The sequence below is a fragment of the Hirundo rustica genome, chromosome 3 (genome assembly GCF_015227805.2).
Source record: "Hirundo rustica isolate bHirRus1 chromosome 3, bHirRus1.pri.v3, whole genome shotgun sequence".
Taxonomy (NCBI): Eukaryota; Metazoa; Chordata; class Aves; order Passeriformes; family Hirundinidae; genus Hirundo; species Hirundo rustica.
In genome coordinates, this window is record NC_053452.1 from 40085468 (window position 1) to 40373825 (window position 288358).

At 38.6% G+C, this 288358-nt stretch overlaps 1 protein-coding gene across 1 annotated transcript; it reads right to left on the reverse strand.

The window, feature by feature from the left end:
• Positions 1 to 63852: 63852 nt before the first annotated feature.
• Positions 63853 to 233517, reverse strand: PDE10A (phosphodiesterase 10A). The gene is made up of 22 exons (XM_040057725.2): positions 232492 to 233517; positions 158867 to 158995; positions 130740 to 130768; positions 118982 to 119102; positions 117028 to 117077; positions 106220 to 106360; positions 103699 to 103854; positions 100953 to 101003; positions 99102 to 99160; positions 96466 to 96517; positions 92781 to 92923; positions 90554 to 90646; positions 89784 to 89970; positions 88230 to 88372; positions 86179 to 86262; positions 83635 to 83785; positions 80913 to 81068; positions 77554 to 77726; positions 76326 to 76437; positions 74551 to 74631; positions 72366 to 72454; positions 63853 to 67943 (listed from the first exon to the last, which is right to left on the reverse strand). The coding sequence occupies exons 1-22, from the start codon at positions 233354 to 233356 to the stop codon at positions 67826 to 67828; spliced, it is 3183 nt and encodes a 1060-aa protein (XP_039913659.1). The 5' UTR covers positions 233357 to 233517; the 3' UTR covers positions 63853 to 67825.
• Between the last annotated feature and the right edge of the window lie 54841 nt (positions 233518 to 288358).

The window sequence follows — 288358 nt, forward strand, 5'->3', positions numbered from 1 at the left end:
ACCCCAAAATTGGAGTTGGATCCTCAGAGAAAAGTTTTTTTCTGCCCCCATTAAATGAGCCAAGAGGCTGGGCTGAGGCCAAATATCCACCACACAACACAAAGCAGTGGAAGACCCACATGTATCTGGCACTGCTAGAATGAAAGAAGACATGAGGTGTCCTTGAATGCTCAGACAAGTTCAGACAGGAGCTAGGCTGCAGCAAGAGTCTAGCAAGAGTCACACAAGAGTCAGCAGCAGAGTCTAGCCCCACAATGACAATACAGCAATATAAAAACAGCAGAAGGTAGGCACAAGAAGTGTCCAGCAAATAGAAAATGGGCCTGGGGAAGTTTGGACAGGTCTGTTTTTATTCATAAAGGTATCATCAAGGTCTCTTCCTGAAAGAATGAAATCTTGAAGCAGGACATATTCAAGTGGCTCCAGTTGTGTCATCTTTGGAATGTCTTTGGAATGCCTCCTGTGCTAACCAAAGCTTAGGCCAGCCACTTGAAGTTTATGTCTCATCACATTGTGTCATTTCCAATTCTACTTGTGGTCAGAAAGAGGATGTGCAGAGAATCCCATGACAGAGGAAAGCAAATCAGCAAGCACAATTATCCTTCTCTTGCTCCACAGTGGTGAGTCACATGATAGGATGGGAGAGTCCATCTGTATAACCCTCATTCTAGGCACTTACTGCTCAGCAAAAAGCTGTAAATTCCTGAGCAACTTCTAAAAAAAATGTAAAAGAAAAAAAAATCACTTTCTAGAGGATTAACCTTATGGCAAAATAAGAGTAGACTAACAGGAAGCATAGAGAAACAGGTGTATTGTGTTATTCACAAGTGGCTTGATAGCAACAAAGTACCAGAAAGAGGCAATAAGGGAACAAAGATTCCATAACGTGAAGTTGTACTATGACTTCTTTGATAAAAACTCCCTCATAGCACATAATGGACTCTTAGGAAGCAGTGAACATTATTGTATATTTTGGAAATAGAAGGACTGACATGTTTTCATAGAGCCCAAGCATCCATTTATTGTGTAAGTCCACCGCAACACTGAACATAATTTTGAGCCAATCTGCAACATTACTGATCCCATAAATGTCTCCCAAACAAATTAACACAAAGCCATAAAATCGCTTCAGTGGAGCCAGTCTGAATGAGCACATAAAAACCTTCAACTCATGCGGACCTGCAGCCTGTGACTCAACATCATATTTTGCCTCTTAGAACCATTTCAGTAGCATCTCCACACAACTGATTGTCATTATGTATTAGGGCAAAATCCACTGTGAGGTCTCAGGGATATATTTGTGTTAAAGCAGCCCTCCTGTTAGAGGGTAGAAATGAGCCAAGACACAAACCTCTTCTTTATCACAGCATAAAAAGGGTCCTAATTTATTCCTCTTTACAGCTTAGCCATCCTGACTCCAACTATTCACTGATTCTGGCTGTAGCAAGCTCCTGCTGTAGGTTTCCCTTGCAGCCTCAGATTGCTGGTTATTTCCTGCTAAACTATGACTGCAGGTACTGGTTTACAGACTCTGAATGCAGGATTCTACGTAGCTAGGCTGTGGCTGCAGGCTCCAACAACAGGCTGTAATTGCAGACCCAGACTGACCTCACAGCAGTGATTCTCTCTCCTCAGGATCTTTCTTCTTCATGAACCTCACCTTCCCTCTTCCTCAAAGTTCTTCCTCCATCATGATCCTCCCCTCACCAGCTAGCCTATCTTTCCACTCCCTCATCTTTATTGGATATTGCTGTGACTCATCAGGGGCAATGCTGTATTGGGTAATTAACACAGATGTTACTCATCGGGGCCAGGTCACCTGTATTCCCTTCTCCTACATATTGGTACATGGTTTTGCAGCTTCATGAGCCTGTGTGTGTCAAGAAACAAAGAACAGCAATGAAATCAGGAGGGAAGCCACACTGACAGAGATCTGTGAATCAATAGTGGAATGGTGATTTACATGTCATTTACCAAAGCATTGGCGCAACTTGCTAGTCCTGCTCTATCTAGTACTGTTAGGTAAAATGTAATAGGGACAAATGTCACCACATAATCTTTGAATAAAACCAACCTGACAGCAACATCAGTGACATTTTTAATTATGGTGATCTCTTTCAGTATGTATTTAGCTTCTATTTTGGATATGAGTTTTATGTCAGATAAGAGTTCTGACAAAAGCAGTAGAAAAATGGGCCTATCATTAAAAAAAAGAAAAGAAAAATCATGCCTGATACCTGCATTTGTCTCCAAATACCAAGCAGCACTCCTCATTCCTAAAATTTTATGTCCCAAGAACAGGTTATTTGCTCCCATTTCTGTTCCCTTCCTTTCCTTTCAGCAAAGCTTTGAAGAAAACATGAATGCATTTGCAATCCTCTATGTGTAAAGTCTTGTATAATAATTTTCTGACAACAACTTCACAATATGGTGTGCCAGTCCACTTGTTATCCTATTGTTCAGATTTGTCTGCACCAGCTGGAATGTGCCATGTTAACATTTTTCCCAAGATCTTTTTCCACTCTGCTATGACAATCCATCAGTAGAAGCTCTGCCTGTGGTAGCTCTGAGTCCGAAAATATACAAAAAACTATTGCCACTCTGCAAAAGGAATCTCAAAGAGAAAACAAACAAAAAAACAAAGATGAAAACGTTAGCAGTCTGAGGTAACATGGAGTAATGAATAATGAAAAACACCATCCCCTCAGTTCTCCTTCTTGAAATTAATTCACATGCAGAAGAAATATTAGTCATTACATAGGGTAGAAGAATGAGACTGTATGTGAGAAGAAGCAGAAGTGGGTATGAGAAATAAAGCAGATAGAGTACCAGTAAGTTTTAAGCATTTTAATTCTAAGGCAGGAAGTGGAATTACTCTAAGACATAGCAATTTATCCCCCTGTAATTAGCTCTGGAAACAACATTTACATCTATATTATCTGGGCATAAATGCCAGAGATGAGAGTTCCTAGAAGAGAGAAGAAAATGCTTTTTCATTCTGAACTTTCATACGGTTGAAAACACATCTGTGCACGTTAAAGTACACATTCTTTTATCTACCTGGGTATGACATTTCTGATGCCAACAATGAAAGCTGATCTGAGCTGTTAAACAGCTGTAGCTTTCTATAGTCTTTCACCCACTTCAACAGGGATTGTATCATTGCCATGTCTCCTTTGATGAATGATGGCGGGCTGGCCACTGCAGTGTGGAATGCAGGAGAAAAAGAGCAACTCAATGCATTTACATGGAGTTGTTTTTTGCCAGCAGTACCCTTCTGTAGGTCTGAGCAGGTTTTACAAGTTGATCTATTAAACCCAGATTAATTTCAACAAAGTAAGATTGTTTCAAGACATACTAAAAAATTTAGAAGTTTCTAGGAGACACTAACTACTGACCACAAATAAACTTAGTTTTCATGAAAAAAATCTTTATATCTCAATTTCTGATTATTACGTTGCAGAAAAAAAACAAGAACAAAACTAGTAAACTATTTAGCTATTATAAAAAGGAGAAGATTAAAAAAATTATATTGGTCATCAATATAGTATTTTAAATATCAATGCTCTGATTGCCAAGCTATTAAAGTTGACCTCTTTCTGCTTAGCAACTTACAAGCAGTCACATTCAGCAGGTGTCATTGTTATCCAAAACTTTGGTTGGCTTTTTTAACATTTGAATTGTACAATCTGTGAAGTCTTTATACAAGATGTACCTTTAGCTCTGTATATTCACTTTTTATACTGAAGGATATTCAGTCCTTACCTTTGTCAATTCGACACTTACAAAGAATGAAAGATGACACCAGAAGTTTACAGATTGTACCCAGAAATGAAATCCATGTTGACCATCAATAAAAACTACTCTATGCCCAAAAAGGTCCAAGGGAAACTAAACAGAGAAAAAGTACAGCAAAGGAGCACTTCTAGCAAGTGTCCCTCCTACATGAGGAGTCTGGAAGGGCGCAGTAAAAAACAACCCATCAGAAAGTACGAAAAAAAGAAAAGTAACAACATGCCATATAGCAGAGTACCTGTCCATGAATTCAGAAACCACTGAGTTTACAACATAGGTGTCATTAATCCTTGCAGAATTCTGTACATTTGATGGCATTTTTCTAAAGTGTCTGATTGTCATAAAATAATGTCACTGAGCTGAATCATATGATAAATATATATTTTTTAGAAAATTACATATTAAACTTCAAATGAAAAAAAAACCCACCTTTTTTTCCTCATGCTTAAATAATTCAGACTTGATTTTCTGGACAAGAATTCCCACTGCCTGTCTACTTCTTTAGTGACTACAAAGCATCCTGAAAATTTCCCTTAGGTAGTTTAAATCACTGTAATTGTAAAACCAAAACCAAACCAAACATTTTAAAAATAAAAAAAAATAGTCTTTTTCTCACTAGATTCAAAGTAGAAATGTCTTGAAATAAACTATATGATGGAGATTTCAGCTCAGCTTACACCATACAGCATATTTAATTCAGGTGTTGCTTCATTTTTCAGGACTGGGCAATTATAGAGGAAGAAATCAAGAGAGATTGTAATAAAACTGAAGCTGATTATCCTGATTAAAGATCTGAGGGAATCCCATTCGTGAGGAAGTGTTACCTTCGACTTTTTCTTCAGTAGAGATGCTATTCAGAAAATAAAGTCATATACACATTCCTTCTTAAATCTAAACATTGAAAACTCTGGATTTGTAGAGCCAGTATTGTGGATTGTAATTGTAAGGAGTAGACAACATTCAGAAAAAAAAAAATCACTTTGTGCTGTGGCAATCTAATTTTGACAGTGTTTTCTTACCTATGAATTTTGCCCCAGTTTGTCATTTTCATAAGTCATCCTATTTTGCAGAACAGAATCAGTGGATGATGACAAGAGTAAAAATGAATTTATTTTTACATGATTTCCCAATTGCCTTATACAAAAAGAAACAAAATGGCAGAATGAAGAAACGAAGGAAAATAAAAACTACCACACAATCCAGAAGCAAGTAGGTGGTTTCTCAAGACTTGATAAACACTAGCAGACTTGAAAGATGATACGGTTTCCATCAAGTCATGTTGCTGACCCCTTTAAGAGGGGGAATAGTGGGCCCAAGGAGTTGGGAGTGGATTGCAGGTCTTCTGCATTGTTCAAATAGAACCATAATGCTATGCAAAGTTAGGAAGTTACTGTCAAATCACTATTCCTCCCCTGTTTTCCATTTGTTTGAAATGAAATGAATGATAGTACAAACCAAACTTGTAGCAAACTAGAATATGAACCACAAAAGTATTACAAGCCACATTAATTGGCATTTTAGCAATATAGCTGGCCCTTACCCAAACAGAAAAGTTACATACCATTTTAAGTCTTAGTAGGGAACCTTCTGGGTAAAACAGCACAGAATCACATAATCAATTATGTTGGAAAACACCCCTGAGATCATCAGGTCCAACCTCTGACCTAACACCATGTCAGCTAGACAATGGCAGTAAGTGCCACATCCAGTCTTCCCTTAAATGCCACCAGGACAGTGACTGCACCACCTTCATGGGCATTTCATTCCAGTGTATAATCACCGTGTCTGTGAAGAAATCCTTCTTGATGCCCAACCTAAACCTCCCCTGGTGCAGCTTAAGAGTACATCCTCTTGTTCTATCCTGTCACTCATTGCCTGGGAAGAGGCTGACACTGCCTCCTTTTAGGTAGTTGTAGGGGTCTGCATAAGGAAGCCTGAAGAACTTTCCAATACAGTGCATTACACTATGCCTACTCAGAGAATTCACAGCCAAATTCTAAAATCTGATATCTTTATTAACAGAAAAGCAGATTATTCTCTCTACTACTGTCCTATACTGGAGGAACCAGAAACACCTAAAAGCCACCAACGGAAGGTTTTTTCAGAGCAATTCCCAAAGCAGTATACAGTGTGTGTTGGAGATGGGAAGGCTTTCTGCATAAACTGAGCATTCATAGAGAAATTGTTGTAAATTTAATCTAACCTATCCCCAAGTCTGCTCAGGGACATCACGTCACCCCAATAGGCCTTCTCTACTGTTTTCTCCTTGTAGTTTGAACTTGAAGAGGAAAAGTATTTTTTCACTGTTGGTGGTCTTTACTTTTACCTTCAATTAAAGACCATGAAAGTAACAGTCAAAGCATTATTCCCCCTGTAAAGATGTTTGGATACACTGAATGTAGTAAATGAAGGTTTATTTCCTAGCTCTAGAAATCAGAGCAACAAAGGCTGCAAGGGTCAATAAAACCCAAGACTCAGCTCTAAATGCACTTGCTCTGCTCTAACAAAAGTATAATTCTCTCACAATTTACTTCACTTAAAGTAAAGAATATTGACTGCAGAAAATACTTATAGAGACTATAAGCAAAAGTAGCCACTGTAAGGGAAAATAAATTGTTGAGAAAATATTTGTTATGTCATTTAAAATGACTAGGTCAGAGCTCCGCTGAAGCCAACAAGCTGGTCAAGTAATCTATAGCACAGAAAACCCTAAGAAATATGTTTAGCCAAGGATAGGGTAATAAGTTGGTGTGATGCTGGTAACTAAACAAAATAAAATAAGCTTTATTCTTTCTTTGCCAGTCAAAAAGTGGCAATGACTACATTTCAAAAGATGCAGACAGCTTCATGCACTCTTTCCCACTGATACACTTTCAAAAGACCTCATGGAATAACTCCGCTGCTCATTCCATTGCAAAAGGACAATGACAAGTTGTACAAAGCTTCCCTAAAGAGTTACCCAGCTAAAGTTTCACGGGCATGGGAGAAATGGTTTAGGAGACAGGTATTTCTATTGGTATGTGAAGAGTACTACAATGCTTTTTACTTGCTAGGCTTGTGGAGTGGAGCAAAATACAGTGGTTTTCAAAGTTTTTGTATTCCAAAGCAAAAACAGCTCAGGTAGGATCTCTGGTTTTAAAAGGATTATTGCTTCACTGTTCCTGAGTCATGTTATTATGAGATGCCTTTCCACGTATAGAATTTCCAAAGCATTCATCAAGTGCACAATAACTGTCAGATTTAGAATCCGAGTGAATTAGTTATTCATCAGTGCAGAAGGCTTTTCCAATCAAAACCCTTTGTCCATCTCTTCCTATAATGTATAATGCGCTACTTTTCTTTCCAGCACATCCCACTCTCACTTCCTCCTAACCCTTGGCAGAGCTGCTTGTAATGCTAGCATGGAGAGCTCTGAAGACTATGACATCTGGGAAAACCTGAAAAGCAGGGAGAGGTGGAAATATTTAACAACAGCAGCTGCATCCCATTCAGCCGGCTTGTCAAAGTACATCCTGATTGGAACAAATTACATCTCAGCCTCTGAACACTGGAGAGGAAACACGGTGTTTACGACACAACACCTAGTTGGATCAATTCCAAACTGTGACATATGTCACACAAAGTTGTCATGACGGAGCTAACTACAGGTTTCTCTCCAAAATTGAAATCAGTGCATTAGCATTAAAATATTGATCTTCATTTTGACAGAATCATCACATTAGCATATAATCAACATAACCTTGTTGAGGAGAAATGAAAGATTGATTGTGTGGATGGAAGATGGGGATAAATCTTGAAGAAACATGTTAATACTTTAACATGGAAGGAAGCCTACAGAAAATTATGAATTTTTCCAGATAAGATACCACATACATTTTCCTCAGCTTCCATAAAATGGTCACTCTTGAGGAGATTGGCATATGGAAAACAAAAAGTTAAATTATAAGTCCTGCCATGGGTAATAAGAGCAGTTTAAAGCCAAATTCTGGAAATCTAGCTGCAAGGTTTCATTGCAATTTTCTCTTCCTCTGTCCCCAAAGTGACAAATTAATTTTGTTAATTGTCAAACAAAGATGAAAATAAGCTAGAAGTTAAAGCCAAAACCTGCCATGTTACATAAATTAACCATTTATAAGTCAGTGCAGACTTCTTGCATCTCAACCATGTGTCAGCTTCTCTTGATGAGAAAAAAAGTAGAGGCCTCCTGAATATACAAAACACAGCTACACCATGTGAACAGAAGTGGCTTCTGAGAGCCTGAGACAAATGAGACCTGAGATAAACAGGTCTTAGTCGTCTCCAGTTCTTGTTTTTATGACTCTATCAGAGTATCAGTCATAATAAATTTAGCAATGGACAAGGATAACAATCTCTGCACAAGTCTCTGTCTCTGCTTGCACACAGAACTCAACCATCATAAGCAAAAAAGGTAACTAAATAAGTCTTATATTACAGCATTACAAGCATACATGCTTTCTTTTTCTTTTTTTTTTTTGCTACAATAAGGATTTGACACTACATACTTCAGATATTTTACAATCACGCTGAATAGCTACATCTGCTCCAACACAAAAACATAATTTCTACCAACAGAGAATTTAAAAGTTGGAAAGGAGAGAGAAGAATGTCATGAAGTCTTCATTTCACTAGATTTATAGCACAACAGTGCTAAGATTTTGACATTAGCCAAAGATGATGTAAAAAAACAGGTCCTGACCCCAAGTCATGGGAACTTCAACAAACATGAGCTAATGCTGAAAAATCATATTCTTTCTTCCCTATGCCCTCATTAGACATTTATCTAGTAATTTTAGGGCCCAAATAAAATTTGCCAAAGCATGCATACAAAGGTGTCATTAATCTAGCACGAACTATTTGCACAAAAAGAATATTAAGTAGTTTTGTAAAGTTATTTATCACTTAGAGTTCTGATTGTAGAATTGTAGTACTAATGAATATTTGTTTCAGAGTGCACAGAGTCTAACTTTCTCAGTTTTGAAGGCTGAGGATAGCTGCCTTTCAACACAGACCAGCTGGCCAGTTTATTCAATACCCTTCCAAAAGGTAGTTAAGATCATGCAATGCTGAGTGTTTTTGTGCTTACTCAGCGTTAGGGAGGCAGCCTCTGCTAAGCTGGGGTAGTTTTGTCATCAGTCTTTTGAATCTCTAGCTAGATTATGGCAAGAAATATTCCTCAGTTTACCACATCAAATGGCAACTTGTTCTCGTCCTTTGTTCACCTCTACCAGTCTCACTCAGATCAGCTTAATGGTCATCCTCCCATCCTCCTTCTGGATCCCAAGCATTATGAAGAATGCAAATAGACCCCCTGATTTAACCTGTTGGCTTCACCTTCATCATAGGGTTGCTTGCTTTATTCCCAGATAGGCAGCTGAATAAATGTGTTGAGCTGTCTGCATTTAAGCAGAAAATGACACTGATTGTCACTAAATACAGTGATTGCCATATATATGTTTCATTGGAACCACAAGTTCAAATTAGCCTGTCAGAATTTGACTGTGCCCTGATGCTAACCTGTCAAGTGGCTCAATTAGCACAAGAGAATAAAGAAAAGGCTTGTCAAAACCATCAAGGCTTTCTACTTGCTCAAGTCCCATCCCTTTGCTCACTGCCTTTATTAAATCTAAATATGTTTCATATTTGCAAATGGGTAGATGCTGTCTCTTCATTCTCTTTTCCTCAACTCCTTCTTCACTACCACTTTCTAACTGAAAATCAAATCATCAAATCTGTGGAGAGGAAGAGGAAGTAATTTTAGGAACAGGTCCCTAAAATCTTGTTTGCTCGATGATGAAAGAAAATACTTACCTGTAGATAAAGCCTTATCAATAGCTCAACTTTCGTTTTCTTGCAGAGCACTAAAAAGCATTAAAATAATATTGGATTTAGACATGAAAGAGCAGAGATTTCAATCAGAAGTGCTGTCTCCTTATGATTCTTTCTTTCCCCACAAGTGCATAAAGAAGCACAGCATTTCTTGTCACAGATGTCTTAGAAACTAGCAGGAAAAAAACAGTGAAATCAAGCTCAGAATTGCTATCTGTTGCCTCAAGGGCACAGCCATGCCTAACGCAAAATTGCAAAGTCACTAATCCCAAGCATGTCCAAAACTGACTCGGAGGCTGGCAACTCTGAGCTGCAGCTGGATCTTCGGAGCAGGCAGCCTGTTCAGACACTACTTACCAAGCACACTTTGCATCTTTTCCCAAACAACCCCTCTCATTTCCTTCCCAGCGCTTGTCCCTGACTCCACACCACCTCTTTGTAATGTCAAACTCTGTAATGACATCAGCTCATTAGCAATGAGGGAAAACCAAAAAAATTATTAATGACACGCCCTCTTAATCAGGATGGTAGTGGTTTTCCTCCTCTGAAAATATTCTGATTTGTATAGCTGTTCAGAAAAAAATAACCCCAAAACAACATCAGGTATTATTTTGGTAAGGACGAGACTCATAGAAGAGACTATGACAATGTGTCATCTAGATCAATCTATATTTCCTCTTTGCATTGCTTATCCTACAACCAACATTTCTGCACTTGAACAGAAAATAATTGCTCAGCTTAAAGGCTTCTCCTTTGGGTTTGTTCCTGAAGAGTCTAATAGGTTGTCAAGCGCATCACATCGTTTAGGAACTAAAATTCAGGAGGGCATTAGAACTCTTGCTTCAGTGCACAGTTGTAAATGCCAGTCAAGCCAAAACAATCTTCACTGCTTCTACAATTATGCATGAAAATGCAGATCTGATGGAAGCAACCTTTTTTTAACCAAATAATAACCCTTTTCTGTAAAATTTTTTGGTGATACACAACAGCTTATATTTGTAAAGAAAGCATTCCTAAAGATCATTTTTCATTAAACTTACTTCTGAGATATCTTGGGGTCCTCAATTCTGTAGCCTCAAGTAGCCTGGTTTATTCTGCTGTGTGGTTTGTTGAAGCTTCAATCAAGGGTTGTTAAATGAACAAATTCAGTAGCACTGAGGAAGAAAATAAAGAGCATAATCAGTGCACTTACACTGAAATATTAATTAGATAGGACTGGAACATGGAAACATTTAAAATAAATGTTCTTGTGGTATTATTAAATGTTAAATTTTATGCATACTAAATCAATTTGTAGCCTGTTAAAACAGCTTCTTTCTGTGGCCTAGGAGATACATAATTAATATTTTTTTTTAGCTATCCATGTTTAATTATTAAAAAGTTTGACTAACATTTAAATGGCAAAAGCATAAAAATCTTTTGAAAAGCCTAATCTTCTGGGGAAGACTAAGACTGAAATAAGGAATTTTTATTAGATTTTTTTTTATAATTACTTATTTCAAAAGAGTACATATCAGTCTTTTTAGGCCCTTCTTCTAGGTTAAGGAGGAGATTTTAATTTCTATTCACTAGTTTATTTTGAATATAAATAGCTTAAGTATTTTCCTGCACTGACAAACTAGGTGCAAGGAAGAGCTAGTTAAGCATGAGAAACTAAGTTACAAAATAATTGGAATTTTTATTTTTACGTTGTCTTTGTAGATACCAGCCAAAAGCAAGGCTTTTAATAACAGTAAGACTTTTAACTACATATTTCAGCTTACAAACCTCTATCCTCTGTATTTAATAAATATATTCCATTAAAATTAATCAAACATAAATTTATTAGGAAAACAGAAAAAGTTCACACAAACTTGCATTGCCAGAAAGAGAACACAAAATGGTGCTGCCAGTTTTGACAGGAGTTATGGAAGGAATTCCCTGTAGGGCTGGTACTGAACACACATCTGGGTGACATTACAGTTTACACCATACAGCAAACAAATGCCTTCCATGATTTTTGAATCCTGGCATGCACCTATTGCAAACACCTATGTACTCGTATAACGAATGTCGTAATATCACTGGTGAACCATTGCCTTTTCTGGTTTCTGTATACTGGAAAAATCAAGCCAGACTTAATTGCTAGTTACATAACAACAAGGGAGTGGATGGATGTTCCCCAATAACTTTGGCACAAATTTCTACTCTTGCCTTCACAAGGCAAGCCTGCTGGTTGCACATAAAAGCACATAAAATAGGCAGAAATTCAGAACAACAGCCTCCAAGCTTTGGGGTTTGAATGCAAGCAAGCAGGCACAGAGGCAAGGATTTCAAAACAAGGAGACACGAGCACCCAGAACCACAGCTGGTGCCAGCCAGCCTGATGGTGGCCCAAGGCATGGCAGCCCAGCTCCTGTCAAATCTCTGGTAGGTATGATGAAAGCTTGAAGGAAAATTACAATCAGGCATTTGGAAGAGAGCAGTGAGGTCACTTCAAGGTGGTGGAGGACTGGAACTGCTCACAAGCACCTGTGCTAACAGGAGACAGCACAAAAGTAATCGCCCCCCAAAACAATTGGGACACAAGTGTCTGGCACTGCTGACTTCTAGATGGTTAGTGGAGATGGGAATTGAGCTTTGTGTGCCTGGAGAAAGGTCAGCCAGGTCCTAAGAGTAAAGCTATGTTTGATGTCACCGAGAGAAGAGCAAAGTGGTGATAGATGGTGGTCGCAGGAGGAATACATAGTCGTATCCTAAATGGAAGGGGAAAGCACTGGGTTCTTGGAAATAGTTTTATATAAAAGGGAAGAAATTCAAAGGAAAACACAAGGTTTTTTCTTGTGGGAAGAAGACTCAAGTTAAATGACTTTAAACACAGGAATACAGATTTTAATAATGAAAAAAGACAGAGAAGCAAAATGCAACTTTGCAGCAGCTTTCTAATAACAGGCTAAAAGCTGATTCCTCTTTTTTCTTGCTTTTCAAAGTATTTCACAGGAGCCCAGTAAGAACCAGCCCAAGCCTGAATAAATGCAGCAGGAGCACTGCTGTTTCCAATAGGCTTTTTTGAAGCATTCTTCCCACACCCTCTGAAGGAATAAAACAAGCTGATAGCTGAATAATGTAATCAACGGCAATTCATTGCCTTTAAGTTTAGTAAATAGGCAGAAAATATGGACTATGCGGTAAAGTACTTTAGAACAAAACTATTATTATACAGAAGCAGACTGGGATTTCCTCTGTTAATGAAAAATTTAAATAGATATACAATGAATATACAGTTCAATGCTGATCTTCAGGGAATATATCGTAATAGGTATGGAGTTCAAAAACATTAATGGATGCTGGTTGAAGCATATAGCTCTTATTAAAGAATTTTTTGAATATATGTGAAATTGCTAGCCCAGAAACTTTTTCTCCCATCCAAAACCAAAACCAAACACCCCATTAACTAAATGCATGCAACTTGTTCCACTAAAAGCAGTGTCTATTCTTAGTGAGTAAAAGTTCCCATAGCTTTTGCTTTTCTGAAAAACACTATTGACAACTCATAATAGGAACTATTTCTTCTTTTTCTGTGCCAAAACTGTTTTCTTGCCACCCTATTATATCTTACCTGGCAGTGTGGTGTTAGTATGTGGTAGCTTGGATGCCCTCCTGCCCAGGTTTCTCTCGCACTTGACAGAACCTGGGCTGACCATATCCATCCAAAGTGTCTATAAAAGTGTCAGGAAGTCTTGAAGATTACTCCCTGGATTGTGTAACTCCTTGACAAAATTCACCTAATTCATCACAGAAGGTTACACAGGCAGCAAGAGAATTGAAAATACAAACAGTTAAACAAAACAAACAAACAAAATGGCACAAACCAAACAACAAAAGCCAAAAAAAACAAAACAAAAAGTGTTCAAGTTTCTGCCCAGCACCCATATTCGTTAGATGCAGAAGCAAGTATTCAGCAAGTAAAACATGAAAATAGAGGAGGACACTTATGTTGTGAAAGAGGAAAAAATTAGATAAATAATCAAACCGGGGGGGAAGGATGGAGGAGGTGGATAAATACTGATACAAAGACATTTACAGTAATACAGCCAGATTCTTATATGCTTATTTACCTGAGATCTTTTTAAATTCTTTAGTTAAGCCCACAAAAGAAAGAAAACAAGAAATCTGAAATAAACCTGTAGGGGTTTGGTCGAGGTTTTTGCATTTATTTTTCATGAGCACTCACCAGTGAATAAGACTCAGACTCTACTTATAAAAGAATAAATTCAGCATTTAAAAATTAAACTGTTACTTTAAGAACTGCAGAATTCAGCCCTGATGGGCTGAAGTACTCCTTTCTTCCTGAAAGATTTCACAAGCTAGCTACTGTCAAGTCAGAAGTATAAAAGAAAAAACAAGTGAAATCATAGATGTGAGTGTTCCAGTGCAAGAGGAAGATTTCAGACTTGTTGAAGATGAAATAAAGGTTTCATACCTCAGATCAATGTGAGGACACTCAGAGCATTGATACAACTCATTACAAACAGCACTCTATTAGAAAGTTTCTCAAATACACAATTTCATCCTGAGCTTTGTCTTCCAAGAGTTGGTCTACATAGCCTATTGACAACACTGCAAAATGGTATGTAGACACCTTCTCCATGTGGATAGCCGAGGTAACAAACTCAGAATTCTTGTTTTGTAGAAATTATGTTTCACCAGAACTCAAAGTAAAACAAGTAAATTTTTCTCCCTATTCTCATATACTTCATGACATGAGAGAAGTAAAATATACTACAGACTTTACTATAGCTATCAGTGACTCGAGTTGATTTAGAACAAAAGCTAAAATATTTTTCTCACCATTTTATAAGGGTTGAAATATTTTCTTCTTCTCTTTCTTCTTCACTTCCATTGTTGGGAAATATTTTGACAGAACAATTTGATTTTTTTCATTAAAAAGAGGTGAAAACATGAAAAGGAAAATATTCTATTATTTTCTATGGAGTAGCCTCCTTGATTATTCAAACTAGTATTTTAACATCTAAATAATATCTCCTGAATTTTATCTTTAAATAAAGTCTTAGAATATGATTATACCCCAAATGTAAAATGACTGAAAGAGCATCAACCAGCCAAACTTCTGAGGGTAGAAACATGAAACTTGTAGGACTTCACAGGGCAGCCCAAATCTAATCTATAACCTTGAACAGGTTCAATATTATTTTACATTGAGTCCAATATATTTTTCAAATACCCTGACTATTCCTAGCATTGGGCATGCAGATCCCCAGTGAGTATTAAGTTTTTTCTCAGATTTTACAAGGACATCACAGTCCCTCCCTTTAATTCATCTTCTCTAGCCTTTACAAAATCACTTGTAGATAGTTTTCACACTTTCTGTCAGGGTCTCCAGCCATTGATGTTATTTTGGTTTTTTTGGTATTTAAAAATGCTTTCAACTATACCCATTTCTGAAGAAGTATGTACACACGGTAGTAAGAAGCAGATAAACTTCCTGTATCTTCTCCTTTTCCAGGAGAGGTCAGTGCCAACCACAGTACTTTTCCTCTGAGATTTTTTTGTTCTCCTCCTCAAGTGACCTCACTTATCTCTCTTCCTCCCTTGTCATCATATAAATGGGATTTATTGCAACAAGTATGAAAACTGTTTTTTAGGACTCTAATAGCAGACTATACCACCTGAAACACAACGTGTTTGAAAACATTATTGCTACTTGGAGTAGTCTTTTCTTTCATTTTCAGCAAATCTTATCATCCACTCCAGACTTTAGAACATTAGCCTCCCTTACTTGCATTTTTGATATTAAAAAAATTCCCATCAAGATTAAAGATAAGTGCAGGATAGAACTGAAAAAAATATTTTAATTGTGCTCACTCCCAGGTCAATAATAAGAACTGCTAGGGCAGGGATAGCAGGAGAGAACAGGAAAAATGGCCACGGCTGTTGAATTGTACCTTCCCCCAGCAGTCCGGAGTATAAAAGTCCAAATACTATTTAGCAATTTCTCTCACTGCCTGTGGAGCTTCATTTATGTTTTTTGCCCCTGTAATACCTTTAAACTAGGAACGAAATAAACATCACACAGTATTGCCACTCAGAAGCTGGGCCAATTCTACTCCATGCTAATTTCAAGGACATGAAAAGGCAGAAGCTATTTGCCCTTAAGGTGCTAAAGCATGTATGCATACACAAGTGAGTGCCACTACAGTTCTGGCATTTCTCTTTATGCTAGACATGATGAGAATACCACATGAAATTTTCCAGGTTTTTTTTAATGGAATCCATGTTGTCTGTTTTCATATACACAGGAGGATAAGCTTTTACTGGGAGAGGGAGGGAGGGCTGACGAGGGGCATGGGAAGAGTATAAAATTCATCAGAGATTTGAAATTTCTAGTCTGTCCCAAAACCAAAACTGCTTCTATGCAGATGTTGCCTGCTAGGAGTTTTAATTAAGTGCCTTAGGGGTATCCTCTGCAGACCATGCTCCTTGGCCAGACTCAGTTCCCAGTGTACCCTGTCATTTCCACATTTAACAAGTATCCGACCTTCATCAGCTATGGGGGTGCCACTCCTGTTGGGAATGCTCATACTGAAGAAAAAGTGAATAGGAAACAGGCACATCATTGCTTGTTTATCAAAAACCCAGCTGACAGCATGAATTTTGAGGAGAAAGTCTGAAGCGATTTCCTGAGAGTAGACACTTTTCACAGACCAGCATGTAAGTGAGTCAAAACCATTTTTTCAAGAAGAATAATTTACTCTGGTCTAATACACACAATTTTTTTTTTTTTTTAACCATCCCTGGGTTTTGTAACAATATTGGTGGGCTGGGGGCAGTAGTAGAAGGAAATCATTTAGCTGGTTTTCAGATCTTGAGGAAGAAAAGAAAAAACAAGATTAGCCTGGCGCAGTCTATAGGCATAATTCTTGGACACCACTGGAGTCCCACAAAAAATATCAGCATTGGTTTTGAGTGTATAGTGGTCCTCTTCAGATGGGTGAAGATTACTCAAGTGAGATAATAATATCAATCAAAACATCTGAACCTTTATTATCTCTCAGGATTATAGCATTATCACTTGTCTTTCCCCTTCACTCCATGGCCTCGTTGTACAATTTAGTATCAAGTAGTAGAGATGTTTGTGGCAATAAATGTATTAGAGGCCTATTTTTAAAGGAAGCAGAAACAGAATTTAGCTTATTTTCATATGCCACTGAAAACACTTTGTCTGACTCTAGATGTAACAGCAGGTTTTGTTCAGCCATCCATACAATAAAAAAAAAAAGACAATTAGTTGGAACACATAAATTTTACCAGAATAAAACAAAATTTCATCCTAGTTGCAGGCTTCAGTTCTGGGGAAAGTTAGGAATTCAAGAGAACAATTAATTTGTCCTAAACCTTTTTATACAAATGCTGATTCCATTTGTCTGACAATATTTTTCAGCTGCAGATTTATTGTCTTTTTCTTTTTTTTTCATCCCCCTGTGGCCAACAATTTCCAGCATGCTGTTCTTTCAATTCCTTTGTTTCACACAGTCTGTGAGTCTGCAGGTAAAAATTCCGTTTGGGGAATGCGTTTTTATTATTTCTCGATAAATACTTTATGTGTTTTATTCCACATCCAGCTGTACTCTGGTCACAGGGGTTAATAACAAAAGTCCACAATTATGGATGGTGACTGGTTGCTTAGGCTTTACAGCCTTACAAGTTCTCCCTGTGGTTGCTCCAGGATGATATAAGTATGTTGTAAGTGCCCTTATATTCAAATGCACTTTGACTTTGCAGCGAAGAGCAACATTTGTTATGATAACAGTGGGAATATATTTCAAAATGCATAAGGGCCCTTTCAAGTTCACACAAAATTATGGTGAATCACAATATGCACACATTGAGAAATTAATTATTACATATATTTAATGATAATATATTGCATAATAGCCATTTGCCTCTGTGCATGTACACACTTCAGACAAATATACAGAAACTCCTGGAAGTGCTAATCAACCTAATTTGCATGCACAATATCAAATATTCACAGCTAAAACATCTGACTATAATTCTCTGACAAAATCCTTTTTCTTAGAGCACAAAGAGAGTCATGCCCTTGTTAACTCAGTTAAAGCAGTGACAGTAGTAATACCCATGTTTGCCACTTACATGTTCTTCAGTTTGGGGGCTTTTCTTTTTCAAGGTGAAGGACTATAAAATAGCAGTGTTAAAGCCTCCAAATGAACAGATAGAAGAAAACTGAAACACCTGAACATGAAGAAAAGCTCATTACTGGCTGAAGTGAGAAATTCAGAGGCTAGATGTAAGTCCCCTCCCCTACCTGGACAGAGCTGCATCATGCACAGGAGGACATCTTAGCCAGGACAGCAGTCTTCCTGTGAATGCTGATCTTCTTTGATAAGATACTGAAATGTTTACCAAGTGCTGGAGAGGCAGCTAACTAACTGATCACTGGGACATTCATCTGAGATTTGGGACACTTGGATTCTGGTCTTCACATGCAAAAATATTCCAGTATTTTATACCCAAAGTGGAACATGTAAAAAACAAATCAAAACAAAAAAACAAACAAACAAACAAACAAACAAAACAACCACCACAACCAAATCTCCTGACCAAGCAAATCAACAGGCCAATAAAAAAAAAAAAAAAAAAAAAAAAAAAAAAAAGAAGTGCAACTATAATCTAGAGCATTAACTTGCAGGAGAAAAAGAGTTCAGATAGATGTCTTTACTACCTTCATCTACAAAGGGATCCGGAATTCAAAAATAAAGCATCCTAGTTGTTAGAATAGAATGCCTGTGTTTCTTCTCCTCAACTAAGGAATAATTAAAAAAGGCAACACTTAACAAGACTGACTGAGAAGACATGTAAAGTTGTGACAGGAATGAATGCAGTCTACTAAATAGCTTGGGTTTATACTGATATATACTTGGGTTTATAATTTGTAGGCATACAGATGGCAGAAATAACCTTGTGCACATTTACATGCTGCAGAAGTCCAGTCTTAGCTTAAAACTTATAAAAAGCATGAATCAAACAACATCTGCAGTTCTCAACTCAGTTGAGGTGTTAGCAGTAGTATACACAGAAAGGGATTGTTCTATCACCTCAAATTAAGCTTTAATTCAAAATGTTAGATAAACATGACATAGTTGACTTTTTGACACAGCCAAAATAGCTGTTCACTTTTCATAGAAGCAGACAAGAATTCCTTAATTTCACACACAGGCAGAAAAAAATTCATCAGCAGCCACCTTTCTCACAGAAGAGATGTTTAGAGCATTTCTCAGACGAGAGACTGAAATCACATATTTACAGGTCCTAGACAACTACCCACATGGTACTAGAATGTTTTTAAAGAAATTATTCTTCCTAGAGGTCCAATTCTACTCAACATTATTCATAACTTTACCTTGAAACACTTCTTAAAAATGTATTACCTGCTCCACTGTAAACAGCTCACAGTAGAACTGTGAGGCTGCCTTGGGAGCCTCTGGACTGTTTGGCATCTCACAGGACATCACTCAGCTGCCCAGAGGGAACTGGGACAGCTCAGCTGCTGCTGAAATGTAGAAGATTCAGACAGCTCATGGTAGACAAGGAAACACCAAGGAACTCAGGAAGATAGATCAGACATGGCAGGGACAGGCAGAAATCCTAAAAAAAGCTACCCTCTAGGAATGTTACAAACAAGCCATGAGCAATACACTGTGGGCAGTAAAGATTTCCCTTCACAGGCACAACCCTGCCCCATAGCCAAAGGAAGATAGAAGTTTGCCGTCTTTCAAAACAAAATAACAAGATAACAAAATAACAAGATAACAAAATAACACTGGAAAGATCCCTTCTGGAAACCCATACCCTTGTAGAACTCCAGTACAGAGATAAAATTCAGCCCAGGTGGGTTTGAACCCCTGCCCATCACACTGGGTACAACACAGGTAACTATAAAATACACAGCCCCCCTTCCCATGCCATCTGGAAAAGATCCACAGTACTTAAAACAAAACAAAGCAAACAAATGAGAAAAAAAAAAATAGAGAAAAATCAGATTTGTCTTCTTTTTGCAAGCATTACAAGCAGCTTCTGACATCCCTGTAACAAAGTTTTCTAGTATATTGTTCTCCTTACCCTATTTTCTACCTCCCTTCATCCTGTAATGAAGACTGAAACACACCATGCCTTACCTGCACACCTTCCTTTCCTAACATATTTATTTCTATCCCTGCTACCTTTTTAGCATCTTTTTAATTAAAATCTTAGTGATTTTTCGACACTTGAATAATCACAGAATAACTCAGGTTGGAAAAGACCTTTAAGATCATTGACTACAACTCCTAGCTTAATAATGTCAAGTCCAACACTAAACTGTCTCCCTAAGCATCACATTTGTATGTCTTTTAAGGTACCTCTAGGGATGCTGGTTCAACCACTTTCTTGGGCAGCCCATCCCAACACTTAACCCTTTTGGGGAAGAAATTTTTCCTAATATCCAGTCTAAATCTTGGTACAACTTGAGCCCATTTCCTCTTGTCCCATTACTTGTTACATGGGAGAAGTAAGATTTTAAAACATTTTTGGATCCTTACTTAAATATTAATTTGTTTTTCCACTTCTATCTTCATTTAAGAAAAATAAGAAACACAGGCTTATGTATGAATACTCTTTTTTAAAGCTATAGAGCGTGCAAGTGTACCTATTCTATATAAAAGCCTACCTCTTCCAAAAACCAGCTTTCTACTTCGAACTTACATTGCATCAGCAAGCTATGGATGTTCCCATTAGTGCATCTTGCTCTTTGCAACTCGCCTCATTTTCTTTTTGTAGGATTAGCCCACCTACTGAACAAAGTTCTTCCCCAGCTTGGTCCTGTCTAGTAAGCAGACCTGCCACATTATTACAGCCTTAAAAAAATGCTATGCAGGCCTAGTACTAGAAAAACACTGATAATAAACATGCAGCTCTTCCTCTGCATTACCAGCTTCCCTGTGTGCTGGTGCCCTTTTATCTTACACAGCTGCACCTCCTCTGAAGGGAGCTTGTGTGACAGACCAAATATACTCAGTCTTTCACAAAATACCACTAGCTGCTCCCCTGCCCAGCCCTCGGGCACCACACCAATCCTGTCTATACCCACCTGTAAGTCCTGAAATGTCCAGACTGCTCTCAACTGTTAACTTGATCTCAGGATGTCTGGACTTGGCTCTATTCTGCAAACTCCTTATGAACACATAGGAGTAATTCACAGGGCTACCTAGCATTTCCTGCTGAAGACATTGGCCCAAAATATAGTTCTTTATGAAAAGAAGCAAAGAGATGATGGAGATTTTAGATACTAGAATCTGCTCCAAATCAGATGGTGCAATGTAAGAATTAACAACTGCTTCATTTTATTAACACCATCAATCAGTTTGTGGAAACTTAATAACTAGTTTTTTCACTGTATAAACAGGTATTTTTAAATGTTCTGTTCTGAATTTGTTTTGAATTCACTTAGTTAACTGATTAATTTCATCATGTCTGGGTTCTTTTTTTTTTCATTAGCAGAAGTAAATGTTAATTACAATAGCTCACTGCTACTACTACCCACTTCTTGCACTTCATTTATTGGGAAAAAAGTAAAAGAGATTAAATATATCAATTCTTCTAGGTTAAATAATTTAATTGCTTTGGATAATGGCTTAATTAACTAGACAAACAACATAGAAGAAATGCATGCCACACTATGATTGTATGTTATGTCCAGGTTTTGTAGGGAATTGAGGTAAGTATCCCATTCCTGGCAGTTAATAAGGGGGAATTACTTGCTCATTTGAAGAAATGTAGTGCTGGAGTCTACAATAAAGTAGGTCCCTAGCATGGGACAAATAGACACTGTAAAAATTGAAGTAGTTGAGATCATTTGCTTTAAGGTAGTAGAGAATAGAGAGCCTTTTTTTTTTTTTTTTTTCAGCTGATGGTAATTTGCAATCCTGAACGTCACCTGAGATGTGAACCAAGTAAACCATGTGAACTGCAGAACTGAAAAACCATCCATGACACTGCACAGACATGTCTAAGGGCAAGTAGCCTCTAAAAATTAAAGCAAAAAGAAAAAAAAAACATCTTATAGTTAGAAAAAGAGTACAAGCTGATAATACTACAGAATGAGCCATTGAAGGAGACTTCCTCCAGTTTCAAATGAATTCTGCTGATGAAGATCTTCCTCATGCCAAAACCCTCTCCATGGGGTTCATCCCTTTGCAAGCAGGTGTTTTTTCACATTTCTCTATGTTTACCTGTTATAATGAACAACCTGGCAATAAACAGATTTACCTCTGCATTATTTGGCCCATGATAAAAAACTTGTGAATGAAACCCTAGTACTGCTCCACAGTGGTGAGAGTTTGGGCACTGAACAAACTCTGCTTTTATTTAAGACAAACTGCTCACCTGAGTATTCAGAAGCCTTGGTTCTTTTCGTTATTTAAAAGTTGTTTCACTTAGTGAAGGACACCGTCTTCTTCCCTCCATCAAACTGCATGGCTGAAATCTCATTAAACAGTAATTTCCCTTTCAAAAACTGCAAGAAGTCAGCGAGATCTTCTTCTACTAAGACTTTCTAAAAGAGAAAACTCTTAGCTAACATCAGGAAACTGAAGCACAAGATGAGATGAGCTATGGAGGGTGAGAACCTCCTTCACCCTCCACATTTTAAAGATTTTAAGAACAGGCTAAACTGGTATTGGGACCCGGTTAATTTTCAAGAGCAGTCTTCCAGCTCTGTGTTTCCGGGATGCAACACACAACTCATCATTTATATTGAAAAACTTTGCAAGATTCAGCTTGCTGGATTAAGGATAATTTGACATATCAGAATACAACGGGGTAAAGAAGAAAATAACCATCTAAGCTTGTGCTACCTTTATCACAATGAGAATAATTCTGGCTTTACAGATCATTCTTTTTTAATATAATTTCTCATTTTACTAATAGAACTGGAATAAAATAATATTTACATGGCATTTGTAGTTGAGTTTCAGAGTGAAGGAGAAAAATACACATGAGAAGAAAATAATGACTCTACCACCAAAGAGAAATATCTCTATTTGTAGAAGTTGAAACAGAATATCTTAAAACCCAATTAGAAATCCTGCTGTCCTGGGACTTAAGAAAAGAAATGTTCTATTTTAAGGGGCCTCTGGAAAATTCTACCAAAACCTTGCATGTTCAGGAGTGGAAAAATCTCTTCTGCTAATCTGCTTCCAAGTCTGGAATAGATCTCTGGTTTCTTGCATGCATCACAGCAGTGTCTTTTGTCTTTTAAGACTTCATTTAATATACTTCAGATTGTTTATTCTTTCATTCTTACCTTAAGCAAAAGGCCCTTCTTTAGCTTATTCTCTGTAGTTGATGTAATGAATATTTTTATGCTCTCAAAGTATAAGAATAAAAGCCTTTTTGGCTTGTTTTGTTTTTCTTTTTTTTTTTGGGGGGGGGGGGCGTTGATTTTATTTTTCGGGAGGGGGTAGTGCGGTTTTTATTGAGAAAAGTGAATAAGTGTTGCCTACTCAATCTTGCAAAAGGTACTGTAAATTAAATGTTGGATCCCAACTACTTTTTTGAGGATCAGACTAACCTGTTCCTAATTTACATCATTAGCCTAAAGAGGCTTCTTTCACACAGATCTCGATCGTTATCTTTCAAACTGGCCTGTGCAGCTGGGCAGATGCTGAGATTCCTTTTGGAAATGAAAACCAGTAAATTCACCAGACAGCAAAAAACAAAACAAATTCTGCAGTCAAATCTGAAATTCCCTCCCCAAAAGAAGTGATCTGGACATTTGCCAGCACCCTGAAATCAACCCGAACTCAATCAAAACTGAGGTAAATGTAAAATAAACTATTTACTGACAGAAGCTAAATAGATTAAATATTTTACTAATAAATACATAAATAAATTAATTCTGCAAAGAAAGATTCCTACTCCTCTCAGCTCCAAAGGTTCACACGGAACCCACTGTTACACATTAATAGCTCAAGTCCCAGCATCTAGCTGCTTGGTACAATCAGAAGAGATAAAACTTATAATCAGAAGAGTATTTGATTTGGGTTTCTCTACTTCCTGCTTCTCCTCAACTCTTCAGATCTTATGCAAACCTTCTTCCCATTACTTCTTCCCTCAAAGACGTCCTATGGTTTCCCACCTTCTGGCTGCTCACATATGCTTGGAAAATGTTGGTATTCCCTGGGCATGATTAAAAGTGATTACTGCTTGTCTAAATGGCAACAAGTCAGCTATGAGTGCTGCGGCGCTTGGCAGACTTCTAGCCCCTTGTGAAGCAAAACTCCACTCTGGGCAAAACCAAATCCTTATGCAGATCTTCTTCATGTTATTAACATGAACAATGTATTCTTTAGACACAGGTAGCCTCATCAATCATACTTTCCAGAGTCACCCTGCTGGGATTAATCTATGCACCAAATAATTGTATTTCACTTAGGAACAGACATAACAGTAACTACTCTCTTCAGGGTAATACCAGTCCTTCCCAGACTGTTCTCTAAGATAACACATGAGGTGTAATCTGACACATTTTTAAATAATAATTATGTTTATTACAAAGAGAATTATCATAGTGTATCTACCCATCTGTTTAAATGATCATCCATCTCAGTGCCAAAATCAGAAAGAATCAGTTAACATTCCTGAATCTCATAGGTTAGAAAGGATGGCTTCCTTCTGTGAGAATGCCCCTAAAATTTGGAATTTATCACTACAGTAACACACAATATTTTCTTTAACACCACCTACTCTCCAGGAAAAGTGAGTCCAGCAGTCTAACAGTAATGACCCGTTTTTCACATGGAAGTATATCCTCCAATGTTGTGGAGCAAATACTGTAGTAGTGGTCCTTGTGCCTTTATAATTAATATCACACATAAAGGGGAACAGAGATGACCTTTAAATCCCACCGCTACCCAAAATTTTTAATTACCTAAAGCTGGAATTGGAAGTGAACAATTTTAATAATGGGAAGTCTTGTATTTCTGCCCACAATTAGATACATCACTATTAGGTTCAAAGGGGTTACCAACAATACAGGAAGGATATACAACAGAAAAAAAGTCCTGTCCTTGTGCATGCCTCATCAACCGAACATTAGAAACATTTCTAAAATCATTAGAAAAGGAAAGGATTCTGTACAAGGAGAAAATAAGCTAACTGAGGAATTGAAGAGATCAATTTATATTACGAATATGAGAAACTGACCCAAAAGCCATTGTTGTCAGTGGAAAATCTTTTTAAAGGAAATCACAAAAAATTATTTGGGCTTTGTCTGCTATCATCCTGTGTTAGCAGCATACATGTATCTTAGAACCAACCGAAGGCGAGGATAAACATCATATTTAACTATAAATATTGACCTGAGTACTATTTATTAATATAAAATATTGGCAAGTTTGGGATGATTCAGAAGGAAAAAAAAAAAACAAAAAAAAAAAAAAAAAAAAAAAACCAAAAAAAAACAAAAAAAACAAATGGCAACTTGCTTCATTAAAAACAGTCCAAAATGTAACTAAACTGTGTGGCAGCATGCTTACTGGTTGAACCTGAGTGAGGGACTGGGAGACACTGTGAAATCTCTATTCCCAAGTGGCAACATGATCCTGGCCAAGTTATTTAGCTCCTGTTTGTTTATCCATCTGTAACATGGGTGTAGGAAGAGTTATTTCCCAGATGGCAACATGGTGAAACTTAATTGATGTTTTTAAACTTCTGGCAGAGTCTCTGATGTGAGGTGAGCACAAAATAATATTACATTCACCTTCTGGGAGCTCCTACATTCATTTCATAAATTCAATAAAGATAAATTGAGGGTTACAAGAAGAGAATTATTAAAAATATGCTGTAATAATTAGTACATTCAAAACACGCATTAGTGTTCACAGAATACTAATCAGTACTTGTACGTAAGTATAGATCAGGCTTGGGTAGTGACTGTTTTATATTGTGAAGTGAATGCATATATTGTCCTTGAAAAGTTCAAATCACTTTCTTCTGCCCTGACCTTACTTAAATGACCCAAAATGCTTAAAAATCCCTTAAAAATTATATATATATATATTTTTTTTTTTAATTACCTTCACAGAAGATAGTCCAGAGTAATAATAATTGCAGTAGTTCTCCATTTTCCATCTCTAAACCAGACATGGGGAGCTGACACCCTGGGCCCAAATTGAGAAAGCATTTTCCACAGAGCGCTATATCTAGCAGCACCTTCCTACTTCACATATTAGATAGTGCTGAGGGATTCTGGCTTACTTTCAAGTCTTTTCCTGGTTTTGGCCATAACTCTTACAACTCTGACTGCCCTTGTTACCTGTAAAAAATCCTATCCTTTTCAGTTCTTTTTAAAAATGTCACTCTATAGCAGATTTCCACAGAAAATGCCATCTTGGACAGCAGTTCATGGAGATAATACTACTGTCTTTCTTCCTTTTTCATAATGACTTGTCTAAAAATCTCTCTAGTAGCATGGATGGCAGAATATTGCAGATCCAAAGAAAACGTTATTCTAGTAGAATTTAGGAGATACTGTTAATTCTCCTAATAATCCCTGTTCTTGTACTCCTCCTCAGAAGTCATGATACAGGGCCCACAGGTCTAAAATAAAGTTTTAAAAATCTTTTAAGAGACATCTCTTAGGACAAGCTGGAATCATGATCTGGGATGTCTGTGTGTAAGGTGGGGACAGCAATGCCCCCGTGGTAGATCCCATGGGAGTCCAATGCAAGTGACACACATCAGTACTGAGACACCACAGGTACCACTGCAGAATTTAGGTTTCATCTCAGACAGTGGCTTGAGCCAAAAAGAAAGTAGAGGAAGATAACTAAGGATATTTCACTTTTAGCAGCTACAGATTTTTATGGACCTGAATCTAAAATAAGGCAAAACCCTAAAAACCTCAGTTTCATGATGTAACTTCTTCAAATTGGTGTCTTACAACATCACCTTCTACAGTGACCTTTTCATGAAACTTGATCAAACAAAAAAATATACACTTAACAAAACAAAAACAAACTAAACAGACAAAAAGAAAAAAATAAAGAAACCCACAAAGCCAAAAACAAATAAAAAACCAAAACCAAAAAACCCCTAAGCAATTAAGGAACAACTTCAAGAATTTTAAAGACCCCTGGGTTGCTCTTTTGGGGTAGAAATTTTATCTGAAATAAAATGGAAATAGTAGGATTGATATTTCTTGTCTTATTTTTTTGTTTGTTTGGTTGGTGTTTTATTATTTGGTTTGGTTTTGTTTGCTTGGGTTTTGTTTTTTGGGGTTTTATTAATATGACTTATCCCAGGTTTCCAGCAACAGACTATCAATTTTGCTTAAACTGGGACGTACAGTCTATGAGCCTCTTGGAATGAATGTTCCTCCCCCTTCCATGTGATTACTTATTAAATTTAAAAAAAAAAAAAAAAAAAAAAAAATTCCGCAGGTTGATTGTGCATGGGGAAAAAAAGATGTTCCTTTGGCATGGATGTAGCTATGTTGTTGGTATGGTCTGGTTTTTTTCCTACTTTCCCTTCACATTCCTTCATAAACAACTCTTCATAGCAGGGATTTAATTACAAGTATTAAACTACACCCCTCCAGTTGAAAGGGCTACTTTTTTCTTTGACCTGATTCTTCAGGCTTTCTGCAAAATCAAGCAGATGCTTCCACTTGATATGAACCCATCATATACTTTAAAAAATAAACTGCAGCCACAGTAAGACTTCATGAAATGAAAGTCAAAATCTGGGGGCCATGAAAAGACTCACATAAGCAACATTCTGTCTTGGATTATGAAACCTAAAATGTGTGCTCTATATCATCGCTTGAAAGCCGTTTTGTGGGAGATGTGTTATCCTCCTTACTTCAGGAGGAAGGGGGGCAGACACCTTCTGATAATGGCCCAGCCATTAAATCCAGGTGGGGCAGTGTTTCTTTTCTCTTTCACCACCCCTCCATCCTCCAGGGGAACATCTTCTGATAATGGCCAATCAAGGCCCACCAATGACACGACACATTCCATCATCCCATTGTGAGATGCTCCACACAGTGGGGGAGGAGCCAACTGTTCTTAGCCAGATAAAAACTGGGACTGAAGGACACAAGGGATCAGTTTTTCCATTGGATTCCCAGAGGACGACAAGACCCATCTTGTCACCACTGGATTTTCTACACGACCATCTCTACTCCACAGAACCACATCTGTTACCCCAGGAGGACTTATTTTGGACTGCTTCCAACACCCTGACCAACAGAATGCCAGGTCATATCCCTGACCCTGTCAGGGTTTTCTCCAGGATTTTTGTTTGCTTCCTTGCTTGTTTTTTGTACTACTACGTTCATATTCTCCTTTTTTTTAATACTCCTAGTAAAGAACTGTTACTCCTATTCCCATATCTTTGCCTGAGAGCCCCTGATTGCAAAATTATAATAATTTGTAGGGGAGGGGGTTTACATTCTCCATTCCAAGGAAGGCTCTAGTTTTCCCTGGCAGACAACTGTCTTTCCAAACCAATATGCATTCATATGCCAGTATGTACTGCCATCGTTCAAGGCATGATCCAAGACTAGTATCCAGATCTTATTTAGAAGATGCAGCTTCGATATACTTAAATAACTTCCACATGGGAAGTATAATTACTAGTTGGTGCTCCCATATGGAAAGGAGCCATGATGGAAAGAGGGCAGTGTCTACTGAAAACTGTACAGAATAACACAGCTGTTTCATATAAAAATTATTAGCACTAGACATCTCCTAAAAATGCTATATGATAATATCTCTTTATGCAGAGAGTATAACTTTCCACAGTAGTGTATGCAAAAATGAAAACACATTCTGATTTTGACATTTTGTTATAATATGTGATTCTGAGGTTTAATAACATTTTTTCAAGCCTGGATTCCATTGGCACGCCCGCAAGAAATTAGAAGTGTGTTTGAAGTGGTGGGTATTTATCTTCTTTACTTATTTTCTTATAGACTCTCAGAAATTCATTTTTCCTTTTCAGGTAACAAATCTCCCCCTACTAGTTACCACATCTTTCTAAAAAGAAATATAGCATGCAAACAACACAAACACTGACCAGAAACTGAGATCTAAGCCTGTGACAGTCAACATTCCAAGGTAAACACAGGCAGCACACAGGGGTCTTCCCATTATAAGCCATTAAAAAAGGAACTAAGACCAAATCATCTAATTTCAGGCACTAAAGTGAGAAAGATTAACGTCCAGTGGATGGTTCATATTCCCTAATATCTTGCTAGAGAACGGAAATTTGTTGGAATGGATCTGGGCAAAAAGATACCTGCCTCAATGCAGAAGCTCTAGAAAGCATCCCCTCTCCACAATTTTAAATAAGAGATGACTTTTCTAGATCTGGTATTACAAGTAATGGTTTACATCTGTGGCAATGTCCCATAAAGTTTTATACTGCAGTGTGGACATAATCATTTCCACAGCATAACATGCTTTCCTGCAGCCTTTCTTTCCTGCAACGACCTCGGCATAGACCAAATAGAGATGTTAAGACCTGACAAGAAACATTCCTACAAAATAATGAGACAGCTGACCAATTCAAATTAGAATGGAAAGCTAAGTCCACAACTGATTTTACTACTTCCACTAGACCTGTGGATACAACCCGCTAACCAGGAAAACAAATAAAACCATATTATGACTTTATACATTTAGAGGTAAAAAATAGTGTTCAAAATTTTGTATTTCAAACAGTTTTAATTTCTCAAATGAGAACTAAAAATAAAAGCAATTTTCAAAGATAGCTATTAAGCCTGAAGGAATTATATTCTTACAGCAGAAACAGTAGAAATTGGCTAAGTAAGTTGTTAGCTGCAAATTGTTTATCTGGCTACAGGCACTGGCTAAATTATTTGCCCAATTCACCGGACAATCCCTTAGTACCTGAGGAAAGCTCCTACCAAAGCTATTAAAAAGGTATTAATCCATGTTCTGCCTCTAATTAAATGTCATCTATGTTATCTTATGTGCACTAAGGGCAAAAGATGATACGGTTTTCACTTTAGATAATTAGACACCTTCCATTAATTATGCCTCAAGACAGACTTTGATTCAGAAATCCCATGCTACCAATAATGTTTCGGTCTTCTTCATCTGTCCTGGAGAAAGAGAATAATGCCAGCTCTAGAAACATGATTCCTAACATTGTGGGGGAAAGCAGAATTTTGGACATTCATTTTACAAAGCATCTTATTATGTAAATATCCCAAGACAGTGTGCTACTTTAAAAGGTTTACACATAAGTTCTGCTTGAAGCAAAATGTAAAAGTCCTTCTGTTATGTTTTTCAAAGCATTTTGTAAGAGTGCTTCTGTAACTATCCCAGGGCTGATTACATTTAATTATTAACATCATACAAATGAGACTAATTAACCTTGTATTCCACTACTACTACTAATTACCTTTATGTTTTATTTCTAGCAGCCTTTTGGTTGACCAATTATTTCACATTTAAAATGTTCTTAAATTTTAATTTTTAACAAAATATATCTTATTATCCTCACAGAAAGAACTGAGTTTTATTTTTGTCTAACTCTTGTCTGTCAAGTGCCATTGACATTAATACATTAAGTCCCATACATGACTTGCAGATCATGCAACTCACAATTCAAAAGCAAAGTAGATTCATGCACAGTTCTGCAATTTATAAGCAGATGCAAGTGTGATCATGCCTTATAACCTTTTTTGTACTTTTTCTGTTGCTCATGTTCTTAGAATATAATTCATCAATACTTGTTGAAGAGAAAGAGCAAAGAACTCTTCTATTCATACATGTCCTTTATATAATCTCTAACACCTCAGCTACACTGACTGACATTCAGTTCCTGAAGGGAATGTAACCATCAGTAACCAAAGGTGCTGCCTTGAAGGCAAAACCAGCGAGAGACTCCAAGTCAGCAAAAAACAATTTAATAGGAGAGAAAAATAAAATAAAATAAAACACATGCAATGGTACAAAAGATCACTGACAGAGTCAGAATACAACCTGAAACTGTGGTGGTAGCAGTCCAGATGAAGTGGTCTTGTTAAAGCACTGTTCCTGTAGAAAAGGTCTGGTAGCTCTTGTCCTCTGGGAATCCAGTGGGTAAGGCTGCCTGTGCTGTCCCAAATCCCAGATTATATCCAGGTGGGAATGCTTGGCTCCTCCCCCTGGATGGAGCATCTCACAATGGGCTGATATCATTTTATCAGTCTTGTAATGGGTCCTTAATTGCCCATTAAACAGAGATAGCTCCTGGAGGGAGTTATCCATGAGTTATGCAGCAGGGCATTGATGGGCCATTAACAGAAGATAGTCTGGAGGGAGGGGGCAAGGGAAACAGTGCACACCTAAGTTTCAACATTTCATGTAGATGGTGATAGAATACATACTTTAGGCACATCTTACATTGTAACCCAGGACACCAAAACACTTAATAATTTTGCACATATCTTTGTGACCTATTTGAACTTTCTACTCATATTCTGCTCTGGTGAAGAAATCCTTGCAAATTTAAGCATGAAGCAAAATACAAATCACTGTCTAGTAAGTGCTCTTCCTACTGTTTGTGGGAACAGTGCTCATTTAGATTTCATGCTTTGCTTTATTGTTTTTCTTCTTCAATTCCTCTCCTCCCCCTCATTAAGCCTAATGAATGTATCCATCCAGGAAATCGTAACAACATGATATACAATAACTTCATACCATAAAGTGGTTACTTTGCATGTTCATGAAATTATGTGTGTTAGTGGTCTTAGATTACTAGGCAGAAACTCCTGAATTGAGAGCTATTTGCATTGCCACCCTCCAACAATACAAGTGTACCATAACTGTGCATTCCACCTTATGAAATCTAACACAACTCTCAATCAAGAGCAAGAAACAGAAAATTAACAGAAGCTCAGCCTTTAAGATTTCATAGACTAATAGAATTATTAATTTTTCTATCTCAAGCTTGAAAAATAACTTCATCAAAAATTTTTATATTTCATAAGATCTGAGTTCAGGATTTAGCTGTTTTGTTGTTTTGTTTGTTTGTTGTGTGTGTGTGTTTTTTTTTTTTTTTCCCCTAAGATTCATAGCTTCTTTAAAAAAAAAATATTATACTTCTCTAATAAAATTTAAAAATAAAAGTTTCTGAGAGTGTCAGCAAATATAAAATCCCCTTTGACACCAAATCTCGGCAATAAGATGAAAACAGAGTTATTCTTTTCCTTATTAATGGATCTTATTCTTTGGAGTTTGTAACTACAAATTTACATTGTTACCAACAATGTCATAATTGTGCATGGAAGTCACAGATGCAACAGGAACCTGCAGCAACAGTTTGGAGTGCCTATGGTACAAAACATCACCTGCCATCTAAATCTGAGATACCTTTCTCTTGGTGTTGTGTTGTAACAAAAAGAGACAACTCCATAATGTCTGCCTAATGTTTGAATCCCTGAAAGGCTGACCCAAAATGCACTCAGGTCAGTGAGCCTTTCTGTGTGTCCTCAGGCCTTTTACTAACTTATGATGTCCACTTCCACCTGATAGATTAGATAATTTGCATTACTCATGCAGATATAAACTAACAAATTAGGCATGCAGCAAACTAAGGAATTAAATTTACTGCAGCCTGCCACTACCTGATTTGCTTGGATGCAGTGATTTCTTATACTGATAAATTGTAGGTACACAAACGCTCATGGACAACAAACTAGACATTTCAACTATTTGTTAGATATATTTTTCAACTCAAAAAAAAGCCTTAGTTCTGGCCAACATTGTAGTTTCTTAGTTTCCATAAAATTGTACTTCAGGTAAGAAAGACAAAACTCTAAGCAGCACCACAAACTCACAACCACCAATCTGAAGCTATGTTAAATATGCTGAAACAAACACCTGTATAAGTGTGTGCATTTCATGATCTTGACAGTGGATAAATAAGTAGGGATAGCCTCTCTTCCACCATGATTTAGACTGGATGGCTCCTCATCCAAAGCTTTGGAAGACTAAAAACATGGCAGGAATAAACAGTCTTGTGCTAAAACAAAATACTGAAAGCAGCACAGAAACAAATAGATTCAATACTTACTTCTGACAGGCAGCATCAATAATCAAACATGCATGATTTAACTTTTTAAAATATGTTACATTAAATGCTTGAGATGACCCCATAATACACCCCTTTTGAATAAAGAAATGTTTTTGTCAAAGAAGAATCTCAAGGTAGTTACTAATGTGAAGAAAATTGCACTGCACAAGCAAATTACCAAAACTGACACTAGTGAGCAATGTCAGAAGATACAAGGGCTTGAACTTCTCCATTTTGGATGTAAAAAACCATCAGCAGAATGCTTTCAGAAAACTTTTAAGGCTCTAAGTGCCATAATGAGTCTGTTCTGTACCTGTATGGTCATACCACCAAGCCTGACAGAGTGGAAGAAGTGTTTGAACAATGCTCTCAGGCACATGGTATCATTCTTGAGGCTGTCCTGTGCATGGCCAAGAGTCAGACTTTGATGATCTTTCTGGGTCTTTTACAACTTTGAATATTCTGATTCTGTAAATAAAAAACTGAAGCAATCAGAATTTTTAATTAAACTCTGTGCATAATTTTTATTATTTAATACTCTGAACCACATTGAAGTCAAATCTATAATACCTGATTATGACTCCCAGCTGCTGCTGTGTGTTCTGCAATGAACACTTGAATGCATCTGCTATCAGTAACTAATTTGTCTTACTTTGGCCCAAAGATGTTATGACCGGCATTTCCATCTCTCTAACACTTTCTTTGTTTCTTTGCAACCACACTGACAAAGATATTTGAGCATTTCATACTCACCTTTGATTTTTCTGAGTGATTTTCAGTTTATTTTAAATTTCTGTACTATTTCCTTCAACTTCCTGTAAAAAAAGACATAAATGGTAAGAAACATTGAAATACCTGTAACAAAAACCCTGCAACAATACTAATTGGCAACACATCTGATCAGCATTTGAAATACTCTAATACTTTTTACTCCATTAACCTTGACATAAATTATAGTAAGTAGTCTCTGTGTGACAGGATTTTTAATTTAGCACTACATCTCCAGTTACATACGTCTTTGAGTCTGACATAGAGCCTCACTTCTTGCCAGTTTTTTACCCTGAGGGAAAGTGAACAGACAGTAAAACCAGGTCTTACCATGTAAACAAGGAAGGGTGTTCACAGCATCATTTTTTGCTACAGCCAGTACTAGGCTACAAATTACTTGTTTTTGTCTTTCAGCACCCATGACCATTTCTGGCTTTTAGACTGAGTTGCTAGACAAAGCTCTGAATACAAGGAGCTTTGTACTTCACGTTTCACCTATATCTGAAATGATGCCTGCTTTTTTGGCTACTGGCATAGAGCTTCAGACTTCAGAGTGTGCAGCAGAACCCAAAATGGTTTTATTCAAACTATTACTCACTTCTTTCAAGACATCTGTTAGTTCCTATATTTTACAGAAGTCTTTCCAAGTTCCTCTTGCTGAGCTGTTCCATGAATTTTATATGTCAGAATTATCTACCACAGCTTTTACCTCCTTCCAGTGCCTTCAGTACAGCTGGAAGGAGGAAGCTTTTGCAGCTTTGATTTACATATTTAGATAAAAGTACTCTAAGAGCTCCCCACAGTAGTTTAGGAAAAGAAGAAAAAAATTATATCCCATACCTTTCCACTTTTTAGAGGGCAAAGCACAGCAGGCCTAATCTGGAACTTGCTAGAACCAAAGAGAAGATTTCCAGGCATTTGGGATTAGAGCTAGTGAAGGCAACTCATGTACAAACTAGTTTGCCATATGCTTGAACTACACTGGGTTCCAAGGAGGTAACTTTTATTTGGCATTGGAGAAATGTTTTTGATGAGTTGACTTTTATAGTTTGAGCACAAAAAGGCAGTAACTGATCAGTTAAACTGATTTGTTAACATGCCAGCAAAGGAAAATGCATCAGACACGCTTATCTCTTTAAAAACAAAACCTCTGTTGCAAAGAACATGTCGTACTTATGCAGCCAGCGTTATGAAATGTTTTCAAAAGAATATGTTAATGCACTAGTTTAATTAAAATGCTCTTAAATTATAGTGGACTTTCCCTTTCAAATAAGGAATTTTAAATGTAGAACTGCTGTTACAAATGGTATTACAAACTCAGAAAGCCTACACAAGGATTCAGCCGAAGTATGCTTGAAGGGCCAAGTCTCCAAAGGCCTGCAAGGGCCATTCCACTTTCCCTTAAGGCTACTTAAGGAGTTTGAGGAGTTTCCCTCCCTTGCTGATGTAGCTGTCTCCTGTTAGGACAGCTATACAACATTGCCATCTGCTGACTGACCCTTTTCATTACAGTACAGACAAGCTCAGCACTCCCCCAAAAACCCGCTCACTCTATGAACAAGCTATTTTTATTTAAAGACCTGATGATTTTTTATTTTTTTTTTAAGAAAAAGTAAAAATTACTGGAAGTGGGTATTTTTTCAGAGGATCGTATTTCATATTTCATTTGTTATCATTCCTTGAGGGAACCTATCTTAGAGAGCTTACACAGGAACCTTACGTAAGGCACATGGATCCTACGTTGTCCTGTTTGCTAGAGAAATAAAAAAAGGGGAAAAAAAAGAGAGTTCATTACTTACTGCTGCTGTTCATTGTTTTACTATCTTGATACCAAGTAAGTCTTCTAAACAAACCAAGAGTTCTCTTCATTCCCTAAAGCTCTCTGATGTTGAAGGCCTGTTAATTGCTTTAGAAACAAGTGACAGACTTCTTTCTTGTACTCTTAGGTAGCAGTGCACGGGCTTGGTTGAAAAATTAGGCAGAAAAAACAATTATTTAAAATATTTCATTGAATTTAAAGATGGTCAGGCACATAACAAGAACAGTAGCTGTACTTATACCTGCAATTTTCTCATATGTTTTTAACTTCCCTTCCCCACCCACCCCCCCAGCTTTTCCATGATTTTTTGGCAACTGTTTTAGTCATAGTATAATATACTTAATTAATTTATTTCATCTCCTGTCAACAGGTATAGCTGCTTCAGGGGACAGTAAGTTCAGGAGACATGTTTGACCTTTTAGATGCTTAGTCAAACATAAGCCTTACATGAACAACTGCTGTTTGCCCACCATTCGGAGTGACACATTATCCCCTACCCATGCTGACTCTACTTTTAGCTGCATGAAATTACCTCCTCACTTCACTCAGCTGGAACATTTATCAGCGTAACCAGTGACAAGGACATGTTAAAGTGCCTCTATTGAAATCTTGTGCTATTTCGAACTGCACAACAGCCAGTAGAAAAGGAATACTGTTTGTAAATGTTGAATGCACTAATCCTGCAGAAATTTGCAAGCATCCGTCTTTTTTAGTTTAAGTGGTCCTTACTCAGGCCATTTTCAGTACGTAAATCTTACCACATGAACAAATTTCTGCAAATTCTGTACCTTGAATTACACAGTATTCAATATAAGCCTATCTCTCACTGCTTGCTTTGTACAGCACCAATGATTATGAGAGCTGAATCAATAATGATGGAGCCTAGTGAATTTTAAAAAAATTAACAACTTTATTCTGCAAACAAGTATTCATGCTAATATTTGTCATTTTATTAAAAATCAATTACTTGATATCAAGAATACATCAAAGACTTCTGATTCAATCTAGACTTAAACTTGACCTTCCTGTCTGCATCTGAAATGTGTTCACAGCTATGGTCATTCCTATATACTAGTGAATAATCTTCAGAAATGTTCAGTTATTTCAGCATCTGGAAATGAGATTTCAAAGAAAATCAGGAGACAGTCCTATCTCTCCCTCCTTGAAGTCACTAGGTGTTTCAGCAGTCATTTCAAGGATAGATGATGCCAATTTGGAATACTTAAAAATCTCACCAGAAATTTTCTCCAGGCTAAGAAACAAAGAGATTGAAAATAATGATGCTGCTGTTTAATGTATATTTACTTGCAAATTCCCAAACTTGTAGCATGAATATAGAAATAACCCCTATGTCTGTCGATCGTCATCTGACAAAGTGAGGGTCAGCCTACAAGCCACCCATTGCAGGGGCAGCGGCTAAGTTGCCGTAGTGAGCATAGAAGCACTCAAACTAGGGACATATTGTGTGTGAGGATAAAATAAAGACCACCTAGGATCAACATCTCAGTGCGAAAAGGTCCATCATGGCAGTACCTACCTGCACACCAATACTTCTCCAGAAATCTTACTAAGATACGTTTAGAATTCATGATTTTTTTTTGCCCGTATTTTTTTAAGAGTGTTTGCTACTATATGCACTGTGATGGCATAAACCACTATTTCTTTCTTCACAGTCTCTAGTGTGTTCATTTCATTTCTTCCCATTTATCAAGAACTTTACACCTCAGAGATTCAAGCTGTTCTGAAACAGAGAGCAAGGGGTTTTTTTGCTATTTTCTACATCTCATGTCTGCTTCAGGTTTCTAGAAGTAAAAAAGTGCATGCACAATTTAAAGGACAGAGCTGGCAGTACAAAGCTAATTGTCATCTAAGGCTGTGTCTGTAGAGGTTTTAGTAGGTATACCCACATTTAAACTTGAGTTAACCTTGCCAAGCACCCATAACATTGTCCCCAGTTCAGATGAGTGCACACACCCACTTTAGCCACATTTTATTTCCACCAGGAAATGAATGCTGGCATACGGGCTGTGCCACTCACCTTTCACAGTCACCCCAACCAAGATCATTTAGGACTTCATGCAAAAATACTCAGGTTCTGGACACAATGGGAACAGAGCCAAGGAGGAAATTACTGAGTCCCAGCACAAAGGACAGATAATACCACACAAGGAGCAGCATAAACATGTTGTACTCCCTGTCTTGGTTTTGAAAGACAGTTGTCTGCCAGGGAAAACTAGAGCCTTCCTTGGAATGGAGAATGTAAACCCCCTTCCTTCCAAATTATTAAAATTTTGCAATTAGGGGCTCTCAGGCAAAGATGTGGGAATAGGAGTAACAGTTCTTTACTAGGAGTATTTAAGAAAAGTATTTTGTAGTAGTATAAAAAAACAAGCAAGGAAGCAAACAAAAATCCTGGAAAAACCCTGACAGGGTCAGGGATATGACCTGGCATTCTGTTGGTCAGGGTGTTGGAAGCAGTCCAAAATAATTCTTCCTGGAGTAACAGATGTGGTTCTGTGGAGTAGAGATGGTCATGTAGAAAGTCCAGTGGTGACAAGATGGGTCTTGCCTTCCTCCGGGAATCCAATGGAAAAACTGATCCCTTGTGTCCTTCAGTCCCAGTTTTTATCTGGCTAAGAACAGTTGGCTCCTCCCCCACTGTGTGGAGCATCTCACAAGGGGATGATGGAATGTGTCGTGTCATTGGTGGACCCTAATGGCCCATTATCAGAAGATGTCCCCCTGGAGGATGGAGGGGTGGTGAAAGAGATAAGAAACACTGCCCCACCTGGGTTTAATGGCTGGGCCATTATCAGGAGGCATCTGCCCCCCTTCCTCCTGGAGTTAGGAGGATAACACATCTCCCAAAAAACAGCTTTCAACAGATGAAATAGAGTACACATTTTTAGGTTACATAATCCAATACACTCCCTTAGAATCCAGAAAAAATGCACTTCAGAATTTTACAGGCCAACTTCACTGTCACTTCACCCATTCACCTCGCTACAAGTCAATAATTTATGTTACAAGATCCTACAAGGCCAGTTCATACTTCTGTCCAGCCAGGGTCTTACTAGAGGCAAACACCTTTTTGGCTTTCCTCGGCTTGTCAGCAAGCTCATCTGCAGCCTGTCAGTGTCCATGCTGCTGCAGCCAGAGCTGTACTACAGCCCCTTGCCATCTCCTTATATTGGGAATGAGAGGAACTGCATGCACAAAGAGTGCCCTCCACTCCAGTGGTCTGTTCTAATACAAATAAACTACTTTTTTCCCTGGTGGCAGTGCAACTGAGGATCATCCTGTTTTATCACATCTCCCACACCTGTGTCTGGGTGCAAGGGAAGCTACAAAGAATGGAATAGCCAGGAAAGATGGGTGCAGGGTTACACCTCCAAGGCTTTGTAATTGTGGAAGGGAAGGGAAGGGAAGGGAAGGGAAGGGAAGGGAAGGGAAGGGAAGGGAAGGGAAGGGAAGGGAAGGGAAGGGAAGGGAAGGGAAGGGAAGGGAAGGGAAGGGAAGGGAAGGGAAGGGAAGGGAAGGGAAGGGAAGGGAAGGGAAGGACTGGTGAAAGGAGTGAGAATGCAGAAAGGAAGAACTGGCCTTTCTCTGCTGTGTGAGAGATTCTAACTTTGCTCTCTGGCTTGTTTCACTCCAGCAATGAGCAGGTCAGGAAAATCTTGTTGGCTGAGGGGCTGCCCTGGAGCTGGGAGGGGCTTTCAGAGTCTGCAGTAACTCATTAGCCATATTTCACATATGACAGCTTTGTGGTACAGGGTTTCAGTTTCAGGACTAGGCACTACATTGAATAATGATGTTTCATCATTAAAGATCACAGAACACCTAAATTTCCTACTCTCCAAGCAGCTTGTCTGTGGCAGCCTGCCCTCCTCTTCACCCCTCTGGTCTGTGATGCTGTATCAGCTTCAGTCAAGAGGTTCAGTGGGAGCCAGGCGTTTTGATGAAAAGTGAGGCAGGCTGGAGGAAGAGAGCATGAGCCAAATTTGAGGGATGCACTGCTTCATGTGGGGAAAGGGCCTGACCATGCCTCCTGCTGCTCCCTGCCCTGGGGTCGTCCCATGGACACCAGCTTCTCAAAACTTCTGCTTTTTGTGTGAAGCACTGTAAACGGTAGAAGAGCACAGTCCCACTCTGCACATCAGAGTGAGTGACTGGTCATGGAAAGACCTCAAAGAAATGTTATCTAGAGGGAAGAAAATTATGCCTTCTCTTTTAGAAAATATTTAGAAAACTTTAATAAATTTTAAAATATACTCAGATCTCCCTTTTCTCCTCTGATAATATTGTGAAGTTCTCATTTCAGGTTAACATTTATTGAACACTTTTTTAATTGCTTATCATCCCACATGTAAAAAAAAAAAAAAAACCAAAAAAAAAAACACCCCACCACCACCCAACAAAACAAAACAAACTAAACAAACAACAAAAGGACCCATCAAACAATCTGAACAATGTTTGCAAAGCTGTGTTCCCTACAGTGCCAACACATGTTAATACGTGTGGCCCAAATTTCTTGGTTTGGGCTTCTAAATACAGCAGTAAGACAAAAAGAAGAACAGCAACATTAATACCTTTCTGACTTGGCTACTTTCAATTCCTCAATGTGTAATTGAGGAAGACAGGGAGGGGAAGTTTAAGGTTAACTGAGTTAGTACTTCTGGAATTAGTACCTGGCAAGGAGGAGAAAGGGAGAAACCTTTACCCATTGTTTAAATGTCTTTTAGCCCATTTTATGCAAGACTATTCCTCAGATATGCCTTGGCCTGGAGAGTTCTGTTTGTTTTATTCATTAGTCCTGTGGAAGATCCAGAACCCATGATTGATTTTATGGGTTTTTTAGTGGTTGACTGCAAAGCAATGGAATTCAAAATCCAGTACCATGCTGTAGAAACAAACAATCAGAGCAGCTGCATTCAGGCATATGTTCATTGATAGGAAGACAGTTACACTAGGGAGAAATTCGGGACAGTTTAGCTGCTGAAGAAAAAAAAGAAAAAAAGAAAAAAAAAAAAAAAAAAAAAAAAAAAAAACAACACAAAAAACAAACCCCAAACCACAACCACAGCTGGTTTGACTGTTCCTGACACTACACAGAAAGAAAATAAAAAAGATTTGGATCTTTCTCTTCTCTCAAAGAGGAACTTTTCAGCACCCCATGAACAGCTATTTCCTTGTTTACCACTTTATACTTTACTAACCAGTATGTTCTCATGCTCTGGAAGAAAATGGATTTCAGAACAGATTTTCACTGAAGTCATAAAATTAAGGTCAGACTAGGTACACTTTATCCTGGTGACATTTCATAGGATTTCCTAGTTTATCAGGAGTTCATTTTTTTCCCCCACTCTTCCACCACTTTCCAGATTTACATTTTTTTATCCTACTTGAAGGTCCTAACACAGATTCTTCACAGATGAAAAGACTTACTTATCAAAAGACACTACTTTCTTGAACAATACATAAATAGACTGTAAACCTCAGTGCTGGTACTGAATCAAAGCACTGAGCAAACCTCCAAGAGGGACTGGGCTATTGTATGGAGAACTACAGCATTCAGGACTGATATAGTGAAGGCTGAAAATAAGCTTAGGAAGGGCCCTTGGAAACACGTGATTCAGGGCTTAACCTCCTCATCATAAGCATGAAATCCAATTACTATGTTTCTGCCTGCTGAAGGGTCTCATCCCCTGAGATACATCTAACACTTTAGAAGGTCTTCCTCTGACACCTACTGGTTGCAGATAAGGCCGGGAGTAAAAGAAGTGTAAGAAATATCACACACACCTGATTTCATTAGGTATCAGCAAGTTTTGATCACACTAACAGGAAAAAATCTCAGCAGCTGAGGAAATTTTTGATTGTTTTCCTTCTGGCCTTTTAGAACCTTATTGCTTTAATTTGTACCATATTTCTTTTCTGCTCAACTCAGAACTGTCCTATCACCCACCTCTTATTTTCTAGACTGCGATTCACCTGTTGCACTAATTATTTCCTCAGTTTAGACAGGAACAAAAGAGAAGAACAGTTGCACAAATATCTTTTCAAAATGATATACAAAGGTAAATGTAAGCAAATAGTTGTTACGTATAATGAAGATCATTACACATGCCCAGAGGTCAAATGTTCCCCTAAGAGGGCAGGGAGAAATTTAGGTTCAGTGAATTACAGCAAAGTGACTCCAGGTTTGAATGCTCAGTGGTGCAAATGAGAGAATAATTGACATTCTATGAGGAGCTAACAGGATTCAATCAGTTCCTTCTTTATTAAAACTGCAAATTTTTCCTAAGAGGAAACCTCTTGCTCGCTGAATGAGTGAAGCAACTCCACATTATTAGATATCAAAATAACATAAGAGAACCGCTTAGTTCTCTGCTTACATACCTATACTCTTATTTTCTCTCCATCATCAGATTTCAAAAATCCTACCAGATTTTTTTAACATCTACCAACTTACATTATTTTTAAAAAATCTTGTAAAAAAACCTTTTCCTCTGTCCACCCTCCAAGGATGGTTTCCCTACACAAAGAAAAGAGTACACAGGATCCATGTCAGAAGGAAAGATTCAGTCTTAGGCTGTCAGTAGTAAGTGATGCATGCAAATGACTCAAATTTCAATTGTTACTTTTCATGTAAATCTAGCAAGTTGACATCGGGATAGCACATGTGCCCAGACTTCTCTGGAAACAGACGGCTCTTCAGAACTGAACAGTCTTATGAGGCATTGGACTTTTATACCAGCAGCTGACAAATTTCTCAAGAACTCCTTTAGATAATTTTAGGATGTTTATCATGATTCCCTTTCACCACTTTGGCAGCAGACAAAATGTCATATTCTTCCCCTTTATCTCTAAAATATTTATAAAATCTTGCACAAAAATCAATCTCTGAATAGCCTAGATAAAATTTGCATGTGCATGAGCTATAAATATTCCACACTATGCTCTGATCCATATTAAATTCATGCCAGTTTTACTATCCCACAATAACACATCTCAAATTCTCTCTCTGCAGACAAGTTTAGACACGTAGATTACTGGGTCACTGTTAGTCGTCTTTCTGCTTACCTTAATGAAAACTAATGAGCCTGAATCTCTTTCACACTCCAATATCTTTACTTCAGAATCATCAAATACACCTTTTAAAAACACAGTGTAAATATTGTATAGTGTGCACACTAAATACACTGGAAACAACAATAGCAAAGCTATAAAAGACCTCATCCAGTCTTGTTAGAGTTACATTACAAGAAAAAGAGATAGGCGAAAAAAAGGAACCAGCAGCTTAGTGAGAGAGTGACTTGGTAATTCTTCAGGTTCAGAACAGTGAAGTGTGCAAGAACAAGAAAGCTGGTAGGCTGCCAGGACAGCTTACAAGCCAAAAGGTTAGAGTTCTAGAATTAAACAAACATGAGGTCAAACATTGAGAGTAGCAAGTCAGATCAGAGCTTGGAGCAGTGGTAAGGAGATTTGGAAGCTGTGATATAAATCTATGCAATCTATGTGAAGGCTGTCACTGTGATGACATTCAGCTCTTAGATGGTGGTCAGCTGGGAATGGCAAAAGAAAGCCCTGGTCCTGCTCAGAGTTTAACCGTGTCTCCCACAATGATTGATACAAAAGAAAGATCTTTGCCCGGAACAGTCCATCCACAAGGTCTAATCCTTTGGCCTTCCTTCAAGACCTGGTATTTAAAAAACTTCAAGAACTCTATACAGTTGTTTCTGTTTTATCCCATCTACCCTGTTGTTGCTACAAGGGTTGATAGCATTTGAAATATTATTTGTTTCTTTCCAGAGCAGTACTGGCTTTCTGCATGAGAAATTTCCTGAGTCTGTATTTCATCCCTTTGTCGTGAGCCTTCAGAGACTATGAAAATGCATTAAAAAAGAGTAAAATGTGGAGTAAGAGTTAAAAGTTGTGCAACTGAATTTGGTGGCTTTGCTTGGGTTTTTTTGGGGGGGATTTTGTTTGTTTGGGGGTCTTTTTGTTGCTGTGGGTTTTTTTTTTTTCAGGGGTGGGGTGTGCTACAGGTTCTAGAACCATTTTTAAAAAAAAAAATTTTAGTAAAATCGAATTCTGATGAAAACTTCTGAATGAGCTATTGACAAGACTAATGATTTACATTAAAACAAAATACCTCTATGGTGAGTTTCAAACAAAAAACCTTTTCAGTCATTCAAAGATCTTCCAACTTTTAAATATATTAAACAATTTTTTTACAGATAAAAAAAATAAATTACATGAACAGTTTTCTGCATGTGTCACAGCCAGTAAATATGAAGACTCAGACCCATGCAAACCCCTTGCTTTTGGACAATCCCTTCTGGTGTTATGCCACTGAGCAGTGTGTTACTCAACCTAGACAAAGCCCTTATGTTGTCAGCTGTGCCATGTTCATCATTACCTCTCATTTTCATTTCAACAGATTGTCAATATCACACAGGTACTCCTCCCAGGCTCATTGCTAAAGAGGGTGGATAACTAGGGTGAAATCCTCAGAGAAAATCCACAGGATTGTTCTCTGGGTTTATGGAGGACATGGGCCTATGAAGCTGTCAGAAAAAGAGGGGTCTGCTTTTGGAGTAAGGAAAGTGAAAAAAGAAAGAATGCAAAAGGCTGAGATGGGGAAATGGGCAGGGACAGACAGGCCCAGGATGAACATTGAGATGAGGTCCTGTGCCATGGGAAGAGGCTCCAAGGGGGCCAGGCAGGGTCAGTCAGGTATAGGTCTGCCCTCAGATTTTGACATCTCCTCTGTGCTTCCCTTCTACAACCAAGGTGGAAGACACCTTTCCTTATGTGTTTTCTTTTCATAAGAACTGAGATGTCACTGGAGGGAGGGGCAGGGGAAAGGGGTGCGCAGCACTGCTGCTGGAAGCCTGAGGCAAATATCACCCTCTGGTCAGCAGCACTTCTCTAGCAAACCTGGCAAAAGCCTGATGTGGCTCTAGCAAAGAGGAGACAGAAGGACAATAGGTTTGACACTTCAGAAATCCAGCACAGCCCGTTCAGACAATGCCGTGCTTATTCTGAAACCAGCTGCTGTCTCAGATTTCTCTACTGTTGGTTGCTCCTACAGAAACTATTGTCAACAATAAAGCAAAGGGCAGGCCCTAGATCTCCAGTGTCAAACACAAGGTCAGGGAGCGCCCATATTGGACTTTAAATACTTCATTTCTCTGTAGCATCACCAAGGAAATGAGCTAATGTTGACAAATAAATACTACCTCTGTAATGTGTTACAAGCAGAGAGTCCAGAAGAGCTCATGCTCTAAATAAATTGAGAGGAAAGAAGACTATCAAAAAAATGCTTCCAGATTAAAGACTCCTGTTTCAGTTTGGCTCCAGGAAAATCATACTTTTTGTGCTGTGACAGAGGGTTCGCTTGTTCTGCCACATTTGGGTTTCTTCAAAACCTAGAGATCATCAATTGGATTTTAACTATAGTGATGTCATTCTCAGCACAGTTCACTTACCCAAGTAGCTCCTCTTCCTCAGGGATTTTGTGATTTCCCTGTCCTCCTCATCCCTTCTCTTCCCTATAAATATTGGAAATTAATGTGAAATTATTTCACAAAACAATATGGAAGAATTACTTTTTTACCCCCTCAGTTATCACTGGGAAAACCAATACAGAATTTCTATCATGACTACCATCACATCATAGAGTAAAGAATCAGAGTCAAATTTTCAGCTACAATATTTTAGTTGTGTTCCACATGCAAATCACTGCCCTTAGTGCCCAAGAATAAAAACAAACAGATTTTTGTCCCAAATAAAGGATTTCAAGTATTACAATTCAGCATAGGGAAAAAATCAAAAGGAAAAAAATGAGAAAACTCCCTGGTAAGTCAGATAAGAAATATCATTCATAGGTAACCATCAAAGTGAAAGGTGGAAAAATAATTCACCAATAGGTTACAGACTTAATTTTTTTTCCTAAACATTTTAAGGATTTTAACATTAGGGCTCAAAAGTTAGAAGGCTGGGGTTTTGGAGGAGTTGGGTTTGTTTGGGGAAGGGAAGGGGCGGGGGGGCGGGGGTGTTGGTTTGTTTTTGTTTGGTGGGTTTTTTTGGTTTTTTTTTTTTCCTTAAATAATAGTTTTAACAATATGCTTAAGTGTTAACCAGATGTTTGGTGCCAGTTTGTGCTACTCATAACTGGAGAGAACCATCCATCTTTCCTAAACACTATTTGCCCTTCTCTCCTGACCATGCACAGAGATATTTCAGCAAGTGAAAATATAAGTGAAAATGACACCTGATGCTTCTGTCTTGTAACCTGGGGGACACTGCAGGAGGAAAGAGTGATGGTTTGCTGCTATGTGGTTAATTAAAAGGCATAAAGTCACAGTAGGAACACCAGGACACATGCAAAGGCTTGTCTCACCAATGGGGCCAGAAAGAGAACTGGGAATGCACTAAAGAAAAAACCACGCGGCTTTTGTAGCCGTGCAGTTTAATTGTCTGGTCGGTCAAGAAAAATTGAAGGGAACAACACACACAGAGACACACATGACCCTAATTTAAATGAATAAATGAAGGCAGTGACTGAAAGCATATCCTACTCCTGAATCAATTAAGTATTTGCACTTTTTCCCCAGTGCTATTTATTCCAGTCTTGTGGCCTGTGCACATGCAGATGGTTTGCAGAGGTGTGCTATTCCTTGTGATTTCTCCTTTCTCCATTAACATGTTGAATCTTACAGAAAGAAATTATATCAGTTCAAATCACTGAGCGGACTGGAAATCGACTTTTTATACTCTTAACACCTCTCTTAACACTTGTATTCTCTGTTCTTGTTTGCCTACCTGCGTACAATGGGAGAAGGAGCAAAAATGAGGAAGAAATTTGCTATCCCCAAGTCATTAAATTTTAAAAAAATTATACTATAGGTCCACAAAGTTTGATAGATACATTTGACTTTGAAGTGTGAGCAAGGGGCAAAACAAGAAGCTGACCTTGGAACACAGTGCATTCCTTAAAAGCGACTGCTAGCTCAGAAAGACATAATTAATATAGACATAACTCAAGAACCCCTAGCTAAGGAATACAACCGTTAAAATAATACACTTAGAATCTCATAGTTATACATTGCCAAGTCTGAGTAATAAATCTGGGCAAGAGAAAGAAGGGGGTCTCTTAGGCAACCTGCGCTGGGCTCCTCTGCTGTGGGAACTTTTTCTCAAGAGTACTGCTGGCCTCACTTCAAAGTGCTCTGTGCCTAAGACTAAATTTTTTACAATAAGCCTTTTAGGCAGATAATATACTACGGCATTTTTTTTTTTTTTTTTTTTTTGTGAATATACTTGTTTAAAACCAAGGCTGGTAGAAAGTTCAACCATTTAATCAAAGGACAAAGATTGACATCACTGCTAGTTAGTTCAGCTTTCTGTTAAGCTTTGTACCAGAGTTGCTCTATCTCACAAAATTATACTGATTCCAATTGTTTCCTGGGAAAAAATGCTTCAAAAATTACAAGATCAAGTTGTTATCCTTATATAATACTGCACTTTTCCTCTTCTGTTCTCCCCTACCCCTTCTTCCTTTTACTCTGGCCTCTCAGCTCAGAGGCAGAGGAGAAACGTTGCTTGAGGTTATTGACTTAGATGGGAAGTAGCTAATTTTCGTGGCAAGTTCATTAACTGTGTGGCAGGTGATACTTCCTGAAATCCAGTGGAAGTATTTTGGAGGTATACAAGACTAACCACCTCTGCTTATTTGCTTGATCATTTCCATTTTCTGGTGTATTTGGGCTTCTATTGGGATGGATGTTTCCATCAAGCCCAATCTCTTTCTCTGTTAGCAGCCACAGTCCAGCAAACGCCACTTCTAAATTCTCTGTAAAATGCCCTTCATAAATAAACTAGAATCTCACAAAGGATGAAAACCTGGCTATAAGTGCCATAATGTGGGACAAAGTACAAATTCTTTCAAACATTTCTCTCATCTATATGAAATGTAAGCTTTTGTTCAGGCCACACTGGCCTGGTCAATTCTTAGTTTTACCAACCCCCAAATGGTTTCATTCAGTTCTAATTTCTATGAATCCGGTATCGAACTCCAACTCCTGAGTTCGGCTTTGAGTTCTGATGAGATTGTTAATGCTTTCTTCAGGGCAGCAACTCAAGAAAGACAAGCAGCTCCTGCAAAGTGTACGTGCTTTAGTGATCAAATTCACTCCCCATCCCACTCATCACAAAGGGCCAGCCAGATACGACTGCCTGTGTCTTAAGGACACTGTAGCACACATAGAGAAGGCAGCTTCTTTTACAAATCATTTCAAACATGCTACTGGACAAGACATTGAATATACAGTTCCCCCAGAGTTTCTGAGAAACAGTGATTTTTTTGTCCTACAGAGCACTAGCTTGCCAGATCCTGCTTTCCTGTATATTTAACACAACATTTCCACGTGACAGTGGAAGGGTAAACAATGGCATAACAAATTTGGCCTCTGAGTTTTGCAACACATAGTAGATGTGTCTTACAAGACAAACAGCCAAATGTAAAGGTATGAACTGGTATTCCCCCTTGACAAGTTCTACAACCATAATCCAAACTCATCTCTTCTGATGGCTCTCATGGAATCTGTCAGTTCCCTCCTTTTCCCTTTTAAGAACTTTCAACTTTAGCATTTCCACTGGAATAGAAAAATCTAACACAAGTCACAGGTGACTGTGGACATCTGTTGTTAGGGCAGAAAAACTCAGACGTTGCTGGAAGCAGAGGGGTGCTGGACAAAAAGTTACCTGAAAATCTTTTAAACTTCCTTGCTCTCTCATTTTCAGCTGCGAATTGATTTCGTTCTACTATGGAACAAGTTTCTTGGCAGAGTACCATCAGTCCTGTTTTATTTTCTCTGAAGGATTATAAAACTTCTTATGATTTAAGTGTCCAGAGGTGTAAAGCTTAAGATTTGTTCTGTAAGCCGTTTCCACACTGTCTAAGAAATGAGCCAAGCTCCTTGTCTGACAGTTTGTTTCCATGGTGAAATGGATTGCTGCAGCACACACTTAAAAGAAAGAAGAAAGATAAAATAGACTTTAAAAAGGGAAAATTTTAGATGACAAAATCCTTCAACACACAGCAAAACTACTCAACTTTTGGAACAGAGTATTTTACACAGGTACAGCCTACAGAAATATGCTGCTTTCCCTTACCTTCTCTGGTTGACATCTGGACATGAGCCAACATGCACCCAGGTGACCAAGAAGGCCAGTGGCATCTTGGCCTGTACCAAGAACAGCATGGCCAGCGGGACCAGGGCAGTCCCACTGCACTCAGCACTGGTGAGACTGTCCCTCGAGTTCTGTGTTTGTTCCAGTCCCCTCACTACCAAGTAACACCTTGAGGTGTCCCGAGAGGGCAATGGAACCTTGTGAAGGATCTGGAGCTCTGCTCTGATGAGGAGGAGCTGAGGGAACTGGGGTCGTTCTGCCTGGAGAAAAGGAGACTCAAAGGGCACCCTATTGCTCTCTACAACTGCCTGAAAGGAGGTTGCACCAAGGTGAAGGTTGAGCTCTTCTTCAAGGTAACAAGTGAAAGAACGAGAAGAAATGGCCCTTGTACCAGGGAGGGTTTAGCTTGGATATTAGGAAAAAATTCTTCACTGAAAGAGTGGTCAGGCATTGGAATAGGATGTCTAGAGAAGTGGTTGAATCACCATCCTTGAAAGCTTTCAGAAGTTGTGTGGATATGGCACTTGGAGATATGGTTTTAGTGGTGAGCAGAGTGGTGCTAGGTTAGTGGTTTGACTTGACAGTCCTAAAGTTCTTTTCCAACCTTAAGGATTCTATGATTCTTACACACAGCAGTGTACAAATAGACAAACCTGGAAGCACCTGTGGGTTCCTGTGAAGCTCAACCTCTGCCCACATTCCTTGGTAACACAGTCTCTGGCTTTTTTTCCCCTAGGTCTCCACATGAATTTTGCTGCTTGTGAGCGCAACTTTTGCTATCAGTTCATTTACGTTGGACCTAAGGCTTATCCCTTTCTATGGTATGCCAAATAATTCCTTTTTCCTCACTCAGCACTGGAAACCTCAGGCAGATTGTGGCAGGCAACCTCAGAGAGAGAAAGCCAAATAAATGTTAGAAAACCTAATAGCCTGGATGACCAGATTAGCTAGCACTCAAAGTAAAGTTTTGCTAATTTGGCTAAACCTGATGAACAACTGTCTACCATGTGTGAAAATCTGCCTGAAATAGTTCTCAAACAGGTTAGCAGTTACTTTTGAGGATAGCTGTGGACCTGCTGAGTTAGCAACTGTGAGAATGCTGTATGTGGGAACTGACAGTGGTCAGAAATTAGATTTTAGGCTCCAGGCAGTACCTTGAAGCCTGTGGGAAAAGCCAAGTCCATAACTCTCTCACTTGGGGCTGGGAAATCATAAGGAGGGACCCAAAACAATCCTTGTAGGTATCTTCTTCCTGACACCTGCTCTTTTTCCAAGTTGCTTACTGGTACTGAGAGGCATTGGTCTGAAACAACCAGTAATATCCATTGTACCAAAAGACTGTATAGAAGAGCTTGTATTCCAATAAACCTTTGCTATAATGCCCTTTGAAGAAACCAGAGTTCTACCTATTGATATTTGAGCCATCCCGAATGGTAGCTGTACTGGAATGGTAGAATGATAGCTGTAAGTCCAGGGTCTGCGTTTAAAAGAAATTAGGAAAGGAGAAAATAAATTATTAGACATCTCATCAACTTTAACCTCAACTTAAAAAAAAAAAGAGCTGGGAAAAGCTCTTAAACTTGCTCTAAGCCTCCATCTAAGCCTCCACATGACAACCAGAAGATACCAAGGAGCTGAATAAGAGCCAGAATGATGGTTTAAGAGCATTAGTGCAGGAGAAGCAGTTGCTGTTGCATATTTTGACTTTACTTAGGCTTTTGGCATTGTATTTTGTACTACTTTTTCAAGCAAGCAAAACAAAAAGAGAAGAAAATTATCTGGTTCAAAAGGCTAGCAGGGGTGCAAAATAAAAACATCAAGAACTAGAACTCCATACAACTATATTCAAAGAGTACTTATAAAGACTTCCTGCCCAAACAGAAGAAGTAATAAGCAATTCTAGATGGAGATTTATCCTGATTCTCTATCTAGTTTTCCCGGCATTTTTGTTTACACTATGGATGACAGAATACACAGTAAGCTTGTTAAATTTGCGGATGACACAAAATGGAGAGGGAATGCAGATATTCTTAGAGACAGCGTTGGAACTGAAAATGCTCTTGATAAACTGGTAAATTCTCAGAACAGCTGGATGAACTTCAATATCCGCAGAAAAATAGTGGCTTCCCAGTGGCCAGCAGCAGCTGGCTCAGTAGAAACTCAGGAACACAGTGGGTGAGTTGGTCAGCACAAATCAAGAGTCTCAGTGTGGTGAGCAAGACAAATGTAATTTTGGGGTATAGAGAACAATCATCATTCAACACATAGCAAGTGGGAATATTTTTGTCAGTGTTCCCAACAGAGAAGATGCTTTGGCCAAATGTTATGTTCAGTCTCAGCCACCATGCTTCAGGAAGCATTTAAGGCAACTGGAGTATTCCAGAAGAGAGTAAGCTGAAACCATAACTGAGAAGAAAATGTAAGTGGATGCAACAGTTCAATTTAGCCTGGAGAGTAGACTACAAGAGGGAATACAACAGAAAACATGCTTGTAGCATGGCTAGAAAGATTTTAGGAGTTCAAGAATTAAAACAAAACAAACAAACAAAAAAAAACCACCAACCAAAAAAACTATCTCCAGTGTTACAGACCATGTTTTCCTTTCCCCAGTTTTCCCAGTTTCCAGGTGAGTAGCCTGAAGTTACCAAGAGCAGACCCTAAATGCTCTTGCTACCCAGGAAAACAGACTGAAACTGAAAAACAAAGTAAATTTTATAATTTTATAACCTGTTACCTAATACAGCAGAACTATATTATTCTTTCATCAACAATGACACAAAGAGGAGAGGGAAAAAAATTTAATTTTCCCTCCTTGGCACTCCATTTTTACCTGTATCTTTCTAAAATGTCACTTTTAATTCCAGAACTATTTGTTTGTTCCTATGATTGACTTAATTTGGAGAGATGAAAATGAGCATTCTAAGGAGGTAATGATTTTTCTCCTAAAAACATGCAAGAGAAAAAGCATATTGCCTCCTGTTGAATAAAGATAAGCAGCTACTGCTGCAACTGAGGAGAATCTGCCTAACTGACCATATTTGCTCCTCTTTTCTGTATTTAAACTGACATAAAACCCTCTTGTGAAGACTACTTCCATTATTCTAGAAATGTAATACTAGGCTGGCTAGGTATTAGCAGAGAAGGGGACTAACTGTGTTTTCACATTCAGAATACAGCCTGGGTTGGTCCTGAAGGGAAATCGCAAGCTGAGTTGGGATAAGTTCATACTCAGATGCCGCCCCTTCATTTCCTCTCTAGGCAGAACACGGTAGTCTGAAAACTTCTACACAAAATCAGCCTTTAATTCAGTCCTCATTTAAGCTGAAGCTTTAAGATCTAGGTGGATAGGAGATGAGGTAAAGTATAAGGCAAGGCACAAAGCAAAAGAAAGCAAATATGAAATGGTTTTCTTGAACAGTTCAAGAGCAGGAGTTTTCTATTTTTTTTCTCCTTAGTGAGTGTCTCAATGAGCAGTTGGCAAGAATGAACACCCGAGAGCCTGCAGCTCCTGCTAGGGCATATGTCTGCACCCTCTCAAGTAAAGTTTCCAAAGGCAGTAGGCAGCACAGGCCCTTCCCCTTCCAAGACCATCTCCTATGCAATTAAGTCTGCTCTGCGTCTAAAAACAAATCCCACCATGCCTCTAGTCTGTAATACAAGAAAACACCACTCTGAAGGGGAACTATGTCTTTGAGTATGTCTGCATCACATTGTGACAAGCACAAGAGGACAGGAAACTAAATGCTTAACCAAAAGTAGGGAGATGGAAAAAAACAGTTTGGGAGATGTTGACAGGCTGCAGGAATTGGCCCACAGAAACCTCTTGAGGACCAGAAAGAAGAAGTGTAACATTTGCAGATGGAGTGCCCTAACCTCACACAGCTGAACATCCTAGGGATGAGCTGAGTGTGTAACAGCTTTGCAGAAGGGTACTTGGGAGATTCTTTTTGGCAAATTGCACAAGAGCTGGCTGTGTGCCTTGCAATGAAGGCAGCTAATCACATACTGGGCCACACAAGCAAGTGCACAGCCAGCAGACAGAGGAAAACTCCTATTCCCCTATGCTCTACATGGCTAGGTTGTGCCTGGAACACGGTGTCCAGTCTGTAGAGCAAGTAAGACAACAACAAACCAGAGAAACTCCAGCAAAGGAACACTAAAACTGCTGAGAGGCTGAAGCACAGGCCAGCCCAGGAGGAGCTTTTTGTATCGCCCAGAGATTAGATCACTAATGAGAGGCAGGAATAGTCGGTAGGATGTAAGGAAAGAATCTGCATAGAAAGAGTCGTTCGGCCCTGAAGTAACATGCACAGAGAGGCTGTGAAAGCTCCGTGCTTGGAAGTGTTGGCAACTTCACAGGATATGGTGCAGAGCATCCAATCAAAATTCATTAGTCCAACATGGGATAGGGCTGGACTGGGCAAGGTCCAGAGCTCCTTTCCAACTTAACTTTTACTATGTTTCCAGGAAGGTCTTTAAGCTTGCAAATGAAACACTCTAAAGTCAGGAAATACCTCGATGTGCTTCCCCTCATCTTCTGTTATGTACATTCAAGCTGCACACTGCAGGTGGCAGAGGAGCAACAGCAAAGATGAGCAGGCTCTGCTGTTGTAGTCACAGTGCCTGAAGAATGTAAGTGAGGCAAGGTCCGTAGGAAGAGGTAATCTCCTGACTGATATTCTTGAAAGAACTTGGATGGGATTTCAGGCACACAAATACTTCTTCGGCCTGAAAATAGAAGCAGCCCACTTCAGTGCTAAACACAGGTTGAAAATGGTTACTCTGAATTTAGCTAGCTATATTTATCATTTAGACCATCTGAGAAAAACCCCCACATAATTGGCACTTGTGGAGTGAAAGATTTGTTAACTAAATATTCATCTCTCCTCTTGATATACCTCCTGAAGGAGGCAGAAGGATATTTTTGTCTGCAGAACACGAGGGTGGAAGAGAGTTTAAAAGCATGACAAAGCAGCTCAGTACAGCTGAACGTAGCTTCCCAAGAGTCAGGGAAGCTTGGGGTGCACATAGCAAAAGACACACACGCGTCAAGCTCAGGTTTTGGATGAGGACACTGAGCAGGGGCAGCCCTGCAGCATGTGTCATGTCAATCCGTGAGGGTTATGCTCAGGGTTTCTTATTGCAGGAAAACTTCATGCATCACCCTCAGGCCGACACAAAGGCCTCGCCTGCTTCATCCCGTGTGGCTCCCCCTCCTAAACTTCCCACCTGGGGCCCTTCAGCCACATCTGGCTGACAGGAGCCAGTGTATCAGCTCCGAGGTGCTCACCTGATTCTCCTGTTGCCAACACAGCCAGGTAGAGACCCAGGGACATGCTCACCACAGGTGCTGTCCATCTCCACAGACACTGTCTGGATGCTCCATCGTCCCCAGGGTCCCCACCTGGCACTGGGACAAGCTCCTGGGTTTGATGTTCCCTTGGTTATGCTTCTGCCTGGGACTTAAGGCCAAGACCCAGGCTTGATTTCAGAATGGCCCTGTCAGATGCTGGTCTGCACTGCACTGCCCTCTTCCAAGGCCCTCAAATTTACCACAGGCAATCCTTGATCCTGCATAAGAACTAGACTCCATTTATAAGTCCTGCTGGAGGGTGGGTGCTAAGATGCAAATTTGCCCTCAGCCAAGGTTTTGGGATAGCCTCTTCCCCTTCCTAGTGACTTGTACTAACTACTGCTGCTTCTTTCAGCAGTACAATTTCCCTTCCAAGTCTTGCACCACTCTTCCTGTCAACACAGGAGTGCAGAGGACTTTGACTACCACCCTCACCTCCATGCAGGTTGAGGCTTCATCTGGTTCTAAAGAGATTGTGTGACTCAGATATTATAAAAAATAAGATTCTGAGACCTTACATCTAGTCCTCTAATAAGACTTGTGTTTTCCCTCCACACTGGCCAACCTCCAAAAATATAGGGCTAAGGAAACTTCTTCCATCAACAGAGCACCAAGTCTTTTCTATCAAAATTATTTTGATCTTCAAGGAAAGAGGTATTTGTATTTCTGAGAGCAATCAGTGGCTGCAGGTTTTTAATCTTGCACCAAGGTGAAGCATTGGGTAGATGCACAAAAGTACCAACAAAAGGTACTCCTGAATTCCTCTGACAGTCACACTGGTATCTAGCAAGAGACTAAAAGGCAGAATCAAGTCAAGACATGGGCCTCTCCAGAAGAATTTCAGGTGTCTTGAGCTGTGTACCAGAAGGACCATGAGAAACATGATATAAGCAAGTCTGTACACTTAAAATCAAAGAGGGAGGGAAACCACAGAGTAAATGGTCTGTGAAAGACAAAAAGTGATAGAAAGTCTTAAAAGCACGATATCTAACAAAGCTACAGGGAAACCAAGCTTCCATAAGTATCAGACCAGAGTTCTGGACCTGCATCAAGCTGCTGAATCAAAATATAGACAAGCTGATGACACGGTGAGAGTGAACAAGAAACAAAGTGGAAGACAGCCTTTTCCCTGGCAGATAGCAAGAGATACATGTTTGGCTGGCTTTAGGGCCACGATCAAAGCCCTAATCTCCTTTAGCACAGTTATCCTATCACATATGCATTAGCTTTACAATCCCATAATTTGTTTCCAGTGCAGATAGAAGGAAATCTAAACCCAAACAAGTGAAAAAGCAAAGCAAAAACAAACCCACAAACCAAAAAAAATCAAGTAAAAAATCCTGCAATCAAATAAATAAACCCAAACTACTATACTGATGTTGTATATTAATCTTAAAAGCATACCTAATTAAATCCATTTCTTAGAAGTTTGAGCATCATTGCACTGCATGCTTGATTACTGACAAACTAGGTGACAACCACTTCAGCATATTTCGAGCACAGCACTGGTCATCGTTATCTGCCTGACTCAAAAGCCTGTCCTTATGCTGGCATCCATTCTGCAGACTGGCACAGAGCAGCTTGAGTGACGCCTTTCAAAGGATGTTTAAGCTCAGGAGTCACAAAACAGCTGGAGTCAGTTATAGTTTAGAATAAACATGAAACCTCCCATCTGTGCCCAGCAGTGATCATTCACAGCCAGCTCTTCTGTGTATGATGGCCACAGATATAGGTACATCAATACAGCTTTGTTACTCTTGAAACATGCAGGCATCAAAAAACAAAGCCTTTCTTACCTCTGAGCTATTACTCCTGTTTCTCAAACTATGTTTGTGTAAAGAGAAAAGAAGTGACAGCATTCCTTCCATTACTGCTATTTCTACAGTGGGGCTTTTGTTTGCAATGAACAGCAGAAAAGGCTGCTGAGAAATCAGATCTATCAATGCAAGTTTTATGGATATTATGTTTGCCCAAATGCCCTGAAATGCAAATATCTTACGGTTGTTACGTATTTTGTCACAGTCACGAGTTGAATTTGCTTTAATTTCATATTTTTATTACATAAAAAGACACCATCAAGCAGAGGACAGGAGATCCATTTGAATGGTTGGTTATATTTGCTCTGTAAGCCTCAGCGAGAAGCCTGAACCAGACAAATGCAGCTGGAGTGGCCTTGTGCTCAGATCTGCGGGACAGTTCAGAGGCTGCACAGGCCCATGGCAGTAATCAGAGGCAGGCTGTGGCTATGGAAGAGGCAGAATGAGGATAGACTCTCTCAGTTATCTCTGGCACAGAAGCAGGCTGGATGCTGTATTGAGTCAGATGTGTCATCTGTGCTCTGTAATGGGCCCACACCGGCACTTGTGCCAAAGGCAAGACCCAAATCTGGTGAATGGGAGCAATCAGCGTTTGCATTATTATAGTAGGTCTTCTGAGGCCACTGCCAACCAGCCCTAATTACACTGCTACCTTTGGGGTCTAAATTGGCATTAACTTCTTCAGCTTCAGGAGCTGACCATGATTAAAGCATTTACACCTGTCCCAATCCCACTTTAAGGCTGATCTTTACGAAAGCAGGCAGCCGAACTTCTGTGAAAATTCACATGAACACAGCCAGAATCCAGTCCAAAGTTTTTCACATGTCACCATGACAGAGCTGAAAGCTCAAGGCTGCAGAGGGAAAACAGCAGGAAGATGAGTGAGGGAGGTTCACTACAGAACTGGGATAATTCAAACTTGACCACTGTGCAGGGCAGGCTTTATACAAAGGGAAAAAAATGGAGCCCTTAAATAAAACCCATCCATCAAAAAGTGTTTACAGAATCTGAGAACAGTGCCACAGTCCAGATATTCAGCAGCCACAGCAACAAGTCTCATCGCTGTCACGAGGAAGGCTCATGTCATCACCAGCTCCAAGCTCTAAGATTGGATTTAAGAAAATATCTAATCTTAAACCCTTGAACAAAATCAGAATTCCTTAACAAGTCAAAACCTAGGACGGTTCTTAAATACCTGCTATGTAGCTGTTTGTCTCCATCCTACTCACACTTTTGTACCAGAAACATAACCTGTATGTAGTCCAAAGTCCAGAAAGCCAGGCTTGTCTGCTAGGAAGCACTGCTCCCCATGCAGATAGAGGTAAAACGACTCGACACAACGCATCTTAAACAGAGAAAAACAGGGGGCCAAGACTTGCTGTGAGAAACTGCTGGCAAGTTGCAGTATTTAGTTTGTGTATTAGGAATGGCAGAAGCAGAAGTTTGCCAGCATTCATACAGTATGTGGGGCTTCAATACGTCCTATTATTTTACCATAGTTCTAAAGTCAAAGTTTGAACTGTAAGGCACAATTTGGTACCTTAGGTGGCTTTCAGCAATGTCACACTAGACCTCCCACTTCCCAAACCTTCATTCTCCCACCATAAACCATTAGAATGCATTGGCTGACTACATTCAAACTTCAGAGAATCCCCTCATAAATAACAAAGTTCCATATTTGATAAAGAGGTGGCTGTTTAGGGAAAGGACTGGGGTCCACCCTATAACTTTTCATTCTTTCAGCCAGATTCTACAGAATATGTGAGTCTGTGTATCATAGCCAAAGCACAGCAAAGGATGAATTGTAGTAGAGAACAGAGAAGAATCCGAAAAGAACATGTAAAAATAGCAGAAAACCTAAATTAAATTTTTCAAATCTAAGAACAATAATGCAAATCAATTGGAAGCTGGGCATCATCACCCCTGTGATCAGAGGAGTACCTGTTTGGAAAGACAGTGCAGCCTCAGGCCCTTTGGGCAGGATTTCACATCAGCCCTGCTCCTGTGGATTCCACCAGCTAATAATGGAGAGCTGGGAGCAGAGATGATGACCACGGTCTCCCATCTCAAAGACTTCTCTGAACAGGGGTACAGTTGGTATGGCTGTGTCTACAAGACTGTGGCTTTGGTGAGTGACAGAGATGACCTTACCACTGGTACTTACCTTTGTCAGACAGAGAGGGCTTACAGAACACCCTCTGATCGTATTAGTGCAGTGACAGTGACGTGCAGTACAATTTCCAGCTAACATCCCTCATAGTCACAGCTGTATGTGACTACAAGAGAGAAAAGTGACTGCAGCTCTCCCTGCTCTGCAAACACACAATTCTCAGCAAGCTGGGGATTGGACACATGATAAAAATCCTTGAAAAAGTTATTTTTCAGCATTTTAAAATATTACTGGTTTACCTTTGTAAGTTATTTTTCATTTTTATTTTAGGAAGCATGTTTCTGTGTATTCTCAGCTGTTGCTGCCATAAATGTTGAGATTCTATTATTTCCAACAATCACAATAGCTATTTGGAGTCTGTATCACCTGCAGAAGAAGGATCCAGGCAGTTTATGATCAAGTAAAATGCAACTATTCTCAGAGTAAAAAAAGGGTTGGGGTTTTTTGCCCTTTTTGTGTGTGTGTGTGTGTGGTGTGGGTTTTTGTTGTTGTTGTTTTTTGGGGGGGTGGTGTTTTTTGTTTTTGTTTGTTTGTTTGTTTTTTGGTTTTGTTTTTTTTTCCCTAAATATCACTCTAGAGGAATTTTCAGAAGCTTTTAACTCATAATTTCTTGGCATGTAGAAATTAGAGCATGTTACATTTTTATCCTAGGTTACTTCTGTTTTAAACAGATAGTGATTGCAACGTGGGTATAGTGCTGAAGAACCACACAGGCTGTGGGAAAACGATGCATTTTAAAAATAGTTGCTTTTATGGATGTGCACAGGAAAAAGCATGTGAAAAATCTGGACTAACCCTGTAGTGCACTGTGGAGAATCACACAGTTTCTAATTATTTCTAAACGTATTACAGAACATAACATACTCTATTTATCTTACTTTTTTTTCAAGGTGAAAATACCACTAGTGAAACTGATGTCCCCAACCAGTTTATCTCCATGAAAACTTGCAGAGGCAAGCTCTAGAAATGAAAATAACTCCATCTGTTCCAGCCCATCCTCTCTCTCTGCTGAAGTTTCCAGTATTCCCCTCAATTCAGGACAAAAATGGCCTAACATCTCTTATGGGAGGAAACAAAATGGGTTACAGCCATCAGCTCACCCTGTAAAGTTCATAGAAAAGACAATTCCAGGCTGTGTCAACCATATTAGCCTTGACAGCAGCAGCATAAACATTAAGTTATTGCATTCTCAGTCACAGGTTTCTCTTGTTTAAACTACAGAGTCCCTACTAAAACACAGAAAAAGCATTAGTGATAAGTCCCTGACAAAAAGCCTTCCCACATCTGTAAAAGGAATAATGTTCCACTCCAGTTTTCCCATGGTACGTTTTATATTGACTGACTTGACTGAAAATGATGACAAAAATCCTCTCTTGGTACGCGTTGGAATTGAAAGAACGTGAAAAAAATCTTTCCTGTTTACCACGTGAATGTCTGCTACAGCATTTCCCATAGCATCAGTATTCCTGGGGAGGGGAAATGTCTGTGTCAGAAGTGTTTTGTCAGATAGAGGTTAGATATCAAACAAAATGGAAGCTCAAGTAAATGCTGCAAACTCTCTTTTACTGTAACTAAAAGCTAGCAGCAAAAGGAATAAGGTACACAAATGGCTCCATCTATGACACAGGCTATGCAGGATCAATTAAATTCAGGGAATTGGTAAAAGATCTTGTAAATGAAAAATCATCTTGATCTCACTCTGTAGTCCTTTCTTGTCACTTCCTAAACAGATCCGTAACACAGCTTCAGCATCAAAAGAAGGTACCAGGATTCCCAAATACATTCATTTCACCTATGCTGACATGGAGACATCATCAGAAGCATTTCAGAAAGCTCCTGATAAGCATTACATTGCTCTTCTATGAGGCACAGTAATTCTACATGAGTGCCTTGTGGAATTGACAGGAAAATTTGCTGTGCAGGAAGACTGGGGAGCTGAGATTTCAGATCAGCCTCCTTAGTTTAGGCTGACCAGTGGCTTCCTTATAAGCATAGCCCATCTTTCGTTTCCCATAAGCCCTCACACCTACTCTCATATGGCACAGCACTCACTTCATTCCAAGCCTTTCAGGTATGTAATACTGGATGAAAATTATTTCTCTCAGGCAGGAAGAAACTAAGATCTCCTTTGCAAATTCCAGCCCATTAATTCAGACCTCAGTAGTCACTCTGCTCTCTGTACTTTACATAAACCTTGGAAATACAGCCCTGAAGAATAGCTTTACACTTTTAATTCCCAATCACTGGGAACAAATTCAGCTCACAGAAATTGAAAGGACAGAAGAGGCTGTAGGGATGGCAGTCTGTTGTAGTCATGGAATCCTCAAAGGGGAAAGGAAAAACAAAAAGAAATTGCTCTACCCTAAAATTCGTAGCACAAAAAGAACAGAAAGTAAAAAGGAGGAAAATAGGAAGTTGCCTGATGACTGGAGCTGATTGAGAAAATTTAAAGGATCCAAAGAATTACTTTTACCAGCAGCCCTGGAACAGGACCTGCAAAATTACTGCGGAACAGGAACTACACATGTGGTACCCAAGCCAATTTGCCATTGCCTTCAAATACAAGTCAGTAAAAATTTAAAACCAAGAATTGCTACAGTGTTTAGTTATAGGACTTTGATTTTTTTTTTTTTAAGATTATATGTTAATGCAGCAGCTCAAATGGTAAAGTGCAATCATACATGCAAGCTTGAAAGCTTTCAGTGTCATTTCTTACTCTTCCCCTTGAACAGAGAAATTGGAAAAAGCGGTACTCATCAGTAGCATACCTGATGGTGTCACAGCCCTGTGATATTTGTTCTCACCAGACAGGAAAGTAAATATATTTTTCTACATATATTTTGAATTCTAAACTGCATGTAATCAGGAATATTTCCTGATATGCCTAACACACACAAAAAAAGAAAGTGTTTAGAGGCTTAAAATAAATTGGAAAAAAACAAAACAAAACAAAAAAAACCACCAAAACATCCAGGGTCTGGTAACTTATGCAAAGCTATAACGAAAATCTGTCACAGAAAAATTTTGTTCCTTCAAGTTCGTAAGTAGAATCATAACAGATGTCCATTGTCTTTCCAAAAGAACTGTAAATATTCTTCACTTCCAGCATCAGTACATTTTCATGTTCAGAAGGAAAGCACATCTTGAAGGCCTTTTTCCCCACACTACTCATGTAAGAAACTACATTTTTTTCAGCAAGGGTTTTTTCTTTTATATAATATATAAAATACACCTAATATTGAATATGCTTTTCTTTCCACAGACAGTAGCAGAAAACAACTTTGAGTTCTCTAGCTGGAAATTAACATTAGCTATTCTATTTCTATTCTTTATTATGAACTTGTTTATCTAAACTATCCTTATTTATCACTGTACCACATTCACTACTGCTATTTACATTGATGGTAAAATTTTCAGAGTCTTCTGATGCTACTGGCTTTCTTAGGTGCTTCCAAAAGGTTTTTGGCTTTTTTTTTTTTTTTTTCTTCCTTCTTTTACTTTATTTGCTTTTGGTATTTTAATTTTTTTAGTATTATTATTTTACAAACCGTATTTTTTCACTTCCAATGGGCTAATTAAGTAGTGCACATTAACAACTGATGTTCTTTTGAGAAGCAGCAGAAATAGGAACAGAAGGAACACTACAAACATATTCTCACCTGTATTCACAGAGCTTACAATGCTGTAAAAAAGAAAAATTATTACTGCCAGCTGCATGTTAACAGATGATATGGTGAAAATAATTTAGCCCTGCCAGCAATGTTAAAAAAAAAAAAAAAAAACACCAAAAAACTTTACCTGATATAATTCACTCTTTTCATATTTCTTGAGTCTCAGACTTCTCCTTTCTTTTAGACTTTTAAACAACAGGTATAATGCACATACAAGTTACTTTCTGATGCATTTCTCTGTAACTCATTCTTGACCCAAAGATCTTCATCTTTGTAATCAGCTTCTGTGGTACAGGTAGCTCTTCCAGAGCACTACTGAAACACACTGAAAAAACCTCTTCTCCCTAACCTCAGGAAAATGGACCATGGATTGAAGAAGGGGAATTTACCCTTAGCAATTGTCTTCAGCAAAATAAGTACAACAAAGTTATCTCCAATACTTGTTGAGCAGGTGAAAGCCATTGATATTTCTGTCCCAGTGTGCTTGGATACTTTCAAGTAAGACAAATTCAAAGTTCCTCAAAACCAACAGCAATACTCATTTCCTCTACAAACATCAATGAGCTTAAGATGGTTTTACATTTATGTTTTCCATTATTTCCAAGGGATTATACCCAAGCTTGATTTTTGTATATTTCTGATGATGCTCTTCAATGTCAAAGGGCTAAAAATGCTAAGGAAAGCACACCAAATGGACAGTGACCATCAACAGCAAAGCACCATGCTGTGCTACAAGAGCTAAGTCTGCACAACAAGCAGAAAAAGATGAAAAGGCACATAATTGACTGCCACCAATTTAAAAATCATGTCTAGAATGTTGATGTCAGCCTATAGATCCTCACCAACAACACAGAAAAACGTGGAAAGTACTAAATAAATAATATTCAGAGAAACATTCCTCTTCTACTGCCTCTCCCTCAAAAAAATTCAGAAAGTTTTAAATTTAACAACAACAACAAAAAACCCTAAAAAATGCACTAAATGTCAGTGCAGCTCCTCTCTCATCACAAAAGCTGGCTCTGGCAGCAAACAGAGCTTTCTCTCTCTTTTTTTCCCAGCTATTTTTTCATTTCCTTTTTAATGTGTTGCTCAGAATTTTGCTCTACACTTGTCAGAACCTATCTTGTATTTTCAGGATACTAGCAGCTTGTAAAGCCCTATATTGCTTTGGAATTGACCATACAAATTTGGATGAAGGATTATTTTTTTTACAATTCAGCATCTGAGTATGTCAATAATTCCCAAAGGTAGCAAATGATTCTGTATCAGCTGCACTGACATTATTCACATCCACATTCCATCTGTGTGGAAGTTATCCCTCAACAGCAGGGTAAGCTCCTGGCAGCAGAAGGGCAAACAGAAAAGGACATCCCTTTGCAGTTTCATGACAACATGAAGCTGCAACAGGTGATTAAACCATAATGAAAAGAAGTATTATATTGGGAAAACATACCTTAAAAGCAGGAAACTGCAAATATAGGGAACAGCAAGCACAGCCTATTCAAAAGGCTCAATCATGTTTTGAATCACTTTGTGCTGTGGTTTTCTTGTGGTATAAACACACATATATGCACACACATCCCTCACTTGCACTCCCAATAATAGCAAAAGTAAACATGAAAAATAATATTAAAAAAACTCTGTATTCAGTAATATTCACACCAAAGTATATGTATAGATATATCCATTAAAATTATGAACATTTCTAAATATATTTTATGTATCATACATATATTTATATGTATAATTACATATCCACAGAAGTCATCTTGCTGTGCTAAAGCCAGCAGTAAAAGCAAAAACAGGTTTCACAATAGGACACCCATATATGCATATGTACTGGCTGTTTGGTTTGTGAATTTATTTACAACTTAGCTATATTGTAATAAATGCTTACTGTTCTATTGTACAAATGTAATAGTAAAGGTTAGGTTTGTTTTTTAAATACAAAGACTGCAAATGAATACATGAAAAAAATTACACACCATGTACAGTATTTATAATTTATAAATGCAAAGTTAAGACCTCTTTAAATTATTGCACTTGCATATTTTTTACAAAGATAGTTTATATGTATCATATATATATATATGTGTGTGTAAATATATATATATATAAAACAAATTTTTCATCTCACTAAATGTAGTAAAGTTGAATGTTGTTACCTTGAAGTTCTTTCTTCTCCACATAACAGCCCAACCTGAATTTGGAATATTTATGAAACTACTCTACAAATCAGTTTGATCTACCCTAGAAAGCAGTCTGTTACTTTAGGTTTATTTGACAGAGTATACACCCGTATTACAATCGAGCACAGTTTTTGGTCAGAAAGCAAACAAAAGTTATGATGTGCCTTTGCTAGGTTGGGATATATAACCTAAAGTTTGAACATGAACTTCCTTGTAGAAGTGTGCAGAAAGCCTTTTCTGTGTTTAGAATTAATATATTAATTGTTCCACTTCACAGAACTGGTCCAATATCACAGTGTTTGAGGCAAATGCATTATTTCAAGAGGGTCATGATTGATTTGAGCATCTAATAATCTCTATTTTTTAACATGAATAGTGCTTTTTGCTACTCCTACAATTTTTACACTACATGTTCTAAGTGCAGTCACAGCAAACTGATCACACTGTTTTAAGTTTAGATATAGGAAAGAAATCTGTGAATTCCACTCTGCATGTCCCCTCCAATTTAATATGCCTGATCATACACTCCCGCTAAAACCTGATCATTTATCTAATGATCTCTTATAGCAAAATAATTACTGCCATGAGTCGAACCATTACAGCAGAATATTGCAAAACCATGCAAAATTCATAGATTATTTGTAACAATGGAATTTGTCATGCTGTAATAAAATATGCAACATCTCAGATGAGTATAATGCTATGTCAACTATTTTTCTCACTCAGTGCATACCTTTCAGGCACCTTTTCAAAATACATTAGAAAACCTCAGTTACAACCTCAAACAATGCTTTTACCTTTACTAGATGTAGGAGGGAAAAGCAGCTGGAATTATTATTAAGAAAAATGCAATTCTAGGAATATAAAAATCTAACAGATCTTTCCTTTCCTAGAAGTGTTAAGCTTTTCATACATTCTTTTGGGCAAGATAAGTTCTACCAGGATAAAACGGCAAGGAGGAATGACTTTTGACAATTTAACTTAATGAGTCAGACGTCTTACAAACCTAGACATCTTAACTAATCATGAGTTTGAGTCCCGATCTTTGAACAATTAAATCTCAACATGTCTTTGAGCCATGAAATTAATCTCTGAAGTTCTAGCTTTTTGTGGGTTTGACTTTGAAGTGCAGGTACAAGTGTTTTTTCCTGCAAAATATTTACACATACAAATCTGTACTCTGTAAATGCTATGACAGACTACATTTTCTTAAAAAAAAAAAAGCTCATCATGACTAGTGTCTAGGTCCTAACAAGGAGTAATATCTTGTCATGACCTTTCTCCTTTTACACACCAGGAAATCAAACCAAACCACAGCCACTGGAGCCAATTTTTTCAAATTCTAATACACATTATACTATAGCAAACATATTTTAAGTGGTTTGGATAGTTCTGTATTAGAAACAGTAGCTGATTCACTTCAGACATTAATAGAACAACTTATTACCAATTTGACACATTTTCCAGGGAAACATGCCCTCTACCAGTACTTATAAACTTCAAAACACAACATAGTGTGTGACACTGCCAAACATTTTTAACAGTAGAAAACAGAGCTACTGAAGTTATCTTTACTGTCAGTATAAGATGGATGAAAAGCTTTCCATACTCACAGATATAGGGTGATAAGGAATACTTTTACAAAGCTTTTAAGATCAGCATTTTTAAATGGAAAGCAGAAAAAAAGGGAAAATAATGGCACATATATTTAATGCAAATATGCCTAAGCAAATATACTTAACCCACAAAGGAAAACATTCCATCCAGTTGTTGGGGTATCTGAATTTCAAAAAGCATTTTTGTAGCCACCACAGATTTAGGTAATTTCCATGTAGATTAGGAACCAACCATGGATTCTGTTTCAAATACTTAGTGGATGAAAAGTTGCATCTGCATTATTTAGGTGAAACAGAACGGCTAAGGAGGAAAGTAGAGGACACAGCATTAGATAATGTTCATTCTACTTCGGTGTAATTGTTTCCTGCCATTTTTTTTTCCTTTTTTTTTTCTTTTCTTTTTTTTTTTTTTTTTTTTTGGTGGTGGTGGTGGTGGGTTTTGTTTGTTTGTTTTTGTTTTTGCTCTTTTTCAATACCAAACCAGTTTGCTGTGATTACCAAAGAATTTCTGCACTTAGAATCGGTAAGGCAAACTAAAAAAAAAAAAAAAAAAAAAAAAAAAAAAAATTACAGGGCTGTTGCTAGGTAACATGCATCATACAAATAGAAAAGTTCATACTGAATTTTCAGCCTGTGGGATCTCTATGTACAGCAAAGGCTTAGGTGCATTTATACATTATGCGACTGCAGATCACGTACTGTACACATAAACAGATACTGGCATGTGCTCGACCATAACAGAAGGCAAAACTCAAGAGGCCAAGTTGTTCGCATGAAACCCAAAAGCTGGCGTGCCTATAAGAGCAAGAGAGCCCAAAAGACAGGAGATGGAAAAGGAGAACCTGTGTTCTGTCTTTAGGTCACTACCATTACTTGTTGCAGTTACACAATGGCCATGTTATCACGGAACCTCCACAAGAGCGCATTATCTGTGAAAAAGCACATAAATGCAGTATAGGCTGTATGTGAAAGGTATGCAAAGACTGTTTTCACCTATTGTGTGGATCACTATGAAGATTTTTTTCTCATTATTTTTAAGAGAAAGACAAAGGCAAATTAAGTGTTGTGAAACATATTCTGTACAATTGCACTAAATTTAAAAGAGTGGCATTACATGTAAGTCTGTGCATAAGTTTGTAAGGTGAGGCCTAAGTCAGCACAGAACTGTAAACACACCATTTAGCGTACTTTTCTTCAGTCAGCTATTCTTTCACTAAGAAAGGCATTTCTAAACCTGGAAATTTTGCTAACTAGGGGAAAAAACAAACAGACAAAATGGAGAAGTTTCTTAATTTCACTCATCTTGGCATGGGGGGGGGAAGGAGTAGAAGACATGCAGTGTCACTGTGCAACACAAAAGCTAGTCAATACAAACACATTTTTGATTTATTGTGATGGTACCGCAATCCCTCTTACCAGACCTGACTTTTCTGACAAGGCTTTTGTTCCCAGCAGATAGGATACTTCAGGTATGTCTCCAATACCTTTTAAAATACAGCTCAATAGGTAGAAATAAAACTGATGACTTACTTGTGAGCTAGGCAAGGAAATCTTTGCTGTCACATTTAAATTTTAATCTGATATTTCTGTCATTATGGATACAAAAAACTCCAACCTGAAACTCCCTCTCGTATCAGAGATAATTATCCAGTACTTCCAGTGTTTTAAGGGAGGAGTTGTCTAGGTTTAAAAAACATCCTAAAGAACAAAGCACCATCACTAGTTCTATCAACATTTCCCTTGTGAGTGATAGACAATTGGTATCATGATGCTTAATGAAGTACTTTAAAACTTCAACCTGAATGTTGGTTTTCCGTTAGTTTGCAGCAAGAGAATTCACTGTAACCTAAGCATAAATTATAGTCTCCAAGGATTCTGCTGGAGTTCAAACTGATTACAAGTAGATCACGCATAAACATTCACAATAGCAATGGGTATATTGTTCTATTTATAGCCAAGAACTCCCAAGTGACACTGGTGCTAAAGCCAGCCACAGTACGGTATAATAAAAGTACCATTGAAACCCTTACTAGAAAGATACAATTTAGAAGTACCCCATGAGATTCCCCCCCACCCCCATCAGTTTTAAATTAAGGCCTCAGCAATGTAGCCCATGAGATAAGGCCAGTCTTTTATATTCACAAGCTGTAAGTTCTCTTTTGATAGCTGACTCCAAAACATCTGGTTTGTCACGTTCCCTCTGTTTACGTTGTGTCACTGGTGTAGGTCAGGAGATTGGCTGCCAGAGTCATTCACCTGAGGTAACTCCATGGGTGTTACCTTCCTAGGCAGGTCTACTTAGCATTTTGTAGCTTTCCTTTTCCTTTTTTTTTTTTTTTTTTCCTCTTCAAATAAAAACGAAACAAAACAAAAAAACAATCCCCAAAACAAGAAGGGGTGCTTTTCAGGTTAAAGCAATCTGTTGCTACTGTTCAGTCATCAATCTTCACAGGAAGAGAATCTGAGGTCCCAGGAGCAAGGGATTGAGAAGAAATCCATATAGAGGCTTCCTCACCTCTTGTTACTTTCTCCCATTGGTTGAGGTTGTCCCTGGAGATGCAAAAAAGCCAAAGGTAAGACACTGTTCATAAGTTTACTAGGATTTATTTCTTCCTCACAATAATGTTTGCTGAACCATACTTTGAGATTTATATTTATGTAAGTATATTTATATTAGCACCCGTATGTCATCAAGCTTTTATCATCCATTATTTCAGCCTTTAACTTCACTTATCCCATTTAGTAATTCTGCCTGACTCATATCAGTGTTAACTCTATCCTAGCCTACAGTACACCCTCTTTCCCCCTAAGGCAAGTCCTGAAGCTAGAGGCTACCACCTGCTTCCACCACAAATTTATAGCCCTCATGGCAGCAGGAAAGCCCAGCTGAGACCCAAGAGGGACATGACTGCAGAGACACTGAAACAGCACTCTGGAGCACAGGAGCTGATTAAGCTTTCTGAAACTCCTGCAAAAGGGCTGCCTGACAGTATATAAAATGTTGCATACCAAGAACATAGTATCAATTTTCAATTACTACTGTGGCAATCACATTATCAATCTACTACACATTTAAAGGGTACCCCTTCCTTGAGACATAAATGTCTTTTAGTGCCTCACAGCCTGGCCAATCCTTAAGTACAAAATTCAGTTCATAAGCCACGAAATTATGAGAAATCAAGCTGGTAATGTTCTAATGATCTAAAGATCACAAACCCATAGTCTTACTTGCTGTACACCAGTAGCACTCTAGTGATGGGGAAGTCTATGTTGATAGACCGCACAACTGATGGCCAAATCTCAGCATTCAGTCTTCAAACACAGAGAGAGAGAGCAAACCCAACTGTTTCATCTTCACACTGTCAGATCACTAGTTACTAAAGCAGTTCTCTCATTCTTAGATGCCTTCCATAAACAAACAGGATGGCAACAGTACTAAAAGATCACCTATGGTATGTCATACCATGAGATTACATCGGAATTTACACGGCAGAGCTTTTCGGATTTTTATGACACAGCCTTGCCAAAACATTTGTTAAACCAGCAAATATTGATCTGAAAGCACAGTGTACAGGTAAGAAGAGAAAATGTTTCATTTTCTGGGGGTGGTGGAAAGCAGGATCTAATAAAGTCTACCAAAGAAAGCTGGTGCCCTCTAGAGTAACACCTGCACCATTTTCTGCAGGAAAATGCTCAGCCAGTGCTTCAGACCAACCGGAGGTTATAAAGCCAGCATTAATATGGCAGTGAACCTCAGCTAATACAATCAGGCACTAAGTATCAGAAAAAAATGAAGCATCACTATTTCTGTCTCCTTCTTGGATCTGAGAAAGTAATGAGAATCACAGCCAAAATATGTTTAAAATATATCAATTTCAGCAAGAACTGAGAGACGCAAAAACACAAGGAAAAAAGTTTCAAGTTATTTGATCTAAAATAAAGGAAAAAACAAATCACTTCCTTCTCCAAATACATACACTACCATACATTTATACTTTGGCAGGTCTACTGAGTACATAGGCTACAAAACTTACCTAGGACTTATTCTGAACACTCTAACACAGGTGGGCTAATAGAAAGCATTTAAAAATGTGGAATAAACTAGCACACAAGAAAACCTTCTAGACTGTTAGCTGCCACTTCACTTTAAGAAAATCAGTGGTTTATATATATATATATTTTTATATATATATATATATAGTTTGTTTGTTTTGTGGGTTTTTTTGTTGTTGTTGTTTGGGGGTTTTGTTTGTTTGTTTGTTTTTTTGTAAGGTGTAGATGATACAATTCATTTGCCTTTGAGCTTCCAATGAAGCCCTGGCTCCTAGTGTCTGGAATAAATGCCCAGAGGTTCTAAAAATAAAAGCCTTGATGCTGACATGCTGCCTTAGCTGCTTTTGCTGCTATTATTTGCGGCTGGTGTCTGAGTTTTAAAGAACTCAAGGACACAGCAGCTTAAATATTGTGTTCCAAGGATGAGCACTGCTGGTGAAGAGGTGATATCAAAATTGGTTCAGTCAGCAACTGAGGAAACACTAAACAAGAGTAAGGCTGGATGCTTCTGATCACACTCAATTACAGTTACCCATCAAAAATAAAGGAAAAACAAAAGTGTAGTGCAAAATCAACCATTTTAAACGCTCTGGAGTATTCTAGACCCTGCAATAACAATTTTTTTTCTAACTGGGCACCTGAAGTTATATCTCTGTTCTCACTTCCTTTTCTTCATCTCCAAGCCTTAACCCTCAAAATTCCTCTTAGTTCTTTTCAAAGAAAAAGCTGAGGATAATTTCAAGGCTAAGATAAAACTACCAAACTGCTCCTCAGAAGACTTTATGCCAGCATGTGGATTTTAAAGAAGCTCTTTAGTCTTTGCAGAGGCTTTATCTACTCATCTGTGTTTTGGTTCTGCATTAGAACAATCTAAATTAAAGAATACTCAACAGCAAGGCAGGGGCTTGTCTGTCCAGAGCTCTATCCAGTGCGGAGATTGTGCCAGTGTAGCTTTCAGAAGTATCATTATAACAATTTGAATTACAAACAACAAATATAATTTCTAAAATACAAAAAAATCTTATCAGCTCTGCCAGGAGTCTGATTACTTTTACTTCAGACACCACACCTTCGACAGAGAAACCAACTTTTGAAAAGACGTTCATGCTGGATCTTCAGAATTAGCAAGAACTTTCATCCAAAGCACAGCCTTATGTGGGTGTTTGATATCCACAATTCAACTTTAAATATCTGCATCTGAGTTCTAAAACATGAACCATCAAGTAAAACAGGCCACTTTTGCAAATAAGCCTCAATGGGATATCCATACAGCCAGGAATGGAAAGACGTGTCTTCCCAGATTGTTGCTCCTGGAAAAGATACTGTGCATTCTTAAGCACTCCACCTACCCTCTCTAAGGCCCAGTTTCCATTAAGTGGAACAAAAACTTGATTTTGATCAAGTCTTTACTGTGAGGGTGGTGAGGCACTGGAACAGCTTGTCCAGAGAAGCTGCGGATGCCATATCCTTGGAAGTGTTCAAGGCCAGGTTGGATGAAGCTCTGGGCCCTGCTCTGGCAGGAGATGTCTGTTCCCACAGAGGGAAGACTGAACTAGATGATCTCTTCCAAGGGATCTCCCAACCCAAACCATTTTGAAATTCCATTATTTTCTTTGATTAACCAAAAGCATTATTTAGTCTCTCCCTACTAAAATCTTAAAATATTCCTTCAGCTCTTTATGTTCTCTTGTTTGTTCACGTCTTCTTAAAGCACAGACACTAAACAAAATTCCAGCTGTAGCCTCATTAATGTAATAACTAGAGAGGTATAGTCTCTAATTCTTCTGAATATTCCTTCCATATTCATCTAAGAGTTGCACAGCCATACCCAGCAGAGGTACCTCAGAGGCAACTATGATTAGCTGATTAATGATGGCTCCTAGATACTCACTGTTTTTCATAAGGCAGTCCTCTGTTCCACTGACACAGACCTAAATATTCTTCTCACAGCTATATGAAAGAATGTTTGTGTATGAATGAAATTGTTTTCCTAACTACTACATTCATTTCAAGTTATTTGTCTGTTACTTAACAGAGAATTTAGTCCACATGATCCACAAGAGGACGTAGCTGTGCCATACAGGACAAAAAAAAAAAGTTCAATGTTAGACAGAATTTAAGAAAAAATATGAGAGAATTAGTAAGAGCATAGAAAACCAGACCTTTAACCACTCAATATGACTAGAATTCGCTGGCATTTAATGAAACAGCTGGGGTTTTCTAGAAAATATGGATTAAACTGAAACTGGAACATCTTCATGAAGCATACCCTGGTTTCAGGAAAATTTTTTGTCAGGAAAGATTCTAGAGCCCAGGATATAATTGCTGGATAGAACTACCTACAAAGCAGTCGACCATCATTCAAGTGGAGAAGCAACCAACAAGGTAAAGGACTCTTGCCTCTTTTCCACAACAACACAAGCTCCATAAGCCACTGCATTATAGGAGAAAGTTACATTTGCTTCCCCCATACACCAATGTTACTGCTCCTACACTCTCAACTACTAAATATTTTCTGGGTATTTCTTTTTCTGGTTTTTAATAGAAATGATCTGACATGAAATAAAACCACATGCTAAATACACATTTTTTAAAGAGAATACTAGCCCGTTTTTGTTGTGGGAACAGAGGGAAATTACACTGAACCAGTGCAGACAGGGATGCACAAACACTGAAGTGTTTCTCTCTAAATGCTTTTGGCATCCAACACAGTTTAATCAGCTGTGTCTGTAGATCTACAATGGATCTACCCAGACAGTAGCTATCACCTCTGGGTTTCTGAATAGATTAATGTGAGATGTGTATCCCTGTTAATGTTCATGAAAATTCTAAAATTAAAAATCTGTATTTCCAGGCAAAATTGCAAAGTACTCTTGTTTTTTTCCTTGCACAAGCTATAAGCTATGCACATTTACTTACCTGCATGCTCGGAGTAGTGGCCCAGTTGGAGGAAAGATCTGTGCAAGGGTGGTGTAACATGGGATGGCTACAGCGTTGTAGAACCCAATCTATGAAAAACAAGAATGAAAAAAAAAAAAATAGTTGAATTATTGCCAAACGACAACACTGGAAGCTAACAGCTCCAAGCTCTCTACTTAATTACTACTTATATTAGTTACTCACATTTCTACATCTCCTTTTAATATCCAAATACTTTAAAATAAGCAGCAACAGTGAAATCTTTGCTGTTTACAACCTGCTTACACACCTCTCTTTTATGACTGATATGGCTTCTTCAAGTAGGGTTTTCTACAGAACCTTTTATTACTCAATTGACTAATTTCATTTGTTCAGGATCTATCTACCTGTTTGGTGTCAGTAGCAGCAGGAAGTAGGTGGAGATGTTAGAGACACTTCTGCAACCATTATTCTTGTCATGATTTTATTTTTAAAAACAGAAGGTTGTTCAGCATTCACAAAATATGGTCAGATTATGGATTGTTTTGATGTCCTCCAGGGTATGCGCTGCACAGCTCAATGTATTTAAAATGCTGGGGGCTTTGCAGATTTGTGAATGTTGTGTCATGTGATCAGCGACTGATCTGCATTTGCTTCTCAGGTATGCAGTTCAATAATATATTTTTACTATTATCATATTTAGGGAACACTAAATGAGCACATTTTTAATGGTATCTGACTCATACAGGCTTAGGGGCCTGTGATGGCTACAATGCCACAGCTGAATTGTCATGACATGAAGAAGTGTTTAGAAAATGCTACTTTTATTTAATATCAAGAATGACAGATTGCATTCAGATTCATTATAACATCTCTCACTTATCCCAGACTCTTATGACAGTTACAATAGTGCACTATGATCCCTTCCTTTGGGCAGAATCTTTAAATGCTTTTTAGTGAAATACTATGTACTGTACCATGACCAAAGTATTTAATAATATTTCTTTTTGTAACAGTATAAACTTTGATCCTTATTCAGAAATTGAAGAGCAACTCTTGTCGTCATCAATACAGAAATTCCTCCCATACTGCTACGTAACCAAGTCCTGCATACTTTAAATAAAAATAAGATAAATTTTCTGAGCTATAAATCCAGCACTCTGAGATGAAACACTTATAGTCAATCAACATAAAGAAACTGCATCTGGTGAGAAGGCAAGGTTACATAGAGATGGGACGTCTGCTCATCCACACTATTTCACATACTGCCTCATTTTCTTCCCATTTGTTTTGGATTTTTTCTTTTGTTCCTGTTTGCTAGTTTTTAAGTGGAATGCCTCTTCTTGTTTTGCTATTTCAGTGGAAAAAGGAGATTACTCTATAATTGTCAAAAACTAAAATGGGACATTAGATACAGTCACCCTTTAGACCTGGATCAATGAAAATCACAGAATCAAAGAATATGCTGCGTTGGAAGGGACCCTCAAGGACTATCGAGCCCTGCATAGGCCCATCCCCAAGAGTCACACCATGTGCCTGAGAGCATTGTCCAAATACTTCTTGAACTCTGCCAGGCTGGTGCTGTGACCACTTCCCTGGGGAGCCTGTTCCAGTGCCTGTCCTCTGGGTATAAAACCTTTTCCTAATAACCAATCTAAACCTCCCTGACACAAATTCAGGTCACTCTCTCATGTCCTGTCACTGATTACCACAGGGAAGAGAGCAGCACCAGACCATCCTCTGCCCCTTCCCTCAGGAAGTTGTAACTGCAGTGAGGTCTCCCCTCAGTCTCCTCCAGGCTGAACAGACCAAGTGACCAAGCTGCCTCTCACAAGGCTTCCCCTCAAGGCCATTCGTCATCTTTCTTCCCCTCCTTTGGACACTAGCTGAGGGCTGAAACAAGCACTCACTAAGACAAAAAGCATTACTGACACTTACAAAAATTCAAGGTGATTATGGTCTTAGCTAGAGCTAGAAGAACAAGGAAAGGAAAAAGTGATCACAGCAAACAGCACACTGTCATTTGAGCAAAAATTTGAATGCGTTTTACACTGCTACTTTAAAAAATAACACCACTGCATACAGAAAATAGAATTCAGCAGTCTGAATAGCCCAACTTTAAAAGCAATATTCACTAATATATGAAAAGTTTTTCCATACATGTTTTATGTATAAACAAGTACCATTTTACTGAGAGAGTTCATACCTGACCCTGAGGGACTTCATCTTTCTTATCTCGGTCCATCATAGGAATAGGTTGAATCCCTGTTTTCTTCATTTCATCACCCTGGAGAAAAGTACAGAGAGAGATTAAGAAAAAAAAAAAACAAAAAACAAGACTATTGAGACCTGAATTAATTTCAATCTTCTTTTCAATGTCTAAAAATCCAGAATTTAAAATAACATGTGGTACCACTCTGGGGCAGTATCAGAAAAATGCCCAAGGAGAGACTCATTTTATACATTCACCTAAGTGATAAGATAAACAACAAATGCTATAAGTCAATGTACACACATTTTCCTTGTTTCCAAGTGTGTCTCCATAATAAAAAGCAACTAGAAGATTAAATCCAAAGAAATCATTCTATTCTGCTCCATCTGCTCAGTTAGTCTCTTTCAAAACATCTGTTTAAAGCACTTCAATACAATGACCATTAGAACACAACTCACCCATCCAAGGGTGATGCCAGATGAATTTATAGTGTACCTTCTTTGTCAAAAAATTTGTCTTATCAATATATATCAACATCTACCTTTATTAACTCATCCTTGGATTACAAAAATCTTTACTATTTTTGAGTATGGAAAATCAGTTTTATCCTTCCTTCTCCACTGAGCTCACAAGATTTGCATTGAAAAGTCTTTTTACTTATAAGCAAAAAAGTTGAGCATGTAATCAGTGAGGCATGCCAACATTATATATCCATTCTACCGCTCATAAGAACACTCACTTTCCAGTGCAGGCATTTCAGAAAGTGAGTGCTGAACAAGATCTTTGAGCTCAAAGAGTCAGCATTTTTCAAATATTTTGTTGTAGTCTTAGCTGTTTATAATTAAGGGAACAAGAACATGTGAATACAAAATACACCCACAAGAAGTGCACATCTGGAATTTCATAATGAACACACAACAGGCAGGGTAACAATCTCCCCACTACATGCATGCAACGTCAACTCCACAGGCCTGATTTCTATTTTGTGCTGGTGTAAAACAGAAATAAGCCCACTGAACATTGCAAGATTCCACAGGGCACATAACAGAAAAGAAAAGCACTTTATCATACACACATGCAATAGCAGTCCTGAAAACACATCTCCTAAAATTGCATAATTTCCCTCTAGGCAATTTATTCCTTATCCCCAGAGCAGTCACTTCCACTTTAAAAATGAAACAATTAGGGCACTTACACCTCAGCATATGATGTGGGAGATTGCATATTTATTTACGAACAATTTCATTACTACAGCTTAACTTCTTGTTTCAATCCTCAGTACACATTAACTATCAAGTAACTTTCAATGTACTGAAGACCCAGCTCTCTCTGAGACACTGTTGTTGAGCCGGCTCACAGAGAAGACAAAAAAATGTTCACGTTCTTCATACTCGCTTTAGCATTTTTTGTACTCACACTATAGCTTTGCAAGTATGTTTCAAGGCAGCTGACCTGGAAGCTGGTTTCATATTTTGCATTTTTACAAAAAACTACCGTTAGTGATTTCTTCTATGTTCTGTTGCTTGGTCACTTTTTGTTAGGACATACTTTCTACATTATCATGAAGAGAGAAAAGAAACACTGCCTGAAAATTAGGCAGCTAACTCAGCTCTTTAAATAACTTCAGAGTAAACAATGAACGCACACATGCACCAGTGAACTCTCTTTAAAACATGCACACCAAGATATTAATTGAAAAATACTTATAAGTTGGGTTTTCCTTCCTGGATGCCTCCGTTTATGAGAGTAAATGAAAGAATCACACGTACCTCAGCCCAGAATTCCGCATATATATCGTTGGCTGTCAGTCTGGTAACTGGCCACAACTTTGTTACAGAACACAGATCACAAGCTGTCATCATCAGGCCAATCACTCTATCTCTGAAACAGAATAAAATGACAATAACTTTTAAGTTTCGTAAAGACTTAATGATCGCTCTGCAGAGTTTTCATCTGCTCTTCCTCAGTTTAATCAGCGGCAATATATACACACTATGAATTTTCTACCACCTATTTCTTCTTCCTCATTTGTTTATGATTCTTTTGCAGGGCACAGCCCAGACTGCGTACTGTATTCCTTGTTGTATTCCCTACATTGTTTGCAAACAGTTCATTGTCCATCCTCTACAGAAGCACACGCATAGACAAGGGACAGAATATGCCTGCCTGTTAAAACACTCACATGCCCCTCTATAATTGTCTGAATATACAACACAAGTCTATAAAAAGAAAGATGGCATATCTTATTGCTGCATTTCTTTGTTCTTTAAAGAGAGAGGGAAAAAAAGCTCCTAAAAAGAGGAAACACTACTTCTGAGTCTGTCTTAAGATGCTGTCATTGCTTCGTTGGAATGAATTCGAACTCTGACAAAACAAGAATCCAATGCGTAACTGTTCTACACGCTGACAAACCTGTTCACAGAGTAACTGAATAACAACAGTAGTATCAAATTCATTATTAGAATTAGGCATGCCACAAAAAAAAAAATCCAATTTAATCAATTTTATAGCGCAAATCTATGGTTTGTGAATCTAAGCTTTACAAAGAAAGATGGAAATTTAGTTTAAATCCACCTGATTTCACCCAATGGAGAAATTCAGATGGCCCTTAAAGATACTTGCATCTTTGTTAACAATGCCTATTCCATGTGAAAAAAGCATAGAGCTTGCTAACCTGCATGCCAATATGATGGCCATCATTAAAATTGTACCAACAGACAAATATATCAGAGGAAATACACAAATACGCAGTATAATCAGTCGATAAAAGCAAAGTGCACTTCCAAGTTAAGATACAGACGTCATTGGCCATGCAAGAGTCAATGTAAACACAAAGGCAGTGGAAATTACTGTTACATACGTGGAATTTTACACACTGCTGGTCTTAGACATCTCATATGTAAGAACATTACCATTCAGAGATGATTCTTTTAAAAAAATAAGGTTTCTTTTTCTAAACTAATGCCATAGGGATCTACTACTGGTTTGCTGCTTTACCTGTGTGTTTGGTTCTTAAGGTTTAACGCTCCTGTCTGATGCAGCTCTTCAAGTTGTTTTCTGTTCCCAAAATACAGGGCAAGGTCTGTGGCAATGATGGCTTTCCGGATGATCTCGAGTACTTGCTCGTATTCGCTGGAGCTCAGATTGGAGAAGACATTGTGCCCTTCCAGCTATGAAAAAGTAAAAAACCAATAAAAAGCAAAAGCTCTAATTCTGAGATGATTTCAGTCTTTACTTCACCAGACAGGTTACGACAGTTTTACAGCCCAATGACAAGTTTTGTTGCAAATTCAAATGTTAATAGCCTGAAATTCCCATTTTTCTTTTTCCTTTGTAAACAGCGTCATGAATAAAACTATGACTAAGCCAATAATTTGGTTTTGGTACTGCTCCCTTTGAAGCCTAAAGGTATTACTGGAGCAAAACGATTGAAATCTTTTTCTTTGATTTAAAAGCACTATAGACAAAACACTTCCAGACAGTGTTAACTTGGAAACTTGTGATTCAATTCTGGTCCAGAGTCTGCACAGTCAAGTTGTTAAACTGAGCACCTGATTAACTTAAGCATAGTTTTGATACTGCGTAATATATAATATAGATAAAGAAACACTGAAGTTAAAAATACAAAATATACTTTTTTTCTAGTGTTCCAAATGAAATGTGCCTGAAATCGCTGCATTTACTGATATAATTTTTATATGTAAAAATAAAGTTAATTATTTTAATAATTTAGAGGGAAAAGCTGCTTTATTCAACCTTAAGTTGAATGACTCATGAGCTAAAGATAAGTTTCCACCATGGAGGCTCCGGCAACACACCACTGCCATCCCTTTTCAACTTCCACTAGGTATAATCGCGCATTTAACTGACAATATCCACGCACTGTAATCACTCATGAAGCTACATCACATTTTGAAAAGTCAAAACTATCTGCTATCTCCAAGATTTGGAAAACAACTTGTCAAAGGTCTTCCTACTTTTGAGAGGAAGCAGACAAAAACAAAAAAGGAAGAATGAGCTAGCCATGTCAAGGTGGGCACATTCAGAAAAAGAAAATATCATTAAAATATATCAAATGCAGAGGTGTTTTGACATTTAATTAGCATTTGGGCTGAAGCTCAAAAAGTTCCCCTGACTTTCGTCAAGCATTTACATAATTTGCTCAAAATAAATCCTCTGCAGTACAAATAGACTTGGTTTCTCTCACCATCCAGAACATAAACATAATATTCCAGGACTTTTACTTAGACAAGTAGATTTATAGTGAATAATGAATAGAAAATACAATCCATCTATCTCTCAGTGCTCCTTTGACAGATTTCTAAGTTATAGAGCATGATGTATAAAAACAAACAAAAAAATCAGACTATTTTAACCCATCACCAGCACTTTGGGAGCAAAACATTACTACTACTAGTTCTCACAATTTAGGGTTTTAGGGACCCGTTACTCCCAAACCTTGCTGTCTAATTCCTGAGATCAGGCTATTTGTTCTAATATTTAAATTATTCTGGATTCTACCCTTGGGCTTTAGGAGCTGCACTCTCAGAAAGACCACTGTGACAGCTTCTGTTCAGACTACTTGAAAAGAACTGATTCTGTAAAGTGCTGACAAAAGCTGCCAGTTATGAATGCGTCACTTAAGTTTATGAGCAGCACACACAAAATACAACTAAGATTTTGCTCTTTCCCTGCAGAGCTAAAGCTTGTGAACAGAATCCTGTGTCCTAAGTATGGTGTACAGTAGAACTGCAGCCAGATGAGCAAGGCAGCCCTAAAGTTTCAAGCAGTTCAAAGTACTGCAGGTTACTAATGTAAAATTAAAACTTACTCAGATAAACCCTAAAGAGCTTGGTGGGTTGGTTTGGCATTTTTTTCCATCAGTCCGTGAATTCATTAAGACTTTGTAATCCAAACAAAATCCATCAAGACCAAAAGGCTGCTCTAATCTGCCTTTGCTGCTAATTACCACCCATGGGTGCTTCAGCAGCTAGTGTCTTGAATCCACTCTACAGCCCTGGCCACTCATCTCCCTTTCCTCACTCACACTGATAGCAAATGTAGATGCCAGGGAAGCAAAAGGATTCCTTGCCTTCATGGCAAATGGGATTTTCATCGATTACAACATTTCTGCCAGAAAAAATGCAAAATGGTTGGGACAGTGAAGTGTTAATGACTGAGGAACATGCTCACTGTGCACAAATTCACACAAAGAATGAACAATAAACATCTAATGCCATACCACCACTGAAGGATTCAATTACACCCTCCTACATGAAGGAGCATTCAGAGATAAAGCTTCCATTCTGTGATTAAATGTATATGATACCTAAAACTATAGTAACAAGATGTGCTTCTGAATACAAGACAAATTATGTATTTTTCCTAGAAGGTAATTACATATTTAGGAAAATAAATATCTTTTCCTGAAAAAACAGAAAGAAAGAAAGGTTAACAATGAATTAGTAGCCCAGTAGCAAGGTAAGGCTGTAACTTGAGTGTGTACAGAAAACTAAAACTAGTGAGCACAAGTATGTTATGGACTGGCAGTGGGTTCACAGCTAAGAGTCCTCACTCTTCTAATTGAGAATTATAAAAATTTCACTCATGAGAAAATATATGTGTGCCAGTAGCACAGCTGTATTTTCCCAGAAAGCGTCTGCATCTTTTACTTGGAGTTTTCTCTTCATTAAACATAAAGACACACGGCCTCAAACTAGGAACTCTCTTTCAAAGAATATTACCACACTCATGTTTTTTATTTCAAATTGCTGAGTAACAAAAAAACCCACAGGATAACATCATGAAATAAGTTTCCAATTTTCATGCACGAAAAATTAACATCTCTCCTTGCATGCCACACATTCAATGTTCACACAATTTATTACAGCGGGTTCCCAAGTTTCTCATATGAAATTTTGCCAGTACTTGAGTTTTTGTTCAGAATTTCAGGATGGCTGAAGACTTCGTTGAAATACATTATGATAAAAACATCTAACTAACTCAGAAAATGATTTTTCATTTTCAAAGTTCCTATTCCACATGGTCGTGGGAAAAACCTCCAGAGAACTAGAAGCTAAAGTTTCAAAGTCAGGCCATAAGTAAAGACCTTAAAATATACAATATTTTTATAACTTCAAGATTTTGAGAAAGCTGTGTTTTGAACTACCGTTGAATCCTTTGGTTGCTAATTGTGAAACCCGGCTTGCTGTAATAAATCTTCTACTCTTCTAAATGAGTACTATAATAGAGAAATTAAACTAAGCATGCTCCAGAAAATCTACTTGGTAATGATGTGACTCCTCCTTCCACCACTGGACACTAATGCACAGAACACACAATTTCAATAATCTTACCTGCAGGATGGACACAGTCTGTGAGAAGTGGTGTTGTTCCATCGTTGATGTGGAATAGAGAGCAGCTAAGGGATGATCAAATTTCTGAAGATAGCTGTTGCTGTAACCTCTGTGATCCAGGTCATGACACAGGCATGCAACTAAAAGACCCTTTCGCTACAAAAAAAATTGACACAAGCATGAAAAGCAAGATGTATTTCCTGCCCCTAGATGTCACTCTCTACCCAAAATACTGTACAAGTTGCAGTATGCTAAACACTCTCGTCAAACAGCACATGTAGAAATATTCTTAAAAATGAGAGAAACATGACAGTAAGGACGTCCTGAATTAAAATTCTTGGTCCAACTGTAATTATATTATGCATTTAAAAATCATTGTTGCACAATAACATACTACTGGATGGACTGCATTTCAGAAGAAATTTGCGTTTTAAACAGTCCGGTTATCCACTGAATCCTCACTATGTTTATTAAAATTATAAAAAGCACTGTTATTGGAGGAGAAGAAATATACAAGATGTATGATCTGCTGGTCAAGACAGGTGAACTAGAGCTCAATGCCAGATCTGTCTCTGCAACACTCCTAAAAACATTAACCAAATCTCCTAGTGGGGTTTTCTTCCAGGAAGTCATTAACCTGAGTCACAAGTGCTGGACAATGCAATTGTGAATAAAAACAGTAAGTGGGGGGGGGGGGGTTTATATAATTAACCCTTAATATCCCGAAGAAATGGAGTCCCTGAAATCTCTTTTTCAAAAGGTTTTCACATAGTTTATATGTTTGGAAAGAAAACTCATTAATGTTTATGACTCTGTCACTGTTGGCGTGAAGTGTCATGAAAATTTCTTCAGAGACCCAACAGCTTTGTCTTATAATTGGTTCTGATGAGTGTTCAGTAAACAAGGATAAGGCTATAAAATGAAGCAGAAAAAGAATATTGATTAACCATCCATTAAGTGCCCAACATCCAACCTGGATACTTATACTACGAGGCACATGAGTCTGTGGAAAAATAGCAATGAGGCAATTAGAAATATTATCACAAATACACCATGTGCAGAAATAAGGCCGTAGCAATGCTAACTGCATTTCTGATTTTCAGACATTCACTTCTATTCGGAATGATGTCTTTTCAATATTGCATCTTGTGAAGCGTATGTTTAAAAAGCACATAAAAAACCCTGGGTGATGCAGCAGCACGTGTCCACATAGATCCTATGCAGAGGTGGAACCCTCAGGAATGTAACACACACCTCTATCACTTCAAGTTGTGCAGTAACACCTTGTCCCAGTCTCCATGTCTCAGGAAGTCATTCTTATCTCTGTCCTTCAGGGTTATACAATGCCTAATAACAGTGCTCTTGACCTTGTACCTATTATCCCTGCTTGGATCCCTGCATTTTTCTCTATTTTTCTCCAGATCAGTGTCTCCTTTACAGTGTCTTATACTTCTCTTCCCATCTCCAAATCTACTAGGGTTCATATGTCAGCATCCCTCACCTGAGGCCAGCCCATCCCTACCTGGCCAAACTTTCTTTCAGCAGTTTCCTGTATTCTTATTGGATTCATCTCAAGTATCAAGAGAGGAGACTGCTGAAAAGAGCTGGAACATAGACTGGGATAAGACACTCAAACAGATGGAATTTGCAGGGCAAAAAGACACTTTCCATCCCTCTCAACAGCTGTCTCTTTTGCTCTTCCTTTCTTTCTTACTCTGCACCTCCAAAGAGATGGGGCTTACTACTTGGTTAGTAGTGAATGTTATCAGAGCTTTACAAATTCTCTGAGGCTGTACTCCGCAGATTTTTGTTGTTAGAGTAATACTGATTTTTTTTTCTTCAAACTTGTACAGCTTGGCCAAATTTCAGCATATGCTAGGCATATGCCACTTTCACATTTCAGTGTCAATTTTCAAGTCTCTGCTTTACAGCAGGATAAACTAAATCTTTTCAAATGAAAGTTCACCAAGTATTTTTACTCTTATATACTGAACAAAACTTCAATTTCTAGTAGCATGTCTCTTTCAAAGAGCCAAATAATTATGCCTGAAATTTCCCAAAATGAATCACCTTGAGGAAGCTAACAGAGCTTGAAAATTTCAGCCCAAATGCATAGTATTTGTCAGAGTTATATTCAACTGAAAACAGGTTCTCCGAGTCACAAGTTTCATGTAACATTAAGAGACAGCACTCCCTGTTATACCTACCATAATTCAGAAGAAAAACAAGGGACAGTTTTCCACAGTGTTCTAATCCTTCCATTTTACTAGTTCTCATTTCCACTTAGTGACCAGCTTAAAGTTTGGCTCCTGTCCTTTACTCACATATGTCAGCCATCTCTGCAACTCTCGTCCTCCTATTCAGGATCTCCCAGACCTCACAGGATTCCAGATACAGGGTGTTTCCCTCCCTCACAGCAGATCTGACAGTTAGTTAAATAATTAAAGACTGTGGTTTTAAGTGAGCAGGGAGAACCCCAAAACTTAGACATGGATTTATAGCAAATCTACCACTGCTTTTTAAGGGGCAGTCCTGAAAAACCTGACTAGGATTAGGAATCTGAGTAATCCTCCTTCAAACTCTTTACTCACAAAGTTCTTCTATAAAGACCTTTACGTAGACTCTGCCCAAGCTGACAAAAAACTCTAGCACAGAAAATGTATTTGTATAACAGCTGACAGCTCCGATCACGTGTGGCAACTGATACCATCATGCCACCTACCTCTAGATCAGTGAAAAGCCCCTGGTTGTTCTGCAGTATGGCATACATGCAATGTGCGACGGTAACTGCGTGCTTCCAGTTGTGGTAGGGCACACGGCGATAGTTCTTCTTTACAGACATAGTAAATCGGCACAGCTTTTCAAGTTCAAAGCTAGGCAAAAAATAATTTGGTCAGAGACCAAGAAGTAAGAACAGGAAAAACAACAAGCAGAGGAGAAAAGATGGGTTTTGGTTTACCCTTCTGGCTAGGATTGACTCCCATTGTGGATGACTCATTGAATGAGATGAAAAGTCACTTGAGTTTGGCAAGGACAGAGGAGCGTAGATGCCTGACAATGCTCAGTTTAATTGGTTAAATTCAGGAACATAAGTCATGCTCCCCAGCTTAGTCAACACAATTGCATGACCTTCCCTGCTTCCACAAACTTGAAGTGATTTCTTCCAATTGCTTATTCAACTTGAAATATAGTACAACTCAGCATCTAATGGACAATTTGAAAACACAATTTATGATCAAAACAGAAAAATTCAGGGTTTTTAAAGCAAAGGACCCAGAAGAAATAAACTTGTTTAAATAGAGATTCTCCATATTGACATTGGGAGAAGCTGAGGATTTTATTTTTCCAATATTGCAGATTTTTTCTTCCAGTTTAGACTAACAGAAAAGAAATTCACATCTCACGGTTTCTTTACCTCTTATCAAACAGTATTTTGTTAAGTCCTAGTTAAATTACTTTTTCCCCTCATAAAAAAGGCAGTTTTTCTTTATTTCATTTTTTTCCCCTGTTGCTGCAATTCGACATTTTAAGTTCCATGTTTTAATAATTTCTTAGGTATATCAGGGAAGTGGTACTAATGTTCTAGTTCTGCAGTACTTGTGGGGTGAGGAAAAAAAGCTGAATGTCTCTGACCTATGTGTAAAAATGTAGACACATCTACTACATGGAAACAGGCAGAAATGTGTATTTCTACAGTTGTGTGCTGAGCAATGTAATTATTATTCTCGGCCTTAATCTGACATTAGGAAAACCAGAGGCATATAGTCTTTCAAAAAACTTCAGGCTCTCTTTTTTAATTCTAGATAGCCAGACAGTGATAAAACTGTTGTTTAAAGTAGTACATAATAATTTGGAATATCACAGTAGTCACTTCCATCAACATCCAATCCCAGCTCAGTGGTTATTACACAACAGTACCATTATAGCCAAAGGAAAAATCATTATATGTGATGCCTCAACGTGGCATCAGCTACTACCTTGTCCACTGCTGTATTTTGTATATGTCATTAAAGCAGTAAAATAATTCTTCAGAAGAGAAAATGCAGTGAGCATGATAGACTTTTCTCTGAAATCCTCCCTAGACAGGACAATTATACATTACATAGGCACACATACTTCAAGGCACGATCTTATTCCTCAATATATTAAAACCAAATTTTGGTCCTAAAATTTCTGGGTTTGTTCCAAAGGTTTGAAAAGTTTTGTTCTTTCAGAAATTAAATACAAGTCCTGTTCCATTAGTCTCCTTTTCAAATATTTTCCTCACTTTTTTCTCCTTAATTTTATATGTGAAAGCTGAGGCTCATTTGAAAACCACCAAGTAGATATCAATTCTTTCTCATGAAAGCTACATGTTGAAAGGAAGGGACTGGGGGTCAGAGAAAGCAGAGAACAGAACCTGACTGAAAATAAGAACCCCAACCCTGCATCCACAGCCATTCAGCTTGGAATGGAAACAAGCTAACTACACTGAGCAGTGAAGAACTGTGTTCAGAAGAGACACCCACTTTGCAGCATTGAGGAAGACTGGGAAAGACCCTCCAGTGTGACTGCATGCTTTGAGGACGTTCATTCAGTTAGCAAAATAAAATGAAACACCCGCAAGCATTTCCTGAATGTTGCTCTCTATTGTAGGGATGTACTTCCCCTTCAATTGACCATCTGCAGGTTTTTTTCCATAATTTGGAACAGCTCCTTTCTTTTAGCAATGGACCATACTTACCCAGCGACTGATCTTAGTAATAAGGAACACAGAGAAAGGACAGCAAGTGAAGCATTTAATTTGAAAATAAGTCACTTCCATAATTAATGCACAGCTATGCAAATAAATGATTCATTTAGCAAGATAAGATCTGATCTTGGTTTACTTTTATCATATACATTATTTATTTCAGAAAATATGTATCTGAAAAATCACTTTTCATGCACATTCTCTCCTTTTTGGGAAGAGTGCTTTTTATGTCTGTACTGTCTTCTGTCTGAAAAACAAACATCTCAGAACCTAACAATTTTTCTGTATATTGGAAAGAGAACTGTTAGGATGATATCATGAGTTCTTTAACCTAACCGCTCACAGATTTTATTAACTGAGGACCAAGAAAGTGGGACAAGGAATCCAGACTGTTTATTACAGTGTTGTATAAACCAAACACAGTAAATAAAAATCAAAGACAATAGACCTTGAATTAGGAAGTAATTATCTCAAAAATTACAAGTAAAAAAACACAGACTTAACAATTAAATAAAGAAATAAAATACTTCATACCAGGCTGTCCCACAGGACTGGTGAACCATATAGACAAAAATGGCAGGCCAAACATCTTCATATGGACTGATATCAAAATGGTATCTAAGAAGAAAGTTTCAGTTTAGAAAAGACAAAAACCTTTTCATTGTTACTAAAAACAAGTGAAAATTACTACAAAATGTATAGCCAGTAAGTTTCACTTCTTTCTGAATACACACAGAAAGCTGAATTTACAGGCTGTATTTTTCAGTAATGTCAAGTTATGTATTTCTGCTAAGGTAAATGGAACCATGCTCATAGTTTCATACTATGAAATTTAGTAATTCATTTAGTAATTTATGAAAAGACACTTATGATCAAGTCCAACAGTTAGCCTTTGGCTTTGTTTACTTAACAGAAACATATAGCTTTATCTAAGGATCCACAGATGAAGTAACAGGGAAAAAATATCTCCAGGACAATTAGAAGTTGACAGGCATTCCTAAAATATTTAGGAACTTCTTCCCAGAAATAGTAAAGATGGTGTCTCTAATAATATATTTACCTCCCTTTTTTTTAAATAACTTCTGTCATAAATTGTGTTAAACTCACTCAAATTTTGATAGAGTAAAAAAATCAGTTTTTTACTAATAGGAATCAAGGCAAAACTTCAAAAATTCAACATTTAATACCATATTTTTCATGTTTCATTATCTGAAGACTTTGCCCCTCCCCTGATAACAATACTGAGGCCTAATTTTAAGGACCCTAATTTAGGACAGAAGAGCTGTTTTTCCTTCAATTATTAATTAACCCTCTCCCTGCAGTTTCTGTGCTGAAAGTCCTCTATTTTTTTTTCTCCATGGAACCTTAACTGCATGGCACACTGAACAGCTCAGCAGCTGTGAGCAGACTGAAGGTCGCTGAATTGCTTGGAAAATGGTTAAATGTATTCTGCTTGAACTAAAGGATGCTAATATAATTTAGAATGAAACCTGTCATCTTTGCAAGTAAAATTCATTTCTGCTGAGGAGGTGGGTTATATAATATCACCTAACAAAGCACAAGAAATTGTATTGCAGAGAATAAGCTTCCATTAGGGTGTAATCCTGCAAGCTGTTAATACTCTGGCATTCAAGTAAATCACTTCAGCTGTAATGAACTTTAACTATAAGCAGCCCCTGTTAAGCACAGGCTTTCATGCCGCTCACAGCTACAATGCTCACTGCTGAACAGAAGTGAGTGAGCTCTGGAGATGAGGTTTAAAAAGACAACTTAGATTTTGTGACTCAATAGCTGACTTTAGGCACCTGGTTACTGGACCAAAAGGAGTGACTTAAAAATATGATTGCTCCCACGGTTAGTGTTGAGCGGGGACTGGCCAATAAAATATATAGAGAGGATTTTCATCATGTAGCAGCTGAGAATGAGTAAATTTTGTCAGAGAAAGCCTAAAAGGCTGGATGGGAAGTCCTCCTCCAAAGATAGGCTGCAACTCTACCCTCTAGCACCTGGATTTGTAACCCTGAATTTTCCTTTTCCCCTTCTTCAGTAAGCACAAGCAGATACACAACACACACACACACATCCATACCTGGAACTCACAAAAAAACCAAACACCCCTTTACTCACCCCAAAACCAAACCTAACACACACACACACAACCCAGAAAACCCCAGGAATGAGCTGGGAGATATATGTTTAATTCTAAAACATATCAATTTGGTTTTAAATACTGATGCTCCAAAGCTTGGCTTCCTCTCTGGCTCTGAGCTGATGGTGACTTGGGACTATAAGAATGAAAGCTCATCTGTACACGTCCTAGGTAAAAAACTAATGCTTAAAGCAACTACTGTATCTACCCATGCCCATGGAAAAATTCTGAGTACCTATAACTTTATATCTTTGATGGATAAATTTTGTTAATGGGTCACTAAGTATAGCTAAGTATAAGAAAGCCAGAGATAAAACCATCATGATATTGCTGTAGTTCAATAATAAGTGCTTCCTAAAAAAGCTCCACTACAAAGAAGAAAAAAAAAAAATTAATGGGCTATATACAACTGCTGCTACATTAGAAAAATACTTACAGCTCAATTTCTTTATAAATATGTGAAGGCAGTGTACAGTGCATGAGGTTTTGCCACTCCTCTGCTGTACAAACACTGTGGTAGGACAGCTTCTCCATTGTTACACGGTAAATACACTCTGAATGACGAATTCTGTGGTACATCTGAAAAAGAGAAGACGTGCATGAATATGGAATTTTAATAAAGTAAGCAAAAATTACTTCCCGTATTCAAGCAATTTGAGTGGTTATTACAATACACATCTGCAGAAATTATAGTGCTTTTAGTTGTACAACTTCACACATTGGAAGGGTGACAGACTACACTGAATTTTGTACTTCTGGGAAACCAGGCCTTCTATCACCTTATTTTTCATCTACTCACTTGGGTAAATATCTAAGGCTCAGCTGACTTTTAACTGCATGTGATCTCTCCCAGAAAAAAACAATCCAAGTTCAGGAGTCAAAACCAGAGCTACACCTCCCTCTCAAAATTCTAACAGAGAGAAAACCTGTAACAGGACATGATTAATATTTTCTGCTGCTGCATGAATTCTATTAATTGCTACAAATTACTGCTATCTGTGCACAGTAAAAAAGTATGTGGGATGTTCATCATACCTATATTACTACTCAGTATGAAAAATAATTACAGTTAATTACTGAGAGGTTCAGACATGGCATGGTTTGCAAAGCAGGGAGGACATAACAATGTACTAGTTAAACAAATCTCTGGAACAGTACACTCTGAATGGTTACATTCACCATCTAAAAGCAGTGAACTCGCACACAACTGAGTGTGCACAGTCCGAGTATGCAGGCTCTTCTACTTGCCTTGACCCAGGAGAGACAACCTGGAGACAACCAGGAGAGACATACCAATTGTATCTGGCAATAAAAATTTGCTGCCCCAGTGTAACACTGGGATGATACAGGTAAAATTACTTAATGTAAATCACCAGGCTTAACTGGCATTGAATTTTATCTTAGCTCCCATTAATATAACTCAGTTCTTCCACACTGCATTTTTACCAAATTTATTTTATTTTTATACTTAAATAGCAATGATCTTAACTGCTTATGTTTTCTACAAGCAGAATAAATTTTGAGATGATAAAGGGTTTGAGGACAAAAATAGCTACCCCACTCTTATCTAGAAGCATGGATAATTATAAGTATATACCACAGCATATAAGTGTAAAAATTGATCTTTGAGTATTAAGAATATGGAATTGAGAGAATATATAGCATATTGCCATTCCCCAATTAAATTCATAAAATGTAATCTGAATGTATAAAAGTAAGAACCACACTTTTTAGTGGAAAAGGTAAGCCAGATATCATTCAAGTTTCAGAGCTTGCTCTATCAGTTTAGCTACACAAATACACTACACTGATACATCCAGAGTATGGTTATTTCAAATGAAATCCCTATCATCCTCTTAAAACAGAATTAATCACCAAGGAATACAATGTTAATTCAATGAAACGGACTTACAAATCATTTTAATAATCTGTAATATCAAACTATTTAAGTATTCTCATTATAACTTATAAAACTGTAAATAAAACTTACATTAGCACAGTGTAAGGCTAAAGCACAAAAGACTGCAAACATTTTAAAGTTGTTCTCATCGGTTTTTGAGAAGGCACTTCCACTTATTTTGTTCACCATCTGCACAACTCCTATTACACTTCCTCGGCTCACAATAGGCATACACAGGATATTTCTGGTTGTGTAGCCTGTGTAGAGGTCTACTTCTCTGGAGAGCCATAAAGGAGAAAGAAAAAAGAGAAAGGAGTTAATATCAGTGGGTATCTATTCCTTGATTCTCAGAAATGTTGATGTACAATATACTGAATTGTTTTAAAGTAGACCTAATTAGTACCTGCAAGAATTTCACCCTCAAAACCCTCAAATATTTTTCTCTACTGTGTCATACTTAGAACGAACTTTTTAATCCTTTATTCTCCATTTGCAAGACAAAGAATTCATATTGCCTCAAACACAGAGTTAAAGAACATTCAGGCATTCGTAGGCATGCTATTTGTTAGTGAACTGCTTTTTCTCCCCTGAAACTAAGGAGACTGTAGGAGACTGATAATGAAAATTGGCAACAATCTAACTACATTTTTTCTCCATTATATTAATATTTGATAAAAATAATATTTTTATTTGTATCTTAAAAGTATCTCTGATGGCTAAAGTATTTAATAAACCTCTGTAAGTTACCTCCTCGTCAGAAGACCACAGCTCCATAAACACATCTCAAAATGAAATTTAAGTAGTAATTTTATGTAAGAGGTTTGATGAGCTATCTTCCCCTCCAATGAAGAGCATCCTACCTGTTAAAGCGTGGATCTGCATAGGCATCAGGGATGTTAAGGACTTCTCCTGTTCTTGCCACTTGACCAGCTATTCCTTTTTCTATAGAAAATCTGGAGAAAATAAAAATGTGTATTAGCCAAAATATGGAAAACACGTTTTTCTAGTGGAGTCTGTCTTGGGCACAGTAATGGGTGTTCCCAACCAGCGCCATTTTCTTGCTTTAAGGAGAAAGGTCTTACAACAACTAGTAGCACATAATAAAACAAAAAGTACATCCTAACAGAGACTTTCTGAAGACATTTTATATAGCTACATAGTTTAATACAAAACATGCCATAACATGACGATTTCAGTGACAAAAACTCAAAATCTTCAATAACCCAGGGGGTTATCCCTAACAAACATAACATTTCTACCAAACTGGAGACTTGTGTTTACATTTAAAAGGTATTGATTTTATTATGATTTTTACATATTCATTGCTTCTTTAGACACAACAAGGAACTTGTTTCTTTGGATGGCATATGTGTGTGGATTTGGTGTCAAGATTTTGGGAAAAGACCAGTGGAAATTTCATAGCTAAACATTACATGCATTTCCCATGTAGAGCTGGGAATGACTGGCTTGTTTCATGACAAGCAAACAATGCCATGGTACTAACTGCGTCCCTTTATCACCACAAGGAGGTTAAACACAACAAATATATTCCTAAGTCGTATCAGAAAAAAATCTGTACGTCTGTCTTGCAAGTAAATGATTTTCAATATTTCAACATAAAGCAGTTATAACATACAAGCAGAACATAATTTACGCAGAAAAATCACGTAAAAAGAATAATACACGGAATGCTTTGATGTCCAAATGTACCCTGATAATACCCTGGTGCCTGGTATCGAAGTTAGTGATAAAGTCAGGATTTCACCCTGCACACCTGACTTTAAGTTAGATTTTTCTGTTGCTTCTTATGATAGGTACATCACACTAACTTAAGACTCCTTCCTCATGACTCACTGTGTCACTTTCTTACAGATATTTAAGTTGCACTTCACTTTCAGCATACAGTACCTGTGAAATGGCTCACACCCTTGCACTTAAAATCAACATTTCAATAACATACAGAAAAGACAGAAAGATATAAGCAAGAAAAACAATTATCAAGAAGGAGTATCGAAGTGCATGTTAAAGCAGGCCAGCTTCTTTAATTTACACCACCTCCTTGCCTGTCAGTAGGCAAATTGCACCAATTTTGACTCCTTCCATTCTCACTCACACAATGATAAGTGGGAGTAAGTTTGTCTAAAGGAGTCTTAGTGAAGACATGAATCACATCTCATATTGGCCCAGAACTTTAAAAGTATAAGGAGGAAATGAAATAAGTTCTGATAAAAATCAACGCCAAATATTTTAGAAAAATTTTAGTACAAGACACTCAGCCATACAATTCATTACTTTTAAGAAACTGAAAATCTGAAACCTGTGTGTCTTTGAAAATCTTAGTCTGGATCTATTACGGATTAAGAATTTTTGAAAAGTGAAAACCACTATATTTATGTTTCTGTTTAGCCTCTTTCATTAAAAAAGTGCCTAAGTGTAAAAATCAGGTACCTGTGACATGAAGCAGAAAAACACATAACTTTTAGTCAGAGAATCCTTTCTAGTCATTACCAGACAATATACATTTTCAAATTCACCATTGTTCAGTATCACAATTAATTACAAGTTTGGAAATCTAAATTCACATGAAAAAAGTAAAATTAAATTACTGAGCTTGAAATCTTCAAAACCAATGACCAATCCATACTCAATCCTACATTTGCCTAATCTATCCATAGGAAGCACAGATTGTGATTTCCTTGCTTTGGATGTGCTTGAATCGCACACATTTTAATTCCTCTTGGGAAAAAAAGTCCCAAACTGGCAGACTACGGATTAGGTGCACTATTACCTGCACCTTTACCTACCTCAGAACACCTCTGTTTTTTTCCCAACATGATTTCCAAAAGGACCGCCTCCGGAAGACGGCATTTCCAGGAGTGACGTTATAGCTTCAGAGACGCTGTTTCGATGGCACTGCAATGTCATTCCCAGAAGTACTACCTTCTGGAGGCGGGTCCTGGTGGGAATGATATCACAGTATGACAAGTATTGTCAGGGTACCTGCAGATAGGCACAGAAACTGGGTAATAAAATGCCTGCACATCCATAGTTACAATGAAACTGCACTCTTCTGCAAGGTATTCTTACCTTATTTCTTTGGTCTTCTTGAAGACGGGTTTTCCATCATTTTCTTCTCCAATATCAAAAAGATCTGAATACAGCTCCTTATTTTTGTGGTCAACCTGGAAGAGTGCACATCTATCTGCATTCACCAGGTTTTTTGCATATATCTACAGACAAAAAATAAAAGTAGAGTTAACGGCCATGAGTTGGATTATCTCCAGTAATTTACCTGATAAAAACATACATCCCTCTATGACAAAAGTTTTGAGAAGCTATCCAGTATGGAAATCTGTTTGAAGGAGCAATCTTTTAGGATACAATTCAAAAGTAAAATCTTGAATTCAATATTTTCTCTCTAAATTTGAGTGTTCACTTCGAGAAATGCAGGAATATATTCAGAGACTTGAAAGTTTTCGAAAAGAAAATAGGTTTTCCTATTTAATTGTTTTTCAAGGCTTTCTAAAAGAGTACCTTTCCTCCCTCTATGTTTAGATACTGTTCATCTTTACTTCTTTTTAAAAAGGTAAGTTAAAGTAAGGCCTTAGAAAAGGCCTTGCCTGATTTGCCTTCATCTTCAATGCAAATATATTGGTATTTAATATCCAGAGAAGACATACAGAATATGTCTTGTAATGTTTCCTTCTAAAAAACCAAAGTATGTCTGTAAAAAAACAATGACCAAATGATCCTTGTGGGTTCCTTCCAAGTCAGAAATATTCTGTGACACTGTGATTTTGTCATTAGAGGTATCATTATGGATTGCCCTATGCAGAGGGATAGGAAACGGCTGCACCCTCCCAATGTCGGGGACAGTACTTGTACAAGAGCCGAGACTTAGAAATAGTGCATGAACTAACCAAAGGCTAAAGGTACCAGCTAAAGCCAAGGAAGTACCACAGTACAGCAACAGCCTTGCATGGCCTCTATTTAAATTTGAACCAACTAGTTTAATCTCAGCAAAAAGAACTCCCAGAAGCACTGACTGTCAGAACAGAATTTTGTCTTGGGAACATAGCAGCTCTTCACTGAAGTATTTCTCAGACATACAATAGTCTTTCGAGAAAAAGAGGAAAAAGTGAGACAAACATCAAACAAGGATCACTGTGTTAAGATGCCAATATGCAGGCACAAGAACCTGCTCTATCCAATTCAGATAGCTCTGCTGCATCTCTCACTTGTTCAGAAAGTACAGTAACTGCATGGTAAAATATGATCCGAGGTGGATCTCTCTCCACTTCATATATAATATGTACCTAGTCATTCAGCTACAAAGAGGCTAACAAAATCTTGGGGTGCAATGCATGCAGTTGGCATGTTCTAAGGATTCACAACATTTCCATATGAATGATCTCCCCCCACCCCTTCTCTCTTTTCTTCCAAAAAGAAAACAAAACAATAAAGTATTTAATTTCATACTAAAGCAGATGGAAAAAGGTTAAACCTCAGCAGAAAAAAAAACCTGTATAGGATGAAAAATCATTTGCTGACTCTAGTTCTATGCCATATGAGGGGAACTGAACAGATACCATCTAGCCCAAGTCCAAAACTTGGAATTTTCTCCCATACAGACTGAATCTGTGTTCAGGAAGATTCTGTTGTCTTCTACTCTATTTCCTCCATCAGGACAGAAAAGTCAAAGAGACTGCATTCTAAGAGGTAAGATTTGTGCAATTTCCCCCCTCCCCCCTTAGAGCATTAAGAAATTTAAAGATCTTAACCACTTGGACTGCTCATTCATTTGTTCAAAAGAGAGTGAACAGAAACTGCCAAAATGACAAGGGGTCCAGTAAATGCTTCGATTCAGATACTGTACCAGATTTCTTCGTAAAATCTACAGCACAGCGTTGATTTCATACAATTAATCTTTTGTGGTTTAATGCTTATGACTCAAGAACTTACCTTGGTCACGACTCATGCTTTTCAAAAATGATTACTTAAACAGTACTAATTGATAAATAGTTAATGGGATGAGAGAGTTTTACTTCTCCAAATCCCTTGCTCAAATCCTGACTAGTGGTTGAAAGAGAATATCAGTACAGAAAGTATGTTCGGCACTGTCAATAGAGAAGCCAAAGACCACCTTTTGCATAAGCTGCTTCTAATTACTCAAACATGTGGGTAAGAAAATTTGTAAGATAACTTTAACTTTTTACTTCCCTTTCTTGCATTTACATTCAAAAACATCCTTATATCACTAGCTCTGCTCAGACATTTTGATGAAAATAAAAATGAAAAGAATGGAAACACACATGTTTTTCTTTAGTATTGCAGGAACAAATCAAACAATAAGTGCAATCACCAAAGGGTGAAGTTCTGAGGTGAAACTGATTTCTGATTTTTTCTCAAAATGAGACAGAGAATAAGCCACATAATGATAAAATCACACTCCCATAAAATGGCAATAAATGTACAAACACATAACTGAGCTAACTGACTCAAGAAAGAGACGACAGCTACAGCGTAAAAGCAAACTGAGTGTGAAACATCACAGGTTAAAATACAGAATCATGATGCAGCCAAATGTTGGAAAAGATGATGAAAGAGTAAGCATATTTTACTGCCAATTGTGTTCTCCACCAGATCTCTATTCACAGGGAAGAACATCAATATTTGTTTTCAATGCCATATGTTACGTTATACCAGTTCTTTTAAATGCTAAGCTATTTTTAAGAGGTTTATTTAAATTGGAAAAGTCAATGTTCAGAAATGTGTCCTATGTGCAGAATTCTTGACTGTGTACTAACTAGAATAACACAAACACTGCAGAATATTTTCCAATACTAATTCACGTTTCTAAATAAAACCACTTTAATGTTGTTTGCATTCTAACATCGCTGTCTTTTAATAGTCTAGCTAAGAATATCACTTTGAAGACTGGAGCATGTATCAGAGTACTGTTGGAAAGTAATTTTTTGAATGTGTGAGTTTTAAACAATGGTATCACAGACCTGATTCGGGTTTACGCTTCGGAAAAAGAACTGCAGAATGCAATGAATATGCATAAAGCTAAAAAGCATAATTCACATATCAAACACTCAAAACGTTACAAACAACCAGTTCACGCACATTTGTTAACACTATTCAAGAAATAATTCTGAATTCAAACTTGATTTAGAAACCCATAAAGTGCTTCCGAATAGTACTTTAATTTGTTTTTCAGTTATTTCAACGGGAAGAACTAACTACTTGGCTTTAGTGGTTTCTATAAAACATTGACTGACTGTCACTCTAGTTGTTAGTGTAGTTTTCCAAAGTCTTACATATCTCATTCAACAACAGGAAAAAATACGCTAGGAGTAATTTTTAAACTCTGTCACTTGCTACAGACAGTAACTTCTTCAGCAGTGCTCTGCAGCATGTAGCAAATTGAATTTAGGAAGAAGGAATCAATATAACATACTGAAATAAGAAGGAACACAGAAGCCTTTCTCTTACAATTTTCAAACTTTCTCAAAACACAATATTAACTATATAGTTCAGAGACAGTCATGTTCCATTGCTTATGAAAGCTGTGAATGGAAGTTGTTGCAACAACGATGAATCAAGAGTCCCTTTACCACCTTTTCTGTACAGATATGTTTCTACTGCTTGTATTATGTGTTCACTACAAACAATTGATATATTTCAATGACAATGTCTTCAAGAGAAGGAGAATGAAGGGTTTTAATAACTACTACTAATAGACTTAGAAGTGAAAAAGACAACTTACCATTATATGTTCAAGTAGAGAATCTATTGCAACTATATTATCAAAATAAGTTCTGCAGAAAAAGAGAAGTTAGTAAACATTGGCATCGAGTCAAACACTTCTCAAACGAGTGTCAGGGGCTTGTTTCACTACAGCTTAAGATGGAGCCAGAAAAGGTGAGGACAAACCACTGCACCTTGAAAATCACTGACTGGCTTGCTACAGCACAAGGGAATTAAGAAATGGTCCTAGCTATGTTCCCTTAAGCCATTATTCTACAGGATTGAGAATATTCTTTATTACACATAGAATTTTCTCTGTAGAAAAAGCAAAAGACTACCAAATACTGCCTGCCATGAACTGAATAGGCTCCTGCTGAGCAACACCAAGAATGCATCAAAACGTTATAGCACCTCTAACACAATGAAAATTTTAAAAGCAGAAGTAAAAAGGAAAAGAAAAGAAGTAGGAAACAACAATAAAAAATCCATTTCTTTCAAAATATCTCATTAGATTTACCCATGTTACGCTCTGAGAACTAAATAAAAGTGTAGTGCAGCTAAAGCCATGTCATATTATCTAATCTTTAACACTAGGTAAAAGGTATCTATTTAAACTCTTAATGGGTCTTCTCTATCAACACCAGTTCAAGTTGAAGAAAGGGAATGATCTTGTAACTTAAAAAATAATAAAAAAAGAATCTGTTTCACAGTAAAGTAGTAACTGTTCAAGGACAGTCAAAAACATTGAAAGATAAAGGTCAAACTTATTAGTAAAAGAAGTCTAAATTTTCCACATGCCCAGTATTAATAACCCTCAGATTACAATGTTCCCAGTAGACAAAAGGCATTGTCCTGTGGCCTTGAATATATACACAGCTCAGTTCTGTTTAGGTCTAGTGGAAAGGAGATACATAATACACTAATCTTACATTGTCAGGGACATGAAGAGGTGGAGCACTGCATACTCTGCCCTTTCTAAAATGTTACTGAACATGTCCCGGTGACATTGCACACCAACAACTGAAAAGGAAATTCTCTTTCCATGTTAGAAAAGATACAGACTACTTCCAAGAGGAAACTAATTATTCGCTTGCTGATACAAGTCTTTGCCTACATATTCATAAAGATATTAAATGATATCCCAGTTTTGTGTCTTAAAACACAGAATTTCTTATATTTGTTGAAACTAAAATGCTCTAGCAACTGATAATGCTGTATGAGAATTATTTTCTTATTAAAAGGCAAAGCAAATATTTGCAGTGTTTATTTTCATTTTTATCTTAAATACATAAAACAATTACAAAGTTCTTTAAAACAATCTCCATACTATGCCAGTCCAAAAATAAATTGCCAGTCCATAAATCTCGGTAGATTAATTTAGGTTTTTTGGTAAACTAGTTCAGTATGGATGTTAGCAACAATAAAGCACTCTGGAAAGGAATATAATGGTACAAGACTTGGTAAGAGTGCCCTTTGGAAGGCATGCTCTGAATTATGCTGAAATTAAAAAAAAAAAAAAAGTCATTCTAAGGAAAAAAGCTCGGAAAAACATCTGGATACAACCAGCTTGCCCTCCTTGCGAGGGGCAGACTCCTCCCTGAGGTTTATTACTCTCTCTTCCAGCTGGGTCAACTTGGCTGCCTACATTCCTGAGCAATGGCATAAGAATTCTGGACATCCTCTAATCTCATCAGTCTGAGAACTGTTCATCAAACCCACAGAACTGTTTGCAACAAAAATTCAAGATATCTCATTTTTCCACAGTATCATCACTACTTTGTGATGCGCTTCGAAATTCTTCTACCAACTTGTTTCATAAAACACTTAAGCACCGCAGACTGATTTAGCAAAACTACAGCTCTGGTTCATCTTCTAATTTATTGGTTATATTTGCTATTTAAAGAGCCTAACAGCAATGACAAACAAAAATTGATGAAGGAAGACCAGATAACCTAAGACACTAAACTGATTTTGCAAGTGTAAGCTCATGCCTTCATACTCTTTCTGTGCTTTAACCTTGCCTTGCAATGACAGGAAATCAAAAGCAAACATATTACATGCAGTAAAAGTCTTTAAAAGTCAAAAGAGAGCCCTCAGAAAATGCATGGGAAGACCAACCATGTGGCAGCCCCAATTCTTCAAGGATTTAACTCTGAAGTCCACATATGAATACACGCATTCATGTTAAAAATGGTTGGGAGAATAGGGGAAGCTGAAGCATACTAAATAACTTCCTGTAAAGTCCTTTCAAGCTTTCTAAAACTGCCATGAGTCACTGAGCCTATTTGTCACTTCTCAAAAGATGGGCACATTTAACTCTGACAGAAGAGGTGGGGAAAAATGCTGAAAAAACCCCATGCAAAAGACCATGAGAATAAACAAACTCCATATGGTATAAATGAATGTCAAATTTCAATCTGCACCACCACAAAAAAAAAATTAATTATGAAAGGTATACACCACTGCCACACATACCACTTGTTCTTGTCCCTGAACTGAAGTTTGTCCACCCTCTGAAGTGTGTCTTTGCATCTGCTTGTGAGCTACAGTGAGTGGCTTCCACTACTGCTAATGAGTGAACACAGGTAGATTGGAAAAGCCACGCTAGAAAAGCTCATCCAAAATTCATGAGATTATCTTGCAAATCACACTTACTTTGATACATCAAGCAAGAAGTCATTCAGTTCAGTCTGCTTGGCAAGGCCCCGGCACACCTGGAAGCACAGATCATAGAACCATTTGCTCCAGAACACTGATGTCACAGGGAAACTGAAGTCCCATCCCTTTAACTGGTATGAAAAACACACCAGTACTTGTGTGTGTGTACATACATATATATACACACACATATATGCTATAGCACTGTATAAAATTAAAGCTGAATTTGTGTGCTGGGTTCCAAACTTAGCTATCTATCTGCTGAGCTAAAACTGTGAAACACAAGTATAATCTTTCCTAAGACTCACTGAAAGCTGTTGGTTTTTACACTTGTTCATGCTGCCTCAAAGGCTGTCACTGACTGTGATTATGGAATGAACATTTCCTTATCCAGACCCTCAGATCTTCTGAGAATGTCAAATATTTTGTTTCCCTTTTCCCTTACCACATTTTTACCACATTTTTTCCAGGCTGCATAGCAGCATATAGACACAACTGTAGACTGACATCAGGCAAGTTTAACTAAGCTAAGCAGCAGACGATGTACGCTCAACTTGGGGAGAAATCAGCATGGATATGAACACAGAAAATAGTACGTATACTTCTTTTTAGAAGCAAAATGTTAGATGAAGCAAAGCTTTCAACTGTATATTTACTTTGCCTATTTGCATACTCTATATCTGAAGACAATTGTACCTCTGTATATTACTAGAGCAAGCACTGAGACCAAAGGTAGAACAAGCCTCTACTGCTCGTACATTTTACACTCACAAAAAAATAATTCTGAATTAGTAATAGCTTTCACCTATGTAAAGATCAAAACTCTTGCATTCTTCTCAAGCAAAAAGTCTTGGGAAGAGCAAGCCTTCTGCTTAGAAGAAGGAAGAGAAATAAAAATGATCAATGGACAAGCTTGAACTTAACTTTCCCTATTGTGTTTTGTTAGATATGAAAGACTTCTCAGTCAAGGAGAGAATAATTCTTAGGTGAAGCTACAACCACATGCAATTGCAATTCTACTAGTGTACAACAGTCTGTGCCAGCTAATTCTGCCTAGATGTGAATGCCCACACCAAAGTCAGTGACTTCCAGCACAGAGGCAGGAAAGATTAGAGCCTAGAAGAGAAAAGCAGGAAGCTTTCTGCATGTCTTCTGACAAGCGTATGAAGACACCTTGAAAAAAAAAGAAAGTCATGCATTTCCTCCTGGGAGTTGACACGAGAATCTATTTTAGCATGTTCTCCGAGTTGACAGAATATGTTTAGTTTCAGTGTTACCATCTTCTGCTAGCTGAAGTAACAAAACCTATTAGCAAAGCTGCTGGGGTTTGCTAGAGCAGCTTGACACTGTGTGAAGCTCCATTAGGCACCCAGCTAGGGACAGCATGAGGCATCCTTAGTGGCAGTAGTTACAGGACCATGAAGCAGCTAGCAAAGATGGCTTAAAATAGGCTTTGCTAGCAACACTTCATAATTTCAAACTGAATACCAAAGCAGAAGGAAAGCAACCAGCTAGCTTAGCAGTTGCCTTTCCACAAGAAAAAGAAAACAAAACAACCCTGTGAAGTCGTTACAATAAATCTGATTTAATCATTATTTATCTACTTTGTTCAAATTTCTTTCCTTTAGTACAAGTATTGTTTTTTATTTGATCCATGAATTCAAGTGAGGAAAACTAGTTCAATGAACACCAAAAATGTTAGCATATTTTTCCAGGTTCAAGGAAGGGGCTTTAATCAATGCTTTAGCAATGACATCCATTTAAATCTGATCATAAACCATGCTGCTACTAAACAAGTTCTGGAAGACAAGTTACACAATGAAAAAATGAAAAACCACTCACACTTACTTGTACTTGATGTATTGCTACTGAAGCCCATGCAAGATTCGCTGTTGCAACCTGCAACAAAAAAGAAACTCTCTCTGAAGAAACCCTGAAAACAGCACATCAGTGACATGCCTCTTTTCTCTACCTGTTAAATAAATTAACTGAGCTGTTTTAGACAGGGATGCAGTAACAATTTAAGGGAAGACAGTTATTTTGCAGAAGTCTTAGCAAACTTGTGTTTCAATTTTAGAGCTTACCAATGGTTTTGAGAAGCAGAACTGCGCACCCATCAGCTCAGAAATACAACATCAAAACAAACATCCCATAAGGTGAGGGCTTTAAAAATTACGCTGTTGAAAGGCATCTGCCATAGAAATAAAATATGCCTTAACAGCTTTCTGGGGCTGTATCTCTTCAGCAATAGCTACTTCCAGCTGTAAACAGGCACTGTTTCTCTCATTATTGTTTTGGTGGCAGAAGAACCAGACCTGATCCCTCAGCTCAAGTGTTTGAAGTATGACAGTTTCCAGGCAACATTTCAAACAAATGTCACGTAAACTGCAGCTAACTATGATGTGCTACCATGCATAATCTCCTGTCCTTGAAGCACAGGGAATAAAGCACAGCTTTATAGGAACACAGGGAATGGAAGCACAGGAGGTCAGCTTTTGCATACCCTCCTAAGGTATTTTTTTATAATTTCATATTTTTAAGCAGTACACTTTGCACACATTTCAAAAAAAGTTGCTAATGGCATCCAAAGATTTTCTGAAACCTTAAAATGAAAAGAATGCTTTAGAACACCCAGAAAGTGACCTTAAAATATTTTTAATTTACTAATAAAATACTTTCATTTAGCAGCCAGTCTTTTCCAAGTAGAATATTCATGAACTTTAGCTACAGAAGGTATTTCATATAACATAAAACATTCATATTTTCACAAAACAGTACATGCCTGAGACCTATCTGAACTGTAGATTAATTAATGTAATAGGACAATTTTCAAAATTAAATACATTGTGTGTAGGCTGCAGAATTAATGAAGCCTGGTTTTGTATGAATGCCTGTTCTTTGTTCTCTGAGCAAGGACAGTGGCACCACCACACTAATCTAGTCCCTTAGCCTGATCTCTGTCTAATGCTGAAAAGAATACAAGGTGTGAGAACAGGCTGAAGTGGCACTGACTGCCCAACTAATAAACGTATGTAAACAGTAGATGAATGCTAGGGTATTTAGCTTACTGATAAACAAAACATACACTTCACAAATACCGCTGCTGTTTTCTTTCTTTGGGAGGACTAGTTTTAGTATTTCTTGCCAAAATATCTTCTGTCCAATTCAGACAAATAATTCCTGTTCAGTGCAGCTAAACTGTGCCGTGGTAGATCTCATGCCACTGTCAAAACAACACACCTGGCTGGAATTCACTCCATTTTGTCCTAACTGGGTGTTCAGGTGCCCTTCCCTGGGGGATGGCACAGAGAGAAACTAACCTTTACATCAGAGACATCTTAATGGGACATAACCCATTAAGGATCCATCAGGGATCCTCACCCTGACAGGAGAGCAAAGATGCACTTCAAACACCTTTAGTACAGCAACAGCCTTTGCAACACCAGCTCCATTTTCAAATCCATTTTTATGTGGCTAACAGCTTCTAACTTCAGACTGGCCAAGGGACATGTATGGACAATGAAGCTACACACGACTTGTATGAACAGAGTAAAGCATGCAGAACAGTCACGGAAAGGAGAAGATGCGAATGAACGCAAATATCTGGACAGAGAAGCATCGGAAGTTAACAAAAAGCAGAAGAGAGCATTACACCTAGACTGGGGGGTCACTCAGGTGCCAGCACTTCTATGTAGTTTCTAAGAACATCTAAGTCAGGAGACAAAGGACAGTGATGGGACAGGCTAGACAGAGACAAAAGCTATCAGATCCTGAAAGGTAAAGAAAAGCCTGACCCAAAACCAGCACATGGTTGTCAACCTAGAAATAAACCAGGAGACCATAAAGACTCAGCAGACAGCATCCCTTGTCCTTCTGTTGCAAGGAATTCTGGAGGGAATACCTGGATACCTGGTAGTAGAAATACCTCCTAGACAGACATCTTGGTGCTGGAGAGCATGTGGCAGTAAAAATATGAATACCAATATCAGAAATCTCTTTTGCTTCATGTTTGATTTAAAGTAAAATCAATTTCTCTTCCTATGAGACCCAGCACTGAGACTTGATAAACTGTTTCTGTGACATTGCAACACTCCACTTTGCGATAGGGCTCATTCCGTGAGAAGCCACACCAAAAAAAAAAACAACCCTAAAATAAATGTTAAAATCTTACCATAACAAAAAATAAAGCTGTACTGTAAAGTTAAGATTGAGACTCAGGATAACTGAGCATTGTCTTTTTTTAAATAAAGTGATTTTAGCTTTTGATGTTTGATTTACACTTACATTTAATTTATCTGCCCTGCATTAACTTCTCTAACAACTCTGTATTGCATTTATGATCAATAAAGAAACCTTGAATCTGTTTATCTGCAAAAGGGCACAAGGCAAAATTCTTGCTGTGTCCCTGTACTTGTATATTTTACCTCCTCTGACTGAAAATACAAATCACTATCTACTTCCTTTTTTTAATAAGAACAAAAATCAAGCATGAAAAAGGTATAAACTCATGAGAAGGACATTTGGATGGGGGGACAGGCAGGGGTGAAGCCCTGACCATTGTAGGGAAGTGGGCAAAGGCTGCACACAAGCTCACCTCTTGGTGACTGTGGTGGAAGGCTTCTTTGCCCCAGTGACGGTAAAGCTCCAGGATACCAATCAGGTCACCAATTGCTGTGACAATTGGCAAACACAGAACAGATTGGATACGGGTCCCCGACTCCAGTCCAGTACCTTTGGGAAATCGCTCGTCCTAGAAAATGCAAACAATCTGATAAAATGTAAAACCTGATAAAACGTTAACAAGAAAGACTGAGGTTTTCCTCCCCATCCTATCTGACCAAATTTGCAGGGGAATTACAAAATTTATGAAAATTCATCTCAACATAATTTATACACAGTAGGAAGACAACTCAGCATTAATTTACACATACAGACAACCTTATTGATGTAAGGTCAGAATTAGCTGTGATATTACACCCAGCTTTGGGTTGGGTTATATAACGTAATTTTTTTCTCTAATCTCACAGGTAGCAAAAACAGCACTTTATTGCTAATACCACTCCAGATTAAGTAACAACCCAAACAAGGAACACTACCACCCTGCCATCCTTCCCTCCAAAGACCCCCAAAGAATTCGTAATCACAAAGTGGACTGCTCAGATTTCAGTATTAAAGAGCAGACAACAGCGCTAGCCAGAAAACAAAAATTGAAACTTGAGGCCAAGGCTTTAGGTTATACAGTTATAATCCTCAACCAACTCTTGAGGAGGAAAATGTGTTCCCAAAAAAATTATGCATGATAGTAAGCATCTTCTTCCATTGCTTGCACATCCTGGTGCAAATGTTACAGAAACAAATGTTAAAATAATCCTACTAGCTGCTATAAAAGGCCCAAATACATAACTTTCAATCCTCACAGGGAATGTTCAAGGCTTTATAGCTCCACTTCCCCATGTAGGAAAACTCAGGAAGACCTAAGAAAGCACCTGGATGTCACAGTAAGGCAGTCAGCACCCAATGTGCAAGTGTGCAAGACCCACTTCATTGTACATCAGTCCTTCAGTACCTGATTCGTACCAGATGTTCCCTGCAGCCTGTGCTTGGGCAAGACAGACACCCCTTCAAGCCTGATGAAAATCTCTCACTTCTCAAAGAAAACAGCAAGTAATCTCTACCTTAATTACTAAGATGACAATCAATTTGAACAAATGACAGACAAAAGAGTGGGAAGCACTTTGAAACACGAGCCTTCTGCTTTCTCTTTTTAGTTCTGTCCTCCCACAAAAAAAGGGCTGGCAAGTCTACCTGCACGCGCTTCCCTTTCGCTGTTGAGAAGCTCCTAAAATCACACAAAGGCAAACCATCTCACCAAAATGAATCTTGCTGTTTGGTCAATGAACCACTGATATTAAACCAACAAAAAAAGTTCAAAACTCCTCCTCACTAACCCCCTGATTTTACTAAGAATGTAAAATCAAAACATAGAACTCCTGTATGTAAGGATATAATCATATTAATTGGAAATTACCAGTAACAATTTAAACCCTTAACTTAACAGAAAAAACATACCCACATATAAAACCTTAATAGTCCAGAGTGTGTAGAAAGCACTGACTGTTACTACAGGGAGAGCAGTTTCTGCCTTCTGGTTTTGTGGCTCTACTTAAGTGTACTCACATTAAGCATCTGCTATTTGTTTATAGCTCTGGTTTTCCCAACTAAGTTCATACATATTTTTAACAAATAATTTCAAAAGTAGAGACAGCAATGTCCGTTTTTTGTTTTTTTTTTTTTTTTTTTGTCAGAGTATCCAATAATTATTATTCTGTACAGAACCTAAAAACATAGGAAACACTGAAGAGAAAAGAAAGTAAATTTCCTCAGTGTTCTCATAACCAACTAATCATAAAGTGCTCACGCAAAGTACAGTTTAAATACCGATTCCATAAAATTGCATAGGTGCAACTAGAGGATGAAGTGTTTTACAAAATTAGAAAGGACAAACATTAAAAAAGAGTGCCAATAATGATCAGTATATCACCCCAGGAATTTCCAACCCCTATTACAGAAAAAGGCCTGAATTTTGATATCAGTTACATTAGTGCACTTTCCATGTAGATCTGCTGATACAATCAGTATTCGAGCATTACATTAGACTATGCAGAGATAAAAATCCTGCCTAATAACCAGAACTCTGACTGACATCCTTGTCAGTGTGAGCGCTGTATTAAAATAAATTTTCAGATTTTATTGACTACATAAAGGTCTTCTCATTTGCGGTTAATATTTCAAGACCAAGAAGACAGGAGTTTTGACTGGTGGCTTTTTCTAGGTGACTGTGGTGCCATCATGTCCTTTACCTCACAACCAAAAAACCAAAAACTTAAAATAACCCAAACCCAAAGTGAAAAAAACCCCAAAACCTTTAAAACTAGAAAAAAATGATATATTCTGAAATTATTCCATCAGCTAATCCAAACTCAGATTTATTTTCCTGCTATCAAGACAGGTATAAATTCTATCATTAAACTTTCACCTCAATAAACATTTCACCATAAAAACATTCATTCTAAGAAGGTGCTGCAATATCTCATTGAAAAAAGAAAGTTTTTTACCCCCAGAATATCTTCTACTAATAATGTTTTTCTGGATCTGGCTACATAAGCAGATACTGTAGTGCCATGTGCAATGGGCCCTGCAGGAATGAGTCGTGGGTGTCCTTCTTTAGCTCCTGGTGGTGTAAATACACACAGACTCTAGTTTAGAAGGAAAAAAAAAGAGAAAGAAAGAAAGAAAAAAAAAAGGCAATTAGAAAGCATGATTACTTTTACAGTTACCGCACAACCTAGGTAGAATAAAGGCAACAATGTAGAGAAAAACTTGAATCAACTCTACTTAATTCTTCTGAAATCTTAGAAAATCTCACTCTAGAGTCACCCAGGTAACTCACAGACAGCTCCTGAGGAGAACAGTGGTTGACTGAAGTCAGTTACTGTTTATATCTGGGTTGTACTTACTTTGAACACACAATACACAGTATACAAGACTCACAGAAGAAAACATTACCTTCTAAGAATCTTTTTTTTTTTTTTTAATCTAGAATGCACTCATTTGTTTCAATAGAAAATAGTCAAAAAATAGAGATAATACTTAAATTTCTTGTTATATAATACCAGATACAGATGACAATGCCACACCACAATGTATTACTAACATGCCTCTTAAAATGGCCATGGGTACTGCTGGTTAATTTTACCCTCAGAATTTGCTTTCATTAGGGTTGCAATGAGATAGGAGCTGTTTTCTAGCGTGGAGGTAAAATTTGCATGCAAAAATTCAGCATCTTCCATCAGCTGTAGAAAATGAAGTGATGATATGAGGTGTTTTCACTCCTAATTCTCCTTTCTTTACAAACATGCATGGTCTGCTACAAAACATTAATTAAACAATTCAAAAAAACCCAACCCACTGAAATGTTCAGAAACTACAGAAACTAAAGAGATGTAATATAATGTGCCATATGAATGTACTGCACTGATGAAGATATACCAGCTGTAATGGATTACCAGCATTTCAGAAGGAGAAAGTTGGGACTCCTTTTTGAGGGGAAAGCAAATGCTCAATTAAAAGTATGGAATCCATAACCAAAACAAGACTGAAGTCCATCCAAGAAGAATCATTAGTCCAACAATTAGGGTATCTTGTGAGTTCAAAAGGAAAACACTCAAGATGCTGACAAAACCAGTAACTGAGTGTTTTGTTCTTAAGCAGAAAATCAGTCCCAAAAAATTCAGCAAGACGAGAGAGTTTTCCATCCAGTAATTAATTTGTTAATATGTGGTACAGATGAAAATTAAATTGTCTTAAAAATAATAAGAAAATAGAGCTGCCCCAAACTATTTTAGCACTGACAAGTGTTTTTTTTTCTGTTGTAAGGAAAGATGTTTCTTCCATGGACTAGCCTTGCTGAATATTTAGATTATATACTCCATTTCAATGTCTTGCATTACAGTACAAGCACATGAAATAATGGATTTTTCTGTTTATTTTTATCCTAAACCTTATTCTTCAAACCCATTTATGCTCACAGCTTCTTTGAAGTGTGGCCTCTAGAAGTAAAATACACTTCAAAAGCTGAATGTTTATTTTCCATATTAATTACAAGAATGTAATTAAAGAAAAAAAATCCAAACAATCAAAAACCATTAAATCAATACATTGAATCTGTCAGAACAAGCCTACTCAATCTACCAGAATAAAAAACTCCATTTATTCTTACTTGCTTATAATCTAATAAAGACACATATAATTTTTAAATGAAAACTTAGTTTCACACAGTTGCTTGCCTTCATAAGCTTCAGTTCATGTTTTTACATGCACTTAAATAGAAGGAAAAAGAACATTTTACATAACATAGCCAAGAAAAGCACATCATGATCTAAAAAAAAGTACATTATTCTAATAAAACAGAAGAAACCACAGTTCTTTAGTAATTTAAATCAGCATTCTGGTATAAAATATTTTTTTTAAAGTAAAGAGGTAGTAAAATATAAAGGCCATAGAAATACTGAAATGCATATCTTTACAAAAGTCTGATCTGCTATACTGTATGCTTAAGATTTACTTTTTAAAAGTACTCTTGTAATAGGAGCAGTACCACTATAATGCATTCAAAACTGAAAAGGTGGTTGCTGTTGCAGAGTACTACAAGATTTAGAGATGCAACGCAATCTTTCAAGTCTGATTGACATAGTCCAAGTAGCAGAATGATTCAAAATCAATAGGACATCAGGGACCAAAGTTGATTTTGCCAAAGATGCCAAAGAATAACGCTTAATTCACACCATTCCTCTCATATATTTAAGACATATTTGATTCTTTTTGCCAAGGTAGCAATGCATTATGATTTGCAAACTGTGCTGTTTAAATTATGTGCATAAATTGTGCTTTTCCACACTCATCTCCTGAGTCATGCCCAGCACTAACATAATACAATGCACAAACCTTTCTCTTCTCAGAAAGAGCTTCTCAAAACAAGAAAAAAAGGGGAAGAAAACCAAACAGGCACTTGCACCAGAAAACAAAGAACTCACTTCTCCCACGCATAAATGTTTTTCTTCAGAAAACACCTTAACTAAATTTTCAATGGCCAAAAACCTGTGTTGACACCATGAAGTATCGCCTGCAAAGGCTGCTTTCACCAGCACAGACTTTCCTGCATCCTTGTGTATCATTTTGTCTGGTAAACCCATCTGTGGCTAAACTGTGAAGTACTGCTGTGAACAAGTTTCCCTATGCTGGGAAAAGTTTGTGAAATTATTTTACTTCCCGCTTCTTCAAAAAAGTTTTGCAGAAGCAATCCTTTTCGGCTTCTACAGAAAGTTGCAAACCCATGGCTAAGGGGTCAGTGATTGAAAAACTCTTCAAACTACCCAAGAGTTCATAAATTTGTCACTATTCCTCCTGACTGTAGAGGGAGAAATGACTGTGTAGAACAATTGATAACCTTATCCTGATCATGCAGCACTATTAAAAAGAAAGGAGATTTTTCTCATAATCACATATAAGCTGAAATTAATCCAATAAGCTTCTACCATCGCACAGTGACTTTAAACATACACCTAATATATTGTTATGAGTGTTCGTATACTATACTGGTAACTCACAATACAGTAAAAGGAAAAGGTTGAGGAGACAGCAGGATGCTCTTGTACTGCTCACAGACTCTTTTGCTGCTATTATCACTTGCAGTGAGCCTCCAAGTCAGTATCAGAAAGGAAGAAATACAAACAGCTCTTTACTGATAATGTAATGTCACTGTCTCTCTCCAGGCAAAAATTAATAAAAGAGAACTAGTGTAGAAAGAGGATTAGGTCTCTCTACTACAGATGAGAGAGAAGGCACCCAAAATGGGAGATTCAGTCTGGATTTGACAAACTACCAAAAGGACAAATACTGGCTTGGAGAGAGAATCCTTTGGAACCTTCCAGGGTCAGGCTTTCTGGCTCCTGGAAGTCCACAGGACTCTCCAATTCCCAATTTTTATCTGTTTACCCTCTTCCAGACCAAGACAGAAGCCCCTTTCCTATATCAGTCTCAGCTGCCCTATTAACAATATTCTTCCAACAAGTTCCATATGGAGATGGACTTCTTTCTTTAAATGTAGTAGGCATAGGAACACTAAAGTTTGACTCTAAGAACTTCCCGGACCTTGTTGAAACCCTAGAGCACATGAGGTGCTTTCTTTCCTTCCATCTGTGACAGGACAGATTGTTCTGGCTGGGCCTAAAATCTTCAAAATTATTCTTCCCCTCCTAGTATAATCACTTAATTCACTTTGATAAAGTCCACAGCCAAAATATTTGGTCAATGGAACAGTGTGGTTTGGAATCCACTAATGACCTATCATGAACACAGAGGTCAAGAGGTTCTTAAAAAACCCAAGTAAAACAAAGTCCAAAATAAATTTTGACCTTAGCAAATATTTAAACACTAGTGAACACAGAAAAATGTTGTAAAAGTCACCGTTTCATCTCAGTGGTGTTCGGCTAGATAGTTGGACTCAATCTCAGAGTTTTTTTCCAGTTTAAGAGATTCTATAATTCTATTCCATGACCCATGTTTCTTAGGCACTCTAGGTATAGGCAACACATTGTAGTCTCTAATACATTTTTAAAATACTGATGTATTAACAAGCCTGTCAGTCTACAGGAATGCAGAATTATGTACTCTGTTTCTTGAGGGACATAAAGATGACAACATCCTCAATTCACAGATAAACCCACCAAATGGGCTTTCAGACACATAACAAGATCAATATATACTCAAAAAGCCATAATACCATGGGTCTGGGCGCTCTTTCCTTGGTACTATGCACTCAGTCTGGTAAAATAATTAAGTAATTTATCTTCAATCTCTTACTGTGGCTGAAAAAACTTTCTTCACTCCTCATTTCTAACAGCTAAGAGCATGCACATGGAGAACTACTCATGTTCATCTTGTCATGCTGGTGTAACTTGGCCCCATTGTTGGTTCTTCTAGTGAAAATCTACTGCTTGACAGACACAGCAGATTAAAATCCCAATAAAAGAAAACGTGAGTAGCAGCAGCAAGTCTCATAACACAATAGCATCCACAACTCTTGACAGATATTGTTACAGCACTAAGAAAGTACCTGCAGTTTTCAGTGATTTCCATCTTTGGCTCTTCTGATGAAGAGGATAACCACAAGTACAATTGATGCTATTTTTCTGGTCACTGTAGGTATGCAGTTTGTCGGAATCCAGCACAACACCAAATTCAATCTCACAAAAACTAGAAACCATTCAACCAACTACATAAAGTTTGCCAGGATTGGATTTAAACATGTATTCATCATCATCATCATTTCACAAACCAATATTTCTTCTTTTTGTATAGCTACTTACAACTAAGCAAATGAAAATCATAAACCAATTTTTCTACAATTTCCTTGATGAAAAGCAGTCTGGATAAGAAACAGCCTTTAATGATTGGAATTAAGGTTAAAGTACACATGTGACAAGCATTCCACTGACAAACTATTTTGGTTGTATGGGTGACTGGATCTTGATCTAGTTTCTTCCACAGCACAATCTGCTGATAAAATTGGTCCTAAAAAGGCTTCATGGGAAATCATTTAATATTCATCTGACATTAAATGAAAGCCTTCATACTAAAGCATTGCTATTGTGATTCAATGCTTGGGGAAAAGAAAAAAATTAAAGAGAAAATGGAAACTGATCAAGCTGATATTAAGGGAGTTTAATGGCTTCTGCTGCTCACATCTGTTTCTGTTCAGTAAAAGCAATAGATTTCTACTCTTGGTAAAGAATAACTTAAATGTAAGACCACACAACTGAATGATAAAATTATCTGCAGATATTTACAAAGGGTGTGCCCTAAGGCTTGGATTTTTAGCAAGAATAAAACTCATCACTATAGGCAAAGATGATGAAGAAAAACTAACACAACGAATTTGGAAATTATTCACGGCCAAACCCCTTGGATTTGTTACCTGGCTTAGCTGAAGTAGTAGCCCAATACTACCATGCTAAAATCTTAAAGAGCTCTAGGCAACTATGTCCTGGTTTTAAACACAAGTGCAACAGTCTGACTGTATGAAGCACACAGGGATAAAGGAATAAAAAAACCACCAGCAACTACCACCATTGTTTATAAAAACTTGTTTCTTTTGTGATCAATCACAGTGTACTTGACAGGAGATTTGCAATTTTAAGCCACATAGTATGCACACATGTTGGACACCTGTTAAATGAAGATGATGCACTTACACTTACTGCAGAACTACTAGCAGCTGGGTTTGGTTGGGTTTTTTTTGGTTTTGGTGGGGAGGTTATGCATTCACCCTTCTGAATGGTATAAATTTTTAACTGCACTTAACTCCGGGAAACTTTCCAGTTGATTTACTCAAGAAAAATGCAAGAGTTATAGCAGTTCATTGACACAGAAAAGTTGACATCGCTTCCATTTTAAGGCATGGACAGCAAAGCATTTTTCTGAAAGACATTTAGCTGAACAGGTCCCAAACACTCCTCCAGGGATGAGGATCTCTGAGCTTGCACAAGCAACAGACTGTCATTCTTCATGACAGCACAACTAAGGAAGTATTCCCAATGACAAGCACAGTGCTTCCTGCCCTACACACCATAGGTATTGGAGATGATTCCCTTCCTCTCTGCCTTATCCAGCCATACCTTCAACCCTCAACTTTCTTTTCTTTAGATTAAGAAAAAAAAAATTATTGTTTCCTGATCATTCTCGCTGCTCTCTCCTGAATTCACTTCAGCTCCTCCAATTTTTTTTTTTTTTTTTTTGCCCTTAAATTCAGTGTTTTAATGAGCCATTATTCCATCTGGGGTTTTAGCACTGGAGAGAGCAATAGGAAAAATCCTTTACACAAAGGCTAGAGTTCAGTTTGTGCTAAACCTAAGTGTATTTTTTGATACAGCAGTGATTATTGCACACACATTTTTACCTTCAAATTCACTGAAAACCCCAAAATCTTTCTCAGAGTCATCAACTGCCCTACACAGAGAGAGGCAATATGTGGAAAGCTGAGCACTTTTCCTGGCTGAATCATTGTCTGGTTTCTTCTAGTCATTTTCCAAAGCCTATTTTGAATCTAATCTGTTCCTACAAACGTATCAGCAGTCCTATATTCTTTCTGCAGCCATGCATTAGTGAATATATTAAGCAAAACCAGATACCCAGATAAATCTTCGCAGATTTACGCAAAACAACTTTCCATTTGGGTAGTGAAATGCAAACATGGCCTGAAGTTGTGTCGGGGGGGTTTAGGTCGGACATTGGGCAAAGGTTCTTTGGTGGTTGGGCACTGGTACAGGCTCCCCAGGGAAGCAGCCACAGCACCAAACCTGACAGAGTTTAAGAAGTATTTGGACAATGTTCTCAGGACAAGGGCAATTCTTGGGGCGCACTGTGCAGACCAGGAACTGGATTTCAATGATCCTGATGGGTCTCTTCCAACTCAGGATATTCTATGATACTATATTCATTGTGAACGTGGTCCACAAGTCCATTTACCTGAATATTAAATTAAACAAGACCAAAATTTCCCTAAAATACATTTTGACAGTTATTTATTTCTTTCAGCTTGATAATTTACTGACTCAAATTTAAACTCAAACACTGTAACTAAAGAAGAGCTTTCACTCTCTGCTGAGCATCACTATTCACTGCCAAATAAGAAAGCAACAGATTTCTTCTACTTCACATATAAAAACCCCACATGGTCTTAGAATTGATTCAAGAATAAAGACCAAAGTTTTCTGAAGTGACTTGCAGATAAAAGTTTTCACCTTGAAACATGTTTAAAAGACTCAAATTTCAGAGAAGATATCTATGCATTCAAAAACTGGAGGCAGCAAGCAGTACATTTTTTTTTTCTGGGTTCTTAATAATTCAAATTACCCACGTCAAACTCACTAGGTGGCACTGCATACACATCAAGCTGCAACAACTTTTGCATGACCAGAAATTCAAGAATGGCTTAATAAAATACACCCTGAAGCACAGGGTATGTGCACATATTTGTGGCCTCACATAATTATTTCTTACAGTAAAGCTATTGGAAACTTCTGTCTGAAGCGAGGATAATCTGTTTGTCAACACAATTTGCAGTTTCAGGAACTAAGCAGCACAAGACCAAGTAAAAGCTGCTTTAAGTGTATGCCTGTTAAATTCGAAGTCATACATCTTTATGTAGGAATCACGGTGTAATCATGAGGCATATTACTCATACAAGTAAGAACTATAAACAAGAAGCATCTGAAGAATTGATTAATATAGTAATATGTTAGGAACTCTGTAACCGTGATAAGTATTTCAGAAATTTTGCCTTGTGAAGATGCCAGCTTTAGGCTTAAATCCATGCCCAGCTAGCATGATACTTAGGCAATTGATTTACACACACAGAGTATCCAATATAAGAATTTTAGTAAATCCTTTAAGTCATGTTTGAAGATGATACTTAATTAAGGTCATAACAGGAGAATTATGAACTGTATATTCATCCCCATTAGAAATAAAAAAAGAAAATTGAAATAAAGTTACGTCCTTTGCTGGAGAAACTGTTTACTTTGGAAGTGTTTCTGCTCTCCAGTATATAGTATTTGTAAAATGGCTGCTATGTACCTTAAGAAAAAATAATTTTATTTGCATAACTATGCTAACCCATGGACAAAGATAATTCCTTAGATATAAAGAAAGTTCAAAAACCAGAGGCAGTATGGGCACAGGTCTGTTCAGATCATGACCCTGATGAGGAAGCTCTACTGTTTCTAGCACGAATACTTTGTAATTCATTCTATCATGTACATAGCACAGGCAGAACCAGATTCTGATACACTGGGCAACATCCTGGGGAAGGAAGGATCCGGGCATGCAAGGGGTGCTTACTTGCTAGAGGGCAATCATTTGAAAAGCAGAACCACCATCAGAACACGCTCAGAAAGGACTGCACTGAGTGCTGGTCCTTCCAAGCAATTTGAACACCCAGAAGGATGCTGAAACAACTGAACTGTCCACACTGGCACCATTCTAGCACCAATTCTGCATAATACTTGCATAAAGAAATGCACTGGAATCTATTGCAAGAAAGTTCACTCAAATAAATAACCTGAAGGCATTCAACCTGAACTGTCAGCCAGAAGTTACTTAGTCCTTATGCTGTTTTCCAACTCTAATATGTTATGTAAACTTCAATACGCAGAAAGAAAATGGGACCGTAAAGAAACTTTATATTCAAATCACAAATCTAGCACCCAAATATTAAGCAAACAAAAGCAGATACTACTCTTCAACACATGGCCATAGATATTTAGCAAATACTTTGTCCAGGCTAAAATTAAAACATCTGTCCATGTTGTAATTTTTTAAAAAATTTCAGCTTAAAGAATTAGTTCATTCCTGTTTTTGCTATGCAGAATATTTTCATTCCCATTTTAAAAACTCTGGGAAAAAAAAAAAAAAAACAACCAAAAAAACCAAACCAAAACAAACACCACCACCACATTTCCACATTTCCATTTCCAGTGTTTGCTGGACAATGGTTAATCTCACTTGGATACATTCTTTAAATTAAATGTTGAAGAGACAAGAGCTATCAAAATTAATTTCCAATGACAATTTCTTATAAGAAATAGGCTAATGCATTACCATTTAGTTACAAGACTACAAACATGAGTTTGGCCCAAAGCCCACCAAAGTGAATGGAAAATCTCACACTAACTTCAAAGGATTTGGGACAAGTCCCTATAATAACTACATGAAGAGCATTCCATTTTGGGTGATGCAGCTACATAGCAGTGGTTAATAAAGTCAATATGGGGTTTTTTTATTATTTGGAGCTTTTTTCAGGAAAGAGTTGTACTGGAATACTGGGAAGCAAATAGATTAATATGCTTAATATGTTATTTAAAAACAAAACAAACCAACCAACCAAAAAAACAAAAAGTAAAACCAGAAGGTCATATAGCACCCAGGCCCTCAGGGTATCAGAAGGCTGTGAATAATCCCGTATTATGCCACACTAATAGGAAAAACCTTGCCACAGTAAGAATTCTTTGTCTCAAGCCATAAAGTTAATTTTACTGTAATCATTTACAAAGCATTTAGAGATGAGCATGCTCAGCTGGTGGGCAGTCACTGCCACCAAAGCTAGTCAGCACCGTGCATTTGGGATGGAGGCTGAACTTCCTGCGGGTTCCTGCCTCTGGCAGCAGGAGAAGTTTTCAGTGACTGTTTGCATCACCCCCTACCCATGACAATGAATGCTGTCACCTACCAATGAGAACCAAAGATTGCATTCATAAAGGACAAACACGTTTTTTAAATTATACCTCTTGGTGAAAGAGTTATTTAAAAATATATGCTATTTATTTGCTCAACAGAAGCCATTGAGAGAAAACAGATCTTTTGAATAATAAAGTGGATTATCTTTATTATATGAAACAGTCATATCACAAAAAAATAAAAACCTCATTTCCATTTCTTATAGGAAATTTCTGCATGGGCCTTCTTCTACATCAAGTTACTGGAAGGTTGTACATGTTTCCACTATTTCAAAAATGGAATTTTTTACCATTTTTTTCTGAATTCAAATATTGCACAAAGAGCAAAGGAAACTGGACTATACAAGAACAAACTATTAAAACTGGCTGTGTAAAGTAAGGAAAAAGGAATGAGAAAAAATATTTTCCTCTCTAGTCACTGCTTGTTTCTTGAATCAATGAAAGACAAAATTTCTGACAAACTGTGATTTTTAATTTGAGGGAACTGACTGAAGTACTAAACCGCATTTCCTTCTTGATAGCTATTCAAAATAACTACAGAGTCTTGTATCATGCTAACTGTACAAATTAAACTAGATAGAAAAAGATGTAAGGTATTCTGACATTCAAACAGCAAAAGAACAAACATTGGACTCACTGTTATCTGAATTATTACATCAAAAACTAACTGAATGAAGAAATTTTAAATGTATCATTTATTTTATGCCAAGCAGAATCTACATCTGAAATTTACATTACCTCACTATCAAGTTGCAGCTGACAATTAACATTAAAAAAAAAAAAAAAATCAGGGAGATAACTAGATGCAAAGAAAAGGCTATGAAGACAGTAAATCCAGGTTAAGTTTTCTATTTCTTAAAGACAGTTATTAATAGGGCTAAATCACAAATTAAGCTTTCATAGGCAGAGAGACAATAACATAACGGCCAAATCTTAAAAAAAAGAGACCAAGGATCTAAATGCAGAGAATATGATTTTTCATTACCATTGTTATTATATTAAAAAAAAAAAAAAAACAAAAAAAACTTGTGAATGTACAGAAAAGCAGCATTTTAATTCTGTATACTTACATTATTACATTCTCCCAGGAAATACAGTGCAAATCCATCAGCTTTCGTAGCTGCCAAAGCAATAACAAAATAAATAATTGTACTCACAGGGATAAACTGAACTTATACAACACCTTTGAGGTGAAACCACCGACTCTATTCCACTAAGGGCAAACATCTACCATTGTAAAGGTTAAGGTCTTTTGCTGTGTCCCCTAAAACTCCCGAGAGTCTACAAAGTTAGAGGTACCACAGAGCTCTTGCTTTCTTCATTGGCATTTACTGCATTCTAAAAGAGAATTAGAAACAACTTCTTAATACATCTACACTTCAAGGCCTAGTGTCTGTAAATGCAAACTAATTCACACAATTGAAGTAACATAAAGTGTATTTACAACATAATCCGTCAGATACCACTACAATTTCTATGAGTAACATAAATGCCAATTGTAAATGTTAAGCTATATTTGTCCTTGCCTTAAGAGAGAAAATCATGGGAAAATGAGGAGTTACAAATACTGCCATAAAAATGTATTTCCAAACAAACTGTTTCTATTTTCTGCACCTAGCCCATATTAGAAAAACTGACACTCACCAGAAAGTTTATACATTTTAGATTTCTGTCAGATTCAGACTGTGGTATGAAAGAGGGTAAAGTCAAGTTATTTAAAATGCCAAAAGTTCAGAGTCAACCAACCATCATAACCTACCCTCAAAATCAGGACAGTATATAGCAGAAAATGTTTTCACTCTGCCTTACACAACAGGCTTGGATCATGTATCTGTCTTTCCAAAAGCTAACAAATATTATAGCCCGTTAAAAGGCATACCTGGTACTTATTGAATGAACTCAAGAATCATTTTAGCACATTTCAGGGGGAAAAATTTTACTTGTGTGCAACCAAAGCAAACAGGTTTCTTAATTTCTTTGACAAAAGGAAAAAAGTTCCACTGGATAGTTACTTGCTCGCTGTCAACTGTGCAGCGCTGGTGAGAGTTGAATAATTTGCATTCATATTTTAAACCCTTCAGCTGTAGTACCCAAGTATGTTGATCTACAAGGCAAATGAATACTGCAAAGGAAATAATATAAAAAAACACCTTCTGTCTGCTTTACAAAAGAAAAATAATTGTAAAATATAAGCACTCTTTATTGTCAAGTCTCACTTGTGTGAGTATAGTATAGTATATAGCTGTAAAGTAACAAATTTGATTTGCTGTGAGTTGGACATCAATATCCAAATAACAGCTTAGGCAAAATCAGCAGAGAAAAGGTTCTTTTAAAACTTCATATATAAAAACCAGAACTATTACTAATCATTACAAAATTATGAAGTAGCCAGGACAGGTAGCTCTTTCTAAAGAACTCACTGAAATCTACTGTGACACTTCTGGTTGAAGTCTGAGTACATCCATTCTGGCTAAAAAGAGGCCAAATTACAGTTACATTGTTATTGAGAGTATTTTTTTTATTTTCAATTTTTAACTTTGGCACATATGTAGTATTTTCTTACCACAAAAGGTACTTAGATAGGAAAAAAATAAACAACTGAGTTTAGTTTGAGATCACACAAGATATGTCTGCTTCCAGTGACATTTTGATTGTTTCAAAAGGAGTTTAACTATGCAGTGAAATTACTGATAGTTTTTGTGGGTTTGGTTTTTTTGGTTTTTTTTTACTTTCACTACTTGAATTGTAACATCATCATAACCAGAACAGTTAATTCTTCGGTTCATTTAACATGAGACTCTAATATCACAATTGGATATGCAACTCTCTCCAGAGATGAAATTCACTTTAGGGCAGCTAGGGATTCACTGAGGGACAGAAGGTGAAATAAGTGCACACTGAGAGAACATCCAATGGGAACACTGTTATCCCTCAATACCTGTCTTTATTAATTAAACCACGTAAGAAATGTGCTGTGCACTGATGCTGAGTAACAGCTCAGAGACATCTGATTCTCGTTCTTACCTATTTTAATGATGCTGCTCAGTTCATACAGAAGCAGTTGGTTATCTCCTCCTGTATCCAGGCGCTGCTCTATGTAGCTGTTTAATTCGTACACCACGCCTTGCATATTTGTATCCTGGTACTAGGGAAGCAAAGAAGAGAAGAACATTTTAGAATAACTGAGATGCATTTTGCAGGTTTTAAACATACAAAATCTTTAAAAATAACATGTTAAGATTTCAGTACTGAGCCAAGAACTGTCCTAATCCAGCTGCCTGAAAAACAAGGTCACTGCTAAGCAGGAGGCACAGCACCCCAACCTCTGTTCATTAGATATTTGTTCAAAGCACACTGAGAAAATCACTGAACAATTAATAATTGCCTAAACTGAGCCAGGGTCATGGACAATGTCTAAAGAAAATGAGAGAGAGATGACAATTGTCAAGTCAGTAGACTTCACAATTCCTTCCTTCTAAGCTCCTAGTCCACCAGGAAAGGAAGCAACTGCCTTAGGTAGCAACTTCTACCTCAGATTTATGTGCCAAATGAAAGAATTGTGCCAAGCACCAGAGCTTTCAGGTGGTGGTAGCTCAGGAAGCTCAGCCTTTCAAATACAGAAGCAATTAACACCAACCAAGTGAAGGAGAAAAATCACGAGTCAAAATCATGCCAGCCACTGTGGCTTCATAGGCATTTGTTTCAACTGATGATGGCAGACACAAATCAAATCTGTTGGCAGATTACAAATCAGTTAGGATATTTAGATGGGAGCCATGGGGTGCTGATTGCTGGTATGATGGAACAGCATGACGTGGTTAAAATCTCACAGGAAAGGAGATGCAGCCTCCCTTCAGGGGCCCAGCTGCATTTGTTTATCCATTTCCCAAGTTCTGAAGGGCTGATAAAAACAGCACTAAATGGGTATGTGTAGCATGACAGCATCACAAACAATAATTTCACAGAAAGCAATCCCTGGCACTAAGTAAAGATTCATTACCCTGCCCAAAACTGGTAATGTGGTAACTGAAGAAAGTAATACGGCCAATTACTTACTGAACTCCATGATGCAGTAAATTACATTGCTTAAACTAAAAATTAAGCTGGTGATATTTAGACAAATTAATGTTGCTTGAAAGACTGAGGCTTACTCTTCTGCTCATTCATACTTCAGAGCCAAGCTTAACACAGATCAGACTAATATAAACTACTATGGAAAATACCACAAATGTTCAGAGTATCACAGTTTCCACTATCCCACTACCACTCCAACGTTTATTTACATGTAGGTAACTCCTCAGTATCTTTCTAAATCTTCTCTACCTGTAAAGGTGGGTAAACATTTACATGTGACACTTACTGATGGATTAAGCACATAATTTACACAATATATTTCATTATATGACTTTTATTCCCTCTCTTTTTTTTCATGCATACAACACACTATGTCATTAATAGAGACCATGTATAGATATATATTTAGGACAAATTTTGATGCCTCATCTCAAAAAACCCCAAAAAGCTCTGCAAACAAAAAAATCCAAAGTGCTTCCTGGATAATATCAATTCCCAGTTTCTTTAAATTCAGCAGATCCTAATCTTGACTTGAAAATGGTTCCTGAGAATATCCAATCTTTGCCATGACATCTTCTTAATCTATTAATCGATTTCTCCACATGGCCATATTAAAACATTTGAGTCCTAGGCTGTCCAAATATTCTCAATGTAAAACAAACCGGACACTTCGTAATTCTTTCTGTAAAATGATGTGATGGTTATACATTTTGACAGCGATGTAAGGTCACACTGCATAAATGCATAAACTGCTGCAAGTCTTGAGTTTACAATACAGCGTGCCACCACCAGTATTAGCACCACACGGCAGCTGGCAAGCTTCCACTGCCCGCCCTCTGTTTCGTCCCACATTTACTCCTCTATGGTTATTATTCAAAGGGAGAAAACAATAGCATAGTTTCATGCAAATGGAACTTTTATACTTACAATCTGTAGCCATAAGTAGCCATAAAGCAGCCATAAAGCAGGAAAATGGTGAACACGAGTCTACACTATTCAGACGTGCTAACCCCAGTCTGCAAAAGTATGTGCGGCCACATAGCCTAAAGCAACAACAGCTAATCAAGCACACATGCACAAAGCCTTTATCATGTGGAAAAATGCCTTCTCAGAACTTGGAAATGAATACACATCTTTTTGCCTGTGACGCACAGTCAGGATTTAAATCAAATCTTCAAAGATTAAAGCTAATACGTTAAGAGAACGCATCATCAAAACGAGCCCATCGGCCTAACAGCCATGGCAGAATAATTGCTTTGCCTCTAATCAAGCCGCAGTTCAACACGCACAGTAATTATATAGTAGCTATGTGCCCTTTATCCTCACCTCTGCCACATACGCTTGCAAGTGTTTGGTAAGCAGGGCAAACGATTGCTGAAAAGATGGCAGCCGCGTAATGCCGGCCATTGCTACGCGGCGCGCGCGTCTGGTACTGACCATCTGCGCACCCACAACTGGCCCCATGAACACAGCTTGCCCAGATTCACAATTAAGTAATTCTTAGATCGATCATCTACAAAGATTTACTCCGTCATGCTGCAAAATGGTTTTCCTTTTATTACAGTAGAGTGAAAGAGGGGGTTTTTTTATTAGGTTCTAGGCATTTTAGATTGGATAACCACAATTATGTTTGGTTGATAAGCCACAATAGCCTTTATGAAACCCTGCATTTAAACACTGAGTAAGTCATCAGGAAACTCTGGTAGAAGCACTACTCAATGTGCTTGCTAACACAGACTTGTGCATATTTGGTCTAAAACTTACTTTGAGAAAGCAACTCCTCAAAAAATTAAACACCTTGGTGGAAAAGGAATATTTATTATATATGTACACTATTATATGGAGTAATTAGTTTCTGAATTTGCAATTTGAACATTAATACTCATCAACTTTTTCCTTAATTCATTCTTTCCATTGCTGATTTCCTTCAATCTACAATTCAGTGTCTACAAGTATTTTGGCATACTGTAAAATTCTGAATTTCAATGATATTACATAAAATAATTCACCTAGACTAAAAACTAGTTTAGCACTATCAAGCTTCTAGTATGATACTATCATATTTCTAGTAGCTGTGTACATTTTAAAGCTATGAAAATGGACTAACAATTAAGAAGAGAAATTGTATTATAATTATTCATAATAAAATTTACAAATATAAAATAAGGGGGTTTTTACAGGATTTATGTAAAATATTTATTTGGTTCTTAGTCTTTAGAATATTGCAGTGAAATGGAAGAAAACAACCCATGACACTTTAAGAATAGTTTTGTGCCTTGAAATTAAACAAGGAGGCTAGGAACATAAACATTAAAGGAGGCACTGAAATACTGTAGAATGAGATGCATTTTAAGTATTCCTTCTAAACAATTAAGACACATGGAGAAACTAATACTCAAATACACAATTTAATATCTAAATTAAAAAAAAAAAAAAAAAAAAAAAAAACCAAGAAAAAAGAAAAATCACCCTGAAATGAAGAATATTTCCATGTTTTTATGCTCATAGGGCAGTTGTACCACAGGTACTCTATGCTTTTGTGGGAAAGAAAAAGCCCCTTTGCTGCAACAAAAAGTCTTCATTAACACAGCAGAGAGTCAGTAAGTGCCAGTGTAATCCAGAAGTTGATCTAGTTGTTCTATATCTTTTTAAAATGTCTTATGAATAGCCATGAGTAAGTTTCTATGTAAAACTTACTCCTAGGACAGAGCTCTTTCTCCAGAGCAACAAATGCCTGGTTTTGCAACAGAACTCGGCCCTTTTGCAGGCCTTACAGTGTATGACCCTATCGCAGAGTAAGGTTAGAATAAACAAGCACCAAATTCCATTTAACGTGGAGATGCAGAAATTCAATGGATGAGGAGAAGGAAAAAAAAAACCAAACAAACAACCAAACTCAAATGTCCTGGGAAAACTGTGCCATCCTAGGTTTCCTTAATTTCATTTACTATGCCAGAGAAGACAGGAGGAAAAGGCCAATGCCTATCACTGCTGTGCAGTGGATGGAGTGTACAATATCAGCCTCAGCAGCGCTGATTGACCCAATGCTGTACATGTTGCATCCAGTGCTACCAATTTCATCCAACTGCAACGCACTCTAGAGGCACCATGGGGGCCACACCACGGACAGATGGAGAAACTGACAACATACTTTTGATCCAAGATGTGTAAGCATGCCAAAAAAGGGGAAAGAAAACAAAACCAAAACCAAACAAACAAGAACAAAGAGAAACATCTCAAACAAACAACCCCCCACCAAAACCACCAAACCAACCAACTCGACCACGAAACAACAACAAAAACAGCCTCAAAAAACAAGCAACAAAAACACTTGGTGAAATCAAAATTACATTCTTCGTGAAGAAAAACTGAACTCAGGTGTCCAGTAAGAAGGAATGCCTGGATGAGGATTAGATTCTACTGGGGCAAATAGAGGTTTGTGTAAGGAACCTCAGCTCCTGAATGGTGTGAAATCACTGAGAATAAAGGATCTACATAGGCCAAGGACATTGTACACAGACACAGGAGTTTAGAACACCCATTCTTGATTTGGTTACATCACTCAGTGCTTTAGTTAACCAGCTTCTTCAAACTGCCTAAATTAAACTGCAGCATCAGCACCAATGGCAGTATCAAAATTTGCGGATAATGAATTCAAGTAATTCTGTGTAACATTTTACACAAAAGAATGTCCTTAGGCAGGGAGTGGATTTCACCCAAGATTCTTCAGTCATCTTTAAAACTGACAGCTCCTCTCTTCTCCATTAGCACACTACAGAACACAGGCAGCTGCTGAACCAAAACCAGCCAAAATCTCCTCATAAACTGCCAGCCAACAGAAGTTTTCTTTCCTATAAAACTATAGTCTTGGCATCAGAAGTCATCAGGGAAAGAATTTAAAGATGAACTAAAAGCACCTCCCAAATAAAAAAACAACACATTTGGGAAGTCTTAATGGTATGAATTAACATTTGATTGAGATGTCAGTCCAAAATATTTCACGCTAGGTATTTTCATACTTGCCCAGAAGTATAAAAAGACAGGTCTTACATACCTAAGTTCTCAATGCCACTGATACTTGCATTATAAAAACAATTTCCCAACAGCAACACTTATATGCTTCTCAAAAAAACCCAAAACAGAACAAAAATTGTTGACACAAAAAGAAGTAAATAAACTAAAATATTTGATGCCTTTTTCTGAAATAGATCGGCTTTCCCTTCTCTCAGGTAGCATTATGAAAAATCCCATATGCACAGTTACCATCCTGATTTAAGAGACTTGCTCTATGTAATTTTCCAGTTCCATCCATAACTTATCTTCTGCAAAGATAATCAATATTCAATTTCTTGTATCTTTTCTGAAGAAATACTACATGTCCTTTAAGAATTTTGTCACTATTACTTTATTTACCCACATACTAAGTGTTTTTTTAAACTGAAGAATATTCTCCTGTGTTTCTCTTTTTTATTATTCCTTACAAAGGAACGCGTAACTAGAAAGGAACATATTGGTGACTAAATCCAGTGCCTTGAAGGCAAAGATGGCCTTGTAACAGACATTTGTTTTAAAAGTACCTAAAATATTCATTCCATGTGTCACTGTATCACAATGAGTATTCAGACACCTGGTGTAGAAACAAAGACCATCAGACCTGTAAGTATCCCAATAGTCACCTACTTCTTTAAATGCAAAAATTTATTTTATTTTAGTGATAGTAATGTTATTGCACTTCTGATGACCAGTGGATATAAAAAACTAGAAATCACTGAAGGGGGGAAAAAAAAGTCAACACATTTAATTAAATCAATACTAAAATTATTCAGTAGTCATTTTTACGTGTAGTGAGATAGGTTGTCTGCATGTTTGCCATGTATATTTATACATACTGCTACCTTTTCTAAGCTTGGTAATTTCACTGACTGCAATATTTTGCATTGTTGATCTGCACTGATGGCTAGTTCCCATCTTGCATGGAAACTACTGTTTGTTATTTTGGGGCATAGTTAACCATGAGATAACTACATTCTAATAACACTGAAAACATGTAAACTGCACGTGTGAAGAAACAAAAATATGGATTTCAACTTCATTTTAAAAAATAATTAAATAACACCCCCCCAACAAAAGGCTAATTGAACATCATGTTTCCAAGGGGAAATGCTGAAATTTCACAAAAGAATGTGAAATCCTAGGACTGAAGAAAGTAGTCAACAAACTTAAAGTGCAGAGGTGGCTTTCAGAGGAGCAATAAGCTTGGAGAGGAAACCCAAAAAAAAAAAAAAAAATCAGAAGAGGTTAACTGGGCTCAGCTGGAGTAACCAGTTTTCTTTAAACTTGGACACTGGAAAGCAAGCAACTATAAAGAGCAGTCTTAGCTGAGGTGATTAATTTTAATGCTTGCACATAGCCTCAGAGAAAACTACTCCTACACACATTTGTCTGACGTCTATTCTTCTTGTTTTGACTGGACAGGACATGGGTTAGAACTTGCACGGTAAATAAAGTTTAGCATTGCAGCACCATAGGCAGGTATTTATGAATTTTTTCTTCGCTCAAACACCTTCATGACAAAAGCAAAGAAGGGAAAATACAAGATGATGCTTGGCAGCACAACCCCTATTATGATGCAAACCAGTTCTCTTACTCTGCACAGAAAGGACCCACTAATTTAGAAGACACATATTTCCTGGCCTTTTTATGTAGCTGTTTTCCAAGCCACAGAGAGATAGTGAATAGCTTTCCTAGAAGAAGCTTCTTGTCCCATAGCCCCCACTCACTGACATCCATTCTAACCTTGCCATCAGCTCCTTCCCTGTTACCAAATGGTAACACTGAAATAAATAGCTTCTCAATAGGGAAAATACATTATAAAAAGCAAAGGCTTCACCTATGAGAAAAGAACATTATGATTATATAGAAGTAACAATATAACAATATAAACTTTTATTAGCTGTAAGGCTCATAAAACTTCATGAATATCTCAATTATATCACCTCTCCAAATTATATAATAAAACAGCATAATGAGCTTCAGTTTAACTTGACAAGGCTGAATACTTCTCCTCTTTTTAAAAAGCTTTTTAAAAAATGACATTCCCTCCTAATACTTGACTTGCAAGCACTCTAAAGACACCATGTACAAAATTAAAAATAAACTTCTTTATTTTCCTACCATAGTTGCTTATCACTACCACAGTATTCACAAGGTTTTCTTTTTAAAGAAATCAGCTTATACAAGCATCTTCTCGTGACAATAGGTGCAATGTCATTTGCAACACTTCTAAAAGCTATATATATATATTTTTTTTTTTTTAATATATATATATATATTTATATTTGTTCTAGTTCCCCTAACTTTTTGACTGATTTGTTCTCAGTTCTGGGACAGCATAAAAACATTTAAATCCCATCTTTATAAAGAAGATACAACAAGGAATGAGCTTGCTTTGCCAATGTGTCATAAAGAGCCCAAATCTTTATTATCAGTTGCACAGTGAAGATACATGCAATTACTGTGACTATTTACTGAAAACACACTTGCTAATTCTCTGACTGGCAGTCACATACTGTGCTGGGTGCTGGCTGGTGCCAAGGCAGCTGCCAAAAAGCTGCAAGACCAAAAAGGGGAAAGGAGAGGATTAAAGTATCATTCCTGTTTCCAAGAATAAAGTACTTTAAATGAGCAAGTCACTTGCTAGGTAATAATTTTCTGGTGTTTATATGGTAAACTTCTGCAAAGTGAATTGCTGTTGGCATTGCCTTTTATATGGTAAACTTCTGCAAAGTGAATTGCTGTTGGCATTGCCAGAGTTTACAAAGCAATAGGTACTTGCCAAAAGGCAGCTTCACTGGAAGTATTGTTCAAGTAAACATGGAATGGAAAGTTATTAAGCAAAATGAACAGCTAATTTTGTCGTGATCGTATCAGGAACATTGAGTATTTTCCTTTAAACTTCAGAATCTGAGGTACAAAAGAGCACACAGTGATCACGGGAAACTTAGCAGCACGTAGAACAGAATCCTGGCTATAGTTCATGAAAGAAAGGAGTTATTTTTGCCAACTGAAAAGAATAACATGTCTCCAAAGCACACTGTTTTCACTAATGTTGTCAGAGAACTACATCTTTAGTCTAGATGCGCATGAATACACGTGCACTTAGTGCTCAAACTCACACTCGTCTATTTTTGTTTCTCTTCCAGATGAAACAGCAAAACAACAAAGTATTCAGCTTAAGTTCTCTTCATCTAAGTAGTTCAATAGTTGGTTTTCTTTCTGAAATCCCTCTGCCCAGAAAACCACTTATGTAGCTAGGATGGATGGGATCAGCCAACACACATCTGCACAATAAGTAAGCAGAAAAATCTCAGCATTTCCAAGGATGTTCCCAACACTACATCACGCAAAAAGGAGATTCTGTCCCCAGTTACATATATTTCATAAACACTGGAAACTAGTATTCAGACAAAAGTTCATAGGTTCACTGGTCACAGATGCTCATGAGGTATTCTGTAACCAAAGCTGTTCTTATGCCAAAAGCATTATCTTCCATCAGGAAATCCTTCCCCTCCACCACCTATCAGATGCCATGCCAGGCCAAACGAGAAAATCTTTCCATATAATTTCTGAACACCAAAATATTGACAAAATTGCCATTAGTAAACCAGAATTAAAGATAATAAATTTTGAAAAACTTTTTTCTATTCTATAATTTTCAAAATTTAAGTTACATGGAAGCTTTCTCCTGTTTTCTCCTACTTTCTGCTCTCCCCTTCTTTCAAAAACTTGAAGTGCCAACAGCCAAGTGTCCTGCTTTATTTTAATTTTCTACTAAGAAGCTAAAAATGATAATATATTCAAAATGCAGGTTCTATACAGCAGAATTTCAAAAATTCCATTTCAAAATTTCTTAAGTTTTCAAAGTGTGAAACTGCAACATAAACCCCTTGAAAATAGTGAAGCTTTCTTCCAACAATGAAAGATTTTTTTCAGTATAGTCCTACCTCATTTTCTAGCTAACATGGTATTGTTAAGCAATTGGTGGTTTAGTTCTGCAATAAATTTCCTTTCACTAACCTTAATTTTTCCTTCCCTATAATACAAGCTGCTTCTTGCAGATGTTTTCAGGAATTAAAAATATAACACTTAATGACTTCAAAACTCATAATTCTTCAGTCAGTATGAACATGTCTTTTTGTCTGAAAAACATTACTCACGTACAGAACTTTCTTAATTTACATTCTAATTTATGTTCATATTTTAATTAAACTGGTATCTGAGCTGCTGCTGAAGAAAGAGGATGTATTACAATGGTCTACATTATTATATATGACATTATTCAAAAACACAGCGAACCAACCAACCTATTATTTTGTAGCATGGTGTATTACTAAGTACCTTCAAGTACTTTACTTTAAGAAAAGCCAAACCAAATAGTAGTGCAGCACAGTATACATACCAATTGCACAATGATTAATAGCTAAAAAAGCCAAGGAGAAAATGTTTACTTAAGAACATCTGAAGTATCATCTGCACCCTACTGATTCCAGGGCTTCAATTGACAGCCCATCCATCTTTAGGAAATCCTAAGTCACTAGATTTGACTTTGGAGGGCTGAGACGGCTGCAACCAGTCAGAGACACACAGGGAGTGACTGGCAAGGCAGACTTAGGGGTTCAGAACTTGTTTTATTTGCCTTAAATAGCTCAGATGTGGTAATTGTTGGAGTCCAGGGCATTCCTTTGGCTGCCCTGGAGGGTCAGAGACCTGGACAGGGGGGTCTGGGACCCTGGCCCAGAGCTCAGAGGGACACTGGCTTTGATCTCAGTCCATGGGAGAGGCTTCCAACACTGAGAGATGAATTACAGGCCACAATAGTGTGAAAAAATAGTAGTTTAGCTTATCACAGGGTGAAAAAACCAGTAAATTTAGGTTTCTAGCATTGGAGTGAACGGGGGCAAGATGGAGGATTGGGGCGTTGTCTCCTGCTTCTTCTTTCTTCTTCCCTCACTCCATTTCAGCTGTGACGGTGGCACAAAGTAGTTCAAAGAGACAGGGTCAGAGTAGAGATGACCTGTTTAGTATAAGTGATAGACATTGGCAAGTAATGATAAATTAAGAATACGTAGCAAGTAGTATAAAAGATAACAACTGCCCAGCTCGGGAGGAGTCAGAGTCAAAGTCGGGGAGTCGTCAGATGCCTGAGCAGCTGCAAACATCTTTTGTGGAGCACTGAGAAAATTAAGATAAGAACAATAAACGAAGCATGCAACCTTGAAAAATCAGAACTTGAAGACTCCCTCTCTTTCTTCCGGTTGGCACAGAGCTGTGCAGAGGGCAAAAAGACTCTAAAACCACCTGAATGTCAGGGAAAGCCCACAACAGTAATCAAGATGGATTATGTAATTCTGTTTTACAGAGGTTTTGGTAAATGTTAATCTACTAAATTAAAAGGCACTTTCTCACATACATAATTACAGCTTCTGATAATTTTAGTCAGATCTTTAATTATTTTAAGATGAAAACAATATATATAGATATACTAATAACAATAATTCCAGGTTACACCAAAAGGTATCCACTGTCGTAAGAGTAACATACTAAGGGACGAACATGTTGAAAACTAATGAATTACTTAAACATACTAATTTCCACCAAAATTCTTGACACCCTCATAAGTCCATGGCACGTCATGTATATGGAAAACGTCTGCTTTAACACTTTAGACAACATTTAATCTCTGTTTTGTAGGCACATATGAGGTGAACTTCTGTTCCCCCTTATCCCAGCCCTCTGCTCACAGGGTTATAAAACTGAAGTTTCCAGTACCAGCCATAGTCATCTTCTACTCCTACTGAGCGCAAGAGCATCCAGCCAGTTTTTGCAGTCTTTCAACCTGCCCCATTTATGATGTACGTCTGACACTACTGCACTTCTCCTGGGAACATGAAATAGTTTATGCAAGACATGCAAGAAGGAGAGCAAAATAGGACTAGGATTCCACCCTGGAAAATTGTACAGGCTCCCCCAGCTTATGGAGTCCCTCAGGATGGCTGGACCTATCTAGGGGCAACATATTGTCCTGTACTGATCTTTTCCCATTCACAGCAAAGGCACTCATTCTTAATAGATCCCTGTAATTAGTCCTCAGTCACGGACAGATACTCCGCAGGATGGAGTGTCAATCAGATGTAAGGCTAAGGTTGGGAATCTATTACTGAATATGTTTTTTTAGGATTTTACATTACATTTCAGGCAGACCACTGCAAAATACTTTAAGTTAGGGAATTTAACTCATTGTACCACACCACATCTCAAGAGGGAGTTATTAAATAGGGCATTTTTCTTCCCTTCTCATGCTTGCCATCTATTGAGGCAGTTACACTGATTAAATAGTCTGATGTTATGCTCAAAGTCCCATGAATTTCCTGGTTTCCATGAAGTACCTTTTTAAAATTGGATCATGAAAATAGCACTGGGAGAACTCTAAATGCAAAATATCCTTCAATTTATTTACAGCCAATCAAGTGTTCTTAATATTTATTTTCCTTATTAACTGTTCTCTAGACAGTCTGTACAACATTTTTTTCCTCTGGAGATCCACTATAACTAGGGAATAGAGATAAATCTTGATCAGAGTCTGTGGAAAAATCATCTCAAGTGAACAGTGGGCCACTTCTTTTTAGAGGGGATAGAGAGCAGCACTTACCCTGCTGACTTCTTTAGGAGCCGTTTCATCTAAAAGGAAACAAACCAAACAATTAGGAACTCTGAGAAGTTTCTAGACTGAATTAAGAACAAGGCAACAAACTTCGAACCATTTTTGCACATTTGTACAAAACTTTCCTAATATGGTTTCAATCAAGTGATTGAAATATCCTGAGACTGGCTTGCATTTACAATCTTTTAAAAACCTCTACAGTTAAAAACCAATTGAAATTGGGATAAAGTATTTAGGAATTCTATTCTAATTTAGTAAGAATACAAAATTTCATATTTTCAGAATTCAGAGGAAAGCTGGCACAGGCCAGCTAAACACTACATTTATATTCCAATTCAGTAAGTGTATTGCTCGTAGAGCATAGTCTGAGAATTAAAGGCCTTTGCTACCAAATATATGCTACCAACATCCTACAAGGAAGCTAGTGAGCAGACTTAGAACTTCTGCTCTAATATCAAAGATACTAGTCCTGTTGACTTCTTTGGATGTGGAAAAAAAGTCTTGCAGCTATAAGAAAAGAAGGAGCACTGATGTGATCTGGCATAGCATGTTAAATGAAAATAGATTACAAAAATTTACATATATATACACACACGTGCACACAAACTCTAATGTTTTGTCCTTTCAAATGCAAACAGACTTTCATGCATTTTTTGGTAATTTTAGTACACATATAAATAAACATAGGTACAATATCAGAGCTAAAACATTGAGTAGTATTTCTGAAAACGGGGGGAAAGCAGCTATACAGCAAAAAACACATCTGCCACAGGAGTTTCCAACTTTCAGTTTAAATGCCAAAAGTAGTTTAAGCACACCTTCACAAACCTCCAGTTGGTTAGTTTTTCCTTAAAACCTGAAGAGAACTTTTTGCAACCTTTTATTTGCTCCTAGGAGCAAATTACTATACTTCTGAAATTAAAATTAAGTCAGGAAATAGATTTAATCTCACAGAAAATACCATATGTTTATATTCATCAAAGGCTCTTTGTATCTTGCCATGTAAAATGAACTTCTAAACAATAACGGTAAGAAAACCCCCTATTTTCTAGCAAACACATTTAATGCACCATTTCTGATGAAAAAATTCCCTATAGCAATACAGGTTCCCCATAAAAATTGAGTGATGCCAAGGAAAAAATATATTTCATAACCATGAGTGAATACTAGTCTCCTCTTAATGCCATTCAAATGCTATGCCACTAATTTACACATGCAGAACACAGACATAAACTTAATTTGGCTATTTAAGGCAGTTCTGCTGCTTGCAGTGCAATGTGTAACACATGCTCTGCCACATTCAGTGATGTTAACTTCCTGAACCAGACAAATCTACATACCAGTTACAGGAACAGCCAGAGCTACACTCAAAATCCATCTCTCCTACTACCTGATTTCTGACACAGAGCAACAGGAAATGTGAACAACAGAAAAGTGTGATGACAATGACACTTTCCTTGGCATGTACTCTCAGTTTTCATGGATCAAACATTTCTTCAATCAGAGGTGATGCTTTTCTGTTTAAAGCATGGGGTTTTATTTCCTCACACTTTTGTGGGATAAGGAAGGGTGTTAGATTTTGTTTGGCTGGTTATTAAACTTAAGTCACTAGTCTTCAGCATTCTCAAAATCCTGTGAGCTCCATAGCTCAAATACATAATGAGAAAAACTATTTTATTTTGAATCTGCACACTATGCATTTCAGCTGGTGCCTTCCATTCATCTTATTTATGGAGCCTGTGATTCTACAGATCTGTCAAGCAAGTCCTTCTCTGCTTCACACCCCATGTAAACCTTCCCTGGCTTAAGAGGCCTGGTCTGATTGGCTGCTGGTAACTCATCACTCCTACTTCCTCTGTCCTACTGCATCTTGGTGGGATGTAGAAATACAGGCAATACTGCAGCTCAGAAAAACACAGCTAGGACTTACAGAATGACACAGGGATGATTTAGGGAGTTTCTCTGTATTTGAAAAGAATTATTCCTAACATTGTACTTGTTTCTTGGTAGTTACTAAACCCTGGGCTAACATTTTCAAGCATTTATAATCTGTAATACCAATATCTATCTCAAAATGATAACTAAGACCCCCCTACTGTATGTGTAAAATTACTTCCCCCGTGTAAAGTAGTCAGCATTTAGCAGAATTACATTTGCCATCTGTTTTAGCTCTCACTCAGTAGTTTTAGCACCCTGGATTACTATACCCCCCCACTCAAAAAAATTTAAATCTTATCTTCCAAATTAAATTCAACCCTATATCCTCTTACTCAAGTCATGATGTATATACTAAAAAACATGGTTAAATCATACTAGTGATATCCCTCTCCTGGAACAAAATCAATTTATTGTAACATATGGAATATAAATGAATACCATCACAATTCTATCGCTTTCACAGCATTGTAAGACATAACTGCCACTGCAATTTCAGCTTAACTTATACAATTCTAATTAACAACTGCACAGTACACTACAGATATGCATAATAATCATTATAGTAATTAAAGACAGCATCCATCTGGGAAAACTTCCATACTAGACCCAGTCATATAAGATAGGAAGAAGCAGAAAGTAAGAAAGGGAACAGGAAAAAAAATCCACAGATGTTTGTTGTTTGGCACAGTATAAATGAAGCTAGGTTTAGTTTGGCTCAGGGTTTTTTTTTTGGTGGGTGAGTGAAAAGGTGTTAAAATGTGTAATTTTTTGTTTAATAGGGAAAAGTCAGATTTCATTTTGCACATAAAATAAAATCCCATTTCACACTTGGATTTCTATGCATGAATTTTAAAAAACAAAACAAAGGCCAATAAATTTTTGACAATTGCAAGATGCTAAGCCAGAGCAGTCACAAAGAAAACTTTAATGCAAAGGAAGTTTTCTACATCTCAGACATTAAATTTTGAGACATTTGCCACAGAAGCAATGATCTTAATACCCAGTTAGTTTTATCACAGGAACTCTTCTGGGAAACAATACTGACTTTCTCCTCGGTCTTATTTTGATCTTTTTTCTGTGTCGTTAAATGCTGGTACAGTGTTGTTGATGACAGCAAACAAATACTCAGGATTAATTCTGTTTGTAAGATCCCAGATAGCTCTACAGTCACAGTTTCCTAAGGAATGTTTTCCCACAGAGCAGGTGTCAGATTGACCTAATATTTTTTCTTTTGAAAGTTTTTTGCAATGCAATTAGACCAGCTGAGATATATTTGCTGCCCTTTTTTTTTTTTTTTTTAACCTAGAAAAGCATCATACACTCTAGCTCAATAATAGAAATTCCACATCAATTTGCATAGATTGGTTAAAAACTGATCTCACCACCCTGAAAAAAGTTTACCACGTTTACCTCTGTGGTAGAATGGCACCAGTCAGATGAAATCAGTCAGTCTGTTTTAGTTGCAACTTGCATCCTTGTTTCTGAATCTTGAATCTGGCAGCTTATGTCTCCCCTGAATTTGTAAGCTCTTTCAAAGACACCTCAGCTGAGGGGGGTTTCCTAAAGCAGTAACTATCACACATATGCAACAGAAATTTCAAGCCATCACTCAAAAACATTCTTGCTTCTTAATGCACAATCTCATTAATGATTAACTAAACACCTCTCCTGATTTTCAAGAGTCTGGATTTACCTCACAATTCAGAAGCCCTTGTGTTACTTCACAGAAAACTTAGTTTGTTTAAACATAGATTTAGACATTGAAAGGGAATATTCATTATAGTGATCACTGGTGGCACACTGTGTTTCTTTCCCTGAAGTATGACAAAGCATGAATTCTAGCTATTTTACATGAACAGTAAGATCTACATTTCTAAGTTCCTGAAAAAGGATGCTCAGTTCTTCCTATTCTTAAGTAACCGGCATCAGACAATGAATAAGGCCTGAACCAAGACTTCACTGCAGATGGTAAGCAGAGAAACATATTGTCTGCCAGGTGTCCTCAAATTTTAATTCATTCTTTCACATATAAACAAACAAGGCACTACACACAATAGGATTCAAGAGACTGTGCATTTGACTTCATTAGACATACTTAAATCTGGTAAAGTTTGGAAGCTTATTATTTTCTATGGTCTTAGCCCACACTAAACCGATTAAACAGTTGGAGCAATTTTTCAGGATGGCTTGTTCTGGTCAGAAAACTTCCAAAAGATATCATCTGAGAGTCTCACCAGTCCTTGTGAGAATAGAAAGCCATGAGGAAGATCTAGCGTTTTCTTCTGTTTCCACAATTGCATAGCAGTACAAAACATACCGATGGTAGCTCCACACTTATACATCCAGGATCATAAAAATCCTCAACTGTACAATGTATGTGACAATTTAAACTAATCTAAGCAGGGCATTCCCACATCTGCTAAAAGCTCCATAACATTCCTTACGAGTCCATCAAGTTTAATACACCTCAGCAAAAATCATGTTAGCACCTGGAATCTGACCATCAGGAAGAAACTTAGTTTCCAGCAGTAAAAAAGCTTTACCAAGAAAGTCTATTATTGTGGTTTTTTGGTAATTAGCCAATAACTTCATATCCTATTCAACACAGCTGTTGAATAACAAGAGGGTTAAAGCTGGTTAGATCATCCACCTGATCAGTCAACAAGGTGCAATCACCATTGTTTATTACTGGAATGCAGCCACAAGACAACAGGTTGAAGAGTGTGTAAAACAGTTTATCCTTTTTTCATACTTACCAGTTTACAGCTATACCTTTATGCCTGTATCTATTGCTTTTCTTGTCCAACACATGATTCCATGATTCTGCCTGGCTTTCACTCCACTACCTGCACTGCAGCTTTTTTTTAAATGGATTACATACCTTGCAAGCATGTTTGGTAAAGGAAGTTTCTCATCCAGTAATAACACAATTTCAGAATTACTCATTTTAAATCAAACATGATTTCCCCTTTTTTGTTGTTGTTGGTTGCCAAGTATAAAGTATCCTTAGAGTTTACTCTAATCAACTTATCTAAGAAACAGCATTATCACTACTAATCTGTCCTCTCACTTTTGAATAGAGCTGTCCCTTTACTTTTGGATATTTTTCAAATACCAAATTCTGACTTCAAAATTGAAGTTTTATTGTGTTCAGCAGATGTTTTCAAAGTGAAGGAAAAAATTACATTGTTGTTGGCTCAAATTCTATTCAGACATATACCTTAAGTAATTGCATTAAAATCAATAGAACTGCTACAGCAGGCATTGGAAAACAGAAATGCTTCCGTGTATTAAATGCCACAGCATTTCTGTAACGTACAGTGATTCAGGGCTGAAAGAGGTGATTAAAAGAACACTGCTTAAAGCAGGTCCTACAAAGCTCCAGCAACCTGAGAAAGCCCCACTGGATCTTATCCACTGCAAGACATTTGGATATTTTAAAAACATGCATACAGTTTGGACCCTGCTGAGCCTCTTGAGTTTGTTTATTCCTAGATCATGAATACCTCTTCCGAATTCAAAAGGTGCCTGGACAACTTTAAGAAAGGCACTTCCTTCTGCCTTCCCGACATCTATATACAGCCCACACTTCACTCTGAACCCAATAAGGCAAGGGATGGGATCACACAACCCAGCACCATGACCTTCCCCATCCCTGGCATGGAGAAAGGCTTCTAAGACTTGTTGGCCCAAAGAGAAACCAAGGAATTTCAGCAGGTTGTCAGCTTCTGGAGAAGGAAATACTGCATATGGCTCAGTGACAGCAAGAGAACATAATAATCTTACACATGTTAGGAAGAATGTAATCCTTCACTTACCCTGGGGAAATAGAGAATCAGATACCAACACTTTTAGTAAACTTTATGCTTTTAATTATTTCTGTTTTGTTCTCATCCCTATCTTTTTTATCACTGTATTCTCATGTTCTTCTGTTTAGAAACATAAAAGATTGGGTTTTTTACAAGAAAAAAAAACCATGTCCCCGTAATAAAACTCGAAGCTATTGGACTCTTAAGAAGTTGTATAAATTTCCAGATTCCAGTGTCTATTGCTATAGAGAATATCAAAAGTAGAACAAGAAGCTTCGCAGGCGGGCTGATCATCTTCTTTCTGGACCTCTGACTACACTGAAAACCAGTATCATGTTACTGAACTTTGCAGTAAAATCCTTAGAAATTGCAGAAAAATCAAGACTGAGTAGTTTTCTTCTCTTTAGAACAGCTGACAAAGAAACAAGAGAAAATGCCCCAGAGGAAAAGTTTGCTAACGTCAACAAGAGCAAGGGATCATTAGAGTTGAGATGATAGGTTACCACGTGAGAGGGTGCAGTGATCCAGTGTGAAACATATTTATGTCAGGGGAATAATTTCAATCCCTCTGAAGAAACCACACTCTAACCACAACATAGGTACATTTGTATTAGAAATGTATTTTATTTGCTTTACTCTGGAGATTGAAGACCCAGAAACTGAAAAAATGTTTAAATTAATCAGGAAAAAAAAAACCCTGAAGATAAAAAAGACAGACTAAAATTTACAAATTAAGCCTTTTTGCTTTTAGGGTATTTCAGCTGATTTGTTAGTAATCATAATCAAGCTCTCAGTAACTGAGTTGAATATTACAGAATAATGATGTGGAGATAATTCATGACTTTGGCGTCTTTGAAAAATGACATGTTACAATAGCATGATGAACAGATTGAAACCAAGAGAAGATTGAACTATTTACTACTTATCAGTACCACCACTGTGAGTAAAACATTTTGCTTGCAATGAGAAGACTGCTAAAAAAAATATAAAATTATAACTTCACTGAGTGGAAAGGAACAGAATACGTAACTACAAAATTATAGACAGTTCTCCATGACAGCACCTTATGAATTTCTGAACTAGTCAGTTTTTATTCTAAAAAGATTTTATAATGACATAATTATAATTCACAGGAATGATACAAGAAAAAAAAAAAGACTTAAAAATTATCTTTTTGGCTGCTCTGCAACAACAAAATCCAAAGCTTTGTGGAATTCAGTATTCTTCTACTGACATTTGAACAATTGCAAAATTTTAACTCTCTCTAATAGCAGGTGCAGTATTAAATATGCTAGGCCAGATTTAGAAAAGTTTTCAGGCAAGGATACATGCACCATGATTAAAAAAAAAAAAAAATAATCCAAAGCAGTCTGGCACCCAATTCCTTGAAATGAAAGGAAATTACATACCCCAAGATGTGTTGATTTACCACTGCTCATGTGAGAATGGTCATTAAGTTGTAGAGACTCAGCCACTTGTAAACCTCTAAGATGATACTAAGGTTATGTGAAATAATTGAGGAAGGTTATCGAACAGTGACCTTACTAAAAGACAAGATAAAAATGTGAAGAATACCAGTTGTCTCTGGCTGAAAACAAGAATGTTCCCAATGAAGCTCTGTTTATATAGCTCTGACTAGTCTTGTGTAACCTTGAGAACATGCTGTAACAGCCAACATCAGATGCCTCAGCACCAGAACACATCACAAAGTCACAGCACCTAGCAGTCCACATGCATCAGGAGATACAATCATTAAATGCCTTGGCACATGAGCATGATGATCCAGATGATCCTTTGACCCAGACTGGTTCTCCAAGAGGTTCTACAGAAATTGACAGGTACAACCCAGTCTTCAGTGGACTGATGATTTCTGAGTATGCCCACCAGCACATCCTCACACTCCACCATGCCAACAAATCTACTACACACCAACTTTCAGTAGAGAAACTTTGACACGGGCTTCAAATTGAGGGCTGGCTGTACCATCTGGAACTGATGACAGTCCCACAGTAAGAATCTAGTTCCTTGAATCACTGAACCATCAGAAAGTGAGGTAAATCACAGTATCTCTGCAATTAGCAACATGAGAAAGACTTGGCGATAGAAATCCTTAGGGGTTTCAAGGCAACCTCAGACACACACTCAAACAGAGAAGAGATTACACTAGAAATTTCAGAAGGAATTCTCTACTCAGAGGTCACCTGAGAGATGTCAAGGAAAAAAAAAAAAAGGGAAAAAAAAAAAAGAAACATCCAAAGGAAAACTGGGAATTCAGATCTGCAAGTTTAGAGTAAATGAAGCACTGGATGTGTTCATGCAAGACAAAATTACCTTCATGTGCATTTTTTATTTAACTAACAAAATCCAATGCAGATGGTAAATTAATTGAAATACTTAATAAGAAATCAGGAAGTACATAAAGAAATCAGCTGGAAAGCTAATAAACTATATCTAACACAGCAGTAAGAGAAACTGGAAGTACCACTTCTGTTGGTGGAATAAAGGGAACCAGAGCCAACCCGCACCTCTTCAGCACGGCTGAAGTTGCCACCTGCTGGGATAAGGAGCTGTGTCTATCTCCCAAATTGTCAATCTAAGAACACTACTAATGATCACACACTGAGAGCCAGCAGCCAAGCGAGAAATCCATTCCTACAACTATGAAAAGGGTAATTCATAATCTAAGTCTCTTCTCACCATGCCTTCAAAATAGTTTTGAAACAGTCATGACTGAGGAATCTCATAATTTGTCAGTAGGAGAATCATTCTTCCCAACTTCCCTCATCAGGCCTGCCACAGAGTTCTGTCAACACCAACACGAGTTCCTTACGTAAGCAAGCGTCACACAACTACTTGAACGAGGAATTTGGCAAAACAACCCCGTGACACAACTGCTTCTTAGACACCTTTATATACTACATCTACCTAGTTCAAAAACACCAGATCTGTGTTAATTAACCCATTTGGGGCTGATATCTACTCAAGCATACATACAAGGCCAACCAATCTCCACATGCAGCCCTAATTCCCTCAGGAGCTACTAGGGGACCTGACCATTTGTAGACATCAGGCCACTTGTTTTGACAAGTAATTGCAGGAGTGAGATTAAGTCACCAAACAGTACACCAAAGAGAACCGCCTAATAACTACATAATAAGCTGGTGGTTCAAAAGAAACATTAACATAATTAAATATAGCAAGACTGAAAGAATAAAGAAGACCCAAAGGAAAGACTTTAAAAACAGAGTTTCAAAAGGAGGACATGCAGGGAAAGAGGGACAAAGATGCCAGGATGAGCGAGTAGCCTGGACAAAGACGTCAGATGCCACCAACGGTGATGTACTTCACTGACCTCTCTAGAATTATTTTACTTGCTACCATGGTAGAAAACAATATCCAGTAAAAATAAAAAATACTGTTGAGTACAGATCAAAAAGAACCTCAAACTGCATCAAAAGAAAATCCTACATGTAAATCACAAGGTAAGATTTGCACAAAAAAAAAATTCCTTTTGTTTCCAATACTGTTCACTGCTACTGTTAATGAACAAAGAATGCTGGAAACTTAAATCATAAGCTTTAAAAATACAGCTGTCAAGAAAGGGAAAAAAAAAAAAAAAGGGTAGTTGCTTCAGTGTGCTTTGCCATTTTCCATCAAGTGAACAGATGGCATTATTAAAATTCTAGCAGAATGAAGTATTTATAAGTTCATTAGACAACACTAACTACACACACAAAAAAGTCAGCAGTATTGCAAATAAAGCTGCTGGATTCAAAATAGCATAAAAGTACAAATAAGGGTTATAAAATCACATTTATGAGTTAGTATACAAAAACAAATATGCTAAATGAAACAAAAGCACAAAAGAAATGCAGAAAAAGCTCTATAAAACAGTAATTTATTTTCCAGGGTCACTTCCAAGTTACTCCATGCATTCTGAGCCTGAATTCTATAAAAAGGACTTCCAGTTTGACAGTCTTTAAGACAGCTGAAAGGGAAAAAGCCTGTTACATTTACTTTTCTTTAAATTTATACATAAAATTTGTACTATGATATACAATATGTAAGAATGAAATTGCTCCAGCAATAATACACACAGAAATATAAGTCTTATTCTCTGAGGTGATGCTCTTAGGAAATAAACAAAAAGGCTAGCCAAATGCATCTAGCATATACGTCAGTGATTTTAAATGGTATGCCACACTGGCTTATTTAATAGCTGAGGTGCTTCATCCACTCTTCACCATTTGGAATTATTAGCCTACACTGAATTCACTTTGGAATCACTGACTTGTAATCAATTGCCTTACTTTCTATTGTCTCAACTTGGTAAACTGGTGTCTGTTAGGATTCTAATTAACTTGAATAAGATGCAAATTCCTGTCACCTTCAAAATGTGCCAAAATGGATTTACTATAAAAAGAGATAGCTAACAAACTGAAAATTCAGCTTTCACTCCAAATTAATATATACTAGTTCCCATATGTGCAGATTTATTGAAATGCACACCACTTCTCTCCGCAACTTTTATTAGTACAACCTGTGTTAATGTTTAACTCCTTCAAGCACCCTGTCCTCTCTGTGCATATTTTATTCAGTCTAAAACGTCATTCTTGGAAAGCCCTTGCTTTGACACCTACTGGGAAAATGATTCAACAAGGGACATGTACAATTTCAAAGCATGAATCTTTCTCCAGAGTTTAAAGAACTGCATGGCACTTTTTCTTTTGAGAGATCCATTACCACAGGAGAAATCAGTCAGATGGAATGAGTCCAGAGGAGGACCACCAAGTTGAGTGGAGGGATGAAGCATGTTTTATATAAGGAAAGGTTAAGAGAATTGGCCTTTTTTCAACCTGGAAAAAAAGACTTTGGGGTTATGTAGTCGCAGACTTCTAGTACCTGAAGGGAGCCTACAGTACCGTTTACGAGAGCATGTGGTGACAGGACAAGGAGGAATGGATTTGAAATGAGAGTTGATTTAGATTTGACATTATAAAGAAATTCCTTACTGAGAAGGCACTGGAACAAGCTACCTTGGTAAGTTGAGGGTGTGCCATCCCTGGAAGCATTCAAGGCCAGGCTGGATGGAGGTCTGAGCAACCTGATCTAGTGAAAGGTGTCCCTGTCCACAGCAGGGTGCTTGGAACTAGATGATCTTTAAGGTTCCCGCCTACCCAAACTATTCTGTGATTCTATTACCTAAACCATATCCAGTGTTTTGTCAATGTTTGTCTATTACTTAATCAGATCCAACTGATGTCATCTTAGATTAGAATATTTGAAACTGCCTCTTCCTGAAGAGATGAAACTATCTAGAAAGGATTGGAAAGGTGCAGGTCCACACCAGCAGAAACAAATTTGAGCCTGAATTGCCACCTCTGTGCTCTCCCCACTGCCTTGGGGCAGTTTACAGCTGCGGCAGCAAGCCATAGATATAATCTACAATTACATAAGCAAAATGACCAATGGATGGGAGAGGCTGGATATACACACCCAGGGATGGAAGCTGAGGGCAGGCAGTGCAGGCTTAAATCAACCACAGAATTATTTCCTGGGAACAAGAAGGTTTTGGCCCAAGCAAACACCACTTGGGCAGACAGGATTCATAGGCATCTCAGTTTCCTAATGACTGGGCTATTCAAGGCTAATTGGTGCCCAATAAAGGAGCCTGAAATTCTGAAGACTTTCAAGGAGGCATTGAAAGTTCTCTTTGCTAAGATGATTGCTACTTATATGTTTTAACATGACAAGTTCATTCATATGCAATAGCTTAATATTTAATTAAACAAAGTGCAATTATGGCTTCCTTCAGGCTGGAGACATGGACACATCCTCTTTAGTAAAATGTAAGTTGCTGAGAAGTCTAGATTTAATGGGTTCTTCCATTCAAAGAACATTATGATCACATGACATCAACAGTCATTTCTATTTATTAGTGTCCTTCAGCACAATACTGGAATGAGTAAGAAGCTTTAATATGTTTTAGGTACCTGTAGAGCACACAGAGAAAAGATTTATGTAAGAAATCACACTATTCCCTTTGAATCTTGAAATACTTCTTAACAAGAAAAACACTGCTAAATCATACCTCTGAGTATACTTTTTCTTTTGGTCCATCCTGCATCTAAATGATTTAATGATGATAATGTTTTAGGAACACACGAAGGGCATTAAGACTGAAAATTATCTTCAGCCTCCTAGTTTTGAATTACTTAGCCATATCTCAAGTAGAAAACAAGCATGGAGAGAAACTTGCTTTCACAGCACAATGACAGATTCCTTAACCTTGTTCTAAAAGATGCCTGTAATTCCAGTAACTGATTTACACTGTATTATTGCCTTTAATACTTTCTTTTTCCATTACAACTCCAGATACACTGAAGGAAACCAAACCTACTCCTTAATTTACTTTTGTTTGCATGCCGACTGTAGTAAAGTAATGAAATTGGATAAGGTGTGCCTACAATATCAATGACGGGGTAAAAATGTGTTTGGTTCCAAGAAAAACCCATTGCTAGAGACTACAATTTTTTTCAAACACACTGAAGGAAAAAAAAAAAAAGGCATCTATTATGTTTCTGGTTTTTCTCAGGAGAAACATGACCTACATGGCTAGAGAAAATTTGTACCTACGAATATCTAATACAAAATATTACCATAAAATAAAAAACTATGGCTCAATGCTGTAAATGAGTGGATGCACGCTACTGTGCAGTAGAGAGTAGAAAATGATGGCTGGTTTTCCAATGGAAAGGCTTGGCAGTCAGCCGTGTGGAGCAGACTGGGTTCTGTCCCCAAACACATTCGCTTTGGCAACATATTTGGAGGTAGCTTAGAGCACAAAAATAAGGAGAAATGGTCTTTCAATTTAGTCTACCAGTTGATCAATGCTAGACATAATCATATTGTACTTAATTTGATCCACAGAAAACACAGCAAAAATAAATATTCAGATTTTTTTCTTGATTCTGGAGTCCTGTGTTCTCCTACTTAACATCACCTTGTAATTATGAAAACAAGCAAAAATCCTTATTAAGTACTTTTAAAGTACACATTTGAAATATTATCAGTCACTAACTTATTCCTTTTTCCATACATAATTAAGAAAGTGCCCTTTAATTCTATGCATAAAAGGATTTCCCACAAACATAACACAAGTATATAACTGCATGCATTCCTTTAGAAACCCACTCTAGCATGCTGGTTTAAGTTGACAGCTAATAATAATATAAACAGGACTTATTACTTAAATTGCAACTTGTTATATCCTGAAAATTAGGTTTCCTTTAAGCCAAAGAAACCCAGGCTCTGTAATATCCTACTTCATGGGAATGAAAACCAGCAAGAGAAGAAAACAGAACTAATAGTACATATTTGTTTGCATCTATGGGGTGCTAATTAGTTGAAAAGGGTGAGTGTCTCAGCCTGCTACCACCAATAGATTATACAATCCACTCCTCCTTTTTGTAGCCTACATGCATCTCCTGCTGCTTTCGTCCTTTTCTCATCTGTCCTATGCTTCCCCAAAGGGCTCTCTTTTCAGTCCATAAGGAAAAGAAAGAAAACACTTGGTAAAGCCACTTCATATTCCTATCTTTACTGGGAATGTAGCCAAGGACGTTTACAAAAAGCATGAGTGGGGATAAGCAGGGCTTTTCTAAGCTTCTCTACTGACAGAGCAGCTCAGTTTTTTATGTATTATGCCACAGTATCTTTCAAACACTAATCTTCAGAGCAGCAATTTTCTAGTAAATGCTGAAACTAGTAGTGAAAAATTTTTAAGAATCTGAATTTGTGCAAGAACTCAATAAGATGAGAATTTATAAGCAAGTTTGGAGGGTTCTTCAGATATGAGTTCAGTATGAAGGGCAGAAGCAGATACTTGGGTACTGACAATTTTTTTTAACCTATCCTTTGAATACAATAACTTTTTAGACAGTCACTGAGACTTGAACCTTACATGTGTTTTAGGAGCAAAACAAGAGTGTTATATCATCAACTCAAAGAAAGGCACCACTGTTCTGCAAGTACTTTCCTGCAGAATTTCAACTGGTCATAAGGAATCCCAGATATATTTCCTATGAAAAAATAAATTCTCCTTTTGCGTGAACCCGGGACTTGCTATTAGAATTAACAAAAAGAACTGGAGCTTTGTGGCCTTTTTTCCCTGTGTATATAGATGCCACTATCTGGAACTCAACATATACTTTGTGCAACCACTTAAAGGAAACTTTGCAAAGATTAAATACATCAAATGGAATACATTTGACTATACTATCTCTTGCAGTTAATTAATCTGAGGCACTTTCAAAGCAAAAGTCAGAATGAGATAACAGGATTACTGAGAGGCTAGAACAGAAGTTCAATACTTTCACTAGGTACCTAATCTGTTTCCTCAAGGAAACACAAGAGGTGCCAAGCCAGTTTCCACTGATTCCTCCTCTAGGCTTGGATCCTGGATGTGTTTTAAAAAACATTTTCAAAATCTAAGATGATATCTGATGCAAATGTCCAAAAGGAGGTCCTGGTAAGAATGAAAACATATCTGTCCTTCTTTAACTTTACTGTCCTTATTAAAATGTGCGAGCTTGTCACGCTACCACAGGAAAAGTTTTCACTAACCTTTAGAGATGTGCAACTGAAGCCTCAAGGATATGAAAACAGTCAGGCCTGGAGTTCTTACTTACTTTTTTTTTAAAAGAGGTAAAAATGGAGTCAGACCTCACCACAGTTTTATGACATTAAATCAGAAAGTTCCTGACTGCCTATCTCTGAGACAAATCTCACCTAACTACTGTACAAAACATACTTCTGTTTCTGCATTCTTTAGAGAAAATCCACCCTCAGAAAGAGTAGTAAAAGATAAACATACCTGAGGGATTTGGACATATCATGAGAGAGAGAGAACCCTGAGACCGATGAAGGTCTTTCCATCATTGTAACATGTAAAAAGAAATGGCAGACCTTGGAAAGAAAACTTAGAAAAATTGTGTCTCTCCTAACCATCCTAGAATTAAGAAACGTATTAATATATATTTTAAAAATTATAAGCCTAGGAAGGTAGAGAAGGCTTCATTCTACCTATTTATCAAAAGGAAAACAGGGGACAAATACTAACAAGATGATGCTGAGCTAAGCAGGTGCTGATTCCAGTTCCTGAGGATCTACATAAAGACAATCACTCAGCAAAAGCCAATAATTTCTTAACAGTCTGTAGAAGAGAGAGCTCTTCAAAAACTAAACTAATTAATTGCAGAGCTGAGAAAACTTCCAGAGAAAATATAGTATTATTTGAAATAAGACTTTACTTTAAGATATATAATAAAAATAAAAACAAGTATCATAACTCAAGTACTATCCAAGATTTTATGCACATTTATTAAGAACGAAGAAAATCTAAATCAAATATTCTCACCCTTTAACTAGATTTACAAGAAGAGAAAAGAAAAGAAACAAGCTGGACTTCCAACACAGTATTTATTCCTGAGGATCCTGTGTATATAGCTTTTCTCCTTTCATTATTTCTATTAAAATAATTATTTTGGCACTGCTAACAATCAGAAACCCACCCAATTAATTTTTTTAAGCTGCCCTCAGAAATATTACTAGATTCTATCAGCACTTCTATTTTCCTAGAAGTGTTCCAGAAGCACCTCCATGTAGCTGATGGACTGCTACATAAACTAAAAGTTATGAATTCCGAATGATAACAAGTCAGCCACATTTGTGAACAGAAACTGCATTGCCATTGTCACACTGCAAAGAAAACATTCAAATCACCTATACCATCCAGACAAACAGCTTAGCTTTGTTGAGTTTCTTCAAAGTGTGTTTAAAAAAAACTTGTTTATGTAAAAGGCCGTATGTAAAAGGGCCAATCTTGGCAATGCTTAAATAAATCTGACTGTGTAGAAACATGCAGTTGTAGTATTTATTCCACAACTTGAGCCTATCTAATATCCAATCATAAAGATCTATTTGTGACGTACAAAGCTGCCAGCATGGGCCAGTAGTTCATTCATCAGTGTTTAGACCTATAAATGGTTATTAAAAGAAGCTGGACTGGACCATGACAAACAGCAGTATTTCTGAGATTCCCTATGTTTTTGTGACTCTGCAATATTGTTCTGTGAAACCTCATTTGAATTTTAAAGAGCCATTGCCAGCTCAAACTGCATTGATACAAAATTTGATAACTGTATTAATCAGTGCAACAAAGATTTTTTGATGAAGAAAAAAAACCCCTCAGAACATGAGAAAATACTTGTAAATATCCTTTTCCTATATTACATGGCACCATTTTCTCTGTACTTGGATGTATATCTACATATTCACTGTACTAGGTGTACAGAGTTGGCTGCTACAATAGGTACCTCAAACACTGAAATGTATCAGAGATTTATGGCCACTATTTACTCCTCAGAGGTCATTTCTTTCTTTTTTTTTTAACACAACCATATTGGTCAACAGGGAAATGACAGTTATTTTCTCCAAAATTGTTTTGGCCCGAGAACAGTTGGAAAACGCAACCTGGTAATAGTACACATTTGTAAAAAAATCATTGTAAACCAAAAATTTTGTTTAAGAAAAATAACAGACAAGAGGGAGAACTCAGATTATTCTTTGAGCACATTCATGATTGACCATGAAATATATGATGGCAAACCAGCAGGTGTCACAATGACACGGCTTCCTAGGTAATACAATGCAAAAAGAGCACATTCTGGTAATTTAAAACTTCATTTGAAATAACCTCCTCTCCCAGAAGGCCATTCACTGTGTGGGTCATGACAACTTTGATTTAAAAAGAAGGGTCACTGTGTAGTTACCAGCTGAAAAAGTTGTTTTGACAAGTCTCCCCAAGTGTTCACTGTAAATCCAAAATCACTGCCCAGCAAGCTCTTGGACTGAATTAGTATAAATGTAACAAGTCTGTCACCACTTCCCCACCCCAGTCACCAAAACCTGATGTTAGCTACATGCAATTGCTATAAACCCTTCAAAAACTCAGACATTCCTCCTCCCACACCTATTATTGAATTGTGTCTTATTAATTTCCTAATCTTTTTTGCTCATCAACACCATCATCCTTTCTCTCTTTCCCTTTCACCTCCCATACTTAATGACAAGTGAAACGTTTTAGGATGAGGACCAAGCACCTTGTAAAAGAGCTCCCTTCTGCTACCTGCACAAATAATAAAACACACAAAACATTCTACCTTTGCATTAAAAAAGAAATGTGAGAAAGTATTTTAATCACTGTTACTCAGCAACTTCAACTGGAGAAATATTTTTTTTTTTTTTTCTGTAGCCAAAATCATCACTTACGGGTATTTGCCTGCATACTGCAGGTTGAAAGAAATAATAAAATAATTTAGCTCAGTACTGCAGCTAACATAAGTCTGAATAAGGTGCTGTCTCCAAAGAGTTTCAAAGATGCCTTATTGTTATAACTGAAGAGACCTCTCGCAGCTTATCTAAGAACATCCATAAAAAATGTGTTATAGTTTAAGAATCCATTTTTCCAGCATATTCAAATGAGTTATTAAGACAATCTGACTCACAATTCTAACAACGGGTGGTACATAAATCCCAACAAGGCAAGAGAAGCATAATGACAGAATAATGACCCCATTCTGCTAAACTCAAAGTCCATCTACTCAAGTTTGTAGCCTATGACAATGGCTAGTAACAGCTCATTTAGAAAGGAAATAAGAAAAGAGTATGAAGAATTTATGCTGCATGAAAAGGAGAGAAAACAGACTACAGATGTACAGAGTATACTTACTCCAGTATGTCCTCAGAGCAATCAGATGCTTATGAATTTTCTCAGCTGGAGGCTGCATCAGGATCATAGTATGTAACAGCTCTTGATGAACTATTTCTTCTTTGGAATGTGTCTAATCACTTTTTGAACCCATTTACATTTTTAACATCTCAAATATATTATGCTAATAGGTTCATAATTTAGGCATGGGTTGTGTGAAAAAGGACATCCTGTTGTTTCAAATCTGCAGTCAATTTGTTTTGCAGGGTACCCTTCATTCTTCTGTTGTGGAAAAGGTAAATCTGTCAACTGTCTTCATCACAACAGTCATAATTATAAAACTTCTGCTACTGTTCAGGTCTTTTGCAGAATAAAGAGTCGCTCTCTGGTAACAGCATCACAAAAGTCATCACTGCATACAGATAAAGAAGTAGAAAGGCTTTATAAAGAGTTAACACTATAAGAATTTGGGTTCTTTTTCTGGCTGATTTGAACTAGTTGTGCTAGCCAGCACAAGAAATTCCAACCTTTGTAACTTCCCACCACAATAACAAACCTCCAACAAAAGAACACAAAATCTATGGATAGTAACTGAGCATCCTCAAATGCCATATAATTAGTTAAGTAGATGTAAATGTCTTCATAGAATTATTTTGAAATTACTCTTTAACCTAATTAGGCCATAAATTCTTTCTTAGCCTTCCCCTCCTTATGCTTAAACAAGACAAATCCTTCAAGTAAAATTTATACTTATCATTGGCTCAAGGCTGACACTGCTTTTATAACCCATTATAATTTCCCACCAGACCTCCTTACACCTGAGATTTAAGTGTTCCACAGGGAAAAAAAAAACATTCCCCTCAGACCTAGACAAAATTACCACACACAATCTCCTCCTCTTCCATAATTGACAGTCAGACATTTTGCTCTAACAGTCTGAAGAAGCAAAACAATTAAACACAATTAAACTCAGTGCACTGTTTTCCAGCTTTATTTGCCATTGATAAAGTCAGGTGAAGTGGTTCCTCCATGCCTCACATACTGCTAGTCAAATAGTTCATTGTCCCCCTCTGCTGTGCTGATGGAAATGTTAGCTTGTCACATATATTGTAGCAAGAAAGAGGTCTATGTAAAAAAATACTTGCTTTCTTGCTTGTTTTTTAGACTTCTAGAAATACAGATTAGACACATCTACACTTCTGGTTAACTTTGCTCTTCTATGTGTCCTGATGAGGCGGTACTACCTGTACAGAGCATTTGAGCTTCAAATTAACCTCAACTTTCCACAGTGACTTAATGATATTTCCTGTTTGGTTGCATTTGGCTAAGTTCTCTATCTGTTCCCAAGCTCTAATGGCTGATTTTTCCACGATATTTCTAGCATGCCTCCTTGAGCTGCAATAGCTAATTCAGGCTATGCCTGAATTAATGGAAGAATTCGGGCTGCAGACCAGGCTTGAATATCACCAGTACTTGATTAACTTTGCACCCACAGCACGGCTTGGATCTTGCCAGTTTGCACTTCCCCAAAACAATATTTGTGATCAGATGAGAGGACTAACACCTGCCCAGGACTATTCTAGATGGATGCAACATCATATTGTTGGGGTGTGAAGAACAAGCAGTTAAGCCTCGTACATGTGACATGCCATGCAACTAGGTCTCAGAGGCAAAGATCAACCAAATCTTATTTTTATCTGACACTTTATTAGATTCTTTACAGTTTCTATGAATCTGGGTTTAATTTTCAGTACAACTGAATTTTTGCTGTCCTCGTATGCATCCATTTTTTAATGAAAATAAAAAATCCTCTCAGAATACTGAAGTCCGCTGTAATGAAAATTGTCTAGGAATTCCATAGTATACCTCCAAGTTCTTAGCAACTCAATAATCTTCAGGACTTTTTCTCCAATACCTGGAATTTCTGTCCAATATTTGTATCTCTGAAGGTCATTTAAAAGGGTTCACCTCAAAGTTTTGTAGGTTTGTTTGTTGTTGGGTTTTTTTATTGTCTGAAATGTGAGTACATGTTTTGAACCAAATAATTTCTAGCTACGTGCTTAATAACACCTTCAAAGTATTTGAATAATATTTGTGACACAAACAAAACTCTAAGTCAGAGGCAGAGGCCACAGTGTTCATTTATGTGAAAACCATGTATTCCTCCTACAACATATTTAAAGAGCTATAATCTCCTGAAGGCGTAAATAGATAGAAGTAAATCTATGAAAAGGAAATCATGCTTAGGCCTTCCTCTTGCTGAATGACGTGGGAGTATAATTTAAGTTTCATTCATAAAACATGAAAAAAAACCAACCAACCAACCAACCGGCAGTTTATTACAGTCCAATTGAAAGGTATTTCACAGGATTTATTCCATTACCAGGATGAAGAGTATCAAGTTATTTTTGGACAAAGAACTTGATCTACCAATGACCACTAGGACAAATAAAGGGAGTATCTATGACTCACCATGAAAGGTACACACTTCAAATTAGCTGCACTAAATCTCATCTCATAAACACAGGACAACTAGCCTAAAATTCCATCTAATGATAGATATTTTAAAGGCTAAAGTAACTGAATTGCCATCAGTGATTAGCTAACTACAGAATCACTTTTGATTCTGTAAAAATTTTTCATTTTCATTAAGCCCATGCTATGTCTGTGATTCACTGGTCTGTGTACACAATCTGCTTTCAAAGATTTAAGACAACAGAGCAGTTTCAGAAGTAAAATTTCTGCTGAAAATCTTCACCAATAGCCAATATGAAGTCAAGACAAATATCATTAATTTCTTCTGCCCACAGAAAGAGAAAACCATCCATTTAGAGCATGGCATTAACATTTATATCCAACCAGACATCTCCACGGTAAAAGATGAATTTTCATTCATCCTCAGGGCTTCCTCTACTTCCTGTGATAAAAAGGAGATGGCAGAATTTTTATATGTATATTATATATGGATAAGGCATGGAGAACTTTGCTGAACTGAGTTTTCACTATTCAGCATACAGAACATACGTGAATAAATATCCTTTCTTTATGCTTATGTGGTGTAACAGACTATCACACTGTGTGACTGCATACATCCTTTTCCTCAAAGATACAAGTCTCATTTAATGGACAAAACAAGCAATGCCAACATCTGTAGTCATCTTATATTTTGTCTTTTTATCCTTATTGGTCAATCTTTGATTACAGGGCTTGTCTATCCAACATTAATTAAATTAATACTTCCGTACTCCTATTTGAAAGTCCCATAAAAGTTAATGACTATTCCCTAGTTATTTCTTCCTCAGCTTACAGACCATGGGAACACTGCTACTCCATTTCAATGCAGGTAAAACAGGTTAGATGACATCGACATAAATAATCATTATTGAAAAGTGTTGGCTTCGTGGGTATACAGTCTCCACATACATCAGCAGAATGGATCTTCTCCACCAATTAGTGAGATTTTTTTTTCTTTTCTTTACTTGATTTTTTTACTCTAAAAAAGATCCATGTATAGGAGAGAAACAATCTGAAAACAAAAAACAGCAGGACCAGACAACATTTAGGAGAACTGTTTCACACAGGAGGGAAATGGTTTTGTGTTGCAGCAGCCCTCTCATTAGAGGGTAGAAATGAGCTGAGACACAGACTTCTTGTTTGTCACAGCCGAAAAAGGGCCATGGTTTATTCCTCTTTACAGCTCAGCCATCCTGACTGCAGCTTTTCACTGACTCTGGCTGCAGCAAGCTCCTACTGTAGGTTCCCCCTGCAGCCTCTGAGTGCTGCTTATTTCCTGCTAAACTGCAGTTACTGGTTTACAGACTCTGACTGCAGGCTTTCACCCAGCTGGACTGCGACTGCAGGTTCCAACAACAAGCTCTAACTGCAGACCCAGACTGACCTCACAGCAGTGAGCCTCTGTCCTGTTTTGCCCAGTCCTTCTGGTATCAGTATCTCCTTTCAGTATCTCCTTCCTCAGGATCATTACTCTTCCTCCAAGTCTTCCGTAAGGATCCTTCCAGTACCTCCTTCTTCTGCATCCTCTCTCTGACCCACTAACCCACCCTTTTATCACACTTAACTCTACTAGTCACATCTGCAACCCATTAAGAGCAAGGCTCGTCTTCTTCGGTAATTAGGACAACTGTGACTTATCAAGAGCAAGGTCACCTGTAATCCTTTCTTCTACACTTAGAGTTTTGTATTGCATATAGTGTTAAATTGAAACACTATCTCTTACACTGTCCACTCTTTAGAAAGACATTGACCAGCTGGAAATGTTCAAAACGTAAACTGAAGAGAAATGGTAAGAAAAGTGGAAAACCTATTTCTCAGTATGATAGTAAAAAGGAGCTCCACGTCCTAATTTACTGAAAGATTGAGAAATTACAAAAATCAAAATCTGTTTATTTTCTAATATAACTAGCAGTACCAAGCAAAAACTCATTCTGTGAAGTCAGGTTTATAAGTAAGGAGAAACATTATTTTTGAGTAGACAGGAAAAAACATAAATGCTTCTAATTCAAGCTTAACAAAGGCACAACAAACATTAGTATAAGTACATGTTGAGAATAATTGCTCTAGATATAATGTGATTAACATAATTAGTCTAAGAGGGAACTCAGACCAAGCAGTGATGTCTGCTTCCTAAGACCAAACACAGCATCATTAAAGGATTACCCTCTGCAAATCTCTGACCATCTAGACAATTCTAAATATGCAGAATTCCAGAAAAACAGAAAAAATCACCTCCTTCACCTGACCCACTCAAAAAAACCCCAAAACAATCAGACAAACTCTCACACTGTTCAGCAAACTAGAAGAAAAAAAATGTACCAAGCCATTTCTAGCAATGTTTGGAGTTTGCTAGTGATAGCCACTCAAATAACAAAGAATAAAATTAGCAACTGCATCAACATTGAGATGCACACTGAGCAAAAGACTTCATCATCACTCAAGACCTCCTCAGTATTATCCACCAAGAGGCCATGTCTCAGTATTTCTGTGCTATCAATACATTAAAAATATAGTGTTTCATCTAACTTAAATATGCTTTCCATTAACCTTTTCTGTCCAAAAAAACAGACTGACAACTCAACAGGGGCACTTTTTCATTAACTCCTTAATATTTTCACAGCCTAAATGAGCTCACTTATAATCTAATTCTCTTCTGATTAAGTAAGAGAAAACAATTAAAAAAAAAAAAAAAAAAACAAACAGAAAAGCATTGAACTGGATCACACAGGAAAGAAACCATTTCACCACAGACTACCGAGTCTTTCAGGAAATTTTACAGCAATAAAACAACTTTTAAAAACAATAGCACAAAACAAAAGTCTCCCCAGATACCCGCTTCAAAAGTCTTCTGTACCTCTGACACATGTATTTCATTTTCATTATCTGGACTAAAATAACATTCCTATGTAGAGCTCTACCACAGAACTGGGAAGTACCTTCATCTGTCTGCTTCTGAAATACTAATACAAACATAAGCTTTCTAGATACGTGAAAAATGCCAACCTGCAGACTATGCCATACAAAACTCTATCAATGAGTTTTATCTCCATGGAAGAAAAGACTGTGCCAAACACACAGAGAAATAGGTTCTGCATAGTCAAGCCCCCAGATATTATTGCAACTTTTCTGATAAAAACATTCACAACAGAGACAAATTTTATCAGTCTGGATATTATCCCAGCAAAGTGGCACCTGTCAGTATCATAAGTTACCTTGGGTCAGACCAACAAGAGGACCTAGACCAACACTTTTGTACCTAACTGGCCATTAACAAATGCTGAGTGAAGAGCAGGAACACAGCAAGCAATTATTCCAGTTGGAATTCAAATATACAACCTTTCTGTCTTATCTTGAGAAAAATTTAAAAAACCCCACAAAATCCAGGAAAGGCATCAAAATATGTGGATAGTAGGGTTTGGTAGTAAGAAGCATTAAGAGCTACTACTATGGTGTCAATGGTGCAGAGTCCTGCACTGCCCAAATAATTCCCACTATTATGCTCGCTTTTTGGCAAGTATTTGCTGCCTGCTTGTATGTCACAAACATAAGTACAGCAGGGATACATCAGAGTAAAACAGCATGTCTGCAGCATCAATGAACTATTAAGACACCCTAATTAGAAATCAAGGAGGTTGTTAACATGCTGCCATATCAGTTCCTCTTGCCTAGGTTGGGGAGAAGTTAGAATTGCAACAAGCTGTGGAGCATCACAAGCAGTGACAGTGATGAGTATCCTTCACCTACAATTCTACAGCTACTACCCTGCACTACAGAACAGCTATCTCTGCTCAGTTGGTGCAAAAAGGCACAGTCCTCAAAAACTAACAAATCAAGAACACGCTCCATTTTATTATTATTATTATTATTCTGGCAGCAAGATGACATCTCATTAGCATATACATTCTGACATGTATCCTCCTTACATGTATCTTTTTATATACACTATCCCTGCTTATGGAAATGTGCGTTACCCATCCTTTTGCCTATTTAATGATCTTGGGCGAAATGCCAATAACATGCCTCTATACACCATCTTTTAAAAGCAGGAATAAATAACATAATTAAAAGAAAAAAATTGGAATAACTACAGTCTAATGCAGAAATATGTACTTTGGCATTCCTTAACAATAAAAACCTAAATACAGATTTGCTGCCTAAATAGAGCCACACATCAACACCTCTCAAAAAATTCACTACTTTGTCTCTTACAGGACTGTAGCCAGCTTTAAAGCCCATCACGTTGATACCTTAATACCCGAAAATGCAGCACCAGAAATCACTTTTTTGTACAGAACTTTTATTATTTCTCAATGATGCAGCCTAGTACAGTTCAAACATCACAGCAACTTTTTTTTTTTAACAGGTCAATTGTGAAATATCAGGTTCCTGGAAATGGAGTAAGTCAACTACACTTAAAAGATGATAACTTCTGAGTATAATCAGTGTCCTATCATGTACTGAATGTACTACTTTCCATTAAATTTAAAAAAAAAAGTATTTATTAATTACTTTACAACATTTGTATTAACAATGGCAAAGCATCTTAAGTTCCCACTACACACAGCTTTACATGGTTTTTTTACATGTTTTTGGCAAATTTGCTGGGGAAAAAAAAATGTATGAAGCTGCTAATGTTTCCAGATTCAGCAGTAATTAAGCACATGGTCATGCACTGTGTTGAACATGAGGGCCATGGGAAGTGATGAGTTTCTTAAGTGATATAGGCAGCTTTCCATGTACAAATTCTGTGCCAGTACAGTTTGTCCTTTCTTCTTATTATAAGAGGTAATTAAAAAGATTAGGAAAGATATCTATGAAATTCAGTATCAACAGTGTAAAAGATGCACATCTGGCTTATTATCAATGCGCTCAGCCTCTTTTGTTGTGGCAGTGAAGCTTCAAATAATATAATAACGGTTGGAATTTATAAATATTTTTCTGAGACATTTGTTGGAAGATGAGGATCAATCCAGCAGCATAGTCTAAAGCTTTCCTAATATTATGGCTCTGGCTACAATCATCTGCCACTTTTGCTTGAGTGACATGAAAGAGGACAATGGAAGAAGTCTCATGAGTTCTGTGAGTATTATATCTAGGCATCTGGAAAAGGAAAGATTTCCTTCTGGCAGATAATTCTCCCATGATCTGGATAGGAAAAATTTAAAACTCAAGTGTTTTTATATTACAAATAGAATTGTTTGGAAATTCTGTGTGCAACAATACAAGGTCTGGGTGCATTTTGAGCATGCAATTTATTGGTAGATAAAAGTCAGAGTTCAAAAAGTTGCAGTGAATACCCAAATATCAGCATAAGCAACATTCCTTTCTAGTGCTACCTTCGCAGGTTTTCTCCACTATACCAGGAAAAGGAAAAAAAAACCAAGTTAAAAGACAAAAAAGTCTTATAAACCCAGGCAGATCACCATCAACCCATCCCGAGCAATTTTCAATCTAAAATTTACCATGATAGATACAAGATTTAACACATTGAGGACTCAATTCATCATATTTTGGGATATAGTTATACCTTACACACTGCAATATTTAGTGATTTCCTCCCTTTCTAATAATTTAGGTTTAGAAAAAAACCCAAACCAACTACTGTAATTAATTCCATGAATCTCAGTCACAGATAAATTTCAGTTCATTTAAGTCCAAATCAGACATTTCAGTTCATGCTAATGAAATTCAGATAAACTACCCTGGCTGCAGGCCCATTGAATTCTGGCTGAAGAATACACACAGCTGGATGTCTGTAAATCAGGCAGGACACAATTTCTGCATATAGGTTAATGACTGTTCTGCGTCACCGACGTGTAAGAGTACAGACACTCAGCCAGAGACCTCAAAACAGCATTTTGCCTGCCTGGCAACTTTCTCATAAAAACAAAGCTTACTTTTCCGGCTGTATCACATTACACAATGTGAGCATTTGTAAAGTAGACTAGACCAAAGCAAAAGGGATAGAGGGAAAATTATACCCCTACTGATGTAAAGTGACTTAGGCTACACAGTCATTTTAAATCACCACAGATCCGTGCTGACACCAAAAGAATCAGTTCCATCGTCTCCCCCCATTTCTTTCCGCTACCAAAACTCAGGCAGTAGAGTTTGTATGTACGTAACATGAACTAAGTAAATAATCTAGCAAATTTCTTTCCTGAAAATATTGCTTTCTGAAAGATTAGGATATGTTGTTCTCAGAAATATTTTATATGTCTATAGACTTTAACTTTCTACAAGAAAATTGCAGACAAGGCTCATCAGTATCCATTTCCTTCTATAAACGAAATGCACACAAAATAATATTTTTTACTTGGCAAGTATAGTTTTAAATCTGGTTCTTCTTATTTTTATCTAAAATCCAGCACTAAAGAAGCCACATCTGCATGACTGCCTTCAGTGCAATAACTACAGCCACCTTTAAGATCACTGTCAGCAAAAGGGAAGTAGTAGGGATGGCAGAAAAACCTGTAGGATGATAACAGATATGAAGCAAATTGCTAATGGTAGCATAACTATTGCTTGACACTTTTAATACAGGTTTGGGAAAAATGAGCCCTGCTACAGAATTTTTAAAATGTATGAAAACACCAGACAAATCCCACTGTAGTACGTGTTCGCATTAAAACTTTGCTAGGATAATGGCCAGCAATCACTTCGTTTTAGCAGTTTCTAAAAAATGTTTCATGAGGACTTCCACAAAAAAAAAAAATCTTTCGTTTACAGCCTTCCCCCCAAAAACTGGAAACTTTGAGCAACTGTTAATAAATTCTACTTAACAAAATAGGATTCTCGAAGCTAAAAATTCTCCAAAGCATTTATTTGGTTTCAGCATAAAGATCCTTGACCATAAACTGCATTTCAAACACACAATGATTTCTTACAGTGATTTCAAGACGTTAGACAAAATTATTATTTTTAAATGAGCATAGCTCATAAAAACAAGAAGTATGAATTTCTGGTAATACAAAAGGTATTTTTCATCATCTGTTTGTAAAAAGCATTGTCACAACCTATTCCCTTGATTCATAACAAGTTTTTCTGATTGCTGTTGTGGATTTTAACAATAGGCACCCTGCAGTGCTGTAGTTTGCAAACTACCAAGAAAGTAGTAAACAGTCTATTGCTATATACTTCTATTCCGCTACTAGGTTTATTTGCTGCAAAAATTTATTGTTGCCTTAGGATCATATGTAGTCACTACCACCAAAAATCTGGCTCAATATAGCCTTTTCTGTCCCTTGTCCACTTTGTTGTTTTTTTTTTTAATAATAATTCTGCAGAAAACACTAATCTCTAGGAAGTAACAATAGCCCCTCTATTTAAGATAAGAATTATCATTAGAATTTAAAACCCTAAACACCTTAGAAGTCAGCCACAAAGCAAAACCAGTGTTTCTTCCCTAACCTTCTTGGTAATTTCCTCCTTTCCATTTTACCTGGTACATTACAAATAATTCTTAGAATTTCATGAATGTTACGCTTGCAGACAATCCCACAAAATTTAACATCATTACAAAATTTATGATCATTCCATCTCATGCAATGATCTTGGCATCATTTAAGCCAAGGCTGGCTCAAAAGAAAAATTTCTGGGTCTATTTACCAAGGTATTTTACCTAATGCAATCCAACAGAAATACCTCCAGAACTGGGTTATAATATCTTGTCAACATTCTTATCTAAAATTGACTTATTACATGTTGCAAGTAAGAACTTTTGAGATGGTATATCCAGCCGCTTACTGAGGCATACTGGATAACTTTAATTCAAAGCTTATCAATTTTAGATCCAAGAAAACCAAATTATGTTCTCAGACATACAGGTTGATAAATAGTATTTGCAATTCAAATTGGGTAAACTAAACTTCCAATATTACTACTAGTATATTTCAAAATAAAACAACCAAAAGGTTCAGAATATTTTGAAAATTGCTAGCCTATTTTGCCTTCAAAAAAAATGGCAGAAGCTAAACACAAAAATGATAATAGCCAAGTTATACCAAAACCAGGTTTCCTTTTTAAATATGAAAATAACTGAGTGGTTCAAAGATAAATATTAATCACTAATAAAAAGCACTTACCTTCTTGTCTGTTATTTTTCCTTTTTAGCCATTTTTCCACAGTTTCTGCACTTACACTTTCTGACACAAACTCATCCAGTACCTGGGGGTGAAGAGAAAGATACGCCTTCACTTTTTCATCTGTTAAGCCTGAAAGAGAGAACATTAATTGATTACATTATTGGTATGAACTCTCTCATATTAAAAAAATACATGGAGACCAGCAAAAATCAATATCCCTTTGTTTAACACACTGATTGAATATAGGACTATTTAAATAGAGCAGAGAGAGCAATGTCATGCCAAAAGAAATGAGCTGCAATACAGAAAATAGTAGAAGCAAAGCATAGCCATACAGATACTGCATACAAAAAGTCCCCTAAAGTGGTACACATAAACATCATCCAGGAGAAACAGCCAGGTGGGAATTAATTACTATGATTGTGACTATAAAACTATTTCCAATCTATGCAAGATGATATATTGATAAAGAAACTGGTTAGAAGGAGACAGAAGAAAGTGAATTGGGATGTCTCACAGAGCACCACACATTCAGTATTCTCACTGCAAATGGTAGCAAAATCAACACAAACAATTATGGAACACCAAAATCATACGCAATTTTCAAATACTAGAATTACTTAAGTTACTTTAGATGTATAAGCTGTTTTCATAAGCATGCTTCCATTGCTTTAGTAACTTAGCTATCAAAATGAAAATAATTGCAGACGAAGAGTATTTACAATATCTGTGACAGAAAGAAAACTCCAGTAAAGATTCTCGAAAAAGAAGAAATATCACAAATCCCTGATGTTCATAAATAAACCTTCAAACTCAAAAAAATATAATCTGATTATAAACTTTGAAATTCCCCCAAACAAAATGACTGGCCGCAGGGAGGCGAACCCAGCAGTGCTGAGGCTGTCCAAAGGGGGAAGCAACAGAAAGCGCCTGAGAGATTTAGCTCCAGGCTATCTTAGAGGGAACAGGCACCCCAGTGCAAAAGCCTTCATGAGATATGAGGGGAAGAAGAGGAATAACCACTGTAATGACTCTAAATATGCTGACTTCTCCTGTGCTTTGTGTATTTAAACCTAATAAAATCTCCACAGAAAGCAGCCAGGATTCAGCAGAAAACACTGACCTCTTTCAGAGAGCATTCATGCTACAAAATGAGATTGATCAATTCTCCTATTTTGTGCTTTGCACAGTATCAAAATGCGATGAACAGAGGTGTAGTACAATTTCAATACTAATCAATGACAGTAATACTTAAGATCTCTTACAAATGTTTACTGTGAAAGTCTTCAGGAAGCAATATCAGAAGACAAACTAACAGTTCTCACCTGCAGAGCATCAACCACCACATTCATCTGTTTCACCACCAACTGCACCACGTCATTAACCCACATCAGCCCCAAACAGCTCAAAGCTGATTTAAACTACTCTTGCTTTTAATCCAGAGGTAGCAGTTCATGTTGGATATCATAGCCTCAAAGAACAACATTGCCACTTAAGGCAATTCTCCATTTATGAATCACTTGAATAAGAGCTAACTGAGCACCCTGATTTTCACTAGTAAAGAAGAACAGGTTTATCCCTAAATCAGTAAGACAAGTAGATAATCAGCAAGTGGGGCAAAACCAAGCAAAACGCCACTACTTTGTTTAACCTTTGGTGACAACTTGTAGAGTTAGATCATAATGCAGCTGGGAAAAAGTACAAGTGTGAAATGAACAAGATTTTAAAGCAAATTCAGAGATTGCCTCATGTTCTGAAAAAATCAAACTCATTAAAATAATTCTGTAATTTGCTCAAATGAGAGAAATGTAGTACCTTGAAAAAGTATTTCTAATTTCATAGTGAGAAAATCTGAAAAGGAAACATGTTAAGAATAATTCAAAAGAGTACCACATTTTAAAGATCTAGCTATCAGAATGTCATCAAAATTTATCTGCCCTTTAAGTTCCACACAAAAAAATAATCAAAACAGATTTGTCATAAAATGTCTGCTACTTCCAAGTTGTCTTTAGACTGCAAAGAAGCACTGTTTTGCTTCTAGTAAAAAAATAGGACCTGAAAAAATTGTAAAACTAGAAACTGGAATTCTGAAAGGACTGATTTTTTTCTTCAGTGAAAATAACCTTTCTTTCTTGATCCAAACCCTTGGATCATACATTGTGGGGTTTGTAAAACAGACATCGGAATTCAATAAAATGTCAATTTGAAATAAGACTTCAGTCTACAGGTCTCAAGTTTAATATCCACATATCATGCAGTTTTGGCAACCTTAAGGTAAAAACTCTGCTTTAACCTTATGCAGAAAAGTGATTAATGGAGCTGATATACAAAATCCTAAACAGTCTTTAAATTACCCTTCTTTATTTCATTAAAAAGTTATCTGTGCAGATGTTCTTTTTCAACACGGGATTTGTAGATGGGAGCAAGAAGAACAGGATTTACAACTACGTTTGCAGAGTTAAAAAGGAGTAACTTCAAGCTATTTTCTACAGAGATTAAGGCTGACTTATCAGTTGACTCCCAGTTGTTAGCCTGCTGCATCAAAAAACACATCCTGCAAACTTACACACAAACTTCACAATCAAAACTAACAACGTATTATAACTTCATAAAATGTAGAAATACAAGCCTTTTTGAAGAAATTTTGATGGTTTGTTTTATGTACATTAAGGCTAAAAAGTGTTGTAAAGATATCTGAATGTAAGAGCATTTTACAGCTGTGCAAAAGCAATTTTATGGTATGTGTAAAGCCTTCTTGATCGCAAGATGTTCATCAGAATAAAGTGTTAAAGAAAAAAAGAAGTGTGTGCATAGCAACACGCACACAATTGCCCTCTTGAACAGTCACACGCTCCTGAAAACTTCTAGTACAGGTATTTTTGTTAAATGTTATTGACCTCTTTATTGAAGCATTGCAACCCCTTAATTCCGAAAAATGCAAAAAACCCTATTTAAAAACTTAGAGGTAATGATTACTAACATAAAAAAAAAAAAAAAAAAGACAATAACACATCGGCCCTTGGGAAACAAAAGTTTATCATGCCAATCAGGTGCCATGTACAGAATTATCAACAATCCTAACACAAGCCAATGCTGGTTATTAATTTTTCTTGTTACTAATGTATGGGTCTTAATTATTTGGGGCAGCAAACTTTTCTGCATTCATCTGCATTAGAAGTATTTCTCGTCTACTACTTCTTCCCTCACTACTACTTCCCATGACCTCCAGTAATGCCAGGATTTCTCTCACTCTTGGTCATCATTTCTTGTGTGGAGCATCAAGTGTGTACATCAACAGTGCCTAGCAATGGAAAAGGCAGCAGTGCACACATTCTTAACCATGGTCTATGCACTTCCTCCCAAGCAGCCCAAACAAAAGCTCCCCTCATTTCATTTCGTGCACCCCCAGAAAGCATCACCTCTTGTATGTGGAGCCCATCTGTCCTCTGACAGCTGTGATTGTTACCAAGAGGGACCATCACTCAGGAGGGATGAACTCGGGCCAACAGCCTACCATTCAGCAGACCAGAAAGCACATAAAGACTGGAATAATTCCTCTGGGAATTAAAGGAGGAATCTGGCATTTGATTTGGATGTCCATTCATTCAATTTATGCAGCACAGTTTGCCCTCCATACATACATCCTGCTTAATTAAAAACACACACACCAAACCACCTTTCTCTGTTGTATTCTTATTTTAAAATTATCAACTCACATTTCAGTGCTGCTACCTGACACAACTTGTTGTCATGTTGTACGCACACATTAACTATTTGTTCTGAGTTTGTGATTAAATAATGAAGGGCACACACAAATCAGATAAGCTCTTGCATTTTTCATTCCCCTCTGAACAAACCGTAGGCAAAGAAACAGCTCCAGCTGCCCACCACTTGTGGCAACCCAACAGCTCCTCAGCTCCTGACCAGCACACACAGTTAGGCTGCGTAGATCACAATTTGAAATCTTCTCTTTGGCCATATCATCTGCTTTTAAAAGTTTCTTCATATATATGGAAAACATTAATCAAGGTGGGCTTAGTTTCATATTTTTCATCTCTTAGGCACTCCTGGCTTAACAGCAAGTGGAAATACAACTTTCCAGTAAATGCTGGGGTTTATGCAAGTGGTTCACCTTATTGTGGGTGTTTCTGTGTATCCCATTTATTACACGGTAGGACAATGTAAAACTGGCAAAGCTCAGTGCAAAGCACAGTGAGAAGACAGTCTTTCCTCCTGACATCACCCAAGAGACAATTCCTTGATCAGCAAGAGGCCTTTTTACTGCCAGAGGAAATGACCTTTCTAGCAGGACATTCATCCCAGGATGTTAAGAGTGAGAAGGGTAAACAAAATTATAGAAAATCAATTATATTTACTTGTAGTATTTCTAGAAACTTATGTATTAGTGCACTGTATGAAAAAATACTACTTTCTACTTTGCATATGCCCAAGGCTCCAGCTGTGCACCTCATTTGGCATAGCTCATGCCAGCCCATTAAAATTTTGAGGTTGTGTTTTGGGTTTTTAAGTGGTGGTGTTTCAAGGAGTTATTAATATCTATATATATATGTGTATATATATATCAAACCCTTGCTTTCAATTCAGCCTCTGTGAGTGGCTTGCTGTCACTTAGTGTCACTTTTGGTTTTTTTTCCCTACCCAGGCTGCTTAATAGCGATTGACTGGCCTGCTCAACCCTAGTTTTTGATCTACCAGCAAAGCTTTCAATGCAACAACTCCTACATTTCATTAAAGATAACAAATTAGAACCCTAAAAGAGATCAACTGCTTTTACAGAGCAATCTCCACTGTCCAGTGTAAATACACCAACAGCTCCATTAGTCAACATCTGTAGCACTAAAAAATACTAATTATAAGAGAAAATTAGGAAACATTTGTTACAGTACTATACTAGTACATCATTTGCAGGTATTGACAGAAACATTTTTTCAAGAAGCCTTAAGCATGTGAAGACAGTTTCCAAAAAAATGTGTATTCCAATGACCAGGAAGGAATGAAGCATATCAATGGACAAAGTTTATAAAAATAGAAAGATTCTTCTAATAAATGTGATCAATATTTACTCAGTTGATCATCATCCTCTTAATGTCTATATTGGGTTTTAGGAGAGAGAGAAACTGTAAACACTGTTGCAGTCTTATATGCTGCTGTCCTCTTAAGGTGTCAGAAAAATGCTCTTCGGAAAATAACTGAATCTCAACACTTTAAAATAAAAGCATAAAACACTAGGACTTCCATCTTAAAGAAGAATATGATTTTTGGGCAGAGGTGACAAACTATACCCAATTTAGCATCTTAAAACTCACTTTTACAGTGAGCTTTACTTTAAGTTATAATGGTACTATGAGGAAGCATTGTAGCCCTGTCTAGATCAGTAAACTGATTATGTTTAGAGCTGTTCACAGACCTGCAACCAAGTGGTTTATAACTCCTTCATCCTTACTGTTAAGCTTCCTTCATCTCCAGCAATGAAGCTGAGGGAAAACTGAAGGGTTGACTGCTTGCTGGGAACCTGACCCTTCTCCAAAGCAACATTCGAGACCTGCCCAGGACATCACTAGCTGGCTTGGAAAATGCAATGCCAAGAACCATTCCAGACAAAAATCCAGTTCTAGTACAAAGAATGCTCTCCTTTGCGCTATTTATTAACTCAGATATACCAGACCTGGGTTTAAAAATAAAACAAGAAAAAACCCTTCAAATATCAATTATCATTAATTATTCCTTGCCTTTGGGCCAGTCTTGAACAGCCTTCCTTTAGAGGAAAAAAAAATAAATTCATAAAGTCAAAAATCACTAGACAGTTGTATTTTTCATTTCGGCTTTTTCTGCTGCCTAAAATACTTAAAACATTTCTTAGACATTAGATAACCCGTGTAGTACTGAACGGATTAACGGCTCCGCTCTCTGACTCTTAATCCATGTCACACTGCACTCTCCTCTGAGAATAGCTTCACTGAGCTCAGTATAAAGCAGAACTGACTGTGAATGAGCTGAATGAATTGAAGCCTAGAGCTATGTTTAAAAATCTCCTCCATTTAGCAACATGAGTCACACACGTCATTAGCAGTTCTTGCAATTTTTTCATTAGTGTTGTGATATTTGGTCTTTTTTCTGAAACCCACTAGCTTAATCAAACCTCATGATTAGGCAAGAATTTTAATTTTCACCTAGAGTTTCTGGTTCCCAGTCTGTGGGGGCACATGGGGAGTCAGGGAAGAATGGGTAAAAACTGATGAGCCAGCCTAATACTTACCAAGGGTCAGCATTTTATCCTAGAGCAGCTAATCTCAAACACTGCAGTCACCGAGTCCCTTCAAAGCCTTGCACTTGACACACCTTTTGCCCATTTAGACAGGATCCAATGGTTTGGAAACACATTATGAAGGTGTACCTTGGTCATTGTAAGAAATCAGGTGGATTTCACATATGAACAAGGCTTTTACACATTAATAAACACAAAAGGAAATAACTATAAATACTGTCAATGTTGCATCTGTTAATGGTAACAAATTAATTCAAACAAAAAAAATACATGAATTAACTTGTTTGATTTAATAAGTAATTCTTCCCTGAAACCAGAGGGACTGCAGAGTCACAGCAAATATAGGCAAAGTCTTAATTCCTCCAAGTAGCTAACAATATATTGTACCACAGAGAAAACCTTCAAACCAAGGGGGGGGGGGACCATAGTGATAAAGATAAAGCATCATCTGAAACCAAAAACAACCTTACCTCAAATAAAAGTGAAATAATGCCTAATTTGAAAATAGTTTTTCTCATCTGAAGTAACAAAATTATGGAGAAAAGTTTCAAACTTCCTCAAAATCAGCATTTGAAAATAAATACCATACTTCTATGAAAAAAAAAAAAGACTTGAAATATCTGAAAGTCATCCAGAAGACCTGATTTGAACACAGCTTTGCCTGTGTACTCCTTTATCTAAAGAAGTCTTGTCCCATCTCTTACTCACACAAAGATCACCTCTCTGTATTTTTCTACAGAACTTTATAAGTGATATTTGTAGTTATTCTCAAAAGCATTCAAGGCATGTGTGTACATTGCTTCATTTGGATTAAGCATTAATCCCATTAAATCAATCCCTTCTTTGTTCAAAGCATCAGGATTCAAAACCACAGGCACAGTCAGTTTTGAAATATCCTTTTCAAGTCAGACTTTTTATCTTAATCCATTTAAGTACACAGGAATGTAATGTGACCAAGTGCTCAAACCCTCTGAAACTTGACATTACTGGTCTGGCAAAACATATAATCACTAACGAGAAGCAGTCAGAATGGTCAAACCTCTTGGATTTCTCTTTTCTTGAAAAGTCAATTCACAAACTTGTCTGTGAACAGCTCCAGTCACTTTTTTGCCATACCTCCTCTCCTCCAAGTCCCTCCTGCATTGCTAGAAAAAGCTCAATACATGTCTCTGGCATATCACCAGTGAAAACCAATAATGCCATACCTGAAAACGCCTCGCTGCTCACTTAGGTACTTTAAGAGGACATATATATATATATATATATATACACATGTTTGTTTCACAGATAATAAGTTTTACTATTAGTCATCTCAAATCTCCATTCAAAGGTGAATGTTGATTTACATATGCCTCCACAAACCTGCAGGCTCTGTATACATGTAAATGACAGCAGTAGCCATGTGACATCTCAGCCAGGATGCCAGCAGCTCTGCTAAAGTTTTAGAGAGAAAATAAAGACCAGCTCGGCTAAACAGAACAGGAATGTGCTCATACAGAAAGAATATCAACAACCACCGTGTCCTGTAATTCAAATACCATATTTCTGGCAAAAAAGCCATGGATGAACTTGAACATGCCAGATGCTGAGCAAGGCATGGACCCAAGGCCTTTAGTTTTCACCAAATTTCATGGTGGTTTTTCTGACATTATCAGCACTTTGCAAGCCAGAGTCCTAGACATCTGCATATACTCAGTTGCTTATATCTCACAAAATCTAACACTCAAGAACTGTGCAGAACTGGCAGCTTTGACCCCTGCTTCATTATTACCTTAAAAAGAAAAAAAAAATCATATAAAACTCTTGATGAAATCAGTTTTCATTAGCTAGAGCTAAAAGGCCTATAATCCTTCCACAGGAATTATATGTATGCCTAATGGGGTCATAGGGCAGGATTTTCAATTTGAATATTAATTTTTCATGAAGTTTCAAGACACACTAAGTTGACTGAATGGCACAATCCTGTATGTATGCTGCTACGCTGTAGTATCATCCATTAGTTGATGTATGGGGCTTTTTAAAACTTGGTCTTACTTTCTTTGTCTGAAAGTAGCTTTTCTCCAGTTCTCATTAGCACATTGGAGTAATCTGAGGGGTCTGTAAAAAGCTTTTTTCTCCTTCCAGGTGCATGATGGAACCAAATTTGGAAGTTTAATTAACACTCCAGAAAGAACTAACAAAAGGACTACAGAACTGCTCTCGGACTTGCAAATTGTAATCAAATAATTTCAAGCATTTGTTTGAGAAAGTTATGTATTACCTTAAGGTTACTGATAAAAATAATTATTAATATAATTAAAGCATTAAACTGAAGTAGGTTAAAATGTATTTGTAGATGTGTAAGGTACATCTCAGTATAATTATTTGCCTTTTTCTTGTGTAACACACAGAGCCAGCGTACCTTGCTCCTGCACAAAATACACCCAAAGAGTAATGCATAGCTTAATAAAGATTAAACAAATACTAAAATACATTAATAATTAATTATGAAAAATGTGAAGTCCCTCAGAACATGCACATAATTAATCTCTAAAGTGAGTATATACAGCTTCAGATGAAACTGCTTAAAATCTAATGATCAAACAAGGTTAGAATGACTTCACTCTTTCCTTGAGAACAGGTGTTGATTTCAAGTTCTTGATTTACGTCTTCTCCAGTAATACCTTCTGGCTGATGTAATGCCTTCCTCCCACCTGACACCTAATCCTGGAGTAGCCCCCTTTCTGAGTGCACTCTCCTGGTTTAAAAGTAGTCTCATACACTGTATTACTAGTGTTTTACTGCTGATTTATTACTTGAAACAAACTTTTGTCAAGTTCTGTAAATGCTTCATAATATACTTACCAATATAAATATGCAGTCCTGTTTATTAACCGCATCGTAACTTACTCCACAAACAAGATCCACTATGATGAAACCTTTGAGGGATACTACATGCCTGTGCTAAGTCTCATACTGTTATTTCACTAAATTGGAGACACAGAATGTTCTTCCTTCTGAAAGGAGCACTCCACTCCATCTTAACACTTAGATTAGTAGACATGTTAGGACAGCTTCCCAGAGCACAGGAGTCTTCTGAAATAACAACCTCCACACAAATAACATGCTACTTAGCAACAAGACTGGACACCTGAGAGTGAGTCTCTCCTTTGGAGATACTAGGACCCTATCTGCAGCACCACAGACCAAGATTCATCATTCTTTTTTAATACCCTCCAAACTTAATGTCTTAGGATGCTTAAAGAGAAACACAGTCAACATCCTTCACAAAATGAGAATGCACAAACCCCAGAGAAACTGGTCACTAAAAAGTACAAATAGAAAACTAAAACACAACCACATCCAGAAACGTTTGATCTGGTTCACGGGAAGGAAGCTCTTCAAAACCAAACCATGCTAGCCCATCACTTTTCTAGACATCATGGCTAAAATGAAACACTTAGAAAAATATACGCAGGCTGCAAGGTGCTATTCTTACTTGAGCTAAAGATTGGCCATGATATTTACAGGTTCATTTGTTTCAAGACAGATAGAAAGTGCTGCCAAGATTCTGACCTATTGATTAACACAAAGGGTGTCATCTGCTAGATGTACATGAGCCTAACAAATTGAAGGCTGAGCTGGTGCACATCTTTTTTTAAAAAAATACTTCTGAGCTTAAATAAAAGACTAAGCTGTAAAAGAGTTAACTGCATTTTCCATTTAGTCCTTTTAGGCTGCTAATAGGTATAAAGTGGGTGTACCTATTAAATAAAATTTTATAATCTCATTCTAATTGGAGTGTCAATTTTTCTTATTTTACCTCACAGCAATTAATTTTTTTCTTTCATACTTTAATGATTATCTTGAAAGAGTTTTCAGCATTACAAATCAACTCTTTGTAAAGGTACTTGCTGGTCTGAATGAATAACAGCTATCCTCTTTACACTGTGGAACAGGCACATTTTTCTAAATTATAACATTGTATTCTTACAACATTTCACAATTCCAAAGAGATTTAACTCCAAGTATCCTATGCAAATATTCAACTATTCCTACAGTAGCTCCAGAAAACTCTCTAACCTAATTCAAGCACCTTGAAAAAAATTTCAATACCTAAAACAAGAAAAGAACTTCTAAAATAGAAGAGCTCCTAAAAAACTTCCAAAAAATCAAGTTTTTGTGACAGAGACTCCTGTGACTTGTGATAAGCTTTATGACTTGAATGTTAGAGACTACATCATAGCCTTCCCTAAACACCACCAAAAGTGGTGTTATACAGCAGATATTTCAGTAATAAAGTTGAAATACAAGAAGTTGACATCACATACTTGATCTTGGAAACTGCTTTGTACTCTACATTTTGTATTACTATAAAATATAGATACAAGATACCTCTTTATACAAAACTGAACTTCAGCTGACATTTAAAATAAAAAAACCACCTATTTAATTCTTTTGTGGGGAATAGAAAGCCTACCTTCAGACTAATTAAGCACTGAAAGTACAGCACTGACTCCATCAAACTGTCAGAAAAAAAGTTAGAAACTCCAATTTATTTAAAATACTATTAAGAAGAGAATTATTTTCTTTTTTTTCTGTCAGCTCTTTTTTTTCAGCTGTATAAATGAACAGAGGGAAAGATGATTCTTCAGAGGTGCTATCTCTGCTCAATTGTATGGTGATGGATGTAATGATATCTGTATGTCAGTAAAGTACAACTGAGGAAAAGCAGCATAATTTGAGATATTTAAAAGAATATGCTACTGAAGTAAAGGAGGTTTGAAGTAATAATTAAATACTGTGTTACGTACACTTGTATATTACAGACAAGGACACATTGTGCAACCCTTATTTGCACTGGTGAACACTTACAGGAGTAGTCCTATTGACGTCAGCAAGACTACTTATGTGGGTAAGAGCTCACTAAAATGTTAAGGGTTGTGCAACAAAGCCCCAAACACGTCTCATTCCACACATTGTTTCAAGCTTCGTTCCTCAACCACTTTTTTTTTTTTTCGCTAAAAGTGTTAATATTACTTCATTAATATTACCACTCAGAAAAATATGTGAGAGCATACAACTTATTTAGTGGTGTCTGACATACTCCAGTTTCTCAGCTAGACACCAAAGCAGAGGCACACAAGAACGGCCGATTCACTGAGGATGGCAGGCACCTCTATAGAGATTGCCACCAAAATGACCCTCTGCTCAAGCTGCACTGAGTTTCTCAGGGTCGTGGTCTGCCAGCTCTGAGCATCACCAAGGATGGAAAGAGACTCCACACCCACTCTGTGCAGCCAGTGGCAGTGTTCAGGTGGTTTTTCTATGTTCAGACAGAAATCCTTGTGTTTCAGTTTGCACCCAATGGGTTTGGTCCTCTTGCTGGGAACAGCCACATAGAACCTGAACTGGCTCCATCTGTTTTATCTGCCCCTCTATAAGATACTTAAACAAACAGGTAAGGTCCCCCCCCCAAGTCTTTCTTTTCTTCAGGCTGAATAGTCCAGTCCCAATCATCTTTATGGCCCTTCACTGGACTCACTCTACTTTGTCCACATCTCTCTTGCACTGTGGAGTACAACACCGGGCCCAGTACTTAAGATTTATGTCTCACCAGGGCTGGGTAGATCCTGCTTGGGGCAGTATCGCCCTTTGACCTGCTGGCAGTGCCCTTCCGAATGCTGGGATGCTGCTGGCCTTCTTTGCTTTGAGGGCACACAGCATGAGCAGGTTCAATAGATTTACAGGAAGAAATGCTACAGGGATTTCTACTTCCTGGCAGGTGAAACAAATGAAAATACCTTCTACTGACTTGGATGTTGGCATCACTGAACAAAAAACAACATATGGCGTTGGCTGCTTTTCCAAAAGCTTTCACTGCTGTGGCAATGCTCTACGCATGCAATCTCATCTGGCAAAACATCTTCCATCGATACTATTTTAGACAAGAATTCAAATAATCTATTTGTTACTATTTAAAGTAGTTCTTGTTGGCAACCACAGTAGAACAAAGACTCAGTGTTTCAGTCATGCCCCTAGTTTTTATTATAAAGCTTAAGCAAATGCCAAGAATTCAAGGCTAGTTTCAAAAATTAAAAATGAGCAGCTGCATCTTTTCCCTGTCCTCTTCCCCTCCATCATCTCCCCACCCTCTTTTGTTTGTTTTGGAGACAGTGTAACTCACAAACACACGTTCACCTCCAAAAAGCATCCTTACAATAGAAAGGAATGGGGAAGCAGGGGAGGGGCGGGGAGAAAAGCTGGAAAGAGCAGAAGTGAAAGGAAAACAGGAGAGATGAAAACTGGGGGCTTGCATTTGTACAAGACTCAGGAAACTAGTCTTTAAAAAAATCCCACATTCACAGGATGCATATCCTGCACTATGCCTTTGCTATGACAATTTATTTAAACTTTTCACAGGCAAAGATGATAAAGTACTCAATGAGAAAAACATTCTGGTAGAATCGCTTCCACTAATTGCGTTGTTACAGCCTGGTTTGTCTAAAGCCGATTTGAACCTGGCCATTGACTGCATTCAGAAAAACACTTTAAAACCATTAAAAATCCATATAAGACATACACTATAACACATGAAACTGAGGCACATTTCCACAAGGCTTATCATAAATTTTCACTTTAATGTGTTACAGTACTGAGTGCTGAGATTCTGATTTCAGTTCAGCTCGCTGACCAACCTAATAGCTCTCATGAGCCCATGACAAGTCCCTTACAATATCATACAATGGCCAAAAAACCCAAAAAACTAAAGCCATACCTAAAAAATCATGATGATAGCACATATACACACTGATCCGCTGCCAAAACTAGCCACTTAAAAGCTGTATCATAAAATATCCAATAGGAGAAGAGCACAAAAAGACCTCAAAAAATTTTAAATTAGACAAAATAAAGAGATTTAACAAATAGGTAGCTATCAACATTTTTAAAGTCCTTCAGATTCAGTCTGGGAAAGCTTCCAAGACTGAAACTTCTGTAGGCTGAAGAAAATAAATTTTAATACTATTCAATTTAACTGACAGTGACATGAAAGATCTGGAGAAAATCCAGTGCACCCAGATAACTAAATGATTCCTTGTTGTACTGCAAGAAAAATGGCAGCAGGAGGTCTCTCAAGGATATGGTATCAATGAAAACAGCAGTCATAAATACCAGTACATTACTCTTTCTCCCTTACTATCACTGTCACATTATTTCACAGACTAATGGCTTAGTAATTTTGTGAACAGCAGTTCTGAGGACTTAATAGCGCTGGCGCTGTTCACGTTACTACAGGAGCTAACAAACGTACCTGATAGCAAAACTCATCCAAGTCCCTGGCACATCCTTCCAGAAAACAAGCAATCCTACAACACTTCTGTTTAAGCGACTGTGACACACATACTCCAACTTTGTTGCAAGAAATCCAAGCATTTCAAAGTCAACAGACACCAAATATTTCCGTAAGTTGAACACACGGCATGACAGCAGCTGGAGAAATTTTAATATGCATGGATTTTTATTTGGGGAAGGGGAGGTGGTGGTGCAGAGATTAGTAAAAGGAGCAAAGAAGGAAGAAAAGTGTAATTAAAAATGCATCAAATCAAATTCTTTAGGCACAGTCATCTTCTCACATGATACAAAGGCTCAAAAAATACTGGGTATATCATCAGCAGGAAAAAGTCACAGGGCTACATAGATGACTACATTTTCACCATGGATAAATGGACAGAGTAAGGCTGGGAGAAACACAAAAAAAAAAGCAAAGAAAACTTTAGAGGCATGAGGATGAAAATGGGTCAGAGAGTACAAAGACTACTCAAGAGGCAGAGGAGCAACTAACCAAACTAGTACAAAATTAACTAGAAAAAAAAACTCAAAGCCAAACCAACCAAAGAAAAACAAACCGACCCAAAATACAAATTGACAGCTTTTGCCAAAATCAAGTTACCCTGTCTACCTGTGAGAACCTTCACGTTTTAGCAAAGAGTGACAAGTATGAGGAGAGGGTTAGGCAGATCTCTTCACACAGCAACACTGATAACCTCCTCTGCTCTACAGTGATTGGGGATTACAGCCTTAAAATGTGTAAGAATTAATATATGCCATTCGAGAGGCCACGTAGCTACACAAATTTGCAAGTGCATAATATCTAGAAAAGATCAGCTGGTACACTTTTCAGATTCAATAAACAAGTGCTTTTAAAAAATATCCAACTCTGATCAATTAGTTTCTTAAAAGAAGTTGGAAAGTAGAATTTCCCAGGAAACATAACTAGTCCAAAATTCTCAAATTTGGTTTTATTTGTAACCAGTATTAAAAAGGTAACTTTATAGGAGTATTAAAATTGGGGACATTTTTGTGTTTCTTATTTTTCTGCTTTGTACTTTTATTATTTTATTTAGAATTCTTAAAAATGTAAACTGAATTATTTCCTCATAATCTTTCTATTAGAACTAACATGTTTGTACTTTTGTTTCAACAAAGCTGCACTTTCCAGAATGTACAAGTGAGTGAGAGCCCACAACTCTATGCCACTCAAAATTCGTCTATTTTGCAATATGCAGACATGTGCTTCTTTCTTGAATTTTCCTTACTAGAAGCACCGGAATGAGCTAAACCTTACTAATTGATTCATCTGGCAAGCCAGTAAGGAAAAATACATTACAAGTAACATAAGCTTCCTTAGAGTCAGGCAAAGAAAAAAATACGGTGAAACCAAGCAGTGATTTTCAACCCAGGAAGGCTACCCAGTCAGTCTGAATTATCACCAAAGAGACAAAGTGGAGTCAAAACTGCTAGTGAAAACCCATTTTCTGCATAACCATCCCTCGCTGAGCACTTATGTGTTTAATTAGGGTCTTTTAAAGCTACAGTCAATATGTTAATAAAAAACATCATTTAAAAACAAAAATATTAGAAAACTGGATTAACATTTGCAGTTTTTCTTCAGAAAAAAGAACAGTGTAACATCAAAGAAACCAAAACCAAACAAACACACACACAAAAAAAAAAAAAAAAACAAAAAAAAAAACAAAAAAACAAAAAAAAAAAACAAAAAAAAAAAAACACCAAACCCAAATGTGCCTATAAGAACATTTTTGGAAGACTAAATCCCAAATATCACATGTGACACATGAAAAAAAAATCAGCGTGTTTACTGATATAAAAAACAGAAATCTTGAATACAGAAGTTAAAGAAGCTAGTTTTCCATAAAGTTCAATACCTGCTAGGTAACATTAATTCTCAGTTGCTTTAATTTTGCAATTAAGCATAGAGGTGGAAAAGCACAAGGTAATTTTCTTTGAACAGTTAAGGAAACTGGCAAGTTTTATTTGCTGGAACTCTCCAGTTAAAACCTCATGTCAAGTATAAAACACATAGAGGATACTTTCCAAACTTCGATTACTGTAAAAGGTGAATGAAATATCTGGAGCTTGGTGGAGTTTTGGGGGCTGGGGGAATTTAATTTGTTGGGGTTTTTATGGTAGAAGATAATTAGAACTTGAAATGCCTTCTGTAGAAATCTACTGTATTCATCAGAGTTTTCTTTATCCCAGAGAAATAATGTTCCAAATGTTCATTATATATATATAGCACACACTTTTTACAGAGTGACAAAATCCAAAAGAATTAACTGGAATTTAAGTTATCTCCATAAGAAAAGCTATTAACCCAAGCTATCAGAATGATACTCTGCTTCCTTCTGACATGGTGCATCATGTGTTTGACTTTAAAAGACAATTTAAAAGAATAATGGCCAACAGTTCATTATTTCAAGTTGTCATACGTACAATATGACAACTTAATGAGCTTCTGGTGTGTGGTTGTCTTCATTTAAAAGCAAAACAAAACCAATAAACAAACAAAAAAACCCTTGGGGAGACATCAATTGCTAAGAGACTCCTTCAGATTTATCTGGGAATACATATAGATGGGATGAGCATCTCTCCTGTTATTCAAATGAGAAAAAAAAAATTCTTCTTTAATATTCAGGAAAAACATATTTGGGATTCACTTTCCTTCATGCTCAGAGCATGCATCTGCAACATATTCTGAACTGCCTTAATTTCCCCTAAATCAAAGAAACACAGCATGAAAAATCTCAGGGTACACTGCCATTGCTTCTGTGACCAGAGGAGTGCAAAGGTATGCCTAAACATCCAAGAGAGTGTGTAATTCTGGATGCGATCAATGTATTGCTAACACAGACCAAGAGGAACATTTTATACAACTGCCCAGGAGCAGTATCACCTGTAAATAATGTAAAATGTGTACTACATCACCCTCCATGGCCAGAGTTCTTTGAACCAACAACTTTTAAATCCCTGCAGAGTGCTGCAGGCAGCGAGGAACGCTGGCTGGAGGCAGTGAAGGAGGGAGGGAAGCATCTGCAGCAGGTCACAGGTGTTACAGATACTGAGAAGTGACGAAGCCAGAAGCAGAATGAGCAACAATATTCCAGCATAAGAATTACAGCACTGAGCCAGCTGCAGGAGTACACCCTAATGCAAGTTTCTTCTCATAAAACTACTTCTGGTTCTCATACAGTGGAATTTTACTATACAATGTACATGAATGCTAACAATAAGGGGGTGTTTTGCTTTGATTTAAGTACATCTCCTAGAACAACTCACATCCATCCACCTGCACATTTTTTTACCGAGCTTTGCTTTTAACAAGTAGAAGCAAATGCTGCTAAACTGCATTAAACTGCTAAACAGCTTAAGATTCCCAGTTCCCTAAGAGAAATGTAATGCCCATACTGGAAAGACATTCTGCAGTTACAATGGTAAAGACTGCACATCCAGAAATAAAATATTACTATGTTGTTATCAGGACCTAGGGATCCTCTTCACTACCCACAAAAAGAGAAATCCACTGTAGAAGGGAACTACTTCAAAAAGATCCTGTACAAATATCTAGTGTGCAATCATTCCACACACATGCTAAAATAACTATTTCCTTGATGGAGCTTTAATTAAATTGATAGAAATCTACCATAACTTCCCCCTGCTACTAAGGATACATAATTATACTTGCCAAACTAATATAGCATTTAAGAATTTTATAGATTTATCTGTTTATTCTATAAAAATACATAAAGGTAATTTCATTTGCACTATTAAGCAAAAATTATCAGCTGAAATATTACAGCTATGATTAAAATGTAATACATAAGCACAACACATACTTGTATGGTCATAGGAAGATGACCACAGGAATGGAAATATTGCAGTCAGTGTGATAGTTAAATTATGGCAAGTGAATAAACAGTTGGAAGAGTTCTCGTTTCAGAGATCTCTTTGAGATGAGGTAGGAAGCACACATACAACTTTCCTTGGGGAACATTAGGAAGCAGATGAACAGCTGAATTCGTTATACTAAAACAATGGCTCTGACTCTCTTGCTCAGAGGAGAAACCTCACCCAGAATAGCGGCACTTTCGTTGGGTCATGAAAAGTGAAATTCTTCTTTCCACCCAATTAGAACTGTGAAGGAACAGCACCAAGAGATACACACAACTCTTATGCCCAATATAGCACTGATTTTAGCTTGCTTTGATCTGTCTTGGTTTCTTTAAAGTAACATCATGAGGAAAAATGTACTAATTAAAAGAAAAAATTACAGAGGCACCACATGCACTCACAAGAAAACAGGCGAATGTCACGATGCCTTGATGCTGGAAGATGTTTTCTAGCTCAGAACAATGATAATGAAATTAAGAGCAATGTAATGGCTGGATTATTAGAAGCAGAATCTTCAAAAAATCCTCAGCTTTTGTTTGCAAAAATCAGATTGCTTCTGAAGATAGGAAAAAAAAGTGATGCAGAGGTTTGTATGCTCTTTAATGTCACTCCTTCGTAACACAAATCTTGCCATAAAAATAACTAGCTCTTAAATTTTTGTCTTCCCATATTTCCTATAACTGAACTCTAGTGAGCGGTAAATAACACTAGGTAAACTTGTATTTTAGGCGCCACAGTCACAACCTTGTTATTTGAAAACAAAACAAAGACCTGTCTTTAAAAAAATATATAGATTTTATTATGTTTACATAACAAATTTCTATTTAAATATAAACCCCAGGTACTAAAAAAATATTAATTAAACCCACAGATATTCAAGAATATCAGTTTGATGATAATTTAAAAGAAAAATAAACTAAATGATTCATGTACCTTTTTTTTTTCACTAAGTTTGGAGGAGTCCAAATTACTACCTCATTATACGTTATAAACTCACAGAGCTTTAAAATCTTATAGTATTCCTAACGCCTTAAGATTAACTCAGACCAGTGTTATAGCTGTAACATTAAGACTAAAAACTCGTACAAAATAAATATTTCACCACTGATATCTCTTACTGAAAACATTGTATATTATTTACAACTCGTGTGAAAAGATCTAACAGCATTAATACTCATGTGCACAATGACTTTGCAGTACATATCCTGCATAAACATTTTCAAATGCAATTTGTGTCAGGTCCTTTTAATCATCTGAAGTACTGTCTGTCTTCCACATTCCCAAACAAATAGCTTGTACAGCTAAAATGTTGGCTGCTCGTAAGCACCTATCTCCATCCATTTAAAGATATGCTGCTGCTGACAACAGAGAGAGGAAAAGTTTCTGTTGGTCATTTTCTCCCCCTTACCACATTACTATACATAAAGCAATCTATCCTGAGGGCTCAACACTGATCAAATTATCAGGACAGAGAAAAAAAATCTCAATAATACAGTTACGTGAAAGTAAGTATCTCGCATGAGAGGAATGTAGACTCTTAAATAGTTTTTGATGGGCCTTACATTTATGAGCCTAGCATCATAAGACCCTCACCTAATTAATCTTATTTTCACAAACGTGAAGCTTTGCCATTAACTGTCATTGAACTCAGTGGGATTTAATTATCATGTTGCCACGTCCTGAATGTGCAGTCACCTTTTTCAGTTGTACGTACCAAAAAACCAGAGCAACTGAAATACTGAGACCCCAGTGATTTTTCACATCAACTACAAATGCTGAGAATTGCAACAAGTTTTCACACTTTCCAGATCACCCTAAAAAGTAGACATAAAGCTAGCCCAATCAATGCAGTTTGAAATACTGCAATGATGCTATTGATATTTCTAAAACTGAATTGCATTAAATAGAGACAGAGAACAAATCTTAATTATTTCTAAATTCAGGAATTTATTTATAAATCTTATTAGATTGTATACCTTTCACATTCTGAGTGAAAGAACTTTTTTGATGAGATAAAGGAATATTAATCAAATAACTTACACTAGAGGGAAATGTCACTGTTTCTGGAGAAAAGGAGTTGTTCTCACAGGTCTCACAGAAAGTATCCTAATGCTTTTCACAAACAGATAGCACAGCAACAACAGGAATTTCATTTGGAACTTGAAAACATTCAAAAGGACAAGTCAAACGTGCAGAGTATACCCTCACAAATAGCTGGCAGGTGCCTTAATAAGCTTTTTAAATGAGGTATAGTCCTGTAGAAGCCACAGCAGCATTCATTTCTATGACAGTTACCCAACAGGCTTCAGTTCTTTTGTAAATCCTAGCACTCAGTGGAAAGAAATAATTTACGTATTTGGATAATTCAAACCAAGTTAAAATAAACTGTTGTAAAAACATTGTGGCTTTCAAGTGATACAAGAAAGATTGTCAGTTTAAATGAATATAAATCAAGGGTGTCCAAAACTTTTGTTTGATGTGCATGCAGCACAAAACAACAGCTAGAGGCTAGAGGCAACAACTGCCCCATCACTGTTTCTTTCTAATCCATATGCTGCATTCCTTCAGTCCATGAAGTTCGAACGAACCTGCCTGTTTGTAACTGTAACCTCACACCATCTTTTGAAATTAAACCTCCAATTAGTCTTTCTTTTAATGCATTTTCTTCAATACTTAGGAAGAAAGAACATGTTTTGCCAGCCACTGGAAAAAGAAAAAATCAGCCAGGATAGAACGGTACTTTCAGCACAGCTTCACAAGCAGAAAGTCTTCCTCACCAAACTTGATTTCCTTTTATGACAAGATAGACCACATAGGGGAAGCCAGCTGATGTAATCTTTTTTATCTCAGTAAAGCTTTTGATACTGTCTCTCACAGGAACCTTCCTGATAAAATGTCCAGCACACAGCTGGATAAACACATCATGGAATGGGTGAGCAACTGGCTCATGGGTCAGGCACAGAGGGTTACAGGGAATGGGGTGACATCAGGCTGGGGACCTGTCACTAGGGGGGTTCCACAGGGCTCCATTCTCTGCCCTGTGCTCCTCAAAATCATCATAAATGACTTGGACACAGGACTGGAAGGGAAACAGAGCAAGTTCACAGAGGATACAAAACTGGGAAGAGCTGTTGAGTCCCTCGAAGGCAAGGAGGCCCTGCAGAGAGATGTCGACAAATCAGGGAGCTGGGCAATCACCAGCTGTATGAAATTCAACAAGGGAAAGTGCCAGACTCTGTACCTGGGATTGGGCAGCCCTGGATTTGTGCACAGACTGGGGAATGAAATGCTGGAGAGCAGTGCCAAAGAGAGTGACCTGGGGGTCCTGGTCAATGGCAAGTTGAACACAAATCAGCAGTGCCCTGGCAGCCAGGAGGGTCCTGGAGGGAGAGGTGGGGTGGGGGGGGTTGGTGCATCAGGCACAGCATCGCCAGCTGGGCAAGAGAGGGGATTGTCCTGATCTGCACTGGGGTGGGGCAGCCTCGCCTCGAGTGCTGGGGGCAGCGTTGGGTGCCATAATATAAGAAAGACACTGAACTGTTAGAGAGTGTCCAAAAGAGGACCACGAGGGTGGTGGAGGGCCTTCAGAAGAAGCCATATGAGGAGGGGGTAAATTCACTTGGTCTGCTCAGCCTGCAGAAGAGAAGACTGAGGGGAGACCTCACTACAGCTACAACTTCCTCGTGAGGGGAAGAGGAAGGACAGGCACCGATCTCTTCTCTGTGGTGAGCAGTGACAGGACCTGAAGGAATGGCCTGAAGTTGTGTCAGGGGAGATTTAGGTTGGATATTGAGCAAAGGTTCTTCACCCAGAGCATGGCTGGGCATTGGATCAGGCTCCCCCTGAAGCGATCATAACACCAAACCTGACAGTTCAAGAAAAATTTGGACAATACTCTGGGACACATAGTGTAAATTCTGGGGATGGTCCTGTGAAGGGCCAGGAATTGGATTTGATGATCCTTGTGAGTCCCTTCCAACACATCATATTCTGTGACTCTGTGATTCATCTGCTGCAGCTTAGCCTAAGCTCTCCATGGAATACTGACCATCTGAAAACATCAATCCCTTTGCTGAATATTATTTTGAACAGTTGGATTATAAGCAGTGGTGGCCTATCCACCATTTTCACCAAAATACCCAAAACATGGAAAAGCTTGTGTTTTACACTTACACCCATTATTTTGTATTAGAATAGAAACAATAATGCACCACAAATGTGCACTTCAGTATCCCTTATATCATATCAGGCTTCCTCAATACACCTTTATTCACCTAAATTATTTCCTGTCCAGACTTCTGTAATTCCCCATATGCCATATTAAATGCACAGATTTTTCCCAAAGCCTGAACACTGTGGCTATATTTTGCTGCTGCACTATTTAAGCTTTTATCACCTCTCTTTCTCCCTTCACTCCCACCCCTCCTCTGCCGCCTCCAGCGCAGGTTTCCTACAGCCACTGTCAGGGTAACAGTTTGAAAATTACATGCTGGTTTCTAGACTTGCCATAATCAAATCCTCTCATTCTGAAACTAAAATATTCACCTCATCTCTTTTCCTGATCACTTTGCTTCTTCTGCCTGTCTTCATCTTGCATTTTTCTACAGCTGGGGACAGATAACATTGATCTTTCAGTTGTCTTTAGTCTACATGTACATCAGGAGTATTTTGTCCCTTCTGTAAACAATAGGTTTCTACCTGAGGTAACGTTTAAGCAAATAGTGTGCAAATTCTTGCCCTCTCCTAGATTATAGGTGCCTTCTAATGGATTTTGGAAGAAACTTTATAAAAAGCAGAAAGTAAAAGCAAACAAAACTGCTTAATTACATGAATTTAATAGCATAGTGTTCTCATACCAAATTATGTTTTGGAAGAAATAAAAGAGTTGCGAAAGACAGCTTTAAACTATTGTTCTCTGTAAAAGAAAAAGCAGGAGAAGGTTTCTAAAATCTCATAAACCTTGCATTTTCATAATTGCTGCCAAGATTCAGGGGAAAGACTAAAGGACTTAAATGCAAGTCACTCACTAAATAGCTTTTTTTTTTTTAAATTATCACAAACAAAGCAAAATGTAACTTTCACTATTATAAAGCTTCTGGATTTAAAGCCTTCAATTTAAACATTCAAATTTACTTGATAGAGGTTATTAAAAAATAAAAGAACACAACTGCACAGAAACACAGAATATGAGAGAATCTTTAAGTTTCTTTCTGTGATCTGAAACAAGATCAAGTATTTTTAAGTGTACCCCTTCTTAGATATCATTTGAAAGCTGTTCCTGAAAGTCTGTGGTAGCAAGCATTCCAGCTTATATTGGTTAACTGTCAAATTATTTCTTATTATTTAGTTAGTGTCTCCCTGAGGTTCTCTTGCGATACCATGACCTCCTATGGAAAACAACTGTCTTACTTCATGTACCAAGTTCGCTCAAACTGATGCCTACATTCTACATTACTCTCTTCAATCCATCTTATCTAATTTAGATGGATCAAAGTTTACTGTTTTCTCAGTCTCCTACAAGTCTGTTGCTTTCCTCTGGATTCCAACTCATTGGTACCACACAATGTCTTCCTACATACATGTAATTTTGGCTACAGCATTGTCAGTGGTGAAGAGAGGGAAACTGCTTTTTCATATTTCAAATGTAATATTTCTGTTATTAAGACTTGTGCTGTGCTTTGACTTACTCATTTTGCTACCCACTACTATCCCCATATCTGATTCTGCATTACTTACATCAACTCATTTCTGATTTGACATTTACATACGTTGTATTCAGCATTATTTATTATTCTTTACTTGGTTCATTGCAGGTAACTACTCCAGTCTATCAAGATTTTTTGATTCATATACCCTCTTTGCAGCTTCTCTCTTGACTGGCGGCAAAAAACCACTACATTTTGTACACATACAGTCATGTTGGACACTATCTTCCATGGAAGATGTGAGATAAATGCAGCCCAAGAAGAGGTTTGTATGTGTCGTTAAGTTCAAGAGAATTATTCTTTGAGTAACATGGTTCATTTTGTAATCTCGGTATTATTTCAGTGAGAGCTCCCTCTGTATTAGCACAGAACAGCATTCAAGTTGAGAAAGAGTTCTGTAGTTCACTACAGCAGCTCCCGAACCAAGAAGCAGAAAAGCCTGAAGTAGCACAAGAGAAGGAAGGAGATCTTAAAAAAAAGCAGAAGAAGTATTTGGTTTATCATTAGAAACCACTACCACATACAAGTTGCAATAATGATGGACACCTGTTATTAGTATCCCACCTGATTCACCAAGACATGAGAACTTGGGAGAGGCACAGAGGAAACACACAAGGGCATGCAGGGACAACGCACATCCCGTTCCCAAGCAGTGTTTCCACATCGCAAACTTACTGCCTCACTGAAAGCAGTTCTGTGCCCAGGACAGCAATACAGCACACGCATTGGTGCGCGCACGCCTGCTGGGTCTGGGAGAAACAATCAGCAGCAGGTAACCAAAACCCCATACTGATTGGGAGGGACAGGGCAGCCCCATAGAACTAAAGCCTTGAAAAAGAATTCAAGAATTTCATCAAATACTGCTGCTTAGGCTGTAACTAACTTCCAGAAATTTTCTGACTCACAACTTTCAATACAGCTATATAAAGTGTTCCGTCATAGTTTACCATCTTACAGTCATTAGATCAGCTTTAAATGCACGTTTCAACTTCATTTACAACTTCCCTGTGGCTCAAATAGCTAGGTTTTTTTGTAAGAAACATCCTGGGGGCTGCCTCACACAAGCTACAACTCATTTTACATCTCACAATTTCTGATTATTTTATTAAGTGGTACTTTTTTTTTTTCAGTTACTCTGCATTACATAACTTTCATCATCCTTCTCTCGTGTCATGCTGTATGTCCTGTATACACATTTTAAAAAAATCTAGAATACCACAAATATATTGCTAGACTACTCTTCACACAAAAATCTGTCTTAAAAAACAAAAAACCCCAAGTTATTGTAAAAGGGGTTTGATCAGTAAGATTCAGGATCTGTTTTAAAGTTAATTTTACCCAGAAGAAAATTATTTCATGAATTTTAACTAATATAAGCAATACAAAAACCACTGTAGCAAAAGCAGAAGACGCATACACAGCCTGTTGCTTTCCTTAAAGACAGTGAGATCATGCTGCTGACTACAATGAAATCCATTTCAGCCTGCAAACTGCTAAAGGACAAAAATTATACAATTACATTAAAACACAATTATCTATTCATGCTATTATTAAAATGATGCTAACTGATAGAATGAGAATTTAAGCTATTTTGTATTTTACAAACATTAAAATTTCATGAGCATAAACTATTTAGAGTCACATTACATAGGAAATTAATACTATGTATGATAACTTCCACTGAGGATTTGTGAAATGTTTTTGACTTCAAAATAATGATTGCAATTCTTTCTAAAATCATCTAGGGAAAATTATTCTTGAATCCTTAGGGTAAAATATTATCCTGCTGAAGTCAGCTGATGAAATTTGGCCTTTATTAATTACAGTATCTATGTGTAGTTTCTCTTGCAAAATATAAGCAAAGATTTTTCAGACAAAAGCTTCTTATAAATGTAACAACTTTGAAACTATACAGGTATGCATGTAACATCTGAATCTCTTTTTATTGTATTTTTGTTGTTAATGTTTAACTGAACACTAGCCTTTTAAGTCATGTTTCGTAATACATTCTCTTTAAAAAGCATTCTAGAGTGAATATGGTCTCCAGAAACCAGCAATAGAGAATTATGGGAATACCTGTCCTTTCTTTTCCCTGAACATTCTTAAGGTACTTTTTGTAGACTTTATCTTGAGAATTAAGTATACAGTAACAAGACGAAGAAGGGGAAGAGAGCAAAGAGAAACCCTTCCATACAATCAGAAAACAAAACCCACTATCATATGGTAGAAAAGCATGGTGCCCTAATGAAATTCACTGCATCATTTGTTTCTAGTAATAATTCCCCGAAATGTCAGAGTCGCACTTAATTAAAATCACACTCTGTTCATTCTGACTTCTTATGCAGCCAAAAAACACAAAATAGATCACTTCAGGATGATTTAGGTATCTCTTAAAACAACTACATACTTGAGAAGCAACCCAGTCTTTTACAATCACAGAATGGTTTGGGTTGGAAGGGAGATCAAAGATCATCTCATTCCAACTCCCCTGCCATGAGCACGGACACCTTCCACCAGACCAGTTTGCTCCAAGCCCCATCCAACCCAGCCTTGAAGACTTGATGCTGCGCAACCAATCCAAATCAGAACCACTCAGGCACAAATCCTGCAAGTTCTTCCTGACTGGAAATCCACCTGAATTTTGCAGGCAATGGCTATATAGCCAGCAGAGTGTGAGTCCCAAGAGAAATTACACTTTCAGATACCCAAAACAGTACTTTGAGGAGCACTGAGCATTAGCATAATCCCATGCAACTGTGAAAAGCTGTTTTGCCACAGACCTTCATGTTGGGAATTTTAAACATTTACAGACACACACACAAACTTTTGCTCCTATGATAAACGGATGAAATTCTGCAAATGGATGACAATATACAGCTTTATACACAAAGTAGCCCAAAGTGAGTCTAAATATTTTAATAACACATATAAAAAGGCACATATAACACAGACACCGATGTTCACTTTATCATCACTATAAATGATGTATTAAACCCAGCATCACCTTTGTGCTTCATAACACAAAGACATACCTCCTTCGGTTCAGGTAGCATTAAAAGTAGACCTCCAAAGCAGTTATGAGGTACTTCCTGAAACCAAGCAGCTTCCCAAAAAAAACTCTTGATAAGGATTTGAATTATTAGCCCAGTATAACCATGTCAGTGCCATCCTGCCACCACTTCACTACAGCAGCAACACTTCAAAGCTAGCAGCCTCTGGGCGACTTGAACAACAGCAGCCACTACAGTGGCTACTCAGGTCCTTGAGACCTGTGATGAACTGGGTTATCTTGGCATGTCTCTTTTGGATTTGTCTTTACAGCAGTGTGAAATAAAACTGTGACTGAATATTCTTATAAACACATCTGCAAGAACATTGAAGAGTAGAAAATTTGGACACACATCTAGAAATTCCAAATAGCAACACAAATTTTGAAACATCTATACAGATGAACATGCCATTTGCAAACAACAGGCCTGAATAAATAGACAAAAATAAGCACATGGCTGTGAAGCACATTCAATTTCCTATCTTAAAAATATTACACAAAGCTTGGAAGTCATGTAAGTTCATATTTCTAAAGGTTTTAACATCCTGCACTATTTGGCACAAAGTTATTTGGTTAAGAAAAATTAAGGAGAAAATATAACCCTTCTAAAGCAGGACCGTATCTTTCAGAATCTGAAGCACTAAACTTCCAGTTTAATACAGAAAATCAAGCAATATTGATGAACAAAACTAATAAAAGTTCAAGGACTTCAAAGAGTACTCTCCTATGTTTATTATGGAAGCATTCTGACAACCAACCCTTTTTTTTAATCGTTAATGTAGTCCTAAATTTGTAATCTTTTGCTGTTGCTCTGCTTCATGATCAGATGCTACATTCTTGAAAAGCAAGCTTTGTACAGCTTTAAACAGCACTGTAGTGTGGGCTTGGCTATCACGCTTTATAAACACGGCATGCTGTATTGTGTGTCTGATGCCGCAAGTACAGTCAAATATACATCACGCATGATGAATTAAACACAGTTTTTTGAGCGGACATCTATTCTTGCCAAACAATTCAGGAATAATACTAAATAGTTTAAACAGACAGAACTCTGGCCTGAATTCAAGAAAAGCAGCAAGATGTTAAAAAAATATCTCAACAGAGCTGCCTTTTCCAGACAAAGGGCTTTTTTTTCCCCTCTTGGCACAGAGGTTTGGGATTGGAGCCAAGGTGCTACTTATCAGCTGTTTGACATCAGGGGAGGACTGCGTGCGTCACTGGACCCAGTAGGGACCCTCAGCTTATGGCATGGACCATGTGGTTCTTATCTTATCAGTTTGCAGGGTCTGGCACTTCAACCTCTGCAGCGTGAAAAGAAAAGAGAAAAAAAATACAAGGGAAGGAAGAAAGGAAGGAAGGAAGGAAGGTGTGGATAACTGGGAGGGAGGAGGTCAAACGGGACTGGTGAGCCAGGCTGGACTACAGGACAGAGCCCTGATTATACTTTGGCCTACTGCGTTGTGTATGGTTGCAGAAAATCCCAACAAATTTCACCAGCTTTCCCCACACACTCATAAAAGAAAGGAACTATACTTCTCATCCAGGTTCAGAGAAGGCAGAATAATGTGTGTGCTGGAGAGACAATGCTCCCTTTCACATACAGCTGATAGAAGGGATGCCAGAGAAATGAGGAATACGATATACTCATGAAAAAGCTTATCGAGGCAAGCGTGTCCTCCAGGAAACCTACGAACGGGTGCAGTTTCTTATTGCAAACAAGATTTAAACAGCCCAGATTATTTCCCCAAATGCACAGCTTCAGCAGGACTTAACAGCTTTTGCTATTCATTATAGCAAATTATTCTCAGGACCAAATGAGCCTTACGGTACAGCACAACTACAAGCTTAAAATGTGATTGCACAAATGAACCCTTGTATTTAATATTTAGAAAAACATTCACCACAGAAGATAATCCTCAAGTAAAACATCTGTTTTCCAAGGTTCATTCCAACTGAAAAATTAATATAATTACTCAGAAAAATATTATTTGTCTTACCCTTTGCTTCCTACACAATGCATATGAATCAGACAGCAAAAGAAAAAGTCACCTCCTTCAGATTAATTTCCTTAACCTATTCTACCTCTAAAGATGCATCACAAGATATAAATTACAGAACACAAAAAGCTTGTAAAGTATCTGTGGAAATTAGCAGGTTTGCACCCTTGAGCAATCTTAATAATTATTTCCAGGTATTTTCATACAAAAACTCTTTGTCTTATACCGCAGTGACCAGTCTAACTTCTGTACAAAAAAAAAAAAAAAAAAAAAAAAAAAAAAAAAAAAGGCTCAGAGCTTGCACGGAAACCTTGCCTGCTAAGGATTCAGCAGAGCTCTGGGAAGACCCACAGGCTGAGGACCAGGACTGGGCAGCCTGTCATAGGTTCTGTTCACTCTAACAGAAGTCTAGTTTTGTTACTTCAAAACACTGTTGTCATCAACTTCATCATCAAAAATCACAACGTTTTGCTGCATGTAGCCACACTGTGCTTCAAGTTTCATTTCTCATGTTGCGTCAGCTTAGCGAACCACAACAGTACTGTGTAGTCAGTGGGACAATCACCCAGCTGAAGAGACAATTCTGGTACTAGCACACTTTCTTCTCCAAATAAAACCTCATTTTTAGGTAAATACTTGTAATGTATAAAACTCAACAAAAAATGTATGACCAATGATCCTATTATTTTAAAAAGCTGTCTATAAAGTGAAACACAACCACTGGTTTGCTATGAAAATCTAGAAAACTGCTGCAATATATATATATATTTTAGTTCATACTTTTTTTATCTGTTACTTTATTTCGGTCTGACAGGTTGTAGCTTTTCAGGCTTAGGAGACAGAGAAAAAGAAAAATAAACAAGAAGCCTGAAGATGAACCATCACCTGTAGACACTATTCTGCATCCTAACTTTTATGGACGAATTTCTGCACCTGGAAGAAGCCACCACTGCATTCATCTCAAAGGCCTGTACATAATGTCTGGGATACTGAATTGGTGGCTTGAAGAGTATGCCAGTCGCCCTTGAGTTAAATGATAAATATAGAAGTTACTGGTAGTGATCACGTGCTCCCATGAGGCCCATGACTTACAGAAGTTATGTTTCTAAGAGTTTGTGATTTTTCACTCTTTCTACTTTAATTTGAAAACACAATTGACAAATGAATTGTAAGTGTAGCTACAGATCTATGACACACAAACATAAACACTGGATGTGATGCTTCATTAGCCAAGAAGAACAGACACACACATGAAAAAATAATATGCATCATCTCTGAAGACCCTATCAGTCCAATTATATGGCTGCTTGAGTACAGAAACGGTCTATTTTCTATCTCCATTTTTCAACTCTCCTTCTACTTTCTTCTTTGTTTTTTTTGGAATGAGTGTCAAAATCTCACTGCAAATATACAATACCTAATAAATTTATACATGTCAATTGAAGCGCTTGCATCTCAGTTACACGCCAATGCTTTGTCAGCGGTTTCTTTAACACAACTAAGGAAATTTTTTGCATAATTAAATTGGGTCACAGGCCCTACATAGTGAGTATATATACTGTGAAATATTCCAGTGTGTCTTTCTTCAAATAACAAACCTGATTTGCTTGTATTATGACAGAAGTACATAGTGACATCAAATTAAGTCAGTGACCGATTTCATATTCACCTAAGGCTCTCCCCCATGCCTCATGTCCTATGGAGCCAACATAGGCCTTGAAGAACAAACCACAGGGTGCTCTTTGCAAAATCTTGTTCAATTTTCATATACATGCTATTTCTACTAAAATATTTAGTACAACAAAGCCAATAGGATCTCTTCATCACATGCCTAGAGATAATCACATTTGTGGTCAGCAAAAGGAAGGACATTTGTTAGTACCCTGTACACATTGAACATCCTGTTTAGAAGTGTCGCCTTGATCTTGACCAGGTTCACTAAAAATACTCTAAATTTAAAAAAATCCACTTTGCTATGCTCTTATTGATCCCTTTACATTCCCTAACCATTTTCTCCAGTTTTCAATCTCATATGCCAACAATTGATGAAACTTGAAATTAAGACTTCCAAATTCCATGTGAGATGGCTAAGGCAATCCTCAAACTCTCCTGTCTTAATAGACATTAGGGCAACACTGCTGCTTTTGACATTCTGATGTGATTCTGTTCAACAGCTTTCTGTATGAAAACACTTGGAAACCAAAATTCACATAGCATGTAAGTCAGGAGTAAAGGAATTACGAGAGCTAAAATTGCCAAACCAAAGGATTAACATATCACAGCTAATGAAGTGCCACAAGAGAGTTAACAACCCCATATAGCACAAATTGTTATCTTATCCAAAGATAAGACATGTCCGCAGCTAGAAAAATGATTCAGCACAGACTGAATGAAGAAATTGTTTCCTTAACCATATGAAATTTCTCTAAATACTCTTTGGTATGAGACCCCTCAAAAGATCATAGCACAAAAGATATGCACTTGGGCAAACACAATCGCAAAAATCAATAGAATATGTTTAAAATATCTCTTTAAAATGTTCTCTTTAAAACTGATGCAGATTTGGGGTCTTCTGGGTCTTTATTTTTACCTGAAGAGATTTTGGTTAGCTTTGGCAAATCAAACAGCTTTAGGAGTGAACAAAAAAGAATGACAAAATTATTTGTGTACAGAAAGACATGAGTCTATTATGACCAAGCTGTATGTGAAAAAAATTAACTTGATTTTAAATATCAGTTATGTAAAAGCATCTAAGATATAGAATTACTGAGTGCTTTACTCTTCCTCCATTTCATCATGGGCAGTACTATAGAAGTAGCAGAAAAGAGGCTACTGTTAACTCTGACAGCACGAAGGTCCATGGGGAAGGAAAAAAAAACCCACAACCAAACCTCAAATCTTTAAATAAAATGAATTCTTTTATGCAGACTCAATATTACCTATATAATTATAGGTTTTGATCATCATCTAACTAGTAAGACTGTCCCACAAGACATTAGTATGGGAAATTAGGCGTGTTATAAGGTACATTTGGATTATGCGATCATCTGTTCATCACTGTTTGGACAAAATGTTAATTTCTCCACTGAATTCAGTAAAACTACCTGGACAGGTTACTTTCAGGAAAACATCATAGACATATTCATAATTTTGACTATTATTTTTAGTTCTAATTGGAATGAAATTACAGATTATTTTAACATCCATTTGTATTTTCTCAAGAGAAATACACTTTATAAAGCTAAAAGTCCAAACTAAACACCTTGCTTCAAGACAGATGACTCAAAGAGCACTCATAACCAAAATCATTAGCTGTTCAGCCTTCAGTAACTCTTTTTTCACCTTAATAAAATCTCTTCTAAAACAAACAGTGCTGCCATTACTTCACCACTGTCAAGTAACAGAAGCAGTTCCAGACCTACACACTATATTATCTGACTTAATAATGCATGTCAAAATTTTTTTTTCTAGAAATTTAGACCTTGTGCAACCTAAAATGTTGAGGGTGGAGGGGATGTGCATGGGGAAGAATCAAGTAGACTCTTGCTAGTAACCGGAGTGCTCGACCGGAGCATTCCAAGCCTGCTTCCTTTGCCTGGGCAGTCCTCACAACCTCAGCTCAGCACAGCTGATGAGATCTGGCCTTGTTTGTGGACACTTCTTCATCCCACACACTGCCAGCCAACACTCCCCTTCAGAGAAAACTGCTAGGACAACCAAAGCTGATGTGGTACACAGAAAAAGATGCTTATATCCTCCCAGAAAACTGTAGCCATTTGCAGTCAAATTCCATAAAGTTCTATTTCAACTTGTTACTTTTTCATCTCATTTTTTTCCTAGATATATAAAACACAATGACAGAGGAAACAAACTCTCAAAGACTTGACTCTAGACAAGCATTCCCTATAGGGAGAATAAAAAACTGTTTAGCATTAGTTAAGCAGCTCTATTAATGGTCCTCTATTAATTTTATCAATTACTTTCATTATGCAGGAACATTTGTTCTACCCAATTCCTTGGAATTCTCCATAATTTTTTTTTGACAGTTTTATTTACAAGCTTTTGTCCTGAAGCTCCAGCACAACTACAAGACATCATCCATTAACTTAGTGGATGCACACAGGTGATAATACCATAATTAAAATGACTGGGCTGCTCACTTCAGAGGCAAAGTGCAATGTTAAAATTCACTCATTTGACTTTTTCAAAAAACACACAGGGATTATACTTGTCATGGTGCTCTCTGGACTGAGAGTTTAAGATTTATCCAGATCACTCATCTCTGCAAGGAAGCTTGTTGCCCGCTCATCACTGGAGAAAGGGTCTCACTGACACAGGTACACGAACATTCCCAGACTTAGTACATGAGAAAAGGCTTTGCTTTGTTCATAAAGCTATCAGCAGATTTTCCAGTAGACTCCAATTTTTGAGGGGAGAAAAACACAAGAGTATGCTTACAGTAAAAAAAAAGAAATTGTTCAGAAAATCTTTTCTGTGCTGAAGCCTAGAAGTCAAAACCTGCAAACATGTCCAATTTTAAGTACTACTGACTTCAGTAAGCATATTTACATACCTAAGAAGTTTTAAGTTACTCCCACACACAAATGTCTACAGCAGCACTGAAATAGTGAAAGGGATCAAAATTGCTGTACAAGATGACTCTTCATCTACAAGTTTTAAAATAAGAAATCTTGCAAGCTTTTAAAAGTATTTTTAAACAGGAAATTTAAGAACCTTACCTACTGAAACTAGCCATGAAAACACAAAATTTTAGTTCTGTAGTAATACCATGGCTTTTTGGTATTAAAAGCAGCCTCATTCTTAGAGGAAACACTGTGGATTCCCCCTGCTTTTTTTTCTTATTCAGGCCTTTCCTCATGAATCAGGCAGGGGCTGATAATCCAAAAGGATGACTGCAAGGATTTTTCTCTAAAAGATCTGGCTCCCCTCGAACTGCGGCACTGTCTCCAGACAGACAGAACGTAGGGCCTTGCCGGCACGAGGCTTTGAGAGGTGTCAACTTTCCAGCCACAGTAAAACTAAATAACCATCAGCCTTCCAGACCTGAAAGTTCTGGTGGTTTGCCTTTGGTTTGTGGCTTGTTTCTTTAAGCTGAATGACAATTAGGTAGAAGTAATCAACCGCTGTGTCATGGATGTTTCAAGCAGTAACCCCAGGCTCAAGAGTCGGTGGTTTATCCAAAAGGATTTCAAGTCAAGCCACAAGTGTCTGTAGCTGGGGACATTTCAAGAGTGTCTAGATGATCCTTTTAAATGTGTTGACAGCCTCTGAGAAAATAGCATGTAACTGCTCAGATTGCAGGTCTGGTGAGGACAAATGTGCATGGAATCGTTATGGGAAAGAAATGCCAGTAATTGATCTGGCCTCTGTCTCCAAGGGACCACAGTCATGTAAGTGGCAAGCCCCAAGAAGTTCATGTAAACTTTTAATGGATGCTTCAAGCTGGTCTTAGCCTTGACTTCACATGCCAACTTGTTCATCCATTAAGACATAGCCCTTTACAAATAAATCTATTTCTGCCTATCATAAGGGGCAAACAGAGCTCGGCTATTTGGGAAATGTGGAGAAACAGACAACATAAAAACCTGTTAAAAGGGGGAAAGGCAAGCATACAACTTAGTAGCTCCATGTGAGTTTAGCCATGGATTTCAATGTCTGGAACACTGAGGAACTAAGATTTCTACTGTGTCCAGGTATTCTTACACAAGTAATGGCGAATCAAATGAAACAACAGCAAAGATAACTGTTTGTAAATACAGCTCAAATATAATAGAGAGTACTTTCTACCTAATTCTGAAAACTCACTCTTTTGAGATTTATCTTGGCTCATCACCTCATTATGAAATTACTCAAGGAACCACAAGTAAACCATCCCTGAATCCTGCCTTCATAGTTCCATTGATACAACAGAACACAGCAAATGCAAGAACTTTCAGAAGCAAGCAGATTTAATTGACGTAGTCCAAGCAAAGGCCAGATCCTTAGAATGCACAAACAACATCTACCTTCAGCCAAGCTGTATACTCCATCCTTCCCAGGCCCAAAATGTTAATGCAACGTACTGCAAACTCTGTGCTTTATTCAAAATAGCTCAGTTTGAGCTTATATAGTATCAGTAATAACTTTCAATTCCAAGTCAAGGCTGACTCCAACCTCCAGCAAGGAATGGAAAGCTGCTTGTTACACATATCTAAGTTTATTAGGTTCTAAGCATATGTGCTTAGCTACATTTAGAGACTTTTAGACTCCTTTTAATCAACCTTCTCCTACACAAATGTTCCCACTTGCATACAAAAAAGTATCACCCGCAGCATGTAAAGAGACAAAAATTAGCCCTAAATAAAAATGTGTTTTGTTTTATGCATTTTAATAATTAAGAGGAAATGTACATAAAGTTATACTTTTACCTAATCTGCATTTGACACCAATTATGCTTCAGTTTGCATTCCTGAGGTCTTCTGTTAATCAGTCCTGTGACCCATTACTAAGAACGCTTGCCAAAAAAAATAAGAGTAATGTACAGAAATTAAAACCACTAGCATAAAACAGTAAAAAAATATTTTCTATTACCATTTTGTGAATGTGCATTTATGGATGTTTTGTCATTAGCAGGATAATTAAACAAATTTACCTTCCATAAATACGAAGTTGGAGGCCACCTTCACAGCACTGCTGTTCCAGTGTCTGAAATAAATTACAGTGCGGCAACATAACCACAGAAGCCACATTCTTGAGGCCATGATTTCTTTTGCTCATATTTTTGTATAATAATTACGGCCTCAAACTCACGTGTTCTCCAATTAGTCATACCATATTTTTACCTTTACCCCAATGTTCAGTCTCCAAATCCCAAAATCATACATTTTAAACCCCAAATAAATTTTCTGCTCTGATCCACAGATTTAAATAATGATGTTTTAACTCACAGTCCCGTACAAAAACAAAACTAGCCCACACTTCTTGGAAAAAAATGCCAATAGATGACAAGAAACTGAGAAGGTATGCTCTTTAAACAATTATTCAAAACATAAAACGAGTTCAAGCAAAGTTTCCACATTAAAGGAAGAAGAAAAACTATATTACAAAGAAATTAATTAAAACAAACATAGTAACTTCTGACGTCACATGCTGTCAATATCACAGCTGGGTCTCTGCTGCAACTGGCAGCATTGGTAGAATTTAAATCAGCAAAAGGAATTCAATTCTCTATCCCGTAGGTAGGAGTGTTGTGAGCAGTTGTTAGAGGAAAGCAGTAACCCTTCAGGCTTTGCTCATGTAAGGAAAAAACCTTTCAATTAACATTTTAAAATTAAAAGCTGCAATATTATTTAATTAAAATAATGGGGCTATTTGGCTCCACTCCCACTACAGTTTGTAAAAAATCGTCTCCTTGAAGTAGTCAGAGGCCTTGCAGAAGGAGAGGGCAGAAGCACTTAAAACAGTGAGAGAGAAACAAACCCTACAGTCGGCAGGAGGATCCAGCATTTTCAAGTCTTTTGGGAGAGATGAAATTATTTTCAACTCATTAACTTGAAATTAGAACCCCAACTGACAATTTGGAAGATTACTTGTGTCAGAAAAAGCCTTTTTCTGTTAATTGCAATCTTCACTGTTCAAGACAAGTTTATGGAAACATTTGCAAGCTCCAAAGTCCAGACTTACAGATAAACAGCTCAATTTGTTTCAGAAATGGTAAAATAAAGTACTTGCCTTTGGAAGAGGGGAAGAAGGGAGCAGACACCCAAAAAACCAAACCATCACAACAACTACCAATACTGTTAAACTTGACAGTACCTCAAGTATTCAAAGGAATGATTAGAAAAACAAGTTTTAGTTTCCAGAGCTCCACTAGGGAGAATCTTCTCTGCTTTTTGTCAAGTTTGTTAAAAAAAAAAAAAAAGAAAAAAAACAGAATATTTACATGTAGACATTTTTCTCTGTAATACCTCAAATAACTAATCAAAAAGGTAATACAATTTTAGACCATGATGTTATCCTCCTTTAATGCTTGATCATGAGATGTGATACAGGAAACCATAAGGCTACTGAAACATGTAAGCAGCAGACCCTCTCTAACTACTCACTTTACAGACCTAATAATTCTTCAAAGGCAATCCAGTACACAAAGTAGTTTTCAAAGTTTGTGTAGTGGTGGGACCTGAAACACTTCAGCAGCATATCCTCAGTAAGTTCAAGCATCAACATTGAACAAAGTTTTACTTAAATTTAAAAAAAATAAATAAAAGGTCACTGTCATCCTTTCCTGTTTTGCCTCTCCCTCAGAAAACTGTATTAATGCAAAGTCCCAAAATAGCTATTCTCAGGCACTAGAAAAGCCTGGGAATTGCTTACCTAAAGAGCACTAAGCTTTACAGGGCAACGAGCATTTAAACCAGAAACTCTGAGTGGAAACCATGATGAAGCCTCAATTATATTTTTGTTAATAAAAATAGATTTGTTCTAGAGAAAAAAAATTCCATTTCCCCTTCTGACATCGTTTTCCCATGAGATCTTGAGGAAGTTCTAAAGGCCAAACCACTCAGTAGGAACCAGCAATTCCACATGTCCTGTTCTGGTACCCATCAGAGACTTCTTCAGACCCAGTGTCACAAGGGACTGTTTGTTTTACATTTAGGTTCATTTTGTGCTATGAAAGCGATTAAAAAAAAAAATTAAAAAATGGAATTCTGAGGAGAGACATCCTAGCACAGAGAAATGTGACATTTATGGCTCCATTTCACAATGTGGATTTAAATGCCCCTATTTTCCACCTGCAAAACGGCCTTCGTGTTAGAAGACAATAGTAGTAGTCCAAAAAAACAAGCATAACAAAGAGAGTTATGATCTTTACTGCCATCTTTATGGGGTTTTGTTTTTTGGTTTTTTTTTCTTGGAAGTCTTTCACATGGAGTGGCTGTTGAATATTGTGATGAATCTACGGTGAAAAATTCCACAATTCAGTGAAGCAAGGAAAAATATAAAAGCAAAACAGACAGTCTCAGTTATTTCACTCAGATTGATCAAGTAAGTTGTTACTGTGTCAGATTACAAAAACCCCTATCATACATGGAAGGCTAAAGTCAGTTGAATTATTTTATTGCCAGGAATTTGCTGCCTATTTTTTTTTTAATAATTATCCTTTTAAACTTAGGATAATTTAGTCAATGACCAACTGCCACTGTCTTACAGCACAGATTATTTCTGTCAAAAAAGCTGAAGGCTTGATTCAGACTCCTCTAAGATACTAAATAAAAACTTTTTAAATACATGTTATCTTAAATTTATCTCCTCATGTAGTTATTAAAAGCTAACTAGACTCAAACATTTAATAAATATAGTTAGCAATAATAAAAGACAAGGAATCAGAACTACCCAAATTCCACAAATGATACTTAAAAGCACTTGACATAAAAACATCATTAAAAACAAGGAAATATTCCCTCTTCACTATTTACATGCCTTACAGAATTCATAAACTGGTATAAATATTATTTTAAACAGCAGCTTAAGCTGTAAGTTTTGCTTTGTTTTTCCTTTTTTAGCACATGAATACCAAAGGTTGTCATTAATCTGCTAGTGTGTACACTTGATAACTGAAAAGAAGCAACATTTTTCAAATACGACCAATCTGCTATAAACACTTGAGATCAGTGTTTAACCGTGAACAATAACCAACAGGTTTTATATTTTTCTTAAGTTTCTTTGGTCTAAGCAATACACCTTCAGTAACAGAAACTATTCTATACCAGGATTTGCATTTCCTTTATTAACCTTAGCAGTAAACAATGCTACACACAACTCATAAAATACTTACTTATTCAGCAAGTTTGTATGAAAGCAGCTACACCTATCTCAGTTTCAGTATGCAAACAACATTCCCTGCTCTTTCCCGACCTTTTGTTCAAAAGTTGTAAGGACCGAAAGCGTCACTCAGGCACAATTTATGACTGAACTTGCAACAAGCTGCCTATGAATGATCCAAGTACAGATTCCGAGTTAATTTTGGCTCTCTGGAATTTCAAGACCTGCCTATGCAGGGCCGTTCAATCGTGCACAGTATTTAGTCTGTGGTCACCTGTAATGAATTTAATGACGCAATGCAATGCTGTGGGAGTGAATTGTGTCATCAGACCTTCACCAAACTGTTTTCACAGAAGTATCACTGAAGAGAGGCTGAAAACATGAAGGAAAATTAAAAAAACCACCTTAATACACTGTCACAACAGGTGTTACTGTGCAATTATCAGCATAAACATATCCCACACAAAGTGTCATGGGATCTCTGAAGCCAGTTTCAGGACAGTTCTGGAGCACATTGACAAACCAGGCTGGGAATCATGAAAAATGGTAGACAAGTTTAGCAAGAGAGAAGAAGCTGAGCTTCTGACTAGTAGATTTGTCCTCCCCTTGAACTACTCTGAATGAAGTATGGTGATTTAGTTTGCACAGATGCACATATAATTTAAGCCTTAAAGTAATTATCTGTGAAAAGTGGTTAAAATTCTCTCCAAAATATCACAAAGGATGGATTAGCATACAACTAACACAAGGAAAAGAAAACAAAGAGGAATTTCATATGTACATCTAGTACAGTAACTCTGATTAACCAAAGGAGACCAATTACAAATATTTATAGTTCCTCTGCTCCAGTTGTAGATTCAACAGCACGAGATGCAGTCCAAGTAAAACATAAGCTTACAAAACCCATGTATTAATACTCTTGTTAGCAAGGCTGAGCAAAACACTGTTCAACATTGTTTCTACATAGTAGCAGCACTATTTTGTTATAAATGGCAAAATGCATAATACTAAAATTTAAAGAACTGCCATAGATGCTCTGTTAGTAAAGAAAACACTGCCTCTAACCCTGCATCAGATTAGATATGCAGTAGTGCCCCTGGCAATGGCAAACTGCCACTGAGCATGTAATTTGATGAGCAATCTTAGTGGCAACGTCTAGAAGCATTTATTCAGTTATCAAAGAATAACCAGAAAAACTAAAAGCATATATGAAAGGCATCTATCTTCTGCCATCCTCCATCTATTCTCTGCCTCTTATTTTAAAGTGGTGCAGGCTACACTCCTCTTGGTTCTGCTTGTCAATGCACAATGGATCATCTTTTCTTCTCACAGCTATGGGATGCTCACTATCCTTTCAGGATTATTAAGATAACTGTTACTGTAGAAGTAGTAGTGGAGTCATTACACTGCTCATAGCACTTAGACCACTTCTGATAGCTCAACAAAAAAGAAAATATGACCAGGGCTGAAGAAACCAAAAAAACCCCATGAAATATACAAAGATAACCTAAAAAAAAACCAAACTTTTTTTAAAATAAAATTTCCATTCTGCTTTTTTATCTGTACACACAGAAGGCGACCAAATTAAAATATTACGAAACCTCAGACATAATATCCAAAGTATGGAATTTTTTTTCATCTGGCACGCAAAATACCATCTTGTCTACATACTTTCTCATATCCATCTTTTTTTTCTCATATTTGATACTGCTGCTGTAAGTTGATGAAAGATATTATAAACTGAAACACCAGCAGCATTCACATTTGACCAGAACAGTATTCTGAAATCAATATAGTGGTAAAAAAGGAATGTTGCACAACCCCCTCAATTATTAAACATTTTGGATTAGATCAGTTTAAAAATAATAAGCATGGGGGGTTATTTTCACAGCTGGATTTGCCTTATATTTTATCATCTATCTCATAAGTGCAATAAAATCCCCCTGGAGGCATTTCTATAAAGCTTATAATGTCACTCTGGGAGCAAAACTTACAAAAGGAAAAAACTCCCTGGACTGGATAAACCTATGGAGAAAAACAAAAACAAAAAACCAACAGTTGCTTCATCACTCTAATATGAATAGTACCAATTAATTCTACTGTGCTACTCCTGAGCAACACACACTGAACAGTGAATTGTGTTCAGAGGACTTATTTACTGCCAATTTTTTCTGCCTTTAGCCAACAAGCAAAACTGGAATAAAGAATTTAAATTTCTTAGTCAACATTTTATGCTGTTGCCATTGTCAAGCTGATGATGCTAATTTGTTGTATTGTTACTAACCTGCCAGAGCCCAGCTGTTGTCTTAGTCAAAACCTAAGTTTTCCAATAACTAGGAACTGCAGCTGCTCAGAATGGGACACCAGGGATTTGCACCACCACAAACATTACTCATCTGGTCCTGCCCTGATCAGACTTCTTTGGCCAAAAGGCAGGGTCAGGCCTGCCTGAGATTTGAGATGTACAAATTTAAGGCTCTTCTCTTCCCTCCCCCCACTCCCCATCTTCAGAAAAATAATATTTCTCATTCAATTTTAAAATATTTATCCATGATTCGCACCAAACATGGATCCAACATGGCAAAGCCTACTTTTTCTGGACACTGCAGTAATTAGCTTTTGAAATAAAGGCCATGACTGACAACTTAAGACATTCACTAAATTACTGCACCCATCTATCATCCTATCTCTGCCAAAAAAAAAAAAATCAGAATCAAGAAAGTATTATTTATTTCAAATACTTTTACTTAAAGCAATTGAGAAACAGTTTCTACACGATGCAGCTGCCAGATGCTGCATTTAACAGGTGTAACCATAAACATCAGAAAATGCTGCATTTTGATGTGCAAACAGCTGAAGTGCTGCCTGATTCAAACATCCCAAACTGGAAGTATTTTTGTTAAGCAAACTGTCACATGAAGTACCTTCAACAGAGCCCCAGAACATATGGGAAATTATCATTTCATCGATATTTATTATTGGTTTTACTCCCTTATATTAGTTTCCAATGGGAATCCTTGCCAAAAAACCACTAAGTGTCCATTTCTCCAACTCTTATTAACTCCTTCTGTTTGGATTGCCGACATCACACATCCTGATCTCTTCCCTTCATTTCAACAAGTTTCTCTCCAAAATCACAATCAAGCTGTCCTGCTCCCTGAGCTCTCTGATGCCCTACTGCTTCTCCTTTCTCCTCCAGAAATTCTTTCCTGTCATTCTGGCTTTCCAGAATTCCACTCCCTCTTCTTGCAGTTTTGTACCATTTCCGCGTTGTACAGCGCAGTCAACTCTCCTGGCAAAGTAGAAGCACTGGCTCACAAGCAACTGGAGAATTTGATGTAGCTTTTCCACCCTCCCTGAACACAGAAGTGTTTTAACCACAAGAGACAGCACAAATAGGTAATTTCTCCATGGCTTTCAAGGAACATATACAAGAATTGCACATAGTACAGGCTAGAGAGCCCCCAGCAACTGGAGCCAACTTCCTGCAGAGGAGTGAGGAAGAGCTCCCACAGATGAAGGTTACCGAGCACAGGTTAGAACAAGCAAAGTCACAGGGATAGACAGAGCCCTCAGTTTCCATCTTAGCCACTTCAATATTCAACAGCACACTTGCCTCTGATATTATGCTAGGCTATTATGCTCTCTTAGAGGCACAAGAGAAAGCAAGCCATGCAATGGCCAAACCAGATCCAACCACTTCAGTTGAAGATCTTCTCATCAGCATTACAAGGGTTTCCACGTTCAAAAGCTGCATGACTACAAGCTTAGAGTATTCTTTGCACTTCCAAGGCTTTCAAGTTTGACAGAAGAAATAACAAATTATTCATTAATCTCCACATAAAAGTAGAGAAATGTCAGTGATGGAAGTGACAGGTCAGTCAAGTTCCAGTCAGGCAAAGTTCCCTCTTGTCTACAGGCAAGAGGAAGAAAAGTGTGCAAGGACAGAAATCTCTTCTGGAGTGAAAAAGTTTCAAGGCCATTTGTTAACTTCATCACTTTTTTTTTTAAGTGGAAAAACAAAGAAGCAAACCTTGAACAGCAAATTTTGAAATACACATTTCACTGACCTTGTAGAAATTGAAAGAGAAAAATTTATAAGTGCCAAAGCCATTGAATTTCTCCTGCAAAAATTGAACCCTCTTCAGGCAAAAAAAAAAAAAAACACAACCCACACAACCACAACCAAAAAAACCACCAACCCTGTCAGTCACAAATGAGTCAGTGAGGCATTCTTATTAACAAAAGTTTCTCACTTTAAATCCCACAGTCACTAAAAGCAATGCCAAAACTCTTAATTCTAGAGAAGCAGATAATTCTTCCCATTCAGCTGATCAGCTCTACCCTTCTCGTCTCAAAAGGAGCTAACACCTTGCTCCCCACACAGAGCAAGGTAACCTCTCTCTAGGAGAGACCACAGCTATGAATGGAGTAACTCAGCAAAAGCTCTGTTCTCCTCACATGGAAGACTTTTCCATCCAATAAACATCTTTCTGGCCCTGTATTTTTTTTCCTTTCCTCTTAAGCAGCATTTTGCCCTCTGCACCTCACCTCCTGGCCCTGCCTTTTTTTTTTTTTTGTCTCTTCTGCCAGGTGTAAATATCTACCAAACCTGCCGTTTTTTGGTTGCCATGCTTATAGTTTAGGACCAATCTTGCTGCTGAGGGCTATTCACACTGACACTCATCTTTGGCTTCCTCACAGCTACCAACATTTGGAATTTTACAAAAACTATACTCCATTTTTGAAAAGGATTTTAAGTGCTCTTTAAGCACATTAGCAGCACGGCCAGAGACACCCTATAGGGGACACAGCCATGTTAGCATCACACTAGCAGGCTGTTTATACATAGCTGGTTCAGAAGTTTGATTCCAAGTGACTCTCCCCATGTACCCCACTCATGGCACCTTGGTCCCCATGGCTGAACAGACTCAGAGCACATGCACGGAGGCTTCCCCGTAGGCTGAGCTGCATCAGAAGATTCAGTCCAGGAAGTCCAAGGGTATTGTAATGCACAGAACCGAAGCAGACCCATGCTGAAATTAAAATAGACTAAAATGCATAGAATCAGTGTTGAATCCTTAGCACAAAACTCTTTTCCCTTACAAATGCCCTTTGCAGTCATCCTCTTTCCTACATTTCCTTCCCTGCAACACATTCCCTTCCCACTGCCCCATTTCTGTGGTCATCACTGCACAGCATCCTGAAAAGGATTAGACTCCCAGGCACCTTGTTCCATTAGTTCTGTGCACTGTGATCCTCCTTAGTCATCAATATATCAGCAAACTCTGCATATCACCAAAAGCTTTTGCCTGAAAGAGCTCTTTTTCACTAACACAAAATGCACTGAAACAACAGCGTGAATGGTGAATAAAAACAAGATTGCAAACAGACTTACCTCTCAAGCTAGCAGAAATCCAGTTCCTTTGCTCATGTGCTATACAAGCCCTCAGAAAGTCACGGGGTGGCACCCCTCTCAGGACACTGGTCACACACAAAGGATAAGTGCATTTTTGACTAGTTATGCTGCATCACACTCACATCCACACAGCACCACAGGAAGTCAGTCAGTCTGCTGACCTGCAGTCTGCCACGGTACCTTCCCAGGCCGGAAGGCAGTAACAACATTGTGCCTGCAACTTGAGATCAGGGATTTGAATGCCAAAACACGGGAATGTAAAGCAGAAACAAAAAGAAAGAATGAACTTGGAATTCACCCCATTAGACTTAGGCCAGTCTGGAAACATCCTGTGCAAGTCAGAGCCACTGCAGGAGTCTAGAAGTGGAAACATCCAGGCTCCACAGTATTCACACCTTCAGTCCTGACTGACCAGATCAGCTGCCTCTCTGGTTTTTTTTCCCCCCGTAACAACTTCTGGACAGTTTCAACTAAAACCAGCACAGGACAAGAGTTATCCAAAAATAACTACACTTCTGAACATTTTATGACCACTGGCAACTCGGTAAACTGGCATGCCCATGGTTAAAAGAGCTTCAGATTCTCTCTTGTGTGCCCAGGATTTAATCAACCAGTACGCTGGCAGCCAGTCAACCTGAACCATCAGTCACATCACATCTTCTGCACATGGCTGCTGAGGCCCAGGGGAGAAAAAGTATTTGGGGACACAGACCAAAAGCATTACAGTGGGGAAGAGGTACCTCTAGAGATACTAAGTTCAGGACATGCAATCCATGTGAAACAACACTAGTTTTGCATGATTTCTGAAAGAAATGAGCAAATTTGATAATGAAAATATAGATGCAAATGTGCACATGAATGTGAAAAATGTTTAAAGTTCTGTCCATTTGCAATGAAAATATTCATCTCTTTCAGGGAGTTAATACATGTGAGATCACTTCAGAACAGCTTGGTAAAAAAGAAGGTATATCTGTGCCTCCACTGAGAAAATGGCTGCAATGTTGGCTAAATCCTTAAGATATATAGAGGGAGAGCAGCCACCAGACAAAACCAGAGTGGAAAAAAGCTTCATCAGTCCCACTGCTTAGTCTCATGGGGCTAATTAATCACTTGTTGTCTCATTCAGGATCCAACCAACCCTACCTTTGCCCAGCCTGAGGCCAGCTCAACAGATAATGTTATCTGACAAATCAGCATCTCTGGCGCACTCCTTCCTCTTCTCTCTACTATTCACTTCTTTCCCCACAAAATCTTCCCTGGAGTTCCTAGGCACACACTGCTTCCTTGGGGAAATGTTTTCCCTTGCCCTCTCTTGAGCTAGGAAGCAGAAGATCTCAAACACCAGCACCAAGTCTTTCAGCAGCCAAGTTGGAACATGCTGGCTTCAAGTATTCCTCCAACTGCCTTAAATCATCAAAACACAAGGTCTCAGTGGTCCAACTGCCATCTAGCTTTTTTCTTTTCTTTTTGATATTTGTCCTCACAGAGCTTAAGGAAAACAAGCATCGCATATAATTATTACTACTATAATTACTGCTAAATCATTAGGCGATTTATCAAAGGAAAAATAAAGTCTGCCATTAATAAATTTTTCAAAATGGATAACTGGATATCAGTGTCTGTCTTTATAGTTAAGACTGCCCAACACTATTCTTTAAAATCATCACTTTGTAAATTGCAAAGTTTAAATAAAATTTTTCTGTGACTCACTTTAATTCAGTGGAACTTACCGCAGAACCAGCAAAGAACTCTTTCAAGAAACAGTAGAAAAATCGTAGCGATTTATCCACATGCAGTAATTTTTTCTCATTTGCACATTTTATCTAATTAGTTCTAGTGTCTTGTGTGGTTAAAAATAGGAACAGGGATCACAACGTAAATGAGAGTGATACCCAGCTATGCAAGAAGACTTCCCCAAATATGGTTAAACAGTACCCAGTGGACATTCTTAATTGACTATGCTCAGAACACTTGTCTCAGAACCTTCATGCTCCACCTGCATTAAATATGTTCCCAAGGTAAGGCAAGTCTCAGGAAAAACATTCAGTTCCACAGAAATAACAGTAAAATTGGTAGCTCTCCATTTTATAAGCATGTTATTTAGCCTCAAAGGGTGGTAGAACAAGTTCTTTCTGAAGTCCTCACTTTATAATGCTCTGCTCAGCTTCCCTCCATTATGCCTAGGTTGAAGCTTCACTTCACAACTTTTATTAACAAACAAATGCCACGTGTTGCTAATTTAAGAGAACCAGTTTTACAAATTAGATAGATGGTTATTTTTTACAATGGGAAAATAATTCAATTTTGCTAGTTCATCTTTTTTTTTAATGGAAATTTAAGAAAAAAGGCCAGAGTCTTATGTCATCATTTCTCACTTGAGAAATGCCAGAGTTCAGAAGCTAAAGTAAACTGAGTCAATCTCATCATTCAAGCGTTTCCTGAGTCAATGTGGTATCATTGGTAACGTGACCACATACTACATGATCCTAAGGGCTGTCTTAGCCAGCCCAAAAAGTACAATTCTCATGTGGAAAGAAACAGCAATGCACACCTACTAATCTCTGTGGAAGTGTGACCTCAATACCTGCCATGCAACAGTTAAACTATGCAAGAGATATATAAAGTCATCCTTTCTTTTTAACAACATTTAAAGAAAACAAAATTCAGATTTCCACATAAATGCAAATCAGTCAAGTGTTATAACCACGTATTCTACTGTCTTTTTTTAATTTTTTTCTCTAACTGCATAATTGATGTTATATAGACCACTGCTAAAAACAGCAGTCCTCCTTCTATCTGATAAATTTATAGCTGTATGCTTCCAAATTTCTTCTGGAAACATCATCATAGCATGCTATCCCAGGTGGAGCTTTCAGATCTTCTCAGAAGAGCACAAAACTGAGCTTTACACCCAGAATTAGAAAGCACACTAACTATATAAATCACCAAAATATATAAAGCATCAAGAACTACATTACAAGTTAAATATTACCCTGTAATGATTTATATACGCATTTATTCTGACATCATTCCTGCAAACTCATTACAATAATCAATCTGCTTTGAAATCAGCATGTGCAAAGCACACAAGACCTGAAGTCAGACTGAAATAAGTATCTATCATCTTCAGGTAACCTAACCTCCCCCTCCTGCCCCCTTCCCAACACCCCAGCCCCTCAGTTAAAATCAGTTTTATGGGGATAGAGGCTTAAATAACAACCTAAAATTTCAGAGGCTATTTCTTCTATAATAGCTCACAGAGAAAAAACAACATATTTTGTGCTTACATTTATTTTCATTAAAATGGTCAAATTCAGCCTAGCAGCTCCACCTTCTGCAGTTGACAGTAAAAGTGGTGTTGCCTCAGGAATGGCTTCAGAATAATGAATAAAACATGAGCTTTGGTGAAATGTATGTTAAACAAGATCAAACACAAAAATCCTTCACGTTGGTGTGGTTTGTTACGTGTACATGTATGTTCATGTACAGTGTTGTATTACATTTGTTGCTTCACATGAATTCCACTCTTATTTTTCCAGCTAAAAGCCCAGAACCTTGTACAACAAAACACATCCAATGACAATTCCTCATCTGTATTTTTAACATGCTTTCAATGTATGCAAACAGCCAAGACAGCACTCTAGTTAAAAGGTACCAACACACTACCATTGTAAGCAATATTGTGCAAAATATCAATTAATAAAATCACCTTATCTGTAATTAAAACATTGCTGCCAGTGTCCTCTATATGAGTGACATGGCACCACTAAAATTCAAAAATCCCTAGCTACTTAGCTTATATTGTTGGAGACAAAGGCAACTTTGGATAACTTTGCTGACATTGGTATAGGTACAGCTTTTATGACGTAAGGGTTTGCACAGTTTACTTCCTAAAGCAACTTCACATCAGAATCTCTGGATACCAAAACCAACTAACAAAACACTAATGTTGCTACAGTAAAATTGCTTGGCTTAAAAGAACAAAACACACAACACACACACACTTACTTTCCCAATGTTACCAAACACAACAGAAGTGTCAGTGTACATGATACTCCCTGAATTATACGAAGAAAAAGTGAGGTAGCATCACACTTTAATATGTTTCTGTCAGTGCAATGATAGAGCTAGAGATGATTATAGTGTTAGCAATGAAATACATAAAATTGCAAGAGAGAAAAGTGATTTGTTATCCATCAAGAAAAAACTTGCAAATAACTGTGAACATGACTACATAAAACAGCTTTAGGAGAACATGCTACACCTGCTGAAGGTAAGAAAGACAGTATTTAGGAATAAGTCAATTACAACACATGCATAATATTTTTCTTTTTGTCTTATTTGACTTTCCAACAAATCTAACAAAAAGGCTACTCATCAAAACACAAATTATTAAATCCCAAGGAAGCACCATCCTACGAACATCTATCTCCCCACATGTCATGCAGAGATGTAAGAATGGCCCCATTGCATCAGACCTGGAAGCAACCCCCAAAGTATTCATCCCAGGTCCTGAGTCAGGGAAACCTTCACTACAAACTTCAGTGAGTGAGGGTTCAGCTCATGCTCTTTGTAATACCATTGCTGAAACACACTTTCTTGACAGCAAATAAAAATTCTTGTTAGATTTAACAAGTGTTACATGGATCAACAGCATAAGATACCAAATCAGATTGGTCTTAGCACAAATAGAAACCTAACTAAACTGGTATCAGCACAGACCTCAACAGAGGGTGCGTTGTTTCAGTTTCCTTTATTTTTGCAAATATGGATGTTCCTGTGACCTGCCAATGCACACTGCTAAACAGGAAGTTTGAAGCTCAAAATTGGCCTCTTGCTGTTCTACACCACACCCTCTCTCTTCCAGCAGCAAATTTAAGAACCAAATTTGAATGATTCTCATTTAGCTTACCTAACCAGAAACACTAAAAAACAAAGATGAGAGAAAGCAACGTGAACCACAAAGGACAGTCTTAAGATAACAGAGAAGATCTAGTCCAATTAAGACATACCACTGCAATTACACTTTATGTGAGGAGTACAGGATTGGGAACACAGAACACAAAGTATAGTCCTTCAGTTCTTTCTGACTAAGGCTATTTTAACAAGGTTGGATAATCAGAAAACAGGACATAGGTTTGTCCATCAGCCTTTATGAGGCTAGGAAAATATGCACTTGGCTAGATACAGGAGAACAAAGGGGAAAAAAAAGCCAATATTCACAATTTTTGTCAAAGAACTCGTTTAAATTAGGACTATTCTGTCAGATTCAGCACTGATATAAATACAAGAAGTACCCAAACCAAAGGATTAGTCTACAAAACTAGTTATAAACCAGAACAATTGCACACTAGTATTTAAGCATGGGGAAGAATGCAATGTTCCTCTCCTGTAATTTGTGTTTTCTAAGTAGATTGGACTTTTTTATAAGCACACTTACTCGCACTTTCCATAACTAAATCCGACACAGTGCGTAATGGTGTTTCTCAGCAGAATAAAAACTCTCATTTTCTTTGCAAGTTGGACCAGTTCAGCAGAATCAAATTCATAACATTAATAAATCACCAAAACCCAAGATAGCATCTCAAAACAGTGTAATATACAAGCCTTAGCTACGTTTTACAAACACATTAATCATGAACAGATTGAATAGGCACACAGTAAAACAATTCCTCATCTGCATCCATCCGAGTTCCTTTCAATGTGTCACAAAATATTTTTACATCAATATTCCACAGTACTTCCACTGTATTTTGCCAAAGCTGTTCAGCACACCCTGGTCTTCGAAGTAGTTTTTCAGACACGTAGATGCATGCAAAACATCACTCAATGTATGACATACGTCTTGGGTCCTTTGTTTTGCTACCACCACAGCCATTGTAAAGGATCCCTGTGGTACTGATTAATTCTCAAAGAATGAGCTGCAAATCAGGTCTGCGCCAACATTAGCACTGCTTGCCCAGGAGCGGATTTCCAGACCAAAGTAGGTGATTATAGCGTTCACATTTTTAATGTTTAGATCAACTTTATTTCAAACTCTATCTAATCTGGCCCTATACACCAAACTTCCTTAAGAGAAAATGCTGTAGTGCACATCCCAGTTTTGTTTAGTCTGAAATAATCCAGTTAAGGGAAGGGTGCGCTGTTGGGCCACTTTCTGATGTGATCCTAGAACAATTTAAAACAACTAGGGCAGTCACCTTAAAATCAGATTCTGACCTCAACATACTAATGTGGACATGGTCCCAGTCACAGTACTTCACGTAATGTTAAATTTCCATCTCAGACATGGAAGAACAATCCAACAGAGAGAAAATTCAGCAATGAGCAATCTAGTACCCCACCACCATAAATCAGAAGAACAGAGCCTCTAACAGGAGAAAATGGTCAGTGGTTCATCGTAACCTGATCAAACGAATCTTCCCCAAATGCCTGCCCTTCTCTCCACTTGATTATACCCTTCCTTAGACCCAGGCTGAAACCACTTCCTCAATAACCCAATTCTTATTCTTTCTCATTCAGCCCACCACTCTGAAATGCTCCTCCTGAGCAATCTCCCAGTGGCTTTGTTCCTTTTGTCCTTTAAATTAGCTTCGAGTAAACTTTTGGAATAATCTGTCATGCAGTCAATCCACACCATCATCTAACCCTCATTCTTTCAAACCAAGAAAGAGGCTCCAGCAGACCAGCACATAGAGCCATGAATTGCAGCAATGATGCCAAAAAAACAGATGAAGAGGAGGAGTCAGCCTTTGGCAGTCTGTAAAGAAAAAAGTTCTCAAGCTATCTGAATAAAGAAAAACCTTGTACAAGTTCACCAGCCAGGGAATAGAGTACACTTCAGCTGGGAGATCACCAGAAACAAGACAGTCAAAAAGCAACCTTACAAATACAAGAGGAAAGGGACTGCAGAGAGTAAAATTGCCAGGGACAGAATAAAAATGGATCTTGGAAAGTACTACATGCAGTGCAGAAACATAAGAAAATGTGAGAAAATGTACCTATAGGATAGATTCAGATAATTAATACGGCCACTTTTTATCAGGAAAAAAACCCTACAATCTTATTATGCTATCCTTCTACATGTTCTCACTAACAAGCCATGAAATCTTGTATTTCATGCTAAATAAAGGCCTGCTTTTATTGCAAAGCATGCTTTTTACTGCAAAGCTCAGGGTAGGGGTGGAATGAAAACAAGCTACTCCTCAGTATTGGTTAATACACCATTTAATTGACCTAAGTAACGCACACTAAAGAAAAGCAAAAAAATAAGTAAAATATAAAAATAAAATTAACTTATACCTTATTTTACTTTTCTTCATGTATGTTTTCATATTTATTCTCATTGAAAATCAAGTTATTATTGTAAAATTCACATCTAACAAAATTGTTTAAAGAATGAGTAAAGAAAATTATTATATTTTATCCAACTCAGTCCATTTCTATCAGCTGAACCTAACCTAATCCCAACATTTCACCTAGTGAAAAAATGGTCCACTGTTTGCCATAGATCCAGACTGGGATCTTGCTTTCAATACAGGATTAGGTATTTCTGAAAGCAGGCAGTAGCAATAATAAATTACTTTGCAGCACTGTCTTATGTTTTCAGCAGAAACTGTAATAAGTAAAACAGGAAAAGGCTTAAGCTAGCCCAGCTTAATAGAAATACAAGCAAATGCAATAGTAGTTTTCACATCTAAAGACTTGTTCAAAGATTCTAAGTCAGCTCTGTAAGAGGAAAGCACTGTAAGATGATCAGGAAACTGAAACATTTACTGCTAAATTTAAAAGGCAAAGAGAAGCAAACCTATTTTTTCCCCCCTCCCCAACTAAAAAAAAAAAAAATCATAAAATAAAAATGAAAAAGCATTCTTTTTCAGAATAAGCATTCAAAAAAGTGAAATATTTTCCCCACAGCATGGGAAAAAAATGTAAGGTTAAAAATTTAGGCCAGTGAGGCCACATCAATCTCCTGTTGACCGAAGAGTGTTAAGTTATGGAATTCCACATATTTACAGCCATATTATGGAAGCTGCATTACATTATTTGATGTCCTGCCCAGTAACACAGTCAATCTATATACTGTTTCTTGATAGCACTTAACACACCCCGGTCTCAAAGACAGGACTATTGTTGCTGTCTTGCCCTGCTTTCAGTAGCCAAAGATATTTTCATAACCCTTTTTGACTTAATTCCTAAAACAATAAAAAATATTTAAGGGCATTTCCCTACTGTCAAAAAGAAAAATATTCCATTTCAAGCATCTGTCATATCTAAGTAATCTACTGTACAATAATTTATTTCTGTGTAAGAAGTTCAGGCTGAAACTTTCAGTGATGCCTAAAGCACATCAGCTGCTTTTCTCCCATTACCTTAAAAAAAAAATATTTCCTTCTTTCTCTTGTATAACTTCCCCTTACAAGTGCAACAGGTAGGATGAAAAAAGTTAAAGCTGCTCTGAACTACAATGTGCCAAAATGTTACCACCTTAAAGACTGTCAACAACCCTCAAAGAATCTCCAGACCAATGTAACAAAATTTGCTATCCTGTAATCTGTGGAATCTCCTTTAAGTCAGAAGTATCAGTGTCCTAAACCAGTGTCCTAAACAGGGTGCCTGCGGTCTTGACCACACAATCATTGGGACAAATCGTAAACAAAGTCCCTTTACTAGAAATCTAGGACTCTTTCTATAGTCCCTATTCTTTACAAATCAATGCCTCTTCAACTACACCTGGAACAAAGATATTACATGTAAAATATTGTAACCAGTTGAAACTAGATAAGTAGATTAAACAGAGTCTTTCAACCAGGAGTTTTGTGTATTCCTCCCCCACCAGCTTCCTGTCCTCAAGTCTGTCACATGATAAAACGCAGAAATAATCACTGCTTACACACAGTCTGTATTTCATAATAAAAACAGGCGAGACCCCACATAAACCCCTGTTTTAAGTGAGTAGAAAATAACATTACAATTCTGCAGCTGACTCAAGAATTATTCAGCTATTCTTGGATCTCCTAAGTGATAATGATCAGCTTGATTCTCCAAATCAAGGGATACTCTTAAAGGTCTTTATGCAACGATAAACAAGTATACAACAGAGCCACAGATGGTGAAAGATGGTGAAAGACCCAAATAATCTTTCTTGTATTTAACTTCACTTTAAACGTCTTCTTACTCTAATCCATATCTAAATAAAAAGGCAGTGAAAGTCTGCAGGCCACCTACACGAACATCACCATCGGTCCTTCTCAACACAAGGGCTGCCAAACCACTGGGGTAAGCTTAACACGTAGAGGCGCCATGCTCTGAAACACTTCCAGGATACAAACCTGAGCCTGTACCAGTCTGAAGTGCGTTGAAGCAAACTGTCTTCCATTATTCTAAGCTAGATGTCTGCTTATAAAACCTTTGTTTCCTAAAATCCTGTAACATTCTATTCTTTCCTGAAAGATGACTGTTTTCACTCAGCCCAGCAAAAGATTTGTCCATATAAGGACAACCCTGAAGACAACAAATGGCTCTTTTCCCAGTCTATTATCAAGCCAGGAAATTAGACTGCCTGAGGTACTCTGCCTTACTTACTCAGTTCAGAGCCGAGAGGAAACATTCTTGAGTTCGTTAATCATCCATTTTCACACGAAGGTGAACGGATGCTTTTCCTTTACAGCTTTAGCAGCAATCGCCACCATCAATTACATAGAAGATTAAAGCCCTCACACAGCCACGGGAGATAAAGGAGCACTAACGATGACAGCAAAAGTTACAGGGCAGACAGCTGTGTCCCCAAGGGCTTGGTGGAGGGAAGAAGAAAAGTCATATAAAAATTTAAAATGAAATAAACATCACACATCAATAAATTCTGCAACACTGAAAAAGGGGAAACAAGAAAAAAGGAAAATCCCAGTGTTTTCAGTAAAGTCTCAGCTACTTTCTTGCCATTCTTAATGTTTAAATGCAGTTCTACATAAACCTACAGCCTGAGGAACAATATGGATATGAAACACTTTACTCTCTGCTACTCAGGGGCCTGTCAAGTTCTTTTACCTTTCCATGCACAACTTGCACTTGAAGTCACTATCTTTAGTAAGGGAAAAAAAAAACACGTATGAGAAATCTATTGTCTGAATAGATCTGAAAAATAACTTTAAGGTCCAAAGAATCAAAGACTTTCTAAATGGCCAAGAAATTTCATCCTCTTTTCACAAGAGAAATCCAGCAAAGAAACTCTTCTCATGGAGTCAGCTCAGCTACCTAGAAACTTAGACGCAAGCCAGTCTTTGCCTTTTTAAGCTGCAACAAAGGAAATGATTGAGGAAGCATTAAAACCCAAGTGCACCATAAAAGGCATCTACCAGAAAACTAGCTGCAATGAAGAACGTGCCTTATTTAAATGATAACAAATCACCAGAGGCCCTATGTCCTATTAAGATATAAAGAATGTATCATGAGAAATATGACCAAAAGCTGATATTTCAGCTCCTCAGAAGCTGGCATATTTCTTTCAGAAACTTGAGTAGGTGGGACTGTATTTTCTCAATGGAAAAATATGAACTGATGTGTCATAATCTATTTATGCTTTGTTGGTATTTTTTAAATCTTCTGCCAGAAAATTCCTTATTGCCCCTTCCACTCTTGGTGTCCCAATTGTCTTTTCAGCTATGTTTATTTTCTGATTGGCAAGGAAACTACGAAATTCTATCTTGGGGGGTTTTTTAATATGCTTTCTTGCTCTCTTCCGTTTTCCTCCTATGAAGACATCCTGTGCACATTAATCTTCCAAAGTACATTTCACAATGGAACCAAGCAGCTCTTTATGCTGCCAGCATTAGCCAAGGCAACAAACAGCTAAAAGATGGCTACTTAAAGCAGTCATTGAAATGCAACTGATGGGTATCCATCCCTAATACGTCTCAAAAATATTATGGGTATCTATAAAACTACCAGTCTCACTCATTTGACAACTGTTCTCCCTTGGTAAAGCTGTCAGCATGGGAGCAGGTGTTTGGTCTTCCTGAGGAAAGTATCTTCTGAAACAAAGCTGTGATAGAATACTAAATAACCCCCAAAAAACCCTCTTCCCCATGATACTGCATCTACTAAAAGGCTGTGATAGGAATCAATTAACAATGACAAGTTCTGGAAGGAGGAAAGACCACTGAAAGCACTCTCATCCTTTCAGCAGGTAGCCCTAATAGGGGAGGCACAAGGAATGCCACCTCTGTATTTTAAGAAGATATGAACAGATTAGTTTATGTTGTTAAGAATACTGCTATAAGCACTTGATAGTACTCTATTTCCTTCCCTAGCTTCCACTAGCTGCCCACCTTCTACAAGTATAATGCATGGGAATTTTACTAATGTATTGTACCTTTGTCAAGAAAAATATATTCACCATAAATCTAAATTTAGACCATGCATAACTTAAAATCATCAAGGGAAGGGAGCAGGTGACTAAGTGAAACCACAACAATTCCAGCAGTTTGCCATTTAACAACAGCATCCAAAAGCATTATTTCCCTTACTCCTTTTATCCATTAAATCAGATGAAGAGTTATTTCATCCCTCCATCACAGTAGTTCACTTCAAAATGCCACAGCACTGAAAAACAACCACCTGTCTACATGTAATTACGTGAACACCAGAAGAAAAGCTGTAGAATGGAAAACTAGTTTACATATATAGTTTGGACTCCAGTCTCTCCCCCATTACCAACAGCACTGATTCCTCATCACAGCCTCAGAAACAGCAACTACCATTTATTTTCATAAAGCCTCTTGCTTTTGAAATGTCACAAGCCTGTCTGGTGAGTCAAAGAAAGGGATGTCTCTAAAACAAAACAAAACACCAAACAAACAAAAAACAAAACAAACAAATCCAGAAAATGAAGCTGAATTCAGGCCAAAGGTAGCAAGTGTATGAAGTATTGTGTGAGCTCAGATAAAAGAGTAAAGAGACTTTAAACATGCTGTAAGCCAGATAATCTCCTGAAACATAAACTTCTTGCTCTCCACTTTCAGTAGACAAAAACTTTGTTAAATGTAACAAACTAAAACATAATTGGACATCAAATATTCTTGTTCAGGCAGTTCCGCTGTGCTCCTCAAAACCTGGAATTAAGTTAATTGAATTAATTATTCTTATCCAAATCATTATCCCAGCAGCTTTTAAGTGTGTTTGTTAGGGAGCTTTGATGGTCTGCTTCCACAAGTGTCCAAAAAAAAAAATAATGTTGACAGATTTTCAGCCCTGAACATTGCACAACTGGCTGGAGGACAAAGCAGGGAGTTGCCTGTCTGCAGCATCCGATCAGGAGAACCATCTCTTTGCTCTGAAATTCCAGCTGCTACAGGACTAACATTATCCTTACCAATTCAGTTTTAATACTTGTCACAAACACTGTGGGAATGAAAAATCTGTTTCAAGTCCAAAATGCAAGTTACAATTCCGAAATACACCTCTAGTGTATTTCACAGCTGGTGTCTCTTAGTACAATAGCTATTTAATGTTTTGTTTCCTTAAAATGCTCCACAAAAATATCACAGTCTTTCATAAGTAAAACACAAGCTGCCATCTCCCCTCCCATCTTCAGACCAGCGGAGAAAAAACCCTATTTTTTTATTATGGGAGAATTAGTGAGGGAAAACACTGTTTTTTTTCTGTCAGACACAAATAAGGAGAAACCAGCAGCAGAGCTGGGTAGAAGTTACATTAGAAAAGTACATAATGGCTCGCAATTCCCTCCTTTCCCTTCAGTTCTATATTTTTATATACAAAATTCAGGTCATGCCCTTGAGCTTCTGCCAATGTGTGATTTTACAGAAAGGCCATGTGAATAACTGAGTGGTTCAATATGAAGTAAATTATGAAAGAAACAAAGTAAGAGAATGATAGTTGCTGCAAATAAGTTTGCTCCTTAGTAGGAACTGAGTGCACCAATATTTGAAAAAGGAAAACTTTCACCAGCTTAATACACCTTACTCATCAGTTCAGATCATCTGAGAGTGTCCTTCCAAGTTAATTTTCCTGAAACATGAAGCTAAACCAATCTTTATTTAATTCACAAATAAGTTTAGAAACACATCACTCCACTTAAAAGAATAAAGGTCTATTCAGAAAAAAAAAAAAAAAAAAAAAAATATATTTTCAGTTTTAAACTGTGGCTACAGCTCTTGTTTAGTTTTATTGGGCTTTGAGTTGCAAACTCATCTTTGGCCTGGCAAAAGGAGCAGCCACAAAACAACCATAAACAGAGTAAGTACCTTACAGCTATTACAAAAACACACTTTGCTTTACTTTACAAAATAATTTTATCCTACTGTTTCTAAACCATTTGCAGAAGTTTTCTTCAGCGAGATTTATGCAGAGTTAAGCAAATACAAAACCCCAACCACTGAGTCTTCTATGCTACAGTAAACATCAGGAACAACCGCCTGTCTTGCTGCCACTGCCTTCCTGTCAAAGCAAACACAAGGTTCAGCCCATGCCTTTCAAAATCCCTTGAGATCATGGGCTAGAATTGGTAATTACCCATAACACAATTACTATTATTTTTAATAATACAGACCCAACAGAGTACAATTATGACCAAGACAGAAGGGAGCCTTTGCAAGTAGTCATTTTTTTGCTTCCACATCTGCATGCATAAGCAACAGTTAAGAGTGCCTAAAAAGTTCCACAGAACTTTTCACAACAGCACGCAGTTCAACTGAAGCCTAAAAGCATCTTGGTGATAGCTGTACACAGGAGGGACTTTTTGCCCCACCCCCCCTTTTTTTTTTATTGCATGCTTTCTGAGCTCTGATACAACCACTGCCATAAATACAGCAAAAATCAGCTAAAGTTACTAAACATCAAACCTCTCCTCTAATCCTCTCCCCACCAAAACCAAGGCTATCTAAGAATAAATAAGGGAATGTATTTTCCTTTGGAGCATTTTTGAAGATTTTTCTTGTTACAAATTTGATACACATAGTCATTCATTCTACAAGTCACCACTAAGGTAAATCTCTGTGCGCTGTTTTCTGTGATCAGATAAAAACATTTGGGCACCCCAAGCATTCAAACCAATCGCTTGTACACCACAGACCTCACATTCTTCCATATATTGCCATAACTTTTTCTGAAGTCAAGCAGAGGAAGCGGTGTCAAAAAAATAGCAAGACAAGTCACTGTGTTCCATGGATCAAAACTCAATATTCACTAGTACGCACTAAACACTCTCTAGTAATGAAATGCACTGTGTTTCCCCTTCAGATTAAATGAGATTTTAGGCAAAATAAAAAAAAAACCCAACATATCAGAGAGAAAAGTGATTTGGCTAAAACATATACAGTTGCAGCCAACAGGAACAAAGTGATACTGTTCCAACTTAATGCATTTTAGTTTCAAAGACAGACTGAGAATGCATCTTCATCAGAAAATACATTCCTGACAGGAGAAATACACACTACATAGATCTTGACAGGAGTAAAATGCATTAGATAAATATTTAGTCTATTTGAAGAATTTATCAAGTCCATCCAGCTTTATGCTTCTAGCCCCTCTTGCCATTATCAGTCATGCTGATCTCCTGTTTTTAGCAAAGTCTGCAGAGAAAAAGACCAGAAGTTTTGTTGAAATACAATTTAGTTACACCATATTTCAAAATATTTAGTAAAAATACTCTTCATGAAAAAACCTTTCAGTACTTCTTTGAGGGACCAATGCCAGGAAATCGGATTCATAAAGCACAAACAATCCATTGCAACAAGGATCAAAATATAGCAGTAAATATGATAAATAAATGGTGGTGTTTAATCTCCAGCTGGGCTTAAAACCACGACATGTGACAACAGAAATCAATGACAAATCTCACATTAAACGAATCAGAGCTGCGATTTTTGTCCTGTTTCCAGGAAACACAAATGCATTACATCAGCTGAGATGCACTTCCCATCACGATGACTCGATTGCAGAGTCCCTTGGTAAATGACACTTGAGAAGGAAAAAGCTACTGAAAACATCATTGACCTCTCCCCGCAGAAGCTATGTATCTCTGCCTTGTGCATAAAGCACTAAAAATCTTAGGAATCCAAAGAAATTAGAGTCATCATTAACAGAACCTAAATGCGGAGGTTCTCAATCCAGAGAAGATGCAGCAAGAAAAATCCAACTGATCCTTAAAAAGTCAAAAGTAACAAAACATGCAATTGCCTTACTGGCTCGTCAGGTACAAAATTTGCCCATACAAATATATTTTGACCTTGTGATTAACTGTAATCAAATGTGACGGTACTGTACACGTGTCAAATAAGGTCATGAAAACCAGCAGCTGGGAAGACCACAGAGACATAAGCAAGTGTCCACAGCAACTCTGCCCATCTTATGAGATAGCAGACATTCCAGGCAGCAAGAAAGGGGCGGGAAAAGAAGGAGAACAGAAAAAGCAGCAGGAATATCCAGACTTCAGATCTAATAACTACTGAGTTGATAGGGGTTTAGGGGTTATTGGTCTTTGTCTTACTAAATTTGGATTGAACAGGTGTAGAGTTGAGCAGATTCATGGTGTTGCTTGCTTGGTTTTTCTGCTGAAAAGTTGCTAAAATATGAAGACATACAAAATAGGAGAGCAGCAGTTTGGGTGGTACCAAAGTTATACACTGCTCTAAAAAAAGAAAGCATTATGTCAGTAAGATGACAATATTTTTATTCTAGCATTTTACCAAAATAATTCATAAATACTTTTTTTTTTCAGAACAAGATTATTGCCAAACAAGTCTAAACTGCTAAAAACTAACTAAATAAATGCCAAGTCTTAATTCAACAGTTTCACTGAACTGCACAACAGGTGATCAGTTGATAAAACTGAAGGACTAAACCTTAATAGGCAGATTTTGACACCCAAATAATATAAAAGACAACAGTAAATAAAGTAAGCATTTAATCTCTAGCAGGACAGGAATTGACTGCTATCCATGCTTCTGCTTGTAAATGACACAGTGCACACTGAATAGCAGCACGGGAAAGTATCAGTAACCATCATTTCAACTAAAGATATTTTACTTTTCAGTCACTGTATAATTTTGAAGGTATTTATCTATTTCTCCTTATTTACACCCTTTACTGATACTCCTCTCAAACCCAATTATTATCCCAAAATTTAAGAGCTCTGATATAGCTTCAGAAAGACTTCCCTACTTATGCAAGGATGCAGGTTTGAGTTATGAAAAATCTACAGAAAACACTACATTCCTGACTCAAGTTCTCCCTCAGTTGGCTTAAAATTTCACTTTTTAAGCAACAGCACTGACTGTAGCATACTGAGCTGTGCCCAGACCATGCCAGTAAATATATAGGAGGAAGAAAGTATGTTCTGAAACTCAGAGCAAATTTCATCACAAAAGGTGAAGCAAAGCTGCCTCAAGTTCCAATGCTCAAGATCAATAAATGAGGCAAAAATAGGGTAATTGCCCAGCAAACTATGAAATGCACAGCCAAGAAGCATCTAAATAATATATTTTAGTTTGTCTTCTCTTTCACAGGTTTTTTCATCCCTTTCATTTTTTTCTCCTCCAGTCTTCTTGGTGAGGGTGAGGTAATTTTGTCATCTTTATTGTTTTTATCATTTCTCCCTATATATTACATATAACGCTATCTGCTAAAACACTAATTCTTTCCTCAATTAAAATGTAACTTAGAAAAGTGGCAGTAGCATAAATAGATCTAATCAAAACTAATAATTACCTCACACTTCATGCTTTCAATGCAAGAACATTTAAAGTGATTTCACTGTTGCCCTTGAAGAGAATTATGTTTTTCATCCAAAGCTCCCAGATCCCCAGCATCTGGGAGCTGTTTGCAGAAAAAGACAGACACAAACACAAATTAAGTCACAGGAAACTATAGCACCATTCTGCTTGTATTATTAAAACAATGTGGTCTGACAGAGGAATACCCAGATTAGAAGTCATTGTGGCTCTGCCATTTTTCTACTTCATAGCCACCCATCTACTTTGGTAAAGGTAAAGGTTTGGTAAAGGTTTCCCCAGCTGCTTGGAAAGATGAGAGTGCTGCTCATTACAACTTCCTGGTTTTGCAAACTTCCAGGTTTGTTGTGAGAACTAGTCTGTATTTACTCAGTGCTTGGGTTTGGGAGTGGTGGATATAATTATTTCAGGTTATCTCCAACCATTAACTGACTAAGAAAACGAGTGAATATTCTTGTACTTCTACCTAATCCCTTTTCCGTTCTTCAGCAGTATGCAAGTGACAAGAGATTATTAGTGCACCATAGCACAAAAAAGGATATAAAGCTATTAGAGAGCATCCAAAGGAGGGTAACACAGATGGTGAAGAGTCTTAAGGAAAAGACATGTGATGAACAGCTGAGGTCACTTGGTCTGTTCAGCCTCTAGAAGGGGAGACTGAGGGGAAACCTCATTGCAGTTACAGCTTCCTCATAAGGAGAAAATGAGAGGCAGGCACTGAGCTCTTCTCTCTGGTGACCAATGACAGGACCCAAGAGAATGGACTGATGTTGTGTCAGAGAGGTTGGATATTAGGAAAAGATTCTTCACCCAAAGAGTGGTTGAGCACTGGATCAGGCTCCCCAAGGAAGTCTCAACACCAGCCTGATACAGCTCAAGAAGTGTTTGGATAATGTTTCCAGGCACACATACAGTGCCCTCAAGCTCATTATGTGATTCTTGGGGTTTTTCTATGGAGGGCTAGGAGCTGGACTCAGTGGTCTCGCAGGTCCTTTCTAACTCAGGATATTCTATCATCCTGTGAAAAAAAATATTATTTCATGCCCACAAAACCTTCATGCAATCATCACCAGCAGAAAAACCCAAAAGAAAACCAGCAATTCCATCTCTGTAAAATGTCTTCACAGTAGAATTAGAAGGATTTAGGAGTTGCTAGGATCAAAAAAAAAAAAAAAAAAAAACAACAACCACCAAACCAAAACAAAAAAAAGTAACACTTCCTATCAACTTCATGCACATTCTGCACTGAGAAAGTACTGGGCCAGAGAAATAAAAGCCCTGTGAGGAAAAAACAAAAACAATCACCAAACCAAAAAAAAGTACTCTAGAGCATATAAGCAGAAGCCCTCCTAAAGCTGACTTCCAAGATGGCAAATTTTACATTAAATAGACCATGCTATATTCTCATCTTCCACATTAAATAACATTTTAAACATGCACTTCCAACCCTGCCTGCACAAGGGGAGGAGTATTCATGTATAGAAAGAGCAGCCTTAAGGAGGAAGAATTAGGCCATTTATTTAAACAGGAGGGTTAGTTTATGTGAACTTCAAGTGACCATGAAACTATGGCGTAAGTGTACCAAGCACAGCTAAGCTGATCTAAGATGAGCTGCTGATGAAAGGGGTTACCCTGTCATCAGCTCCCAGCAAGAGGCTGACGCATCACCAGGCTTCCCATCCGCACCAGTGACCCTGTGACTCCACAAATTCAACTTCCTGAACTTATTCAGGAAGTGAACTACTAGAAAACTTACTCTACACCAGAGAGAGTCGACAAGCATCTAACATATCTCAGCCCCCTGAAACAGCCTGCTTTGGGATCCAGACACATTCCAGGATTAACAGACAGAAAGGGGAATGAAGCCAGGCGGTGTAACAGTTATGTCCTCGCTGCTCCTAACATGCTGCCTTCTGCAATCTGCTTCTAAAGAACACCAGTACATGAGTAGGAGCCAAGGTCACCTTTGCTGCACTTCATCCATTACAGCAGCCTACCGCTCAGTAAGGTAGCAGACCCTAACCTCTGCGTATATCACAGGCTAGAAAACCAAACAATGTGCTTGAGGCTTTTTCCTGCTATCTCTGCTGAGCTAGTAGAGACTTCAAGCAAAGCAGCACAGGTTAAGTATCTCAGTTGCCACTAGTAGACCTGCTGGAACTCGTCTCTGACACCTAAAACACACCAAAATCATATGGGTTAATGGAAATATGAAAGTCTTTATAGAGGATTTAAAATGAGTTTGTTGACTCTAATTTCCAACGTGAAGTTCAGAACAGAACTATATTTAAACAAAGCTTAAACAATTTCTGTTCTGGCAGAAGAATTCAAAAATTCCAATATTGCCCAATATAACTGCGTAATTGTTTTCATGTTCTCTTTTCAATTTTGATATATATAGCAAATTTCAACTTCCTTACCATTCCTCCCTTCAGCTCCATAAACAGCAAAAGAATTGTGAAACAAGAGAAACAAAAACCTCGTTTTTAGAAGTGCTTGGGAAGAAGTGTTTCTTGGCACAGCAGAATGGCTAGTTGCTTTGATTCAAACACAAGTTGTTAAAACAAGATGTTGCAAAGTGCTAAGAGAGTAGTTGAACATGTTTTTTAAAGACGTACCGACAGCTGAATGAAGAAAAACAAACAAAAAATTAACCTTGCAGTCAAATCAGAAGGTAACACCTGCAACATCATCTTGTAAACAAGAACCAAGGCTTGTCATGGACAAGTACGAGGTCAGCATCATCAAAGCAGCCAACCACAGCGCTGTTAGCTATGCTCACAACATATCCACAGCCAGAGCCACACAAGGCCATCCATGTTAAGAGACAGAGAAGGGCACGTGCTCTACATGTAGCCAGAATTACACTTTAATAAACCGGTGGGGAGAAAAAAAAAAAAAAAAAAAAGAAGCAGGAACAAGGTAGATAAGTTATTAAACCACAATTGAAGCATTAGGGGGAAAACAACAACAACAACAACCCACCAACTAAGAAAGGAAATAAAAACCACACGGGATAGAAGAGTAAAACTTTCAGAGTGACCTTAAAAAACAATGGTAAAGGACATTCTCAGCTGGCATAAACAAAAGATTGTCAAATAGCAGCTAGCCTATTCATGAAGATAATATTAAGCTGCAAAAAGTAAAGAAATAAATTAAAATATTATCTGTCAGCACATTCATAAAGTATATAAGATTTACCATGCACACTTATGTTGTTACTAAGGAGGAAAAAGTTAATAGTTAAGCAGAAAGAAAGCATCTGTGACATTAAAAAGAAAAATAACACTCACACTTAAAAAACCAGTAATCTTTTACTTCAGTCAAATCTTATACTTCACTGAAGAGAGTCCCTTGAAATTTGATAATTTGCTGGGAGATATTTACATATTAAGCCTTTCATCTACCCCCAAAGAAACCTCTTAAAGTTTATAAATAGCTTTCCCTATATGGACAAACATTTTCTTCTGCTGTAATTTCACTCCTTTGAGCAATAAAAATGTTAAACTCCTCTTACCATTTCAGTCCTCTCCCTATTCTAGTCCTGATTTTTGTACCTTCAGTACTGCTATCATAGATGGAAAAGTCTCCACCATCTTTCACTAATTTAAGATATTACGTATCACCATACAGACTTTATTCATCCTTATCAACTGACCAACTTTATGTCTTCTTGTTCTTCTATGAACATTCATATACACATTTTAGTCACAACTCCCAAAGATCCTTTCAAAGCAGCAAGTCCAGGAAACAAAGACAGAAAATATAAATAATTGTGTTGACTCAGGCAACAAGCCATATCCTCCAGTATGGTCCCCTATTCATTGCATGCATCGTTCATTCAGGACTTTGTAGAATCTGTAGCTCATTCCCTAGGAGAACTTGGTGTGCAGAAACAAGGTCTGTCTACTGCCACAAGCAGTTTAGACTGTTTGGTTCCTCTGCTGCTCTGTAGAGCGATGTCCCTAAACAAGTAATTGAAACACCACAGAGCCTGATCTTTAATCACAAAGTATGAAGGCATGACATATCTAATGTATGCAAAGATAAACTCTTCTCCTTTCACAAAGTGGGAAGAAGTTACAGCAGCCCCTTTGTTAGAGGGTAGAAATGAGCTGAGACACAGACTTCTTGTTTGTCACAGCCTGAAAAGGGTCCTGGTTTACTCCTCTTCACAGCTCAACCATTCTGACTGCAGCCTTTCACTGACTCTGGCTGCAGCAAGCTCCTACTGTAGGTTTCCATTGCAGCCTCTGCCTGCTGCTTATTTCCTGCTGAACTACGACTGCAGGTATTGGTTTACAGACTCTGACTGCAGGCCTTTACCCAGCTAGACTGTGACTGCAGGTTCCAACAACAGACTCAACTGCAGACTGACCTCACAGCAATGATTCTTTCTCCCCAGGATCCTTCTTCGGCGTGACTCTCCCATTCATGATCCCCCATGATGACTCCTTACTAACCCACTCCCTTTTATCACGCTTATCTTTATTGGATATAGCTGTGACTCATCAGGGGTGAGGCTGAATTGGGTAACTAACACAGCTGCTACTTATCAAGGACGAGGTTACCTGTATTACCTTCTCCTTCAGGAAGATGCAAGTTTAACTCCCAGAGCTTTTGGGGAATAGTCTGCATCTGCTTACTCCCAACATATCAGTCATTAGGCATCAGTCTAAACTGGACCATGGAGCTCACTAAAAGTTAAGCAGAACAGACAAGACTAAAGCTTGAGACCACATCCTCTGTGCTTAGTTCAAAAAGCATGAGCATTGCACATAGCTCCAACAAAAGTCCAAAAAAGGTCTGAAAGAAACACGCAATCTACAAGCACATTCCTACCCAGAAAAAGTCGATGAAAGTTCCTGCAACATGCCAAATGATCCTCACCTCTCTAGCACAAGCCAGAGGTTGTACTGTTCTATAAACACTGGAGACTGCAGGACACCCATTCTCTCTGATGTCTTCAAAGCACTTCTCAAAATGACACCTCTAATCCCAAGACCTTCTTACATTCATAATCATGAGCTGAAGGCCACAAAACTACATTTAAGATCCATGAAAAAGCAGCTTTCAAGAGCAGTTGTCTCAGGAGTCTGTACTGGTGAAAACTGAAGAAACAGGAACATTGGGACACATCCACACAAAAGCAATTTGCTCGCAAGAATGAGACACAGAAGCCTGGCACAGCGAAACCTGAGCATATTAGCTAAGGCAGTGCTTGTTTTGAGAACAGATGAGTTCAGTTTCCTGTTACATCAAACAGTAACTTTCATCAGTCCTACGTGTGCTCAAAAAAAAGCAAGAAAAAATTTCTACTGACATCACACTTAGGGCTGGGCAGACAGTGGCGGATTAGGAAATACAATGAGTCACTGCATATAGAGAACACATCACGAGCATTTTCAAGCTACCATGCAAAATTTCTTCTTACCAAAAAAAAATCCAGACAACAGTGTTTAAGTGAACCATACCAGAAGAAGAATAATAGCACCATAGTGCCCTCACACAACAGAAGTAATTTACGAAAACAAAAACACGGTAAAAAGACAGTATAAGACACCAAACTGCTGCAGAAAGAAACAAAATCAACACAGTTCAGCAATCAAGAAGGAAACATCAACTAAAATAAGTTTATGGGTGGACAAGGGGGAAGTCACATAAAACTGAAATTACAATATAACAAAGACAGGCATGCAAAGAAAGGACAGCCAACGGAGCTGTTCCAAAAAAGAATTCACTCTAGAGAAGCAGCCAAGGTATCTGTATATGCATGAAATAAAACCAAAATATAAACACAAAAAACCCAGCGTAAGTAAAAGAATGAGTTATCATAAACTCAACTGCTATGTGTTAGCGAAAAAAATCTTTAGTGAAATAATGAGACTTTTTTTTTTTTTTAAACTAAGTCAAAGACCTTTAGAAGAAAGGGAAGTAGCTTTACACAGTTTGGAAGCAAAAAAAATAAGACACTACAGCAGAAATAAAATGGAGATATAAAAACTAGACAGTGAGGAAAACTACAAAAGAATAAAAAGCATGCACATTTAGCCACCATAATTCAGGCTAAGCATCTTATTCTCTGAACCAAAATGTTGCAGAAATGCTACTAAAATACACATGACAAAGAAAGTGGCTTCTTTCCTGCCAGTGTGGAAACTTCTTCACAGGGTGAAGCAAAGCAAGCAGTATTACTAAGTTCAGCATAGAGGTGCTTAGCAGCTACAAATACCTGCTATTTTGGTATGTATGGGCCAGAAGAATTAGAGATGTGGGGTTTCTGCACAAAGTTATTAGAAGCAAAGCTTTTCTTGTCTTTAGAAGTATTTGTGGCTTGACATTAGGGGATTTCCTTTTGATGCAAATGGAAGGAGAAAGAAAGGAAGAATGTTGAAATTATTATCAGCTGAATAAACTTTGTTAAGAGAAACACAGCTCTGGTGCCTGGGAGTTGGCTGATAATGCAGAAACAAGAAATCAGATCAGTGAGTGCTAATGAAAACGTTAAAAGTTTTCAGATTGGAGGTGAATTAACTGGTCTCCAATCCTGACAATCTTTTCTTTGGTCTCAGAACCAAAGCAGGCAAGATTACTACTGCTGCTTCTACATTGAAGATTTTTATTACTATTTTCGTTAGGTATCAATAATATTACTATGGGTTCTCTGAAGGCAGTGAATAATATTCAAAAGCATTCTCTTTTAGTGTTCTTGAGCCAGAACTACTTCAGAAACTACTTCAAGTGATATATTGACCACAACTCTAGTCCTTTTGAGCTATAAAATTTGGCATCTCTTAATGATGTTACATTTTATTGCTAAAAATCTCACACAGACTAAAACTTGCTATTTCCAAAAGAATATGAAATTTGTAAAACCAAGTATTTTTTTGTTCTTAATGCCAACTGTAACAAGGTGCTTAGGAGACGGAATTAAGAAAGCTTCCTGTAGCAACAAATCACCATGAAAAAATATATTAAAAGAACTCAGAAATAAAGGAGTTCCCTGTACGTATGTAAATTTTTTAACTAATTCATACTCTTGCCAAGTTTTGGGTTGTTTTAAGACATAATTAGCATACTTGAATGTCGAAATAAAGCATTAGAGTGCACTAAAGATTAACGCATGACTTTCTTGTAAAAATGTAGAACTTGCTAACCAAATTGTCATTCCCTCCTGCGAAAACAAACACATCATGAGCATTCTGGAATGTTCGTCCGTTAACAAGGCGCGGTGGCGAGTCTGTTACCTGCCTTTTGAACAGCCTCATTTCAGTGTGCAACACAGCATTTACATTGTCTGTCATAGCAGGGGCCAAAGTCTTCAATAAACACCAGCCAGGCTGGTTCCTCCCACACTAATTATGACAGCTGGACAAAAAGTGATGAAGAAACCACAGAAATATGACATTTTCTCACAAGCTTTTAGAAGGGGACAAAGACGGCAAGGGAAGCCCACCTCCCAGGATGAAAACCCTATGTCCTCACTTTGAAACAAAATAGAAAAACAAACAAACAAACAAGAAAGCATCCTTTAATAGCAGAGCTCAGAGCTGAGACCTGATTCCACAGAGTTGCCAGGCTGTGACTGCATCGACTCGTCACACCCCCGAGCCAAGCGAGGCTGAGCTGCGAGAGCCTTGGACGGCCGAGGCAGCAGCGCCCGCGGAGCTGTCAATCAGTAGGTGGCACTCTTCAAGCTCCGGCCGGGGGAAGCCAAGCACTACCGAGCAGCCGGGAACTTCAGCAGAAACACCAACAAGAGGTACTGAACTGGTTTAGCCCTGACTGACGGCCATGGGGAATGCAACGGCTTCATTTCTATAACACATAAAGCAACCCGAGTGTATAATCTCTGAAGTTCCTAGAAATTACAACTTTTGGGTGCTATAAATAATTTTGGACGAACGCTATTGTACACTCCTATAATAAAACCAGTACCTTAAGAAATCATCCCTTATATCTGCACTTTGAGTGCAGCTTTGTAGCTAATTATGTAGAAGTAAGTCAAATTCATTACTGAATTTCATTTTTTTTTTAATTTAACAAAACATAGCGTAACTATTTACATTTTATCATAGCTGTTCTAGCATAACTATTTACATTTTACCATAGCTGTTCTTCAAAGCTGGACAACAAATGTGTTACAACTAATGAAACAAATAAACAAATCATTTAGAACAATATATGAACAATTATTTCTGTGAAATTTATTAGTGAAGATGTGACCAACACACCCTAAGATTCAACTGTTTTTAGGACAAGATTTAAAATCAGTAGAAGGTATAACAAAAATGGAAACGCTATTCCATAAAAAAAAAAGTGTCAGACTTCCCATTCCTGCAAATAGTGCTTCTAGATTTAACAATTATACCTTTTTAAATTGTGAAAACAGATTGAAATCTAATGTACTTTACTACCTGTTTGATAAAACAGTAAAAGGAAATGCGGATTTAGTAACAAGGTCTGAGTACAGGTACTTGTAATTGAAACAGCCAGCAGAGGGAGTATAAAAACAATTAAAAACCCCCTCAAACAGTCTTTTTTCTCTTTATATATATATTTTACTTATGATTTTAGCTTTCTTTTAGAATATAATAGTGTCAACAGAGCAAAATTTTAATATTATAAAGCAGACAAAAATCGAATGCTCAAGTATTAAACAGAATGACTTGAAACACAAATACTTTTTAAAGCAGCATTAAAAACAAATGAGCTGATACTAAACTAAATCTGAAATACATTTTTAAGACAGGCAAGGTTAACATCAATCAACAAGCTGCATAAGCCACTTCCAAGTTAAAATCCACTCACCCACAGATTCTCATCCTAACTTTCTGAATCTAAAACTAAGTACACAATTTTATAATATTGGGAGAATGTTTGTTATAATCTATTTGTACTAGAAAATGGCACAGAATCTTTAAACAGAAGTTACTGTTGTACTGATCTGTACAACGGATGACATATGAGCAATTCAGCCGGGTATATGGCCTAGATCATTAGTGCAAATAAGCACTCACATGACTTTCAAAATCAAGTCACTAAGTCACGTAAGTGTTGAATAAAATCTCATACTTTACACTTCAGGTCTTCACTGCATCCAGCTGATGAGGGTGGCTTAAACACAAGCAAAAGGGAGAAGGACACAAATGGGCTGAATGAAGCTGCCAGCCTTGTGTTAGAATACTAAATAAGCTGTCACCCTCTTCACACAAGTAACAAAAAGAAACCTTCTCACAACTCATCTAAACTATCCCACTGTGCATAATCACACCTTCCACAGTCCATCTCACAGGAGGAGCAAGGTTACTGAGTTAACAGGGAAGGAGTTACCTCCTCTCTCAAGGTATTATGAGAGCTAGGTACTCCCAAACCACCAGGCACAGGCAGAAGAACTGAGGAGTCAAAGGGACAGAACATTAGATATTCCACACGTAAACTGCATGCCTTACAGACAACCATTTGTAAAAACAGCTGATTTGAAAAAGCAAGCCTTTCTCCACTGTGAACTGCTTGTGCTTGCATGGTTTTCATTACCATTCCATGCCATTCTTTGCTATCTGCCCTACATATTGTTCTGTTGTCTCACCAAGAAGAATGGCAGTGCTGCAGACCAGGATACGTGGTGTTACTGTACAATAATGCAAAATGTGAAACACCAGTCCTGTGCTGTTAAATGACATCACTTATCATAACTATACCCTACTTTAGTGATAATCTTGCTTTCAATTAACCTGGAGTCAGAATCTGTGGGGAGAAAGCCAGAGACAATTTCATTCCTTATATATTCTAAATTTCAAGCATGATTTAATTGGAAAACCAAATTCTGTCCACCTTCACACAAGGGATTCATTGCTGAAGATCAGCATTTAACTTAGAACACCCTGACTGCAAAAAACCAAATACACAGACCAGAAATAACAAGAGTCAAGACAGGATTAACTTTTCCATTAGATCAAGTGACAGGAATACTTTCGATATTATTTAAATTTTAATTGCTACTTTCTTCCTGAACAACAGATCTTACTACATGTATTCTTCCTTAGAGTGCTGCTTAATCAGAAAGTCTTAGCATCTGGCACGTGAACGTATGGACTAAAACAGACAGAAAAAAGGTAACCGTATATCATTAAAATACACTGATAATTCTCTGACAAGCAGAAAGTCTGGATACTGTAAAGAAGACATACCTGCCAGTAAATTCATGGGACACAGATGACATAGGCTACACCTGCACCATGAGAGAAGACCTTGAGTGTGGAAGGAAGATGGGATGTGCCCCTAAAGGCAAGTAATTTCCCGGAAACCTGAGATACTGGAATACCTGGCAACTTGCACTATTCTAAATACAACAGAACTCCGCTGGAGTATCGATCCAGGATCAATGCTAAAAGTTTCTTAAAACACTGTCTTATGCACCAAGACTTAAAACGGTTAAGAAAAACAACATACATCACACAAAGCTCATATAAGCTTCTGCAGTCGAGTTCTTCATTAAGAATTTTAGTAAGAGAAATAGCCAGATATGGCACAAACTGAGCATTGCAGAACCTAAAATTTAATAATAACAACCTTTTAAAGAAGGTTATTAATATAAACTTCTTAAAATCCTTAAAATTTAAAGAAAATCCTGACGGGAGAGCATGTAAGTGGAAAGAGCTCGGAGATGGAAGAAGAATACATCTCTAGCAATTTCACCGTTTTCCACTCTTGAGGATTCTGTTATGCCACTTTTAAATCTTCTTTCCAGAAGGACTCATCTTCACTCTCTTCACTACAGAATACTTCAGGTTCCCTGCAAAAATATTTAGGCTTTTTTTTTTTTTTGTCTTTAAAGTCAAAGAGAAAATATACATACATAGATAATGATTTGGAACCTAAAATACAATTCAGGAAACAAAAGCTATGAGACACTGCACATTATCTTCATTATTTTACATGATCTCATCCTCTTCAAAACAATGATAGCCTTCCGGCTGCACTGTAACCAGGACTCTGCACAGCACTCCAAACAGTTGGACAAGTGCTTTTTACAGTAGCTGCACTGGAACTGAACAGTATCTTGTTTGACTTCCCTCCACTCCTTTCTTCAGCCTGGTTTCCTAAGGAAATCAGATTTATGGACTCACTCAGGGAGGGAGGGAAGGGTATATATGTATGGTACATATGTGTATGTGTACATACACGCCACATGTGAATGTCTGTCCGTCCATCTGTCTGACCTCACTAATACCTTTTGAGCCCATTGGTCAGTTTCAATCACATTCAAAAGAGAAGCAAAGACTATCAGACTTTTAAGTTATTGAAAGTTTCACGAGCATGGGCTGCAGAGTATGGAAAAGTGTTTCCACAGAGGCTGCATGTCTTCTTAGACGTCAGCAAACTCACAGGGGAAAGAATAGTTCTGCTCCCTTCCTGCCTGCCGGAAAATCTTCAGTCAGAGGTCACAATCAGTGAAAGATGACCAAATTTCTTGTGTTCAAGAGTTCATAAAATAGCTTAAGTTGAATTACTACTGCTTTTAAAGCTGTTTTGGACAAAGCTGATGTTTTCCACATAATCTTTTTCCTGGTCTAGCATAGGAGTGAATTGTCCTACGTGATACACGTTCCCTGGTTCAGTTCCTTGCTCTCAAGACCACTTATTTTAAAACATTAGCATTGTACCACACTCATGGCAGCACTCTACCCCTCTTAAACACAAACAAAATTAAAACTGGAAGAGTTTAGGATTCCCTTCAGGTCTCAAGATTAAACAAGTATGTGGCTCTGTACCATAACTAACAATTGAATAAAGTTGCAAAAGGACTGTGCAGCAAATACAATGATCATCTTTATTCAGCCCTACTCCGGAACACAAGTGCTACCACATTGCAGGCTCTTCTGCTCAAGACAGTTGTAAGTAATAAAACAGATAATGAGGTTTCTATGGACAATGAACCATACACAGTTCACCTGTATCCAAAAAAGCCATCTTTATCAAACTATACTAACAGATTAAAATTCAAGTCTAGGGCATAGATCCACAAACTAAGGAGCTGTCACAAAAAGAAAATAAAGCCACAGCTGACAGAAGCACCCTAAGCATCAAAATACGAGACAAGGGCGGGAGGGGGGGGGAAGTTCCTTATAAAAATATATATACCTATCATACATATATTTCAGCCCTGATACATGATCCGCTTGTAAATTCTTTAGTCCCGTGACCACACCGAACCCCAGCATATTTCCCGGCGGGGCGCTGGAGCCGAGGGCTGGCGGGGGACACGGGCTGGCAGACCCGGGAGGTTTCGGCCGTTCCGGGCCACCCCGGCCGCGGGGCGCGCACCCGGCGGGGCGCGGCGTGCCGGGGAAGCGCCTCGGGGCGGGAGGGCGAGACACCCGAGGGGCAGCCGGGCCGCACGTCCCCGCGAACGGGGAGTTCGTGCCACGCGAAGCCTCCTCCCCGCTCCCACACGCCGCCGCAGGGCTCGGGCCGCTCCCGCCGGGCTCCCCCGGCCAGCACGGGGCGGGCACTCGCCGAGCCCGGCACCGGGCGGAGGCCGAGCGGCTGCTCCGGCCCCACTCCCGCCCGCCGGCACGGGGCGAGCGCGGCCCCGCGCCCTTCCCCCGCGCTCGGGCTCGGGGGGAGCCGGCGAGGCTCTGGGAACGGCTGGCTGCGGGGCGCCCTTTGTGAAGCGCCTCAATCCCCCCTTTATTCCGGCCAGCCGGTCACTATCCCCGTTCCAGCGCCAGCCCCGCGTAGCAAGGAGCACATGTTTCCTCTCGGGCTCCTGGCCCGCCTTACAGCGAGCCACGGCCAGGGGAAGGCGGCACCCGGTACCAAAGCCGAATCAGAAATATGGAATGTGAACGCGCGTGGCAGCTCTGACGGGGACGCAGAAAGAAGAGATCCGTTTCACCCTTTTCGGTCCTCCGCCGCCGCTTTTCTGTCAATTGCCGAAACCATAATGCTTCCTTCTTGCCTGCTCAAGTAAGTAGGGGTGGGGGGGGGACAGTCTCCATTCCCTTACGTGTCATTCCTGAGCGAATTAAGCATGTACCAGGCAAAAGGCTGACATACATATATGTGGAGTTGTCTGATCCCGGAATGGTGCCGAAATCCTCGAGGCGTTAACAGCCAGCTCCCACAAAGAGCACTCAATTACATCGAGCATCCCCTTTGTCCGTGCATCCTCAATACACACCCGGCCGCTCCTCCATGCGTCCACGCACGCCCCACGTATACGGACCCTTTGTGTCCTCGCCTCCCCCCTCTCCTCACAAAGAAATGCCCTTTCCACAAAGCATGCACCCAGCCTCGGACACAGCCCTTCGCCTTCCCCCGAGACACGCGCGCCCCGCCGCCGGGCACAGCGCTCCGGTACCTACTTGTATTCAAGAAACAGTCCGTAAACCTCCTAAAGCAGCTTGCAGAATTAGATCCATCTTCCATGTCTGGCCCTAGGAGCAGGGGAGACGAGAAGGAGAAGAAGGCGCCTCTCTGCCGCTGCTGCCGCCTAGGAGTCCTGCTCCCGCCGGGGCCGTCGCCTCCTCGGATCCCGTCGCCGCGGGCTGCTGCTGCTGCAGCACCGAGGGAATTGCAGGACCACGGGCGAGAGGCGGCTGGGGAGAGGAGGAGCCGGGAGTGCTGCTGCCGGGGGCTGCCGGCTGCGGAACGGAGCAGCAAGCCCTGGATGGAGGAAGAACAGAAGAGTCTCCTCCTGCCGCTGCCGCCTGGATGGGCGATCAAGTGAGCTGCTGCCGCTGCTGCTCCGCCAGCATCTCTTCCTCCTCCTCCTCCTCCTCCACCTCCTCCTCCTGCCGCTTTCGCTGCCTCTCCTCCTCCTTCCCTCCCTTGGAGACTTGTGAGGTTAAAGGAAAATGAGGAGGGGAAACGAGGAGGCGGCGGCAAGAAATAAAAAGAAGATGGAGAAGCGGAGGAGAAGGAGGGAACTGGAACGAGGAAAGGAGCCGCTGCCGCTCTAGAGACGATGCTGGCGGAGACGGCGGAGGAGGCTGTGCCTGTAGCGCGGCTCCTGCTGCTGCTGGTGGTTGTTAGGAGAGAGAGGAAGCTGCAGGCAGCCGAGTCGCCTCCAGGAGCGGGGGGAGGAGGAGGAGACCCGCCGCTGCCTCCACCTCCACCGCTCTGGCCATGGGAGTGGAGCGGGCGGCTGCCGGAGCCGGGCTTTTCCCCGGGCGCTGCAGCCAGGGGGGCCAAGGGGCGGGATAAGATCCTCTTCTCCGGGTTGGACATGCTTCCGCTCTTCCCTCCCTTTCGCGGTAGTTTAAGGCAGGACGTCTACCAGAGATACCGGAGTAAAGCGAAAGGGAAAGCCGAAAAAGGACGGAGCGAAGCAAGGGGCAACCGCGGATCGGTCCTGCGTTCCCTCCGGCAACTCCCGGGCAGTGTTTCCTCCGCACCCCGGCTCCCCGCCCTCATAAAATCCTCACATTTCCGTTCCCCCTTTAGGCCAGAGGGGACAAGGCGTTACTGACCGCCAAGCGGTTTCAATCCCCTTTAAAGTCCGCTTTTCCCCATGCTCCCACCTCGCATTCAAAGCAAGAAAACGGCAACAATCTGTATTTTCTTCGAGCGAGGCAAATATTGCCCCGTGCGTGCGCGCTCGCCTGCAAAGAGGCAGATACAGTCACTGCAGTGCCGCTTCCAGCACCAGCCCCGGCCGCCAGAAAACGCCCACTGGCGGAGCCAGCGCTTCCCAGGCTCCCTCCCTCCCTTCTCCCTCCCTTCCTCTCACTGCTAGGCGCGCACACGGGAGCTACGGCACAGCGGTTACCTAAAGGGAAAGCGGGGAGAAACACGAGAAAAAGGTCCTCCCTTTGCGGTGTCACTATTTTAAACATTTATTTCCAACTGCTGAGATCAAAAGGCAGACACCCTGCTGTGGCTGGGCTGGAGACGCCAGAGAGTTTTCCCCTCCGTTTCTGTGGGGCATCCAACGCCGTTTCTACGCGAAGATGCGCAGACCCTCCCCGACGCTCAGCATCACACGTGTTCGCTTTGGCTCCCCGCCGCCTTTCCCATCACTTGGCACACTGACAGCCACCCATCCCTCCACCCGAGCCCTCGGACCCTGCCTCAGACCCTGCGCTCAGGTGCAGCGCGGCCCCGGGGCTGCCATCGGCCTTGCTCCGCAAGCAGGGGCACCGTCGCTCTCCAGTGGAGTCTGTCGCGCCGGCCAGCCGCCACCTCGACCCCGCGCTGGGGTCCCTGGGCATTCGGGGTCCCGGCCCGCCGCCTCCCCCCGCCAGCCCGGCCGCAGCCCGCCCATCCCCGCGCCTCGGCGGGCCGCGCTACGGCGGCCCTCGGCGGGGCAGCCGCCGGCCGAACGCCCGGCCAAGGGAAGCACAAGGGAGAGCTCGGATGGGAGCGCGGCCGATGACCGCGCTCAAAGCCCCCGGCGCTTGTATTTCGTTTCGTCCTAAATTCCCTCTATCCTTGTCGTCAGCTGCCGAGAGGCGGGGAGGACAGGTCCGAGCCCACCGGGGTTCATCTCCAGCAGCAGGAAAGGGTGCCCCAACATCGCCAGTTGGCACTGGGGCTCCCCTCAGCCCGGACGGGCGCTCCCGTCGGGCCGGGCCGAGCGGGACCGCGGCCCTCGTAGAGCCGATGCCCCGCGCCGCCCGTCGGCACGATGGGAGCCCCAGGGCTGCCGGCAGCCCGCCGCAGAGCTCCCTTCCCGGGACAGCCGTGCCCCCGGCACTGTCAGCGCCGGGAACCGGCCAGCATCGTTCATCACCCGGGCAGACGATGCAGCCCTCGGCGCCCCCGCCCTCACCCGAAGCGGCGGCGCTCACCTGGGCGGGGGCTGCGGTGCCCGGCGGTCGCCACCCCTGGCCCGGCGGCGGCTGTCGGGCAGCGGGGCGTACCCCGCCGTCGGACGGGGCGCGGGGTCTCAGCACGGGCTGCCCGGGCGCCAGGCAGGAGCTCCCTCGGGGCACCCCCGGCGCCGACCGCCAGCGCGGGGGCACCTGTGGGGCCCGGCTGCGAGGGAGCGGCGCCCGGCGCAGAGCCACCCCGCCGCGGCAGCACGGCGCGCCCGGGGCTCCTGCCCCGCAGCTACCTGGACGGGGCGGAGGGAACCGCTCTCCCCAGGTGGAGGACGCATCCCCTCGGCGCTCCCCCGCACCAGCGGGAGGAGAAGCGGCCGCCGCGCCGGTGCCCACCCAGGCGGGGCCGCCGCCGTGCCGCCGGCAGCAGATTTTGTTGAGGAGCGGAGGGGTCCCCGCGCAGCCAGGGTGGGCGCTGCCCCGCGGCGGGGATGGAGCGGGCACCGCCGCAACCGTTGCGGATACTGGCGGAAAAGATGTTTGTGTTGCCGCTGCCAGCAGGGCACCCGAAAAGCGGGAGATTCTGTTTTGCTCCTCTACCTTCCCGGAGATCAGACCTCCGCGCCGTTCGCCGCCACTCCAGGTGCTGCATTACCCGGGCCAGGTGTCGGCGGGAATCCTCGTGGAACTACCGCAGTCTTCCTATTTCCGTTCAAAATTAGGCTCGCTTTTTCGAATTCCAACTCCTGCTTTGAAAACAGTGTAAACCCACGCTTTTGGGGTTTATTTTAAATCGTTCAAGTGTTTTATATTTATCATTTCATAACTTCTTCTAATGCTGGAAAACACACCAACTCCTGTTAAAGCTAGAGTTTTTATGTATCAATCCCTAACGCTGAAAAAGATACTCTTCTGAAAATAGCAACGCTCTCAAATTAAAGTGCATTTCCAGCCAGCTGAATGTTGAGTAACAGTGAGAAACAATCCCCAGAGTTTGAAAAAGGTTTAGAACGCAAGAACGGATTAGAGACTCTAATTAAACAAACAAAAAACACAGAAAACAAAACAAGAAGACTCAGGTTTTACTAAACTGTTCCCATCTGCATGGTTCTTAAAACCTGTCGCCTAAAAATCCTGAACTAAAATGCAGAAAACTGAATCTGCTTTTGTGATCCGCTTTCTCTTAGTACATTTGCCTTTACCAAAATAGTTTAATAACTATTTCACATACCTATTTGTGTGAGATGCTTTTATTTCCTTAAGCCCAACCATTACATAGAGAGCCTTTCCCTGAAAACTGCTGCACAAGGACTAGAGATTCGGTGGATATTTAAATTCTCCAAGAAAAAGCTTTGTTAATGGAAACAAAATTTCAGTGAATTGTGCTTTGTTATTGCAGCCTGTTTGTTTAGCAATTGATAATTTCTTATTAGAAAAAACTCTTATACTAAATGTTTAAATTGAAAGTTAACCCGATTGAAATGACTGACAAAAAGCAAGAGCCAGTCACCCGAAAAAATTAAAGCAGGTCCTTTAGACAGATTAGTCCCAAATTGTTCTGTCAATATCAAGAGTAAATTACTGAAACTTAACAGTGTCAATTTGTAATTGTAGAAATCTTGTTTAACTATGCTCATCTATGCTAAATTCCTCAACTGCTGTTTATCCAAACTGCAGTTGTTCAAATATCACTGCCTCAGAGAGGATATCTCTGCATTTATACAAGGCATGTCAATCGTGCATGTATAAATATGTATCTGTATGTTCATCGAACAGGCAAAATACATTTTGATTTGTAATAGATCAGGTATCCTAGAAAAGCAGCTTTCAGGCTAAGGGTTATTTACAAACTACTCATCTGATTACTATTCATTAGCCACTGGCAATTCATACCTGATTGGTCACCTGCTTCTTGGCTGGGCAAGCAAAAGCAATCACAGAGAAAAGTTAGATGACAGTGAAAATTAATTTTCAAGCTCTCTACATTTATATTCATAAATTATACAGGCTTGCAGGCAAGTTAAATATGCTTCATGGCCACCTCAATACCTGGGGATAAATTAGTGGTGAATCACATTTGCTCGTCAATGTCAATCACGGTTTTCATTGCTCAGTCAGCATCAAAACTTCCACTGCCACAGAGCAGTGATGTCATTGATCCCACTGTGGTACTAACCATAGACTCACGTCATTTACAAGAGACATCTCACCCACTCCAATAGGAAATGCTGAGATTTGCTATGTCACACCCCCCCCCCCCCCAATCCCCTCCCCCTGAAGAAAAAAAGGATTTCAAAAATGCCAGAAACATGACAAAATGCAAGTTAAAACACTCTGGTGCATTCCCTTGCGCCAGGTGCAAGGGTCGTGGTACAAATGCCCTGTGTCAGTGCAACCATGAGCAAAGGATTTCAGTTGTATTTGCATGGATAAATGTGATTTCATGGGAATTCAGAAGTCACAGCATACTAAAGCCATCAGGTCACTGAAGCCATCAGGTGCATTGTACTTACAAGCATAGGCCTGGTTTGAAAGCAGCAAATAAGACTGTTTGGCAATATTAGTCAAAATACTTGAAGAAAAACATTGTGGGGCAAAAGTAAAATCAAGTTATAACAAAGGTTTTTTGGTATTAAATACAGCTTAAAACCAAACACCTGTTCTTTCCCAATTCTGTTGGCTCCCTTTTAAGAATGACAGTGACTCATCTTTTAGCTGGTCCCACTCTTTTGCCCAGTAAATCCTCTTTATCTCATCTTTATATCCTGTGTCCATTCTATGATGCATGACCAATTCCTTGGGGAAAAAAAAAAGAGAGAAAAAAAAAAAAAAAAGAAAGGAAAAAAAAATAGGAAAGACTATGGGGAAAGGGAGTTTATAAAAATGTAAGACGACAGCAGTAGAGGAGCTGATGGAACAAACACCTGAATGTGGGTAAGACAGAAGCAGCCACAATGAAATAGAGAGAAGGCAACCTCCTGGAAAATTGGGGCAGGGGCAACAAAAGGATAAATGCAGCTAAAACCCAAGCTGTGAGGCTGAGTAAATAAAAGTAAAAATATTTATGGAAAAGTCCTGAAAAGTTACTTACTAAAAAGTAATTGTTTGGGTTCTTTTTTTCCCCAGGGATTTTCTGCTAAATGATCTTACAGAACATACTAATTGCCACCCAGATACTGAATTGCTCTCATGAATTAGAAACCTCCAGAAAAGACATTGTTTCCTAAAGTCTTATTCTATAAACCTTTTGACTAATTTACAGAATCTCTTACTTCGTAAGAGTTTTTTCTTACAAAGGACAACTCTCAAACACCATACTCATGCAAGGAGTAATTTTGTTTAAAGGGTATGTATCAGCCATTTTCTTTGATTCCCACAAACATTCATCCAAGCCACCCTTTTCCACACAAATATTAATTGCAAGTGTTGATAACAGGCAAATATGTGCTAGCAGCCATCTTGAAAATATTTTGAGGAATTACCTAGTCCAGGTGCAGAAGAAATACCATGAGATACAAAACGAATGGCAATTCTTTCAGAAAATTTAAAAAAAAAACAAAAAACCATATTTTTTAAGAAGTCTGGGTCTGTTCAGAGATACCTGACATCCAGAAAAATAATAATAATAAAAAAGTAGATAAATATCTTGTTTACTTTCAGTATTTCATTCAGCTCTGCTATGTCATTTTGCTTTCTGCTTAGCTTTCAACACAGCTGAAAGGTTCTGTGGCTGGAACTATATATGATAAAAGTTTCTCTTGAAGTGCGATGCTGTGTGACGTATGATAGTGGGTACATTAATAAAGCTGTGAAGACCATGTCTTTTCCTGTCTTTTTGTTTTGTTTTCTTTTTATAAACACACAAAACTATGAGAAGTTTTCAGCATTATTTTCCAGGGAAAAATTACAATTCTTTATGGAAAGAAGATACTTCATGTGCAAAGGTAGGACATTTTTAATCACAACATTTTCAGGTAGACATATTACTAAATATTACATTGAAATTAAAAAAAAAATTAAGATTAATTTTAAAATGGAAAAGAAAAGCTAGTGTCAATATACAGAGGGAAACATTTACAATAATTGTGCTCAGTTTTGTTTCCTAATAAAGGACTATGAAAGAAGCCAAACAAAACCTTATGAAGCCATCTAGTATTTTGTGCTTTCCTATGCAGAACAAAGAACAGATATTTCCTGGTTCTATTTAGAGGGTTTTCAGAGAGCGAAATGACTGCTTAGGTTTAAGTTACTATTATCAAGGTAGGGGACACTCCTCCAGAAAAACTGTCCTTTAAAGAAGTTAAAACTCCAGTAGCAGCTCTCTTTACTGAGATGGTTTATTATAAACCCAAAGCAGTATAAAAACTGTAAGCTTTTTGATACAAAAACCATCTTTTGGATCCTGTCCAGCAGAACAGGATCATGGCCTGAGACCACGGCCTCTGAAGCAGTAATGAAACACAAAGAGCAAAGGATGTAATGGTTGGCATGGTAGGCAATAGCACTGTTGTTACCTAGCACTGTTGGAAAAGCCATTTTTATTTCAAGAAAAATAAGCAGCATTAGCAGGATTTTTGTAGTTCTACCTTTCTGTTTTCACAATGAAATCTAGAGTTAATTTATGACAGAAATTTGTTACAATTTGCTGTCTGCAACAGACAAGTAAGTTATTTCTATTCTGTACTCAAATGGAACATAAAAATTCTATTATTTACATGAACTAAAGGATAGATTTAACAAAAATCCAAAAGGAAAGGTTAATACTGGCTTGTACTCATCCACCATGAGTTTAGTTTGCATCTTGCTAGCACACAGCAGAGTATACACTGCTATTGTCACAACAGGAATGTCAGCTTTCCCCTTATAAGTCTCTCTTGCAACCCCTTTCTTCATTTCCCCAGATTTTACATCCAGTAAAAAGAAGCAGACTTTTCCCCAATATGGTTTGAACAGTTCATGAAAAGTCCTACTGGCATATTCTTTGATGCAATTAGCAATCTCAGCTCTGAGTTTAAGTGTATAACTTTGTTCTAGCCTAAACCCACAGCTGGTTCCTCTTTGATGTTAACAGCAGGTACAAAAAATGAAACAAAACAAACAAACAAGTCACTGAGTCCAACCTTTAGAATAGCCTACAAACAAAACAAGTTCATGTTAAATGCAAGCACCTTGTTGTGATGTCTCATCATTGCTCAAGGGAAATAAGTCCTTCTTTAGAATGCTTCACTCTTTTCACTTCAATTCTTCCTTCCTTCAGTTGCACTGACTACCAAGCTAGCCCCTGTGAGAAGCAGGACTTTTACTCCTGCCCTTCTGTTAAAAAAGTCAGATCTGAAACTGTGGCTGTTGACAGTGAAATGCAGTCATTAGCTTTTAGGGTTAATACCTTGATGAAACAAAAAGTGCAAAGAAATGCACACCTCTAGCAATCATGGGTTATTTCATGTGTTTTCTAGAAAGTTTGGCTTCAAAACCAAAACCAAACCATGACCTGTTTCTATACAGAAACATACCTTTGCAGTCCTGAAAACTAAAAAGCTTGACTTTGAAAACGAAAGCTTGAACTCTTCAAGTTTGTTGTGCAAACATAGCTGTCCCATGTGGGGTCTCAGACTGCTGCAACATGCATTCATTCAGCACCACAACTGAGCTAATCAAATTGAGAAATGTTTATTATCTAAGCAACTTTTCTCCATCCCATCCTAACCTTAGGGAATCATGAAATTCAAACCAACTTACTTCTTTACAGCAATATACATGCACAGACTATGAACATGTACCTGCTGTCTTTGTATTTCACCGCAGGACATATACTCCATCACAGGAAACACTTGCTATCTTTTTCTTGCCTGTTCTTCCCACTTTCCCCCCTATTTTTTTCTCTTTTTCTTTCTCCCTGTCTTTGTCTCTTCCACATAGACAATATTTCTCTAGCTGCAGAATCAACTTAACAGTATAGATTTCCTTTACACAATATTTTAATATCATCACGTGAAACCTGCCATGTGGAAGGCTGGGGTATTACTGCCATCATCTCAGAAAAAATACTCTCACATACACAACCCTAGACCATTGCAGACCAGCTTATTTGATTCAGTACAATTCTTCTCTAGAAATAAGAGAATTGTCATGTACTTTTATGAATTGGCTTTTATTGCTTTGTTTTCTTATTCCCCATTCTCTCCTTTGCCATAACCAGTAGCTCCTGTTATTCCCACAGCTTTCTCTTCCTCATGCATGATCCATTCTTCTCTCCAGTTTGCAGTTTCTCCCCATGCTGCCACATCTGCTACATCTCAGTAAACATACTTCAAGCAGGCAGCATCCCTGTTCTCTCAGTTGCAACAAGCTCTTCACCTGCTTTCCCTTTACTACTTCCGAAGTCTTTCTCCTACAGAAGCACATCTTCCTGCCCTTCTGCGGTGCAGGTCACACAAAAAGCTCTGGTCCTCAAAAGAGGAGGGAGATTCTTCCCAAGTTCTAAATAAAGGTTAGCTGTTACAGTTAGAAGGGGAAGGACAGAGACTGCTTGTTCTCCACCAGAACCCTGGGGCTGCCTAAGGTGGAGGCTTTAGGATGTTAGAAATGAAGTAGCATTATCTAATCGGCTTGGCTGCAGAGACAGGGAGTTTTTCATCTCTCCTGCTTGATATAGGTCCTCTGAATGAATGACTGGGAGACTTGAGTACAGACCACAGCATTCAAGCAGAACAGACAGGACACATCCTACTCCTAGGATAACACAAGACCAGCAGTCCAGAAATAAAACAGGCACAAATAATTTCTTTACATGTTCTCCTTAGAAAGAAAGTAGAATTAGATTCCATAGGTATAACTGACAGGAGTCCTGTACAGGCTAGGAATCATTGTATTCTTGCTAGCCAAATGGGGCAGGGATTTTAGAAGATATTGATTGCCTTATTATTTAGAAAATAAATATAGAACTGTATACTGCTGTCATATTTGGAAAGAAACAGACCTGAGTACCTACAAAGTTTTGAAAAAAAAGTTTATTTGAACTTACAATTTTTTTTCCTTTTTTCTGTTAATGTCCTGCACCTTTAGGACAAAATCAGAAGGGAAAGCACAGTGTAACCCACTTGAAGCAATCTCTACAGCATCCTAAGCTCAGCTCTCTCTTGCTGAATACAGTCTGCAGAGATGTAAATGCTGAACCTTGGGTCTGACAATTTTCAAAGCAAAGCAACAATGTGGTTCCCACCAAACTCCATAACTCAGAATCCATACACTGAGAAAGCTTCTGGCAAGCCCCCATTTTCCCAGAGCAGAAAAAGTAAATCACACAGCAGTCCCAACACCCAAGTCAATCAGACCATCTCTACATCTGATATGGTTCATGCACACTCAGATATAATTATCTATCATTACCTTTTTTTTTTTTTTTCTTTTTTTCCTCCAGTACAGATTGACATCCAGACAAAACAAGCCATTAATGCAGGAGCAACTCTGGGTTTATTTCTGGAGGAAGAATTCCTTTGTGAGACTGCAAACCTCCCATTTTAGCTAAAGTTCTTTGTGAGTTTTTCACCTGTGGTTACTCTGACCTAAGTTGTGGTTTTAGTGAATGGGGTTTCACTAAATAAAATCTGATTAATTTTATTGAAAAAGCAAAACTTTTTGCTGCCAATGGCTTTTCCTGCTTACCAGCACATTCTCTGTACATGGCTTATCACAATACAAACTCAAGATTCAATACCTTTTTTCTCACCTAGAAAATTGTGGGAGTTAATATTTTGACTATTTCAGCCCCATGGAGCTCTAAAACAACAGGATAACATTAATACAGCTGTAAATGATCTATAGAGGAGGACTTTAAAGGAAGGGGAAAGGAAGCCACAGGAACCTTTAAATGGAGTAGAAAAAATAATGAAACAGGCAAATTGTTTTAAATATATCTTCCACCTTTTTGACATTTGGTATTCAAAGAGAGTAGTCTTATCCTTCTCAGACAATTTTCCTTGACTAATCAAGGCACAATCTTTTAGCTCTTTCATATAACAGTCATTCTGTTTCCTGGTGTCTCACCTTACAAGCACTTCACTATACCTCTTCCACCTGGAATTCACTTTTCCTCAGTGCAGGCAACTACAGTTGCAGACAGCTCTTGCTAATGTTTTACAGATAGCTTAAACATTTGCCAGTTCTTCTGGAGACATTTTGCCTGATACATCATTGTGGTCTGATATTTCTGGTCTAAGAGATTTTAGCCTGCTACCGGCTGCTAATTTTTCCCAAGGGAAAATTTCTCGAGAAAGCCTCTTCTCAAAGCAATCTTGGCAAAACAACTATCCTTTCTCAAAACAATCTTTCTCCATGTGGTATTTTGCTGTTTCTCTAGTTTCACCAATGGGATCAGAGAGGTGTCGTTCCTAGTCACCAATCATGTTAAGCCTGTATCGGAAGACCTTATAAAAGGCAATAAGAATCAGACAATAAAGCCTTCTATACTCCTTGCTTTCGGAAATATTTGGAGTCTTTTGTCTTTCTTTCATGTCCAACAGCGACACATCATGCTCATAGTACTGGGTGGGTGGGAGGAGTCACTGTTGTCCAAGTCATTTGTGATGAACATAGCCATGAGGACTTTCTCTCCTCTTGGTTGTTTCCAGCTGATGAGCTCAAAGACAGCATTCATATTCGTCCCCAGGTGAATGATACTGCACTTTGCACTGCTATGTTTCATTCTGCTTCCAGTTATACAGACTTCAGAGCTCTCTGAATCATACTAAAGTCTGCACCAGTTCCCTTCTGTGCAGAAAATGGACTCTCAAATTTTATAACCTATAAACTCTGCCAACACACCCTTACTTGCACGTAGGAAAGAAAATATAAAATCAGTTCAGTCCCCAAACAAACTCTTGCTAAATTCAATTTGTAACCTGCCTTATGCCAACAGAGCTTTTGTCTTCCCTTTACCTATAAACACTTCATTCTCAGGTGGTCCACAGCACCCAATACTTCTGCAGACTTCACAAATACTCAAGACATTGCTTGACAGCTCTGCAAAACAGGCAAGGAATGCTGCCTTACAGAGGAAAAAACCACAAAAGTTTAGGGGGGTTTTTCCCCCTGAAGTTATGCAGGAAGTTTTTAAAAACTGTTATAGAAGACCATTGAAAAATGACTCAGATGTATTCTGGTCCCCCCTCCGTTCCTCTGCCTGCAACATCACCGTCTGTTTTCTCTTCCATCACACATAGGCGGACAGAGTCCAGGCTGGGGCTGGCTTCAGGCAGAGGCAAAGTTAGCAGATCCTGAAAGCTGCAGACTGCCGGAGGGCACCTGGCTGCCTGCTCTGCCCTTCCAGGAAGGCAAGCAGACGAGCTCTTCCAGCAGGGTAGCCACCCAAAAAGCACAACTCCAGCCCTGCCTAAAAAGCCTCCTGCTGTCTCAGCCACCGAGAACATGATCACAGTGCACGGCTTGTCCTTAGTGCCCACAGTCCTACTTTTTTAAGGATAAAAACTTCTGCTCTCCTTTGTTTTTCCTCTTCCCATGGCCATTTTTCTTTGCTATACGTGACACAGCAATTCGTATTCAACAGAAGTATAATTTTTCAAAGCCACACTCATGGCTGAGATCAAACCATCCTTCCTTGTCTATGAACTGCCAGCCAGTCTTCTATGCAAGGCCACTCTACCAAGCATTAAGTTACAATGAACATAAATTACTTAATTTAATCTGAGAAGACATTTAGAAACTTCAAACAACTGAGCTGTTATTTGAGTGAAAACCCAAACCAAAACAAAAACCCCACCCAATCCTCACCAACCTCGGTTTACTTTTTGCTCATAGCGAGATGTAGAAAAGCCCCCACGTCCCCAGTTAAACCTACCTCCGTGTAATTGAGAACTTTTTCTTTGTAATCAGATATCTGGCCTGGCCTGGGTGTAGAAGGAAGATTCCCATCTACAGATTACTGCATTGTTAATATTAACAGCTTTCATGAGATCACTGCATTACTTTGCCAAGTGAAAGTATTTGATCCACGCAAACTGTGCTGAAGCCTGACATACAGTTTGAGGTGCTGCTGAGGTTTTTCTTAGATTTTTCCAATAGTTGGGTTTCAGGCAGCGATGCAAACGTAACTGACACAGCAACAGCTGCTGCAGTTGCACTGGCCTGTACTCCTTTTTGGGACTCAAATGGCCCAACCCCAGCAGAATTTATTACAGTTTCTGCTTCTGTGCGCACTGTGTGTCAGATTCCATTTTTCAAAAGACTTTTTGAAAGTTATCTTGTTTTGAATAACAACAACGAAAAGTTAATTCACACTACTACTCTTCCATGAAAATCAGCATAGCTGGTTTTCACCAAAGATACTTCTCTTTTAGAAAAGAGAGATCAGTGAGTGTTTAATACATTTCTAACTCTCTTGCATTTTAAGCAAATGCAAGAATAAATGTGGGAAGGAATGAAAAAGACCTAGAAATCTCATGTATGAAAGTTAAAAAAAAAAAACAAAAAAACACCACCAACAACAGAAAAACAGCTGTGTTAATCAGATGGCATGTTGAAATTCAGAAGGAAGGGAAATGTAGAGAAAGGTAATGGAAAAGTAAGTGGAGTCATCTTGGAGCTCTGGGGGAGTTTTTTGCCATTTAGCTAGTAGTTATTTTAAATCTTACCACACCCCTGCAGCAGTTACAGGCAATCAGAAATAAGTTTATCTAATAGACCCTTCACGTTCTTGCTTCCCAAACCATAAAACAGTTTTCTTGGTGAGAAGTCCAAGCTAAACAGTGATAATTCACTTATTTACCTACATGAAAGATTGTGCCTGAAACATTGCACCTGGTTTTTTCTACTTTATGCCAACATAAAGCCATGGACTTCAATGAATTGGGTTATTTCTACAGCAATCAAAGAGAAGAGCCAGACCACATGTTTCCATGCTTCCAGCCCTTCCCTTGTTTGACTGCCTTATTCACTCTTCATAATTCTTCTATTTTTCCCATTTCAAAGCCTCTCCAATCGCAGCTTACAGGGATCTGGCTGAGATGAGGTTTTCTTCCTTCCAAGAGCAAAAAATGCAAGAAGTTATTTAAGCCTCATGCTGCAGGTGAGTACTTGCTGTAGTTACATGGGACAAAGAGTAGATCCATTTCTCTATGAGCATAGGATGTGGGAGCAGTCTAGGAACACCCATGCAGGTATTTGAATTGCACAAAATGAGCAGCAGCAAATAACTTCAAGCCCACCACTCCAATTACATGAATCTGCCAGATGGAAAATCACTTAAAAAGCTAACAAGACTGTCATATTTTGCTGATTCGTCAGCATGTGCCTTCCAAGCATGTTTGAAAACAAAACAAAACAAATCCTCAGAAAGCCAGGGAAAGCAGAATTACAATTGGGCTTTCCATGCATGAGACCAAACCAAACTGGCCACATATGTAGATGCAGTATCAACTGGCTATTTAGCTATAAGATACATTTTTCAAGACTTGCAATAACTGCACAATGAAAGGGATTTCTTTATAGTTCTTCATAGTAAGTATAGTTTTAAAAGAAAACCATGTGGGTCAAAAGGAACAGATGCTTTATGAAAGTGTCTTGTACTTAATACACCACAGAAATTGTTTAAAGTTCATTCTTCCTTGGTGTCACTGTCTGACTAGGTTACTCACCATAAGTTACTGTGGGAATAATTCTGACTTCACAGATAACTTCAAAACTATTATGTCCTGCTGTTTGGGAAATGCTGTGTCTACTTGAAAAATAGTTTTTCGGAATTTCTTTACGTTTTCCATAATTATTTGCATTCTATTTCCCATAAAAGCCCAATTAAATGGTCTTTTTGACTCCATTAGTAGGTATTATGATCATGTTTTTTTAGAGATTTGCATATTCCAGGCACAGGCATTGACTGAGCATCCTCAGCTGACAGGTCACTTCAGCTCATGTTTAATCCTTGGAACATTTTGTTCTTGTGTATTTAAGGACTGTGTGAACACTGTGTTTGCACAAATGTCTACTACACACACTAAACTAACTAAATAATTAACGCTGAATGCTGAGGTATACCTAAGCACTTGTGCATCTTGATGGTGCCTGGCTGCTTTCAGAAACTTAAGGACCCAGGATAGTGTAGTGTAGTGTAGTTAATAACTAAAAAGGTTTGCTGCTTCTCCAGAAATGCTAAAACTGTGTAACTGATAAAAAAATATTTTGAATATGCAATGTGTAACTATGCTGTATGAATCACTGCTATTTTAAAAAACAGCCTAACAAGGTTAAGCTTAAAATGAGAAGTTCACCAAATTTCAAAATTTAGACTGGTAATTCAATGAATGAGACTAGGAAAAACCCTCTCCCATGAGTTTGTTCCACGGTTGACTTCACTGAGATTTCTTGCAGGTTCTTACAAACTTTCTAAGAATGGACTCTCTCAAAGCAGGGCAGGACCACCAGACAGGATTATCTGCAATGGCCTCTTCTATGCTCACAGCAACCCTAACTTTGAAAAAACTGTTGAGGGAAAGGGGGATGCATGTTTTAACCAGAGCTTTTCACATGAAGAAGAAGAAATTTAGCAAAATAGAAGACAAATTATGGCTTCAGAACAAAGCCCGATGAGCAGAGTGCCTTCCCAAACCAGTAACTGGCTGAAACAGTTGGTTTAACTTGTTCTGTGTGATAAAACAGTACCTTAGAGTAGGAGGCATTCTAAAAATACTGGTTTTCATATGTTAGCAATAGTGTTTTTGTAAAACATTAAAATACTGTCAGAAAGTAAAGATTAAAGCTTGCAGCATAGATGTAGTGGTTGCCAAATGTCTCTGTCCAATATTGTTAGAAAGTCTGAAACATGCCTGTCACAAATGCCTCCTGGACACTGATTTTCTGCCTTACTGTCGTGCTCCTTCCCTGGCCCCCAGTCATCACTTTTTCTTTGCAGCTCTGTGAATCACAAAACCGAACCACACTCTGAATCACCCCAACACTCATCAAAAAGGTAATTCCCCAAGCAACAATTTGCTTGATGTGGCAATTGCAAACAACATATTCGTGGTTGAGGGACAAGGAGCTGCATGTTACCACCACGCAGTTTTGGTCACCAAGGCCAGATGAGCTCAGCTAGGAAAAATATTCTACCTTTTAAAAAGTTTAGCTATTTTCCCCCTTGTTTGTTTTGTTTTGTTTTGTTTTGTTTTCCTCTAAATGAATGCGTTTGCAAAAACAAATGAACAAGGGAAAAAAATAAACAGAACAAAACCGAAGTTATTTTAAATAGCTGTCTGGGATTAAAAAAAGTGTAAACATGAAACTAAAGGTAATTTATGCATACAGACATACAAAGACCCCCAAAATCTCTTGAAGTATTAGATTTTCTTGACTCCATCTTCGTGTTCAAGAACCTGCACTTCATATTCACACTGGGAGATATTTTTGGGACAACTTGATACATCTAAAGATAGATATCATCTTCTTCTGATCTGTTCCACAAATTGAATCAGGTTTAAAATGAGAAGTAAAGAAAAAAAAAATTCTCTCCTGGCAGAGCAGACTCCCTCAGGAGTGGATAGACTCAGCATACTCAGAGGGCAGAGAGGGTACTCCTGGCTTGGGGATAGCACTCTGCTCCAAAATTAGGTCTCCCTCTGACAGCCCATCTTACACCCCACGGGACAGGAATTCCTCTCTCCTGCACATCCTCCTCACTCAGTCTCTCAGATGGTATATCCTGCTCGTACCCTGCTCTCTCATCCCACTCTCTGCTAACAGGAGGACTGTAATATTTTAGCTGGTTATCCCAACCGCCAATAGTTTGATCCTTTTCCCTCTCCCCTAATAAAGGCCTGCAGCGATAACGTGAAACTGATGACCCAAATTTACACTGCCTACTCCTGACTCTTCATGCAGGCAAACAGGCGTTGCCACTACCAGGAAACAGGAGTTACTGCTCAGCAACAGGTGATGGAAGTTCTTACACTGTTTTTTTGTGCTGGAAATCTTTTAGGCATGTCTGCCTGCCATTTCTGCAGGTGTGAGTGCTACTGAAAAAATTTCTATTTCCTTATCTTTCAAGACTTTGTACATTGAGCTTTTCCTTCTTGTCTTTTTTGAGCTGTCCCCTTGACAGATTTTGCATGTTTGAGTTACTAGGAGCTGGTACCTTGTTGCATTTTAACATCTTCATGACTGTGCATGAATCACAGCTGCAATGCTGAGTACAAGGAAGGACTCTCCAGAAAGGTCTTACATGACTCCTGCTCCCTGCACCTTTAAAATACATCATCCTTTCTCACTGTGCTATCGCTGGAGCAAGGCCTTGGTCTCCACAGGTCTGAGGTGGGCTCTGGCCCCAGGAAGAAGATTCAGTTCCCTCCAGACCCACCGAGACTGGTCCAGGGTGCCAAGCTCTGCACCTTCACCTGCATTCAGCCCCCATGGGGGTTCCATGTCCTCTCCATTCCCCCACCTCTCAGCCAATACCAAACTCCTTACTTTTACTTCCCAGGGTCTCTTTACAAGCATATCCCCTTCCCGCTAGTCCATCCTCCTCCTCTTGCTGTCTCCATCTGCTCAGTCTGGCCCTCCCCCATCTCCATTCACTCCTTCCCTCCCTTTGTGTTCCCCTCACATGCCTGCTTGCAAGATCTTTTCATGCTGTCTATGCCTGGATTTCTCTGCCTAAACCCCATCTGGCATGCATTCACTCTTTCTTCCTCCCACCTGACTCCCCTTCACAAAATTAACTTCAATGAAACTTAAACAGTAGCCTCTGCCACATTCAGAAAAGAAATGCCTTAAAACTTATTCATGTTAATCTGGAAAACTTAATAGTATCAGTCATCTGAGTAAGTTTTTCCAATAAACATGCCAGTCTTGCCTCCATTCCCTTTCTCCCCTCTTGCCTCTCACCTCCCTCCATGTTGCTCTTCTCTCTTGTTTGTTCTCCTTTTAACTTGGGCTGGAAGCTTTTTAGGGCATCTTTATCTCCATCAGAAAGCGCACGGTGATAAAAGGGAGGATTGAGATGAATGGAACCAAAACATCCTGCTGACTCCAGACACTACTGAAGATCCTACAGCTAAGCTGTGTTAGTAAACACCAGCCAGAAAGGGTGAGTTGAGAAATTATTTAAAAGTGGTGTTTTCCTTTCCCAGCTAAAGGCAGCAGAATCCACCAGAACTTTGGGCAAGCAGAGAGGGAAGACACAGAGACCAGGGACAAGAATGAGAGGCAGGGACAGCTCCTGACCAGCTGTGAATGGGGAAGGAGCCAAAAGTCTTGTGAGAGAGGCACAACTAACTCTCCTGCCTATTTCTTTAACAGTCCCCAATGGCAAATTGAAGCCATACAATTAATGCATAACAGGTTGCACCAACACAGTAACCTAGCATCAAATACAAAAGCAGCACATGCTTGCATGCTGGCAGTGCAATACTGGATTAGAATTTTCAGTAACAATAAAGGAAGAGCAAAATTGTATCAAAGCAACTTCCTTTGCAGGGCAGACCACCAAAATCAACGCAATGGTACAAAACTAGAGTGGCATGGTTATCTCAGGAGGCTGCTAATAGCAAGAGCATTTCACTGTGAGACTGACCAGACTAACAACTGAGTTATTAATGTCTTAAGACTCAATAGAGCACTCCTCACCCCTTAAGAAAATGTTTCTCATTTCATGCACAGGGAGATGTTTCTGCCAAGCACAGCTCAAACCTTTCTCTGTGATCTGATGGCTTTCTGGTTGCCAGTAGGACATTAATGGTTGCAAATCATTTCTGTGGAAGGGACGGCAACCACACTCTGAAAATGCATCTTTGGGATGAAAAATTAACAAGCCTTCTTAGTAGTTTCAGTGGGAGAAACATTAGGCTAAATTGCTTGCAGATTTAACTCTCTTTTTTCATTTGGAAGAGTCCTTCCAGCTAGAGTAGAAGAAAATATGGCACTGCTTCTGAGCCTAAATCTCAGTCCATGCCTGCCATTCTCCAAGCTATTGGTGAGAAGCAATGAAGTTTCCACAAAAGGGGTGACTTCCGCATCCCAGAATAGTCCCAATGTAATCCAGAAGAAGTAGCTAGTGGCCTGCTGATACTAATTTAATAATTTAAACACTCACAAGTCTAAGGCCAGATGGTATTCAGCCAAGGAAGCTGATGGGAGAGCTGTCCATCATTTGTCATCAGTTCCTGGCCAACCAGAGAAGACTCAGACAACTGGAGTTGACCAATGGGATGCCCATCCACAGGAAGGGCTGTAAGGAGGATCCAGGGAACTACAGGTCTCTCAGCCTGACCCCAGTGCCTGCCAAGCTTATAGAACAGATCATCCTGAAAGTGTTCACATGGCACATACAGGACAAATATGGGACGAGGCCCAGCCATCACAGAGGCAGGAAAGGCAGGTCCTGCCTAACCAACCTGATCTCCTTTTATGACCAGAGGACTCACCTAGAGTCTGTGGATGTTGTCTACTTGCACTTCAGCACATTTTGATACTCTCTCCCATGATACTCTCCTGGAAAACCTGGTGGCCCAGGGCTTAGACAGGTCCACTCTTTGCTGGGTTAAGAACTGGCTAGACAAGCTGGCCTAGAGAGAGGAGGTGAATGGTGCCACATTCAATAGTCAGATAGTCACCAGGGCTCAGTACTGGGCCTCAGTCCTGTTCAATATACTGATTAAAGATCTGGAAAAGGACATCAAGTACACCCCCAGTAAATTCTCAGCCAAAACCAAGTTGAGTGGGGTGTTGTTCTGCTTTAGGGTAAGTAGGATCTACAGAAGGATCTGGATCACTGGGCTGAGGCCAAAGGTATGACATTCAACAAGGCCAAGTGACAGGTCCTATGCTTTGGCCACAATAATCCCATACAGCACTATAGGCAGGGGCAAGTGTGGTTGTAGAGGGTCTGGTGGAAAAGGACCTGGAAGTGCTGGTCAATAGCCAGCTGAACATGAGCCAGCATGTGCCCAGGCAGCCCAGAATGGCATCCTCACCTGTATCAGCAACAGTGTAGCCAGCAGAAGCGGGGATGTCATTGTGGCCCTTTATTTGGCTCTGGTGAGGTCACACCTCAGGTTCTGTGTACAGCTCTGGGGCCCACCCTTCAGGAGAACAACGAGGTGCTGGAGCAGGCCTAGAGAAGGGCAAAGGAGCTGGTGAAGAGCTCAGAGAGTTTCATATGAGGAGTAGCTAAGGGAGCTGGGGGTGTTTAGCCTGGAGAAAAGGAGGCTCAGAGGGACCCTAAGACTTCCTACAACTGCCTGAAAGGAGGTTGTAGCCAGGGAGGTTTGGCATCTTCTCTCAGGGAACCAGTGACAGGATGAGAGTACACAAGTCTCAAGCTGTGTCAGGGGAGGTTCAGGTTGTACATCAGGAGAAAATTCTTAATGGAAGTGGTTATTAAACGTTGAAATGGACTACCCAGCAAGGTCATGGAGTCCCCATCCCTGGAGATGTTCAAAAATTAAATGAACATGGCACTTAGTGCCATGGTCTAGCTCACAAGATGGTGATCTCTCAAAGGTTGGACTTGATGATCTCAGAGATCTTTTCCAACCTAAATTAAATGATTCTGTAATCTAGTCGGCACCTTCATGGTCCAGAATTTCTATCATGAACAACAGCCACAACCTTCCATCTGAAAATAAATTTACCTTTTGATTATCACCAGCCATTACCGTGAGAAGAATCTCAAGACTCTTCCTTCCAGTTTATTGACCTTCAGTTACTAACTGGTTGTCAAGAACAGATTTTTTTTTTATTTTTTTTTTTTCATAGAGAAGTTTTAAGAGAGGTTGTAATTAATCAAAACATCTGACTGCAAGAAGGTGCTAACACCCACAAAAGCTAATTTTTAAGGACTTGTAATGCCTCATGCAGCTTTCTAATAGTACTACAAAATCTATTTCATCAACAGTTCTACCCTGATTTTTTATCTCTGCTAAACCAGAAGAACCTCAGGGACAGTCCTGGAGTCTGGAGAGAGTGACAAGAGCAGACTGTGTTCAGCAATGACTATACATTTCCTAAAAATCACCAGAAGTCTACTGAATATTTTGCCCTCTTTCATTATGAAGAGCATTGAGTTGTATCACTATGAAGCAGCAGTTGCCTGAACCTAGCTTTATATTTTTCTTTTAGACTTCATTTAGACCATGTGTTTACCACTTTACTTGTCTGTGCTTTGAAGGAGGGACAATCTACTGTTCCACATTCAAGCACTATGACAAACTAGCACAACAGACCTTTGTTCTGGGTTATTCCAAGGTAATTCCATTAAAAAAAAATAGCACGTGGTCAGTTCAGGGGACCAAAATTAAGTACCTTGAAAAAACATTTTCAATTGACTTTTCTTCACTGGAGCTTAGGAGCAACTTCTGCCCTATGTAAACAGTAGCACAGTGGTCTCCTTCCAGTGTTTACAGTGCCATAGTGACAAGACCTTGGCACAAGCAATTTTTTTTTTCAGGGGAATACTAGGCTGCTCACTGAGCCCCATGCACGTACATGCAGAGTGTACTAATGTCAGGGAACAGGAGTGATTAATGAAAACCTGATCTAAAACACCTTGCTACTTTACAATAACAGTCCAAAATGCTGTAGCCATAACACCACGTTAAAATGTGGTTGATTTAGCCACTGCTGTGAAAGACTAAGTTTTATTTTGGTGCTTTTTAATAAGAGGGAAGGAAATGCCTCACATTGCTCAGCAATGATTCCTTTGGGCAATTAGGAACGACATCAACAGGCTAGAGGGAGGTTTGCCCAGGAAAAATTAAGGGCGCGGGCCAGAAAGCAACAACAGCAGACCCTTGGAGGTTTGAAAGTAACAGGAAGGATACCGAGAGGCAAGACTGGGAACATCTTAAATCAGGGAAAACAGCAGTAGCAGCATAAAACCCATGCTGTTTTCTGTTTTTAGGTTTACAAAAGCTTCTGCAAATGAGTAAGCCACGTGAAAATCCTAAAAGGTTACAGATAAGACGTGGAGTAAATTCAGCTGTATCTGTGTCACAACCAGCAATATGCTGCATTCCTAACGAGAAGATCCAGGATACATTTTGGAAGGGACTCAAGCTGCCAGGCTTAAAGCCAACACAATCTGTGGGTGGGTACTGGATGCTTGCCTTGAAATTCTCTCCTTGCCAGCAAACCTATGGACTAGCAATGACACCAGTTTTGGAGGGAGATTTCCTAGTGTTTAAAGCTAGAAGAGAGCACAAGTTGATCTACTGTAGCCTCCTGCCATTAAATTTCACTATTGCCCTTTCTATTGAGAATAACGACTTTCATTATAATAAAGCAATTGATTCTTCAGTCAACCAAGCTGTCTGCATGCTCCAAGACTGTGAGCAGGAAGGAAGAACTCAAATCTTTGCAATTACAGGTGTGGTACAACCACACATTCCTTGTAGGTGATCCACATACCTATTCTAAAAGAAAATCAAGTTGATTTCCAGGTCTCAGCCAAGTGACCATGAGAATAATTTTTTCCCCTGGCAGATCCAGATCGGCAGTTTCACATGGGATACAAAACTATAAGACACTACACAGGTATCTTAAAAGGAGAAATCTCTACCCTATGAGGTCTCTCATCTACAACTCTTTCCTGTCCTTGAGAAGTCAAAAAAAGGTGAAAGCCACTCCCAGTATGCATAAATATCATTCCTAACCCCTGTGGGCAGCCAGATGAAGCCCTAGAGCATAAGACTTTATTTTAACATCAGGATGTCCTCCAGAAAGGAAATGGGGGGGAAAACAACAGGATGGAAAGACAAAGTCCAAAAATATGGCACTGTCTCAACTGCAAATAAACCTGCCACTTTCAGCCTCCAGTACACTATGTGGGAAACTTACAAGGTAGGCATTTTTGAAGATCATACTCAGAAGTAAAATCACATTATAGACTCCCAATCTCTTCTGCTAACCTTGCTTACCCTTCAAAAAGCAGCAGCAGAAGGAATTTCTATCAAAGAAGTTAAAAGAAGATAGACTAAGCCCACTGAGATGACAGCATGAGAAGTAAAGGTAACAGGAACCTGAAAATGAGAGAACTAGCTAGGCTCATTGAGAAATAACAAAGCAAGCATTAATTTGAAAGTGGAAGATTGAGCCACTTTATCCTGTGGGTGAGGAAATAAATATTAACAATGAGACATTTTCAGGTGAACTAACCTATGCAAGGAGCAGAAAAATAAGTCATGAATGAGGAGTAAGCAAGCATATTTTAGGGACAGAGGGAGATCAAGTGCTATGTCAGAATGAGTTACCTAGAGATGAAAGATGAAAAACATGACTCATTCATCATTTGTGGAAGTATTTTCCAAGTATTTGGAAACAGACACCATAGTTCCAGCATTTAGCAAATAAAGATTCTAAAAGATAGGCTGACATTATCTTTCTAAAAGACTTACACCTACATTTTTTGAAACCCTCTGAGATATTTATGAGTAGCCAGGGGGTGCACTTGGAATTGTGAAATTTAATTAGTGAGTCACTACAGAAGTCTGAAGCATAAATCAGGTCAAGTTCATTTTTATGCAGTAGCTGTTGGTCTTGATTCAGGCGAGGAACCAACAGATCTGACCTAACAGACCTTCATGGGTATTTGCTTTTTAATCAGGTTCCATGTGGACTGGATTTCCAAACAATTCACTTCATTCATCAACAGCATTTTTAAGAAATGAGCCTGATTCTGTAGCTGAGATGTTAAAAAGCCCATCAGCTATCACCACTGGGAAGGTTTTTTATATTAAAAAAAAAAAAAAAAAAAAAAAGGGGGAACAAGGAGTCAAATACCTAAATCTGGAAGGTTTGTACCTGATGAGGAGCAGACCACCAACAGGGCTCTATCCTCACCATTCATTGAGGATTTACATCAAATACTAGAGCTTCACCATCCCTGGCACTGTACTTTCCAGGCAAGGCTTTTCAAAGGCTGCTGTTACACACAGACAACCAGAGCTGGGAAAGGCTCAGCCACTCTTCTCAAGTCACACAGCATGAGTCTGGGTTTGTGCCGGGGAAGCAGTCATGGTTTCTCCAGTGGGAATGCTGACAGAATAAGCTATCAGTGGATTTCAAAGATGTGCTTGCTTCTATCAAGGTCACGCTGAGTTCTGTTGGTAATATCATTCCTACTACTGTAGTGGCAGGATTTTTTTCCTCAAATCCCTCCTCTGTTTCCAACACCTTTCACTGTGAAACAAATCCATGTGGTCATGCTCTTATCATCAAAAATACTCTGTGCCCATATTCACTGTGCTCATCGATCTTTTCACCTCCCCCTACCAATCTATCCCTGACCTGATGATTTTGGCAGGTTCTGTCTCCCATTCTCTGCTCATAGCAGAACAGCATTAAGGAAGGCCAGCAACTACTTGATCGTAGCATGCATACCATGCCTCATAAACCCAAGCAATTGTGAGAGTAATGTGGAAGTACCTCTAATCACAGTTTGCTGTGGTTGTCTGGCATCAAAAATGGTGGGATATGAAATACCGCATCAAGGCAAGGATTGTGTCAGCTTTTCATATGTGTCCATTTGAACCTTTTGTACCAAGTACAGAAACTCAAAATGAAGTAACTGCTCTCAAAACCATAGATCTTCAGTTTCTTCATTTAATGGAGCAGATGCTGGTTTCTATATGCTTATTTATTCCTCTTTTTTTCTTTTGCCTGAAAACACAAACAGAAAAAATTCCCTTAGAGTATTTTATTGTTCTAAAGCCATGGTAATAGTGCTTGACCTGCAATCTAAAAATCAATCACTCAAGTTTTAAAATCACATTAAACTTCATGATCCAAAGGAATTTGCAAAAGAATAAGGCAGAGATATTGGTATATAAAATAAAAATCTACCAAAACCAAAAAACATCCAAACCCAAGAAAATACTGTTAATTTTACACTAAGCTGTGTCTTCTAGCTGAATAGCAGTAAGTATTTATACAAAACCTGGAATTCAATATGGTGTGCACCAAGAAAGTACTTGCTGGAAGCAAAAAGGCAAAATACCATCCTTGTGGATTTACCAACTTTTGTGTAGTTCTACCACCCAGCCTAGCCTAGTCACTGGGTTATTTCGCAAGGCAGTTTCTGTGATTGTATTTCCAAAGATGCTCCAGAGAACTTGATTTTCTGTTGATAACTGTTTTACTTTCTGGCTACAAGGCACTGGCATGGGGTTCCTGTGTTTGGCTTTGCAAGGTTAGAGAAAACATTTTTAAGTTTTTAAACTTACTTTCTAGCCCTTCTCCCTGGAAAATGAAGACTTGAAAATAGTTTGCGTCAGACTAGTTTTGCAATCCAAGGTTATACATTAAACTCAACAAGTAAATGCTAGGCCCCAACTAAGTTGGTACTGTCGTCTTAAGACTTTGTAATCACTTCTCTCAAAAGAATGAGAAAATTATAAGCAATAGTCTCAAATTAGAAGGTAGACTTCACACATTGCTAAAGGATTAACATTCAAAAGCCACTTCTGCAAGGAATCCTCAAGGTATTTGCATGTGCAATCAGTAGTATATATCAGAATTATCTCAAAACTATTAAACAAATTGAAGCAAATCACTTGAGAACCCCTGTGTTTAATGGAGACCTCTAGGGAGACTGTGTTCTATATTTTCAGTTTGTCTGAATATTTTTGTTGCAGTGAAAAGGATGTACATTGTAGTTCAGCCTATAGTGCACAAGCCCATTAAAAGATGGCATTTGCAGTGAGATACATAAAAGGTGCTTTGCATACCCAAACTCTTCTTAGGGCTCATCCATATGGTCCTGTTAAGAGTGGTGAGGAAAGATACTACCCACTCGTTGACCAAACACACACGGGTGAAACAGCAGGTAGTAACTTAGGTAAAGGCAATGTATTCTGAATTTGTAAAGTCACAAGGGGTTATCTTGTCTTCCTCAGGATAGAGAAACTCAACAGTGAGCCAATGCGAGCAATACAGGCATAGGCAATAATAAGGATACTGCTGCACTGCTTTATACTGCAGACTTACTCTTTGTAGGAGCAGTGCAGCCTAGATATGGTGAAGACAGGAGCAGCACATGCTTGACCTTCTCCTGACTGCCAGCTCTAAGCTTGGGGAGAAAGCTTAGAGAATATTTTCCAGTTTTATTCCAGTGTGTATTTTTTTGGCTAGTATTTCCATTTCCCCTGCACCATCATTAGGTGGTTTCCCCAGCTTCATCAGGTAGAGAGGTCATGTTGTTAAGAGTGGCAGGCAGGTAAGTTTTTCATGAGCAATTCAGGTGAAAGTGGCTTCAAAGGCAGAGTTATGAGAAGACAGGTTTGATACCTCAGGCCTCAAACTGAATCCAGTTAATGGCTCTGCAAGAGGCTTTCAGCATGATTTAATCCCTCTAGCGACACCCTTTACAACCCAGCTAATGTACTTCTCCAGCCTTGTGAGGACAATGTCAGGACTAAGCCTTTAGTGCTAGAGATACTCAGATTCAGCATTGATGGGGAGCTTTAGCAACTTCCATAGTGAGTGACAGTGGGCAGTAAATGCACTTATCTCTTTACAGGTATGATATTAATAAAAAGCAAAGTAAAATTCATTATCGCTTTGCATCCACTCTGAATCTTAAATGATTGATTCTGGATTCCCATAATTTCAGTATACAGAGTCTAAACATGTTCCATGTGGTTTAGCAGTTATAAAAATATAATCATTAAACACCAGCAGCAAATACTGCAACACGGAGTGAAATAGGAACCCTCAGAAATCTGAGCTTGCCTGTAAAAATGGTAAACATCCCACTCCACCCCCCCTCCAGTCTGGAAACTTCTGGACTTTGTTCTCCCTTTCCAAACTAAATTAAATTGCAAGCAACCTGACTATTTTCTGTGCTTTTAACCTTTAATGCTATTTCCCCTTGGCTGGCAACACTTGGATCGCAGTCGTAGCAGCGTATCCCACTAAACCAGACAAATAATGACACCACGTCTCCTATTTTGAGAGGATGGTGAGGGCAGTGGGGTAACAGGGCTGCACACCTCAGTGCTCATCACTTCCCTGCTTCCTGGCACACAACAGATGCAGCCGGCAGAATGCCATCTGCCGGGTGCCTGCAGCGCCAGCCCCTCCTGCTCCCTCCCTGAGACACCAGTGTCTTGCAAGGAGCCGCCGCTTGCTCTTTTCATCACAGCTAGCTTTTACACCCAGCCAGCCTCCTTCCATGGGCAACTCTGTTTTGGCTTAGTGTGTGGCTCAGAGGAACAGCTAGTTTGGGGACACTTGTTGGTTTTGTTTCTTGAAATGAGTAACTATTCAGGGTAATGCACTGCTATGTTTTCCAAACAGCTAAATAAAAGTGAGATATAAAACTATGGTGACTCACCACCTCATAGGACCACTCTGCAGAGAAGAAAGTGACAATGCTGAGCTTTGAGAGTTCTTAAGCATGTTCAGATCTTTTGTTGAGGATTTGGAATGGCTGGAGCATTAAACAGTCATCTTCTCCAGGTAAGAAAAGCTCCAAACAAAAACTCCAAAGACAGCCAACAAGACAGAAAGCAATTTTTAGTGGCCCTCACTACCCAACACCTGACATTCAGAGGCAATTTTTACCAGCCTGTGCACTCACTATTGGGGCCTTCAGGCTGAAGGCTTTCTGAAACAAAGTACTTTCCAATATAATCAAAATTGTAACTATAAAAAGGAACAATAGAAACACGTCTTGTCAATTGAGGTATTTCCTTCTCCCTCCTCTGTTTGAAAGCTAAGTGAGCCTTATCTACACCCTAAAGGGGCTCCAGTATGGCTCCAGTATGGTTGGGAATTTTTTGATTTTTAAATGTAGTTCCAAGGAAAAGGAATTAAAAAGCCTTTTTTGGGGGGAACGGGGAGAGGGATTTTTCCAAAGTTTCACAAAATCGATGTTTGCAAACTATGTGAATCATATGACAGAGGTGTAAAAAAATAAGAAGGAGCTGATTTTCTCCATTTATTTTTTTAAAAACCTCTGACATGTTACTACATGAATCTGAAGAAGTTCCTGGAGCCCGTACCTACAGATAGAGTATCTTCAAGGATAGGAGAGGATCTCCACGCTACAGCCCATACACGTGACAGCAACTCCGGCAGACAGAGCCTGCTCAGGGATATCCATCCAAGCACTGCTGCCACCTGGCATTGATTTGGTTGTTGGGGGAGTGCTCAGCAGGTACAGCGCTGCACAGCCCACTTGGGGAAAAGCAAGCACTGCACAGTATTTGTCGCTGGGAGTTCTAGGCAGCATAGAGAAACATTGTTATTACTGCTGCAGTATCCAAAATACAGATACTCATGACCTATGAACAAAATGATCCCAGGCAAAACCACTACAATATCCTAAAAGGTGGGGAATGAACCACTGTCCTCATCTGAAGACAAAGAAGAAAGAAAATCCCGTGTATAAATTTTTATATATCTTCCCTACTTACTGCTTTCCACCTTCAGGATGCCCAGCTGACTCTAGATGACAATGTGCCTTACTTGTGACTTTAGTATATAAACAAGTATTTTGCATTGCTCCTGATATTTGGGTAGAAGCTTCCTATACATATCAATAGACACTGGTCCTTCAGTAAAGCACCCTGGCACTACATATCTAACACCTACCCAGAATTGGATTGGTCAAATATATCATTAGCTGCTACCATGATCATCCCTATTGGAACAGGGCCACATGGAGGAGGGTTAAAACTATCTCTTTCACTTTCAGCTCAGTGACTTTCATACTAAGCTGACTTGCTCTTTTTCTTTTAGTTTTACAGAAGGCTTTTCACTGCTTCTGCTCCAAACATTGAGTCCACAGTTCTGGAAGGAAAGATAATTCCTTTAAAACAAGACACAAAACTTACGTATCAAGGAGCTATGTCATTTAAGAAATTAGAAGAGTGGCACGAAGCAGAATTTTCTTTAGTGCTTGCCCATTATCATACTTAAGTCTACTTCATATTTATTTACTGCCAACTATGAGAACTACTGGTGAGTTGTACATAATAATTCTGCAGATAAATTTGGCTACCACAGGGGCAGCATGCAAATTGGTTTTATACCCTCATAAACCGGAATAATTTCCCAGTAAAATTGTTCAGAACAAAACCAATGACAAGCCTTGCTCACAACATATTAATCTGTCTGCAGATTATTTCCCTGATATTATTTAAAATTCAGACAAATAAACTTACAAACAAAAGAATTCTGTGTGAAATAACCTGTTATTTGTGAAGACAGTTAAATGTGCAATTACTTTTTCCCACTGATGGAACAAAATACAAATCAGGGCTGGGATCACCAGACCATCACATGGGTGAGCAGAGCTCACTCACAGAGGCTGCTGTAGTGTCATACCAAAGGGAAACAGATGGACTTTAGTCTCTTTAATTCAATAGAAAGAAAGCAGATCTTAACCTGTGCGCAAGAGATTCCTGAGCCATTAAGCTGTGCTTGAAATAGGAAAAACACCCACGGCAACAGTAAACAGAAGTTTACAATTAAAAAGGCCAATTGCAAACTGTGCAGGAACTGCTTTTTTCATAAGAAAGTACATAGAAATATGATGCCTGCAGCTGCATGCAATCCTGCAGACACCACGTACACAGCCACACTGCCCAGTGCTCCCTCCACAGATGGAACCAAAACATCTCTGTTGTGATGTAGAGCTTTGCTGCAGTTTTAAAGCTGTTTTGTGCTTTGGAAATATGTTTCCATTTGCCCCGTAAGAAGCAGAACTAGAAAAGCACAGAAGTCTTTTGGCCTACATCAGTTATGAATCACCCATATGTGACAGGATGTTACTGGAATCATGACAATGCACTTTGTACAATAAACTGGACTTACACTCCACGAAGCAGCCAAGGTTCACCCTTTGTGCACACAGGGGCCCTTAAAGTCAGCAGGAATGACACCTGCACTGAAAGCTGGACTTCTGCCGGAAAGACATGCTGAACTAGGATGTGATGCCATAATAAACTTTCATATGTCCATCTTTTATGCATCATACAGTGGCCAAAATTCAAGTGCTCTACATGTATGTACTCACCACAGGCATGTTATATTTAAGATGTGTCTACACTGCTGAATCTAGCAATTCCATTTGTTCTATTAATATTTTTTCATATGATGCTTTCCCACTTGTCCGTAGATTCTGATTTCCCTTTGGAAAACTACATTTTATTGTTTATTAGATATCCCCCATAAACAATAAAAAGTAAAACCATAGTCTGCCTTCCATCCTGCTCTAGGATGAGCCTCACAGAAAGACACAGACACTGACAGAGCAGACATTTTACAGCGAGTGTTTCTAAAGGAAATTAGAATTATAGGCAATCTTTAGTCAAACACCACATACTATTGTTTTGGGGAAAATAAAAATAAAGGAAGATTCATGACAAGCTGCATTTTTATTAGTAATTCTACTTTACTGCAGTCCCTAACTCAGCCCAGGACTGTCCTACACAACCACAGCAGTGGGGGAAGGAAGGGAACTGACTGTGCTGTGTAGCCTTGTATCATGTTAAGTTCTCCTTCCGAGGGTCTCAGCTAACTGCGGACACAAAACTCTCACCGCCCTCTGCTCCTGCTAGTGCAACATCTTTGCCCAGTGGAGCTCTCCTTGCTGATCTGCCTTTCAACAGAACCAGCAAGTTATCATTCACTGTGAAACAACAATCTTGGTGCCTTCAGCATTGCTAATAACCACCTAAACAATACACATTTGCTAAATGTCCACCTACAAGTGGGTATTATATGAACACAAGTATCATGAATCACAGACCACGAATCCTTGTCTCAAATTGGTTCCACAGCAGCATCAGTTTTCCCCCACTCCAGCACACCATCCTTTGCTGCCAGAATTCAGTGGTGTAGCAGGTATCTTCTTCTGTTTGCATTTTGTGTGGGGAAGGAGAAGTAGCTAGTAAAGAAAGTGCAGAAGAGCAAGTTCTCGCTCAGCTAATTAAGTACACGGGGTTTGCAGCAACAGTAAGGGATGGACATGTGGGAGGAAGGTATGCACTGCCCTCATTTTCCAGATTCTTCCTTTTCTTTGGTTTTGTGTCAGCAATGCTGCATGTACATCAGCTTTTGATTTTTATGTCTTTGTGGCTTCGGGCCATCAGGGTTGCTATATACACACAAACATACAACATAGCTCTTTCACAACAAAGATTTTTGTGCATTAATGCTGCAAAGGATTTGCCATCAGAAAGTGTTACTGAAGACGAGAACACCAGTTCTAGAAACAGATTGATGCAAAGAAGCATGATGTAAAACACAAAGAGAAGGAAGAATGGGAACATGAGGGGAAAGGGAATACCAGATTCTTTTGCAGATATTTATTAAACAAAAGGACTGCTCAGATATATTTGTCCAAATTGTTTTCTGATGTAATTTCATGGACTTCAGAGGACGAGTGAGAATGAAAGTATCTGCTCTTGAAACATATCATCTGTTCACCAGACTCATGTAGGTGGGCAGGTTACCTTCAAAGCAATAAATTAGAAATTTTATAAAAAAAAAACCTGCTGATGCAGCTCACTGAAGATCAGCTTGTCTACATCGATCTTATCTTCTCATTAATGAGTCACTAGAAATGGGACTAGAAACTTAATTACAAAAATTCAGGCATGCTTCTAAAAAACCCATGAAGTTTATTTAAATGTCAGACTTATGCCTGCAGCACAGGGCTGACATTGCAAATGAGTTAACTTTCATGCAATGTCACTTATTGTAACAGAAGTGACCAGAACCAGGGAGGGGGAACCAAGAAGTAGTGAACCCAAGTCTCAGATGCACCACCACAGATGTCACCTCCTCCCATGGCCTTCATGAGAAAAGGTACACTAGTCACTGGATTCTGCTCATTTTTTCTTTTACCCAGGTTCTCTCCTGATTTCCTAGTCCAGAGAAACCTGATCAAGGCTCACAAAGGACTATTAAGATGAACAAATAGGCATTATACGGACTGTCACTACAAATTTGTATTTGTTCAAGAAGTCTGTCTTATAGAAGGAAGACCACAGCAAACCTAACAACTTGGGCTACACGGCCTGAGATTTGGATCGCTTTTTATTTCGTTTCCACATTGCATGTGACAATGAAAGGTTGTGACATTCTAAGTGGTTCCAGACTCCATCAGGCTGTCCACAATGAATTAAAACACAATAAAATCCAGATGCTTTCTCAAGTAAACACTTCCTTTCTCAGCAAAGTGAACCAAATGCAAAGGATACTGCTGAAGTTTTTCTTCTAACATGCTTATTTTATATAAAGGTATCTTATACTTCACTGGCACTTAAGCGTTCTCTACTTCCAACACAGTAAAATCCCTGGCACTCTTTTCCTGTGTTTCTGGTGATGGAAGCCAAAGCCCTGAGAAAATATCTCAATTACATGAATGATTTCAATTTGCTTCTAGATATTTAATGAAGGTTACATCTAAAATAACATTGACAAGTTAAACTGACTCCTGGAATATAGTTTGCAATAAACTGAAGTAAAGTAAAAGTATTAATTCTTAATATATATCTATTTTATATATATATATATATATATAATAACTTTCAAAGCACAGAATTTGTGTACCAAACAAGAAACATGTAATTGTTTACAAGTAAAAGAAGAATATGGACTTGTTTACAAGTAAAAGAAAAACATACATATTTTTATTAGCATACTGAAAGAAGCAAAAATTAATAAACCCACAAAAATTACAAAATAAATCCATTGTGTTAAACCACTGCTGTCATCCTCTAGAACACTGTTCATAACACAGGTAAGGATTTTCAAATGAAGTATTAATATTACCCTTAAGTAGGACTGCATTCTTGACAAGCACTTCAAATACGAGATTCTAACTGCAGTGCCTTGCAGTTTCCTAAAAAATCAAACCCAAACAGTCACCTCCAGGTCTTAGCCTGTACATGAACACAGCCCTTAGATACTACCTTTAGTCCTTTCTTTTCTGTTTTTGAAGGTACTTCTATTTTCACTGCCCTTTCAGTTCTCTTGGGCTATAATGAAGAAAAAAAAAGATGGTGACTATTTGCACAGCCAGTCTCTTTCCATTAAAGCCCATCAGTGCAGCAGACAGACACATCCAACCTTTAGCAGCAACAACAGGAAATCTGTCAGGACACAGGGGCTTAAATCCTTTTTGCCATCCATACACGTGGCTTTCTATAGATCCATCCCTGGCCCACTCTGAGATTCAGCAGTAGCAACATGGAAGGCAAGACCACTAGAGCAAATTTGTTCTGAAATACAGTTCTTCTAAGGACTGTACAAGGCATTGCTTGATCCAGATGTTCTGAGAGATTAAACAATCTATAGCTACTCATCCTCTAATATAACAATGTACTTTCAATCTTACAAGCTTGCCAGGAAGTTTGCTGGGTTTTTTTTGTTTGCTATTGTGTTTTTGTTGCTGTTTTTTCTTTTTGATTTAGAATCTTTGATATATATCAAACTGCGTAAGGGGAAAATGGACCTCCCCTTGTGCCCCTACCAAATCCTCTCCCCAACCTTGTCATTTTAAAAGCAACAACGGATTTCAATATAAATTGATAAAAAGTATCCAACTGTATTTAATATAAAGCATGTACTCCTACAACACCCACTGGAAACTAAGCCAAGCTTTCTTTTTTTATGGGACTTTCTTCCTCTTTGAAGAAAACAAAGGGGAAAAAAAAAAAAAAAAAAAAAAAGAGAGAGAGAGAGAGAGAGAAACAGCAAAAACATGAAAACCAGCAATAACAAACAAGTGGAACGAGGTAATCCTTGGCAACAGCTGGAATTGTGACTGTAGACATTGCTCCATGCTTTAAGATGTTAGACAAAAATATTTTTGCATGCTAAAACCTGACATCCCATGTTTTTTTCTGATGTTCTGAAGTCCCATGTTTTTTTCTGATGTAGGTGCTATTGCTCCCACTAAAAGCTGATCATCTCCTCGTACCCATCTGGCTGCCTCTAGCTTTGGGTAGCACTGAGACTGGTTCTCTCCTCCCTTCCATCTCTTTGAGTTCGCAGTAACTCCACTGACAGTGGTGGAAGGGTGCTGGATGTTCACCTCTCATGGAGGTAACAGTCCTGCTGTGTCTTTAGAGGAAGGAGATTTTCAGATTATTTTAGCTGTTAGACCCTCTTAGTTCTGACAAAAGGGGTTAGGAGTCTAGCAAACTGTTGAAAACACAGCCTCAACTTATCAGAAGTTCTGATAAAGCGATTCGGAAAGCCTTGAAAAAAAATCCTTGAAAGGAAAAAAAGGGGTGAAGCATTCTTTAAAGATGGCTTAGAGAGAAAGAATATAAATTTCTACTGACCAGGCCCCTTCACAGAGATTTACTTGATAAAAGCAACATGTTGATTTATTAAACTCCTTTCCCCTGCTGCCCAAGCTGTGAAATGCAGGCAGATGACGCAATCACTCCGAGAGAGAAGGAAAGGGGCGGGGGGGGAGGGGGGCGGGGGGGGAGGGGGGCGGGAAGGGGAAAAAAAAAAAAAAAACAAACAAAAAAGCCAGCAAACAGTCAAGAGACTATTTCCCAGTGTAGGCTGTTGCTGGCATATCCGAAGTTACATAAGCTGTTCCTGAAGGCACTGCAGGAGCTCCTGAGTTCACCGCACTGCAGGCAGGACTGGAACCAGGGTGTTCCAGACCCCTCCGCCCCCAAAGCTCAGAGCCCACCCTGACAAGGCTTCCACCCGCCTTCAGCACAGGCAGAAAAAGCATCCGGAATCAGACTGACAAACTTAAAAACCAAGCAAAGCTGTCATCACCATTTGTGTTTATTAAAACTGGAATCAAAGCCCACACTGGTGATTTCTCCTAACTAAAGATTAGCAGAAAGTCTTTTGTTCCAAAGTCTGAATGCATCAAACGTGCTTGCCCTTTCAAAACAAAACAAAACAAGCAGAGGCAGGAATCATAGTCTCTTCTCAAACTGTGTGTGCTCTTTACAATTCCTGTATAATACGTTTTCAGGATTAAATCACTGAAATTTACTTGAACTCAAGACCATTCTTTCTATTTATAAATGGGATATTAATTATACAATGTTAATTTGCACACAAAATAACATGAAATTAAGTTGACAAAATTAAAGCATTAAATGACTATAACAGGATGCGTTCATTTTTTCAGTATAAGAAATTATTTTAATATAACATATGTATCTATTAGCTACACATATGTGACATTAATTTCCCTGTAAAGTCTGGAAAGTCTTTATTTCAGTGTGGCTTTGAACTCAACAATATCTAGGGTATTGCTAAATTCTCCCACTTCTCCCATTCTCATTGTATTGCAACATAAGTCTCATGATATTTAGCCTCTTGGAAAAATTCGCTGTGTTCTGCTTTGAAAGAAACAACTTAGGACACTGAGTTTTCGTTTATATGATTTAAAATAAAAGCTACATTAGTTTGTTATCACCAGAGATTTACTTAAAATTTGTAGTAGGTGGATCCTTTAAAAACTAGAAGATAAACAGAGGAAAAAAAATCAACCTCTATTTAAAAAAAAAAAAAAAAATTAAGTTCTCTATAGTCCAGGAATAATTAAGATCCAGATCATTCAGTTATTTCCAATTTAAAGACAAGTGCATTTATTTTAAAACTATAGTGTCTTCCTAGGTTTCATCTTGCCTATCACAGCCAATTAGTCAAGGAAAATGCATAAGGGCAGTGCATCATGAAAAATCAAGCGGTGGCTATAACAGTATATTTACAGAAACACAATAATATAGAGATATCACTAATTCCTTCTTGCAGCTTCATACTCTCATACAATCTTCCCACTTGGTGGATATCTGAGCTGTACTGAGCAATGGCTGGATGTACAATTACAGCAGCCTGCAGCAGAAAGTGAACAAGAACTTGGTCATTTGAAAAAGCAAAGGAAAATAAGGTAGAGGGAGCATAATGCTCAGTGACATTCTTGCCTTAGAGCTTCATGCCAAAAGATCATGACTAAACACGTAGGTATGTCCTAGGTCATCTGATAATACAGTTTAATGCCAGCCATGGACCAACACTATTTTCTGACAGAAGAGACAGCTCAGAGCCCTCAAAGGTCAAATCACCAGAGGAGGTGACTCAGGAGGACATTGGTACAGATGTTCAAATTTTACCGCCTGCTTCAGTCCTCTCTAAGCATCACCATCATAACTGCTTTTTAAAAACATTTATCATGCATGACAAAAAGCTTGCACTGATGAAACACCTGCGGAAGTCATCAGATCTAACTACTCAACACATAAACACAGTGGGATTCGTATCTGCTCTCTGAACAGACCTAATGACCAATATCCAGGCAGTCTGACTGGTAGGTGACCCAAGTATCTTGAGGAACATTGTTTGTGTTGCACCCTGTTCAACAAACAAAATAAGTAATGGTTCCTCAAGAGAAAGTATGGTAGTGGCTGGACAGGGGGAATGTGACTGCTCTACCTGTACTTGATTTGGGCTCTCTATTGCACCAGCAGGGCTGTTCAGGCATTTCTAACACTTTTTTTGAAAATAGTACAACCAGAACAACTAACCAGAACTAAACAGTTGGGCCTGCAAGCCTACGCCTAGACTTTTCAGATTTGGAAGGACCAGCCCTGCTGAATCTATCTCCAGACATGGCATAAACACTGCACATTGCTTGCTACCACCCTGTGACAGAAGCATTTATCATATCATCACTTGCAGCAATTTCAGAAGTCTTTGTCACTGAAATGGCAGATACAACCTTAACTGACCTGACCTCTGCTACCTCTGACAGCACCAGGAATGAAACAGCTTTTGGTTGGTGCACTGTCTGACTTGCAAACTTGAAGCAGAAGTTCTGTTCCTCTGCAAAGTCAGAGGACAGAGGGCACTGTGCACCCAGCCCAGTCCTCCAGCAGTCAGGAAGCTCGTGATAGTGGCAAGGACCTCTGAAGAGGAGATGCTGGCTATACATTTGCTTACTGTCTTCTTGGAGGATAACTAATCTCCTCTTCCTGTTACCTATGTGTTTGAGCTAACTGTGTCACAAAACAGCAAGCAAACCTTTCTGGGATGGACCATATCTTATCACTTGTAATGAGCACTGTTCCAACTTGTGTTTCAGGTTCTCCCAAAACCCATGTTAAAACTTAATACTGCCCAAATCAAAAGCCTTGTGATGTTCCCCACCTTAGATTAAGACCTCTCCTACTTCTCAATCATATTAAGAGCAATTCTGATTTAAGCCTCCTCAAATACTGACTGACCAGTTCTGATTTAAGCTTCCTCAAATACCCAGACACCAGAGGGTAGCTTCAAGACAGAATATGCTGCAGTTCTTGGGCAGTTCTGAGAACATTACATCTTTTAGTCTACAGCTAAAAGATGTTTACAGCTGTCCTCAGAAACAAATCTGCCACTGATTGCATTGCTGCCATCAAGGTGTCACTGATGGACAAACAGAAATTTGGCCGCAAATATCCTGCCTCTTCCCTTCTCCTTACACCTTTCTAAAGCAGGATATGTAGGATAGTTCCCACTTATTACAGGATACTGTCTGAGGCTGTTAGTGAATGTTTTTAATAACAGGAATAAGGAGAAAGAAAAAAGTAATTAAAATAAAAGCAGTCTAAACAAAAGAGTTGCTTGATATTGCATGTCAAACCAAAGGAGAGAGACTTAAAGAAGTTAAATCCAGAATCACTTCTGGTGTTCTTTTCAAGGTCTACCACTCTCAAAGGTATGCAACACACAGCAATGCAGCGTATTTAGAAAAAAATAATAGCCTCACAGACCTGCAAAACTGAGTTTTAACCTTAAGTCAAATATTTAACATTTTTGTCTTACAACAACAGCCTCAGAAATATAGATGGATGAGTGGTGGCAAAAGGTGTGGCTGTTGAGCCCCAGTCTCCCAAGTGTTTTGAGACTGGGACACCCTTGAATAGGCACTGCTGGATGTGGACGAAGTCCCAATACTGCCATGACACTTGCAGGTAGCGTAGTTCAAACCAACATGTCTCCACAGCTGAGAAAAATAGCTTACTGCCAAGGATTTACGTAACAGGTGTGAACAGCCGAGGAAATACTCTGGCAAGCCTACAGACTCAGCCCAAAACCCATCACCAAGACAATAAAAACAAAGAAAATAAATAGGGGGAAAAATCAAGCAATTTTACAAACACACTGACTTCAATGTTAAACAAACATCCCAAACTGCTTTGTGAATTGCCAAGTCCTGTACTACTAGGTTTCCTCCTGCACAGTGTCAGTACTGCAACCTCAGGTCTGGTTAGGATCACCGCTGTGAAAAATAAAACTTGTATGATAGGCCACACAGTTTCTTTGAACAATAAATCCTCTTTGGACTGGTTTGAACAGTATTAAAAGTGCATACAAAATTCAACAGGGAAATTTCTGCCTCTCTCAAAAGTCAATGATGAAAATTTCACTTGTGTCAGCACCATCAGATCTTAACCATGACATTGCGTTATGCTCGTTAAAATGTTAAAAATATGGATCTTGGATAAATCAAGCAATACATGCATCAACAAGACAAAAAACATCCTCAGTTAGGGAAAACTGTCCTTTGGAAACGGCAATATTTGTACATTGAAATGACAGTCATTGCAGTTTTCTACACATCAGTGACCACAGTGGTATTAGGGAGGCAAAACCATCTCCACAAGCACTTTGTTTTTAAACCTTATCCAAACCGAGCAGAGAGGAAAAGTTCTATCCAGAACTATAATATGATATTTTTAAGCGTTGACACTGAATTTAATGACCAGCAAAACTTTTCCACTTCCACTGAATTCTCTTTCTTTCCTTTTGTTTTACAGCCTGCTGAAACAGTGATAGTCCACATCTGGTTAGTGTCTGGTTCAAGACAGACACCAAACAGAAAAGCCCATGTTTGGGATGAAAGAGGCAGGCATTCACTGCACAGGGCAGAAGAGCCATATAATGCTTTTCTGCACAGCAGCGGTGGGGTCTGTGTGGGAGGTAGGAGTGGGGAGGGGAAATGTGCTGCAATTTTGGGGACACTATTCTGCTTTCTAAATCCCAAACAGTTCAAATTTCATTTTCTTGATCCTTCTTTTCTCTGAACGGAGACTGTGTCTAATAAAATCAATGAAATACACAGTAAAGATCCAGCTGTTTCAAATGTATCCAACGGCAAATGCATAATGTGTATACAGGGAAAGCATGAAATGAATTCTGCAGCTTCATCATACGTAACAGCCCAGGCCAGTGCCACAAACCAGAGTAGTGGAAATATGTAGACAGGGCACTGGCAAACAATGGAAATAACCATCATATAGGCATGCTGCTATAGAGGGACATCCAGCAATGGTCAATACACCAGTGGAAAAAATAAACAGAGGTCAACAGAGGCTACAAATGAGAACAGAAACCATGCTTCCCAAAAACAGTGAGAAAAGCAGTGTTAAGTGGTATTTCTGAAATGTCTTTACCTCCTACATCATCAACACAACTTCCTTAAGCATCACTATGATAGGTTTACTTGATGCAACAACAGATGAGTAATTACTTAATGCTGTAATGGATTGTATTCAATCTCTTTGAAATGTGATGAGTCTAACAGCAGCCTGGCATGTAGAAAAAGCATAAAAAATCCAACATAATTAGTCTTATTGCTGGAATAAGGCATCAGAAACAAGGGCAACCTTCTCCTTAAAACACGGGCACAAATTACCCCCTGAACACAAGCACATGCTATACATCTGAATGGGGAGAAAAGCTATTTTAGTGACTGTTCCTATAAGAAGAGAATGTGCAACTGAAAAAACTGAGAGAGAAAAACAAAAAAAAAAAAAAACAAACAAAACAACCAAAAAAAAAACAACAAACAAACAAACAACCACCACAAAAAAACAAAAAACAAAAAAACAACAACAAAAAAAAAACACAACCAAAAAAACCCACACCAGCACCAAAAAAACACCACCACCAAGGTGAAGCAAGCCCCAGAGAGGCAGACGAGCAGAGGGAGCACAGCATGACTAAGCACTGGGCTCACCAACCCCACCCCCTCAAGCAGCATTTTGTTTTCTATGCAAATAACACCAATTCTGTGGGTTCTATCCTATTCCCTCCTCCCGTCCCCTGCTTAGTGCAGCAATACAGAATTCTGCATATTCTTTGTTGATACACACATGCAGGGCAGTGGCACAGATATACAACTCACACGATCATTTGCTTATCCTCATTAGTACAGCCTGCTGTGCCTTGAAATTTTGCTCAACTGTTTGAGTCCAGGAAAAAAAAAATAAATTATTTGGTAACTACAGAAAAGATGCTCAGCAATTTGAAAATGACAATCAATTGAAAATGTTTCATAGCCATTATGCTAATGATTTGTTAGCATCAGGGGCAACCTTCGATGTCGGAAATGTAGGTCCTGCATTAAAGAACCAAATGCAGCTACATAATTCCTAATGTGCTTAGAAATGGAGCTCATGATTTTAACACTTCTACTGAAACCATTTTCCCCTAGGATGTGATTACAGGCACTTGAGGAACAAATATGTAGTCTTAAGGCATAACATCTCTAAAACCTGTCTACTGCTTTACAATGAAACATGTTGTACTGTATTCACAATTCTCCATTGTACCTGCTCACTGTGATCCTGTTAACGTCACCTTCCTCACAAAAAACAGACAATAAAATGAATTGCAAAAACAAAAAAATCCTGTTACAAAAGAAGTGCATTTGTAAGAAAATTCAATATTCTGCCCATGGAGAGAAGAACTGGGTCAGAGTTTCTACCAAAGATATACTTGTCAAAGCTATGTTACAAATATACAGCTATAAAATGAATTAAGCAATCAAAAGAGACAAGATCTAAACTTTGTTATCCTTGTTTCACTCTACAGTGGAAAGAATAATGAAGGAAGAGATAGATGCTGTTGAATAAGGGACACGTCATCTCCTCCCGCATTATTCTTCATCATGACATACCACGAGCAGAGATTAAATAGAAGCCCAGATAAGTTCAAATGATACATCTATCAAACTCAGGTGTTTCTAATAAGCCCTTCACATGGGTACTAGGACTATTAAAAAGAGGTAATGCAAAGACTGTAAAATGGATGAGAAAAGAGAGACAAAGAAAAGGAGCTAATCTGAACCTCTCAACAGGAAACCACAGGGAAATGGGGACAAAAAGGAAGAGGCAACACTGTGTTTAATTTTTTTCTTCTCCCAGTCAGCAATGCACATAAGAACTGATTTATCTGTCCTTTATACCGTTGTAAATGATTAGGTACTGCACAGAAGACCCTAAAGTTACACCAGTAATGAAAGAGGATTTTACATGTTCTTAGATTACTTCAGATTGTCCAAATTACGTTCTTGCTTAAAAGGAAGGAGCTTTTTTCCACAAGGGTGGAGAAATCATGGCTTTAACAGTCCTTTACAGTCATAATCCAAGAGGCCTACACACAATGAAGCAGGAGGAAAGCTGGACTATCACCCTATTGGTGCCTTCCCTGACAGCAAACATACCCTCTAAATACAACCCTTAGTAGACATCTGAGAACCCACCAAAATACAGATGACACCCAACATTTCCCAAAGACACAAATACACAGTCTTCATTACTGCAAGGGCTGCTGCCTTTGGATTCATGTGTCCTTTTAAATGAGATGGTGTAGGAGCCCAGCCAAGGCCACTGTTCTTCCTGCCCCAGTCACTCTTCATTACTGGTCCCAGCCACACACAGCAAAATAAGATCCTGGACACCAGCAGAAAATTAACAAGAGCATGGTGTTTAGTAGCAACCCTGATTGTAATTACAGCATATGGTTTTTCCTCTGTGAGGTGGGATTTCTTTAGGATAGAGATAATATGGTGTTGTGTTTGTTAAAGAACAACCACAGTCATATAAACAATAGGATAATACAATCAATAGGTAATAATACAATAGTAAAGCTAATAGTGCTTCCTAGTCACAGATCTGAAGTTTAATGACTCAAACCTGGCAGCACCCTGGGAGACTTCAAAAGATGATGTTTTCCTAGCTGTTAGAAGAGGGCAAATGAGCATACATAGACAGATTAAATCACCATCCCTTCAAAGGTAAGAGAAGAATTCTGTGGCTTAGTGGGTGAACTCACAAATTTTAGACCCATGGATATATGCTGCCCTTCTCAGAAGAATCATTTTATCAAGGACACTGGGCATCTCTGTGCCACCCAGAAAACTTACAGGAACATAAAACAGAGAGCTGAATTAGTTAGAGATACTCCACTATGACTCCTGGACTAAAATGATACTTCTTAATTTACTGTGGTCATTCTAAGACATATAAGCTCTGTCAAATAGTCATTATGACACTGGAATAAAAGCATTTATGCAAGGAATGATGTTTCTAACCATCCTGGTATAACTGCAAGAGTGACTGGCAAAATTTTCCTACATGAACAAGCTCCTAGTGTCTGGTAACAAATTTAAGGAATTGAATAAATACAAATTAATTTCCAGGCAAATCAACTTTTTAGCAGAGGGGTCCAGTGTTAAATGTTTGTCATCGTTGTATTGTTCTTCCTTGACAAGTATATATTATATATACTATATATATATATATACACACACACACACACACACACACGTATATACACAGTGCCAAAAGCCTCTGACACAATAAACTTTTACCTGCACTTGCTGGGAGCCAAAGCAGGTTAAACTCAGGGGACACCTTGCTTGTCCCTGGCATCCAATAACACTGCTGTCATAAGTTAAACTACTCCTCAGTGAAATGACAGGAACTCATTTCCAACCCTATTACACATCCTAGGTCCACAATGCTTTGCTTCACCTGCAGCTCCACTTTAACTCTTCTATTTGTAGGTACCATGCTTCAACTTGAGGTGCAGCAAGTCCATCACGTGCAGGACCATCTGACAGGGAGTCTTTGTGCTTTCTTGCATGTAGGAGGAAGACGTGGTAGGACATGCTACTAATAGTCTCACAGAATTATAGAATCATTTAGGTCTCAATGCATGTCACCACAATGAGACAAATTCGACAAAATAAAAGAAGACAAGACCTTTCTGAAGTTTATTTACAGCTGACGCACTTATAGTCTCCCACGGCAGTTCAAAACCTGTGCACTTTACAGCATGAAAAAAGAAATGGTGAGGAGCGTTTCTAGGCTATCCCATGCCAATGATAATGTAGCTTGGGGTTTGCAGGCCTGGATTAGATGCTTCCTGCTCCCTGTCCAAAGCCACGGCAGTCTCACTGACAGCGTGCAATGGTCAGGAGATAACTAAAGGGGCAGGAATCCCTAGAAACATAAAGGTCAGGCTGGATGGGGCTGTGAGCACCCTGACCTAGCCCCACTGCAGGTGGGGTGCGATTAGATGACCTTTAAAGGTCCCTTCTAACTCTAACTATTCTATGGAGGCCAGGGAGGATCTGCAGCTCCCTTTCATCATGGGGGGCACATCACGCTATTGACACTGATACTCACCCCAAATGGCCTCACGACAGCCTCGGGGAATAGCAGCTGTGCTCTTGGGGAAAAGCAGACCACAGTGCACAAAGCCAACAGCAGCGTGGGGTGCCCATTTTGATCCTACTTGTTCATATCCTGGTACTTCCTTACCAAATTTCTCTCTCCAGCAGACTACAGGACAGGCAGAGTAAGACATTACCCGGGGAGAGAGGGAGGTAAAATTTATAGCATTTTTAGCGCTTTTCAGCTGTTAATTATCTTTTATGCATAATGGGGAGTATCTGCTGTAAAGAACTGTACGTGCGCCCAGCCATCACATCACATTGACCTCACCCATAGATTTTCAGGTCCAAGTCTCCTGTTGCTGGGTTGAAACCATTTAAATACCCCCAAACCAAGGGACTCTGATAACTTACAGTTAAAGCAAAATCAGATTTTAGAGGGAGGAATCAACATGACGCATTGCAAGTACAAGAAATGCATCTCAGCAGATGTGTGAAACAAATTCTTGTATTTCACTATTAAGTGAGGTTTGGTGGGCTCCTACAGGCAGGACTTGGCTCGCAGACAGCTGGGCATGGCACCACAACTCTGTAACATTCCTTGTACCACCAAAGCTGTTTACACTCTGTCTCAGTGTTTCCCAGTCAGCAGGGAAGGAGGGCGTGCAGGGAAAGAGGAGTTACAAACTCACTTTCGTGGACCAGGAAGACATAATGTGTGGGTCAATATGGGGCATGATTGGTTTCCTTTCCCTAAAGAAAGTCTCTGCTTTCAACCAGTGAAACACTAATAAGCAAAATATGGCATCTCTAAGTACCTGGTAGCAGTATCACCACTTCTGTGGATACAGCCCTGAGGGAAGGGGGTTAAGGGTCACTCTCAACCTAGAAAATCAGCTGGCATCACAGTCAGGCAGCTGCTGAAGCCAGGGGGCCAGACTCAGCCTGCCTGCTCCCACTCCATTGCATCTTGCATCCCCTTTACTCAGAGATGATGCAGGAGCCCCCAGCTACCCCATTGGCACCACAGGAACTGATCTCAGGAGACTGGATCCCACCACTTGGCATAGCTGCTTGTGCCAGGAAGCACAAGAGCTGATTTTGGTATGAGTGTGCACAGACCCTGGCACAGCCCACACATGAAGGATCAGGAATTCGAGCTGTGTGTGTTACCTGGCAGCTTGAACCTGCTGTCCACCTCAGAACACATGGGATGGTAAGGCAAGGACTGGGATTTCAGGAGTCCTGGGATTCTGACACAAGAACCTTACCTTTGCCTTCACCACACAAGCTCAGAACCAACACAGTGGGAGGAACAACTACAGGGAAGACAGAGCAAAACCCACATCCAAATAGCTGCCAACAGGGACTTTGCAAAAAAAAAAAAAAACCCACACACAAAAAAAACCAACACTCAATACATTAAAATTACTAAGAAAACACACCTGTAACCTCTTGCCTTCATGAAATCAGAGATGAGTAATTGAATAAACTCTTAAGTACTAGTTACAGAGCCATAGCAGAAACTCACTAAAGCAGTTAGAAGATTTCTATTCTTAGTCTGAATTTGGATGCTCCTCTCTCGTGCACATAGACTTGGTTGGGAAAGTTAAATAAAATCTGTTTCCTTATATAGTAGAAATAATTTAGGCTACAAGCGTCCCATGCCAAAAGGATTTTCAGCCTAAAATTATATTATAATGACAATTCAGACATTAATTCTTTGCTTAAGCCTAGCAGACTGAGCAATTCTTAAAACACAATTCTTTTAATAAAATCAATAATGAAAAATTAATCCATGTATACATAGAAAAGAATTAAGGAAAAGTCTCTCTTTAGGAGGGAGAAAGAGTTGAACCGACTTTACTGAGAACTTACAGTATCTTGTAGTTTGTGTTGCATGTTTCTACTATTTTTCTTTAAGATAATCCTAGAGAATAGTGGAGACTCTTTTCCCTACTATTGTGCATGGTTTGGAAAAGTCTATATATAGATACGCTGGTATATGAAAGCCCACTTAGAAAAATAAACAAATAAGAGCTAGAATTCAAAAACAAACCTAGTAAATTTTCTAGAGATGCAGCTGAGGGAGGAAGGTCATACTTTCTAAAATACCAGGAAATAGAGTTACAGTAATGTTCTTCTACAGGATGTACCTACTTAAGTTCAAGTGTCAGTAAACTGAGGGAGCAAACATCCTAATTAATCTGTAGGCACAGTCTCCACCCGTTACCCACTGCCTAGTTAGTTAGAGCTCTTTTTGTCCCTACCATCGATGTAACTGATGAAGAGCAACAGGCCCATGAGCAAAGACTGACCTGGCAGAGCTGGGGGCACAGCACTCTGAAGAGGCGCTCTTTCCTTCTACAACACCTTTATCCAAAAAACAAAAGCTCCTTCCAGGAGCAACTTCTGCAGACTCTTTTAAAGAGGAGGAATCATAAAGACACTGAGAGGCTAAACCAGTTGCTCACATTTTTGTACTGACTGAGTAGCAATCTGAAGCTTCATGGTCTCTCTTCTAGCCAGCTGTCTTACTCAGTATGCCAGGAGTCTCACTTGTATATTGACATGCGTATGTGCGTCAATAATAGCTCAACAGTGCAAAAAAATGCGAAAAAAGAAATTATAATCAATCTAACCATGAGCACAGGACTAGCATCTCCACACAGACAAATGCATCCTGCATTTAATCCTGAGCACAGGAGAGTAGTTTTTAAACAGTTCTGCTAAAGATGTTGAATCCACACATACAGTTCCTGTGATAATCCTGACCCAATGCATACACAAACCTCTACAGCTCCACGCAATCACCACCAGTGCCTGTGGTTCTAAACTGCAGCACCAGTCCTGTCAATGTCTTGGATGGCCAGAGAAAAAAAGCTGTTAAAATGGGACCTTTTTATTTGACAGAATAGCAACGTAGAAGAGAACACTGGGAATATTTACACACACTGGTAGAGAAAGACTGAGCCAGCTCACCTAACACAGCCACGATGGGCTGTGTGGAATTTCTCTAGATATGGACATTCATATGGGGAGCCCAGGTCCATGATGACCACAGGGCATAGACAAAAGTATTGTCTTCTGGCACACGATCACAGTGGTCACAAAAGGTTCAGAAGAATCCCTTGTTTGAAGGCTAGCTTAGCAATCTTTTTTTGGCAGGGTTTTCAACCACATAGCACCATGCTCTGCACCAGAGTTTCTCCAGTTGCCCCTGTTTAGGACAGGGTTGTCCCACGTCAGGTATTTTTTGTGTCCAGGGGCATGCATGGAGAAAGCAGTAAAAAGAAGATATTTTCCACGCTTTACATCAAAAGAGACATAAAGCTGGTGTTGGTGTATTCAAGAATTTCATTCTAAAATCTCCTCTTAATGGTTTTAAGAGGGTGCAAATCCGTAGAGAAGGAGCCCTAGAGGGCAAAGCAGGTGAGAGCACTGGAGCTGAAAGCACTGTTACATGCTAGCACCTGCCCACACGAGGGTGGAGAAAGACGGCTGGCAGGCACTGCTAAAACCCTCCATGTCCACCTGGCAATTACACAGGCAATCGCTTTTTTATCACTGAGTATAAAAGTAGTGTAGTAGGCCCAGGAAATCATCCACAGAGCATAGCTGAACCACCAATACTAGCCAGCAACACAAGATGACGAACAGAGCTCAGACTAAATGAAAACAGTGCAGTTCCACAATCTTCTTTAATGCTTGAGGAAGGCACATGAGAATTTTAAAGGTAATTTAGGGAGAATTAAAATTATTTTTAGTAATTTTCATTAAAAAAACCCTGGAGTTAAAAATTAGTTGAGAGAGTTCATGTCCAACTCTGTAGTCTTACAACAGTGTATGTTAAATATATGATTTAAAAAGCTAGTTCATTACCCCTAATAGCATCTGTGAGTTTCTAAAACTGACATTTCTGTCGACATCTGAATTGGTCACTGGAGGTGGTAAATAAGATGATTTGCCACAGATGCGAGGAAGCGAATCCCAGAGCTGTGCAGGGAACAAATGAGAGCTCTGTTTGAGCCACAGCAGAGCCTTCTTTCCTCCCCGTTGGAGGCCAAACGCACCCACAAACAGCTGCAATAAAGCCATCGCATCAGTTACGGCCCTACCACTGCTGGGGAACTGCACAAAGTTGCATTTACTTGTTAAAAATGATTGATTTTAGCTGCCCTCCATATCCACGCTCCACACAATTCCCCTGCACGCTATACCATCTGCTTAATTCTCCCAGGTTGGCTGTGGCATACCGTGACATCCAAAAATCAATCAAAATCACTCGATACGTCAGCAACCAAGGAAGAGCGGCTGCACGTCTGATCTCACCACTTGTTTTGCGAGTACTCTTGCTGCCTGCCCAGCTAGTGTGGAGACAGTACGTTTCTCCCCTTTCCAACAATGTGATCTTATCTCAGGCAGCTGGCCTGCACTCTGCACTTTCATTTTTATTGTGTGGGTTCTCAAACTCTGATGCAAATAGTCTGCTGAACATCCTCCCTCCACAGCATGTAGAGGCTTTTTTTTCCCTCTTCAGCCTCCTTCCATGCGGCGTGCTCCAGCGTCAGGCTGGCTCCAGCCAGCTCCCATTGTTCACATTGTTATTTTCATGTCAAGGGCGTGAGAGGAATTTTTTTTTTTTTTTTTTTTTCTGCCAGAACAACCATTTAAAGCCTAGGCCTTGAAAATACGCTTGCCATTTGCAGGAAGACAGTTACTGGATTCTCTGCAAGGCCAAAGGTGAGGGACAGAGCCACGTAGTTAAAAAAAGTCAATGCTGATACAAATGAAAAGCTGAACCGAAGAAGGAAGCCATTTGCAGAAGAAAACTAAAACGCCAAAAGTTTAATTTGTTCTGCAGTGGCCTACATAGAAGGTGCACTGCCACAGCAGATTAGACGAGTGGTCCACTGAGGCTGCCGTGCCAGCACTGCCGTAGCTATCTCTAAAAGCGCAAGAGAAATGATGCGTGTGACCTGGAGTGACAAACGGGAAGAGGTAAGTAGCCAGCTAATTGTGCACGGCTGTGCATGAGCTCTACAGGAAGCTCCTTCCCAAAACCTGCTTGAGAGCAATACCGTCACTTGTTCCTTCAGGTACTACGATACCAATGCTGCATTGTGCTGCAAAATTGCCAGCCTTTCAATGGTAAGTCCACAGCATTTATTTCACGTGCCTCCACCTCTTGCAACTGCAGGCTGCAGCAGCTGACAAGGTGTTGGGAAAGGAAGTATATCCTTTGATTAGCTCTACATTTACTATACTAACTTTACATTACAGACTGTAAAGGGGCTTCGTTCAAGAAGAAAACCAGGAAGGAAACAAAAATGCTTCACTATTCTCTTCACAGGATTGGAGGTTTTAAAAATATTTTTAGATATGATCTCCTTCACAGTTCAGAAAGCCTCAGGCCTGTCTCCTGTAACCTTGCTTTAAAATCCTTTACACACTGATCCTGCCTCCTCCTGTGACCACTTTTATCACATCTTTTCCAACTGCTGCCACTGAAGAGATGGCAACCTTTCACATGATAGTCCTGCCTGCCCTCAATTGTACGCCATGTAGGTTTACACCTTCTAGTTGAATTTTATTCTCCTCTTTAATATAACTGAGTATCCTAGCAACTCCAATGGCTACTGTGATGTCCCTAAATACCCCCACCAGGCTACTCATAAGAAATTTTAAGTGTTAGAAAGAAGGAAACCTATGAGAATTCATGGAAATCCCTCGACAGGGGATCCTCCTCCAGCTAACGCAGAATCTCCTACTTCTCTGTGTACCTCCAGTGGTCTTCATACTCAGAGAACCAGTTCTCAATTTACTTTCTACTCCCTCTTAGAAATCCTTCAAATCTTTACAATGCTCTTGGTTCAAGTAGCAGCTTCTCTTAATTATGAGTTCCCACTTAGCTTTTGTCTGCTCTGAGTTGCTGCCAGTCATCATTTGTTTATTCAGTAGCTTCAGAGCATGCTCCTTGTTTGGAATAGCAGATAGCTGCACTTCCAAATCTTACCTCATAAGTTCAGGATAGGCTCCTTGCCTATTAGCTCTGTATTTGCTTTCAAAGTTTTTATCAAAGAGGTACACTGAAAAGGTCTTAAAAGATAGAGGCACTTGGCCAGGAACTGGTTCTTCAGAACCTTACACTGACCTTTCATCTCTCTAATTATGCTCTAAGTAACTCACCAAACAGTCAATAACAGGTACTGCAACAACTTCCCCTCATCATTAACAGCCAGTTATAACTGGCTAAAATACAACAGTTATTCATAAAGAAGTCTGGTCCTTTAAAGAAATCAACAAGTGTATTTCTTACTCACTTAGGATATCATCCTCCATCTGAAGAAACATGCTGAGACCCCTCTGGATTTCACCAGGATTGAGGTGAAGCCCATAGTTCATTATTTTTGTGACTCCAGACTATTTATTCAAAAAGCCTGAGATGTTTACCGGTATCTTTTAGTCCTGGTAATTTTTTGGAACTTCAGGTTCTCAGAAGGCTTTAAATGTTCCCCCTTAGATATTCCAGTTTCTGTAAGAGACACAGATAACTAAAAAAAAAATATTTACGGAAGTCAGGTCTCCTTTTCTGTGCCAAGCAGCTATTGATATGGTACTTAGAGTTTTAGCTCATTTTGAGCAACTCCAGGTTTCGATCATGCTCTCCCGCATATTTCTAGCCAGATTCCATTGTGTCACTACAGACAATCATGGGAGGCCAAACTATCGACCTTTCTCACCTCCACTGGCAACACATGCATCTAAACTACTCATCCTTTTCTAAAACAGAAGCATTTTGCCTGCACTTCCCTCGCCACCTCCAGCAAACCTTCCTCTTCCCCTCGTGTTGCATACATCCCCACACATGTTCTCTGGATGGCAGCCTAGAGAATTACGGCAATGGCACAAGGGCTGGCAGCAGAAGTCAGCAGCAGCTCTGACAGGGTACAACAAGTAGATGGCTCCCAACTGTGCTCACGATGGCCACCTTAGACAATCAGCCTTTATTTCACCCTTCCAGGGCTCCATCCTTCCAGGTGGGAGGGAAAGGAATGTGAGGTACCTCCTCACTAACACAGGGTTGGGAAGCTAAGTTTGGCATGACTGTTGGGTTATCCAGATATGAGGCCGACAACAATTGCTCCTTCCTCAGAGGAGCTGCCTACCATCAGTGTGCAGTCACAACTACTGCTACAGTCATGTCTCTCAGAGAAGCTTCTCTGGCTGTCCTGTCCTCTCACCCCACAAAGAGCATTTGGAAATTACACCATTTGCCCCCAAAAGCGTAAAGGAGTAAACACACGTGCACAAGTGCACACAGGAGTCCAGTGTGGAGCTACCAGTGTTCTCTCCTAAAACCTTCCCTCATGCTGGGGAGAGGATGACCAAGAGACTGACTATTGGAGAGGAGCAGTAGATCTTAGCAAAGTGCTTTGCTACTGTCCTGTTATTAAAAATAAGACAAGAAACATTATAGAGGAAATTGAATTTCCCCAAATTTTGAAAAATTTATCTGATGTGGGAAGAGATCAGGTTATCTCCCTCAAGTAAGTATGTGCAACACAGCCTTTGAGTGAGATGTGCTGAGACGGCTAAGGTGGCCTCTCACTTTAAACAAAGACTATAACCACATAGTTTGTTCCTACAGTCATCAGCCTTCTAAGCACTAATACTTCTGTCTTGAGCTTTGATTCGTAAACCATTGCTTTATTTTGCTGCTAGGCTTGCCCAGCTCTGTGGAACAAGATGAATTATGTCAGAAAAACAATAAGGGACGAAGATAGACACAGTGCTGAACAATGTGCAAACCAGAAGTATGCTGCACTGTTGCTTGTCTCTTTCGGCGCTGCTGGCTCCATTTCGCCCAGACTGGCTTGAGACTGAGACCAGACAGGAAAACTCCCCTGGGTCCTAGAAACCAGGGGACTGGCGAAGGGGCTTTCTCCCCTCATCTTCACGAGCAAGAGACCGCGTCGGTGGCAGAGGAAAGGAGTCAGACTTGGTGAGAGGGCGAGTCCAAGGTCCTTATTCCGTCCTGTTCGGACGCCTGCCTCAATTGTGCTGCTGCAGCCAAGTCCTGCCTGGGCCCCGTGTCTGGGCTTACATACAGAGGAGGGGCTAAGGGAGGGGACAAACCAACACCCAATGAGGGATAAGGTAGGAGTGGAACAGGGCTGGAGGGACATTCAAGGAAACCAATGGGAACACAAACGAAGGAACCACCTCAGCTTTTGCCCTATCATTCAATGTCCTTACCTGAACTCTCCAGAAGCTGGGAGGAACAGCCAAATGACAGCCAGGGCCCATAGGAGGGGACTGGGAGGAGTGACAGGGAAGAGGGGTAGGGACAAACCTTGGAATAGAACACTTTCCAGGAGAACAGGGGAGTACAGAGCAAACCATTATAACACAAAACCCAATATAAAAATAAAATACAATATGAAAACATATAACACAATGCAACACTGCACGAGCTTGGGGGGCAGAAACATGGAAGGGCAGGTGGAACAGGTGCTTACCCTCTTGCTGTAAGAATACAAATCTCATCTAACCTGCGCCTCCTCTCCACATTCTTCTGAAGCAGCTACTCGGGTGCAGGCACAGAGCTCAAAAGGAACATCTCCATACCCCCTCCTTCACAGCACTTGCCACAGCACTGGTAGAAGCAAGCCAGGACATAAATTCACTTCCAAACCTTAAAGAGGAATAGATACATTTTGGTAGGCATCAAACAAGCTGTCCTTCATGCCCTTTGTCTAGGTGACACTTTTCTCTGATGGAAGGATGTCAGGGACACCAGCTCTCCCCCACACCCTGAACATGTTCAGAGGAGGTGCAGGACTCTCCCAGTCTACTCTGTTTTAATAAACTTTGCTGCTTCTTTTAGCCTTATGCTCTTTTGTGCTCATAAAATTCAGTGATGGCTACTACTGAAGTGTTAGTAATTACTTAACAGTAATTAGCCACGCTAGCAATGGGTATAGATCCCCAAAGAGTACTCACATTTTTCTTCCTTTTGGACATTTTGGACACTCACTCAGTAAGAGTTATTTCTCAATAAATAGCTAATTGTAGCTATCTCAATTGGAGCTAATCTTTCCTGCACTTGAACTTATCCCTGAATTTTGAGCATGGAATTGATAAAATTGGAAGCAAAAAACACCAAAAGAAACCAAAGAGAAGAATGGCTGAAAAGGAATCAAAATAAACAGAAAAGAGCACTGGATTACATGTTCAAAACAGCTACTAAATACTCTTTGGATTTGTCAGCCCTCAAAAATAACTTGGGCTAAAAAATTTGCATTCTTTTTATTCCACTGAGGAATTGTGCCCTTGACTACTCTCTTATGCATTTGTTTGGGGTTATTTTTGGTGAGGATTACATGCAGAATTATACAAATTTATGAACTACTCAGAGAACACAATCATTTACTCGCAAGCAATATAAAGAATACACACAGTTAATCTGATACATTCACAGCAGACCTACTCCTGTCTAGTTATTGGGAGACCTATTGGCAAGGGTTCCCTAATGAGCTAGAAAGAGAGGAGACTGAGGATAGAGTGGGGAGCACACCTCATACCTTGGAGGCAACTATTCTATATCCTTGGAGGACTGGGGTTTTGACTCTCAAAAGACATAAAAGAGGAGAATGTTAAGAAAAGTGAAGAATGAGAGTGGACCTGACTTGCCAGATTAGGAATTTACCATGGGAAGCCAACAAACTCCCTGCAGAAGATTTGTGATTTCTCCCTGTCCCCTGGACACAGTGCTACCAGAGGCATAGTCATATCTCTCACTAATTTTCTTCTGCTTTGATACAGAAGACTTGCATTCTCAACCTCTGCATTTTACTAGCTGCAGAGGACAAAGCATGTTTTGTGCCAAATAATTACTTGATTTGAAAGGGTTAAGTTTAACAGATGCCAATATAATTCTTTAAAATCACATCCAATCCTTAATTGCTGGTAATAAAGACTATTTGCAGCACACAGAGTTGCCGGGAATGCTCTTCTGCTTCAGTGCTGCTGGCAAGGAAAACACTTGTCGACAATGCTCATTTTTTCTGTGGCGTACTTTGCACACCCTGGTTTGGCTGATGCCGCCAGGGTGGTAATACTGATGAGAGGGGTATACAAAATTCCTAAAGGTAGTACAGAAGGCTACCTAATCTAATTATTAAAAAACAAGACCATGGTCAGAATAACCACCTCCAGACACTCCAGCCCCATGGTGCTGTGGGCACAGGAAGGCATCTAAGCAAGCTGCTTAGTCCCACCTTTCACTTACCACTTGGTAATTAAGAGGGAGTTATGGAGACAGAGGGAGAAGGGTGAGGAAATGAGGAGAGGTATAATAAGGTATGCAGACCAGGTGGCTGGGGCCGTCTGGAAGCACCTACTGAGCAGCCCTGGGCTTGATTCCTGCAGCTTGGGCAGGGCAATGCAACACACCAGACCTGTTGCTCAGACTGTACCACACTCATCAAACTTGCTGTGCTATGAGGAGCAAAGGGAGGCAGCTGACTTCTCTGACCAGCAGGGCAGCATCCAGCAAGGGCAGAGCAAGTGTGCCACAGTAACAGCGCTCATCCAAGGCACCTTTCTGGCAAGCCCCCGTCTTCTGTGCCCCTATTACATACAAGGGCAGCAGGCCACCAAACACCTTATCATTCTCATATTCCCATATTCTTTTAGCTGAAAAGAGATATCTTAACCAAACAGCAACAGGAAATGTTGGGCAACATAATCTCCCCAGAGAATAAAGCAGCAGGGTGGGGTGGGGGGATAAATAGTTTGGCAGCATTCATTCCTTGCAAAAATTTCTTCTCACTGAGGAAGTTTGCTGAGGAACACAGGAGCCACCACCTTTCATTTGTCACCACCAATGTCCTTCAGTCCTGGTGCCACATACCCCAGTCCATACACACAGACATTTCTTTCCAGCACAATGTAATGCCTTGCTCCGAGGAGGCCACTCTATACTTGGAGCCTTTGGAAATGAGCATTAGTCACCTTTCTTTCCCCTGGACAATGCTGTGTCCTCTTACATGCTTCTTCTTGCACTTACTTGCTCATAATCCTTATGGCCTTCACTTTTCTCTTCCACAGCTCACCAAAGAGTATCCCTGCCCCATGTGAAGGCCTCCTGTATCCCATTATGGACCATAGGAACCTCCTAATCCTTTGTACTCAGTTTTGAGACCATTACAGATGCAGTGCAGATTGAGGCCTCCCAAGGCATCGGACTAAACACATCCTGTGACTTTCAGCTAACTTTCCACTGAGCAGCACTGTAATACTCACTTACAGATACGGTAAGTGCAGAAGCACTTTTTAATAGCAATAAAAATAATGTTCTTTTCACTCTGCTGAAAACGTGGAAGATTTCCAGAAGCAAGTCAGGCAGTCAGCCTCCCCTCAACACCCACTCCTGCAGGCATGCGTAGGGGAGATGTTCACTTTCTGACATGGAAGCCTGTCATTCCTCCAACCCCTCTCTCTTCTTTGATGCCCACATATACACTCTTACACTTTTTTCCTGGATACCTTCCTCCCTCAGAGACTGGCTGAACCACCCAAGTAGATCACAGGCCTCTGTATTCAAGGTGCAGCACAAAAAGTAAAAAGAGCATCTTTTCATAAGAAAATTCTAGGGTCTGGCTCAGTGAAAGAACATATCTGTCACCCTCTCCATGCCATCATAAATTAACTTAAAGTGATAAAATTATTCATTCAGACTTTACTACCTCCTCTGATGAAAACTGAGTTGGCCAATTATTTCAAGGAATGCCACATTACAAATGGGAACTCATTCACTGAATTGTTTTATAGGCCAGTGTTCATCAATTTTGTATAGGCTGCTTTGTTTTTAGAACTAATTTCTAATCCTAACTCACATCACAGACACACATCTCTGCTTGGATTAATTAAGATCTCAGAGAGAACCTTCTGCTCCATTACCCTCCGTTACTGATTTATAAAAGAGGCCATGAAGCAATCTTCTTAATGATAATGAAGAGGATATTTTATCCCTTAATTCCATTCCTGTGCTTAAAACGCAGAGACATAGATATTTCAGGGAATAAGGAGAAAATCTTCACTAGCTGCATGGCAACCTCCAGTGGCAGATGCAATCCTAAATTTTTCTCTCCATAACAAGAATTTTGGTTAGTGATCCTTCACCCTATCAAACAGTGACTGACAAGAAGACAGCGACCACCACCACCCAACACTAAGGGAACAGACCGTCAGGAGCAGGAACTCATTGTAACACTAATGATGTGAAACAGCTCAAGACCAAAAGCAGTAAACGTCATAAGAAACTAAGGCCAGTACCACAGATGGGGACAGGACAACTATTCCTGAGAGTAAGGACAAGAGGAGTGTGGAAAGCACTGAGGAAAGACACCAGGCTAAGTGAGTTCTCATGCATGCACTAACCAAGATGCTTAGCCTCCTCCAGATGAGAGAAACCACCTAGGTTTATTTTAGACAACCAAAGTAAAAATGCTCACATCAGCTGTGAGCCACAGACCAAAAACATTCAACGAGGTGGGTAGTGTAACATTGAGGATTTGCCCCTAACAAGGCCCCCACTTTTTGATGGAACAGAAATCCAGCTCCCAGCAGGAGAAGACACCAACAGGAAGGTGAAAAAGCTGAGTTACAGGGAAAGGAGTGGCTTACTGAAGTGGTCAAAACAGCCACAATTCTGGCTCTCAGGACTTTGACTTTATTTGAGTGGTAATCCAAAACAATCTTATTCCCACTATGAATTTCCCATAAACAGGAAGCAGCAGTGACATTGCCAAAAATGACAGTTTCACAGCAGTGCAGAGGGGAATCCCAGGATGTTCATCTCACAGGCAGTCATTGCTCTGCAAATGTGGGAGAGCTGCAGACCTTGGGAGGAAAGCCTGTATTTCCATGGGATGAGACCTTCGTAAAGAGATACACTTCTTCCTCAGCATGTCCTTCATTGCCTCCTTTTTTGCCCCTCCCAGCATTCTCCCACAG

Excerpts from the sequence above, each read along its gene's own strand:
- PDE10A (XM_040057725.2), bottom strand. The coding sequence starts at position 233,356 with ATGTCCAACCCGGAGAAGAGGATCTTATCCCGCCCCTTGGCCCCCCTG. Across the intron at positions 92,924-96,465 it reads CTCTACTTGAACATATAATG|ATATATGCAAAAAACCTGGT; the intron begins GTAAGTTGTCTT and ends TTTTGTCTGTAG. Across the intron at positions 67,944-72,365 it reads CCACTACTCCGAGCATGCAG|GGACAACCTCAACCAATGGG; the intron begins GTAAGTAAATGT and ends TTGCATCTCCAG.